Consider the following 288,358-nt stretch of genomic DNA (forward strand, 5'->3'; position numbering starts at 1 on the left):
CGCGCACACACACACACACACACACACCTCCCCTGAGCCCTCGGTCAACATCCAATCACCGTCGATATGCAAATGAGTCAAGACGTAGCCTAACGTGGTGTCGTGTCGGATTTCAGCGGTCACGGAGTGGAAAGACTTTGAAGCAGTTGCAGCGTTTTTTCAGTTACAACAAGCACAGCGATGAGTCCACGTTGTTTCACTGTTTATGACATAGTGACACTAAACAGCTGAACAACTTCACTTTTCTGTTTACCTCTGAGAAAAAAAGCTGTATTTTGTTTGTTTATATTCAGAGTAACACCTTCCAACCACCTCTCATAGTCTATTGTTAGTTTTAATGATTTGGCAGAAACTAATTATCACTACATAAGTACCCCAACACCATTGATCATGAGTTTCAGCTGAAACTAATTTTATACATGCAACAGAAAATGTAGATGCAGATTCCAAATGTATAAAGTTGCATGCTATATATATATATATATATATATATATGTGTGTGTGTGTGTAATCGAGAATGGCTCGATTCCTAAAATTAATATATTACAAGTTGATAAACTGATCGGTAGCAGAAAAATCAGCTGAAAAAGGGACACTACACAATACGGTATTAGATGTCCCTCATGTCTCTGTTCTCGGCTGTGCGTATTCATTCACAGGCTGCAGCACACGCGCGCGCACACACACACACACCTCCCTTGAAGCAGTTGCAGCGTTTTTTTCAGTTACAACAAGCACAGCGATAAGTATAAGAATATAATAAGGTAAGAGTTTGGTCTGTGTATTTAGTGCCCTTGTATAGAATAAATAAATGAATAACACATTCCAATCACCTCTCAAGAGACTGCCATAGTTTTGCAAAAATACTTGCAAAACATCAGCATACATTGGAGGGAACTTCTGAGGTGGTCAGTGACTGATGGCACGGTCGTTCGTAGGGGGTTGTGATTACACCTACAGTTCATTTGTTCTAAGCTGTCAAATATCTCTCCACTTGAAATGGAAGCACAAAATTGAGGGGCAACATGCAAGGGATTTCAGCATCTCGACGCACAGTAGAAGCTGTTTATAAAGAAGACACTGTTGTTTTTTTTTTCATTTTGTAATCTTTCTCGTGTTTTTTTTTCATTTTGTAATCTTTCTCGTGTTTACCTTGTACTGTACAATATATATTCATTTTTAATGAATTGCTGTAAATAAAGTACATATGCAGTTGATTTACCAGTGATTCACCAATGGTGTTGGGGTACTTATGTAGTGATAATTAGTTTCTGCCAAATCATTAAAACTATATTTATAAACATTCTAAATATTGTAGCGTTTTTATCGCCGGAAAGGAGGGTGGAGAGACGAGTGAGCTTATTTGCTGCCCAATGCAATGGCTGGGAGTACTTTATTTAGCACACACGCACAAACAGCATGAGCAGCACATTCACTCGAGAACCTATCTCCCAATGAACCGGAGCACATTTCACTTGTCACACCCCCACACACACAACCAGGGCTGAAGCCACTAAACCAAACACCCTTCCCCATTATGGTGAACACACCGACATCCCCGCAAAGCATGCTGGTCGTCAGCTGCCGCCCCGCCCACGCCACACTGCCTCCACCCGAGCTGCGGTCGGCGCTGGGAACGCCGGCATCCTTTGGCAGGTGAGGGATGAACGTGAACATAGTCCTGAGGCGGTCCGGCCTCCACAGAGTTCGATGTTTCCTCGGCGTGCGGCTGGTAAGGCGCAAGATGGTCCCGGTGGAGCAAAACTCGTGCCCGCCCTGCCAACCGCACCCGGTAGATGACATCGGAGAGCCGAGCAATTACCGTACAGGTAACCGTGCCGGTTGTGAAGCAAGTGTGTACCAAACACGCAAAATTTTGGCTTATATAACCTCGGTCAGGTGACGTCATCTGATTAGACGCACCTGCAGGTTATAAATAGGAGTGAGCCGGCAACATTCCTCAAATCTTTCTTCACCGCATTGTGCGCGTGTTTATGTCAGCAAAGCATAACTAAAATATAAAACAAGCAGAATTAAAGCTCATAAAACTCATGTCCCCCTCCTTGCGTAAATTTTCTTTCGGAGGGCGATATGCATACGATCTGAATCTCGCCAGGCAAGAGACACAGAAGGAAAGCGTCAGCAGCCGTGCACCCGCCCCCCGTAAGGACTGGGGTACGGCTCGTCGCCCCTCACAGGGCGCCTCCAAAAGATCAGATCGCCGCACTGTCTTCTTTTCAAAGACTAAGTCCTGAAAGCCTACGTGCCCAGGACTGTGGGGGTGATCCCCCCCGGTGAGCGGCACTCAACGCTCTTTCCTATAAGAGGGTGCCTCCCCGGACACCCCCAGGGGGTCGGTGCTAAGTTTCCTGCTGCCTCTGGTGTTAGTGCCTCGGTTATATCCTGCTATATTCCAGGACGCCGAACCACTAACACCCCCTCTGCGTACTAAAACTTGTACCCCTTTCGGGGAAACTGGCAGCATGGAAGCTACTGCCAGGCATATCTCCCTGGGTGCTAAAGACGGTAGAGAAAGGCTACAGGATTTAGTTTGCTCATCGCCCTCTGTGTTTCAACGGCGTGGTCTACACTTCCGTGATAGAAAGAGCGCATCTTCTGAACTCAAAACTCCAGGCGTTGCTGGAGAAGGGAGCCATAGAACAGGTTTCTCCTCCAGACAGGGAGTCAGGCTACTACAGTCGTTATTTTCTGGTCGCCAAGAAAGCGGGGGGCTGCGTCCGATTTTGGCTCTATTTTTGGCCCTACAGCACTTTCTCCAGCAGCTGAGAGACTACCATGTTCTAGTGCGGGTGGACAAACATCGGTAGTCTCCTATATAAATCGCCAGGGTGGACTGCACTCGCGCCGCTTGAACGAGCTAGCGCATCAGTTTCTGCTCTGGGCACAGGACAAGTTCCTGTCCCTAAGGGCGATTTACATTCCAGGGCACATGAATGTGGGAGCAGATTTACTGTCCAGACAAGCTGTGACACACGGGGAATGGAAACTCCACTCCGACGTAGTCAGACAAATCTGGGAAAGATTAATTACAGCAGAGGTGGACCTCTTTGCCTCTCAAGAGACAGCACAATGTCCCCTCTACTACTCTCTGACTCGTCCAGCTCCCATGGGTCTGGACGCGATGGCCCATACGTGGCCCAATTTACTCCTTTATGTGTTTCTTCCAATACCTCTTCTCCTGGGAGTCCTGGCGAGGGTCCATCAACACGGTTTGTGCCTCTTACTGATAGCGCCCTGTTGGACGGCCAGAGTATGGTTCTCGGATCTAATATCTCTCCTCGATGGCTCACCTTGGATGATTCCAGTAAGGAGGGATATTCTGTCTCAGGCGCAGGGGACAATATTTCATCCCCGACCCGAGCTTTGGAACCTTCACATTTGGCCCCTGAACGGGACCAACTAAATCAAGCTGGTCTCCCAGCCAGCGGTATTGACACTATTCTAGCCACTAGAGCTCCCTCCACTAGGAAAGCTTATGCCCTCAAATGGAATGTTTTCGAAAGTTGGTGCATGACAAAGCAGTAGACCCAGTCCACTGACGAATTGTTTCAGTGCTGAAGTTCCTGCAAGATAAGTTGTCCTCGGGCTTGTGCCCTAGTACCCTCAGGACGTACGTGGCCGCTATCTTAGCCTGCCACATTCCAATCGAGGGGGTTACTGTGGGAAAACACCCTTTAGTTGCCCGTTTTATTCGTGGAGCTAAACAGTTAAGGCCACCCACTAGAGCCACGACCCATTCATGGGATTTATCTATCATGTTTGAAGGTCTAATTGACACTCCTTTCGAACTGACAGCGCCTGACAGGCTTCTGACTCTTAAGATGTTTTTTTTTTATGGCCATTACCTCTCTCAAGAGGATTGGGGATCTGCGCGCCTTGTCAGTCTCCCCATCCTGCCTGGACTTTGCCCCTGGGCTAGTCAAGGGCATTCTGCATCCTCACCCGAACTATCTTCTGAAAGTTCTATTTTTAAACATGCACCCTGTTGTTCTTGAAGCCTTCTGTCCTCCGCCTTTTACAGCTTCGGAGCAGGAGAAACTTCACCTATTGTGTCCAGTACGTGCTCTTCGGATTTACGTCCACCACACCAGCCAGTGGCGTAAATCAGAGCAGCTCTTTATATGCTATGGAGGCCGCAACCGGGGGGCGGCCGCCACTACACAGACCTTGTCACACTGGGTGAGAGATGCTATTGCTTTCTCCTATGAGGCATGTAGACTCAATTTGCCTCTAGGAATCAGGGCTCATTCAACCAGGGGGATTGCTTCATCTATTGCACTAGCAAGAGGTATTCCCCTGCAACAAGTGTGTGACGCAGCGAGCTGGTCCTCTCCGCACACATTTGTTAGATTTTATAGTCTGAATGTTCCTGTCACTCCGGGCTTATGAGTCCTCGAGTCAGCGTCCCAGACATAGTTCTGAGACCTCTCGGCCTTGTGCGCACACGCTACACAATGCGGGGTCCAGACACTTGCAGTGCGGCGACATTGGTATTCTCGTTCCCATAGCGTTTTCACGCAGCATCAAGTGTAGCTTTTGAAAGGGAATGTCTCGGGTTACTTTGCTGTAACCCTGTTCCCTGAAAAGCCGGGAACAAGATGCTGCATCCCAATGTCGCACTGCCCACGTGACCGGACGTCCGTTCAGACAATCAATCTGAGGAATGTTGCTGGCTCACTCCTATTTATAACCTGCAGGTGCGTCTAATCAAATGACGTCACCTGACTGAGGTTATATAAGCCAAAATTTGGCAAAATTATGCTTCACAACCAGCAACATGAAAAGATATTCCCATAGCGTTTTTACACAGCATCTCGTTCCCGCCTTTTCAGGGAACAGGGTACCAGCAAAGTAACCCGAGACGTTTTTCTTCTTAGCCAAGGTAAGATGCATCTGATATAATGTCCGGCTTAGGAGTGGCTTTATACTAGAAACGCAACAGTACAGTATATGTACTCCAGTCTCACTCCACTCCATATTATATATTATATATATTCCATTTATGCTGTATAAATACATTAGCATGCATGGTATTTATACTGTATGAATGCACTAGTACGAATGTATTTCCATGTTTTTAAATATTAGCCTTTGAACTCTTATCATTATATACTTATATACTTATGAGTATATGATTTTAAAACCCCATTGACTAATGTTAAGCCCAGCATTACTTTTATCACAAAACATACAAAATTTCAGCATATTATAGACCAAGCTCTGATCTAGTTCATACAATCATAAAATCCCTTTATTATGTCATCACAGAGTCAGTTTCCATGTTTTTCTTAAGCCTACATGCATTAACATGTGTGGCACTGTGTGAAATAATATCCAGCACAAATGGCATTGTGTGAGGATGCAGTGGCCAGTATCTGTTCTAATAACACTTAATTTTCTTTTATTTCTATCTGTTGCCGTGGATATGTGCATCATGTTTGCCATCAACCAGACATAAGTATAGCCTTCAGCTTTTATTTCTAGTGTTCTGTGTGTTGGGGTCATCACCTTGAACGTTGTTTGCTATTTTGTTTATTTTTACTTGCATTTTCTCTTATTTAGAAGAACTTCTCTGCGTAGACGGGACTGACAGACCTGACAATCTCTGAGGAGCTTGTGAATTAAATGTCCTGATGGAAGTAAACATCTGATACTGTAATTCATATATTTCCTTTTCCAGAGGTTTTTATGCAGTTAAAAAAAAAAAAAAGATTGTAAAACATGTGTTTTACAAGATTGTAAGATCAACATTAGACACATCATGTCCCTTACTCTAGGAGCAAAAACAATATGATCCATTCAGAACTGTGCATCCAAATTTGCTAATATATGAGAGGAGATACTCAGACAGCTAGGATTACTTCCTGGCCTAAGACATCATCAGGCTTAATTGCTGTTCCCCAGCCAGAAAGGAGACATCATAAGCGATACGAGGAGGAAGAAAAAAGGCAAACAGAAGCAACCAGACTAGAATAACAGCTAACTCAAATTGGCTCTTTTCAAATTTTCAGCTCTTTCCACCATAATTCTGGTTATCATGCCATCAGCGAGGAACAGATGAATTGTATACAAATGGATTTTTCATCCTTGCTGGTGATTTAAATTATATAAATCTCTAGACTGTCCCTCCAAAACCACACAAATATGATAATTATTTCACCAACATACATATTGGACTGTTCCATATTTTCTTTAACTTCTGGATCAAAGTCGTTTATGAGAACTATGGAGCACTCTCCGTCTCATCTTGTAGTTCTGAGTCCCCTGCATCACTCACTGATTAGAATCAGGGTGAGGTTAATTGACCCACATAGTGACATAAAAATGCAATGTCCAAACAAGTGACAGAAAACTGATTGTACAAATATTATCATTATTGTAACCTTTTTTCATGTGCTCAGTGCCTCTTCTGGAAGACTTCCCATGTAGCTCATATCTAAATCCACCAATAGTAATAGTATCTTGGCTTCATCGCCCTCCTTCATTACTAAATATTTTCCTCTAAATGTATCAGTGTTTTATTCCTTACTTAATGCAGTCACAGTATTTTACCTAACTTTTACTCCCTGGTGGTGCTTTGTAATAATCTGTGTTTCAGTCCCAGTCATTCAGTGATAAGATCTGAGGACACTGTGACCCTGACCAGGACAAAGCAGTTACTATTAAATGAATGACCTATGACATTGGAAAGGTGGGTTCTGTATTAAGTATTTTACATGTGACAGATTAATATCCAGCTCAGATTTCTTAATTTCTTAACATATTTTTTCTTAATATGTTGTTTTTTTTTCTACATAAACCGCTTTGTATGTTTAACTGCATAATAAATAACTAATTCTAGTTTAAACTTTTCTCTGCTTTTCTCAGGCATTTTACATTCTGCTCAGACTCTAAAAGAAAGTAACAGTGAACAGAACATTTGCATGACATTTTACATAGAACAATGACTTTGTTTGAGGAAGTGCAGTACGCAGGAAACCAGTGCAGGATATCAGTTTACTAAAAATATTAAATAAAGATATAAGTGATAATATAAATAGGAATTGGAGCCCATGAGCGGTTTAATGTAGCAAACCATAAAAGGTGTAACAATTTTAATAAAAAGTTAAAGGTTGCACTTGTTATAAAGAATGCATGGCATGAATACACACACACACACACACATAAGACATAGCTTTCAGAGAAAAAAAAAACATGCATATATATCGTGGGAAAGTCTATTGCAGACTGATCCTAAAGAACCCTTGGTTTACAATATGGCAGCTCATCACCTGTGTGATGTGTGTCTATGCATCTCCCAGCATCACCGCATTTTGTGTGTTCGGGTCATGACCTTCAATATTGTTAGCTATCTTTTTCATAACTAATTTGATCTTCTCTTATTAGGAAGAACTTCTCTGTGTGGACGGGACTGACAGACCTGACTGGTGAAGCTGGTGAATTTAATGTCCTGATGGTGTCATGCACACTCGGTCCGCGACTGGCACTAGGACCCAGAAGTTAAGCCGTTGAGAATCAGAAAGTATAAAAGGAGTAAACAAACCATAGCACCTTGCTTAGTCATTGAGTTTTGCCCTTGCCACGTCGGAATCGTTCGTCGAATCGTGAGTACTCACTTTCTTGGCTTTACTTTCTGATTAAGTGTGTATTTATAGGACGCGGGTTAGATTGTGTCTTTCCCTTGCTCCCCATTCGTAAGAGTCCTTAGATTAAATAGCGTGATTATCCTGCCTACCTCTGTTCTTCCGCGTTTGGGTTTACCATTCACGCAACAAAGGGCTAACCGCTAAAGCTATGTCTTCTGGTCACCTAAGGTTAGTTCTTGACAGAATGACTGAGCCTTCCGCGTTGAACCCAGCGGATCATGCGCACCTCTGCAACATGGTAGATCAGCACGCCGAGCTGATCAACAAGCTAACCGGAGAGATTGCTAATCTGCGCCTGGGCCTCCAAGACGTCGCGGTGCTCTGGCGGAAAAACGCGGATCTCCGTGTGGCTGTGGATTGTGCGGCTAGCCGGCCTCTCATCGCGGCAGCTGCGGTGCCGCACCAACACCCCCCCTTCTGATGTATTTCTGACACTTCCGGATAAATGGGATGGCACGGACGGGAGGTGCAGTGTGTTTTCGACAGCGCTTGATCTCGTGTTTGAGTTTATTGCCACCAGGTACTTCACCGATCGGCTACGCATTGCGCTTCTGGTTTCGTTGCTATCCGGGCAGGCAGCTGAGTGGGCCACAGCAGTTCGACGGCAGATAAAGACACCGCCCACTCGTACAACAAGTTCACCCGCCAACTTAAAATCACTTTCAAACACCCAGCGGGCAAGGTGGTGACCGGCTTTCATCACTCCCACCGGACATTATGAGAGCCTGGTCATCCCATTGTAACTCTGTAACTCTCGCACCACTGAAAAACCCATCCAGCACATCCGGGCTGTTCTCAAGAGATTGCTTGCTCACCAACTGTACTGCAAGTTAGAAAAATGTGCTTTTCACAAGTACTCCACCACGTTCCTGGGTTTTGTTATCTCGCCCCAGGGTGTGGCCATGGACCCGCAGAAACTGGAAGCTGTTCGTCATTGGCCCCTACACAAGACTCTCAAACAGCTTTAATGGTTCCTCGGGTTTGCGAACTTCTGCCCTCGCTTTATCCGGGGTTACAGTACAGTTGCAGCACCACTGACCAGTCTGACCAGGCCCTCACCTCATCCCTTTCACCTCACTCCTGCCGCCATTTCTGCATTCAAAGAACTTTGCCATCGTTTCACCAGCGCCCCTATTCTTCTTCCCCCAGATGCCAACCAACTGTTCGTTGTGGAGGTGGACGCGTCGGATGTGGGCGCCGGCACTCTCCCAGTGAGGTCCAGACCAGAAGCTACACCCTTGTGGCTTCTTCTCCAAGAAATTTAACCCCACTCAGGTATAAAGTGGGCCTTGGAGGAATGGCGTTCATTGTCTGGACGGATCACCAGAATCTCATCACCATCAGAAGTCTCAAACAATTCAACCCACGGCAGGCACGGTGGGCACTATTCTTTGAACAGTTCGACTTCCATCTGTCATCCTGCCCGGGGTCCAAAAACACCAAGGCCAACGCCCTATCCCGACAACAAGAGGAAGACCTCCCCCGGGCGGACCCCATGCCTGTCATACCCACTTCACGTGTCATTGCACCTCTCCAATGGGACTTAGAGACAAGGGTATGCCAGGCTCAGGCTGCGGAAACCGAACCAGCAGGTGCGCCGCCTGGACGACTCTACGTGCCCCAAACTTTAAGATCAAAGGTCCTACCATGGGGGCACTCCTCGCCCGTCGCCGGACACCCCGGGAACCGAAGGACCTTTTTATTCGTGAAGCGGGCGTTCTGGTGGCCTTCCATGAAAAAGGACATTTCGAGGAGTTCGTTCAGGTGTGCCTGGTGTTCGCCAGGGCCAAGGAAATAAACCGACCCACCCCTGGAGAGCTTCAACCACTTCCCATTCCTCGAAGGCCCTGGATGCACATCGCCCTGGACTTCATCACGAGCCTGCCGGTTTCAAAAGGGAAAAATACCATCCTCACTATCGTTGACCGGTTCTCCAAAGCAGTACACCTGGTGGCCCTCATCAGACTCCCATCAGCCAAGGACACAGCCGAGCATGTGTTCCCCAAAGACATCGTCTCGGACAGGGGGCCCCTGTTTACCGTCTGGTTCTGGAAGGCCTTCTGCCGTCTGATCGATTCCACCAGTAGTCTGGTTTTTACAACCCAGAAACTGACCAAAAGAGCGCAGATACAATGATGCCCATTCTTGCACTCGATCAGTTGTAGAGCGGGCGATTGGGCAGCTGAAATGCGGGGCGGAGGGGTGCTGCTATACCCCCCCAACAAAGTGTGCAGCATCGTGCTGGCCTGTGGTGTGCTGCACAATGTCGCACACAGACATGGCATACCTCTTGGTGAGGCTCTGGCACCGCCAGTTGACCCAGACACAGGACCAGCGTGTATACAACCCAACAAACAAGCCATTCAAGCCCGCCAACGTGTGGTTGCGGCAATATAAAAGGTAATCAGAGACAAAGTTTATTTTTTGACCAATTCCTTAAATGACTGGCTTATGTATGTGAGCGCATCAGGTATATTTTTTAGGTGACTGTTAATTTCTCCGATGGCTCTAACAATTTGCTGTTGTGACTCCAGAACAGCATGCGTCAAGACGCGGCCTGACGGACGGGCTTCAGCACTGGAGGGAGTGCTGGAAATGCCGGAGACTCTGGGTCCTGGCTGCTCAGGAGGGACGGACTCCGAGTGCGTGCCAGTGGATGTTCCTGCACCATCTAAGTCTAAATAAAAACAAGCACGTTAACTGATATTTGAGTCCATTTCTTATGGGTATACGCATATTTATAAATGCAATGAATACATAAATTAAAGTCTCCTATGTACCACTACATTGCATGTATTAGAAACTTAAATGCAAACTGGTATGTTTACCAAAGTTAAGACATTAAAATGAAAAGTTACCTTCGTCGGTTTCCTCTAATACATCCGTGTTTCCCACAGACACGGATACTACTCCAGACAGTAAAGTGTCGCCCACAATTGAGGCAACTCTCTCCTCAAAGGATGTTAATTCAGCATTCCCTGTTCCCCCGCCTGTTTGGTCCACACTTTGACTGTGCACCGCTGTTCTCCTTTTAGCCTGCACCTTTATATCGGCCCATTTCTTTTTTAAGAAATGGTGCGATGTTCAGACCCCACTGCGTTAACCGCATCAGCTAAACTCTCCCACTCTATTTTTTTCTTTTGTTATTAATTCCGGAGGACAAACTTGCAAATAAGACAGTTTTTCTCCGGTCTACCTCCGATAGGAACACCTCCAATTCACATTCTGTGAAGTTTCTCTTCCTGCATGCTTTTGCCATTTTTTTTTTCATTTGGTTTTGAAAAGTGGAGTTATTACCATATTTATACGGGGGACAAGGCAGGAAGGGGTTTTGCGCTCTTGCATGTGCGCTTAATTTCATGGTAATTCGGATGTACAAAGAGAATATGCGTGGGATTCCGCGTACGCAGTGTTTCATACGTTAGATTTTTTTACTGCGTACGCACATTTACAGCTTTGTCTGTACGCAATGTTTTAGTATAAATTCAACGCAAGTCTTTGTACATGAGGCCCCTGATCTATGAAACACTGTGTAATCATTTTGTTGATGGTATGTCATGTAACATGTCAGACAGATGAAGACTTTATTAAACAAATAAAAAAAACAGAATAATAGAACAGAACAAGATAACTGTGAGCACCTGGGAGATTAGATAAGGAAATTAATCAAACATTATGGAGCGATATCCCAGACATTTTTCCAAAGGAATTGGAAATTACATTTGCAATTGCGTTTCCCATATGTGGATGCATAAAGTGTGACATAATTCAAATGCAATTGCAAACTTTGCATTACCGTTTGCTTTTTCACCTTCGCGAACGCACACCGACTGCCAAATTTCATATGGAAAAAGAAAAGTGCATTTGCATTTCCCATGTCTTACAAGTCTTAAGCCTTTCATATTTAAATAGCATAATCAATTACCACGTTGCTTTTTCACTTTCTCTGCGTAGCACGTGAGGCCGGGCAAAACTCAAACGCAATCGCTAATCCATTTGCAATTGCATTTCCAACGCCTTTACACGGAAACCTGTCAATCAGCGTCAGGGGTTGGTCTATACTGTGTGATTGTATGGGGAGTGACGTCCCTCGCAGTCGCCGACCAAGAGGGGGATATTTGAGCGGTAAAGTTGTGTTATGCGCTAAAATGCCCCCCCCCTGCCACGGATTGCACCCCCGACAAAATGTCTATCAAATATATTAGGACATCACAATCAAAAAATCATAATATTATTATCAAATATATTATATTATCAAATATATTATTACTATTATAATTAATCCTAGGCACGTAACAAATCAATACATAAAAACCTAAGACACGTAATACAAATTACTCATATACTCATATTATGTTTATTTTGTGGCACATTCATTTTGCAGATGTTTGTCATGTAATACAAAAATGTTTCCACTAAATAAATATTGTTTATAATAAAAAATTACAAACTATTTTTATTATGAATAAGCAATATAAAAATATACATGTTGTATATGAAAAAATATATAATTTATATATTTTTTCATATACATGTTTTATTTAAATTGATTATTTTATAATCAAATTCGTTTGGTGCAATTTGTAAATCATAAACCTATGCAATTATGTTATAATATAATATTTGATAGAGAGTATTGGGGGGGGGGGGGGGGGGGGCAATCCGTGGCAGAGGGCATTTTAGCACATAACACCAGCGCTTTATAGCGATGGAGTCACTAAGGGACTGTCTAAGTGCATGACCAAGACCCACCCGTTTGTTGGGTGAAAATATGTTAAATGAGAGTCGGGTTGTTTTTTATTATAAAAATAATAATAATAATAATAATTGTACTGCACTATAATCCACTCTATCCTTGCTAATAACTACAATCATTCTCTTTGTGATATTAAGTTTAATAATGTTTTTTTAAATACATTTTTTACAAAAAAAATTTAATAGCTTTTTTGTTGTGTGGATTACACATGTAAAACCAGTTGTACTATAATCCACTCCATCACCGCTAATAACAACGTTTTTCTCATTCACTTTGATTTCATTTATCTTTTCTTTGCAATTATTTTTTTTTAATTAACAACTGAATTAATATCAAACTGAATATTGCAAAGGGAAGGGTTGTAGTTATTAGCAATGATAGAGTGAAACACTGCTAGTGGGATAAACTGGAGCAGAGAAAAGAAAAAATGTGTCTCGTAAGTACAATATCAAAGATCTCCTCAAAGACTTTCCCCAGCCTTGAGAAACACCTTTTCACACACCGCTGAAGATGCAGGTGTACCTTCATTTGCGACAGAACACAAGGCCAATTACTTAAGGATGCAGTAGACAACTATGTTTGGGACATCGCCTTTCCTTTAATGAAGCTTGTTATAGTTACAGCTGAACCAAGTGTCTAAAATCGGGTGGAGTTTTACTCTGCTGGGTTTTTGCTACAGGTTTTGCAGGTTTAAGTTTATGGTCACAGCTTTTGATCTCACAGCCGAATTCCAGTCTCGAAGCAACACTCTCTGATGAAAGCCCAAAAGCTAAGAGCTCCAGGAGATGGCTGTCAGCACAGCTTAACTTTAAGCTCAGCGCACAGTGGAGTAGTGATGGATCGTTTATGAATAATTCATTCTTTTTTAACGAATCTTTAACGTGACTCAGATGAACGAGTATTCTTGGAGAGAATATATTGATTAGTTCATTTTCTACTGGGTGCGCATGTGCAAAGCATAAAAAACCTCCTTAGGGTATGTACAGGAAACAGAAATGAGTAGTTATCTTTGGGTCTTTTTGGATTTTTTTGTCATGTGACTACCAAAGATGCTATGCAGTGCAATAGAATTAAAAGAACGAATGACTCAAAATAGAAGATATGAGAGGTGAGCTGCTCATTCTGTTTATAATATGTCCTTAGCTGCATTTTCATATTTTCATTAATGGAACTATAGCCAAAATTCCAAAGATTATTATGGCACTGTGCAGAAGACTCTTTTTACAAGGTTTTAGACCTTAATCAGCTTGTTAGATATGATTCATGGCAACAGCTGTCATTAGTAAATGCCAATTTCAAAGCTTTACAAATAGTTTAACTCTTCAAACCTTGTGCACACACTTGCAGACACTCAACAACCATGGGTTCCTCTAAGCAGCTGTGTAAGATTGAAATTTAAAGTTTAAGTTATCGATGCCCACAATGCAGGAGAAGGCTACAAGAAGATCGCAAATCATTGTCAGCTTGCAGTTTCCACAGTGAGAAATGTAATTAAGAAATGGCAGTTCAGGGAAACTGTGGAGGTCAAGATGAGACCTGGAAGACCAAGAAAACTCTCAGAGAGAACTGTTTGTATACTGGTCGAATTAGAGACGAATTAAAACCTCCATTTGACTGCAAAAAACCTGCAGGAAGATTAAGCAGACTCATGAGTGGTGGTGCACCGTTCCACAAGACCTTCATGGAAAAGTCAGCAGAAGAAAACCTCACCTGCGCCCCCATCATAAAATCCAACATCAGAAGTATGAAATAGAACATCTACAGAAGCCTGATGCATTTTGGAAACAAGTGCTGTGGACTGATGAAGTTTAAATAAAACTCGTTGGCAACAATCAGCAAAGACATGTTCGGAGAAAAAATAGAGCAGCATTTCATGAAAAGATCACCTTGCCTATTAAGCATGGGGGTGGATCAATCATTCTTTGGGATTGTATTGCAGTCAGTGGGACAGGAAACATTGCACAGGTCAGAGGAAGAATGGTTTCCTCTAAATACCAGTGTATCTGTAAAAGATTAAGCTTTTTGATGGATTCTACAACAGGACAATGATCCTAACCATATCTTGAATTCCATTATGGAATACCTCAAAAGGTGCAAGCTGAAGGTTTTGGAATGGCTATCACAGTCCCCTGATTTAAAAATGATTGAAAATTTGTGGGTAGATCTTAAAAGAGCTGTGGATGCAATACGACCAAAGAATATTACAGAACTAGAAGCCTTTTGCAATGAAGAATTGAAAGATTTTTAGCTGGCTATAAAAAGCATTCGCAAGCTGTGATATCTGCTAGAGGAGGTGTTACTAAGTACTGATTATGTAGGTGCCAACACCCTCTTGCACAATGCCACAATAATGTTTTTATTTTTTATCTTTGTTTAATTTATGACTTAAAAAGTAACTATGCATCAATGTTTGTTAATGTAACTATGCTGAAAATATTGTCCTTTTTTCCATTTTTAAGAGAGACTGTGTTAACATCTTTTTAATTAAAATTGATCAAGGGGTGCCTAAACTTTTGCACAAGTGTATATTTCATTTTTTTAAAGTTAATTTAAGTTAGTAGATCAGTATATAGTACAGTATACACGAATTTAAGTGTTTTTACCTGAACTCTCATGTTGCATAAAGTTTCTTGGACTCTGGGTCTTCAAATTGTCTTGATTTGTATAAATATCTTCATATGAGTGCTCGCTGTCTCTGGAATCAGTTCTGTTGACTTTTGTCACTTTTTCATTTTCATAAATCTCCTCACTCATCTCCATTCTTATCTTAGCAGGAACCATGATCTTTCAGTGGACTAGTTATCAGTCTGTATATAGACCTGTACCAGTAACTACTTCTCTAAAACTACACTGTGGCTGTCAGAAGTCACACTGCACAAGTGACTGGTTGTGCTGCTGCTATATTAAAAGGCTATGTCCTGTTTCGGTAATTTTAAATACGCAACAAGATAAGTGAGAGACTGACACACTGTAAAGATGCTTACGAAGGAAGGCCTTAATGTGGTCACTGGTAGTCACTATACCCTGCTGAAAAATCCGGCATGGACTACAGGAAGATACAGTAGCAGTTCGGTCTCTTCTTTTACTGGTAGCGAACAACTAATGGCCTTTTTTGTGTATATAAATCTAACTATTACTAGCAAAACACGAAGCTGCATCCTTCTTGCATGACCTGAAGTTTTAATCTCTTGGCTCACACTGTATGTTCAAGCAACCAGAGATGAACTGACGGCTTACACTGTATGTTAGAACAGCATCACAGAATGCAATTGAAAGTTTCTTCAGCTATTTAGTGGTGTGTGCTTATTTTTATGCTTAATGTGTGCATTAAGGTAACTGGGTGCTGGGACACACTTCATGTTAAATGACAAATGATCACACCTGAAGTTCCACTCATACTCACTCATTCTCTGTACCACTTGTCCTCTACTGGCTCACAAAAACCCTGGAGTCTGGGTCAGATCTTTGGGCCCATGTGCAGCATGTCACATTTTACCCCCACTTCATCTCTCTCTCTCTCTATCTGTTAGTGTCATGCCTTCATCAAATGTTTTTCACAGCTATGTCTTTCTCATCTGCCTACGCCTGTGGGTTTTGAGGGTCTGGACTTGCAGCTCTTTTTGGAGTGTGGGAAAAAACTGAGTAATGTTTAAGTAAAGAAAAAACACACAGTGGCATGTTATTACAGTTGTGTGCAAAATAAAATTTTGCATGATTACTTTATTGGTAATACATTTATTGATTAGGAGCTACTGTGCTGTATATATACAGTATATAGTATAAACATATATATTTGGGGGCTCATGAATAATTAAACAAACTATCATAATTGCAAAAATAAGGATTGAATTAATTACTTGGATGAACATCCTTTGCAGTCACTGACTGCCCGAAGTCTGGAGCCCATTGAGCCACATGATCAAATGCTGAGTTTCATCCCTCCTGATGCTTCAATTCTTTACTGCAGCTTCATTAAATTGCTGGACCTGATGAATGTCAAAGCACAAACTTCTGATGAGCCCCTAATTCAAAACCACAGAGTTATCGTAAAGAATCTCCATGAAGCAAATTTGACTGTTACAAAGTTTGCATTAAATAAAAGTCCTGCCTCTTTTGCATGCCAGTGTGCAAGAGTGTGTGCACTATGTGTGTTTGTTTTTTTTTCACATGCTGACATGTGAAAGAGAGTGGTGGTTAATGTTGATCAGTAGAACTTGTGTCTATTTTTAAAGAAGCAGGAGAAAAGGGTACCAGCTTTGCAGAATGACATCATATGGAACACTGGTGCAATGTACTTTAATAAGCACATCTGAGGTATGTGTGAATACTGTAGCTCAAATGTCTCACCCATTGAACACAAGAATCCACTGATACTCTCCTTTTTTTCATCCTTCTACTTTCTCTGACTTCATTTACTGGCAGCGAATGTTACATTTAAATTAACATTTAATTCCCTCTATTGATTACAGAGGCCCAGGCTGTCAGTCATGTCCACACAGATTCAGGAGTTTCATGTTATAATAAGTCTTTCATACATTAAAGATGTTGTGGTGATCCTCTGAGCAGTATCAAATTTCAGACAATGCCCCCTAGTGGCAAGTGGCTGCGGCTGCTTTGTTTGTATCTTTATAGTCATAGGACTTATGCTGACATCACTTTTTAGTTTTCTGTTTCAAATAAGAGTTTCTGTTCTCAGCTGTGTTTAGTTATGTCTGCTTATACTTATTTAAGCTCCAATCTTTTTATGGTTAGCTGATGTTTTAAGTGATTTTCAGCCTTGTTATATCTTTTTTGTCTAATAATTCTCTGTCTGCATTGTATGGCATACCATGGACAAATAATATGAAATCTATTTTATATTATTGGCATTAGTTAACAAATCTAAAAATGATTAATTAGGTGACTCCTTTTTAAACTCCTTTTTAAACAAGTCTGTCATATTACCATGACCCCTTTACAGACCTATTATCAGGATTCCACCTTCAATCCAATGGTCAAACAGAGGGGATGAATCAAACCTTTGAAACAATTTTAAAATGCACAACATCCCTGGACACCACTTCCTGGAGTAGATACCTCCCATGGGTTGAGTACACACATAACTCACAAACCTTACCCAGTAATTTATCTGATGCTGTAAAAAGACATGGGCAATAGCTAGGAGAACACTTCTTTGTTCTGGCAAGGCTTACAAGAAGGAAGACAATTGCATTTGCTTTGTTGCTACTAAGTAACAGACAGGCAAAAGAGCCATGCTCATCACCAGAGACATCCCACTAAAAACCCTTCCCCATAAACTCTTACCCCGATACATTGGGTCATTTACTATCACCCAAATCATCAACCCATGTTCTGTCAGACTCTTGCTTCCCTCCACCATGTGGTGGATCAACCTCACCTTTTTTCTCTTGCAGTTACATTTTCTTGTTTGGATGCTCAACCACTGCTGATTACTACCAGTATTTAAAAGAGCTCTGCATGTCCTTTGGTTATTTTAGGCTTTCATGGTGTTAATTCTTTGCTTCTTCTTCGCATTTTACTGTTAATGTGATGCATGGTGGTGTATTATGATTTTGCTCATCAAGTTGCATATTAATATATTTTATTTAATAGAAATTGATGCTTTTATTTCGATAACTTCCAGGTCATGTAACCCCACAATCTATCCTAAAATGTGTGGCCATCTGTCCTGCAGAGGACAACCTTTCATATGAAGTGTCATGACTTTATGTATATTTATGCATATTTTTAAACATTTATTGATGTTTGTTACAGTAACTTAAAAAAAACTCACGTGATGTGACTTTTTGTCCTCAACCTGAAGTTTGGTGACAAGTTGCACAGCTTTTTTTTTTAAGTTTACTCAATTTTTTTAGAGAAATTTTCTGGCCAAACTAAATATTTCACGTTGCTGTTTAGTTGACAGGACATTCAGTTGACTTAATTCAAATATTTAAGTCAGCTCAAGCAGTATTGGTTGGGGATTTTGCTTAAAGATCACCTGGATAAACACAGGCTTGTTAATCAGTCTCTTACTGATTCACTTATATTACAATATCATAACAATGTATAAACAAACATAGATATGTATGGAAGTATAATAGTGCCAAAATTTTTTAAAGCAAAATAGCAGGTTCAATTACATAAACTGAAAAAAAAAAAACGTGTTGCAATAAATATGTTTGAATTTTTCTGCATTGCAATTTGATCTGAATTGAAAAAAATCCTCAGAGCATTTACAATGTTTGAAATTTTTGCCACTGCAATTTATTGTGGTTTTATATTTTAAGTGAAAATGTAATTCAAGCATTTAAAATACAAAGTTACTAAATCGCAGTTCAAAAATATTTTGAAGTGTTAGAAATACAATCTTCATTAATTTTCAATCGTACAAATTCAGGTCAACAAAATTCAGGTAGACAAAATTCAGGTTGTAAAAATTCAGGTCACTAAAATTCAAGTCGCTAAAATTCAGGTCTTCACATCCGGAATATCACAGGAAGAGCAGTGGAAAGCCGATTGCTGCTGTTCGTGCCGCAATGTACTTTAAAGTGTGCTTCCTGCTCCCTGTGCAGTCTACTTCTCAAAAGCTACTTACCGATCGGAACGCAGCCCCCTAACTAATGATAAATCTTCCATCACCCAACACACTGCCTGGGCTATGACTCTAAGAACAATCTAAACAATCCTTTCACTACATATTCCACATGTTTACATTTCTGTTTGATTTGATAGCTAATAGTGCAGTTTAAAAGCAGAGTGTCACTTTACCTTATTAAGTTCAACTGTGCTCTTACATTTCAGTGGTTTGTGGATCAGTAGATCTTTCACCCAGACACTGCAGAATTGTCCATGAACTTCCACTGACTTGTAGTTTTAAACACTTGTTAGTTTTTCTTGTAAAGTATAAGCACTTATTTTAAAAGAATTTAGGAGTCTTTCAAGGAAGACGTGTCACCTGCCCACTAAACTGTCAGGGTGGGTGAGAAACGGTTGTGTGTCTGGGTCTTTTATCAACTCTTCAGCTACCAGGTCATACGGATCGAAGTTTTTGATCTCTACAAGTTCCTTAACCCTTAGGAGTCGGCGGACCCGCCGGTGGGCACACGCGCATTTTGTTTTGTTTAGCTTGTATTTACAAATATCTGCATAGGTGTAAATGTTTAGAATGTGTTAAATATGTATGTAAAGCATGTCCAGTGATGGTGTTTGCTTATGTCTCAGGTGTAAATGTTTGAAATGCACTACATGGTTTATGGCCCATCAACAAATATTTGTCCAGCCTATTGCCCATCAACAGACACAGAGGGGCACAAAAATGTATACACACTTCCACAATTGTTATCTATGGCCTTTTTTAAAACTCAAATTGATTTATGGCAGCAGTGCGTAGTATTATCTTTCCTCTAAAAATGTCAGTTGTATACACCATCATTGATGATGTCATGTGACCTACAGAAGAGAGGTACCTTATTAATTCATGTTGAGGTGTGGATAAATTTTTTTGGGCCACTCTGTATATATTGTGCGTCCATTTACTCTGAACAGTATAGGCTAACATTTATTTTATTTATTTGTTTTTAGGAATGTGTCTGCATCACCCTTGCCTTCACCAGGACCTCACATTAGGACACGCAACATTTTACCCCAAATGTTGTTTGGACTTTTTTATTTTTATTTTTGCATTTATTTTAAACTGTTCCTGGAATTTTTGCAAGTGAATCTTGAGGTATTCTAAATAAACCACAAGCAAAGAAATATGTTTCTGTCCTCAAATTATTTTCTTGTAACACTTTCCTCTGTCCCATGCCTGACTAAAAGGAGTAATTATACAGCTCATTATGCAGGTCCTTGTCTTCTCTGGTGTGAATTACAGCATTATTTATGATCATTCACGCCTACTCGCATGAGGCTTTTCTAAACAAAAAGTGGCTTGGAAAGTTTAAATGAATGTATTGTTTTCTGTAAATGAGTAAGTGAGGTGATTGTCACATCATTTTGAAGTAAAACCTCGACACTACAAGATCCAGGTCACAAAAGTCTTGTACACAAATGGTATGAATGTGTTTTGTGGTTTTATTTCAGTGACTTATTTTTTGTTGTTTTCAAAAATTAGTTTTTTTCTCCAATATACTAACGTGTCCATACATGCTGCTCATATATTATTGTTGCCCAGTTTCTGCTGAATAAAATGTTATCAGACTTTAGACATTTGTATGTTTATAAGTAACTGAAAAATACACAAATGTCAGGACACGTCAGAATCTCTTCAGGGCTCCAAAACACCCTCAGACTCCTAAGGGTTAATTAAATTTTTAAATCATCGTGTTTACCCATGGGTTTACTGCATAAACACCAGAACAAAAGGTCTAGGGGGGAAATGGAGAAGTTTCTTTTTTCCGTTTTTTGCATTGAGTTAAATTATGCAACACATTTAGTATTCATAGAAAAAGCAACCAAACAGTGTGATTAAAGTACCTGAAATAACACAGAATTTTGACCCAGCATAAACAACCCAATTATGTGTTTACAGAAAACCAGCATTTTTTTTGTGTGTTATTACAGTACTAACGAATGAAGTGCAGTCAAAGCCCGGGGATTTTGCATGCTGTCGCGTTGTATTCAGAGAGTGGTACATATTTTTGTGTTTGTTTTATTTCATGTCTGTTGTTTTATCGATAAATCTGCTAATATCTGCGCACACAGTAACAGCCTTTTGATCAAAAGCCGCACGTGCAACTTACTTTCACTTTGCAGAAGACAGTGTTTATTGTTTAGTGTATTTTTAAAACCCATAAACACAGTAAAACAGTATTGTTTTAAGCTAACATATCATACATCATTGTAGTCTTTTGCACACAGGCACAGGTGTGTTACAACAATAAGAATAATAACAATAATAAATTCGGAGGACTACTGCTACCAATAATTATAATACTGAATAAACAAAGCGCAGTCAAAGAAGTATCATCATCGTAGGAGAGAAAAAATGAAGAATAAATACATATCAATATTTACAGTTTGAGCTTGACACGTTTATGAGCTCCGTCGCTTACTGTCAATGAGCACCTAAGAGAGAGCTTCGGCTTCAGTAGACATACAATACTTCAGACTGAGAAACGACAGCCCCCTACAGGTAATGAAGGGCATTTTCACAGCTTGCCCTGCACAGCTGCGTAAAGCCACGGCAAGTCACGGGATTCCTTTTCTCGAAACGTGCATTTTTAATGGCGACATCTGTACATCTTAAATACGTAGGCTAAGTGTCGTTCTAACACCTGGCACGGACGTCTTGGCGACGGCTGCCAAATGAGCAAACGCCCTCTGCCAGACATCTGCCAGATAAAAAAGATGACGTAGCATAGACGTCTCCGCTACGTGTGTGTGCTATCTGGGCCGAGACGTTCTGACAGATAAGATAAACAGGTGACACCATGATGGTTACAGAGTTATTAACAGTAATGAGGATTTTTCAGACACAACGCACTGACACACAGATACACATGTACATTCAATTTACTGCTTTTTATTCACATACAGCAATTCAGTTAAAGATTGTTTTCTCACAGATTAACACAAACTTACTGTTACAGATATAATCAGCCCAGTTGAAGGAAGGAAAAGTTAAAACACAATCCTCATCTCCTCCTTTACTGTTTGGTTCTCCACCTGCCCAAAACCTGAAGGAGAGAATCAAAGAATCTGTTTTGTTTCTCAGACTAATGAAGAGTCAGTAACTGTATCATAAGCAAATTATTAGTTCAGTGATTTCTTACCCAGTTCTCAGTGGTGTATCGTCCACCCACTTCCACTCGTCTTCTGTGTCTCCGTCACTGAGACCAATCCAAGCTTGGTTACCGCCCAGCAGTTTAGTGATAAACTCCTGTCATGGTTTTAGTAAAATATAAGTATAAATAAGAATCACACTCTCTCTGTCTCTCATGCACACGCGCGCACACACACACACACACACACACCTGTTCCTCTCTGCTGTTTATGATCACCAGGTCTGCTCCTCTCCCTCTGCAGTACTGTCTGCTCTCAGTCCAGGTCTTCTGCTCAGTAGAGATGTAGTAACAACTGGAGCTGAAGAAACTCCATCCTATAATCAGAAGATTAAAAAAAAAGACATTACTTATTATTTATTAAAAAAACATTACTTAGGCCTCAACATTATTATTTTTACAGTTTATTTGTAAGTCAGTATTTTAATTTTTTCGCCACAGATAAATTTGCACTTTCTGATTTCCTAGCATCATGATAACAAAACAACAACAACAGAAGCACAGATTACTACAGACTAGCTGCTACAATATGGAGAAGTGATAACAGGAACAGACTTGTTTTAACACTAGAAGCGCCGCGCCAGTGTCACCTACTAAAAGCGCGGTTCAGCGGTCATTTGACCGCCTATTGTTTTGAATGGGAAGCTGCTGCTGACACACAATGATCGCTAGATGGCGCTTTCACCCAAAGCAAATAGTTTAGCTCCAAGATCAACTTGCACTTGGACAATGCGCCAGTCATTCCCGCGTTGATAATAAGCGGTATCTTTTTTTCATATTTAACTGAGAAAACCTCCTACAGAGTCTCTAAGGGGACAAACGAAGAGGGGAAAAACAAGTCATGTTTGGAATTATAACCCAAAGTTTTTGACTTTTTTCTGCCGTTTTTTCTCCTCCTTTGTCCATCTAGGGGCTTCGTACTATAACAAAAAGGAAAGCTCTACTTAATTTTATATCGTATGGAGAAAATGTTATTAGTTTGTTCATTCTATTTGAAGCTTCTGAACGTCTCGGAGCAGCGATTTAGTTCTGAACTCGCTTCCGTGAAATTATCGCTAAAACAATATTAAATTTGTATAAATCAGATCTACCACAGCAGATAATAAACTATACTATGTCATAACCGAAGCAAACACAACGGATATGCCTCCTTTTGTTCAGTGTTGCTAGGCAACGGACCACGCGCCTAATCGGTTCACTTGGCCGCGGTGTATTATAAACCTGCGGGATGTTTCACTGCTTATGTTCATGTAATAAAAGCGAGGGAAATGTGGAAGTGATGTGTGGCCACTGAATGAGAACTAAATCAAAGATTTCGGTAACTACACTGAGTGTAACATCTGCATAGTGACACTAAACAGCTGAACACCTTCACTTTCCCGTTTACCTCTGAGAAAAAAAGCTGTATGTTGTTTGTTTATATGTAGAATGTTTATAAAAGTACACGAAGTAGGCGCGCGCGCGCACAGACACACACACCCACCTCCCCTGAGCCCTCGGTCAACATCTAATGACCGTCGATATGCAAATGAGTCAAGACGTAGCCTAACGTGGTGTCGTGTCGGATTTCAGCGGTCAAAGAAAGTGGAAAGACTTTGAAGAAGTGGCAGCGTTTTTTTCAGTTTGCACAGCGATGAGTCCACGTTGTTTCACTGGTTATGACATAGTCACACTAAACAGCTGAACAACTTCACTTTTCTGTTTACCTCTGAGAAAAAAAAGCTGTATTTAGTTTGTTTATATTCAGAGTAACACCTTCCAACCACCTCTCATAGTCTATTGTTAGTTTTAATGATTTGGCTGAAACTAATTATCACTACATAAGTACCCCAACACCACTGATCATGAGATTCAGCTGAAACTAATTCTATACATGCAACAGAAAATGTAGATGCAGATTCCAAATGTATAAAGATACATGCTATATATATATATATATATATATATATATATATATATGTGTGTGTATTCGATGCATGCTAGCTATATATATATGTGTGTGTATGTGTGTGTAATCGAGGCTGGCTCTATTCAGGGGCAAGAGGGGCAGCGCTCAACTAAATGTCTGCACATGTTAATATATTCCTAAAATTAATATATTACAAGTTGATAAACTGATCTGCGGTAGCAGAGAAATCCGCTGAAAAAGGGACACTACACAATAAGGTATTAGATGTCCCGTCTCTGTCCCTCTGCTGTGCGTATTCATTCACAGGCTGCAGCGCGCGCGCTCACACACACACACCTCCCCTGAAGCAGTTGCGGCGTTTTTCAGTTACAACAAGCACAGCGATGAGTATAAGAATAAAATAAGGTATCAGTTTGGTCTGTGTAGTTAGTGCCCTACAGAATAGAATAAATGAATGAATAACACATTCCAACCACCTCTCAAAAGAGTGCCATAGTTTTGCAAAAATACTTGCAAAACATCAGCATACATTGGAGGGAACTTCTGAGGTGGTCAGTGATTGATGGCACGGTCGTTCGGAGGGGGTTGTGATCACACCTACAGTTCTTTTGTTCTAAGCTGTTGGTCAAATATCTCTCCACTTGAAATGGAAGCACAAAATTGAGGGGCAACATGCAAGGGATTTCAGCATCTCGACGCACAGTAGAAGCTGTTTGTAAAGAAGACACTCTTTGTTTTTTTATTTTGTAATCTTTCTCGTGTTTACCTTGTACTGTACAATGTATATTCATTTTATGAATGAATTGCTGTGAATAAACTACATATGCAGTTGATTTACCAGAAAGGACTTTTCAGTTTTTGTGTGCTAAACTAAACTTCAGGGTCAAGTAATAGCGATTTTATTTGAAAAGTATATATATATATATATATAAATATATATATATATATAAATATATAAATATATAAATATATATATATATATATATATATATATATATATATAGGGAAAGATTAAGAAACACGCTGAAGCGGAATATATATATATAGCATGTATCTTTATACATTTGGAATCTCCATCTACATTTTCTGTTGCATGTATAGAATTAGTTTCAGCTGAATCTCATGATCAGGGGTGTTGGGGTACTTATGTAGTGATAATTAGTTTCAGCCAAATCATTAAAACTAACAATAGACTATGAGAGGTGGTTGGAAGGTGTTACTCTGAATATAAACAAACTAAATACAGCTTTTTTTTCTTAGAGGTAAACAGAAAAGTGAAGTTGTTCAGCTGTTTAGTGTCACTATGTCATAACCAGTGAAACAACGTGGACTCATCGCTGTGCTTGTTGTAACTGAAAAAAACGCTGCAACTGTTTCAAAGTCTTTCCACTTTCTTTGACCGCTGAAATCCGACACGACATCACGTTAGGCTACGTCTTGACTCATTTGCATATCGACGGTCATTAGATGTTGACCGAGGGCTCAGGGGAGGTGTGTGTGTGTGTGTCTGTGCGCGCGCGCGCGCGCCTACTTCTTGTACTTTTATAAACATTCTACATATAAACAAACAACATACAGCTTTTTTTTCTCAGAGGTAAACGGGAAAGTGAAGTTGTTCAGCTGTTTAGTGTCACTATGCAGATGTTACACTCAGTGTAGTTACCGAAATCTTTTATTTAGTTCTCATTCAGTGGCCACACATCACTTTCACATTTCCCTCGCTTTTATGCATAAGCAGTGGAACAATTCGCAGGTTTATAATACACTGCGGCCAAGTGAACCACGTTCCCGCCGATTAGGCGCGTGGTCCGTTGCCTAGCAACATTGAACGAAACGAGGCATAATCGTGGTGTTTGCTTCGGTTATGACATAGCATAGTTTATTATCTGCTGTGGTAGATCTGATTTATTTACATTCAATAATGAGGCTTTATATCCTCAGGAGGGGTCATTACATATGTAATATGTAAAACAATATTGTTTTAGAGATAATTTCACGGAAGCTTCTAACAGAACGAACAAACTAATTAATTTTCTCAAAACCTTATAAAATTAAGTAAAGCGAAATTCCCTAAATGTCCTTATAAAATATCGCTGATTATCAACGCCAGAACGAATGGCGAATTGTCGATATTTTACGGAAGCATATATATATATATATATATATATATATATATATATATATGGAATGAAACCTGAGATAGTTACACATACGCACTGAATGACGCATAAATAGTTGGCGCGATTCCTTGCGCCATCTGCTGAGAGAAATGAGAATCGCGGGTTGGAAAAGACAGGAAACGTCATGCCGGCGCGCAGCTGTCAGTGATTTCACGTAAATAAGAGCAAAATAGCTTCATACTGGCTTTTACTGGTGCGATTTTAAAAATTTAAGCATACAGGGTGATTAAGCTCACAGAACTAGGAAAAGTCATGAAAGGAGGGTCCTGGAAATTGATCGAGTGTGAAGTATTTTTTTTTTTTTACCCCCTTGCGGTCAAATGACCGCTGCTCGGCGCTTCTAGTGTTAATGATGTTAAACATTAATTATAAATATAAATGGTAACAATTATGATTTGATTACAAATCATGTGGTAATTTTGTAGTAAAGTATTACCCAGTTTTGAAAACCTTTGGAGTTCAGCTTTTTCCCTCTGTAACTGGTCTCTCTCTATAATCAGGTTGTTGTTACTGGTTTGTAACTGGTCTCTCTCTATAATCAGGTTGTTGTTACTGGTTTGTAACTGGTCTCTCTCTATAATCAGGTTGTTGTTACTGGTCTGTAACTGGTCTCTCTCTATAATCAGGTTGTTGTTACTGGTCTGTAACTGGTCTCTCTCTATAATCTGGTTGTTGTTACAGGTCTGAAACTGCTCTCTCTCTACAGTCAGGTTGTTGTTGCTGGTCTTTAGTTGGATGTTTTCTGTCTTCAGGATGTGGTAATTGATCCACAGCACTGTAATGGCAGTCAGCAGGAGAACACACAGCAGCATCTCACACACTGCAGTCACTCTGTAACACCTGCTCCATGCAGTGTCTCCTCCTAATGGTAAGTGGACACAGAGACGTGTTTATATAAATTTTTTGAATGTGTTTAACCATAGTAAACTCACTGACAGACCGCGGCCCTGAACACATTTACATGGTCATATTTGCAGTTATTCACATGTTATTGGAATATTAGAATATATATTAATATTCCACTAATAATCAACTCACCGCTGTAATCATACGCTAGATTTAATTATATCCCATGGTATAGATGTCTCTAATATAGAGATTTTACCTCAAAGTGATGATATCACAGATCATCACCTACTGATATATACTCCACCCGTAGAACAGATTAGCTGTGTCTCCCCACATTATCGATTTGTTAGAAATATGAATCCAACTACTAAAGACAGATTCACAAGTAATATGCCGGATCTGTCCCAATTTCTTATTAGACCCTTAAATGCAGACGATCTAGATGAAGTGACTAGCAGCATGGCGACTATATTTTCCCAGTACATTAGACACTGTTGCTCCCATCAGATAAAAAAAAGTTAGAGATAAAACACTTGCACCATGGTACAACAGTTATACTCGCGCCATAAAGAGAGCAACCCATAACCTCGAGTGAAAATAGAGAAAAACTAAATTAGAAGTTTTTCGAATTGCGTTCAAAGACAGTATGTGCAGCTATAGACAGGCTCCAAAAACTGCTAGGACCGAGCATCTTAGCCAACTGATAGCAAGAAAACTTAAGTTCTTATTTAGTACAGTGGCTCGCCTAACAAAACCTAAGATGCCTGCAGAGAGTACTCCACAACATTTTAGTAGTAAAGACTTTATGGACATCTTTAATGAAAAAATCGATAGCATCAGGAAGAAAATAACGGAGGTTCAACCTCTAATAGCATCTCATGATCTAGTTCAGCCTAAAGCTTCACATTTAGTTTTTCAGTGCTTTACAGGTATAGGACAGGAAGAGCTTTATAAACTTATCACCTCAGCTAAATCAACAACGTGCCTGTTAGACCCAATCCCAACCAGATTTTTAAAAGAAGTGATGCATACGGTTGGAGAGCCACTTTTTATATCTAGGTCACGTCCCTAAACATTTCAAGTTGGCAGTTATTAAGCTGCTTCTTAAAAAAATCTAATTAGGACGCGAATTAAATAACAAATTATAGACCGATTTCAAATCTTCCCTTTATATCAAAAATATTAGAAAAAGTAGTATCAGCTCAAATATGCACATTCTTGCAGGAAAACAACATCCTTGAAGAATTTCAGTCAGGTCTCAGGCCCCATCGTAGTACAGAAACTGCACTAGTTAAGATTGCAATCTACTTGTTTTTAGCTTCGGACCAAGGCTGCATCTCAATACTAGTCTTGCTTGATCTTAGTGCTGCTTTCGACACTATAGATCATAATATTCTCATAGATCGCTTACAAAATCACATAGGTATTCAGGGACAGGCATTAAAATGGTTTAGATCATACCTGTCTGATCGATACCATTTTGTAGATCTAAAAGGAGAACCGTCTGGTGTAATGCCAGTAAAATATGGGGTCCCACAAGGGTCAGTTTTAGGACCTCTGCTGTTCTCAATATACTTGCTTTCCTTGGGTAACATCATTAGTAGACATGGGATTAGTTTTCATTGTTATGCTGATGATACCCAATTATACAGTATATCTCAACTAAACCAGACGAAATACCCAAGTTGTCAAGATTAACCGAGTGTGTCCAGGACATAAAAGATTAGATGACCAATAACTTTCTTTTACTAAACTCAGACAAGACAGAGATATTACTCATCGGCCCAAAAGCCAGCACACAACAGCTTTCACAATTCAGCCTGCGTTTAGAAGGATGCACTGTTACTACTAGCTCAACAGTAAAAGACCAGGCCATAGTATTAGACAGTAACTTGTCCTTTGAAAATCATATTTCCAATATCACAAAAACAGCCTTTTTCACAAAACTCTGGACTTCTTGTAATTCCTAGAATTTCAAAATCTACAAAAGGGGTAGGGCTTTTTCATATTTACAGATCTGGCCTTTAAAAATGCACGTTTTCGGAAAAGGGATCCCACGACTTGCCGCGAGTGCACGCGGCAAGCTGTGAAAATGCCCTTCAATACATGTAGGGGGCAGTCGTGTTTCAGTCTAAAGTATTGTGTGTCTACTGAAGCCGAAAAATGTTATGTCCCATTGACGGCAAGCGACAGAGCTCATAAACGTGTCAAGCTCAAACTGATATGTATTTATTCTTCATTTTCATTTAGAATTATTATTATTAGTAGTAGTAGTTCTCCAAATTTATTATTATTATTCGACGATATGGACGATTTTATAGGATATACGGATATTATACGGATATTATTTATGCAACGCCACACCACGTGGAAAGCAGCAAAAATGCTTTCATTGGCTGTCACTGAGTGTCAGCTATTCACGACTGGCCCCCGCGGAACACAGAATCCCCGGGCTTCGACTGCGCTTTCTCCATTCGTTATTACAGGGGCAGACTGGGACCAAAAAGTGGCCCTGGACTTCCTGGCCCACAGCAGCCCACACCATAATACATTGGCTCATTAATGTAGAGATACATTTTTAACACCAGTTACTAGTATAAAAATATAACACAATACAGAAATCAATGCTATTTAAACATGTTATTTGAAGTATCACTGAACATATATTGGGTCAAAGAAACGAAAAAAAAGAACATCAAGACAAACAACATATAAATCTATAAAGACAATATTTTAAAAGGAATGGCAATAAAACTGAACAGGTAAGCTGAAATAAAATCAGTAGCAGCAGTAGCTCACGCTAGTAAACTAGTTACTTATTTTAATTATTAGGGTAGTCAATATTAACACGAAATAATGCTGAGAAACATTATTTCAATTAATATTGACCACCATCATAATAACTAGCACAAGTTAGTGCTGCTACTAATTTTATTCTGTTTGATTGCCATTCTTTTTACTTGGCTCTGGTAGATGAGGGGAGACGTGTTGGTCATCATCAGCATGTATTATGATGTGGGATGTGGTGCGCTGCTGGATCCAGCCTCACTGTCCCTGACCTGTTATAGGCAGAATCTGTTCATTTGAAGCATTTCACAGCATTTACCTCTAAAGCTTTTTCTTATTTTCGCGTAACCTTTTCTTCTTCCTGCTTTTCATTCATGGAAATTATTATTAATTTGCCTAGAAAATTAGCTGCATCGAGAAAGGATCAATATCTAAAAATTTAAAGATGCCCACGTGTGTGGACAAAGAATACAAAAGTGTATAATCTTTAATAAAGTTAGCCTAATACAATATTGTTTCCAATGCTGAAGCAAACATGACTTTGTTTTAGTCTATTCTTTGAATACAACGCGACAGCGCGCTCCGAGGTGAAGCGCACCCACAGTTACTGTAATCCCCCATCTCACCTTTACAACAGGTGTGAAGTCATCAAACCGGTTTCGCTGCTGGGGGAATTCACAGAATTGGGGGTTTTAAAACAAATTAACAAGACCGAGCAGACTTCAGACAGGGGGTTTGGTTGGTTAGAAGTGGCGCTGACGGGGGTGGGGCGGGAGGGAGTCTCGCCCGCGGAGCAATTCAGTGTAGAACCGCCACTGCCTATTTTCCACCACATCACGTACTTCCCTGATCTCCATCTCCGCGCTTTGCTTTTATAATGTGGAGCAAGCCCAAGATCATATTAACGTAGCATTCATCATTCAAAGTTATTCATATCAGTGTATAGTAAGTGTGATTTGAAAAGTGCTATAACTCCACCTGCCACAGTTTCAGCCCAGTGGAACAATCTGACTACACGTGAAGTGCCATGAAAAAGTATTTGCCCTTCCTATTTTTTCTTTGCATATTTGTCACACTTGTATAGGTGGAATTTTACCTAAACACTTTAGGTGAGAACGTATAGGTTAATATGTATAGGTGAGAACAGCTGATTCACACTTGGGGAGAGTGAATAATTTGCATTTGAATGTTGTCTGGCATTGTAAGCACACGCAGTGACACTAAAAGAACAATAGGATTAATAGGAATAGGAGGCACTAAAGAGGTGGATTTTAATTTAGACTATAAAAAAATTAACCTGCGTCTATTTTTAGGCGTGCCAGCTGCCACTTTTTAGTCTTATAATGCCCACATGACATGCTGGTCCATGCCTGGACATAGCTCATCCATGCCAATAATCTCGGGCTTGCACCCTGCGCTATAAAATACGAATACGACGGCCATCCGCGGACAGCGGCTCCTGCCTCCGTCCGCTCGCGCTTGCTCTTCTTTGAAGTCTCTGGGGCGCGTTCCAATTGCCCCGTTTGCATGCCGCACTTCCGCGTTGTGTGTCTCATTCACACCGCGTAGTAAAATCCACTGTAAACCAACAAACCCCGAGTATTTTATAGCGCGGATTGGAAGCCCATGATCTTTAGCAAGGAGAGCTCTTCTTCGCATATCTGAAGGAGAGGCCGCCTAACTAGTGAGCGAGGAGTGATATTGATTTGGGCGCACGCCATGACAGGCTGAAAAAAAAACTATTGTCCTCAAAAATGTAACAGATGAGGACTCTGATTAATGTGCAAAAACTATATAATAAAACTATATAAGACTACATGCCTTTATAAGACTCAACTTTTATTTAAGCGCACTCAAAATAACGAAAAAACGTTTGAAAGCAAATAAGCTGCGATGTTCTGTATTGTTTTTGGTGAACTTGAGCGCGTCAGAAAATGAACGCAAACGTTTTTTTAAATGGCCAGAGTCGGTCTGCTTGCTGTTTTCCCGACGCGTTCATAATCATTAGTCTACTTCTGCCGGTGCGCTTTGGAAAACTTCATGCATGCGGCTGAGCGCTGATTAAAACTATGGAGTAAATTAAAGAGGAGAATCACGATGCCGAATCAATATCCTGAGCCCAAATCTCATTTAAATTAAATTAACAAATACTATAAGTAAAAAAAAACAATAGCCCACGTTTAGAAACCGTTTATAAATTCTTTTCGACATGAGTTGGCCCGGTGTTATGTGTAGAGCGCCGGGAGATTTCCTGAAGCTCCGAAATTACTGGGGCATTTTTTCTAAATAGATGCTATTGTTAATAACTGATGGAGGTTTGGGGCTGTATACACACACATTTTTGAGGGGTTTAAAACGAATTAGTCCGAGCAGACCTGCATGAAAGGTGAGAAGTGAGTAACTGCGAGCGCTGTCGCGGTGTATATACTGTACAACACACGTTTATCAACCTACATAAAAACGCTGCCTTTAAAAAACGCTTTATAAAAACGCTGCCTTTTGTAAAGTGAAAGTACTTTACAAAAGACGAACAGCTTTATTTTAGTCATGAATTCACAATCACATCACATTCCAGCTATTATTTCCAGCCATGGTTAAATAATGTATGAAATAATTATTAAATGCTGGACACAAACAGCAAATATGATGATTATTATAAAATGCCAGAAGAAGCTCGTGGTCATAAAATAATATTTACTTAATAATATAATATATATATAGTTCATTCATGTCTTCTGATGATGTCGACACATTTTTTACGTTTTAAATAAGATATGTTGGCATATTCACGAATCAGGACATTCGCATAGTTAAGACTATCAGATAGCCTACTATCAGGAAATTAAATTAATTTTAACACCATGTAAACCGAGACATGTCTTTCACTGTTTTGTCCCTGTTAAAACATTACAAAAAATATATAAGAAACTTATTAAGAATTTTAAAGCACGAATTTGGGCATCTCATTTCATCATTATGAAAAAAATATGAAGCACATATACACACATTTATCATGACAGATCTGTTGTAAAGCAAAATAAAATTCATGTTTGCTTCAGCATTGGGAACAATATTGTTTAAGACTAAGTAATTATACACAATTCTTCGTTGTACAGTACTTGAGCCGGCGTTTAAATAAAGTCCTTCCATGCGCCATCTGGCGGATATTCAGTGAAGCACAACACATTTATTTAAATTCCCGAATGTTGCTTACGGCAAGTCGCGGCGCGCCGCGCGCTAAATGGAGGCATCCCGCGGGAAAACACGCGCAGTCTTAATGGCCACATCTGTAGCTCCGAAACTTTGGAATAGCCTTCCAGACAGTGTTAGAAGTTAAAAGTAGACTCAAGACGTATCTCTTTAATCTGGCATACGCGTAACTCATCCCATAACTTCATACTTCAGTACATCTATTCTGAATGGCAACTACGCTAATTCTCTCCATCTGTTCTGTACTTTTCTACCCATCCCGAGGCATCTGGAGATTGTACCAGCTTCAGTAGACAAAAGGCCAACCCTGCGAGGATCCTGAGGCATCCAGAGAAGGACCAGCTCCAGCTGGATTCTGCTTCATGATGTTTGGAGCTACACATGCTGCTCCTGTGCTCCCAGTGATCCAGACTCCATCTGCCCTCTGCACCTATCTAGACACATTTTTCTCACACATACACAATTTTTTTTTCTTTCCTTCTTTTAATGAATTTCTTCTATTTTTGTGAAGCTGCTTTGAGACAATGACCATTGTTAAAAGCGCTATATAAATAAAATTGAATTGAATTGAATTGAATCATAATCATAATAATGTACTGATCTAAATAAAACTACATCATGTAAACCACTTCAGTCAGAACAGCCTGACCCGATCCAGCCAATCAGAATGAGTTTGTTAACTAATGAGTGTGTGTGTGTTTTGGGTGTAAACCCTGATAATCCATTCAATAAGTAAATATTATCTGTGTAAACACTTAATCTGATTTTTCTCACTTGATGGAACGATATGAACAGTTTGACAGCAGAACACGCTAAATATTCCTAGACTTATTATTAAGTCTTATTATGTCATATTATTATTCTCTGACACACAACGCTGTCTATGACAAAATATTTAATTTATAAACTGCCAGTATGAGCCTATTGTAAAAGAATTAAACTTTTACATTTTGAGCAAAGCTATTGTGTGTCCGCTGATGATCCAATTGCATCACTTCTTTCTCTGTGACAGAAGTGAAAATTTTTCTTGTGCAACACAGTAGCTCAGAGTGATTTAAATGTGTTTTTGGAAAACATTAAAGGAAAAAAAAATACATTTACACTTGTATACTGTCACTTTAACAGTAATAAAAAGCATGTATGCTTCACTTAACATCCTGTGAAATAGACATTAATTGATTTAGATGTTGTGTGTGCACTGTGTTATATACTTAACAAATCCATATGGGATTCTGTAGTGTAAGCACTGTGCTGAAGACGAGAAATAATGATACAAAACGTAAAATATACATGAGCAATTTGTGTACAAGAGACATGAGATTTGCAAGTGCTGCACAGTCAAAACAATATAAACAGCTCCAGACACTATAATCAGGCGATAAAAAAGACAATAAAAAAAAAATTTCCCTCACTGCATTAAAATAATTTAGCTATAAAACAATAAACACTCTCACTAACTCATTATCTATAGTGCTTATCCCAGACAGGGTCACAGGAGGCCTGGAGCCGATATCAGGAGACCGGAAGCACAAGGCCGACTACACAATAGACGGGGTGCCAATCAATCGCAGGTCACATATGCACGCACACACACACACACACAATTAGTCTACTCTGTATGTCTTTGGACTGTGGTAGGAAACCAGACTACCTGGAGGAAACCCACCAAACACAGGAAGAACATGTAAACTCCACACATACAGACCCGAAGCATGTAAGCATGCTTTTAGACAAAACATATTTAATGACGTATATATAACAATATTTAGTCATGTTAATCAATCACTTATATAACAAATATGTTCACTACTTAAATACTAAAAATAACAATATAACTAACCTTAAAAACTCAAAGTTTGCTGCTAAAATTAAAAACTAAAAACTCATATGAACTGTAAGACACAAGGGCCCAAGCGAGGTTCTTATACTGCATGAAAAAAAGATTAGCCTTGGCAAACACAGATAAGAAAAAAAAAAAAAAAAAAACAGACTTTTGAGCTGGCACTCACTTGGGCTTTGTTGCTGCAATAAAATCCAGCTTACTTCATCCAGATCAACCGACTGCTGAGTCTTGTTTTTTGATACTACTATAATTGGAATTACAGCTTATGTTTAAGCACTAAAGTATAAGTGGCATAATCAGTGGGATATAAAATCTTCCACAAGCGGGACAAACAATAGACAATAGACAAATAAATAAAAATATAGTTGCAAGCAACGATGACGGGCCAAAGCTCGTGCGCCATCGCCACCCAGGTGCACCAGTTAGAGGGTGGGCAAAGAGTGCACATGCACTTAAAAGAGAATGCCTAAAAGACAAAAGTGACAGTTCGGGTCTAATGAAACTGATTAAACATAGTTTAGTACTGCAGGAGTCAGGCCAAAATCATGTCTAAGCAATATGCTCATAAATGTAAAATATATCATGAAACTAAACAAATTGACTCACAACCAGTTGTTCTTTCTATGTAAAATGTTTTGAAACATTAGGACTTTCCACTTGTAAAAACTGAGAACATTAGTTTTCCTTACAGTAAATTACACAATGCAACACATCAAAAAGTCCTTTACAGTTTTACATCAGCCATGTCTTCAAATTGTTGTGCCTGATTCTGAATCAAATTAGCTGAAAATTAGTCACAAAATCTTGTAGATTTCTAAAAGTAAGCACTTTCTGCTCACGGTCCCCATGTCATTGTAAGCAGGGTTCTTCTCTTAACATAAAACTGAGGTTTGATGTACATGCCTCAATTCACACAGAAGTTATTAGCCACTTCCTTTTTCCGATTATTCGCTATAGGTTTAAGGGCTCACCAAGGATAACTCGTTTAAGATATCAAACAGCCTTCTTCACAATATCCTCACAATGTTAGGAGTATTTCAAATTCTATTGGGTGCATTTGCAAACAATTTAAGATAACTGACTTCCTGTTCTGACTTCCTAGATCTAATGCAATGCCATGCTAAACTTGTACAGCTTAAGGAGATCTAGAAGTCTGCTGGGTTTTATAAGTAAACGTGAAAGTGTGTAGGAGCTATGCAGCAAAATCTACTAGGGGTGCTGTGGCGGGCGTGTTCGACTGCCAGGGCCCTCTTGTTCTTCTAAGGATTATTATTACTATTATTTTTTTTTATTAATAAAATACATGTAAATTGGACAGGGCTTTCAAGCTTAAAGTGGATGTCAGGTGGAAACAAGTGCTGTGCTGCTTCTGGTGATGATCAGGGGGAAGTGATGCCAGTTTGCTACTTTTCAAAAAAAATATATTGTCATGAAAATGGTTATTTGTCTGTTGAGAAAGAAACCTCGGTGTTAGTTTTGTCCTTGCAACCCTGTGAAGTATATGTCAGAGCCAGAATATTGCCTCTAGTGGTTTATACAGAACTAATTCCTCTGACATTTTGTATTCTATCAGATGCCCAAGTCAGAGGCTGTTGTGACATTGAGTCATTGATTCTGGAGACTCATTATTTAGAGATTCAGCAGATTAAAGGAACTGATACTGTATAATATCAGACCCTTTAGTGTCTCTCTCTCTACTCTCCTTTTTTATAGTTTTAGTTAGTGTGTGTTTTCTATTTGCATCTAATATCTTACACTTATATTTTAAGTTGTTGTCATGCAAAGAATCATACTTACTGGCACCGCACCAAACCGCGTAGGTAAGGTGTGTGAGATTTTTTTCGGTTGTTGCATTTATCATGGCATAAGTTGATTATCCATCTGTACTATTTTTATCAGCATATGGTGAATGTTTCTGTCATACACATTACATTTTGTAACAGTTTTGCCCAAGAAAATGTAATCATTCTGTACCTGTGTGTTGTGCTTCTTTCCGTGTCTTAGCATCAGCACAATTACCTTCACCATTGTCTGCAGCATTGTAGAAAATCTCTGGCATCTTATCCTGCACAGGAGAACAACAAAACATCTTTAATCAACAGTGCCGGGAGAAAGTATTTTTTTAAATAGACTTTCTATTTTTTATTGTATATTTCTCACTCTCAAATGATTGAGATCATAATTTTTTTTTGTGTCACACAATTAAGTACAAAATGCAATTTTTAAATAATGATTCAATTTCTTAATGGAAAAAAAAACCTACCTGGCCCTGTGTGAAAAAGTAAATGCCCTGTGTGACTAATATGCAGTAAAATAAAAAATCTGGGGCAAATACTTTTTCACAGCTGAGTACAGAATAAAAGTCCCACTAAACATGAAATGTCAGACAGTCTGAGTCTCTATACTCTGTATAGGGAACTAAATATGCTGCTGTAAGTAAATGTAATTAGAGGAACTTACACATCAGAGCAGAATCAGTTACTTCTTGTGGTCAAAGTGTGAAAATCATTTGAGCTGCAAAACTCACGCATACCCCAGCTGTGCATGTTAAAGTGCAGCAGCTAAATAAATACCAAAAATAATGTTATAACTTTTATAATAATGTATAAATTGCACTAAATGTCATATTTTGTTTGATATTATGTAATTTCACAAAGATCTAAGGTCAGTGTCAACCACCTATCAGTGTGTGAAAAAACAGCTCACAGAAACAACTACATAAACATATGCCTCACACACATTTACACACATAGGCATGTAAAAGGAGCGTGACTTATTTAATATGAACTTTATCAATTTATGGGAGAATCTTCAGGACAGATCTCTATTGTACGTTTGAAGTTTGTGTTTTGTAGTTTCTCAGGAGCAAGCTGTGTTTTTTTTCCACTTTTTCTTTTTATAATTAGCTTTAAGAAAGTAAGATAAGTGAAGTTGCAGACGAAATTACTGTTTAAAATGACTATGGCCCAAAGTATGTGGACACCAGACTATCATTCCCAAACGTGATTCTTCCACAAGTACTAAGAGACCAGAACCTAATCAAGCATGATAATGGCCCTGTGCACAAACTGAGGTCCTGGTTTGCCATGTTTGTGTGAAAGAAGGAGTTTCCTGCACAGATACTTTAAACCCCACTGAACACAGCTGAGATCAACATGTTTGCTATTCAAAAAATTAAAAGAGCAACAACACCGCTACTAATCAATACATTTATTACCGAATAAACCTATCACTAAAATATCTTTTTGCACACAACTGTAAACACATGGAGTGTTTTATTCCTCATTTAAATATTGTTCTGTTTTTTCAACACCCCATAAAAAGCTGCAAGTGAGACACTCACAAACCACGTGATGACATGGGTGATGGCATGCTGCTCAAGGGTGTAAATATCTAAGCTAGGCTCAATGTTTCCCCGACCTTGTACAGGATAAGTGATATAGAGAATGAAAGAGTGAGAGTGAGAAGTTCAGGTGTGACACCACAGATATTACTGTGGATCAGACCTGTGTCTCACTGTGGTAGATGCAGCTTTATTTGTTGCTGATAATACTTAGCTTTTATGCAGCTTAGTTTTTGGTTGCCAGTAAAGGAAGAGACCGAAGTGCAGTAGCTTCCTGTGAATCAGATGCCTCGAGATGCAGATACAAATGCCTTCAGCTTGAACTCCTGTCAGATCTGCTGTTATAAAAATGACTAAGTATCCTGGATGTGTTGCACTGGATGCTCAGTGAACATTTAGTATAATAAAAAATGTTAAATAATTCAACAGTACTGAAATATTCTTGATAAAATGTAACCACAAATGTTTATTACTTCTGTGAAAAAAATAATATTAACTAACCTCTGTCTGCTTTTTCCTTCTCTATAATGAACAGATGTAACATCTGATGATTAGCAGACAGCTGTGTGAGGAAGCTGCTTCACTTTAGAACTTATGCATTTAGTAATTCAGTAATTAGTAATTCATGCATTTTAAAATCATCATCCATATACTAATAAAATGTATTTTATACTATTATAAGGCTTTCATGCTTAAGTGTTGCCACAGTGTGTCAGTTTCACACTTGTGGTTTGTTGCATGTATAGATTTATCAAAAGAGGAAACAAGCTTTCAGTACAGCAGCAAAACATACAGTCACTTATACACTGAGACTTCAGACAGACACCCTGTAATGTTCTCTCCTGGGAGTCAACAAAGCTAGACTGCCCCTTTTTTTAATTTGGAAAATATATTTTTTTAATTAATTGGACAACCACCTTTAACAGTTTTGTTTTGGTAATAAACTCCTGTTGCTGACTCCTGTTGCCAGTTCTGCTTATATTACATGACTTTGTTTTTTTCTAAGTTGCTTAAAATTATTATGGGTTGCGGGTTGTAGGTTCACAGAAAAGACCAACAAGCAACTTTGTTTTTACATTTATGGTTCCTTTTCCCCAAATTCACTGCTTGACACTGTCTACACAACATCCCACTATTCAGCACTGTAGTTTGTGGATCCAAAAGTCTCAGGTTTGTTTCCCAGGGGAAGTGAACCTTCAGAGACATGACACCAACTCCTCGTCTCCCACAGCCCTGTGCTTTTTCTGTTTGAAGGCAATCTTTCATCAATCTTCAGTGAATCAAAGGTCACCTTCAGAAGTGGTTGCAATTTATGTACGGATACATTAGACAAGTAATAATAATAGAAAGATAAATATGAATGTCATAAATTCAATTTGTTGTTCTCTTTGTCATGTAAATTAAATGTGTAATGATTAAAATATTGCATACAGAGTCATAAACATTACATTTTCTGTTTGTCTTAGGATGGATGACAGCATTGCAGGCAGTTCAGCAACTCTTAATAAAATGGCAAAAAGAATAAGTAAAAACTGTGTCACTGTTGACAGCATGAAAAGGTGTACAGGCCAGCAAATTGGTGAAAGACGGGAGGTTGTTGTGATTGTTGGCATAAGAAATTTATTGTCACTAAACGATGCAGAAAAACTAGTTCATGCTTTTATCACCTCTAGGTTGGACTATTGTAATGCCTTACTGTCTGGTTGTTCAGCTAGGTGCATAAATAAGCTTCAGCTAGTCCAGAATGCAGCAGCGAGAGTCCTTACAAGAACCAGAAGATATGAGCACATCACCTCTATCTTATCGTCACTGCATTGTCTCCCTGTGAGGATGGGTTCCCTGTTGAGTCTGGTTCCTCTCAAGGTTTCTTACTATTACCATCTCAGGGAGTTTTTCCTTGCCACTGTCGCCCTCGGCTTGCTCACCAGGGACAAACCGACCATTTTGATTCATACAAATTCACATTTCATACAAACTTAAATAATTCTTTTAATTGTGTAAAGGTGCTTTGCGGCAATGAAAATTGCTAAAAGCACTATACAAATAAAATTGAATTGAATTGAATTAATGAAAGCCTTTTTTAGCACAAAAGAATGGTATGTTATATTGATATCATTTTCAACTAAATGCCAAATATAATTACTAAAGTTACTGTAATGATGTATCTGTTTATGTCTGTGCTTGCTGAGTTTCTTTTCCATTAGTAAGGTAGAGGAAGAATAGCTGGTGCATGGAAAAGAATGATATGGTTTTATGGGGTGTTAGGTGTGAGGATAAACCAGTAGAGAAGATCTGGAAAACCTGTTCTACATCTTATGGAAAGAAAATCTAGAAGACAACTTGTCCTCTTGACTAGCCATCCTGTGAGTCCTGGGTCATCAATTATCAGTGACAAGTGGCGTGCCTATTGCATACTCCCTGCACCAGAGTACAACCATCAAACTGTCAACCACTGCAGGTGGTGTGTAAATCCACACACTGGTGCCCATACCCAGCATCTTGAGAGATCCTACAGTATAAGGAGCTGATTTGGAGGCCTAGGGGAAATCAAACTGAGATTGTGCTTTCTGACCACCTTGCCATGATTAAGGTAGTTGATTTTTTTATTTATTATCTTATTACTGTTTTATAAAGAATGTATTTATTGTGTTTTGCCTCTTCTGTGATCCAGTGTTGGAATGAATGGCCAGCAAAGAAACACCAGGATATTACCATGTGATTCAATTTCAAGTACAAGTAGTCATATTCAGTCACTATACCCACTGAAAGAAAAATAAGATCAAACCAAATAGAAAAAAAAAAAAAAACACTTAGAAATTAAAAACCTTAACAACCAAGAAGATAGAAGATACAATTAAAGCATTTAAAGCTTCTGGAAAGTTCACACTAAAGCTTTACAATGAGCTGAAACACATCCGCGATATTCACTGCTGTTTGCTAATATTTAAAAGTTAATATTGAGGTAGCTGAATTTTATTATTTTTAATATTTATTTTATTATATTATTGTTGCTAATGATTGTCTTCATAAAGAATGTATTTGTTGCATTTTGCCACATGTGTAATCTAATGTAGAAACTGGTATATTTTATTTAGAAATGTTTACATTTTACAGAATTATAAATGTTGTTATATCAGATTTATGAGGTTTATTTTCATTTTACTTTAGAGTTATGTTTTCTTAAGGTTTACAGGTTTACAGTTTTGCACTTTTAATGACTCAAAGTATGCACTGAATTCTCACTCAGACATGTTAACCGTTACAAGAAACCTTTTTCGATATTAAATGTTATATCTTTTTAATAATCTGTTGTTTATTTTTTTTCTCTGCTTTGTGCTGTTTAAATATTTTGTTAATTTTCTTATATTTGTGGCTTATTTTGTTAATATTTTTTTGTTACTGAGTTTTTTTTTTTTTGTATTTTCTATCAAGAAGAAAGTTGTACAGGTCCATTCTTTGTAATAAATGTTCATATTAAACATTCATAAACATTCTGTATTAATCTGTGCTGTTTCCTTTTTCTTTTGAAACCATAATTGAGCTTTTGAATGCTTTAAAATAAATAAATAGTCCTCACTTTAGATGAGCTCACAGAAATAGTTAACTAGCAAAGTACTAAATGATTTTAACTGAATGAATTCAATTCAATTCAATTCAATTTTATTTGTATAGCGCTTTTAGCAATTGTCATTGCCGCAAAGCAGCTTTACACAGTCAAAAGAATTATTTAAGTTTGTATGAAATGTGAATTTGTATGAATCAAAATGGTCGGTTTGTCCCTGGTGAGCAAGCCGAGGGCGACAGATGCAAGGAAAAACTCCCTGAGATGGTAATAGGAAGAAACCTTGAGAGGAACCAGACTCAACAGGGAACCCATCCTCATTTGGGTGAAACAGAAAGCAGTAAATGATCTGCATTTATACAGTGTGTAGGGTGGGAGGCAGTTCAGCTATAATAGCTGATGTTAATTGATGTTAATATGGAGTCCAGGTAGTTATTGAAGACCCAGGTAGACTTGTAGGAAGTTTCAGTCCTGAACTATCGAACTGTCAAGTCCCCAGAGAAACAGTTGCCAACACCAGTTAAGGCCAGAACCATACGCATCCCAGAGAGACACACGGGGCATCCATGTGACGAGATCTTCAGCCAGAAGCGGGGCACCAGGATGGGTCAGACAGGTCCGGAGGGCAGAGGGAGTCTGGATCACTGGCAGCTCAGGAACAACATGTGTAGCTCGACCGAGAGAGAGAAAGAGTAAAAGGGGGAGACAGGAGGAGAGAGGAAAGAAGAAGAAGAGAGATGGCAGTTAGGTATGGTCCCAGTCACACCATGTATAATGTAAATGTATATTAATTGTAGAGTGCAAGCAGAGACTCCGGCAGGACTAACTATGACAGCATAACTAAAAGGAAATATATGAATCATGATTTATAGCAAAAATATATGTTTATGAAGCATTTATTAATAGTATGTTTAAATTATTAGTATTAGGGTGTCTAAACAATTAATGTATGCATGTACATTTAAATAGTTTAAGAATCATTTACTTACACTTACACAGATGAACTAAGAGTTTACTCATGATCAACTAATTCAGTACCACTTTATAATGGTATCATGGGGGTGGGGTAAATAAAACAGGGTCACTACCTACATAACTTATTTGTTTCCTATAACAACAAATTTTAACAAAAGTTTAACAATGCACAACATTACAATAATAAAATAATTTGGTAAAGGATTTCTTGCCAGTAACGAATAAGTAAAATACTAAACATGACAATAAAAAAGCAAACAAAAAAAATTCATATTTTGAGCGAATAAGTAGTTTATTTAATGACAAAATTTGAGCATGACAACTTAGATGGTCACATGACCATAACTTATCTTAGATGGCAAATGGTGGTGAACACTTTAAATAAATAGCCTTGCTATGATCATGTGACTTTATATTACAGTGAGTTTACTAAGAGTCTCTTATAATCTGTTCCACTGAATGGAGAACTCCTCCAATTTCATGAAGTACTCGACACTAAGCCTGATGAGAGAGAGGGTGACGTTTATATTATCACAACTTACTAGTTATTTAAGCAGTACACATAAATGTTTTTGTGCTCAGCAGTTATAATAATAAACAATAATAATTCCTTGAAGACACAGTTAGACCTCGGCCCACTGAGTTGATTAATTTGGGAGCATTTAGTCATGTTCTTCTTTCACAGATCCAGACTAGTTTATGAGAGCACGGTCTGTCATTCCAGTGCAATTTATCAGGAAACCCACTTTCATCACAGTCTTCATTACCTTTGTAATTATCTGGGGTGCGTTCTCGTACAACGATGTAGCTCTTTGCTTAACCACCGTTGTACGATGCAACGTTGAAGAAAATAACTAACTAGTCACGAGTGTTTCCCAAAACCATAGTACCTGTGTCGCACTTGCATCGTTAAAACCATGTTGGTTTTATCTGTCGTTCTTTTTCTTCTTCGATACAATGGCGGAGTAGTGCCATAGGCACATATCGCCCCCTACTGGAAAGTGTTTTTTTTTATCTCTCTTCGGCTCGCATTCAATGCGCTTTCGCAGTGATGTTACGTAGAAGTGGTTTAATAATGTCACGAACGCAACATTCATTATTTGTACAATAAAACATATATAGGCATACACAGTTTAAATGTGCTCTTTTCGAATAACAAAGTCTATAACTTTTAGTTATATTTCATTTGAACTCATTTTTATTTGGTATTGATACATAAGTACAATTAAAATAAAAAGAAATTATGGGTTTTGAAAATGCTGGGATTGTGTTGTGAACACCTGTTACCTATTTTGCTCAAGATCATTTCCTATATAAGTCCTTTTACATACAGCCATGTTTTAATGAGAGTTGATGTAAAAAAAAAATAAATGACACAGAAACCAAAATTTACTAAAAAAAGAGCTTGCAGTTCTTTTGGAGGAGGTGAGAAACAATCAAATCTTGCTTTTCTCCAAATCAAAAAACACAGTTACAAATTCTGAAAAAAAAAAAAAAAAACATGGAATGAAATCGCACAAAAAAATTAGAGAAGCCCAGAAGAAATTAGAAACAAGTGGAGGGACTTTGCAAGTGTGAACAAACAAGCAAGTCCAGTGGTGGCCTGAAACTGAACCCCTCCAAAAGTTGCTATGTAATTGTAGTTACTGCAATTCTCCACAACATTGCAGTCAAGGAAAATGTCCCGCTTTTTAATGAGGAAGAGGGGGTCTTACTGGTTCTGCTGTGAATGAGGAAGATGACACTTCTGATGAGGATATATAATTTTTATTTTTTTTAACCTATGAATAGTCCATATTCTACTTCTACTTCTGAGAGCACAACAAAAAAACTTACTTAAAAACTCACCTTTTCTCTCAACGAAACAAAGGCTGTGTTTCAACCGGAACATAAATAATGCTTTCATAGGGCACTTCGAAGGGAGAATCATTGCGATGGTATCGCTGTTATATCGTTTCAAAGTGAATTTGTAATTAAAATAACCGAAAAATTAATAGCCTAATATCTGAGCACCAAAACATTAAGTTTTCCAAATCGCTCAAAGTGGTTGGGAAAATATTTAGAAACTTATAGTGCGTAGGGTCATGAACTGTGAATAGAACACACCCAGCCACGGCAGGGAACTATGCTTCTAACCACAGGTCGAAGGCTGTAGTTCCAACCACGTAAGTTTGCGACGCTGTTTGCGAATGTTCGTTTGAACTATGGTTTCGAGAAACACCGAATTGTTGAACTATGTTGGTAACGACGGAACTTGCGACCATAGTTGGCTAACGATGCTTTTGGGAAACGCACCCCTGGTTGATCTGTATCCCATTAACTGAAACTAAGACAATCTGATTTAGGCTTCAGTACTAAGATTCCAAACAAATCATGACAATATGATCCCTGATCAATAAAAATATAAAAGAAAAAAAGATGAATCTAGATTTATTTACAGTATTAACTCTGCAGTCTCAAATGCACAAGAAAAAAAAAAGTTGACACACACATGCAGTGCCTTACCCAGAGGTCAGTAGTGTACCGTCCACCGATTTCCACTCTCCCTCTGTGTCTCTGTCACTCAGACCAATCCAAGTTCGACTTCCTTGCAGCTGTGCAGTGATAAAGTTCTGTGTATTTTATAGCAAGACCACCTTGAGAACTTTTATCATTATGCTGCAATGGACACATAACACATACTGACTCGACCAAAGCGACAACACACCCTTTCTGTAGAGAGAGGAAACACTAGACCACCTCATTTTAAGATGTGATAGATTAGGGCAATTATTAGCACACTAAGAGGATGGAGAGTGACATTTGGACGATCCTGATAGAGAACTTGTACACCCTGAGCCCAAGATACTCACCTGCACAAAAGTAAAACATTTGTATACTTATTTTTTTCCAGGCCAAACTAGCTTCTCGTTTCAAATGTACAAAATGAAAGGCAGTGGCACACTGAACCCAGAACTGATGATTAAAAAACACTCTTAAAGGCCAGACTTTGGGGTGAATTTGTTTATGCTAAAATTACACACAGACACAAAGAATTGTGTAAGGTTTGGGAACAGGGTGAAATTTTATGTTGTGTCTAAAAGGTTTTCAACAATCCAATCATGTGACAGCGGTGCATTGTGGTAAATGAAGTCCTAGCCAACATCCCAACACAAAACTGGAAACAAAGTCCTATGGGTGAAAGGCTCCCTCCAGGTGTTATCCTTGATAGGTGCTATTTTACGACTTTTTTACTGTAAAACCACATTGTTAAAGATTTTCAATCATTAAACAATCTTACATGTCTTCCTTCTTTCTAACATGTTTAGCTTTTTTATTTTTTATTAGCGAATGCTATTAGTAAAATAAAAAGTCATTAGTTTAGAGTGCGAGAGAGTGGGCGGAGCACCATGGCCTTTGAGGCCGGTGTGGAGACGCTGTCTCCCAGGCATGGCGTTAGATGTGTGCCAGAGGATGGTGTACAGGTGGAGGAGGTGGTGTTAGCGGTGGGGGAGCGGGTCGGGTGTGAGAACATCTATGCATTTACATTTACATTTAGTCATTTGGCAGACGCTCTTATTCAGAGCGACTTACATTTTTTTTATCTCATTACACATCTGAGCAGTTGAGGGTTAAGGGCCTTGCTCAAGGGCCCAACAGGGGCAACTTGGTGGTTGTGGGGTTTGAACCTGGGATCTTCTGAACCGTAGTCCAATGCCTTAACCACTAAGCTAACCCCGGCCCCATCTATAACCCCATCTATGCCGCCTCCAGGATGAACAAAGCAGTGGTGGTGTTCCTGACCAAGGTAAACATGACCAAAATAAAACACTAAAGACTGAACAAAAGAAACTGCAAAGTATATATTTATGTGTGTGTTTCATATATGTGTATGTAAGTGTTTCATCTCACTGTGTGTTCATGAGTGAAGTTTGATTTAAGCCCTGTATGGTGCCTTATAAGCTAAGAATTTACTCATGATCAACTAATACACAGTGGGCAGTTATTATGAAGTGTTACCATCTAATCTAACTGTAGCAGACTTTACTGAATCACTTTTTGCTGAGTGGGAAAAATAAATAAAGCAGGGTCACTACCTACTAGGGGTGTGCCAAAAAATCGATTCACAGAAAAATCTAGATTCTCATTTGCAACGATTCAGAATCGATCTAAAATGTCCAAGAATCGATTTAATAAATAAATAAAATCAGCTGGCTGTTTTTAAATTAGCCTCCATTTTTGTAACTAGCCTACTGGTCTGTACTGATGTCACCACGCAGCCGGTTTTTGAACGTAAGCGTGCGCGGCAAATCACTAAAACAAAGAGGAAGCAAATATGGATGAGAGGGAGATCCAATCAGCCCCGTCTTCACTTAAAGCTGAAGTTTGGCGTCATTTCGGTTTTTACCGAATGCCTGGAAGCACTGTGCTGGACATGACACACACGTGTGCAAGCTTTGCAAAACGAAAACCAAGTACTTCGGCAGCACAACAAATGCGCGTGCTCATATTACTAGGCATCACCCGGAGCTCAGCGACACGGAGCAGAGTCAGCCGCTAGCTGCAGACCAACGCACACTGCAGTGCTTCACGAAACTCCCTGATGTTTTTTTTGTCTTCTCCGGTTGTGTTCTACATGGTATTTGTGGTAAACTTTCCAAAAATGCATCTATTTTCAACCATTTTGTATTATAAAGAAACACTTTATTTTTGTTCCAACTTATTTTATAGCTAGCTACCAATGAGTAGCAATTGAGAACCAGACAATGTTTTTGATAAAAGGCACTTTCCTAAGAATTTAACTTAATAAATGTGAAAAAGACACTTTAATGTCTTCGTTTGTCATTCTGTATAGCAAAGCAGATGAGAGTAGATCATGATCAGAAACCCGATTAGAAATCATTATGAATAAAATCGAATGATTTTTAATCGAAAATCTTTTTGAATCGAAAATCGATTTTGAATCGAATCGTGGCCTCAAGAATCGGAATCGAATTGAATCGTGAGATGGTAAAAGATTCCCACCCCTACTACCTACATAACTAATTTGTTTCCTATAACAACAAATTAGTTTAACAATTAACAACATTACAATATGGAATAAAAAAAAAAACATAAACCAACAAACTGAGAATCAATAATCTTTTTTATTCATAAAATATTCTGGTAAAGGATTTCTTGCGAGTAACATTTTAAAGGGTATTCAAATAAAAATTAGTAAAATACTAAACATGACAATAAAAAAGCAAACAAAACAAAAATGTCACACTTCGAGCAAATAAGTAGAGAAAGTTCATTTAATGACAAAATGTGAGCAAGACAACTTAGAGGGTCACATGATCATAACTTATCTTAGATGGTGAATGGTGGTGACCCCTTAAATAAACAACCTTGCTATGTCATCTGACATTATATTACATTGTTAGCAAATTGACAAAGAGTGGAACATGTGTAAGAGGAGCCACAGTACAAGTGGAGTCCCTGCTACACGTGGGTGATCCTAAATGTGCCTCCATTCATAAAAGACAAAGCAATAATTAAGGAGGTGGCCCACGTAGAGGGGGTTTGTTGTCCCTATAAGGCAAACCTGCTCAGGTGCAAGAGCTCCAATGTAAGACAAGTCCTGTCTTTCCAGAGACACATTTTAATGTTTTTAAACGACAGAGAAGGAACACTTAATATACATTTTTAGTGTAAAGAGGGGGACAGTAGCTACACTGTTTTTGCCACCATGGAGTGGCTGATGTGTTTTAAGTGTGGGGATGTAGGTCATAAAAGGCTGAGATGTCCACACAGAGTGGCAGCCTGGGAGCCCAGGGAGGCAACTCGGACAGGGAAACAGGAGCTAAAAAATACTGGGGAGTCCGAATCAGAGCAGCAACACACCCGAGTCACAGCTCATAAACTTTAGTTCAGAACACACCGACACCACAGGGACACACACCACACCTGGCGCTGATATGAAACAGCGCAAGTGTAAAACCTGATGCCCTTACAGTAGTCAGCACTGACAGTGTCCCATCCCCTAATTCTGACCCCGCCCCCTAACATATCCATACAGCAACCACAGATTTGCACACCACCACCAACAGACAACACTGCAGTTAAACCAAAAAGTAAAAAAGAGAGGAGACGTGAACCACAGAACCAACCACAAAACAAAAAACACGCTGTCAGACCCTGAGCACCGCAGCACAGTTGACTGAATGAGCAGCACACACAGATGTACTCGAAGACATTGAGGAACAAATTAACCGTTTTTTTATAACTGTCAAAAATAGAAAAAAAGACGCTTGGTAAAAACACTGAACAAAAGAAACTGCAAAAAAAAAATGCATTAAATAACAAAACACAAACAAACACTGCCACACAGAAGGAAGCAAAAATCGACAGCAGGTAAACAAAACTTTAAACTTTGTACACGACTGTAAATCAATTGACAAAAAACTGAACTAATCCTGTAAAATACAGGCGTTACTGGGATCGGGGGGGGGCCTTCGTGGGAATTCTGTTTACTTGAGAAAAAAACACTGCAAATATGTAAGTAACACCAGACACATGAAAATATGTAAATAAGTCTCTTTTTGTTTCTTTAAAAAAGCTTCTTAATCTCTCTCTCTCTCTCTCTCTCTCTCTGCGCTGGGTGTGAGCGAGCGTGCGGAAGGCTGCTTGGCGACCTGCCAAATTTTTCCAGAGACTGTTTATTTATTTATTTTCCTTTAATTAGTAAATGTTTTTGGTTTAAATAAAAGTTTTAAGGTGAGAGAGAGAGCAAGCAGGCACCATGGCCTCTGAGGCCGGTGTGGAGACTCTGTCCCTCCGGCACGGTGTCAGGTGTGTGCCGGAGGATGGCATGCCGCTTGAGGACGTGTTGTTAGCGGTGGGGGAGCAGGTCGGGTGTGAGAACATCTACTCTGCCTCCCGGATGAATAAAGCGGTGGTGATGTTTGTGAACAGGGTTGACCTTGCGAGCGCACTGACGCGGAGCGGAATATATGTGAGGGGAGCCGCTGTTAAAGTTACCCCTCTGTCTGCCCCCGTGGTGCGGTGGTTATATTTAACGTGGCTCCGTTAATAAAGGACGAGGCTATAATGAAGGAGCTGGCTTGTTTCGGGAAGTTCGTCGGCCCCATGAGAGCTATTCCGTTTGGATGTAAGAGCTCCAACATGCGCCACATCCTGTCCTTCCACAGGCAGGTGCTAATGATTTTAAACAACAAAGATCAGACCCTGGATGTGAACTTTAAATGTAAAGAGGGGCACAGCGGTCGCAGTGCGAGGACAGTCAGCCGGAGAACACCGGGGAGGCGGAGCCCACCACCGAGACACACACCGCGCCAGGAGCAGACAACAACATCGACATCACTGTAAACTGTGTGAATACAGTATCCACCGCAGACAGTGACCCCGCCCCTAACGCAGACTCCCGCCTAAAATCATAGAAGAGATACAGCAGTCCCAAACCAGCACACCACCACCGACACCTAAAAAGAGCACTGCAATAAAAACCAGGAGGAAAAGAGAGGAGCTGTTCACTACAAAACACACCAGTAAACATAGAACCCGCAGTCAGACCCTGAGTGAAGCATAGCAGATTCAAACCCAGGCATAGCCATAGACATCCAGGAGCAAACAGACCGATACCTAGAGGAACTAGAACAGCTACAGATACCGGACTAAACTGGACTAAAATACTAAAAAAGAATGTCACTAATAAAGGAAAAAACAGCAGAAAAAGAATCTCAAAAACCCACCGACACTCAACAAGAAGAAAAAATGGACGGAAGCGAAACAAACCAAAACCAGTAAATAAGACTGTATGACTGAACCTAAAATGAAAGTAAAAATGAAGACAAAAAAAAAGTGGAGGGTTTGGTGGGGTGGAGGGTCACGGTTTTCTTTTCCTTTAAAAAAACAAACAAACAAAAAAAAACATATGTTTAAATATTATGTATGGTTGCACGTATGAGTGTGTGCATGTTTATATTTAAATTGTAATTAATATTCTATAAAATATTGAAATTTGACTTTTTGTACCATGTGTCTTACATTTTCTCCTTTTGTTTCTCAGTAAAGATATGAAAGGCACATGGCATTTCTGCAGCACTACAGCTTGTACTTCTGTATAATTAGATAATAGATTATTGTTGTATTTCTCTTTTTAGACTCTGACTGGATAAATAAAAACAGCACACACACTCTAATACACTAATAAGAAATAACATTTCCCTCAGTGCATTAAAATAATTTATCTATAAAACAATAAACACTCAGTCCATCATTATCTCTAGTGCTTATCCAGGGTCACAGGAGGCCTGGAGCCCATACCAGGGGACTCGGGGCACGAGGCCGGGTACACCATGGACGCGGTGCCAATCAATCGCAGGGCACATATGCACACACACACACAAGATTAATATCTTCATTTACACTCTTAGGACCCCTTTAGCACAAATTCCTACATCAATGTGTCATGGCACAGCGGTGGTCAGTCTGTGGCACTGCTGAAGCGTTACTGAAGAACAAGGTGCTTTAACAGCTGTCTTCAACATGTCTGTATTGTTGGGTCGGGTTGGAAGCTTAACATACATCACATATTACTTCAATATTTCCATTTTATGCTTATTTTGTAGTAAAGTTTTCTCCAGACTATAATTGTCATATGCGCAGTCGCTATAGATGCTTTGCAGTCTGACCTCGGGTTTCAGTAGCCCTGATTTTGCTATAGATGATGATGATGCTCATCTACTGATACAGTCGGTGTGGAACGCCTGTGACACCATGACAGTATGACATAAAAGTTAATGATGCTGCCTTTCTGTGCAAATTCCAGCTTGTTTCATTAGACATTTATTAGATTTTTCCCCATATTGTTCACCTTTGATAAAGTAACATTGACTGGCACATTGATGTCATCAACAGCAAATTCAATAATGTTTAAGTACACTGTTTTCATCTTGAATTACTTGTAGTACTTTTGTAGTTTAAGTAAATTTTAGAGCATCATGGTCCTAGGACTTTAACTTACGTAAAAAATTTTAAGCGGTATCAGGATAGTCCTATTTTTTTATTTTTTAACAAAGCAATGCAACATTATTCTGCTAATTAAACTCTTACTATCTTCCTGCTGCCTTCTGCAACCCTTTAGAGGATTTTTGTCCTCTAAAACAAAATCAAATTCTAATTTTATTAGTTACATACAGTCATACACAGTATGATATGCAGTGAAAAGCTTAAAGACGACTGGAGCTGTACTGCTCAGAGCTGTGGCCCTGAATCCTCTCTGTTCTCTGCAGTGTTACTGTTACTGGATACACAGCTTTACGTTTTTTACACAAGTAACTACTACTGCGTCCTCAGTGTTTAAAATACAGACATAAATGTTAAGCAGGAGTGCGGAGCCTCTGGACTGTGCGTACTGAGCGTAGAGAGCCATGTGGGAGAACCACAGCGGGGCTAATTACATCCATTTAATGGATCTTGTTAAACGTTGTACCTCACTTTCAGCTAGTCAAAACCTGGCTTGTTCTGCATTTCCTCCTTAAAGTTTCCAAGTGAAACAAACTCGCTATTCAATGTTAAGAGGCCGGACATTACAAATACTTATTATTTGAATACGGTATTTTTATATACCCTATATACCCTATTGGATACTATAACGGGAAAGTTATGTGACTAACTCGTTCAGCACTTCACTAGTTGTAACAAAATGCTCTTTATATTGGAGATGTTTTTTTTCTTCATTCATAAATCAAGATTCGAGAAAACTAATAATTTTTTTCATTTCACCATAACCTTTACATTTGCTTCTTATCTACTATATAAATAAATATATCTAATAAATTAATATTATCTAATAAATTATTTTTATTATAATAATAATAATTTATGAAGGAAAATACACACAAACTTTTGGTTTAAATAAAGGAGCTTAATCTCTCCCATAAACTCTATTGATTTTGTATCTAGGTTTTTTTAATCTCCCTTTTCTTTCCCTTCTCAGCTAATTTCTTTATTGTGTTTAATCATTAATTTACATATTCAATCTGTAACACTGACTGGAAAAGTCATCTATTCTGTTCAAAGATTTTACACAGTGGCTTGTAGTTGAATAGAAAAAAGAGAAAGAAAAACATTAGGACTTGTCTGTGTTCTTTACTTCTTCTTTCTGTTCAAGATCTTCACTTGCAGCTGCATTTCATATTATTTGTGCTGCTTGTGATGTTACATATTTGCTACCACTAGAAGGCAGTACAATCAACCCTTAAATTAAACTTTATCAAATGAACCTTTTAGTGAAACTATTGGCTGGGAAGCCTTTACACCTAAATGAGGCTTTATCTGGCCATCATTACAGTACGCAGGAGGAACCCAGTCACAGAACAGACCAGAAGGCAGCAATGTTTTATTAATAAATTTAAAAAAAATTTATAGTGAAAAAAATTAATAATTCAATTCAATTTTATTTGTATAGCGCTTTTATGTCGCAATGCAGCTTTACACAATCAAAAGAATTATTTAAATTTGTATGGAATGTGAGTGTGCATGAATTCAAATGGTCAGATAGTCTCTGGTGAGCAAGTGGAGGGCAAAAATGGCAAGGAAAAACTCCCTAAGAGGAACCAGACTTAAACAGGGAACCCATCCTCATTTGGGTGAAACAAAAAGCAGGAATTGATCTGCATTCATACTGTGTGTTAGGTGGCTGCCAGTTCAGCCTTAACAGGAGATGTTAATTGATGTTAATATGGAGTCCAGGTAGTTATTAACGACTCAGGTAGAAAGGTAGGAAATTCCAGTCCTGAACTATCGAGCAACTGCAGCCAAGTCAAGTCTTCAGAGAAACAGCTGTCAACACCAGTCGAGGCCAGAACCGTCTTTATGGTAGAGTGAAACCGTCCCCAGACTTTAGACACATCCCAAAGACACACACAGGGCATCAGATCAAAAACAGATCACAAGATATACAGTGACTTGTAGTTGAACGGTATAAGTTCATAAAACTGGAAAGATGGTCAGACTTATAAACCCAGACAATAAGGCAGATGATGAGAACCAGGTGTACCCTTAATTGGATGAGCTGCATAAGCTTTCAGTGGCTGCATCTAGAGGGTTAAATGGAAACAATCTGAAACCTAAATGGCCTCATAGAAAACAGATAGCAAGTCTACTTCTATTTTCCTGCCTGAAGCTTAGAATGGACTCACACACTCCTGCACAGCTGTACCTCTCTACTAATCCTCTCTGTACTCACACAGTTTTGTGACTTTTGTTGCCCTTTTCATTTCCTGTTACATTCTCTAAAAATAAACACTTTTATAAAATAATTTTATAAAAATTGTTTATAAAAACAAATAAATTTTAGGCCAGTCTGAGAGATTTCCACATCTGAACTTAAAAACTTTCATCAAAACATTTCTGTCTTGATTTGATCCTGATTTGGCTGCCCTTGTTTTTCAGACTTCTGATTTGCTTGCTTTAAGAAAGGCTACAGCTCTTAAAGGTCTACCTTTGTTTATGAGGAAAACTTTGGAAACCTGAAGAATTGCCTGGTAATTGTGTGTTACAGTCATCAGTATATACACTCATACTGTACCTGATGTACTAACCAGATCACCCAACCCCAACAACCTCATCTTCACAGTGGAGGACCACGAAGTGAGTGGTCCCAATGGCATCTCAGGGCGCTTGCTGAAGGGCTGTGCAGACCAACTGGCTGGAGTCTTCACCAGGATATTTAACCAGTCTCTGTCCCAATCCACTGTGCCACTCTGCCTGAAATGTTTTATCATAGTGCCTTTGACCAAGAAACAGACCATCACCAGTCTTGATGACTACAGGCCAGTTGCACTGACTCCCGTGGTTATGAAGTGCTTTGAGAAGCTAGTCCGGAACCACATCATGTAATTCATTCTTTCTATGTTTGACTCGCATTACAGAGCAAACAGGTCTAAGGAAGACGCTGTGACCACTATTCTCCATACTGTTTTGTTCCACCTGGAGCAGCAGGGAAGCTATGCATGACTGCTCTTCATAACTTCATGACTTCAGCCCTGCATTTAATACTATTCTCCCCCACACACTGGTGACCAAACTGTCAGACATAGGACTTCCACACTCCACCTGCCTTTGGATCAAGGACTTCCTGAGTGACCGCAGAGGGTTAGAGTGGGCTCCTACTTCTCCACACCCATCAGTCTGTGGAGAAGTAGGCTCCACTGGCTCTTCACAGGGTTGTGTGCTGAGCCCCCTGCTCTATACTCTCTACACCAACAATTGCATTCCTGCTCACCACAGTAACAACATTGTCAAGTTCCCTGACGTTATCACTGTCGTAGGGCTTATCTCGGGGGGGAGATGAGTCTCCTCACAGGGATGAGGTGGAAAAACTGACAGCATGGTGTAGGAATAACAACTTGCTCCTCAACACAGCAAAGACTAAGGAGCTCATTGTGGACTTTAGGAAAAAGGCAGACAACATCCAGCCACTTATCGTCAATGGGAACTGTGTGGAGAGGGTCTCAGAATTCTGTTTTCTGGGAGTCACCATCAGCGAGAACCTGACCTGGGGACACATACAGTACTGCAGAGGTAGTTAAGAAGGCCCAAAAGAGACTCTACTTCCTGAGGGTTCTCAGGAAGAACTACATACCAGAGAAACTGCTGGTGTCCTTTTACTCCTGCACAGTAGAGAGTGTCATGGTATACTGTCTCTGTGCATGGTTCTCCAGCTGCACAGTGGCACAAAGAAAAGAGCTCCACAGGGTTATTAAGGTTGCTCATAGCATAGTTGGCTGTCCTCTCCCCTCACTTGAAGAACTTCACAGTTCCACGAGGCCGTCACTCTGCGGATGAAAGGGCCTGGTGCGGGTCTTTTTCACCCCGAGGCACTCGCACACCGCCGCAAACACCTCCGCCTCAAAGTTACGCCCCTGATCGCTGTGCAACTGCTCCGGGGCGCCGAATCGGCAGAACACCTCATCCACCAGCACTCGAGCCGTCGTGGAAGCGCTCTGGTCAGGGACAGCAAACGCCTCCGGCCACTTGGTGAAATAATCCATGGCCACCAGCACATACCGGTTCCCACGATTAGAGATCGGAAACGGCCAAGGAATGTCCACGCCCATACGCTCCATAGGTGCCCCCACCCGAAAGTCTTGCAGGGGTGCCCGCGAGCGCTGGGTAGGTCCCTTCTTTGCCGTGCAGACGTCGCATCTGTGCACAAAGAGTTCACTATCCGTGTGGCAGCCCGGCCAGTAGAAGCGAGCGCGCAACCGCCGCAGCGTTTTAGTGACTCCGAAGTGTCCCGCACCCGCATGCCCGTGTACCATTTCCAACACTCGTGACCGCAGATTCCGCGGCACCAGCAGCTGAAAAGATTCGCCAGCGCCGCACGGTCGTTCCCAGTGACGGTAGAGTAAACCTCCCCGCAACACTAGTCAGGTGAACTGCGAGTGGAGAGCTTTTTCCTCGGGCCCCAGGTGAGCAACCGCGGCATAATCCGGTCTCTGGCCTGCGTTAACCCACCCCAGTACCCGCTGCAGCGCCGGATCCTTCTCCTGCTCGGCAATTAGCTGATCACAGTCCATCTGTGGCACAGGCGGAACGGCTACAGGCGACGGTTTACGCGAGGCGATAACTCGGCTGCACACCGGAACAGACGGCTGACTACCGACGGGGGCTCCGGAGGACTGCGCAGGGAGAATGTTCTGATTCACGGGGGTCAGAGAATGTTTGATGTCGCAACCACCCACGTGCTCCTCCACCCGCTCACAGTGCCGACAAGGCTCTTTGCTGCACGGCCGGCAGGATAAAGCATCGGCGTTGGCATGCAGTTTTCCTGCTCGGTGCTGAACGGTAAAATGGTAGTCCTGCAACCGCTCGAGCCATCGCGCTAACTGCCCCTCGGGCTCTTTAAAACTAAGCAGCCACATCAGCGAAGCGTGATCGGTCCGCAGCAGGAAGGATTGCCCGTATAAATACGGCCTAAAATGTTTAAGGGCCGCGACGACCGCTAGCAGCTCGCGCCGGGTGACGCAGTAGTTCCTCTCCGGTCCTGACAACGCGCGGCTGAAGTAAGCTATAGCATGCTCTTTACCCTCGGAAACCTGAGACAGGACGGCCCCCAGCCCTACATCGCTTGCGTCCGTGTCGAGGATAAACATACGAGATGTATCAGGATATCCGAGAACGGGCGACGTGACCAAAGCTTCTCGTAACCGAGTAAAAGCACGCGCGTGCACCCTGTCCCAGCGAAACGGCTGATTCTTTCTTGTGAGCCCGTGCAGCGGACTGGCGATCGTGGCAAAATCCTTCACAAACCGGCGATAGTAAGAGGCTAACCCGAGGAAGGTGCGCAGTTGTGACACATTTAGCGGTTCAGGCCAATTCTGCACGGCCGCAATTTTTGCTGGATCAGTGGCAATACCTCTAGCACTAATTACGTGTCCTAGAAAACCCGTCTCCCGCCGCAACAGCTGGCACTTTTTGGGGTTGAGCCGCAAATTCGCCCGCCGGATAGCCAAAAATACTTCACGTAAGTTAGCTAGCGGGACCTCAAACTTCTTGCCGTGCACCAATAAATCGTCCAGGTAAACGACACAACGGTTGCGAGGAATATCCGTCAACACTTTCTCCATCAACCGTTCGAACGTCGCTGGTGCGTTACAGAGGCCGAACGGCATGCGCCGAAATTGCCATAGCCCTTGGCCGATCGAGAACGCGGTTTTTGGTCGTGCTTCCGGGGCGAGCTCTACTTGCCAATACCCGCTACGCAAATCCAACGAGCTAAACCACGCCGAGCCCGCGACGTGCTCCAGCGCGTCATCTATCCGCGGTAACGGATAAGAATCTTTACGCGTCACCTCGTTTAACCGCCGGTAGTCCACACTAAACCGCCACGATTCGTCCTTTTTACGCACGAGCACAACGTGAAGACCACGGTCCGGACGCTGGCTCTATGACGCCCGAGTCGGCCATCTCGCGCAGCTTCTGCTCGGCGATAGCTCGTTTAGCTAATGGGAGGCGTCTCGGATGTAGCCGAACAGGCGCTGCGTTACCCGTATCGATCGTGTGCTGCACCAGATTGGTATGTGTGCACTCGCGCTCATCTACCGCGAAAATATCCGCGAACTCGTGCAAAAGGGACTTCACGGTGTCGGTCTGTGACTGGCTAAGCCCTACACTGCTACGCTGCATTAGCTCGGCCATTATCCTAGCTCGGTCGGCTACCGGATGTTTACATGGCGCGTCCACCGGAAGTTCCGCCCCCCTGGTGCGTGCTTCTAACCCGTCCGGCTGCGCTTTGGGCACTAGCAACCTGGCTAACCCGAAGTTACCGCGCAGAGTTCCGTCCACGAGATTCAGTACCGCACCCCACCTTTCCAAAATGTCTAAACCCAAGATACAATCATCCTCGATGTCTGCCACAAAGAACGGATGGGAAAGAATGATTGCACCTACTTGTATTAGCACCGTGCGACAGTCAAATAACTTCCCGATACGGTGCAAATGCTCAAAGCCGGGTCCGGCAGCATACAACCGCGCTCGCCTTGATCTAATACTCCCCAGCGCAGCAGCGAAACCGTAGAGCCAGTGTCCACGAGCGCCCGTAGCGAAACGTTGTCCAGGCCACAGTTCACGTAGACCCCAGCATGATTTCCTACGCGTCCTGACCGAAAGTTGAACCCGGCCGTTGGGGAAGCAAAGACGGCTGTAGGAGGCGGCTTCTCCTCGGCTAGTTTTAACGGCTGCTGGAGTACGTTGTCCTCAGGCCTGAGAACGTCGCAGCGGTAATCCGTCAGTCCCTGGCCTCGGCGTGGTCGCGGAATCTCGGAGGCTGGTCTGCCATGATGGGCTCTGCGCGCTCGGCTTCGCGCAGCGCCTCATACAGGGAAGCCGGTGCTGCCAACCGGATGTGCTCGCGAAGCCGCGACGGCCGAATTCCCCGCAGGAACGCACGCCGTGCTAGCTCTTCCTGCTGGACAGGCCCGAAATCTGACACCAAATGTAGCGTTTTTACCGCTAAGCAGAACTTGGAGAGACAAATGAGCTTCCTGGCTGCCCAATGCAAATGGCTGGGAGTACTTTATTGAGCAACAGCACATTCCACAGTCACTAAACCGACATCTACCCACACACACACACACAACCTGGCCGAAGCCACTACCCCAAACACCTTTCCCCAACACGGTGAACACATCATAACCCCTCCCGCAAAGCATTATGGTCGTCTGTCAAACCCCACCCACGCCACAATATGTTGCTCTTCTATTTGGCATGATTTATGCCCTCAACATGAACTATTCTAAAGAACTGAAATACACTTTTGAAATAATTCAGAAAGTGTTTATTGGCTTTAATCCCTAGTGTTCATCAAGAGTTCAGTCCCTCAAAAACAAATTGTTAGTTTAAGTATCGGCAGTCTATACTGTATGGATAATTAAGTGCAAGCACTGATTTTTTTCTTCTTTGCTCAGTGGAAGTACCTGTACAACATCTGCCAAAAAGCTGTTTTGAGTTTTATTGTAAGGTTCTCAAGTACTCTTCGCAACTGTTATCAAATACTTGATTGAAAATTCTGAAGTATTTTTTATTGCTGCAGCATTTTAAGTTTTCACTTTAAGAACAAATTTGTTACTTTAACAACTTGAAAGAATTTGCTTTTTTTAATACTCTAGTACTAATTATTATAGAGGCCATTTAATTTTTTTTTTTAGGTCTATATTATATTATTATTATTATTATTATTAGTTTATCTTCTTTTTGGATGACAGGAGGAAAACTTTTAAATTTTTGCATTTCATTCTGCCAAATGTCACTTGGCAGAATTGTCAAATAATTTTCTTTAATGATGACAGTTGTTTGTATACAGTATGGTTTGCAGTCCCTGCGTTTGATTTTCTAAAGTGAGGGCCTTGTGAATCTTTGTATTGTATAAATGACAATTAAGTTGAACCAACTTAAAATTTTTATGCAACCTGCAAAGCTTTTTGAGTTTATTGAACTTTATAATAGTGTAGTACTTGTTTCTTAAAATTTGCTCAACCCCTTTTTTGGCTTTAAACATGACAGTTAGATATACTTACTTAGAAAGGTATAACTAACTGAAACCAGCAGTTTTAAACAACTTCATGAAATGATTTGGCACAACTTCAGCCGCTGAAGTTGAGTGAACTCAAAATTGTTTTGCAGCTGGATGCCTCAACTTTTTTAGTTAAATCAACTTTTTTATTTTTTACAGATAAAAATTAAGTTGAACCAGTTAAAAAAATTAAGGCCACCAGCTGCAAAAAAGTTTGAGTTTACTGAACATCAGATCTGTGTAGCTGTGACTACTCATTTCTTAATATTCACTCAAGCCCTTTTTCAGCTTTAAACAAACTCAATGATTAATTAGATGTACTTTTTTTTAGGAAGGTATAACTAATTTAAAACAGCAGTTTTAAATCAACTTTTTAAAATGATTTGGCACAACTTCAACCACTGAAGTTGAGTGAACTCAAAACTGCTTTGCAGCCAGTTGCATTAAAAAGTTTACTTAACTTAAAAAGTTATCTGTGCATGGACAGATACAAGACACCCTGTGCCAGATGCAGCAAAGCAGTCCCAGAAAACAACAGAGCCTCCTCCATTCTTTATTTATTTGATTTAACCTTTATTTAACCAGGAAGGTCCCATTGAGTAACAGTAACTCTTCTTCCAAGGAGTCCTGGCCAAAAGTGGCGGCTAGTTACAAGTACCCTAAATACAATAGACATACAACCAAATACAAGGGTTGATTTTAAAATATTTGAGTTCATTCCAGACATATGGTGCATATCTGTTCTTAATGAAGGGGTGACTAATAATATCTCATTTGATGACCTTGTACTATAAACACTCAAATGATATGTAAGCAGATTTGAAATATATTGTGGTAATTTACCTATTAGTCCTGTTGCAATAAAGATCAATAAATGATCTTAATATGGATATCCACACAATTATGGATTATTATATTTATGATATAAAAAAAACACTGTTTTTAAAGAAAATATAATAAGTAACAGATGATATAATGTTATATTTTATATTAGATAAAAGGCTGATTTTACAGCAGTAAAATTATTGTATCTTTACAGTTTAATAAGCATTTAATAAGCACTGCATTTGCTTTGCATTGTCCCCACCTGATGACAGTCATACAGTATGATGCAATTCCATATTAGATTCGTCATAAATGTCAGTTGTTGTTATTCAGCCTGTTCTATCTTTTTTAACTTTGAGCACCCGTCCCTTTAAACGTCTCTGCACGACCCTGCATTGATTACCTGGAGCCCTATGTATAAGCCCACTGACTAATTACAATATTGTAGACACCTGTGATGCTAATTAGTGGACACACCTTGAATTAACATTTCCCTTTGCTCACATTATTTTTAGTCTTTTCTAGAGGTACCATCATTTTTGACTAGGCCTGTTTCATGAAAAACAAACTCATGACTAGTTAGATATACTTACTTAGAAAGGTATAACTAACTGAAACCAGCAGTTTCAGTTAATTATTTTTGAATATTCAGTTGAAGCTTGGTTGAAAAGCAATGTCTGACCTTCATTGGTTAACATCCATAGAATTTGTATTTATTATTACTTTTGTCAGATTAAAGGTATTTTTGTAGCCATTGTGAGTTTTTCTTTCATTGACCGAAGGGTAACAATTTTGTCCACGTGTGTAGTTATGTATAGTAGACCACTTTTGTGCTGCAGGTAATGCGGCCCGCTTCACTGACTACCACCGCTGGTATATTACACCCCTGTGGGACACACTGCAATGTGCAAATTATTTGAACTTTCTGCTTTAAAATAGCAAGAATAAAGTACCCAAGAAAGTTTCTCTTTTAATCAACCATGTGTTCAATTAAAATATGTAGATATGTAGGTTGGTAACGGTTAAAATTATTTACAAATACATAAATGTTTTATTTTAAAATCAAGCTTTATTTAAAAAAAATCAACCACCTGTTATATTATCATACAGTACACAAAGGTGTCCCTAGTTGATTAACATGGCTAACCTTTTACAAATGTGTACAAACTGGCAAATGGCAAAGTTACTTTACATTCTGTATAAATGTCATTACAATATGCAGAATATTCTTTTATCAAGAAGTGAAGCAAGGAGATAATGTTTGTGTTGTGATTTTTATACACTTAATTTAAGGCCAAACCTACAGTATGTTTGATTACACATTGTTGTGTTGTGCCCTTTGGCACAATATGTGTGCTTATAATAAACACAGGATGCCGGCGTAAGATTGGTCACAGTTTACTCTGACATCTTGGATCACGTACAAAGTCTCGTACACCCTTAGTCTCGCGATACTAATGACTTCACCGTACACTGTACTGAGTGTGGCTAGAACACTGCTAACATCAGGATGTTACATCTCCCTCCTAAAACAAATGGCTTAGGGTCTAGGTATATTAATTCACTGTAACATTCTACTTTATATAACCTGAGTATAAAACAAATGTAAATGAATTTTTTTAGGCTTAACTGTATGGCCAGATCTTGTTGTGTATGTAAAGTGTTAATTGGGTGGCAGTTCAATCGGCTTTTGGGCAGGCTCAGTTTGCCTACCACTTGTCAGTTCCTACCACTTGCCAAGGCCTTTCCGGAATATCGTCTGGTAGGTTCTTTGGTGTTGGTGCTTCGTTGTTCCTGGCAAATGTTACATTGTCCAACCAGTGTTTTAATCTGTTGTCCCATGCGTGGCCAAAACAGGAGATTGCATGCTCTGTGTTTCCACTATTCTACTCCCATGTGACCCATGTGGATGTCATCTAACTTTCCTTTTTGTTAGCACTTGGGTACTATTATTCTCACCTTTAAACATTATACAATCAATTTCAGAGATGTCACAACGGTGGTTTCAATATTCACGGAGGAGCGGTGGACACTGTTTGCATCTATCGAGCCAGACAGTTTTTTGGCTTTGGCAGGCAGACTGGCTTTGGCAGTCTATCTTCTCAATTGAGGTACTCAATTGCTTTGTGTGAAAGAGTGTCGGCCACTGGTATCTTTTTCCCAGGTTTGTGGAGGATGTGGATATCGTATTTTTTAATTTGGAATATCATCCTCTGGAGGCAAGGGGGGCCTGAAGAGAGCGGCTTTCTGAGTATCGCCTCTAAAGGTTTTGTGGTCTGATTCTACAGTTACTCTTCTGCCGTACATGTATTTGTGGAAATGTTTGCACCCGAACAATAGGGCATACAGCTCCTTTTTATTTGGGCGTAATTTTGTTCTGTGCTGTTGAGAGCCTCTCGAGGCATAGGTGATGGGTCTGTTGTTTTGAAGTACGACTGCCCCTAAGCCGTTTTTGAAAGCCTCTACCGGTAAGATGGGGTCCTTTTGTGGGTCAAAGTATGACAGTACCGGGTGGTTTGTAATTATCTCTTTAATTTGCTTAAACGCTCTGTCATGAATTGCGTCCAATACAAACTCACTGTCTTGTTTTAATAACTGTCTGAGTGGTGCATTCACCTTTGAGAGATGCGGTTTGACTCTGGCACCCTGGCAAGTAATTAACCATGCCAAGTATGGTTTCCAACTCGGGCTTGGACTTAAGTGGCTGCATCTCTTGCACGGCTTTTACCTTTTGGGGGTCTGGGCTTATACCTTTGCATAAGAGCCTGTGACTGAAATAGCTGACCTCTTGAACACCAATACGGCATTTGTCCGGGTTCAGTTTTAGTCCTCTCTCTTGTGCGTTGTAACATAAGCCTCAGGTTTGTGTCATGTTCCTCTTTGTCTTTGCCGAATACAAGAATGTCATCGACTATGGCAGCAACAACCTTGAGGCCTTCGTATGTCTCATTTACATGCCTCTGGAACCTGTCCTGTGCCAAATTAATGCCAAAAGGCAGGCGGAGGAACCTGTATTTGCCAAATGGCGTATAAATATGGTTAGCATTGATGAGTTTGTGTTTAGCTTGATAGCCCAGTAACCAGACCTTGCATCTAGGACACTGAAGTATAGAGCTCCAGCAAGTTTGGTGGTGACCTCTTCTAGTGTGGAAAGCGAATAGTGGGGCCACTGGATGGCCTTGTTAAGGTCTTTTGGGTCCAAACATACTCTTAGTTTTTGGCTGTTGGGCTTTTCGACTACCCCTAGTGTGTTTACCCATTCAGTGGGTTCGGTTACTTTGACGGGTTCATAGTGCGATGGGGTGCGATGTTGCCTCCCTAGGCTGTTATAGACCTTGTGGGTGGTGCTATTTGCACTATTTGGAATAAGGCATTAAAGGTGTGATATGGTATGGCATTAAAATCTGCACCTGAGTCTATTTTGAACTTGACTGTTTTCTGTCTAGGCCCAATTTTGATGTCTGCGTAGGCCTGAACATTATTTTTGGCTGTATTCACGGTTGTGATCCTGTTGATGTATAATTCACACTGATCCTCGTCATAATTTTTCTCTAAGGCGTGTATAGGTCTTCTCTGAGTTTTTAAAGAAGCAGTGTTTTTTGTTTTGCAGGCTAATGCAAAGTGGTTGTATTTTTTACATTTGATGCATTGTTTACCTCTGGCTGGGCAGGTCTCTCTCGGGTTGGGTAAGCTTGCGCAACCTGTCACATTCTCTGTGTGCTGGTTTGTGATCTTTAGTTTTCGTGTATCTATGAGTATTTTGTCGTTGTCTTGTTCCATTTATGGCATCAATCTTGGGAGCATCTTTTGTGACAGTCATTTCCTTTAGCTGTATCTGTGCCAGGTTATAGGAGCGGGCGATGTTTATGGCCTTCTCTAGTGTTAGTTCAGCATCCTGGCTTAGCAGCTTCTTGCGGACGCGCGGTGAGTTTGTGGCAGTCTTTTACGAGTAACTTCAGTTCAGTTATAAAGTGTTGAAATGTTTCGCCGTCAGCCTGTATTTTCTCTTGAAAGCGATATCTAGCATAAATCGGGTTGGACTTGATATATGCCGCATACATACGCATGTTTGTAGCTTCTTAGCTTCGTCTTCGTTAAGCGTCCAGGTATTGTATACATCCTGTCCCTTCTCTCCGATCCATAACAGTAGGTAACTGCACATATTTAATTTGCGTTTTGGGTAGATTCGGGGAATCCCAATCCATACGCGGGGCCGAAATTCCATACACATCCATTGTTTGTGTTGTCGGTGGGTCTTCAGATCCCACTTCTGACACTGTAGGGATTACATAATAAAGACAACGAATAATAATCGCATTGTTCACCAATAAATGTAGACATTTTAATGTGGACACAATGCCAACGCATTCTTCACCATTAATATGTAATGTTTAGCTCTGGGTCAGAGTTGTATCGAATCTTTAACGATTCGGGTTAATCTGATTAACTGAATCAAAATTTATAATGTACACTTTATCGACTACCCGTCCAGCGTTTAGTACAATTCAGTGTATCTAACCGGTTCTTCTTAACACGTGGCCAACGATGATAACACAAAATCTAGTATTTAGCAATTTTGAGCAAGGTAACAGGATCTAGGCATGTATGATTTTAAAATACATGACCAAGACAACAGTTCTTTATAAAGAAACAAAAATTTATTTGACTAATCTACGATACATGACAATGCTACTTAAACGCACCCACACACACACACACAGACACACATACAGTTTGAAAAGTGAAAATGAATGAAGTTATTCTAGTACTGTTTACTAGATCAACAAAAGTCATAGAAGCAGAGTCTTGGGTTTAATCTTGCGGTTTAGTTATGAAACGAGCACCAACTTCAGCAAGAACTGAGTTCGGCGAAGCGCCGCCAATACAAAGCGCGGCTAAATGACTTTACTGAAAGCAATGTAAAAGTGTGATCGTGCGTAAAGGACGAAGAGCGTGAAACCGATCAGCACCACTGGTTTCACCCTAGATTAACGCCCTGCTCAGAATTCATGGTAAGAGTGAAGTCGTGGATTGCGGACACTAGTAATCGTTTAAGTTGCCCCAAACAGGTGACGATGGAGTTTCGCCAAACGACAGTGTGTCAATGCTGGAGCACAAGACGCCCGCCCCCCAAAGGCACGGAAGCGTAACGTCAGCGGCATCCAAGAGGTCCTTAACGTCAGCAGCATCCAAAGCTAGACTAAAAAGGGGAGAACCCAACAGAGCAGCTTTGCTGGCTAAAGCAGCAACCTTGAAAGATCGGCAGGCGCTGGAGCTGGAGGAAGCACGTTTAAAGGCTGAGGAATAGCAATTGAAAGCACGATTAAAGGTTGAGGAAGAGTAATTGAAACCACATCTAAAGGCTAAACAAGCACAATTAAAGGCACAAAAGGAAAGACTGGAAATGGAAACGGTGCTTGCAATGGCCGATGCTGAACTAAATTCTTACCAGAACCATAAAAAACAACATCCTGCCAGACGGAGCGTGGTCGTCGAAACGAGTGGTGCATGCCCCCCGGAACCGGAGCACAACGACCACTGCGACCACAGTTTGGCAACAAAATACCTCGAGCTGCCATCACGCCTCCGAGCAACCCACTTAAGCATGCCAGTGAGTGGCAAATCCATAATGTCAAGCACCCTAATGGCACGGCTCACCCAAGGTAACGAACACTCACTTTACAACACTGAAATAGTGGAGCCTCAGGGTAGGATGCCAATTCAGGCATATCTTACAGAAATGTTTGCAAAGAGTCAGAGGCAACTTTCCTTACTTCCGCGCGACGTTCCTTTATTCTATGGTGACCCTCTTAAGTTCACGTCCTTTGTAAGAGCCTTTAAAAATGCCATCCAAACCAAAACTGATAGCAATCTGGAAAGGCTGTTCTTTCTTGAGCAGTATACTAAAGGACAGCCTAGGGACCTAGTGACAAGCTGCCAGCTCATGCCAGAACATCGTGGTTACGCAGAGGCTATGAGACTGTTACATGACAATTTCGGAAATAGACAAATAATCGCTACAACGCTGATGCAAAAGGCACTCAACTGGCCAGAAATAAAGTCAGAGGACGAAAAGTCGCTGACAACTTTCTCCCGGTTCCTAGTAAAATGTTACAATACCATGTCAAGCATCGATTACATGGATGAGCTAGACAATGCTACCAACTTGAGGAGTGTTGCCTCAAAACTGCCCTACAAATTGCGTGAAAAATGGAGAAGCCACATATACGAGTACGAGGAGCGCAATCAGAAAAGAGCCAAGTTTGTGCAGCTGATGAAATTCGTAGAACGAGAAGCAAAGGTAATGTCCAACCCACTTTTTGGAGACCTGAACGTTTCGACTAGTGGTAAAAAACACAGCAACAAATCCCCTCCAGGATTCAAGCAAAAAAATGGAAGAAAAGAGAGGTAGCAGCTTTGCGACCGGCGTAAAACAGGTTGGTAAAAATCATAAAGACTCAATTACAGTAAAGAGTAGTGGTGCATTAGTTATTAGTGCCTTCACTAAACCTTGTGCATCCTGTGAGAAAGATCCTAGATGAATGCCACCAGTTAAACAATGAGACATATAAAGACAAACTGGACTTTTTGAGAAAGAATGGATTTTCCTTTGGATGTTTAGTAAAAGGACACTTAAGCAAAGACTGCACGAAGAAAATTACATGACAGTCATGCTTAAAGAAACATCCTCGCATGCTGCACATTGCAGCACAAGACACAGCTCAAGCGATCGTAAAGGCTGACGAAACCGAACCAGTTCAAACACTGCCTGCTACAGTCAGTCACGAAACGAGCGCGTGTACCGGGGCTGGAGATGACTGTATTCTCTCCATAGTACTTGTTAAAATAAAGTCCAAAAAAGGTAACAAGACAGTAGAAGTATACGCCTTTATGGACCCAGGCAGCTCTGCTACCTTTTGCACAGAGTCATTAGCAAGGCGTCTAAATGTACAAGTTAAAAAAAATCGATAGGCTTGATTTACAAATTGGTTGTAATAGTAAACTGTAATATTTTTAATGTTGTTAACCTGCTGGTTTTAATGTTGTGGTGGACAGAGGTCAGTAGGGACAATGACTGGTCTCAGGTGATGTTTGTTGTGGCACATCACTTTATGCTGATTTGATGAAGATTTTTGATATGTCCAGTAAAACTATAATATTTTTCATTTGTGTTTTATGGATCTTATTTATATCTGGCTTTAAATTTAAATCTGTGTTTTTGTACGATAGCCAGATTATCATTGTAAATAACTGCGACGCCTCCTCCTCTACCAGTTAGACGAGGCTAGTGTAATGTCGCTGTATCCAGGAGGACTAACTTCATTTAGAGCTACATACTTGTTCTCTTTAATCCAGGTTTCTGTTAAACATAATATATCAAACTCCTGGTCTAGCTCAGGGAACAGACACAGTCTCAATTAATCATTAATATGATCTTAGGCTTGCTCCGCAAGGCACGGACTTTAGTCCGAGGTCCGGGAAGTACGTGGTGTGGTGGAGAATAGGAGAATGGCATGTGAGTGGGGCAATGTGACTAGCCCCAGGGACTTTAAACAAGGACACTGGAATTCCGCCCTTTGATCCCCACACTGAGGACAGCGCGAGAAAGAGCTATGCGAGCTCCCATGGCATTTTTACCCCCGCACCGAGCCCGCATTCGCAGCCCTGCCGCCGAAGAGGAAAACGTAGCTTCCTGTTTTCGTATCGTTGCCGCGAAAGTTTGCGTTTGTGTTAGCGTTTAAATTACATACTTTTTTTTCATTTATACAATAATAATATTAATAGCAACTAGTTTTTACATCTCACACTATTTGGCTTCGCCTTTTTCTGCGCTTTTTGGAGAACGCGCGAGTTTCTTTTTCTAAAAACAACAAACGGAATTCAGCTCCAAACAACTACAACTCCGACTCAGGTACGTTATCATGTCCAATATTCAGCTTGTTCAGTGTGTGGAGTGCAGGATGTTTAGACATTTTTCCTCCGTGGTTAGTAATAATTTTATTTGTGATAGGTGTGTGTTAGTGAGCACTCTGACGGAGAAGATATCAGCGTTAGAGGAGCGCATCCAGACTTTAGAGAGGGTTAGAGAGTGTAAGAGCAGTGTTATTCCTGTAGCGGACAGTCTGGGTGCCGCAGGCGGAGATAACCAGCCCCCGACTCCGGCATTAGAGCCCTCACAGCGGGGCGAGTGGGTGACGACTCGGCGGCATACTCGTTCAGCCAAAGCTAACGCTAAGGCTAGCCCACCGGAGCACACCTCTTCTGCGCTTCACGTGTCCAACAGGTTTGCTCTCCTCAGTGATGCACCCACTGAGAAACCTGAAAGAGCTCTGGTTATAGGAGACTCTATACTGAGATATGTGACATTAGCTAGACCTTTAGGCCTAGCACCGGACATAGCAGGTAATCTTAGGGCTCTAGGACAGCACAGGTTCTCCAAGATAGTGGTACATGCTGGAGCTAACGATATACGCCTTCGTCAGTCAGAGGTTAGTAAGAATAACTTTATAGAGGTGTTTTAATTAGCGAAGGCGATGTCCGATGGAGTAGTATGCTCTGGTCCCATCCCAATGAGACGTGGTGACATAACTTACAGCAGGTTATGGTCGCTGAACCGCTGGATGTCCAGGTGGTGCTCCGAAAACAACGTGGGCTTCATAGATAATTGGAAGACCTTTGAGGGCAAAGCTGGCCTGTTAGGGCGGGACGGTGTCCATCCCACTCGGGAAGGTGCTGCTCTCATTTCTTGTAGTATAGCTCATAGTCTTAGAAAAGGCCTAGTTAATCGGTGACAATCCAGAGCCCAGGCCAGGGAGCAGACAGACAGGCTAACCCAACCGTCTGCTAGCTGCATAGAGTCGTCACTCAGGGTTCACTCTATTGAGACTGTGTCTGTTCCCCGAGCTAAAATCAAATTTAGAAAGACTCAGAAAGTCTGTTTTAGTAATTTAATTAGCATAAAGACCACAAACTTGGATCAGACTGAATGCGCAGCCGGCACCTCTGATCTGAAGCTAGGACTGTTAAATATTAGATCTCTCGCATCTAAAGCAGTTATAGTTAATGAAATTATCACAGATCAGGAGTTTGATATACTCTGTTTAACAGAAACCTGGATTAAACAGGACGAGTATGTAGCTCTAAATGAAGCTAGTCCTCCTGGATACAGCTACATACACCAGCCTCGGTTAACTGGTAGAGGAGGAGGCGTCGCAGTTATTCACAATGATAATTTGACTATTGTACAAAAACACAGACACAAATTTAATTCATTTAAAATTCTTTATAGTAACATAAGTGTATTTAACTATATTAAGTCAGCTCAGTCGATCCCGCTAATTGTCATTTACAGACCTCCAGGGCCGTACTCGGAATTTCTTAGTGAATTTGCAGATTTCCTCTCAAACCTAGTCGTTTCTGTAGACAAAATGTTAATTGCTGGAGATTTTAATATTCATTTTGAAAACCCAGAAGACCCTCTGAGAACTGCATTTATGTCTATACTGGACTCGGTAGGAGTAAATCAGTGTGTAGTAGGACCCACTCATAAAGCAGGTCACACTTTAGATTTAATAATATTATTTGGATTAAGTATAAAAAATTTATTCACAATACCACTATCTGAAGTTATCTCAGATCACTATCTTGTCTCAATTCAAGTGTGTCACAATAATAATGTACACACAGCGCCGCGCTACCGTATAAAACGTACATTCACATCAACTACCAAACAGAGTTTTATCAGTAATCTCCCAGAGTTCCCAACTACGATTAGATCACCGTCTGACCCCACAGAACTCGATCAGGCGACTGAATATTTAGAGTCGACATTTCGCTATACCCTAGATAATGTAGCTCCAGTCAAGAGAAAAATTATTAGAGATAAAAAACTTGCTCCCTGGTATAACGATCACACGCGCACTCTAAAACAGACCGCTCGGAAATTAGAACGTAAATGGCGTCAAACTAAATTACTAGTATTTCAAATAGCATGGAAGGAGAGCGTCCTGAACTATAGAAAAGCTCTTAGTGTAGCTAGATCAACATATCTCTCCACTCTTATAGAAAATAACAAAAATAATCCTAGATTCTTATTTAATGCTGTAGCCAAATTAACCAGAAATAAGACCACTGCAGAAATCTCCACAACAACATCATGCAATAGTGAGGACTTCATGAACTTTTTTAATAATAAAATTGTAAATATTAGGCATAAAATTGAGGTTTTGAAACCGAACAATGTAATTGATGCAGATGTTAATCTAGCCATGTCAGACCAGAACCTAGAATACTTTACTCCCCTTGAAGAGAATGAACTAATTTCACTCATCTCTTCTTCAAATTCATCAACCTGTATATTAGATCCTGTACCGACACATTTTCTTAAACAGATAGTACCAGCAATAATAGAACCCCTGTTGAGAATAATTAATTCTTCACTCAGCATTGGATATGTTCCAAAATCTTTTAAATTAGCAGTTATCAAACCAATAATTAAGAAACCTGACCTCGACCCCTGTCAGCTGTCCAGTTACAGACCAATATCAAACCTCCCCTTTATCTCTAAGATCCTGGAAAAGATAGTAGCGGAGCAGCTATGCTCATATATACATAGAAATGGCATACATGAACTGTATCAGTCAGGATTTAGGCCTAATCACAGTACAGAGACAGCGCTCTTTAAAGTAGTAAATGACATTCTATTGGCCTCTGATCAGGGTTGTGTAACTATGCTTGTATTACTTGACCTCAGTGCAGCTTTTGACACTGTTGATCACGCTATTCTTCTTCACAGATTAGAAAATGTAGTGGGAATTAAGGGTACAGCCCTCTCCTGGCTCAGATCCTATCTGACCCATCGTTATCAGTATGTAGACTTAAATGGTGATTATTCTGCATGTTCTCTAGTGGAGTTTGGCGTTCCGCAGGGTTCAGTTTTAGGTCCACTGCTTTTTTCCCTTTACATGCTTCCTCTGGGCAACATAATCCGTAAGCATGGTATTAGTTTTCATTGTTATGCTGACGATACACAGTTATATGTCTCAGCAAAACCTGATGAGAAAAAACAGCTTACTAAAATTGAGCAATGTGTGCAGGACATAAGAAATTGGATGCTAATTAACTTCCTTCTGCTAAATCCGGATAAGACAGAAGTTCTAGTCATAGGACCGCATACAGCTAGGAGTAAAATTTTAGATCACACCGTAACTTTAGATGGCCTTTCTGTTCCATCAAATGCAACAGTGAAAGACCTTGGTGTGATTATTGATTCCAGCCTTTCATTTGAAGCACATGTAGATAATATTACCAGGATAGCATTCTTTCACCTCAGAAATATTGCCAGAATAAGAAATTTATTGTCGCCAAACGACGCAGAAAAACTAGTTCATGCTTTTATCACCTCTAGGTTGGACTATTGTAATGCCTTACTGTCTGGTTGTTCAGCTAGATGCATAAATAAGCTTCAGCTAGTCCAGAATGCAGCAGCGAGAGTCCTCACCAGAACCAGAAGATATGAGCACATCACCCCTATCTTATCTTCACTCCATTGGCTCCCTGTGAAATTTCGCATCGATTTTAAAATACTACTCTTGACATATAAAGCATTAAATGGTCTCGCGCCGCAGTACCTGAGCGAAATGCTAGTGTCTTACGATCCGCCACGCCTACTTCGATCAAAGGATGCAGGCTGCTTGTCAGTACCGCGTATTATGAAAAATACAGCTGGGGGCAGAGCTTTTTCTTATAAAGCCCCAAAGTTATGGAATAGTCTTCCAAATAGTGTTCGGGACTCAGACACAGTCTCAGTGTTTAAGTCCAGGCTAAAAACCTATTTATTTAGCCAAGCATTTTTATAAATAGATTTGCCATAGGTAAAGGAGCAGATCTGGGGGACTCATGGACGTAGAGTATTATGGTGAACTGGTATGTTTGGATGCTGTTTCCCTCACTCTCATTGATCACTCAGGTTTGCTGATGGTGAGGTGATTGTTTGCTTTACATGTCAGGAAGCCCTCATGTTTGTGTTTCCTTCTGGCTCTCCCTTTTAGTTATGCTGTCATAGTTAGTCCTGCCGGAGTCTCTGCTTGCACTCTACAGTTAATATACATTCACATTATACATTGTGTGACTGTGACCATACCTAACTGCCATCTCTCCTCTTCTTCTCTTTCCCCCCCTCTTTCTTTTTCCTCTCTCCTCCTGTCCCCCCCTTTCACTCTTTCTCTCTCTCTCTGTCGAGCTACACATGTCGTTCCTGAGCTGCCAGTGATCCAGACTCCCTCTGCCCTCCGGACCTGTCTGACCCATCCTGGTGCCCCGCTTCTGGCTGAAGATCTCGTCACATGGATGCCCCGTGTGTCTCTCTGGGATGCGTCTGGTGTCTGGGAATGATTCTCTCCACCTAGAAAATGGTTCTGGCCTTGACTGGTGTTGGCAACTGTTTCTCTGGGGACTTGACAGTTCGATAGTTCATGACTGGAACTTCTTACAAGTCTACCTGGGTCTTCAATAACTACCTGGACTCCATATTAACATCAATTAACATCAGCTATTATAGCTGAACTGCCTCCCACCCTACACACTGTATAAATGCAGATCATTTACTGCTTTCTGTTTCACCCAAATGAGGATGGGTTCCCTGTTGAGTCTGGTTCCTCTCAAGGTTTCTTCCTATTACCATCTCAGGGAGTTTTTCCTTGCCACTGTCGCCCTCGGCTTGCTCACCAGGGACAAACTGACCATTTTGATTCATACAAATTCACATTTCATACAAACTTAAATAATTCTTTTGACTATGTAAAGCTGCTTTGCGGCAATGAAAATTGCTAAAAGCGCTATACAAATAAAATTGAATTGAATTGAATTGAATTGAAAAGGCTGCGAGGACATTTGCGTTAAGTTTTTGCATTTTGCATGAACTCGCCTCTTGTCCGTGCTTTATGGTGCTGCCCATGCAACATGGGTCGAACCCGTTACAGATCATAACAGCCTAATGCATTTCAGTCTTATAATAACGCAAAAACACAAGCAGGGCTAATTGACTGACATCTGCTGATGCAGTAGAATGTCCTGACAATGTTATAATTTTATGGTCATTTATTTCAGTTGATAAATCTACTACAAATTTAAAGAACACAAGATATATGATGACACAAAACCCTACACGCGTCTTTTTTAATTACACGTGATAAAATCTAAAGGCTCACTGTGTTAACATTTATTTTGTTTAAATTAAAAAAATAAAATTTAAAAATCTTATTATCCTAATAAGAATTAATTTAATTTGAATTCTACATTTGTACTGTAATTTTAGTACTGTAATTATGATTATGTTTAACTACAGTGTTTCACTTGATTTTATCCGCTACTACGTACAGCTCATTAACCCTGCAGAGAATGAACTAAGGCATGAGGCGTCAGTCTGTAGTTATATAGCGCCACTTAGCAGTAAATGTCAGCAAACGCACAAAGCCAAATGCCGGTGCAGAGCGCCGCGATAGTAGAACCAACATTCCGATTAGGTAACCACTGTATATAAACGACATCCTTATTTACTCCGGGACAGTCAATGAACATGTTCAACATGTCAGGATGGTCTTAAAGAGATTGCTCGTCCATCATCTGTACTGTAAGTTGGAGAAGTGCACTTTTCACGAGCGCTCCCATGGACCCTCAGAAGCTGAAAGTTGCGCGTCATTGGCCCCCACCCAAGACCCTTAAGCAACTTGCAAATTTCTATCGTCGCTTTATCCGGGACTACAGTACGGTTGCGCGTCATTGGCCCCCACCCAAGACCCTTAAGCAACTTGCAAATTTTTATCGTCGCTTTATCCGGGACTACAGTACGGTTGCAGCACCCTTAACGGCCCTAACACATCCATCATCTCCTCACTTCACCCTCAACTCTGCTGCCATCTCCGTCTTTAATAAACTCTTTCGCTGCTTCACCACCATTCCAATTCTTCTCCATCCGTTCTGTCCCAGCGAGGTCCAGATCAGAAACTACACCCCTGTGTTTTTTCTTCAAAAACTTTTATCCCACTCAGCAGCAATACGGCGTAGGGGACCGCAAGCTGCTAGCCATAAAGTTGGCTTTGGAAGAGTGGCGTCACTGGCTCCAGGGCATCAGCGAGCCATTCATCATCTGGACCCAATGGGTTAAACGGAAACCCCAACTATTTAAAGACATGTAGCCTTATGAATAATAGCAACTTACACGTATGTACTGTGAATGGAACGTTAGATAATAAGAATAAGAGTATTATAAATTGCCAAATAATTAATTAAAAAACCTTTAAATAAAATAACTTGAACCAACTAATTTTAAAATTTAAACACTCAAAGAAAAAATCATGCACTTACAAGGAAAAAATAATATACTTACAAGGAAAAAATTATACACGCACAAGAGAACAATAATATACTCACAAGGGAACAATAATATACTCGCAGGGGGAAAATAATATACTCACAGGGAAAAAATACTACATTCACAAGGGAAAAACAATAGACCACAAGAAAGAAAAACATGCTTCAGAAAGGCAAAGTTTAAGTTGCAAGCTGAACGCTACAGCTAATGCGCAAGGCACGATGGGATTTTGAGGCCAACAAGGACAAAGTGAAAACTCCAAATCATGCCAGGGTTATGCGCTAAAATGCCCCCAACCCTCTGCCATGGATTTTTATATTGCTTATTTTATAATTGAATTAGTTAGGTGTAATTTGTGATTTGTAAATTATAAACCTATAAATTTATGTTTTAATATAATATTTGATAGAGATTATGTAGGGGGACAATTTTCCAGTTCCTCAAAACAAAAGGGAGCGTCGGTTTCTTGGAATGATCGGGTATTATCGCTGTTTCTGTAGGAATTTCTCTGTAGTTGCAGGTCCGCTAACAGGACTGCTCCGAAAAGAAATTTTATTTAAATGGTCTGCTGAATGTAAAGCCGCATTTAATGCTCTAAAATTATTTTTTCAAAAAAGTTCCTGAAACATCAGTTAAGCTATAGTACCATCGAAAAGGAAACCCTTGCATTAATTTTTGCTTTGCAACACTTTGAAGTGTACGTTGGTTCCGTTGTACAACCTGTCAATGTTTACACTGACCATAACCCATTGATATTTCTCCAACGCATGTCCAATGCCAACCATCGTCTCATGCACTGGTCGTTAATTTGTCAAGGTTACAATTTGTCATAAAAAGGGTACCGACGATGTGATCGCTGATTCTCTATCCCGTGTTAATTAGTATTTAAAACATACTATGTTTTATTTTATGGATGGGGGTGTTATGAGTTTGCGTTATCCTGGGTACTTGTTTGTTTTTCAAATAGGTGTTCCTCCAGATAATTCACTGGACGTGGCGATTGGTTCATCTCATCAACCAACCAGGATAAAAGGACCGCCCCAAACTCCTTTCAGATGCCTTTTGTGCCACCGCGTGAGTCTTTGTATTGTGTTTCTGTTTTTCAATTTGACCTTTGTATATTTGAGTAGATTACCAGAGAGAACTGTCTAGTCCTGCAGTTAATATGACCTAAGCCTGTTTTGACTACGAGTGTGGATTTTGTTTTGGATTTGTTAGCCACTGATTGGTATTACCCTTTGTAAATATTATTGTAAATAGCACGTTTCATCATATTAAGGGTTGTAGGAGGTTTGATGCCATTTCTTTTGTTGTATATATTTTGCACACTGTTTTTTTGGTTAGGGAGTTAGGGAAGGATTATGTATTTTATTTTTTTTGTATTATATATTTTTGTAAAGATCATTTTGTTTATAATTTTGGCCTTGTTAACCTCTGAAGTCGGAACCCTTACCTTTTTGCCCTGAAATAAAAAGAAATACGCTTTCCAAATCCCTCTGATAGTGAGACTCCTTTACTCACCTTTTGCTACGACACAGTCCCCTAGACGATCGTAACAGGGCATTTTAATGCATAACACCGGCATGGTTTTGTGTTCAGTTTACGTTTTGACCTCAGTCCCATAGTCCTTTGCGCATTAGCTTTAATCTTGCAAAATACGGCAGACAGAGTTCTCACACGGGAAAAAGTTGTTGTGCACAAACGGGAAAAATTATACACTTACATGGGAAAAAGCACACATTAATAAGGAAAAAAACAGACATTTACAAGGGACAAAACCCAACATTTACAACGAAAAAAAAAAAACACTTACAAGAGAAAAAACATACACATATACGGGAAAGATATTTTGCCCTTCTGGGCCAACATACTCCACGCTAACACCACCATGCTTAATATTTAGGACAGTGTTCTTGAAGTTGAACCACCTCAATATTTCTGATTAAAACATTTAGTCAATTGCAGTTTGATGAGATGCGATTGGCTGTTCTGTCTCTGCTACAGTTCTCAGAGTGACAGTCTGCTGGTGTTAAACATCTGTGTTCTGTTATTATAACAGCAAGTGAAGCTGGAAGCAATCTAGATATTCTCTCTACAACTTCCTGTACTAAAAAACAGAGCCTATATTTAGTCCTTATAACTATAATCTGCACTTACAGTTTTTCTGAATTGCTAAAACACTAACTCCCATTGTAAAAACTAAACTGTCAACTACCAAAACTCTTTTATCAAATCAATCCCACAGTTGTCAAAATCTTAAACACTTTTCTTCTGGTTAGGGCACAATTTGCCAATCTGAATCTCCCATTTACCACACCTCTAAACACATTCTCAAACAAAAAACACATTTATCAGTGTGGTGCACTTGTACCCTGTGTTCATCATTTACACACTACCACTCAAAACTGAAGAGACACATGTCCTATCAGTGAACCCAATTAGTAAACAGTATACAGTATAAGCCTAGTCAAATGCAAAATAGCATGAGTGGATCCAACAATGAAGCAATACAATAAAAGAATAAAAGGAAGAAAAGTCTGTGTCAGAGGTGATGGCCAAGGACTAAGACCAAGATGAAGTTCTGTAATTTCAAATGACATTCGAGCAACTGTCATAGATCATGTTCTAGTGCAAGACATGACTATGAGGGAGGCAGGGCAACGTATGCAACCAAACCTAAGCAGGTTCTCAGTGGCTACTATAATCCGGACCTTTAGAGAAGAAAACAGGTAAAAAGTATACTTGTCTCAGTAAGGGCACAATGAAAAATATTTTTATTCCATTGTACTGTGTTTGAAAACATTTACTGAATAAAATATATATATAGAAAAACACGCATGTTCTTACAACATCAGAAGACACTTATTGTGGATATGGTCCATCAAAATAAAGTAATTCAACTGCGTAAAATACAGCAGCGGATGATAAAAGACAACATACATTAAGAGGGATTAAATAGTGTGCGTCTGTCAACAATTGACCATGTCCTGCAATGCAACAAGATAAGGATGAAACAAGGTTATAGGGTACTATTAAGCGAAACTGTGAGAGTGAAAGCAACAATGTTAATATGTGCAGGTACAGTAAGTCAACTCTTATAGTAAACTCAGTACTAGAATTTATACTGTGTTGTCTGAAAAGCAGCACATGTATGCATCATACTGTGTCATTTACAGAACTAAATGTAGTTTCTTTTCACTGTGTACAGAGAATTTTTGAGCTTAACTCAATGGTTAGGCCTCATGAATACATCTTCATGGATGAAGCTGGATTCAATCTAGCAAAAAGGAGAAGAAGAGGTCGCAACATCATAGGTCAACATGCCATTATTACATTTTTTTCCAACTGCTAACACACTAAAATGACATGCACAGCACAATTATTTAAACTGACACACAGAGAGCAAAACTTCTTCTCAAGTCTCCAAAAGTCTAAACACATTTTCTGCTTTACACACATTTTGCATTTTAAAATGACACTTTTTTTAAATGCACTGAAAACAGTTCTCTGCATAAGACACAAATATCTGACATAAAGTCACATGCTGGGCATTACAAAACACTGCACCTTATAAAGTTGTTTCATTCTGATTTGGTTTCGCTTGAGAATGCGAGCCCATGTGGACAGACTGACTCATTGAATGTTGTCGAATAAGGTGTTGTCTTGGATGATGTGTCTGTCAGCGAACTAACCTGACCAGAAGACTTAGCTTTAGCGGTTAGCCCTTTGTTGCGTGATTGGTAAACCCAAACGCGGAAGCAAGCGAGTAGGCAGGATAACCACGCGATTTGGTCTAAGGACTCTCACAAAAGGGGAGCAAGGGAAAAACACAAATTTAACCCGCGTCCTATAACACACACTCAAATCAGAAAGCAAAACCCAAAGAGGTGAGTACTCACGAATTGGTAGACGAACAGCCTGAACCGACATGGGCCAAACTCAAAGACTGAGCACTAAGCCGTGGTTTAGTTACTCCTTTTATACTTCCTGGTTTGCGACCGCCTTACTTCCGGGTCCTAGTGCCGGTCGTGTATTGAGTGTGCATGACAGTACCCCGCCGTCCAGGACCGGCTCCTGGCGGTCCTGGGGTGGAGGATACCCTGCGATGGTAGTCTTGGGGCCGTAGCCCTCCCAATCGACCAGGTACTGGGTGCCTCTGCCCCGAGGTCGGGAGTCAAGGATCTGGTGCACAGTGTAGGCGGGACCACTGTCGATGATCCGGGGAGGAGGAGCGGGGGGGGGGGGGGGGGGCAACCATGGGAGAGGTAGTGAAGGGTTTTAGTTGCGAGATGTGAAATACAGGGTGGATCCGGAGGGCCCCAGGCAGCTGGAGCCGGTAGATGACTGGATTTATCCGGAGAGTGATGCGGTATGGTCCGATGAATCAGGGTGATAGTTTCTTCGACTCAGTGTGAAGATGGAGATGTTTCGTGGAAAGCCATACCTTGTCACCTATGTGGTACAATCGTCCTTGAGGGTGTCGACGGCGATGTTGGATGGTATAACGGCTGTTGGCCTGGTGGATGAATCGATTTGCCTGGTTCCATAGCCGTCGTCACCGGCGGACCAACTGTTGGGCTGACGGCACATTAACCTCCGGTTCTTGATGGTTGAACATCGAAGGTTGGTAGCCGTAGCACACCTCAAATGGGCTTAGCTTTGTGGCTGAAGATACGTGGAGATTGTGTGAAAGTTCGGCCCAAATGAGGTAACGAGCCCAGGAGCGCTGACGGTCGGCAATAAAACATCTCAGATAGCGCTCCAGTTGTTGGTTGGTCTGCTCCGTCTGACCGTTAGTCTGTGGATGGTATCCCAACGATAGACTGCAGGTGGAGTCGATCAGACGGCAGAAGGCCTTCCAGAATTTGGCAGTAAACTCTGTCCGAGACGATGTCCTTAGGGAACCCATGCAGATGGACTACATGCTCTAATATCAGCTCGGCTGTATGTTTGGCTGACAGGAGTCCGGCGAGGGCCACCAGATGCACGACCTTAGAGAACTGATCAACAATGGTCATGATGGTGTCTTTTTCCTTCGGATACCGGCAGGCAATGTGCGTCCAGGGTCGACGGGGAACCGGAAGGGGTTGAAGGTCTCCCAGCATAGGTTGGTTAGTGTTCTTGGCCCTGGCGCACACTGGACACGCCTGAATGAACTCTTTGACGTCCCGAGCCATAGATGGCCACCAGTAGTCTCGCTGGAGAAACTGAAGGGAGTGTCTTGTGCCTGGGTGTCCTGAGAGGGGGAAGGAGTGGCCCCATTGGAGAACCTCGGAACTAACGGTGGAAAGGGAGAGATGAGGGACGGGTTAGGGCAGTTAGGGTCGCGGCAACTGTACTGTAGTCCCGGATAAAGCAACGATAAAAGTTCGCAAACCCGAGAAACCGTTGAAGTTTAAGAATCTTGGGTAGGGGCCAATGACGCACAACCTCTAGCTTCTGCGGGTCCATGGCCACACCATGGGGCGAGATGACAAAACCCAGGAACGTGGTGGAGCGCTCGTGAAAAGCGCACTTTTCCAACTTACAGTACAGCTGATGGGCGAGTAGTCTCTTTAGGACCGCCCTGACGTGCTGGGTGTGTTCATTTCCATTTTTTTTTTTCATTTAATTTTATTTGTATAGCGCTTTTAACAATTGTCATTGTCGCAAAGCAGCTTTACACAATCAGAATTATTTAAGTCTGTATGGAATGTAAGTGTGCATGGATCAAGATAAGCAAGCCACAAGCGACAGGTAAATGAAGCCATAAAACCATTTGACATTTACAGAAGACTTTGATTACAGTACAGTGTTAAGACTCTTAGCTAAAATTAAATATTTGAATGAATGGCGATCCTGACCGATGTAGCTCGGAGCCCACTGCAGTCCCTTCCGTCAACAAGTGGAACGCCTGATCCTTAAAAATCAACAGTTAACTTGTTGACAACATGCTGAAGAGACGCATCTGTCTATGGGAACTGTACACACAATCAGTCACCAACACCACATTACAGGAACTGGGCTGGGAGTCATTGAACCATTCTTTGAACAGTCCTGAGTGGGCTCCGGACTGTTCCTCAGCGGTACGGGAGTAGATGAGGATATCATCTAGATATGCAAATGCCCACCGTCCTAGTATGTCCCGGAGAACATCATTGATGAGGTGTTGAAAAGCGGCGGGGGTATTGCATAGCCCAAATGAGATTACAAGGCTTTCATAATGTCCTGTCAGGTTGATGAAGGCCGTCTTCCACTCATCGCCCTCTCTGATGCGCACCAAGTTGTAGGCGCTCCGAAGGTCCAACTTTGTAAAGATGGTGGCACCAGAGAGGGCGTCCAGGGCTGAGTTGGTAAGAGGCAACGGGTGTTGGTTTTTGATGGTGATGTTATTTAGCCGATAGTCGACACATGGGCGAAGTTCGCCGCCCCTCTTCTTTACGAAGAAGAACCCCACGGCGGCAGGTCAGAAGGAGGGCCTGATGGTACCTGGCGGAGGGCGTTGGTTACGTACTCCTCCATCGCCTGCGTCTCCGTAGATGTCAATAAGTAGAGGTGGCCCCGGGGTGGTACCGTGCCGGGCTGGAGATCTATGGCGAAGTCATATGGGCGATGTGGAGGAAGGTGGTTTGCAGAACACTTCTGCTAGGTCTCGATATGTCTCTGGGATGGCGTTGGTGTCGACGTCGGGGGCCTCGGACTCCCTAGAGCACGTCCCAGCCGACGCCCTTAGGCATAGTTCGGTGCAGGTCGTGCCCCACTGTAAAATCCGGTTTTGTGTCCGGGAGATGAGGGGGTCATGTTGAAGGAGCCACGGATGTCCAAGGATGATGGGAGGAGAGAAGATGGTGGTGACATGAAAACTGATCTGTTCGCGATGTTGGTCGATGATAAGACTGATGGGTTGAGTTTGGGTGGTGATGGGACTGGTAGGTAGGGGCCGACCGTCGACAGATGTAATGCAAACGGGCTGGGATAACGCCTCAAATTTTACCCCCAATCTTTTGGCATAAGAAGAGTCAATGAAGTTACCTGCTGCCCCGGAGTCGATGAACACAGTATTTCTGACCCATTTGTGGCCAAATTGGAGGTGCACTTGGACCGTGAGACGGAAGGAATTGGTCATGATGGAGGAGAGGATGAGGTGACTCCCATCTCTCACCGGGCCTGCGCGTTTCCCGGCCGGAGAGTACAAATCGCTCGATGGTGTGTAGCTGCCCCGCAGTAGGCGCAGAGTCCCTCTTTAAATCGCCACTCCCGTTCTGCAGCGGTCAAGGAGGCGCGTCCTAATTGCATGAATTCCCCGGCTCCGGTGTCAAACATGGCAGGAGGTGGAGATCCGACAAAACCAGTGTTAGCAGTGGTAAACGTGGTCGGTGGTTGAGGTGCTGTGTAGTAGTGGATGGGAGCAGGCGGCATGGTCCTGGGGGCTGGCTTCGGACAAGAGAGAAGGCGCTGATCAATGCGGAGGGCTAGCTGAATCAGACACTCCAGGGTGGCAGGAAGCTCTCGTCTGGCAAGTTCGTCTTTAATACGAGATGCCAGCCCTTCGAAATAGGATGTCCGGAGTGCGGCATCTCCCCAGGATGTCTGCACCGCGAGGGTTCGAAATTCCGCTGTGTAACGGCTTACAGACGATCCTTCCTGCCGCAGGTGATAGAGCTGGGTGTCGGTCTCCACCTCGCCCGCTGGGTGTTCAAAAGTGAGCTTGAGTTGACGGGTAAACTCATTATATGAATGGGCGATGTCTGTATCTGCCCGGAAAACTGCCATGGCCCACTCAGCTGCCTGCCCTGATAGCAACGAGACAAGAAGAGCAATGCGTAGCGATCGGTGGAGTACTTGGTGGAATTCTCACACACCAGATCGAGCGCTGTTAGAAACACACTACACTTCCCGTCCGTGCCATTCCACTTCTCTGGTAAGGAGAGAAAAACATCCGAAGGGGGGGAGGGGGGTTGGTGCGGCGCCGTTCTCCCGTTCTGCGTTCTCCCGCCTGAGCTCCGCAACCTCCCGGCGCAAGGCCGCGACGTCTTGGACGCTCTGGCGCAGAGTAGCGATCTCTCCGCTTAGCTTATTGATAAGCTCGGCATGCTGATCCACCACCTCGCAGAGACGCGCATAGTCCGCTGGGTTTACCGCGGTAGGCTCAGTCATTCTGTCAGCGAACTAACCTGAGGTGACCAGAAGACTTAGCTGTAGCGGTCTTCTTTGGCCATGAAGTCCTTTACCTGCTCTACCCCTACCTCTTACTCTTCCTCCTCCTATAATTTTCAACCTTTCTCCTCCTCTCTCTGCAATGTCTTCCATTGTTGTTGTAAAAAAAAAAAGGTTCTCACCTGTGGTCTTTTTATAGTGCTTACATCCTCATTGAAGTGTTAACAATTAACCATTGAGGTTTTTGGCCAATTAGCTCATGTAGTGTCATTTTGAATGGCAGTGTTTTGTAATGGCAAGCATGTGTTTTCAGTGCATTTAAAAAAGTGTCATTTTGAAATGCAAAATGTGTGTAAAGCAGAAAATGTGTTTAGACTTTTGGAGACTTAAGAAGAAGTTTTGGTCTCTGTGTGTCAGTTTAAATAATTGTGCAGTGCATGTCATTTTAGTGTGTTAGCAATTGGAAAAAAACTGTATGCCCAACAGTGTGTAGTTGGTTAGGCAAAAATCTGGTAATATGAATGAAGTGTGTGCCACTTCATGCAAAAGTTTAATTTTGATAATGCTATGTGTAGTTTTGGTTGCAGTGATTCATTTTGCAGGATATATGAGGTATTTTGCAGTTTGCGTGTGTGGTTTTGTGAATTGTGTTAAGTATTTTGATGAAACCAGACTAGTTTGAAAAATTGTGTTAGCAGTTGGAAAAACTGTAAACTGCCTGGCCAGCGTGGTGGAAATGTAACTATCTGTGCTGCCATCAGCAGCTATGGGCTTCTCCACAGTCATGTTACTGTTGGGCCATACAACATCGAAATTCTTCTAACATTCCTGGATGGTCTTCGGGATGCTTTGCTTGAGCAGAGAGATTGCGAGCAGGCAGAGCATCCCATGTATGTTATCATTTGGGACAATGTGAGCTTTCACCGTGGTCCAAGAATACGCCATTGGTTTCACAATTTTTATGAATGTGTTTCTTCCACCATACTCTCCTTTTTTAAACCCTATTGGGGAGTTTTTCTCGGCATGGAGATGGAAAGTATATGACCAAAACCCTTACACACAGGAAAATCTACTTCAAGCAATGAATAGCGCATGTGGTGAGATAGGAGTGGAATCTTGCCAGGGCTGGATTCAGCATGCTAAAGGATTCTTTCCTCGTTGCCCTGTGGTCTCACCCAGCATAGAGGCATGGAGCTGAGGCAGAATAATTTATCTGAAAATGCTGTAAATAAATAAATAAATAAATAAAATATTATATATATATATATATATATATATATATATATATATATATATATATATAAAACTTTCTTTGCTGCAGTTCTTTTTTTGTTTAAATGTGAGTACAAGAAAAAACAAATAAATAAATATTTTCTCACTATCCCACAGTGTTTTGTATTTATGTAGTGTGTAATCGTTGCTTAGTTGTGTTTGCACATTGGCTTTTTTTTGTGTGGTTTTTGACAGTAGTGCTTGATTTTGAATAAAGTTAAAATGATTTTGGGTCAAATGTTTGGTTGAAGGTTTTGTGACTGTAGCTTGAATTTTAAAGTTTGTGTTTAGTGTTTTAAGACAAAGACATGAGATTTTAGAAAATGCGTTCAGCAATTCAGAAAAACTGTAAAACAGAGTGTTTAGTGTTGCAGTATTTGATAATAAAATAAAATAATATAATTATTAAAATAATTAAAAAAACAATAATTAAACTGAATTAATAATAATAATAATAATAATAATAATAATAATAAAACCTCCAGAAAAATCTCCTGTGTTGATTAAACACTTTCAGAGATCAATTGGGCCTCTATAAACATGTCAGGTATTAATCTTGGAGTTTATTTGGTGAAATTTAAAGATGAGCAGGGATGATTATATTAAACAGACTAACTGCAGCGTGTGCGCGTTTGTGTGCATGCGTGTTTGTCCGTGTGTGTGTTTGTGTGTGTGTATGTGTGTGCATGTAAGTGCATGTGTGTGTTGGTGAGCAAAAGTGTGATTGGTATCAGACTGCATTAGACCGTGATTGTGCTAGATATACAGTGCTTATTTAACAAACAGGAAACTGAGCAGTGACAAAAAGCAGTAAAATCTGGAATAAACCTTTTTATTAACCTTTATATATAACCTTTTTTTTTTTTGTATAATGAGGCCCAGAAATAACCAATAAACTAACATTAGTATTTAGATATACAGACACACTGAGGATTCTGATTTTATTTATGTTTATTTATGTTAAATTTATATAACATTAAATTTCTGTTTTGATGCAGTGCTTAGTCTCAATTAAGTTGCTATTTTGTCCCGAGTAGATGTTTGAATCATCTATGGTGATTCATCTTATGGTTTCATATGTTGAAACCATATTAATGCAGTGGACACCAACATAAGATTCACCAGTGAAGAGACAATGATATTATATGATTTCTGTATTTACTGAATCTGTTCCTGAATCTATGTGACATAGACTTGCATTAAAAGGCCATAGCCTTAAGAAAAAAAAATATATATATATATATATATATATATATATATATATATATATATATATATATATATATAATATATATATAAATGTGAAAATATTTAAATGAGTGTGTGAGTGTGTGCATGTGTGTTCCTTTGATGGATTGGTCCCCTGTCCAGGTGTACCCCGCCTCGTGCCCCAAGTCTCCTGGGATAGGCTTCAGGCCCCCCACAACCCTGTATACAGGATAAAGTGGTATAGATGAGTGAGTGAATGATTAGGATTTCAGGATTTCTAAAGCATGATGCATAGTACAATCATACATTAATATTGTGATGTAAAGTGGTTATTACAGTTTTTTTGATTGCTTAAGCATGATTTTTAAAACAGGGTCCGTGTACTGTAAGGTTACTGTTACAAAAAAAACAAAAAAAAAAACAAAACACTAGTCATTGTCTCTTCGCCTAGCTGGATCTGGCCAGAGAATTTCATCAACATCGCAGGCAATGTTGTCATTAGCAAGACACCTTGGAAAAAAACGTCTTGAATGATGAATCCATCCTTATATTGCTGCTACCTCCATCTGGTCACATTCCATGGCTTGGAAGGCCACCGCCATGCCGAGGAAAACTCTTCTATAGGGTTAAGGAATGAAGAGTATGGTGGAAGATATAGGACGGTGAAATGTGGCTGTTGCTGAAACAAGTTGAGTTGTGGAAAGACAACAATGTATTGCATATGATCGATTTGATTTGCTGCTGTTATGTTGTGCAGTTGGTCCAAAAATGTAAGTATGAGTTCTGTGTTGTAAGGGCCCATATGGGCATGGCAGTGGAGGATCCCATTCTCTGTAATGGGTGCACAGAGTGTTATATTTCCCCCACGTTGCCCTGGGCCATTGACTATAGGCCTGTGGCCAATGATGTTTTTTCCCCTCCTTCATGTTCTCGTCAGGTTGAACCCAGCCTCATGTACGTAAATAAACTCATGCTGGATCTCCTCTCCATCCATTCGTAAAACTACCTAAAGAACAATGTGAATACATACCTCTGCATAATCATGCCGCAGTTGTTTCACCCTTTCGGAATTGCGCTCGAAAGGCACTCGATAAATTTGCCTCATTTGAATATGTTTTTTTTAAGGATGCGTGCCAGTGTTGATATTGAGACCTTATGGATATCGTTGAAACTGACATGGTTATTGACAATGTTAGCTTGGAGCTGTTTGAGTGTTATAGCATTGTTGGCCAAAACCATGGTTACTATCTCCCTCTCTTCCTGTCCTGTGAACATAGGAGGCCTTCTACCTTGTCGTTCCTGACCCTCAATCCTATGTAGAAAAAACAGTAAACAATAGTACAGTAATTTAGATAGATAAAATTTAAAAAGATAATAAAATTAGTACAAACTTGCCTTTAACCACAAAACCTGCCATACTACAGAATTGATTAACTTCACCCTATTTACATTGCAGTTCCCCTTTTCAGGCCGTCATGTGGTTATAAACGTAGAATTACAGATTCTGCCAGTCCCGGTTCTTAAGAGCTTCTGGTTCGACCCTTAAGGATTTCTCACAATCATTCTTTGCTGGTACAATACCAGATATGCTGAATCGATTCATGTGCCTTTCCACCGCCTGTACCTCTGTCTGCTGCCAGGGTTTTTTATTCCTCTGGAACACTTTACCTTAAAGTAGTCAGAAAACAAAAAACAAAATTAGTAATTGAAAGGATCAGGAAGTGTGTATACTGTAATTCTGATCCAATGTTCTGAATCCTATATTAGTACAAATGCCAGCAAACTAAGTAAATGTAAAGTAACATTATTTGCATTTACTCATAAATCCCGATGCATTGTCAGTCAAAACCTGATTTGTCTATTCTCCCACTTAGACTGAAATGATCAATGGGGAAAAGAAAAAGATAATTAGAATCAACTTTTACTTTAAGCTATGCATATTGTGCTGATATCCAGAAACATTTATGTACATTTGATCACTGTCCTCAGCTCAAAGTTTATACATTCATGAAAAGAACATTCATAAACAGGTCAATAGCTAATTAGAAAGTTGTTCACAAGCAAGGGGTGGGGTTCACCACTTTGTGAAAAACTGTATTACGACAATTTAAGATCAATGCTTCTCAAAAAAAAAAGTACAATTGCAAGGAATTTGGGGATTTCACCATCTACAATCCATAATATCAAAAGATTCGGAGAGAGCTGACGAAATCTCTATATGTAAGGGAAAGGCTGAAAGCTATTACAATGCTGGTGACCTTCAACCTCTAAGGTGGCACTACAAGAAAAACTTTAAAAAACCATTGTCGGTAAACACAGTTCATCATTGCATCTACCTTGCAAAGCAAAAGCCATACATCCAGCAACACCTGGAAATGCTACCAAGGCCCAAGGTCATCAGAGAAGGAGTGACATAAAAGAGGGAAAGTGTGCTGTGGTCGAATGAGTTCACATTTTAAATTGAATTTGGAAATCAAGGACACTGTGGGGAACTTCCGTCCCCCACAAGGATCATCCAGATATTAGCACAAATCCAAACGCCAGTATCTTTAATGGTATGAAGTGTGTTCATTCTAATATTATGTGAAGGCACCATTAATGCTGAAAGATATGTACAGGTTTTGGAGCAACAAACTGTATGTGCTAGCAAGAATATTTTTCAGGGATGCCTCTGTTTATTCCAACAAGACAATGCCAAGCCACATTCTGCATATGTTACAACATCAAGGATTCATAGTATAAGAGTGCTGGAACTAAACTGTCCTTCTTGCAGTCCAGACACGTCTCCCATTAAAAATGTGTGGTGAATTATGAAGCACAAAACACAACAACGGAGACCACAGTTTGTTGATCAACTGAAGTCATCAGCAACATCAAGCAAAAATGGAAAAGAATTACACATTCAAAACAGAATGTGTAAAGAGTTTACCTTTGGAGAAGGGCCTCACAGCACTGACCCCTGAAGGTGTCACATGATCTAATGGTGATGATTTGTATCTCTTGGATAGTGGTGGAAGCATTTCATTCCTTTCAGTAGGAGGAAATGTATCAACTATTGATGGTTCTATGGAAAATAATCAAAATTCAGCATTTTCACAACAATATACAGTATATACTTCACTATCAGAGCAACACACAGTAACACACAATCAACAAGCATCAAGAAATCCGAAGCCAAACAAGGCAATATATAAAATATGTTACTATGGTTGTAAAAGCCAACACAAGTACAAAAGCTTAATATGAATTTGGGGGAAGACTCTAAGGGTTGTATAGTTTTTTTTCTCATTTGATTTATGTTTTTCATATGAGTTCATAGGCACCACCATAATTAGTGCATAAAATTTTTAACTTTTAAAAAAAATGTTTATATGCTTCATGGTGCCGCCCGTGCACTTAGGGTCGAACCCGTTACATGGCCCAAATGTAGACAACAATATATATATAAAAAAACCTTTTTATTCTTGTTTTAATGGCACGGTCCTGGGGGTCTGTAAATAATGATTAGCAAAATCGTCTGAGCTGACTTTATGTTACTATAGAAAATTTCAAATGCATAACATTTAAATCTGTGTTTCTGTACGATAGTCAGATTATCGTTGTAAATAACTGCGACGCCTCCTCCTCTACCAGTTAGACGAGGCTGGTGTATGTCGCTGTATCCAGAAGGACTAGCTTTGTTTAGAGCTACATACTTGTTCTCTTTAATCCAGGTTTCTGTTAAACATAATATGTCAAACTCCTGGTTTGTGATAGTTTACAATAACTGCTTTAGATGCGAGAGATCTAATATTTAACAGTCCTAGCTTCAGATCAGGGGTGCCGGCTGCGCATTCAGTATGATCCGAGTTTGTGGTATCTATGTTAATTAAATTATTAAAACAGACTTTCTGAGTCTTTCTATATTTTTGTTTAGCTCGGGAAACAGACACAGTCTCAACTAATCGTTAATATGATCTCTGGCTTGCTCCACATTATACAAGCAAGGGGCGGAGTTTATTCCGAGGTCCGGGAAGTACAGTGGGAGCCACGTCAAACAGCCGCTTGGAGCATGATAGGTCCATGACAGGACCGTGACAGGACCATGATCAATCTGTGCACGGAATGTGATCCCCCGCGATAACGTAGTTAATGAAGCCTCGCCCCATAAACGCCCCCATGCGCTTTCTAAAAAGATGGTTGCAATGCTGTATAATTCCGCCAGATGGAGCATTGACTGCTTCAGTTAACCGCAGTGTCCAAGCAGCCGGTTACTTTATTTGATATATATAACATAACTTACGTCAACATAGTTTCATAAATAGATGATGTGGTAAAAAATAGGGATAAACGATTCATAAAACAGATTTAAATCACTCAATACACAACCCATGATGCTTATCTATTTTTAATTAATTAATTAATTAATTAATTAATTAAACTACTTATTGCAATATTTTTCACGACATCCTTAATAATCCTTAAAGACACGGTAACATTTGTAATTTATCTATACCGGTCGTTGTAGGTACGGAATACAAATGCGTGCTATGTACAGTATTTTACACTACGGTGTATTTTATCTATTTCCGTTTAATACACAGGTAGATAATATTTTGCTGCAAAGTAAAGCTTAAAATTTAACTCCTGCTTGAGTTTGTTTTCGTTATATTTTTGATGCTTTCGCTAATGTTTTTTTCCACTGATAGTCAAAAATTGGCATAACAAATCGATTAATAATGCATAATATCTGGAACAAATATCTGTTCATACGGATCAGTATGTCTTTAGTCATTTAACCAGTATAACGTTCCCCCCTCAAAGATCTGATGGGACATTAATCACTTATCACTACGGTGAATAGATGCGGCGGCAGAGACAGATTAAATCCCCATAAACATTCACACTTAAAAACAATACTAACAGAACTAAACAGTTCCAGAGGGTCAGCGCCTGTTATCAGGACAGGAATCACCTACAGGATACTACTGTAATTTTTATCTTTATATTTTATCTTTATATTTTATCTTGCCATAGTTTCATTTGGTTTTACGCGATTTCATGTTTTATTTGTTTGTGTGTGTACGTGTGTGTGTGTGTGTGTGTGTGTGTGTGTGTGTGTGTGTGTGAGAGAGAGAGAGAGAGAGAGAGAGAGAGAGACAGAGAGCGAGCGTGAGAGAGGGCTTATATTGTGATTTATCCAAGGTTACTAAAGCCTGGCTTACTACTACTAATAAAAATATTTCAATGTAACCCATGGGTCTCAATCACAAAATCAGCCAACGCTGTAAACAGATAGAAGACAAATTATATAGGCTACTCTGAAACGTTAATTTGAACATTAAAAAAAAAAAAAAAATATATATATATATATATATATATATATATATATATATATATATATATATATATAAATATAAAAACAATCGACTATTATTGTCAGGGTCAAGTTTACGGGGCTTCTTAGTCTTTCGTTAATTTTACTACGAAACAAATGTGGCTTATTAAAGATGCACTGTTTTATTGGACATGGCTGTTTTGTAATGTTCTGCAAAATAAACACTGTCTACGGTTTGAATATACTGTGAACGTCTCAAAGTCACGTCTCTAGATCCTTCTGCAGTAATGTTATCGTGGTGTAAATTATTAACGTATCAATTTCACTTGCAGACAAAATAGTTAAGTAACGAAAGTAATAAATTTGTCACTACTCTTCTCTTACACAGCACGGCTAAAAGATAATAAAAATTACACCAATCCTGCCATGATGCTATCCTGCCCATACAGAACACTGGCTAGGAAGATGAACTCAGACTTTCCAAAACTTACTATTATTCCATGAGATGATATTAAGCTAGGATGAAGAGAACAGAAGTAAACTCCCCTCTGTGTAATATCTAAGTAGAGTGTAACTGGAGCAGCCACAAAATGCCCCCCGTCTAACTCTGATTAGGAAAAGCACACAGACACCAAACCTGCAGCACTTTGGTGTATTTTTTATTATCTTTTTAGCCGTGCTTCATAAGAGAAGAGTAGTGACAAATCCGTTACTTTTAATAAGGTGATGTTTGATTGGATATTATATCATTTCCAAGTTTGATAGTGTCGATTTTAGAGTGCATTATACGTGCGATACGAAAAGAAAGTAAATAAACACGTAGCAATGCAAAGAGGACAGAGCTGCGAAATATTTAAGCAATATAAATTCAACAGTGTGATCATAATGGTTGTTGTTGCTGCTGTTTAGGTAATTGGTTCCACCGTGTTACTGAACGCAACTGTGTTCACAAAACCGAGCGTAGGGGAAGAAAAACACTCGCTAACGCGTTTGAATGAAAAGGGGTGGCGGCTTTTCTTTGAAGATAGCAATTGCGTAATGGGGGGCAATCCGTGGCAGGGGGGGCGGGGGGCGTTTTTTGGGCATAACACACCTCTGAACGTCTTTTGTCTTGTAAATGATTATCTTCGTTCACCTTCCAATCCCCCACAGCGCACACACTCTGTATACTGTTGCTATGTCTGTTGGGGCACTTGGTTATACAATGCACTTTAATGTATGAAACACTTACTTCCTGGTTTGTTTTATTTTAAATATTGCTTATTACCTTATTCCGCAAAATAAACAATGTTATCATTGTGTAAATTATTAACGTCTTTGATGTCTTTTAATAAAGGACAAAAACAGACCCTGCGCTTGTGTTTAGGACTGATGCTGAACAGCTGTGTTCATTGGTTTAATCAACGACTTACAATACAACAGTTAAAGCATTTGTGGATGAGAGGTGTGTGTGTGTGCGCTCCTGCATTTAACACAAACATTTGGGCACAGACAAGTAAGTCTGAAGTACCCCTCCCCCCGCCAAAAACACACACACACACAGAGCAATTAGCACCATGTCATAGTCAGTATTCTCCACTAAGGTTTCTTACCTTCCACTCCTTCTAAGTTTGTCTTTGCTCTTTTGATGGAGTTCTTAAAACCCCCCAAAAATTTTATACTGAGAAAAAAATGATTATGGGTCACATAATCACAAACACAAACTAGCACAGATACATATGATCAAGTGTTTAACTGTTTTCATTTGTTTCTATAACCAGTAATAATAATAATAATAATAATAATTATTATTATTATTAGCCCAACTCTTTGACTATTTAAAACAACGTCAGGTCCCATTTTTTTGCACATTTAAGTTGTTGGTTTAAGTAAATGTATTTTTAAATACACAAACAATCCCCCAACAATTAAAACACGCACACATGACCTTAAAAATAAAATTTATTCTTCCAAAACTAGTCAAAGGTAAAACAATAATTTGTATAAAACAGGTGAAAACATGTTTAATTTTTGCTTAAAGGTCATTAAAATACCCGGATAACACCAGCTGCTTATCAGTCTCTATCTGGTTCTTTTATATCAAAATATCAATTTTAAAAATATTAAAGATGGAACAGTTTAATTCTTTGTTTCCCCCCTAAAGTATTAGACGTTTTGCAATTCTATATTCAGAATATACAGTGGACCTGACCAAACATCATTCTAAAGCTGTTGCACTGTGAAGTCATCCCTCCTACAGCTCCCTCAACAGCTTGTTTAGGCTCCTCCAGTAGCTCCAAAAGGCCAACCGTCATCCGTCTGACCCCCCAATCCTCCAGGTAGGAGCTCTGATTAAAGAAAACAGGAGAATTTAGTGAAGACAAAGATAAATAAACTTTACAGAATATCTAGTTGTAATAAATATAAAAGATATTAGTAAACCTACACCACAGAGTGTGTAAAATACTGTTTTGGGGAATTGTAAATAAACTGGGCTAACTTTAACCATTGAATTTTGTTAATGTTAACCACTGTCTGTCTGTATTATCGTCTGCATTAAATTAACCGAGAATTTACTTAATGCGCTTTTCATACAAATAATTTAGGCGATATAATACTGTATACATTAGTTCATCTCTGAAGCCAAACTATACCTTCCCGAGCCCCCCACACCTCCCCACACACACACACACCTCCCCACACACACGCACATACCTCCCCTTTCCCCACTTCTTAACTGATAAACACTTCAGAGTTTTTATCCATCTCGGTAACTAAGCGCTCGCGGCAAAGTCTCGGCCAGATTGAGAAAAATATAAACCGGGTTATGAGCGTTTAGCTCGCGAGCTCCTGTACATCTATTCTCAGCTTGTGTCCTTCATGAACTGCATCACATTATATTCACAGATATAACCTGCAGATTAACTCTTACCCAAAGAATAAATAAATGCTGAATTTATCCAGACAACACGCGGTCAGATTCTAAAGGCATTTTTATAGAGCACAAACACTCTTCATCCGGTAGTGCAGCTTTTGTAATAGGGACATTAATAGTATTTTCGAAGCTTTAGTGTCTTTTTTAGTTAAAGAGGAGTGACATTGTGAGTTTGTGACACTGACAGTAAGCTGTAATGTTAACTCCAGACTTGGTAAACAGATCATTAACTTATCTAAAGTTACATCTGACCGCTGCTGGTGCTGCCAGTGATTTTCAAAACGGCCGATAAAAAACTAAACTGGGAAATAAACTGTAAACTAATTCCAAACAAATTTTTTAATTAAAACACCACTTACCGCGAATAGTCCATTAAGCCGCCATCTTCATCTCTAGTGCAGTTTGGCAGCGTCAGTTCGGCGGGGGTGGGTTGTTAAAATCACGTGATTGCAACTCAGCCCAGCAAAATTGCTGGCTTGTGTTAACGTGTCCCTGAGAACGAAGCGCCATCTAGTGATGGAACCAGGTAAATGCATAAATAGGGCTTGAATAGGCGTGTTTACTGTGAAATCTTGACCCGCCTTTCTCGAAGGAAAAGGAGGGGGGATTACGCGTGCATAGGGCAGCCGTACGCCATTCGTACGCCATTCACACGGCCGCGGCTATTTGGCGTGGCTCCATCTGTACATGATGTGGTGGAGAATAGGAGAGTGGCATGTGAGTGGCGCGATGTGACGCGCCCCATAGACTTTAAACAATGACACTGGAATTCCGCCATTTGATCCCCACACTGAGGACAGCGCGAGAAAGAGCTGTGCGAGCTTCCACAGCATTTTTACCCCCGCACCGAGCCCGCCTTCACAGCCCTGTCGCCAAAGATGAAAAGGCTGCGAGGACGTTTGCGTTACGTTTTTGCGTTTGCATCAGTGAGGACTCCCCACAGCCATCGACAGCGGGAGAAGCACTGTCATGAGGGAGTGTGCCTGTGCGTGCTCCGTTCTGCCACTTCGCCCAACGCCACTTATCGTCAGCTGTGTGCCCGCATGCCAGTGTAGCACAGCCCCCAAAACTGCACATGCACAATCTTTATCCCCTTCCCTTTCTTTCCATTCTCCTGCCTTCAACCCTTTCCTTCCCCATTTTACCTAAAAAAATTACCCGTCTTCCCGTAAGACCTCGCCCCGCATCCATGATTTATGGTGCTGTCCGTGCAACATGGGTCGAACCCGTTATAGATCATAACAGCCTACTGCATTTCATTTTTATAATAACGCAAAAACACAAGCGGGGCTAAATGACCGACATCTGCTGACGCAGTAGAATGTCCTCACAATGTTATAATTTTATGGTCAGTTATTTCAGTTAATAAATCTACTACAAATTTTAAAAACACAGGATATAAGATGACACAAAACCCTACCTGCGTCAGTTCTAATTACATGTGATAAAATCTAAAGGCTCACTGTGTTAACATTTTTGTTTAAATAAAAAAAAATATATAAAAATCTTATTATCCTAATAAGAATTAATTTAATTTGAATTCTACATTTGCACTTTAATTTTAGTACTGTAATTATGAATTTGTTTAACTACAATGTTTTACTTGATTTTATCCACTACTACTGTACGTGCCGCTGCAGCTCATTAATCCTGCAGAGAATGAACTAAGGCATGAGGCGTCAGTCTATAGATATATAGCGCCACTCAGCGGTAAAAGGCAGCAAACGCACAAAGCCAAATGCCAGTGCTGAGCACCGCTATGGTAAAACCAACATTCCACTGTATATAAATGACATCCTCATTTACTCCGGCACAGTCAATGAACATGTTCAACACGTCAGGATGGTTTTAAAGAGATTGCTCGCCCATCAGCTGTACTGTAAGTTGGAGAAGTGCACTTTTCACGAGCACTCCACCACATTCCTGGGCTTTGTCATTACCCGGGCGTGGCCATGGACGCTCAGAAGCTGGAGGTTGCAACTTCAAGGAACTTGGAGGTTCCTTAAGCAACTTCAATGGTTTTTTGGGTTTGCGAATTTCTATTGTTGCTTTATCCGGGACTACAGTACGGTTGCAGCACCCTTAACGGCCCTAACACATCCATCATCTCGTCACTTCACCCTCAACTCTGCTGCCATCTCTGTCTTCCATGAACTCTTTCACCGCTTCACCACCACTCCAATTCTTCTCCATCCATTCTCTCCCAGCGAGGTCCAGATCAGAAACTACATCCCTGTGGTTTCTTCTCCAAAAACTTTAGGGGGCCGCAAGCTGCTAGCCATAAAGTGGGCTTTGGAGGAATCGCGTCACTGGCTCCAGAGCATCAGCGAGCCATTCATCATCTGGACCGATCACCAAAACCTGATCACCATCTAAAATTTTAAACAGCTCAACCCGAGGCAGACGCAGTGGGCTTTATTCTTTGAACATTATAATTTCCATCTTTTATACCATCCAGGGTTCAAGAACACCAAGGCAGACACTCTCTCCTGACAGCATGAAAGAGACGTCCCCTGGGCAGACCAACCGCCTGACCTTCCATCATCCAAAATCATCGCACCACTCCGTTGGGAATTGGAAACAAGAGTTCACCAGGCACAAGCTATGGAGACCAAGCCAGCAGGTGTACCGCCCGGACGGCTCTACGTACCCAACGCCATGAGAGCTCAGATCCTTTAATGGGGCCACTCCACTCTCTAGACACCCCGGAGTTTGGCGCACTCTTATATTCATTCAGCGCACCTTCTGGTGGCCATCTATGCTGAAAGATGTGGAGGAGTTCGTCCCGGCGTGCCCAGTGTGCTCCAGGACCAAGGATACCAACCAGCCAACGCCAGGGGAACTTCAACCACTTCCTGTTCCCCGCCGGGCCTGGACATACATTGCCGTCCATTTCATCACGGGCATGCCGGTCGCTGAGGGGAAAAACACCATCTTGACCATTGTGGATTGGTTTTCCAGGGCTGTGCATCTGGTGGCTCTCGCCGGACTCCCGTCAGCTAAAGAGACAGTCGAGCTGATATTAGAACACGTAGTCCACGTGCATGGGTTTTCAAAAGACATCGTCTTGGACAGTTCACCGCCCGGTTCTGCAAGACCTTCTGCCGTCTGATCAATTCCACCTGTAATCTTGTTATCCGGATATCACCCCCAGACTAATGGATCAGACGGAACTGACCAAGCAACAACTGGAGCGCTACCTGAGGTGTTTCATCGATGATTGTCAGCACTCCTGGGCCCGCTACTTCATCTGGGCTGAACTTTTTGATTGTGTAAAGCAAACCCAGAAACAGGAAGTATAGCTGAAAATGAATGTTGTGGCCATGAATAACATTATAATTATAACTTCCACTTTGTGTGGCCATCACACACACACACACACACACAGAGCCACTTTAAGCTTGAGTACAAGAACTAAGACAGCAGTGAGAACTTATCTGTCTGATTTGCAAAAGCTGTTCAGTGTGAGATCAGTATTAGTAACTAGTGCAGACTGAAGATGAGTCGGGAAGTTTACACAAACACGGGAGTAACTGCACACAGCACATCTCATTCAGATGAAGGCATTTATGACAATGAGCTGAACTTGGTGACTTGCTGGAACAGAAACAAACAGCATTCTACAAACTCAGGTGAACATTCCACAACATTCATATTCCACAATATCTATTAACACATATGCATTAATTTTCTTAACTTAAATTTTGTTGAATTTTAACTGTAAAACCTCAAGGCAAGAGAATTCACCTTGGATGTAATAACAGGCCATTAAATGCTGTTGTAACTCCAGATTGTAAGAACAAAGAAAATTGTTATTTAACTCAATTCTTTGTTTTAATAAAAAAGGGAAAAAAAGTTACATAGAAAAAAAAGGAAGTTCCATGTAACTATATTGATTAAATTGCTATTACAAAAGAGGAAGAAGCAGGGGATGAGGAAGAAAAAAAGACAATAAGCAAGGCAAGTAGCGACAATAAACAAGGGAAGTAGGCCTTTATTGGCATTTCAACCATATACAGTTTAGTACACGATTGTCACGGAACACCAGCAAAGGGCGCCATGCGCAGAGACGCCATTTTGTGTTTTCTTTGTTTCCTGTTTTTGAACTCTGCTTCCCAGAATGCACCCTGGTCAGGTGATTGGAGCGCTCACTTGATCCGAGGTAGCTAATTAGTTTCCTTACAAATAGTCTTGTCTTTAGTTTCTTCTTGTCGTGCATTCCTTTTGCGAATTCTGTGTCTAGTTAACTTTTGTGAATACTCTAGCTCTGCATCATGCTAACTTCTGTGACTTCTTTTTGTTGTGTTCTTGTTTTGTGTGAGTGTTGTTTAGTTTAAATGCTGTTTTCCTAATCTGTGTAGCTCCTAGTCTTCTTTAGCTCCTAGCCTGTTTTGCTCCTAGCCTGTGTTCTTTGCTTAGTTTAACTCCTGTTATGTTTAGTTTTTGGGTTCTTGATGGTTTAAGTTAACTCCCGTAAGATCTTTTGGTATCTCCTGGTTTCATTTTGATTATGTCTGTTTATGTTCTGTTTTTGTCATTAAAAGACCTCTCTCAGCATTTACCTCTGCCACTATGCCTCTTGCCAAGTCCACACCCCGAACCCGTAACAACGAAGAAACGAAACAATGTTCCTCCAGGATCAAGGTGCTACATACTACATAAATTTACAACATAAATTAACAAACAACTGACTAGCTAACTAAGTAAGAAATCTAATTAGCTGGCTAGCTGGGACAAACCAGATTAACATTATAAATTAACTCCTAAGTTGAAGTCATATACAGAAAAAAAAAACATACACAGCATAATACGTTTCAACACTTTGTGTTAATAATTTGAGGTTGTAACGCTCAGCTAAAATACCTTTAACTCATGTTACAAAAAAAGTGCTCTTTATCTTGGTGTCTGAGTGCTTCAAAAACCAGTGCGCGAGAAGGACACAAACCAGACCAATTTAAATCAACCAAAAGTGTATTATACAAAAAATGAAACAAAAAAGGTGCACCAATCAAGACAAATGAAAAAAATAATATTTACAAAATATATACAATGAAATACGAATAGTAAGTGAATGTATAAACTGTCCAATGTCCAGGTTATTGTATGTATGTATGAAGGAGATGGATTGGTCTCACCAGAAAGGATGGTAAACAACCGGGAGGCCGATGATGGAGGGTGAGGACCGTAAAGAAGCAGTGTAGACGGCGATAATCCAAATCGAGCGGAAATCCCGCAAGGCACAGTGTCCTTCGGTCTCCTTAAAACCTCCGATGCAACAAACATGAACCAGCGCGCTGAAAACTTCTAACTCCCTCCTCAAATGCTTTGCTGGGCCGGCTTCCATTTCCGGGTCATGTGACCATGTGCGTCACCATCTTCCCATGCCGGCCGGCTACGCAGTCTCGCGAGAGCGGGAGCGGAAACCAATACACATTAATGCATACATGGGCACAATAAAACTATTCGGGCATAATTAATAAAGTGCTGCAGCTTTCTTTACTTTTTAGCCGACTTAATCACACCCTTATGAAGTTGCCCCTTATGTGGCTGCGCTACAAGGTAGTGGAACAGATAGAAAATAGTTTTTTATGCAATTAACAAATATTATGCAAAAGAGCAATTTCAGGTTGGTATGTACAATTGTTAGATAGTTGTTGTGCATGTTTGCTTATCAGTTCAGTCCCAATGTTATTAAGATGAGTGATTGTGTGTATGTGGGTGTGTGTGCATATTATAGGTTTTATCTGGGAGACATGGAATTGAGGGTTGATGCGTTGCATAGTGGACGGAATGAGCAGCCTGACTGTGCAGCGGTTGATGATCTTGACTATGGTGAATGGCCTAATGAACCTGGGAGAGATCTTGCGGTAGAGTGTCTTAATGGGGATGGTGCGAGTGGCGAGCATGACCCTCTGTCCACACGGTAGGTGGGGGCTGTGGAACGGTGGCGATCAGCCTGATGCTTGAACTGAGATATTGAATTTCGAAGCTTAGCTCTCGCTCGCAGCCAGGTCCTTTTGCAACGACACATGAAAGTCTGGGCAAAGGGAACTGTCACCTCCTCCTCTTAAGATGGAAATAAGTGAGGCTGGACAACACTGGAATGGGGAGAGGCCTGTAGCTACTGGGTAGAGAATTGTGTGCGCACTCGACACATGGTAACATTCGGCTCCAGAAGCGTTGGTCCTTAGACATCATGCATCGAAATGGTGTCTCAAGATCCTGATTGGTTTTTTTGGTCTGGCCATTAGTCTCAGGATGGTAACCAGACAGTCTGGTAGTGGCTCCGAGTAATTTACAGAATGCTGTCCAGAACTGGGCACAGAACTGGGGTCCGTGATCTGAGACGATATCTACAGTGATGCCATGACGCGAAATATGTGTTGGATAAGCAACTCAGCTGTTTTCTTGGCGGAGGGAAGTTGACCCAGGTAAACAAAGTGGACAGCCTTGGAGAGGCGGTCGACGATGGTCCAAATACAATTACAGCCATCAGAATATAGGAGTCCTGTGACAAAATCTAAGGCAATGTGGGACCAGGGTCTATGGGGCACTGGAAGTGGACAGAGGGCCACCAGAAGCGTTGTTGGATCAGGGAGAGGGTGCGAGCTCCGCCAGGATGGCAGGCTAATTGTGAGCTATGCCCCCATTCCAGGACTTGGGGGCGGGCTACTGGTGGTACAAAGAGTTTACCCAGGGGTGCCTTTGGGAAACCGAGTTCCTGTTCCAATGCCTGCTTAACTTGGGCCTCGATGTCAAGGGAGGTAGCTCCAATAAGACATTGTGATGGCAGGATGGTGGATATTGGGGCGTCTCCTGTGATAGAGACTGATGGGAGAGCACATCGGGCTTGGTATTCTCCTTATCCTTCCAGCCTGGAAGCAAGACGTTGAAGTGGGAGAAGAATTAGGACCATCTGGCTTGACAATCATTAAGGTGCTTGGCTGATCTGAGATATTCAAGATTAATATGTTCCATCCAGATGAGAAACGGAATCTCTGTACCCTTGGGCCAGTGTCTCCATACCTCTAGCACCAGCTTTAGTGCTAGTAACTCCCGATCACCAATCCCATAGTTCTTTTCTGTGACTGAGAGATGGCGAGAAAAAAAACAGCAGGGATGCAATTTGCCATCCGATTGAGCTCTCTGAGATAGGACAGCTCCCACCTCGGAATCTAAGGCATCTACTTCCACTACAAACTGGAGAGCAGGGTCTGGCAGTGTAAATGACTCCTCCGTCTGCTCAGACCACTGAAAAGGAGTCTTAGTGGAGGTGCGAGCGATGAGTGGACCTGCTATAGTGCTATAGTTTCTGATGAATTGACAGTAGAAGATGGCGAAGCCCTGCAGCCAGAGACTCGGTGATATACCTGTCCATGGGCTCCCTCTCATGTAATGAAAGTGTATACAATCTTCCCCTTTGAGGCGTAGAGCCCGGGAGGAGGCCAAACCGCAGTCCTCTATTTGCGAGCTCGGTCAGTGAGAAGCATGATCACATTAGCCACTCTAGAGCGCTCAGTAGGGAAGAGAGACGTCTGGAGCTCCAACAATAAAGAGCATTGGGAAAGGAAGGAACGACAAGTTCTGGGCTCACCGTTATATGGTTGTGGGTTTGGAAGTCGGGGTTCATGACGTGGGGTTCGCATCGGGGCTGGAGGAGGGTCGGCGCGCAAGCGGGAGCACACTCCTGAGGTCCGCGGACACGGAAGTGCTCGTGACGTCGGATGAAAGCTGACTTGCGGAGAAAGAGAAGCGAAGGACGAGAAGAGTCGTTTTTACCAGGCGGGGTTCGGTATTCAGAGTTCCAGCATCGAGGCCAAAATAATCCAAATTGTAAGTACTTTATCTGAAGTCCAGAAAGCTTGCGTTGTCACACACGTAGGCACAAACACTGAAGGATATTCCAAAAGGCTAGGCACAAGAAAGAATCCAGAAAACGGGAGAGGTTGAACACAGAATTAGAGCACTAAGAGAGATAGCTAAGGAAACGGGACCAAAGGCACGCAAGTAAGATACATCCATGAGTGGAGCTCTCTGCGTCCTTTTAAAGCCGAGAGTATAATACTGGATTAGTAGCAGGTGCGCTCAGGTAATCAACTCAGGGAGTGTGGAAAACCTTGGGTGAAGTTATGACCTGATTGTGCTGGGTTTGTTGTGCAGGTTTGTGACATTTTATGGAAAAAAATTTGGAATGTAAAATGTTCAACACTAAAAACACTGTAACTACCTACTGTTAAGCATGCTGGTGTTAGTGGGAGCAACCATATATGGGGATGTTTCGGGCCGTGGCCAAAAGTTTTGAGAATTACATAAAGATTGGAAAAGTCGCCGCTTAAGTTTTTATAATAGCAATTTGCATATACTCCAGAATGTTATGAAGAGTGTTCAAATGAATTGCATAGTCCTTCTTTGCCATAAAAATTAACTTAATCCCCAAAAAACCTTTCCACTGCATTTAATTGCTGTCATTAACACTAGAAGTGCCAAGCAGCGGTCATTACTTTACACTCGATCAAATTCCAGGACCCTCCTTTTATGACTTTTCCTAGATTTGTGAGCTTAATAACCCAGGATGCTTATATTTTCAAAATCGCACCAGTAAAAGCCAGTGTAAAGCTATTTTGCTCTTATTTACGTAAAATTGCTGACAGCTGCGCGCCGGTCATGCCGTTTCCTGCCTTTTCCAACCTGCGATTCTCATTTCTCTCAGCAGATGGCGCAAGGGATTGCGCATACTATCTATGCGTATATGTAACTATCTCAGGTTTCATTCCATATACTGTATGCAGTTTATTATATATATATATATATATATATATATATATATATATATATATATATATATATATATATATATGCTTCTGTGAAATATCAACAATTCGCCATTCATTCTGGCGTTGATAATCAGCGATATTTTATAAAGACGATTTAATTTTTTTATTTGAAAAGTATTATATATATATATATATATATATATATATATATATATATATATATATATATATATATATATAATAGTTTCAGCTGAAACTCATTATCAATGGTGTTGGGGTACTTATGTAGGGATAATTAGTTTCTGCCAAATCACTTCAACTAACAACAGACTACGAGAGGTGGTTGGAAGGTGTTACTCTGAATATAAACAAACAAAATACAGCTTTTTTTTTTCAGAGGTAAACGGAAAAGTGAAGTTGATCAGCTGTTTAGTGTCACTATGTCATAAACAGTGAAACAAGGTGGACTCATCGCTGTGCTTGTTGTAACTGAAAAAACGCTGCAACTGCTTCAAAATCTTTCCACTCCGTGACAGCTGAAATCCGACATGACACCACGTTAGGCTACGTCTTGACTCATTTGCATACGGACGGTGATTAGATGTTGACCGATGACTTCTTTGATTTAGTTTTCATTCAGTGGCCACACATCACTTCTACATTTCCCTCGCCTTTGTTACATGAGCATAAGCAGTGAAACAATTTGCAGTTCGTGGTCCGTTGCCTAGAGTTCAGAACTAAATCACTGCTACTGCTCCATCTGATATGTTCAGAAGCTTCAAATAGAATTAACAAACTAATAATTTTTTTCCATACGATATAAAATTAAATAAAGCTTTCCTTTTTGTTTTAGTACGAAGCCCCTAGATGGACAAAGGAGGAAAGAAAACGGCAGAAAAAAGTAATGCCAAAAACTTTTGGTTATAATGCAAAACATGACTTTGTTTTTTTTTTTTCTTGTGCCGTTTTTTACCCTCTTCCTTTGTCCCCATAGAGACTCTGTAGTAGGTTTTCTCAGTTGAATATTAAAAAAAAAAGTACCGCTGATTATCAACGCGGGAATGAATGGCCCATTGCCCAAGTGCAAGTTGATCTTGGAGCTAAACTATGTGCTTTGGGTGAAAGCGCCATCTAGCGATCATTGTGTGTCAGCAGCAGCTTTCCATTCAAAACAATAGGCGGTCAAATGACCGCTGAACCACGTTATAGGTAGGTGACACTGACGCGGTGCTTCTATTGTTAACAACAAAACAAGATGAGCGAAACCAATCTCATCAAAGCGCTGGTGGACCAGTTATGCCGGGTGTTGACAATGCCACCATTACCAGGAATATCCACCGGCTCCTCTAACCCTGCTTCAGCGCCACCGGCACCCAGCCCCTTCTCTGGCATTGAGGGGAATTGCAAGGGATTTTTACTCTAATGTTCACTCACGTTCACTATGCAACCCTTCAATTATCCAACTGATCAGGCGAAAATCGCCTATATCATTTCCCTGTTGTCCGGACCCACGCTGCAGTGGGCTAAGTCCTTTTGGTCACAGGTGGGACCACTAAGCACCTCTTATCACCTCTTTGTCTCCTATTTTGAGGAGGTATTTAAACGAACTGACAGTAAAGGGTCGGCAGGAGAACAGCTTTATCATCTCAGACAAGGTGACCAATCTGTGCAAGAATATGCTTTCCATTTTCGCACATTGGTGGCCAGCTGTGGTTGAAATGTGCAAGCCCTAATCATCACATATCGTCAAGGGCTCGATCCCAATCTGCGAATGATGCTTACCACCCATGACAACTCTCTGGAACTGGAACATTCCATCCAACTGTCTATCCGCTGATCAGCACATCTCGCTTCCTGCCACCCCAGAGCTCCTCCAAACTCCTCCGGCGATGTCTGGGAACCCCGAATCTACACTGGAACCCATGCAACTGGACAGGAGCCGAATTTCACTGACGGAACGACAGAGGAGGCTGACCCAAAATCTCTGCCTGTACTGCAGCACCGCAGGGCACCTCAGGCGGGAGTGCCCCTCTTGACCTTTTTGTCCCGTGGTAAGTGTTTGTTTGGAGTGTTCGAGTGTAAGGTTAATGAAGCATGGCCCCATCCTTTCTTGGGCCACCGGGGAGGTACTCAGATGGGGAACGGCATGTTCACCAACCTGTCTCCCCACACTGCCATTGCAAGCCCACGTCCTTAGACTACAAGCTACCACCATTAAAAGCCCAGTAGAAAAACAGTCCGTTGAAGTGCCTCCGCAATTCTCTGCGTCTAAAGACGTGTTTTGCTCCAAGAGAGCAATTCACCTACCTCCACATCCTCAATAAAACTGCACAATAGACCTGGTGAGCCACTACCACAAGGGCGAATCTATCCACTCTCCAATCCAGAAAGAAAAGCCATGGAGGAACACATAAAGGAGGCCTTCCAACAAGGTTTCATCCGCCTGTCAACTTCCCCTGCAGCATCAAGTTTCTTTTTTGTGGTAAAAAAAGAGGACGGACTTAGATCATGCATAAATTTTTCTACCCTCAACAAAGCCCCAGTCAAATTTTGTTATCCGTTACCCCTAGTCCCCGCAGCCTTAGAGTGTCTCAGGAAAGCAACAATATTCACGAAATTAGATTTTTGTAATGCATACAACTTGATCCGTATTCGTAAAGGGGATAAATGAAAGACGGCCTTCATAACGAGTACCTGGTGAAGCCCTATGGCCTTGTCAACGCTCCAGCCGTCTTTCAAAACTTTATGCACGAGATACTCCGAGACTTCCTCCATCAGTTCGTGATCGTCTACATTGACGACATAGTCATATTTTCCAAGTCCGAGGCTGAACATCGTCTTTATGTCACAAGGGTACTCCAACGACTCCAAAATCGACTTCAATTATTTCTCAAAGCCGAAAAATGCACATTCCAAGAGTCATCGACCCGATTCCTAGGCTATGTCATTGACCAGAACGGGGTGAAAATGGATGAAGTATAGGTGTTCGCCATTACCACCTGGCCACAACCCACGAGTATTAAGGAACTCCAACGTATCCTTGGTTTCATCAATTTTTACCGACGATTCATCGCAAATTACAGTATTACAGCCAGTCCGTTAACCTTCGTGATCCGAGGAAAACCCAGATGTCTTCAATATACTGTAGACTGCATGATGTTTGTTAGTGGATTAAATTGGGAAAAGTTTTACTATGGTCTTGACTCCATCTCTTATCGCCATCTCTTCCCCCAATAAGGTGCGAAATGTAATTTACATGTACAAATTTCGACGATAATCTGTGATAACTCTCCACCATTTTCACAATCTTGTAATTAATTAGTTTAATCAGTTTAATATGCTATTTTCCCACTAAAAGAGCAAGCTGAAGATGCTTTTTTACTTATACTTCTATTTAATACAATCAGACCACATTTCATTATTGTAAGGTTTTTATTGAGTGGTTACATAGGCAGAAATACAGATTAAGATGGTGCCCCTAGCGATTTATATGGCAAGCTGAGCGTCACGTGATCACAACTGTGTGCACATAAAACATATTTTATTTTATGTCTGTATACGTGTGTGTACAGCGCACGTGTGAAGCAAAAGCAAGTATCATTAGAGAGGTTAAACATCCATTTTCTCTCTCTGTTCAAGGCTCAGCCTGCTCTCTGTGTCTGTGGGTCTTGTTTGTTTTTTCAATAAAACAGTGTTTCCGCTGTTATTGCTACATAAGGCAGCATGTTAACATACTGTAGTTTACCTAAACTATGTAGGAGGCATTTAATGACAATGTTTCACCTAAGCTGGCAAAAGCTAGCCAAAGTGAGGAAAATATTTACAAATATTAGTTTAATATTACCAGTTATATTTAATAACTTATCCATTGTCATAACAACTTGCTTGAATGTCCTCTGCTGGATCTATTCTTTCTTTAAAATGCTCCCGTTTCTTGTCGGAGTCACAATCTTTTTCTGTGGAAAAGGAAAACTCTTCTTCACTCTCCAAAACATTATGAAGAGCTTCCTCGGCTAAGAGTAAAGGGTAAGATATGTAACGTTTGATTTCAATCTAAAGCTGGCTTTTTTCAAAGAATGTTGGTGAAAAAGGGAAATTGGGAGCATGAACAGAGCTCATGCAAAATTATTTCATAAAAGGTATTAAAACTCCAACTGGATGAGCTCCATGTAACAGCCGACTTCTTCCGACAACATCTTCCAAGCAGCTCAGGCTTCCGCCCTTGCGGGCACTATGACGTCACCGCTGCTGGCATCATCTGCTCTTCAAGAACTCTCAACAAGACTTCGTGCTAGAACTCCAAAGTCTTGCAATAAAGAAACCCTCAGGATAAGTTCCAGAGCACAGCCATCGGTAACCAGGCAACCAACGCCTCACCGAAGGGCTTTCCTTGATTTAGTAAACAGTACTAGAATAACTTCATTAATTTTTACCTTACAAACTGCAAACTGTTTGTGTGTGTGTGTGTGTGTGTGTGTGCGTGTGCGCGTAGCGTAGTTTCATGTATCGTAGATTAGTCAAATAAATTCTTGTTTTTTTCTAAAGAACTGTTGTCTTGGTCATGTATTTTAAAGTCTAAACATTTGCCCAGATCTTGTTACCTTGCTTATAATTGCTAAATGCTAGATTTTGTGTTATTATCGTTGGCCGCGTGATAAGCAGAACTTAAAAGATACACTAATTTGTGCTAAACGCTGGTCGGGTAGTCGATACAGTGTACATTGTAAATTTTGATAATCAAATTAACCCGAATCATTAAATATTCGATACACCTCAGACCCAGAGCTAAACATTACATACAGTGGTGTGAAAAACTATTTGCCCCCTTCCTGATTTCTTATTCTTTTGCATGTTTGTCACACTTAAATGTTTCTGATCATCAAACACATTTAACTATTAGTCAAAGATAACACAAGTAAACACAAAATGCAGTTTTTAAATGATGGTTTTTATTATTTAGGGAGAAAAAAAATCCAAACTTACATGGCCCTGTGTGAAAAAGTAATTGCCCCCTGAACCTAATAACTGATTGGGCCACCCTTAGCAGCAATAACTGCAATCAAGTGTTTGCGATAACTTGCAACGAGTCTTTTACAGAGCTCTGGAGGAATTTTGGCCCAGTCATCTTTGCAGAATTGTTGTAATTCAGCTTTATTTGAGGGTTTTCTAGCATGAACCGCCTTTTTAAGGTCATGCCACAACATCTCAATAGGATTCAGGTCAGGACTTTGACTGGGCCACTCCAAAGTCTTCATTTTGTTTTTCTTCAGCCATTCAGAGGTGGATTTGCTGGTGTGTTTTGGGTCATTGTCCTGCTGCAGCACCCAAGATCGCTTCAGCTTGAGTTGACGAACAGATGGCCGGACATTCTCCTTCAGGATTTTTTGGTAGACAGTAGAATTCATGGTTCCATCTATCACAGCAAGCCATCCAGGTCCTGAAGCAGCAAAACAACCCCAGACCATCACACTACCACCCCCATATTTTACTGTTGGTATGGTGTTCTTTTTCTGAAATGCTGTGTTACTTTTACGCCAGATGTAACGGGACACGCACCTTCCAAAAAGTTAAACTTTTGTCTCGTCGGTCCACAAGGTATTTTCCCAAAAGTCTTGGCAATCATTGAGATGTTTTTTAGCAAAATTGAGACGAGCCTTGATGTTCTTTTTGCTTAAGTGGTTTGCGCCTTGGAAATCTGCCATGCAGGCCGTTTTTGCCCAGTCTCTTTTTTTTGGTGGAGTCGTGAACACTGACCTTAATTGAGGCAAGTGAGGCCTGCAGTTCTTTAGTTGTTGTCCTGGGGTCTTTTGTGGCCTCTCGGATGAGTTGTCTCTGCGCTCTTGGGGTAATTTTGGTCGGCTGGCCACTCCTGGGAAGGTTCACCACTGTTCCATGTTTTTGCCATTTGTGGATGATGGCTCTCACTGTGGTTCGCTGGAGTCCCAAGGCTTTGGAAATGGCTTTATAACCTTTACCAGCCTGATAGATCTCAATTACTTTTGTTCTCATTTTTTTCTGAATTTCTTTGGATCTTGGCATAATGTCTAGCTTTTGAGGTGCTTTTGGTCTACTTCTCTGTGTCAGGTAGCTCCTATTTAAGTGATTTTTTGATTGAAACAGGTGTGGCAGTAATCAGGCCTGGGGGTGACTACAGAAATTGAACTTTTAACTGTGATAAACCACAGTTAAGTTATTATTTAACAAGGGGGGGCAATTACTTTTTCACACAGGGCCATGTAGATTTGGAGTTTTTTTTCTCCCTTAATAACATAATCTTCATTTAAAAACTGCATTTTGTGTTCAATTATGTTATCTTTGACTAATAGTTAACGGTTTTTGATGAGCACAAACATTTAAGTGTGACAAACATGCAAAAGAATAAGAAATCAGGAAGGGGGCAAATAGTTTTTCACACCACTGTACAGTATTAATGGTGAAATGTCAACAAATGACTGTTGCTTTTTTCTCCAATAAATGTAGTCATTATTATGTAAACCCTGCAACACCCTCCTGCCCTAACAGGCCAGCTTTGCCTTCTAAAGTACTCTAATTATCTGTAAAGCCCAAGTTGGTTTTGGAGCACCACGTGGACATCCAGCGGTTCAGCAACCATAACCTGCTGTAAACTATGTTGCCATGTTGCATTGGGATGGACCTAGAGCGTATATTATTGCATTTAACATTGCCTTTGCTCTTTTAATCGTTGGATTTCAGAGCATTTTTGTTTTTTTCTTCTTTTTGCATTACCATAGTTTAAAGATTTTATCAAGGCTTAGTGCAGTGAATGTGCTATAATACTTTTTCAGTACAACCTAGGCAATACAATGGAAAATGTTTTATTTCATTTTAACCTACTATATAAACATGACTGAGCAAAAAACATTAAAAACAAATTAAACCGATACACTTTTTTTGTCTTTAGACCGATAACTTCCCAGGACCACACAGCACTACATGAATTCTCTGTGTTAAAGTAGATACACACGTTTCTGTTTCTGTTCATTCATTAGGATTCAACACCACAGGAGGCAAGTGTTACAGAGTGACTACGGTGTGTCTGCTGCTGCTGCTGTTGTGTGCTCTCCTGCTGTGTGCGGTCACTGTACTGTGGATCAAATTTACCAACCTAAATATAGAAAAAGACCAGTTACAGACCAGTAACAACAACGTGACTAAAGAGAGAGACCAGTGTCAGTCTATTGAATGTAAGCAAATACTTATTAATGATTTTTGTTTCAAGGAAATTAAGACCAAAAAATATTCATTTTAAATGTGTATTAACAAACCTCCCTGGGCATGTTAATGATCTGTTATGTGATCAGATCTTGTTAAACTAGGATGGATTTACTTCAGCTCCAGTCTTTACTACATCTCTACTGGGAAGAAGAACTGGACTGAGAGCAGACAGGACTGCAGAGAGAGGGGAGCAGACCTGGTGATCATAAACAGCAGAGACGAACAGGTGTGTGTGTGTGCGCGAATTTAACTGTGCAGTCAACATAAAGTGATGCTAGGTATGAAAACTAATAAAGAAGAAAAATTAAAAAGAAATTAATAATAATAATAATAATAATAATAATAAATGAAGAAAGCACAGCCATTATTAATATAAAAGAAAATGAGAAGAAAAGAAAACAAAAAATAAATATCCCGAATATAAAATGAGATTGTGCTTTGTATGATTGTATAATCTATTATTGTAAATCTCTCTCTCTCTCTCTCTCTCTCTCTCACACATCTCTCAGGCCAACTTTGCCTATTCCATTTTTTCTCTTTGCATGTGTTTTTTTAAATTAAATGATATTGTAGCAACAAAATATGTACTGTTACGTCCTCCAGGTTTTTTTTATTTATGTTTATTTTATGTTGTGTCAACATGAACTGTCATGCTACAGTATTTTGGTTTCTTTTTCTCCTTTTTCTCTCGTCTACCACACAGCCAGCTTGATGTAGCTCAGCTGTGCCTAATTGCACCAATCACCGCTGGATCCACATTGGCTAACGAGGAGAGCTCTGTGGAGTTAAAGGCTGCAGACACCTGAAGGACGGAGTAGGGCAGTACTGTGGACAGGCAGTGTAAAGCGAGTAGCTTAAGAACTGTTATGTTTGTTATTTTGGCCTTGTTCCCTCCTGAAGTTTGTTTTGCTTCCTGGTTTGGATATTTGAGTTTGTAAATAAAATCTTTTGTTTGGCATTTGAGATTAGTGTGATCCCTTTTGGAGTGCTGGGACAGGAAAAAAGCAAAATTTTATGTTGTATCCTTAGTTTTGGATCAAAATCTGCTATCTCAATTAATTTTGTTACTTCCCTTCCACCCCTAGACTAGAGGGGAACGTAACAATTGGGGGCTCGTTCGTCCATTACAATTAACAATTGGGTGCTCGTTCGTCCGTTACAATTATTAACAATTGGGGGCTCGTTCGTCCGTTACAATTATTAACAATTGGGGGCTCGTTCGTCCGTTACAATTATTAACAATTGGGGGCTCGTTCGTCCGTTACAATTATTAACAATTGGGGGCTCGTTTGTCCGTTACAATTATTAACAATTGGGGGCTCGTTCGTCCGTTACAATTATTAACAATTGGGGGCTCGTTCGTCTGTTACAATTATTACCAATTGGGGGGCTCGTTCTTCCGTTACAATTATTAATAATTTTACAATATCACAATTGTTGTTCCCATATTGCTAAAGTATAAAGTTTGTGTGGCTGCTTTAAACTTTGGTAGGGGAGAAGTCATAGTCATATTAGTGGAAATATGGACTTTGATTTATTGAAGTTTACCTTATCTCCTTCTTTGGAAGAATTTAATAACTGTAGAAAGGTAGATCTTTTGATAGCAGATTTTTATAATATCGCTGTTTCTAGAGTTGCTAGGAAACAGGTAATTAAGGAAAAAGTTATATGTTAAATTGGTGGAAGCTGGCATCTTTCCTGGTAAAGCTTTAGAGCAGAGAGATAGGGAAGATGTTGGTGCAGACATTGACTCTAACTCTGTTACTAGTAGTAAGAGTGTAGCGTTAGTAGATCCGCACGTAACTGTGAGATTAAAGGAGCTTGATCTTGCATTAAAAAAGCAAGAGTACGAGACGCAAATGCTACGGTTAAAAGCTCTTGAAGTTCAGGCTGATCGTGATGTGAAATTACCTAAGCTGAGGTAGAAGTAGAAACTTTGCGTAGTCGTCCAATTCCTATTCCTCGTGCTAGAGCGCCTTCTACTGGTGATAGTGGAATAACAGGTCCTGAATTTGACATTAGTAGGTATGTTAAATTTGTTCTGCCTTTCCGTGTGTCAGAGGTAGATGCCTACTTTGTAGAATTTGAACGTGTGGCTGCAATGTTAAACTGGCCAAAAGATATGTGGGCTTTACTACTGCAGTGCACCCTAGTAGGCAAAACGCAGGAGGTGTGTGCTGCCTTGGCGATTGAAGAGTCATTAGAGTATGACGTAGTGAAAGCAGTAGTATCAACCCTTAGGAGTCTGAGGGTGTTTTGGAGCTCTGAAGAGATTCTGACATGTCCTGACATTTGTGTATTTTTCAGTTACTTATCTACATAGTGTTATCTACATGCTACACTAAACTATATAAATGGCATTGAAAGCCAATGTGTCACATAAGCTGACAAGAGCTAGCTGAAGTGAGGAAAATATTTACTAATATTAGTTCCATATAATCAGAATAAGAGTTATATAAGACTTAATAACTTACCCACTGACATAGCAGCCTGCTTAAATGTCCTCTGCTGGATCTGTTCTCTCTTTAAAATGCTCCCGTTCACCATCACACAGTCTTCTCCTGAGGTAAATGTAAACTCCTTCTCACTGCCCAAAATCATCTGAAGAGCTTCCTCGGCTGTACAGCGCGTGCCATCTTCCAAACGTGCAGAAAACTCACTGAATCCGAGTGTTTTCAAGTGCCGTTGTCCGGGGGGCGTGGCCTTGTATGTAGATTACCCCGGGACTGTTTTCCGTGTGAATGACGTGTGGGCGTGTCCTGCCGCGGGTCATTAGCAGATAATGAAGTGCGACAGAAATTCAGTGCCTCTCCTTGGTTTCATACGGATTACATAAACTGAGAATATTTGTTTTCAATGTGAATTGCATCATTTAAAAGTAGACCCTTTAAGCTTTCTATAGATATATTTCTCATGTCTGTGTGTGCAGTATTCGCGGAGTTTCAGTTCATTTTAGTGACGTGTTTCAAAAAGATTTTCGCGGAGACAGAGACGGCTGAAAGCGCACCCTGTTTATTATCTTTATTTTACAAAAGCACAGTGTTTTGTGGTTATTGTAAGTATACATGAAAAAAGTAGACCCTTTACAGATTCAAATGATGTACTACACTAATGTGTATGATTAATCATGACGGAGCATTTTAAACTCTTTTCACGGTTACCAGAAAAAAAATGCATTTTTTCCGCCGGCGGCAAGTCAAACTCCTAAGGGTTAAGAGCATATGATTTAGTTCCAGAAGCCTATAGACAGAAGTTTAGGGCATGTTTAAAGCAGCCCAAACAGACTTATGTGGAGTTTGCAAGGGAAAAGAAGTTTCTGTTTGAGAAATGGTGTCATGCTTGTAAGATTACCACTTACGCGGAATTGCAAGAATTAATCTTACATGAAAATTTTAAAACTTGCTTACTGGAGAATGTTGTTGTTCATTTAAATGAGCAAAAAGTATTAAAAATCACTGATGCTGCTGTGCTCGCTGACGAATTCGCACTTACTCACCGAACCATCTTTTTTTTGGTACATCAGTTTAAAGCGCCTTTTACCACGGAATCTGTCATTCGTACTGCGCCTAACGGTAAAGTCAAAATGTCTGGTGGTGGAAAAGCAGTTTTGAAGGGCACAATCATTGTCTTGATCACATGATTGCTGAGTGTAGCGCTTGGAAACAAAAGGCTAGACCTAAAAGTGCGGCGTCTGTACAGGCAGTTCATAATTCAGTTATGCCTGATGCTTCCTCGTTTAGTCCTTTTATGCTGACAGGTTATGTGTCACTTGTAGGAGACTCTACAGTTAGGTGTGTTCAGATTTTAAGGGACACTGGATCGGCACAATCTTTCGTATTAGAGGATGTGTTACCGTTTTGTAATGCATCGTATACAGGTGCCAACGCGCTAGTGCGTGGTATCGAAATGAAATGTATTAGTATTCCTTTGCACACTTTTAACTTGAAGTCAGACCTTGTTTTAGGCCAAGTGCAGATGGGTGTTTGTAAGAAGTTGCCCGTTGAGAATGTCAGTATCAAATTGGGAAATGGTCTTGCTGGTGGTGCAGTTTTTTCCTGTCCAATTGTCGTAAGCAAGCCGGTAATTTCTGAGATACCAGATCTCTCTGTAACGTTTCCACTAGCTTTTCCAGTTTGTCGTTACAAGATCTCAATCGAAAAGTTTTCAGGATTAGGTTATTGACTTGTCTGATTCTTTTCTGAGTGTACCCTTTAAGCAGGTGGAGTGTAGGTTATCTGTTAAGGAGGATATGATTGCTGAGCAGAAGCCCAAGTTTCCATTTTAGAAAGACTCTGTTGTGGGTAGGGAAAATTTGAGCGCTGCCCAGAAGTTAGACCCCACTCTAACAAATTGTATTAGCACTGCAGTGGCAAGTGCTGACCTTGTGGTGGCAAGGGTGGGATATTTTTGGGATAATAAAGCTTTAACGCGTAAATGGCAGCCAAAAGAAAGTGATGATTGGCAGATAGCGTATCAAATAGTTTTACCTTCCACTTACCTATCTCATGTGTTGAGGTTCGCGCACGAAAATGTTCTCGCTGGTCATCTAGGTATCACGAAGACATTTCAGCAAATTGGATTTTATAGGTCATGTGACGTTTGTCAACGTGCAGGAAAGCCTAATTAAACTGTTCCTAAAGCCCCCCCTCACCCGATTCCTGTCATTGGGGAACCGTTTGAGAGGTTGATAATTGACTGTGTAGGACCTTTGCCTAAATCGAAACATGGGCACCAGTATATTTTAACAATTATGTGTGCTGCTACTCGCTACCCTGAAGCCGTACCATTGCGTACACTGAAAGCACAGATAGTTTTGAAAGAGATTGTGAAGTTTTGCACTACGTTTGGTCAGCCTAGAGTAATTCAGACAGACCAAAGCAGGAATTTCACTTCTAAAGTGTTTGAGCAGCTGTTAAAAGAGCTGGGAGTTTCACACAAATTGTCTAGTGCTTATCATCCAGAATCACAGGGTGTATTGGAACACTTTCATCAGACGTTGAAGACTTTGTTGCGTAGCTTTTGTACTGAGACTGGTAAAGATTAGGTAGATGAACTGCCTCTACTCATGTTTGCTGTGAGAGGGTCCTTTCAAGAATCTCTAGGGTTCAGTCCTGCGGAACTTCTGTTCATACAGTTGAGCAGAAACTTAGTGGGACAGACTATGTCATAGCTTTCCCTGAGCGCAGACGTAAGACAAGAGTGTGCCACATTAATATGTTGAAACCTTATTTGATAAGGGATGTGACTACCTCTATGAAGTCTGTTGACAAGTGTAAACCGTGTGTTAGAGTATTCAAATCAAATTTAAATTTTATTTGTCACGTACACAGTCATACACAGTACGATATGCAGTGAAATGCTTTTTCGACTACCAGTGACCTTAAAATAAAAACTTAAACATAAGAATAAATATAAATAAAAGGTAATACGATAGAAAATAAAGTTAACTGGTAAAATATACTGTACAAGTATATATTGCAGTAAAAGTAATATTGCAGAAAAAAAAATTAACTAGTAAAAGTAAAAATATACTGTACAAATAAGAACAAAATATATATAATATAGAAATATGAAAGAAGAAAATAGAAATTTGTCCATAAGTAATGTAAAAAATGGCTGAGGTGTGCAAATATGCATAAAGTGACTGTCTTCTTAAAGTGTCTTATTGTTAAAGTGATTTGTGCATAATGAAAGTATAAGTATATAGTGCAAAAATTGTGCATGAATGTGTCCATAGTGTCCATGAATGCATAAATGCAAAAATTGTGCATAAATGTGTCCATAGTGTCCATGAATGCCCACTGTTGGATGTAAAAGAGATGATATTAGTGCTGTATTGTGTTGTGGTTGAGAGACCTTATGGCCTGCGGGAAGAAGCTCCTCCTTAATCTCTCTGTATTGGTCTTCAGGGAGCGGAATCGCTTCCCAGACCGCAACAGAAAAAAACAGTCCATTGTTGGGATGGCTGAGGTCCTTCACCATCTTCCTGGCCTTAGTCCAGCACCGTTTGCTGTAGATCGAGTGCAGGTCAGGGAGCTCGGTGCGGATGATTCGTTCAGCTGAACGCACCACCCTCTGTAGAGCTCGTCTGTCCTGCATGGTGCTGTTCCCGAACCAGGTTGTGATGTTTCCCGTCAGGACGCTCTCTATGGTGCAGGAGTAGAAATTCCTTAGCACCTTGGAGGGCAGTCTAAAGTCTCTCAAGCGTCTGAGGTAGTAGAGACGCTGCCGGGCCTTTTTCACCACGGTGTTGATGTGACAGGACCATGACAGGTCCTGCGTGATGTGAACACCGAGGTATCGAAAGCTGTCCACTCTCTCCACTGGGCTGCTGTTGATGACTGGGGTCTGGTAGTTCCTCTCCTGCTTTGTACAAAAGTCCACAATCAGCTCCTTTGTCTTGCTGACGTTCAGGAGGAGATTGTTCCTCTGGCACCATTTCTCCAGATTTCCTATCTCCTCTAGGTAGGCCGACTCATCGTTGTTGGCGATCAGGCCCACCACGACAGTGTCGTCAGCAAACTTGATGACGGCGGTGGAGTTGGTAGTCGCCACGCAGTCGTGGGTGTACAAAGAGTACAGCAGGGGGCTCATTTTTACATAATTCCCTTTCCTAGCGTCCAGGTGAGTGAGTGATGTGTGGAGGAGGTGAGAAAAGGCATCATCAGTAGAACGGTTGGGGCGGTATGCAAACTGTAGTGGGTCGAGTGTGTCTGGTAGTGAAGAAATGATGAAGTCTCTGACCAGGCGTTCAAAGCACTTCATCACTACTGAGGTGAGAGCTACAGGGCGATAGTCATTAAGAGAAGCAGGTTGAGGTTTCTTTGGGACATGAACAATAATGGACTCTTTGAAGCATGTGGGGATCACCGACTGAGATAAAAAGATGTTGAATATCTCAGTGAACACAGGTGCTAGCTGGTCTGCGCAGGCCCTGAGGATACGGCCTGAGATGCCGTCTGGTCCTGCTGCTTTCCTGGTGTTCACTCTCTTGAAGGCTCTTCTCACGTCATGCTCGGTGATGATGAACGCGCTTCCGGCGCTGTCAGTGACTTCCTGTCTGCAGCTGTTAGCGCTGCTAGCATTAGCATCGCTAGCGTCTTTAGCTGCAGCCTCGAAGCGAGCATAGAAAGTGTTCAGCTCGTCTGCCAGAGTCACGTCCGCGTTCGTCATACCGGTTGTTGGTGCTTTATAGTCCGTAATTGTCCTTAATCCCTGCCACAGGCTCCTAGAGTCACTCTGTTGGAGTTGTGACTCTAGTTTTCTCCCGTAGCGCTGCTTCGCCTCTTTCACTGCCTTCCAGACGTTGTATGACGCAGCCTTATATGGTTCCATGTCCCCCGACACGAGTCCCGTGTTGTAGGCAGCGGTGCGAGATTTCAGAGCGTTGTGGATGGTTTTATCCACCCACGGCTTCTTGTGGTGGAATATAAACGGCACTGATTATGACCGATGTGAACTCCCGAGGTAGATAAAAAGGACGACACATGATGGACAGTAGTTCCAGGTTTGGTGTGCAGGAGCGTGTGAGAGGAACAACGCTCGCGCTGTTGCACCAGCTGCTGTTCACCAGCTGCTGTTCACCATTAAACACACGCCGCCTCCCCTTGACTTCCCCGAGTCCCGCGTCCTGTCCATACGCTGGATGGCGTGGTCCGGCACCGCTGGGTTCAGCCATGTCTCGGTGAAGCAGAGGAGATTGCAGTCCCGAATGTCTCTCTGGAACTTTATCCTGGCCCTGAGGTCATCGAGCTTGTTTTCCAGTGACTGGACATTGGCGAGCAGAATGCTAGGCAGAGGTGTGCGGTGTGCACGGGCTCTCAGCCTGTTCCTGATGCCGGCTCGTTTCCCTTGGGGCCGCCACTTCGCGTCACGTCCTTTGTTTTCCCTCAGGATCTCACTCGGCCAGCTCGGATCCGGAGTTAAAAACTTTGAATTGTGAGTACATTGTATACCAATAGAAACAAGAGTGTCTCTATTATAACTAATGTACTTTATGGTGATGATTTAGCCGGTTTAAAGTTACTGGAAGATATCTTAAAAAACGAAAACAAAGTAAAATAGGTCAGAGCAGTCGTGACGGCAGCCGACCTCACCGGCGCCATCTTGGATCATACCAGGTGCGCATCACCACGCTCTCAACGGACAGGTGCAACTGGGTCTTCCAGGGGACATCTACGGCCAACCAGAACACTTCGGCCACAGGCCCGAGCACTATAGACCTTCTCTACATGGCTACAATTCCATGAACTTAAATGTGAACCTCGCTTCAGCTCCTCATGGAGCCACGGGGGCATTTTTGAGGTACATGAGGCAGCCCATCAAACAAGAGCTGATCTGCAAATGGATTGAACAATGTTCCTGTTGTTGCTGAAGAAATGTTGTTGGAAGAACCTCAATCGCCTGGTGTACGTCTTAATAATTCTAGTATCTTGGGTAATATAGAGTTGCAGCTATCATATTTACCTAAACATCAGTTGAATGAAGTTGTTGTGAAAATACCTGTCATTGTTCTCTGATCTGCCTGGGAGAACAACGGTGTTGTCCCATGATATTGACGTGGGTAATTCTACTCCTATTAAACAACATCCTTATCGAGTGAATCCTGTAAAGCGGGATATCCTGAGAAGTGGGATAGATTACTTTCTGTAAAACAATCTTGCTGTTCAGTCAAAGTCAGTGGAGTTCACCATGTTTACTTGTTCCCAAACCCGATTCCACGTTTCGTTTTTGTACGGACTATAGGAAGGTAAACGGTATGACCAAACCTGATTCCTTTCCGTTACCCAGAATAGAAGACTATGTAGATAATGTTGGTGCTTCAAAGTATGTGACAAAGACAGACCTGTTAAAGGGTTACTGGCAGGTTCCTTTGACTACACGAGCGTGTGAAATCTCTGCGTTTGTCACCCCTGACAATTTCCTACAGTACAACTGTATGGCGTTTGGCATGTGAAATGCCCCAGCGACATTCCAGGGGCTCATGCAGAAAGTTTTGTCCGGACTGTGTAATTGTGAAGCATACTTGTATGACATTATGGTTTACTCATGTAATTGGGAAGACCATCACACTTATTTGGAGAGAGTGTTTAAGTCTGTGTAGTGCTAACTTAACACTCAACTTAGCAAAGTGTAAGTTTGCTAAAGCTGTGGTAACATACCTTGGAAAGAAAGTAGCCCAAGGCTGTGTAAGGCCTGTGACAGCTAAAGTGATTGCTGTTACTGAGTTTCCTAGTTCCCTTACTAAACGTCAGTTACGCAGGTTCCTAGGGATAGCTGGATACTATCGAGGTTTTTGCAGGAACCGTGGTATCTCCCTTAACTGACTTGCTTAGTACAGAGAGAAAGTTTGTCTGGAATTCTCAGTGTGAGAAGGCTTTTATTGCTGTGAAAGATCTTTTATGCAATGCTCCAATTCTCTCTGCCCCTAACTTTTCTCTTCCATTTAAGTAACAAATCGAAAGAAAGAGTGGAAAATGTGGTTGCAGATGCACTTTCCAGGGCTTGTGAGTCTGATGTTGGTGACTGAGAGTAATACTGTCTAATGTTATAATAATTTACAATCCACTGGATGTAAATTTGGTGATGGGGGTGTTACGTCCTCTGACGTATTTATTTTATGTTTATATTATATTGTGTAAACATGAACTGTCATGCTACAGTATTTTGGTTTCTTTCTCTCCTTTTTCTCTCGTCTACCACAGCCAGCTTAATGTAGCTCAGCTGTGCCTAATTGCACCAATCACCGCTGGATCCACATTGGCTAACGAGGAGAGTTCTGTGGAGTTAAAGGCTGCAGACACCTGAAGGACAGGGGAAGAGCAGTACTGTGGACAGGCAGTGCAGAGCAGAGTAGCTTAGGAGAGGGTGCCCTCCTGTTTACTGACCACCTCACCAGAGACTATTGTGTTTTCTCCTGTCTTAGACATTAGCTTGTGTGCTATTGCTAGTGCTATTTGTTAGCTTGTGCTAAGTGTAACTTCACCAGTTGTCATCTTTTCGTAGTCATTGCTACAACTGTTACTACTCTTTTCTTGAACTTAAGTGCTTAATTGTCTTTACTTACTTTATTTGGAGCAGTAGGGAGGAGGACACCATTTACTTTTGTACCATCTTTTCTCATGTGTTAAGTTAGTAAGGGAGCAAGGTAAGACTTCTGTTGTTTATTTGGTATTTTCTTTTGTGAGGTTAACCAGCTTTCTTTAAAACTAAGGTAGAACTGTTATGTTATTTTGACCTAGTTCCCTCCTGAAGTTTGTTTTGCTCCATCGTTTGGATATTTGAGTTTGTAAATAAAATCTTTTGTTTGGCATTTGAGATTAGTGTGTTCTCTTTTGGAGTGCTGGGACAGGGGGAAAAGCAAAATTTAATGTTGTATTCTTCAGTTTAGATCAAAATCTGCTATTTCAATTCATTTTGTTACTTCCCTTCCACCCCTAGACTAGGGGAACGTAACAGTACATAAACAGTTTTTGTCTTCACATCCGTTGGAGCCCCATCAACACCCTGGTAGTTAGTTTGGCTCAGTGGAAGAGAAGCCTAAAACAATGTCTTTTTATGTAATTTCTTCATTTACAGAATTTTCTCAATAAACAGCTGGATGATGATAAAGATAATTGGATTGGTCTGAGTGACAGTGACACAGAGGGAATGTGGAAATGGACGGATGGTACAGAACTGACCAACAGCACTGGGTAAGAGATTTTACCCAGATGTTAAAAGATACAGATTTAATTATGTGTCTTTGTTTATCACAGTCTTAGTAAGTGTGAATTTTGTAACATCCCTGCACACTGAGGCAGATGCATGAAGCTTTATTTTCATTATTGGTCAGGCATATGGATTTGTTATTATTGTCATAAATCTCAGTGAACACAGGGCAAGATGGTTGACCTAAAGATGTGAAATTGAAGATAAGTACACTGATTCTGATTCTCTGGATTTCAGGTACTGGTATAGCGGGGAACCAAATAATGATGGTGGTAATGAAGACTGTGGTGAGATCAGGACACTTGCAGATTATAAAGCCTGGAATGACATACCATGTTTTTTTAAAATACAATGGGTCTGTGAGAAAAATATTTTTTAGTGGTTTTATATATATAAATTTAGAATCAACAGCAAAATTATAAACTATTAGCATATTAATAGCAAAATGCATTTTAATTGTATGTAATCAGCATTTAGGAAGAGCTATTCATCATGTGATCCTCTCAGTTAATCTTGTACCACATGTTAACATATTTTATGTGTTTTTCATGTATTTGATCTATCATGGTAAACCACATGAACAGATATCCAAGGCCAATTGTTTTGCCTGCTTTTAATACTTGTAAAGTCCAAAGACATGAAACGTAGGCTAAGTTAAGGAAGTTTGATCATGGAAAAAAGTAGGAAACTAACACTAAGAAGCTAATGTATGGTGGGAATATAATTAATTAAGTTATAATGGAGTGAATTTTTTTTTTATTTAACTGTCAGAAATTGTACAATCTAAAAAGCAACTGAGGCCGAAGTCTATAAGACTAGAGAGGAAAAAAATACTTTAAAACCTAGACTGTTTTACCTTGATGGTGATGCTTTCATATAATAACAGTTTCTAGGTGTGTTTCAGCGTCAGTGTCTTTCTCCTCTGTGTTGAGGTAGTGACTTCCAACATTGTCTGCAATCTTATATATAACCTTCACCATCTCATTCTGCTCAAAAGAACAGCAAAACATCTTTAATCTATAAAAGTCATACTAACACATGAAATGACTAAGGCTCTGTGTGAACATGACTGACAGGCTCAGCCTCTGTACTCTGTATAGGGAATTAAATGTGGCGCTGTCAGGAAAATAAGTTAGAGGAAGTTACATGTCAGAGGAGGGGCATGACAGGTAATGAATTAGTAATAGGTAATGAAAAGATAATGAAGTCTCTGACCAGCCTTTCTTGGCACTTGATCATGACTGAAGTCAGGGCAACAAGTTGATAGTCATTGAGGCAGGCAGGATGGGATTTCTTTAGGACAGGAACAATGATGGACTCTTTGACGGCCCTGCATTGAATGCTCGAAGATTGCATTCTTTGCGCGAGCTCACCTGATCTCCACTTCACTACCCTCGTCACCATAGAACCCTATTGCTTTCTCACGCTTTTGCTTTAATAAAGGACACATTACTCCTCATCCTGCTGTCCCCATGTCTGTGTTCTGGCCTATTCACACTGCAAACGCATTACAGTTGTAATATTGTCATTTCTTGAGTAAATGACCCATAGCCACGCTTCAGCTCTACAATGAATTGGGGCACATCACACCACGCCATCACTGATTTTTCTATAAAAGATGCTCTTGACCGTGCGTACGCACTCTTTTAGAAGAGTATGTGTTTTGGCGACACCAACTGGCCCAAATAGCAATAACTATTTAAAATGAAAAAATTCTAAATTATCCTATTACATCACCCAATAAATCAAATTGCATCAACCTGAATTATCATTATCAGCATTCTTAACTAGGTGCAAATACTTTGAATTTACAATTTTTTTTAATGAATGGGCTATAAAAAGGTATGTGCGTATATAACATACCATCTTAATGGATGCTCTAGCGCTGTTAGAAGACCTTGCTAATGACACTCTACGGAGGAAGCATGTTTTCAGAGACCATGAAGATTTCTTTGCTCATGATAATAATTGGCTCATGAGCCGATTTTGATTCCCAAGAGCCATCCTCTTGGAATTGTGTTCTGAATTATGGGCAGTATTGGAAAGACCCTCGCACAAAAACCATGCGCTGTGTGTTCCTGTACAAGTATTAACCACATTAGGCCACTTGGCCACTGGTACTTTCCAGCAAGAGTTGGCAGACCGATCGGGTATGTTGCAGTCATCCCTGAGCCGTGTCATGCCATATGTATAGGATGGGCCATAGTGGGGATGGCACCCCGATACATCAGTTTTCCTTACACGCAAGCTGAACAGGCCAACATCAAAATGTAATTTGCAGCAATCGCCGGTTCTCCCAATGTAATCGGTGCTATTGCCTGCACTCATGTTGCAATAAAGGCACCATCTTTGTTTGTTGTGCTTTTGTTATGTGATGTGCATATGTCTCTGACAAATGTAGTTGCGAGATGGCCTGGGTCAACTCATGATTCCTACATTGTGTCCAACAGCAGTGTAGGAAACAGACTGCAAACAGGAGCTGTGCGTGATGGATGGCTTCTAGGTAAGTCGGCAGGAATGCGCATGTAATTGTAATTGAGTAATGATGCAATATTGTTTATAATTGTTACCTGTGCCTAGCACTTGAAATGTTATATTAATTGTCCCATTGTATTTACATTCATTGTTTTATTATAATTTCTTGAAAAAAAAAGTAAATGTTTTACCTCTCAGGAGACAGTGGTTATCCCCTTAGAACGTGGCTGCTAACTCCACTAACTAGACCCCAAACCGAACAAGAATGGCGTTATAACAAAAAGCATTGGTAGAACGTCTGTGGTAGAACGCACTATTGGTCTGCTAAAAAGACGCTGGAGGTGCTTGGATACAGTAGTTGATCAATTGGAATGGTTATTATCGTCGCGCTCACCGCCGTGTAAAAACGTCAGCGGCCAAAATAAATCAGTTGCATTTTAAAGTAATTCGTAAAATGGCCGCCAGGTGGCGCAAAGTGACATTTTCGCTTGTTGCATTAAATACAAAAGTGACTGTTATATAGCGTATCTCTGTATATGTTTATTGTTATTTAAGTTCTGGATTATTTCAGGTACTTTAAACACATTGTTGGTTTGCTCATGTTGGCTCATATGAGATGTAGTTTACAAATGAACACCTGGTTGGGTTATTTTGACCCAACAACTGGTTTATTCATTATTCTTTCGTTTCTCCAAATATCAGCCTGCAGAATTTTCGAAATATTAGTTATTGTGTCACAAGTGTAGTTTTAAGAGTTGTTTAGGCAGGAATGCGTGTGTATACAGCTCAAAACCTACATCAGTTATTAAAGATAGCGTCTATTTAGAAAAAATGCCCAGCGATTTCGGAGCTTCAGTAAATCTCCCGGCGCTCTGCGCATAACACCGGGCCAACTCATGTCGGAAAGAATTTATAAACGGTTTCTAAACGTGGGCTATTGTTTTTTTACTTATAATATTTGTTAATTTAATTTAATTTAAATGAGGTTTGGGCTCAGGACTTCGATTCGGCATCGTGATTCTCCTCTTTAATTTACTCCATAGTCTAAATCAGCACTCATGAAGTTTTCCATGAAGTTTGATTATGGATGCGTCGGGAAAACAGCAAGCAGACTGACTCTGACCATTTAAAAAAACGTTTGCGTTTATTTTCTGACGCGCTTAAGTTCACCAAAAACAATACAGAACAGCGCACCTTATTTGCTTTCAAACATTTACAAAATCATTAAGTTTTTTCGTTATTGTGAGTGCGCTTAAATAAAAGTTGAGTCTTATAAAGGCCATGTAGTCTTATATAGTTTTATTATATAGTTTTTGCACATTAATCTGACAACAGTTTTTTCAGCCTGTCACGGCGTGCGCCCAAATCAATATCGTTACTTGCTCAATAGTTAGGCGGCCTTCTCTTTAGACATGCGAAGCAGCGGGACCGCAGAATTACACATGACTGGTGAGCTATCGTTGCCCGGGCTTCCACCCCGCGCTATAAAATACTCTGGGTTTGTTGGGTTAAAGTGGATTTTACTATTGCAAGTGGGGCAAATGGAACGCGCCCCAGGGACTTCAAAGGAGCGAGAGGTGGGAGGGGCCGGTCCGGCCATCCGCGGAGAGCAGAGTCAGCGCGAGCGGACGAATGGCCATTGCACTTACACCGCGTAGTAAAATCCACTGTAACCCAACAAACCCCAATCATCACCAGTCGTGCCTTATTCCGTCATGTCATGTGGGCATTATAAAATTTGTATTGAAAACTTCTAACTAAAAAGTAGCAGCTGGCACGCCTAAAAATAGACGCAGGTTATTTTTTTATAGTCTAAATAAAAACCCTCCGCTTTAATTTCCTAAAGTCTAATAAGCACTCAACCGCACGCATAGTTTTCCCGAGCGTGAGGAATTTTTTGTGCTAAATAATAATTATGCAGTTTAATAATTCCTATTAATCCTGGGTTGTTCTTTTCACTATAGTGCTTTACAATGCCAGACAACATTCAAATACAAATTATCCACCCTCCCCAGGTGTGAATCGGCTGTTCTCACCTATACATTCAGAGGAACTGAAATGCACTTCTCCCCACTTTAAAAACCTCTTGAATCTGAGGCTGACTTTCAGTAATTTCAATTTGTGTCATTTTAATCTTCTAGATTCTAAAGTTAACATTGTTGCCTTTTTAATCCTTGGAATGGAAGAACTTGAGATTTTCCTTATAATAGCGTAAATTGCATTGTTTTTAATCAGTCTATACACAATAATCTTCTTTGGTATTTTTATTTTAAAAAAAACGGGTATGGGGGCTATCTTGTTTTATTAATCCTTGTGCCTGGTTTAGGTTTGGTATTTAGTGCGCATCTGTTATATTACAACTAAATACCTTTTATTGGGGGTTAAGTGACTGATGTGCCTAACATTTTTCAGCTGAGCCTTTGTTTCACTGAATAATCAACCACCGCGACACCTCTCTCTCTCTCTCTCTCTCTCACACACACACACAGCCAACCAAATCATTAGCACCTCCCTCCCCCAGCACAGCCATTTACTTTCTATCCATTTACTTACATCTGAACTGAGTCGTTTGGGTAACATGGGTCGAACCCCTTACAAATCATAACAGTCTACTGCATTTCATTCTTATAATAACGCAAAAACACAAGCGGGGCTGAAAGACCGACATCTGCTGACGCAGTAGAACGTCCTAACACTGTTTTAATTTTATGGTCATTTATTTCAGTTAATAAATCTACTACAAATTTAAAGAACACAAGATATAAGACGACACAAAACCCTACACACGTCTTTTCTAATTACACGTGATAAAATCCAAAGGCTCACTGTATTAACATTTATTTTGTTAAAATTTATTTTATTCATTTATTTTGAATTCTACATTTGTACTGTAATTTTAGTTCTGTGATTATAAATTTGTTTAACTACAGTGTTTTACTTGATTTTATCCGCTACTACGTGCAGTTCTAAAACTCCGTGTCTCATTAATCCAGCAGAGAATAAACTAAGGCATGAGGTGTCAGTCTATAGTTATATAGCGCCACTCAGCAGTAAAAGCCAGCAAACGCACAAAGCCAAACGGTACCGCCGAGCGTTGCGATGGTAGAACCTACATTCCGAATTAGGTAACCACTGTATGTCTGGTGGTACAGTATTGTACAGCCGTACAAACGTTTGCTGCATTGTGGTGGCTTGCGCAGTGTTGCACAACATTGCTCAAAAGAATGGTATACCTGTTTCATCGAACGCCCAATCGCCGAATCGCAATACTGCGGCGTATAAATGTAATAAATGGAATGTAAAAAGGCAAGTGAATTCAAACACAAAAGTTCTTTAAGTGAACCACTTATTTCTGACAAAATAGTTTTTATTTCTTTCAGTTCAGAACACACCGCATTGAACCATGTAACGTTGGGTCTGCATGACTTCTTCCGTCAGTACACACCTTGAGTTACCAGCGCTCGGTGGTGGCTCAAAGGATGATAATGATGATGCACTGGATTGCGCACAGGATGGGGTTGCTTGGGCATTTGATGATGGCGGCACACTGGACATTGGTGGAGGCACACAAGATGCCGGTGGTGGCACACAGGATGGTGGTGGAGGCACACAGGATGGCGGCAGTGGTAGCACGTAAGATCTAAGCCTACATCCCTTGTCTACCCCACTTGGACCACTCACCGGGCTTGAAGGCATTCCAGGATTAACTTTTCCTTTAATCATTAAAAAACGTTTAATTAAATAAAGGTTGTATTGCATATCTGTAAATGTGTGAAATAAAATGTGCACTTGAGGACTTGCTTTTTTCTTTTTAAGTTAAATTTTTTGCATATAAATTAACAGGAAAATCGACTATTTTAATAAACGTATATCTTAAGGACAGCTGCATCTTTGCTAGATTTGTCACTTGGATATTTTAGGACTTTCTACTTCCACGGAATATGAATTGGTTGATTTAAATTATCCACAATAAAAAAGCAGACTTTTAAACAGACAAAAACTTATATCATGTGTAAATAAATCAATTACTTACCATCATCACCGCAAATCACATCCGTATCCACGTAATCCTGTTTCCCCTATAATCGCACCCACTCTTGCATCAAAGGCTGAGAGGTCAGTGATTCCTTGACCACCACCAGTTGTTACGACACTGTGCCTGTGTGCACATATTCTTTTTTTTACGACTTCTTTTTTTAAGTCAGAATATTTTTTCTGATATTCAGTCTCTTGGACTGTGCGAGGCACCGAGGTAACAGCATTTACTGCTTCTGTTACTTGTTCCCATTCTAATATCTTTCTTTTATTTAAAATGCCCGCAGAGAGCCCACCAAATAAAACTTTTTTTCGGCCCTCCACCTCAGACAGCAGTACCTCCATCTCGCAGTCGGTGAATTTTCTTTTTTTTGCTTTTCGTTTCGTTTCTTCTTCTGTTCTTCCATTTTTAGCCAAACAGATTAATGACAATTATCGGTCGTATTAATATGCAGGGAGATCATACATATTCAAAATAGGTGGTCTTAACCTCCAAATATGGTTATTTCGGGAGGAGATTGGGCTAAGCTATAAGCATGTGCACCTAAGCACAATATTCACATAATTGTAATTTATAAAGTAAACCTTGCGCAGGTTCTGGCGTACGCAAATTCTGCCTTATGTGCGTACGCACACTTAAAGGATGAAATCTACGCAAGGTTTTATACATGAGGCCCCAGGTCTGTGCCAGGAAACCAAAAAAATTTAATAGAATGCTACAGAATCTGACAATAAGATTGGTCAATCCAACCAAAATTCTGCCAGAAGCTTGTTGTGGGATATCAAATATTAGGTGTGCTGAATGTAGATTTTTGATACAGTGTTGTTTTTACGAAAACCTTAAATAAATTGTGCTCCAGGTTTATGGTTTACAATACTTCTACCTTTAGAAAAATAGTTAGAAAAAATATAGTTTAGGTCCAATATTGCCAAGACATTTATGTTCATGATAAGTGTAGGTCAACTTAAACACAACTTTATCCCAAAATCTAAGTAGCCTTTTCTTCAAAGCTCAGCCTAACAGTGCATGCATTTAGTGAAACTAGCTCCTAGTTACCACACACAACACAAACAGTACTTTCACTCAGTGTTAAATATTAACAACACAATGTCTGCATTAACTACCTGTTACAGGATAAGCCATATGGCTGTTACCATGGTTACTGAGTGCCACTAATATGTACTACCATGCGGTTAGCATAACAAACCTAATGTAATTAACATAATTAAATTCACTTCAAACTTAAAATTAAGAAGGCAGAATGTAATACAAATATTTTCCTGAGTGTTCTCATAGAGTTAGTTAAGACACATGTAATTATAAAGTCATTTTGAAGGTCTCATACCTGAAAAGGGAGGTATTTGTGTAAGAGATACATGGACACAGCTTTCTTCAGTTCACATGTGTAATGACTAGGAGGAAGTAGGCCACGTGCCCCTCTACATACCTCAACAACAAAGTTGCACAACCCCCTGCTGGAATCACTTGGCAACTGCACCCCACTCTTACTACACAAAGTGTTAAAGTTGTACTAACAAAACATACCACACAAATTACTATGCCTCAGCTGCTATGACTAACAGTAATAACATAAGATAAGAACTAGAACATGTTTCATAAACATAACTATCAGATCATTAGGGTTTTCTCTTCTACTAGATCTGTATTCAGGTTTGTACTGAACATTGTCACATTTGTCACACTTAAAATCAAAATGGTCGCTTAAATATGGTGAGACGCTTTTGTGGCCCTGGTTAGCTGAAGGAAAAAAAAACTTAAAAAAAATAACGTTCTGCACACAACCTTTATTGGCCTCTTTCAGCGTCACAAAATCATAATACAAAACCTAAAGAAAAAGTAAAGAAAAGGGTCAAAGAATAGAGCATTTCAGGGGTGAGCAGCACACCTGATCTCCTACTCTGTTCTCTTCTTCTCACGCACACACCACCGCAGCGCACACACTGGGGGAGGGGCAGCAATTCTTAAAAGCGCAAGTTACATACATCATGTGGTATACAACATAGTTGTGGCCGTCACAATGGCCATGGGTTTGCTTGTGAGAATTTTTTTTGTCCGTCTCCATCATTCTTGTGAATTTAGCATGTTTGTTCTCCACGCCTATTTCCGGGGTGCATTTTTTTCTCTTTATTTTTATTATGTTTCATTTTCATTCATTTATTTTTTACCCAGTAGCGAATATGATTATAAATGTTACTAAGTACAATACTTCAAACAAAACATACTTAAGTAAAAATAAAATTACAGATTTTAAAAACTACTTTAAAAAGTAGAAGTACACCAAAAAACTACTCAATTACAAGTAACACGAGTACTATAAATGCAATTCGTTACTTTCCACATCTGCAAATTACTTTATTTCACATATTTTCTTGAACTTTACATCGTGTTCCTTTTATAGATCTTTTAGCATAATTCACTTCATGCTCCACTTCACCTTGTCAGTCAGACAAGTTATATTAAAGTAATTTCTCGATTCAACAGGTCTGGCAGTAATGAAGCCTACAGATGGAGCCATGTCAAATAGCTGCGACCGTGTGAATGGCGTGCAAATGGCGTACGGATGCCCTATGGATGCCGTAGTCCCCCCTCCTTTTCCTTCGAGAAAGGCGTGTCAACCCACATGGAAAGAACCTATATGAGGATATATGCGCATATATGAAACCTATATGCAGTATATATGCACATATATCCTCACCTATATGAGGATATATGCACATATATGAAACCTATATGGAGTATATATGCATATATATGATAATATATCTGCTGCATATATGCGTTTATATGCCACATATAGGCAAAATTGAGGTGCATATATGTGCATATACAGGACATATAGGTCTCCTTTATTGCTACTTTATATCCACATATAAGCCCTATATGTACATAGATATGTCTCCTATATAGCTCATGGCAGGATCTGGTCATTTTAACTCATATCTCACTTTTCTATCCAGCTCATATTTTCTATTATAAGGACAATAACTAAGAACTAACAAAAAACGTATCTGCGAACATGTGAAATTGGTATCACATGTAATTGGCATGTTATGGAATTTAACTATGGCAAATAAGTAAGAGGAGATGGAAAGCTATGATGTCTACACGTTTTCCTGACACATTTAAAAGGTCAAATCTTTCTTGTATGAAAATACTGGAAAAGAAGGAAACATATAACAAAATTGTTTGTCTTTTTTTTTGTCAAGTTTTTTTTCCAATTTTAAGTCACCTCCAGATTCACATTAGAGCTCATACACATCCACTGTTACATCCACCAAATGTAATGCAAAATGCAATGTTTTCTGTATTGTCTTAAAGCAGTTTCTAGATGAATATGGCTGAAAGGTCATTACAGTCTAAACGTAGCAAGAAAAAAAAATCCACAGAACATACATTCAAGTAATCATCATTATCATCCCACATTTATCTGAGCATTTCACTGTGGTTAATAAATTTGAAGACAATGTCAACATTTCTGTTCACAGCGTTAATGAACAGACACTTTTCTTTTATCTGAGATGCTTGTATAGCAACTAAAGGCCCCAGACTTTTCCCTACAGGGATGAAATAACAAGGATTCTTGAATTGACCGCAGATGTCCTGTTTCACTTTTTGGTAGTACTTCTCCACTGCATAACATGTCTCCCCCTGCCCCAGATCACAGACAATGAATGTCTTCACAGAGAAAATACTTTCCTCTCGATCAGAAAGAATGACAGTGTACGAGTTTCTCCGAAAAGTACGCGAGTAGTTTTGTGAATGAACTATATAATTAACTACTACTCTGCAAAAACACTTCACAGTGACTCTGTTTCCTAGGTTGCTGATGCTGTTCAAGGCCAGAAAATCATTATTTCTGATCATACAAATTTTAGGCCTACCGAGAGATGTAACACCATGAGATCGGCTTACTTCCTGCACCATTTTTTTCTTAACTGAAAAAGACTCTAAGAGAGCCAAGTAATCATCAGAAGCTGCCATCATGGTTTTTGGGGAAAATTTTGGAAATGCAACCTGTAGCCAAACTGTTTTTATTATCTGCAGAGAAACTCCCTGGCTGCTCTTTATCATATTTAAAATGATCCCATTATATGACTCAAACACAAATGCAGACTGTTCCCAGAGGGGACCTCAGTTCCTCACAGTATTGGGCAGATGAAGGCACAAATGTACATTGAAAGTGACATTATTGATCCCATAAAGGGTCTCCATTTCTTGAACAAACTCTGTTAGCAACCCCTCAGATTCTGATATGTGCAGTGGTGATATATTCTCACCATTTAGAAGAGAAACCCCCTTTTCCAACTTAAACCAGTGCTTCAGATATTTTTCAGGTAAGACCCCTTTCAATGTTGATATGCTGTAATAAAACAACCACATGTTCCACTAGTGTGCCTTCCAGAACTTTTTCTCTTTCACTGAGCGGGGGACACGGGAAACATTACGAGGGGGTTTAATAGAAGTTAAAATGTCATCAATTTGAGCGTCCGATATACCATGCCGATTGGTTGTTTTCAGAATGAAACCACAGCGTGGTGATGCTTCTTGCTACACCTAGCAGTACACTGTGCATATAATCTGGAACACAGCCATCAATAATATTAATATTAGGTAGACAAGACAAAATACTAGGCCCTTTCACTCCCTTAGTGGGGTTTCCAGCAACAGCCTCTTCTACCAGATCATCAGTCTGGGAGGGATTCCTCAACTCTGCTTTTTCATAGGGATAAGCCCTTACACGCCCTTACACGCGTTTTAACACACTTGTTCCTTTCTGCATACAAAAAGAACACCCAAACTCTCCATTAAACTGTTTAAAGTTCTGAATCATTGGCCGAGCAACTGAATCTGCCACCATAGTAGTAAGCAGTACTTTACTTGTGACAACTTCCCCACTTTCACTTTGCCATATAATTCAATTCAATTCAATTCAATTTTATTTATATAGCGCTTTTAACAATGGTCATTGTCTCAAAGCAGCTTCACAAAGATGAAAGAAATTCACAAAAAAAATAAATAAATAAATAAATAAAAAAAAATAATAATAAATTGTGTATGTGTGAGAAAAGTGTCTCTAGATAATAACGAGATGAATGAATGAAATTTCTCTGATGAGCAAGCCAAGGGTGACGGCGACAGTGGCAAGGAAAAACTCCCTGAGATGGCAATAGGAAGAAACCTTGAGAGGAACCAGACTCAACAGGACTCAACCCATCCTCATTTGGGTGATAACAGATAGAGATAATATAACACCATGTGTGTTATGCAGCTGAGAGTACAATATAAACAGAAATTATTTAAATTAACATAAAGTCCAGTTCAGCATAGGGATGAGTCAGTAGGTGCAGAGGGCAGATGGGGTCTGGATCACTGGGAGCACAGGAGCAGGATGTGTAGCTCCAATCATAATAAGGCAGAATTCAGCTGGAGCTGGTCCTTCTCTGGATGCCTCAGGATCCTCACAGGGTTGGCCTTTGTCTACTGAAGCTGGTACAATCTCCAGATGCCTCGGGATGGGTAGAAAAGTACAGAACAGATGGAGAGAATTAGCGTAGTTGCCATTCAGAATAGATGTACTGAAGTATGAAGTTATGGGATGAGTTACGCGTATGCCAGATTAAAGAGATGCGTCTTGAGTCTACTTTTAAACTGGGAAATTGTGTCTGAGCCCCGAACACTGTCTGGAAGGCTATTCCAAAGTTTTGGAGCTAAATATGAAAAAGCCCTACCCCCTTTTGTAGATTTTGAAATTCTGGGAACTACCAGAAGTCCAGAGTTTTGTGATCTTAAGGAGCGTGGCGGATTATAGCGTTTCATAAGACCATTAGAGTACAACTCTATGCATTCATCGACAAATGGTTTCATGTAAGTGTTCATATTTGGTTTGTTTTGACCGAACCACAGGCCACAAAGAATAACATGTTTTGAACGTAGTTTTATTGGCAGTTCATTAACAGTACACAAAATAGGCCACAAACTTTTTGTGTTTGATTTGTGCACTGGCACTCCATCACAGTTGAAAGTCAGTGATATGTTTTCTGGTGATGCAAGGGGTGATAGTTTTTTGTATAAATATCCATCGTATATATCTTTGATGGAGGCATCCTTGTTCTCAAAACGGTGTTTCAGGTGTTTCCCTAATTGGTGGTCCTCAAGCAGTGTTTTAATTTGGTATTTTACATGTGCTTTTGATGTGTCCTGGTCACAGACTGGGCACTTGACGTTAAAGGGACCTTCCTGCATGCTTACGTTGCAACTCTTACACACATAATGTACTTCTAATATGTCTTTCACTGAATCAAATGCTTTGTAGAAAAGGTACTTTGAGCCACTAACCAATTCCCCACCAGGACCAGCACTAAAGTTGATAAGATGCATGATGTCCTCCAAGGCACTATTTGTTAATCCGTGTTTGAGTTTTAATGCAAGCAGCAGGAGTTCCACCTGTTCTTTTGTTGGTTTTTGGTCTAAAGTTGGACTTGTGGGGTCTTCTAGATGTTATGGTAGTAATTTCTATGTGATTTCACTTACTTTTAGGTACCCATTGAAACATAATAGTCATTTTCTGTAGTCAGTTTGAGTGCCTAGGAATCCAAGCTATAGGATGGGGAATCGTACGTGCAAAAGCTAACCATATAAGGCCTTCTCGAATGTGCTTGCCCAGGAAGGTGAGGTATACATAGAACAGGGGAATTTAAAGAAACCCAGCTGTTGTGGAACATCACTGTATACTGAATACTCCATTGTATCAGAGGGTATTTAAACGAAAAGCGTTCAGAGTTCAGTGTGACACTGCAGTCTCCCCCGGCCGTTATTGCATGATAAATAAAGGTTGTTATCTTCTGAAAACCAAAGCCTGAGTCTTCAATTAATTTCCACGACAATGTTCCTCTACTGGCTCCCCAGGTGAAGAGCTAGGGCCAGGTATTGGTTGGTTCATCTGTGAATTTAAAACATTGGATAAGCAATCCCAGATTTTCACAGACTAATACAAATGTACCATTTTATGTGGTTTTAAAGTCAGGCTCAAATGTATTTGTTTATTTTTTTAACAGTCCTTTTCATTGATTTTTTTTGTCATTATATCATAAATTAATTTTTAAAAATAATAACTGTGCACTCTTTTCTCCACATGTATATTTTTCTGAGTGACATCAGGCCCTGACCACTATTTTCATCTGGCCAAACACAGTAAGAGACAGGTTCTGTCATTTGTATGTGGCCAGCTAAGAGAGATGCTGCATTTGCACCTGAATCAAAACTTAAAATGTTTTGTGTTTTTTTTATTTTTTTTTTAAACAAGATAAAAACATGGTTATCGCTGCAATATGGACAGGACAAAGTAATATGTTTTTTCCAATTTGTGCTCCAATTTAAGCAGCATCAGGTGGAAGTTTGGGTTGTGGAATTATCTTATGATGATATACAGTAACTAGTGTGCATGCACATGCACAAACAAAAAACACCTAACTTGAATATTTTAGCCATTTTTAACAACTTACTGTGTCATCAGAAGCAGTAGACACCGGGTCATCTTGATTATCCTCTTGGGTGAGATACCTAAAATAAAAATAAAAATCCTTGATCAAGAAGTATGTAGGCCTAATGCGTGTGCTATAAATGTGCGTGTTGTCTACTTACTGAGTTGTAGAAAAGATGGCCACAGCTTCTTCATTATCACCCATATCTTCAGAAATGTCCCTAACAAAAATGTTGTGGTAATGTTAAAACACTTATGCATCACTTAATATAATAGGATTAATATGACTAATTGATTAAGTCCAAGTAGGTAAATTCTATTCATGAGGTAAAACCTTTAAGACTGTAGATTCAAAACACAAAGTGAAATATTTTCCAGTTCCAACTTTAACAGTTCTCTCTAGTTTTGAATAAATACAGTAACATAAAACGTTTCTTTTTCTGGGGTATACAGTGGACATGGAAAGATCAATTTTACCTTTATATAAACATACTTAACATACATTTAGGGAAATTATGCCACATACGTTTACATGGTATAGCTTTTTAGCTGGCTAACAAAGCAAGCTAGCTTCGAGCACGTTTTGTTACAATACTTACTTTCGTTTACGTCTTCTCTTTGTTCTTTCTGGAACGGCTACTTCGTCGTCAACGAGGTACCTTTTGTAACGTACTGGATCCATATCTATTGCTTTTCTTTAATTGTGTCTTATTTCTTTAACGTTCTTTATACTGGCAAGCATTTCTCCACTCGGCCGCTACACCGTCGCGTAGTTGATGACGTCATCTGCATGCGGCATTCACGCCGAAAGATCAGCGTCGCGTAGTTGATTACGTCATCCGCGTGCAGCATTCGCGCCGAAAGATAGCGGCTGGGAGTTGTCCACGTGCGCTCTGGTTAGCTCGTGTGTCTATAGCGGCTGGGAGTAAAAAAATGGCGAAGTTAGCATCGGAGATATGCTATGTCCTACTTGAATGGACTGAGGGTGAGGATAGAGGGGCCCATAGTATTTTGGCACTCGACTGTGTCCGAAACTTTTCAGTTCAAGATTTTCTTAAAAGCACTGAACAAACCGAGAAGCTGGTGGAATGCCGAAAAGGCCGCAAACCCTGGCCGGTGCACCAAGCCAGAATTATTGACGTGGCAAGTAAGTTACACGCTGACTTGACGTTATGTAGTTACATACCAAATTAAATGGTTTTGCTCGCCCTTAAAGAAATGTAAATGGATTTTGCTAGGTACCTGGCTAGCAATAGCGTAGCTTTCTGGCTCATGTTAGCTACCTAATTTGCTAATGTTAGTGAATTTTAATTGGGACTAATGTTAGATTTCGTGTGTTAAACATGATTAGACAGACGTTTGCAGTTCATGATAACATTTCAATTTTATTGCACCAGAATTTGAAAAAACTCTCCAAATTAAACTGCATGCGATGGAGAGAAAGGACACACAAGGGCAAACAAAACGTCCTCACATCTCTAACTCAAAGTACAGTGAGCAGCGGGGGCAGACTGGGAAGGCTTCAAAGAAAAAGGTAACTGACTGCACCAAATTGTGCTTTACTTGAAGTTATCTCCCCCTCTCTCTTTAGTTTTTTTTTATGTGTAGGCATGTGTGTAGGTTTGTAATTGTCATCTATGATGAGTTCATGTGCTTTGTTGACAAGATGTATGTGCAAGGTGGTGTAACTTAAGTTAATAAGAGTTGGGCTAAAAGTCAGTCTGTCTCTCTCTGTCTCTCAAGGTTGACAATAAAAAGGTAGGGACTTCCAAATATAAGCACCAGGAGGGTAAGAAGCAGGAGGAGGGTCATGACAGACTTTCAAAGATCAAGGTACACTACCAGTCTGCATCCTGTGTGTGTTGTTACATTACAATACATTCATGATGAGTACAATTTTTATGGGGGATAAGAGAATCTTATTTGTATAGCGCTTTTCATAAAACACACAAGTCACACCCAAAGCACTGATGATGCTGATGGTGGTAAGCTACATTTGTAGCCACAGTTTTCCATGGGTTAGATTGACAGAAGCAAGGCTGCTTACATCTGCACCAACCGTCCCTCTGACCACCACCAACCATTCACACATATGGATTGTTTGTAGTGTCTTGTCTAAGTGTCTTGTCACACAACGACAGTCTGCACCTGCAGGAGCCGGGATTTAAATCCCCGACCTTCCGATCATGGGACGACCCGCACTCCCATCTGTGCCACTGTGCAGAAAAAATGCACTTTTTGCCGCCGGCGGCAAGTCAGACTCCTAAGGGTTCTTACTTTACCCTTAGGAGTCTGACTTGCCGCCGGCGGCAAAAAGTGCATTTTTTTCTGGTAACTGTGAAAATAGTTTTAAATGCTCCATCATGTTTAATCATACACATTAGTGTAGTACATCATTTACCCCTGTAAAGGGTCTACTTTTATTCATGTATACTCACAATATCCACAAAAAATTGTGCTTTTGTAAAATAAAGAAAATAAACAGGGTGTACTGCTGGATAGATTCCTAAACTGTAAGGAAAAACTGTGAGAAACATGTAATGAAGGTGAAGTGTGTTATTACTGTGTTATTTTTGGTAAGGTTGGTTACAGTCATTAAGGTCGCATCTGATTGGCTAAAGAGTACGAGTGATTATTATTATTTTTTTTTTTTTTTTCTTTATTTCTTATTTCTTTTCTGGTATGCTGGGGCCGGGAAAGTCTCAAAAATACACACACACACAAATCCAGCAATATTCACACACGTAAATCGATTTTCATATAAACAGCCCATGATGCACTCATAAATTTTAAACATTCAAAGATTTTTTTACACAGGTGTACATATGTGAATTGTATATTATTAATATGTATATATTTTTTAATGCACATGAATGTGTTTTTTTGTGAATATATTGTTTTTCCGTGCACGTGAATTGGGTTTTACGCACGTGAATTTTGTGTGAATTATTTATGAGACCGATCTGCCTCCATACTACTCATCCGAGGAAATGCTTCAGAATGTTCTGGAAAGGGGGAGGAGTTTACATTTACCTCAGAAGTAGACTGTGTGGCTCTGACGACGAACGGGAGCATTTTGAAGAGAGAATAGATCCAACAGAGAACACACTGGGTAAGTTATTAAGTAAGTTATATTATTCTAATAATATTAAACTAATATTAGTAAATATTTTCCTTACTTCAGCTAGCTCTTGTCAGCTTGTGTGACACATTGGCTTTCAATGCCATTTACATAGTTTAGGTAAATCATGCTAACATGCTGTCTTATGTAGCACAAACAAGTTATTTTCTGGTGGCTAAGCTAATGCCTTATGAAGTTTACAGATGTTTATAAATGTTCTAATGTATTTCACCTCGTTTTCGATAGCTTTAGATTATGGTTGCTAATATATATTTGGCTCTGTTTTGGTTAGCTTATAACACTGCTATTGGTAATGTTATTTAGCACAAACAGGCTAGTTCCAGTTGGCTAAAATACTGCCTTATGTAGCTAAGAGATGTTTATGAATATTTCTGTGGTGTAAATGTATATAATCCCTTTTGTTGAGCGAGTATTTACAAATGCCTGATAAGGTGTAATTGTTTAGAACGTGTTAAATATATGTGTAAAGCATGTCCAGTGATGGTGTTTCCTAATGTCTCAGGTGTAAATGTTTGAGATGCACTACATGATCTGTGGTCCATTAACAGATATTTGTCCTTCCTATTGTCCATCAACAAATATAGAGGGGCACAAAATGTATACACACTTTCACAATTGTTATCTATGGCCTTTTTTAAAACTTAAATTTAATTATGGCAGCAGTGTGTAGTATTATCTAATGTCAGTTGTATGACCATCATTGATGCTGTCACGTGACCTACAGAAGACAGGTGTATATTTTCCATGTTGAAGTGTGGTTACATTTTTTGGGCCTTTCTGTATATATATATTGTGCATCCGTACCTATTAATTGCACATCCATTTACTCTGAACAGTATAGGCTAATATTTTTTTATTTATTTGTTTTTAGGAATGTGTCTGCATCACCCTTGCCTTCACCAGCACCTCACATCAGGACACGCAAGCTCCGTTCAGATGGACCTGTATTTGTGAAGTGGATGGACACACGAGAAGTACTGTATCTTTCTGTTCTATCATCCATTTTGCTTATACAGTAGACATGGTGAAGATGAGGGTAAAATTACAAGGTACATGGACTAAAAAGACATTTCCATGTCCTGTGACTGCGTAGCACATGGGGCTTGATCTCTCTGATCAGCTATTACATACTACACTGCACAGCACAAAACAATGAAGTGGTACAGAAATATTTCTTTACACTACTTGGACATTGCTGCCACCAATGCTTACTCTGCATGTATGTTTTTTTTTTTTTTTTTTAATCTTGCACTGTTTTACTCTGAATGTCCGTCTTTTTTTTCAGTTTTTATTTTGTATTGTTCCTGTTGCAGTTTTACCCTGCATGTATGTTTTTGCACATTTTATATTTTACATTGTTTTTGGTTAGCACCATTTTACCCTGAATGTTGTTTGCACTTTTTTATTTTTGCATTTATTTTGAACTGTTCCTGAAATTGTTGCAAGTGAAACTTAAGTTATTCTAAGTAAACCACATACAAAATATGTTTCTGTCCTCAAATTATTTTCTTGTAACACTTTCCTCTTTCCCATACCTGACTGAAAGGGGTAATTATACAGCATTATTCATGATCATTTACATATTCTCACATACTGCCTTTCTAAACAATATACAAACATGTACATACATGCTGCTCATATATTATCAGTTTGTGCTGAATAAAATGTTATCAGACTTTAAACATTTATATGTTTATAAGTAACTGAAAAATACACAAATGTCAATCTCTTCAGGGCTCCAAAACACCCTCAGACTCCTAAGGGTTAAATTTCTTTTTCTTTTTCCTCTTTCTTCCTCTACCTGGCGTGAAAAAGAAATGTCCCTCTAAATACAACCACGAGGAGGAGGAGAAGGCGACGGAGGAGGAGGTGGCAGAGGAGGAGGATGAGGCAACGAACAAGGTACACTATCAGTCTGCACCCAGTATGTTATTACATTGCAATACAGTAAACATAAGTAAGACTTTTATAATAAAGTGCATTATCAGTAGCTGTTACAAGGTACAACACCAGCACAGTAGGCTAATTTTTCCTCTCACTCTTTCTCTCTCCTTCCCAGCGGGCCAGAGAAGAGGAGAAGCGTATTGGGGATGAAGAGAACATAGTACCAGCCTCTAAGAAAAAGGTAGCCTAAATTATGACATCCAGTGTGTGGTGTATTACAAACATACATTACATGAAATACAAGATGTGGAAGTTTCATGTTTTAAGTAAGGAATAACCACCAGGAGGCCGGACAACCAGTTACATATAGCCAAGTGGAAGGATTTCTGCCCTAGACTTCTTGCCACCTTCCTCTTACACCTCTCGTGAAATCCTCCTAAATATCAGAATCAACTATTTACAAAAGTTATATAACAATTAGCTGCTGTTCTTCTCTCTGTCTTTCTCTGTCTCTTTCTCATAGACAGCTGCTGAATTTAGAAAACACCTGGACAAACAGATGTGGGAGAGAAGGAAACTCGACAAAATGCAAAGAAATTTGCAGGAGTTAAGAAATGAAGTCCTTTCTCTTAAAAATGAAAATACACGTCTGAAAGACATTATCATCAATCGTAAGTATTTCTAACTTTAATATTTACTAGCAGGGTTTTTTTCTGGAGATGGATATTGCAGTGGCAGAGAAGTATAAACTTAGAAATTTTATGGGCTGAAATACGTGTTTGGCAAAATAAATGCTATGCTGTTAGCTGGTGAGGTAGTGTGGGTGCTCATATATCCGTTGATAAGATTCAAATTAGAATTATATTTATTTGTCTCTTTCTGGAGGAATTCATAGAGGGTTAGCAAAAGTCATGGCCTAGAGAATACAGTTCATGAGATTAAATTATGCTTCTCTGCCTTCAACGGCTCAAGAAGGCAATCGGCTCCAGAAAAAAACCCTGGGGAATTTGAAATTGCGTTCACAACCAGGTTTCCTCTGCACCTTATCAATGGGCTTTTAAGAGGGGGTTGTAGCTTGCATTCACAGCTGCAGGAAATGTTTTTTGAAGAGTAAGGGCACTGAGTTGCTGGGTGCTATTTTGATCTAGTGATCGTACAGTAATTATTGTTTTCTTTATATAACCACTTTCTAGAAATCCCTCAAATGAAAAGTGACCTTGCCATTATTGCTCAAAAGGTAACTTCCTCTGATTTTCATTACTTTTTAAATTGTTTCTCAAGCAGAGCTGTAGAGGACTTGTGATGTTGGGCTAATTGATAGTGTTAATTATTTGATGTACAGTAGTTGATCAATTGGAATGGTTATTACCGACGCGCTCACCGCTGTGTAAAAACGTCAGCGGCCAAAATAAATTCAATTCAATTTTCAATTCAATTTTATTTATATAGCGCTTTTAACAATGGTCATTGTCTCAAAGCAGCTTCACAAAGATGCAAGAAATTCATTTAAAAAAAAAAAAAAAAATAATAATAATAATAATAAAAATAATAATAATAATAATAATTTGTGTATGTGTGAGAAAAATGTGTCTAGATAATAACGAGATGAATGAATGAAATTTCTCTGATGAGCAAGCCAAGGGTGATGGCGACAGTGGCAAGGAAAAACTCCCTGAGATGGTAATAGGAAGAAACCTTGAGAGGAACCAGACTCAACAGGGAACCCATCCTCATTTGGGTGATAACAGATAGAGATGATATAACACCATGTGTGTTATGCAGCTGAAAGTACAGTACAATATAACAGAAATTCTTTAAATTAACATGAAGTCCAGTTCAACATAGGGATGAGTCAGTAGATGCAGAGGGCAGATGGGATCTGGATCACTGGGAGCACAGGAGCAGGATGTGTAGCTCCAACCATAATAAGGCAGAATTCAGCTGGAGCTGGTCCTTCTCTGGATGCCTCAGGATCCTCGCAGGGTTGGCCTTTGTCTACTGAAGCTGGTACAATCTCCAGATGCCTCGGGATGGGTAGAAAAGTACAGAACAGATGGAGAGAATTAGCGTAGTTGCCATTCAGGATAGATGTACTGGAGTATGAGGTTATGGGATGAGTCACGCGTATGCCAGATTAAAGAGATGCGTCTTGAGTCTACTTTTAAACTGGGAAACTGTGTCTGAGCCCCGAACACTGTCTGGAAGGCTATTCCAAAGTTTTGGAGCTAAATATGAAAAGGCCCTACCCCCTTTTGTAGATTTTAAAATTCTGGGAATTACAAGAAGTCCGGAGTTTTGTGATCTTAAGGAGCATGGTGGATTATAGCGTTTCAGAAGACTGGTTAGGTATGTGGGAGCTAAACCATTTAAAGCCTTGTATGTAAGTAATACTATTTTGTAATTAATTCTAAACTGAACAGGTAGCCAGTGCAGGGATGATAATATTGGGGTTATATGATCATATTTTCTGGATCTGGTGAGAACCCTGGCGGCTGCATTTTGGACTAACTGAAGCTTGTTTATTAAGGATGCAGGACAACCATCTAGTAATGCATTACAATAGTCCAGTCTGGAGGTCATGAATGCATGAACTAGCTTTTCTGCATCAGATACGGATAAGATGCTCCTAAATTTGGCGATATTTCTAAGATGGAAAAAGGCTGTTTTTGTGATATTGGAAATATGATTTTCAAAGGACAAGTTACTGTCTAATATTACGCCCAGGTCTTTTACTGTTGAGCTAGTAGTAACAGTACATCCTTCTAAACGCAGGCTGAATTGTGAAAGCTGTTGTGTGCTGGTTTTTGGGCCGATGAGTAATATCTCTGTCTTGTCTGAGTTTAGTAAGAGAAAGTTATTGGTCATCCAATCTTTTATGTCCTGGACACACTCGGTTAATCTAGACAATTTAGGTATTTCGTCTGGTTTTGTTGAGATATATAATTGGGTATCATCAGCATAACAATGGAAACTAATCCCATGTCTTCTAATGATGTTACCCAAGGGAAGCATGTATATTGAGAACAGCAGAGGTCCTAAAACTGACCCTTGTGGGACACCATATTTCACTGGCAATACACCAGACAGTTCTCCATTTAGATCTACAAAATGGTATCGATCAGACAGGTATGATCTAAACCATTTTAATGCCTGTCCCTGAATACCTATGTGATTTTGTAAGCGATCTATGAGAATATTATGATCTATAGTGTCGAATGCAGCACTAAGATCAAGCAAGACTAGAATTGAGGTGCAGCCTTGGTCCGAAGCTAAAAACAAGTCGTTTGCAATCTTAACTAGTGTAGTTTCTGTACTATGATGGGGCCTGAAACCTGATTGAAATTCTTCAAGGATATTGTTTTCCTGCAAAAATGTGCATATTTGAGCTGATACTACTTTTTCTAATATTTTTGATATAAAGGGGAGGTTTGAAATCGGTCTATAATTTGTTATTTCATTTGCGTCCAAATTAGATTTTTTAAGAAGCGGCTTAATAACTGCCAACTTGAAAGGTTTAGGGACGTGACCTAGATATAATGAAGAATTAATAATGTTTAAAAGTGGCTCTCCAACCGTATGCATCACTTCTTTCAAAAATCTGGTTGGGATTGAATCTAACAGGCACGTTGCTGAATTAGCTGAGGTGATAAGTTTATAAGCTCTTCCTGTCCTACACATGTAAAGCACTGAAAAACTAAATGTGAAACTTTAGGCTGAACTAGATCATGAGATGCTATTAGAGGTTGAACTTCCATTATTTTCTTCCTTATGCTATCGATTTTTTCATTAAAGAAGTCCATAAAATCTTCACTACTAAAATGTTGTGGAGTACTCTCTGCAGGCATCTTAGGTTTTGTTAGGCGGGCTACTGTACTAAATAAGAACTTGGGATTGTTTTGGTTTCTTGCTATCAGTTGGCTAAGATGCTCGGTCCTAGCAGTTTTTAGAGCCTGTCTATAGCTGCACATACTGTCTTTAAACGCAATTCGAAAAACTTCTAATTTAGTTTTTCTCCATTTTCGCTCAAGGTTACGGGTTGCTCTCTTTAGGGCGCGAGTATGATTATTGTACCAAGGAGCAAGGGTTTTATCTCTGACTTTTTTTAATCTGATGGGAGCAACAGTGTCTAATGTACTGGTAAAAATAGTACCCATGCTCCTAGTAATTTCATCCAGATCGTCTGCATTTTGGGGTCTAATAAGAATTTGAGACAGATCCGGCAGATTACTTGTGAATCTGTCTTTAGTAGTCGGATTCATATTTCTAACAAATCGATAACGTGGGGAGACACAGCTAATCTGTTCTACGGGTAGAGTATATATCAGGAGGTGATGATCTGTTATATCATTACTTTGAGGTAAAATCTCTATATTAGAGACATCTATACCATGAGATATAATTAAATCTAGCGTATGATTACAGCGGTGAGTTGATTCATTTATATTTTGTTTAACCCCAAAGGAATTTAGTAAGTCCATAAATGCGAGGGCTAAAGCGTCGTTAGCATCATCTACATGAATGTTAAAGTCTCCTACTATCAACACTTTGTCAGAGTTAACAATTAGGTCTGATAGCAGATGTCCAAATTCTTTAAGAAAATCGGCATATGGCCCTGGGGGTCTGTACACGGTGGCCATTGTAAAATATAGCGCGGGTTTATTATGCATTTCATTAAGTGCAACATTAATGACAAGCACTTCAAATGAGTTAAACCTGGGCCTCATTTTCTGAGTAACAGTGAGTACATCATTGTAGATAGTGGCGACACCACCACCACGACCAGTTAGACGGGGCTCGTGCTTATAAAAATATCCTGACGGAGTAGACTCTTTCAGACCAATATATTCATTGGTTTAAGCCAAGTTTCGGTGAGGCAGAGTGCATCAAGGCAATAATCCGAGATTATTTCATTACCAATAAGTGCTTTAGGCGCAAGGGATCTAATGTTGAGAAGTCCAAACTTTAGAGGTAGATTTCGATTGCTTATTTGGCCTTTTTCTGGTTTAATGGTTACCAGATTGTTTCGGCTGGATTTAACGAATTTATTCTTTTTTCTCACTATTCGGGGAACAGACACAGTTTCTATAGTACAAGCTATGTGTGTGCGTCTATTATTATGGTGGATTGTATTGTGGCTGATATCTAAAGAATCTGAGGTATGACTTACCGCCAGTCAGATGGTTCGTAATGTCCTGGAGATGTTGTCTGAAAGGACCGCTGCTCCAGCTCTGCTAGGGTGCAGGCCATCTGTGTGGTAGAGCCTAGGACGCTCCCAGAAAACATTCCAGTTATCAACAAAGGGTAATCTCTGTTGTTGACACCAAGATTGTAACCATTCATTAAAGGCAAATAATCTACTGAACCTCTCGATTCCTCTCTGAAATGTCGGAAGTGGTCCAGATACGACGATCTTTGTCGTGGGTGATGTGCTGCGGACCTTCTCAACCAGGCTTCTGAAGTCTTTTTTTAGGATCTCCGTCTGCCTCAGCCTGATGTCGTTCGTGCCAGCATGAAGAACCACAGCTCGAATGTTCTTCCTCAGGGCTGCAGGCACCTGTGCAGCAACATCAAGAACACGTGCACCAGGTAAACAGCGAGTGTACGCCTTACCTTTAGCCGTGGTAGCACGCACGTGCCGGACGATGGAGTCTCCGATGACCAGTGCGTCGTGTGCTGTCTCGCGGAAAGGAGCGAGGCGGTTTTGCGTCGAGATTTCGAAGACTGGTGGTGGCGGAGGAGGAGAGGTCCTCGCCCGGGGCTTGGCGCGCGTAAATACTTATCTGTTATATGTTCACTCTTCGTAAGCGGAAGAGTGCAGTAAGCACTCGCTCGTTGCAGTAAATACAATAGTGACTGTTATACAGCGTATCTCTGTATCTGTTTATTGTTATTTAAGTTCTGGATTATTTTAGGTACTTTAAACACATTGTTGGGTTGCTCATGTTGGCTCATATGAGATGTAGTTTACAAATGAACACCTGGTTGTTTTTTTTTTGACCCAACCACTGGTTTATTCATTTCGTTTCTCCAAATATCAGCCTGCAGAATGTTCGAAATATTACTGTTATTGTGTCACAGGTGTAGTTTTAAGAGTTGTTTAGGCAGGAATGCGTGTGTATACAGCTCAAAACCTCCATCAGTTATGAAAGATAGCGTCTATTTAGAAAAAATGCCCCGCAATTTCGAAACTTCAGGAAATCTCCCGGCGCTCTGCGCATAACACCGGGCCAAATCATGTCGGAAAGAATTTATAAACGGTTTCTAAACATGGGCTATTGTTTTTTACTTATAATATTTGTTAATTTGATTTAATTTAAATGAGGTTTGGGCTCTGGACTTCGATTCGGCATCGTGATTCTCCTCTTTAATTTACTCCATAGTCTAAATCAGCACTGATGAAGTTTTCCATGAAGTTTGATTATGGATGCGTCGGGAAAACAGCAAGCAGACTGACTCTGACCATTTAAAAAAACGTTTGCGTTTATTTTCTGACGCGCTTAAGTTCACCAAAAACAATACAGAACAGCGCACCTTATTTGCTTTCAAACATTTACAAAATCATTAAGTTTTTTCGTTATTGTGAGTGCGCTTAAATAAAAGTTGAGTCTTATAAAGGCCATGTAGTCTTATATAGTTTTATTATATAGTTTTTGCACATTAATCTGACAACAGTTTTTTCAGCCTGTCACGGCGTGCGCCCAAATCAATATCGCTCCTCGCTCACTAGTTAGGCGTCCTTCCCTTCAGACATGCGAAGCAGCGGGACCGCAGAATTACACACGAGCTATCGTTGCTATCGTTGCCCGGGCTTGCACCCCGCGCTATAAAATACTCGGGGTTTGTTGATAAATTATAAACACTATAAAACATTTATTCCACTAACAGAAATTACAAACTATCACAAGCTCGTTATTTTCTTTTTCCTGGAAGAAGCGATGAGGTCCTTTAAAGGGGTCATCTCGGGGTTAAAGTGGATTTTACTACGCTCTGTGTATGCAACACGCGTGCAACAACGCGGAAGTGCGGCATGCAAGTGGGGTAAATGGAACGTGCCCCGGGGACTTTAAAGGAGCGAGAGGTGGGAGGTGAGCAGAGTCAGCGCGATCGGACGAATGGCCATTGCACTCACACTGCGTAGTAAAATCCACTGTAACCCAACAAACCCCAAGTATTTTATAGCGTGGGGTGCAAGCCCGGGATCATAATAAGCCGTGCCTTTATTCTGTCATGTCATGTGGGCATTATAAGATTTGTATTGAAAACTTCTAACTAAAAAGTGGCAGCTGGCACGCCTAAAAATAGATGCAGGTTATTTTTTTTATAGTCTAAATAAAAACCCTCCGCTTTAATTTCCTAAAGTCTAATCGGCACTCAACCGTATGCATAGTTTTCCCGAGCGCGAGGAATTATTTTGTGCTAAATAATAATTATGCAGTATAATAATTCCTATTAATCCTGGGTTGTTCTTTTAGTGTCACTATAGTGCTTTACAATGCCAGACAACATTCAAATACAAATTATTCACCCTCTCCAGGTGTGAATCGGCTGTTCTCACCTATACATTTAGAGAAACTGAAATGCACTTCTCCCCACTTTAAAAACCTCTTGAATCTGAGGCTGACTTTCAGTGATTTAAATTTGTGTAATTTTAATCTCCTGGATTCTAGATTCTAAAGTTAACATTGTTGCCTTTTTAATCCTTGGAATGGAAGAACTTGAGATTTTCCTTATAATAGCGTAAATTGCATTGTTTTTAATCAGTCTATACACAATCATCTTCTTTGGTATTTTTATAAAAAAAACGGGTATGGGGGCTATCTTGTTTTAGTAATCCTTGTGCCTGGTTTAGGTTTGGTATTTAGTGCGCATCTGTTATATTACAACTAAATACCTTTTATTGGGGGTTAAGTGACTGATGTGCCTAACATTTTTGAGCTGAGCCTTTGTTTCACTGAATAATCAACCACCGCGACACCCCCCCCCCCCTCTCTCTCACACACACACACACACACACACACACAGCCGACCAAATCATTAGCACGTCCCTCCCCCAAACAGCACAGCCATTTACTTTCTATCCATTTACTTACATCTGAACTGAGTCGTTTGGGTGACATGGGTCGAACCCCTTACAAATCATAACAGTCTACTGCATTTCATTCTTATAATAACGCAAAAACACAAGCGGGGCTGAAAGACCGACATCTGCTGACGCAGTAGAACGTCCTAACACTGTTTTAATTTTATGGTCATTTATTTCAGTTAATAAATCTACTATAAATTTAAAGAACACAAAAAATAAGATGACAAAACCCTACACGCTTCTTTTCTAATTACAAGTGATAAAATCTAAAGGCTCACTGTGTTAACATTTATTGTGCTAAAATTTGATCCTAATAAGATTTAATTTAATTTGAATTCTAGAACAGTGGCAGCTGGAACACCTAAAATAGATGCAGGACTATTTTTTATAATCTAAATAAAAATACTTTCCTACATAGAATTCGTGCTTAATTGCACGCATAAAGTTTTGTAAATTCGTTTAATGTTTAATAGTAAATAATGACCCCCGTTGCGCTGTACCTCCGCTGGGAAAACCTTATGAAATACAAGTTAAAGACAATTATGATGATCTGCCACGGCTTGCGTCTGTGATAGGCGTGCGCCCAAATCTACTATCACTACTCGCTCACTCCGTAGGCTCCCTGAATAGGCAGCAAAGGGACGGAGCCGCCTATTCGTGCCGGCTGGCGATAATTAACATTAATATGATCTCGGGCTTGCTCCGCATTATAAAAGCAAGGCGCGAAGTTTTGTCCGAGGTCTGGGAAGTACGTGATGTGATGGAGAATATGAAAGAAGCATGTCAGTGGGGCGATGTGACGCGCCCCAGGGACTTTAAACAAGGACACTAGAATTCCGCCCTTTGATCTCCGCGCTGAGGACAGCGCGAGAAAGAGCTGCGCGAGCTCCCGCGGCATCTTCACTCCCGCACCGTGCACGCCCTCGCAGCCCCGCTGCCGAAGAGGAAAAGGCTGCGAGGACGTTTGTGTTAAGTTTTTACGTCAGCGAGGACTCACGCCGCCCATCGACAGCGGGAGAAGCGCTGCCTCCGCGTGCTCAGTTCTGCCACTCCGCGCACCAAACACTTATCGTCAGCTGTGTGCCCGCATGCCAGTGTGGCACAGCCCCCGGAACTGCACATGCACAACCTTTATCCCTTTCTTTCCATTCTTCCTCCTTCAACACTTTCCTTCCCCATTTTACCTAAATAAATTACCCTTTTCCTGTAAGACCTCGCCTCTTGTCCGTGCTTTATAGTGCCGCCCGTGCAACATGGGTCGAATCCGTTACAGATCATAACAGCCTAATGCATTTCATTCTTATAATAACGCAAAAACACAAGCAGAGCTGAATGACCGACATCAGCTGACGCAGTAGAACGTCCTGACAATGTTATAATTTTATGGTCATTTATTTCAGTTAATAAATCTACTACAAATTTAAAGAACACAAGATATAAGACGACACAAAACCCTACACGCGTCTTTTCTAATTACACGTGATAAAATCCAAAGGCTCACTGTATTACCATTTATTTTGTTTAAATTTGATCCTAATAAGATTTAATTTAATTTGAATTCTACATTTGTACTGTAATTTTAGTTCTGTAATTATAAATTTGTTTAACTACAATGTTTTACTTTATTTTATCCGCTACTACGTGCAGTTCTAAAACTTAGTGTCTCATTAATCCAGCAGAGAATGAACTAAGGCATGAGGCGTCAGTCTGTAGTTATATAGCGCCACTTAACGGTAAAAGCCAGCAAACGCACAAAGCCAAACGGTACCGCCGAGCGCCGCGACGGTAGAACCTACATTCCGATTGAGTAACCACTGTATTTGCACTTTAATTTATTGAAGAGAATAACTATATTTTGCTTCTATGAACAAGACTGGAAGGACTCCTTCTCGACTTTTGGAGAAATGCATCTGGTGAGTATTTTTCTCCCTTGCATTTTTATTTATTTATTTAGTTTACTTGTTACACAGACAGAGCTATATGGATTTGTATGATGTTTGGCTGATTACTTTTGCATGTAACTTTAATTTATTGACATGTTTAATGTTTTCCAAGCCCCCCTGTAAATAAGAATCTATAGTGGCTTGCTTGGATGAATTATACAGCTCATTATGCGAGTCTTTGTCTTCTCTGGTGTGAATATCAGCATTATTCATGATCATTTACATCTCCTCACATACAGCCTTTCTAAACAAAAAGTGTCTTAGAACATTTAAATAAATGTATTGTTTTCTGTAAATGAGTGAGCAAGGTGATTGTCACATCATTTTGAAGTAAAACTTCTACACTACAAGATCCAGGTCACAAAAGTCTTGTACACAAATGTCATGAATGTGTTTTGTGGTCTTAATTCAGTGACTTATTTTTTTGTTATTTTAAAAAATCCATTTTCCAATATACAAACTTGCACATACATGCTTCTCATATATTATCAGTTTGTGCTGAATAAAATGTTATCAGACTTTAGACATTATTATATACATAATAATAATATATATATTATTATACATAGTTATAAGTAACTGAACAATTCACAAATGTCAGTCTCTTCATGGAATAAAAATTGATGAAGAGTTGTACTATGTTTCTTTCTTCTCTAAGACTCCAGAGAGGAGACCGAGCCTCGAGGAGACCGAGCCCTTTAAAGAGAGTCCCATGGTGACTGAGCGCTTTCGACACCACAGGTGTGTGTAACCCTTTTATACCTCAGATTTTTTTGTACTTATTTTACTTAAGGCTCCAACTGAGCTATAGGGATTTATATGTTGGGATAGTTAGTGGTAATATGTAATTTACTTGCCCCATATGCATAAAATTGTTGAAGAGTTTAACAATTTTTTTTTTCTCTAACAAGACTGCAGCAACAGCTGAGACCTCAGCGAAAACACAGGTGTGCTTAAACTGTGTGCTTTGTAGGAGCCAATTAGTGTTATAAATGACAATCATCCTTTCCTCCTGCCCTCCTTCTCTCCTCTCCACCCACTGTCTTTTCTCCTTCCCTACTTTCCCCCTACCCTGTCCTCCTCCTTCTCTCCTTTAATAACGTTTAAGGCAATGATTAATTTGTTTCATATCTTTATCGTTAATCTGCATTTATACATAAAATCCTATTAACTATTGGGAAGCTAAGCAAGAATCAGTATGAAACATGAAAAAGTTTATAAAAGTTGCCACTAAATTAATTTTGTGATGTGAAATTTTTTTCAGATTGAAGTTATAAAGGGCTCTGGGGTGTTTTGCCAGGCAGAAGCATGGAGATCAGCCCGCCTTGCCACCTCTGCTACTGCCATGGTGCGGAATCTGCTGCTGGGCACCTTTGACTTAAAGACTTTGCTGAAAAGCAACCTAAATGGTACAAAACAACATGTTCCTAATTTCTTCTGTCCTTGAAAATAAAAAACAAGTCAGTCATGTTCTGTGGAATAAATTATGTTTGTGTGCGGGCATACCATCGCTTTTTTACTTGACATTTTTGCATTCCTTGCACCTCAAGAAAATATGATGTGTATATAAAAAAATATGTAAATATATACAAAATATGTCTCCAATCGCAGCTGTACTGTAAGCACTTTGGGTTCCTGTTAAAGCACTATAATATTATTATTATTATTATTATTATTATACTCTTATTATTTTTGTCTTCTCTAGATGCTACTTTGAAGAAGTGGCCGGCAGCCACCCGAGGGCAGATAGGCACATCGATCAATTCAAAGCTCACGGAGCTGAGAAGATCGTCAAAATATTTTTTTTTTCTTCCTGTTCAGTTTTTTTGTCTTATTTTTGTTCTTGTGCTATATTTTTGTTCTCTTACTGTTTGATTGTTCTTAAGAAAATTAAACATTTTTATTTCTATATTTTTGGGCTTTTATTTATGTTGTCTAGCAGCTATGGATTTTAATAATTTTACTAATATCTAGGTAAACATATAGGTGCATATATGCACACATATATACATGCATACATGTACCTATATAGTTACATATTTGCATGTATATATGTACCTGTATAGGTACAAATATACATGTATATATGTGTGCATATATGCACCTATATGTTAACCTAGATATTAGTAATGCGTACATATATGTGTACATAATATACGTGCATACATGTACCTATATAGGTACATGTATGCACGTGTATATGTACACATATATGTACGCATATATGTACATATAATATAGGAAAGCGGGCAATTTTATATATGTCACATATTAAAAACCTATATCAAAACCTATATTAAAACATATATGTTTATATAGGTTTTTTCCGTGTGGGATATAAAACTTAATAACTTACCCATTGTCATAGCAGCTTGCTTCAATGTCCTCTGCTGGATCTATTCTCTCCTCAAAATGCTCCCGTTCATCGTCGGAGTCACACAGTTACAGAGGTAAAGGTAAACTCCTCCTTACTGTCCAAAATCATCTGAAGAGCTTTCTCAGCTGTGTAGCGTGCCATCTTCCAAACGTGCAGAAAACTCACTGAATCTGAATGTTTTCAAGCCTGTCTGTGTGGTTCTTTAAAGCCGGTGTCTGGGGTGCGTGGCCTCGTATGTAGAGTACCCTGTGACTGAGACGGCTGAAAGCGCACCCTGTTTATTTTCTTTATTTTACAAAAGCACATTGTTTTGTGGATATTGTGAGTATACATGAATAAAAGTAGACCCTTTACAGATTCAAACTGTGTACCACACAAATGTGTATGATTAAACATGACCGAGCATTTTAAACTCTTTTCACGGTTACCAGAAAAAAATGCCGCCGGCAGCAAGTCAGACTCCTAAGGGTTAAAGTCTTGGCACTGTTACATCGCGGACGGATTCCACGGCTCTGATCAAACACTTCTGCCTTCACGACTGCGGCTCACTCTCACTACTGCAGCACCACAGGAGATCTGAAGGGCTTGCGGCCTGCACCTACACCTGGATCCATCTCCAGAGCCCACGAACCTGACCCTTCTGACATGAACTTCTGTTTATTGTATTTTGCATCATACTTGTACTATACTGTATCACAGTTCTTTAGGCTATTTTACAAATATTGCTTTATTTGAAGGTGTTTAATCTTAAATTTAAAAAAAAAGTGTCTAATGCTGTTGCTTTATTGAAGGTGTTTGATTGCAATAATTTTGGGGAAAAAAACAAAAACATTTGCTTTTACACATCTAGTGTTGTTTTAATGAAGGTGTTTAAACTTATAAAATCAGGAAAAATCTGCAAAATAATTTTTTTATCTGCTAAACTTCTAGTGTTGTTTGTTTAATAAAGGTGTTTAATCGTATAAATTTAGGAAAAATCTGTAAAATAAAGGTGTTTCATGAAGCAGACTCTGAGAACACAGGTGCAGTTAAGATATTTATTGATAAAGGGTGTCTAAGAGCAAGTCAAACAAACCAGTAAGGATAATCCAAAATCGAAAGTTAAGAAAAAAAGCAAGGGTCAGGCGATGTCCGTAGGGCATAAAAGGGATTAGGCTAAACTCGGAAACAGAAACACAAGCAGGGTCAATATCAGAAACGGATTCAAGAACGGCTTAGTAAAGGTACTGGAGCAAATCACAGGGAGTGTATACTGCCGGCAAAGGCCGGAAGTGTGTGAGTCTCTTTTATTGGTCAGGTAATTAGTTTCAGGTGTTAGTAATCAGGTGAAACACAGCATTGTTGTTGGGAGTTGTGGTTCTTAGTAGTTCTGACAAATGCTTTTGCACATAATATGAACTGGAGTTTTTTTACTTAAATTTTACAGTTTTTGTTTGGCAGCCGTTGCTAAATATAAAGATATATATTTATACTCAAAATTTACTGAAGCAGAAAGAGAAAAACAGATGGTTACAGAGTTATTAACAGTAATGTTTTTTCAGACACAATACACTGACCTAGACACATACACATGTATGTACATTCAACTTTTAAACAGTTTTTCCTTTACATACAGCAATTCAGTTAAACATTGTCTTCTTACAGATCCACAGTAACTCATAATTACAGGAATAATCAGCCCAGTTCCTGCCAGGATAATATCCATTAGTTACAGCACAATTCTTATCTCCTTTTAGACTGTTGGGTTCTCCACCGTACCAAAACCTGAAATAGAGAATCAGAGGATCTTCTGTGTTTCTCAAACTAACAAAGAGTCAGTAACTGAATAATAAGCAAAATATTAGTTCAGTGATTTCTTACTCAGTGCTCAGTGGTGTATTGTCCACCCACATCCAGTCGCCTTCTTTGTCTCTGTCATTCAGACCAATCCAAGCTAGCTTTTTCAAGTTACAGATGAACTCCTGTTATGGTCATAAAAGAATAAATATGTCTGTCTTTCTCTTTCTTTTTTTCACACACACACACACTCCACACACACACACACACACTATATAGACTTATTAGTGGACCCAGGACCCAGGGAGAGGGCATTGGATTATCCCCTAGTGCCCTTTAAGACTCCTACAAAGTAAAGGAAATGTGATACAATGCCCCTTACATTACTGTCACCTTACTGTACTAGCTACAAGAAGAAATCATTTAAATACCTTTTTTTTTTTTTTTTTTTAAGTCTGAGTCACTTTGGGAAAGGTAATCAAATTTTAGCCAAAAAATAGCAACTCAGGCTTTTTTTTAATACCGTTTTCAAAATGGGTCACACATGGAATGTTATTTGAATACTATGTTTTCTACCAAGAAGAGTCAAATATCTAGGATTCTGCAAGAAGTTGTTGATGTTTAACAATAGCATCTGTAAAACTTGAACATTTAATTAAATATGAGGTGTGTTGTGTGTATAATTTTGACATGATGTTAATAACAGAAAACTCCAGATAAATAAAATATTGTTAATTGAAAGATTTAATGCAGTGTCATGTTTATTGTAAGCGTAAGATGCTGAGCTGCAGGTGCTATATGGATTATAATAAAAAACAAACAGAACAAAGTGCAATGAAAGGTGTCCTTAAGCTCAACATACTGAAGTACACATTATATTATTGTCTTCAAGTCAGTGCAGTTTAAGCTGCAACATTGATCCTAATATAGTTTCTGAGGAAGGTCACATAAAAAAGTGTATGGATGGAATATTATTAGGAAAGCAGTACAAATGTACACAGACTCTGTGAATGAGACACATTGATTGTGAATGCACCCTTATTTGTTTACCCAAACCCTTCCTACAGACTGAGTCCAACACCGTATTCATACACTGAATACAAACACACACATGCACACATGCACACACACACACACACACACCTGAAGCTAAAATACTTCCATCTGTCTGTGGAGATAAATAGAAAGAATTTACAGAGGTCAATCATACAGGTTCTGGACTATTGTTTGTGTATCGCCATGATATCTATTTCACCATATAGGCTAAAATCTATAAAATATGTAAAAATAAATGAATTAATTAATATTTACTAATCAAGGGCTCAGTTATATTACTGTACCAATAACAGATTGCTTTTAGCCCAGGTGCTCTGTTTAATGGTTTAAAAAGGGAGATGATTTAGTTAGTTGATTTGTTTGGATTTTTGGTAATGAGTTTGTTTAATTTGTTTGAGTCTTGTGTGTGTTTTCACACTGCACAGTTTTAAGATGGTTCACCTGATTTCAACTGAGGACATTTAACTGTTGGGAAGGAAACGTATTAATAAATATGTATCTTCTTACACAAATTATAAAGTGTCATCAGGTATCCATTTTTCTCCCTTTCTAACTGGTCTCTCTCTATAGACAGGTTGTTGTTACTGGTCTGTAACTGGTCTCTCTCTATAGTCAGGTTGTTGTTACTGGTCTGTAACTGGTCTCTCTCTATAGTCAGGTTGTTGTTACTGGTCTGTAACTGGTCTCTCTCTTTAATCAGGTGGTTGTTACTGGTCTGTAACTGGTCTCTCTCTTTAATCAGGTTGTTGTTACTGGTCTGTAACTGGTCTCTCTCTATAGTCAGGTTGTTGTTACTGGTCTGTAACTGGTCTCTCTCTTTAATCAGGTTGTTGTAACTGGTCTGTAATGGGTTGTTTTCTGTGTTTATGATGTATTTGCTCAACAGCACTGTGATGGCAGTCAGCAGTAGAACACACAGAAGCACCACACACAATGCAGTCACTCTGTAACACTTGCTCCATGCAGTGTCTCCTTCTAGATGTACATTTGGACACTAAAGGTAAATTTTTGTTTATATATATATACTGTAGCATTTGCAGTTTAGTCTTAATGGCCTAATTAATATAAAAGCTCTTCAGCAGTAAGCTGCATTAAATGCATGCAGTGATGGGCGGGGCTTTGTCCTGTTTTTAAATCAACTGACTTGCAGATCTAAATCATTTTACCAGTTCTCCCTCTGCACCATGATGACTGTATAAAGCAGACATAGTAAAGTTTTTTATATGAAAACACTTTCATCCTAATCATCTGTGTATGTCAATCACCAATAACTAGCTCATTTCTAACTTTGAATATCCTAAAGATAAATTAATTGCCCAAAAGACTCCATAAGTCTAAGTGCACAAACAGCTAGGAGTATAAAAAAATAATTAGAAATGGAAACGATTTTGACTCAATAACATGGGAATTTAAATATACTGTCACAAACTCACGCATATACCACGATCAAAGTCTGCTTTCAGTTCTTGACAGTTCCTTCCCCACTCTGTCTCTCATCACGCGGTCATGTTTTCTCACACTATCATGGTTTTACCCTTTTCCCGTAAGACTTCACCTTGTGTCTGTGTGTGCACCCCAAGTCAAAGATCTAATAAGTGATATATTACTTTGAGTATTATTAAACTCAAATCAAATATTGTAATTTTCTCTGCTGGGGTGGGGTATATGGGACTGACCACCCAGGGCCACAGTGAGGAGAGGGCTTGTTTAAGTCAGAAAAGAAAAGTGAGAGATATGGATAAAAAAAAGGGAGGCACCCTAATGAGCCCGCTTATACTCAAAGTGTATCGTTAGCAGCGTTGGGTGTAACATGTTACAAAGTAACGCGTTAGAGTACTTAGATTACATGTCGCATCAAAACTTAATCTAACGCCTTAGGTCCGCCATTTAAGTACTAGTTATTTAGTTATATTTTCAAATATGTAATCCGTGAGCCAGACAACAGTGATTCTGTTAGTGTGTGTGTGTGTGTGTGTGTGTGTGTGTGTGTGTGAAAGCCATCCTACAGGTCCTGCCCCAACCGTCTATGTAGGCTATTTTGTTTGTTGTTGGACTTTTGGCTGCTCCTGGCAGTAGGCTACTTGGTTTCTAAGTTCTAAAGGTATGTATTTTAAATGCATATGCATTTTAAAAGCATAAATTCTTTTCAAAACATAATAGCATAATAGTTCAGGTCTGTGTTTTAAAGACATGTGCACTTTAATTTAAATCATTCATATGTGTGTTTAAAAAGCCTATTGCTTAAATTTGAAAATGATGTATGTTTTTGTATGTATTTTAGGCCTTTATACCTGTAATGCCATAACTTGAAGAATATGTACTACGATATCCACTTTTACATTTTCCTTTACGTAAGGCTGTACAATAAAGGACCGTAGATGGGGCATTGTGTCTGTTATTCCTGCTGTTAGTGGTTTACAGATTATGGGCCAAACTTCGCTGAGTGATGATGGTAGAGTGATTATAAAGGTCTTGACTAAAACAACATGCATGAGGAATCACAAAGAGGTTTTCATTTTCTGCAATGGCAAAGTACTCTAACTAGTTACTTTTATCAGAAAGTAACGCTGTAATGTAAATGATTACTTTTTAATCACATTAATTTTGTAATGTAATTAGTTACTTGCATTTTACATTTTACCATCACTGAAATCAGCTCTATTGTCTTCTGTAACTTCCATGTTTGCGTAAATTTCCTTACTTATCTTCATTCTTCTCTGTGCAGTTATTCTGATCCTGAAGTAGCTGTGAGTCCTTACAAAAGCATTTGTACCAATGCTAATTTTAAACTACACTCAGAGTGGCTTCTGATAGAACAATTCATAAAAGCCTGTGTGTTTCTGTTTTACTCATTTTAAACAAGCAACACATTTTAAACAAATGTGCTCAATGTATTAATTACAAGTGTGACTCATACTATGTGAAGATACTTTACAATACAAAATCATGTGACCTATCAGATTTCCCCCAGAAGTTTACTAATAACAATTTTAATTGAAGTTAATCATGCATTATGATGAGAAGTTACACTTTAGAGTCCTGCAAAATGGCTTCTGTGTCTATGCAGTTAAAATGAACAATGACAATGAAGTAAGGAATAAAACATTTGTTGCCATGCTATATTTTGGTTGAGTACCAAATGGCTTTCTTCTTTTTTTTTTCTTAGGGCATCATCTTTGAGAGTAGCCTCATGTGATTGCTTTCTATCTGAGAGGTACCATAAAACAACTTTTATTAGTGTCACTAACAACTGGTGTTTTTAAGGCCACACAGCTGCACAATTCTTTAAGCATTGCCTATGGAAATGCTTTGAAAGTACTTGCACTATTATCTACTGTATAGCTGCAATTTTTACTATCTATTTTATTTTACATATAATAACATATCACTATATCACAATTGCAAGGAGTCAAAAGTAGTCACATTTTAAAGGCACAATCACGTCTATAAAATTATAGAAAATATCATTGTTTAGACAATGTATTTAGTATTTATATTTATTTATATGTATTTAGTAAAACTTGCCTTCAAAAATAATACCTCTTTGTTTGACCCAAGACCTCAGACAAAAAATATATATACAGGTCCTTCTCAAAAAATTAGCATATTGTGATAAAGTTTATTATTTTCTGTAATGTAGTGATAAACATTAGACTTTCATATATTTTAGATTTATTACACACAACTGAAGTAGTTCAAGCCTTTTAATTGTTTTAATATTGATGATTTTGGCATACAGCTCATGAAAACCCAAAATTCCTATCTCAAAAAATTAGCATATTTCATCCGACCAATAAAAGAAAAGTGTTTTTAATACAAAAAAAGTCAACCTTCAAATAATTATGTTTAGTTATGCACTCAATACTTGGTCGGGAATCCTTTTGCAGAAATGACTGCTTCAATGCGGCGTGGCATGGAGGCAATCAGCCTGTGGCACTGCTGAGGTGTTATGGAGGCCCAGGATGCTTCGGTAGCGGCCTTAAGCTTATCCAGAGTGTTGGGTCTTGCGTCTCTCAACTTTCTCTTTACAATATCCCACAGATTCTCTATGGGGTTCAGGTCAGGAGAGTTGGCAGGCCAATTGAGCACAGTAATACCATGGTCAGTAAACCATTTTCCAGTGGTTTTGGCACTGTGAGCAGGTGCCAGGCCGTGCTGAAAAATGAAATCTTCATCTCCATAAAGCTTTTCAGCAGATGGAAGCATGAAGTGCTCCAAAATCTCCTGATAGCTAGCTGCATCGACCCTGCCCTTGATAAAAGTGGACAGTGGACCAACACCAGCAGCTGACATGGCACCCCAGACCATCACTGACTGTGGGTACTTGACACTGGACTTCAGGCATTTTGGCATTTCTTCCTCCAGACTCTGGCACCTTGATTTCCGAATGACATGCAAAATTTGCTTTCATCCGAAAAAAGTACTTTGGACCACTGAGCAACAGTCCAGTGCTGCTTTTGGCTTGACCTGGGGAATGCGGCACCTGTAGCCCATTTCCTGCACACGCCTGTACACGGTGACTCTGGATGTTTCTACTCCAGACTCAGTCCACTGCTTCTACAGGTCCCCCAAGGTCTGAAACCGGTCCTTCTCCACAATCTTCCTCAGGGTCCGGTCACCTCTTCTCGTTGTGCAGCGTTTTCTGCCACACTTTTTTCCTTCCCACAGACTTCCCACTGAGGTGCCTTGATACAGCACTCTGGGAACAGCCTATTCGTTCAGAAATTTCTTTCTGTGTCTTACCCTCTTGCTTGAGGGTGTCAATGATGGCCTTCTAGACAGCAGTCAGGTCGGCAGTCTTACCCATGATTGCGGTTTTGAGTAATGAACCAGGCTGGGAGTTTTTAAAAGCCTTAGGAATCGGTAGGATTAGGTTAATAGTTGGTTTAGAGAACCTTTTCATGATATGCTAATTTTTTGAGATAGGAATTTTGGGTTTTTTATGAGCTGTATGCCAAAATCATCAATATTAAAACAATTAAAAGGCTTGAACTACTTCAGTTGTGTGTAATGAATCTAAAATATATGAAAGTCTAATGTTTATCAGTACATTACAGAAAATAATGAACTTTATCACAATATGCTAATTTTTTGAGAAGGACCTGTATATATTATTTTATTTTTAATTCTAAGAAGAATAACGAGTACATTCTCTTTAATGTAGGTGCATGTTATTCACAAGTTCTGACGCGTGTCTTTTGTTACACAGTGTCACTGACGACATCAGATGTTTCGTTGATTTCTTTGTCTCTTGTTTATTTTCAACATCAAAAACAACGGTTGTTACAGTTTCTTGCATAAATCCACTGTAGTCACGACAAGTCGCTTGCTGCGTTCTGTAGCTTCGATAGATTACAGTTACAACAAATTATTTTACTGTATTCCTTTTAGCTTACTGTCTCACGGTCAAAAGCTTGTGTGCTCCACACCTTTCTGTATCCTTCCGTGTCTTAACAACAACTAACAACTAACGTGCGTGATAGACATGAAACTGCATAACTGTGGGATGATGTCACAGAACAACTTATGAAATGATGTCACATACAAATTATAAGTATGATACTTAATGCTTAATGCTTAACTAATAAACTGAAATAAGGTAAACATAACAACAAATCACAAGAATGAAATATGGCCCTTACATTTCCAGCCCCTAATTGACAGGCAGGAAGACTGACAATTACACACATTTTTTTGTTTTGTTGTTTTTTCTTTTTTTTTACAATTGGGCCACAACATTTACTATTGGGTTAAAATTTGAATCAGCTTTCTTAACACTTTAAACATTTGTTAACGGTTTAACTTAAGGTATTCATATCGCTGCGTACCAAATGAAAAAAACATGACTACTTTATAAGGTAATTAACAGTTCATTTCACATATGAGGCACAGCTTATCGATGGGTCTTTCCAGGGTACTGGTTTTAGTTTTGACCAGTACACGTCTCACAAGTCCTTTTTTTATCAGGGAACACTTTCGTGATCCGTCCGACGACCCATGAATTTCTTGGAGAAGACTCATCAATTATTAGAACTACGTCTCCAATCGAAAGTTTTTTTCTCACCTGAGACCATTTTTGGCGCTACTGAAGCAAGGGCAAGTATTCACGCACCCATCGCTTCCAGAATAGGTCGGCAAGGTACTGAATTTGCTTCCACTTGCGACGTGCGTAAATGTCCTCTTTTTTGAAAAGTCCAGGAGGCAAGTTTGGCTGTTTTTTCATCAGCAGCAGGTGGTTAGGTGTCAGGGGCTCCAGGTCTGTGGGATCGTCTGTAGCGGTGGTAAGGGGACGGTCATTCATTATAGCTTCCACCTCACACAGGAATGTGTGCAAGCTCTCATCGTTTAATGTTTGTTCTTTTAGTACAGACCTCAAGATTTTTTTAACTGACCTTATCTGCCTTTCCCATATTCCACCGAAGTGAGACCCAGCAGGAGGATTAAATATCCATTGTATCCCGTTTTGCATGAGGACGCCTTCAATTTTTGACTGATTCCACTGTTGGATAGCTTTACGCAATTCAGTCTCAGCGCCTATGAAGTTTGTTCCATTATCACTTCTCATAACTGACACCTGGCCTCTTCTGCACATGAAGCGTCGAATAGCATTTAAGCAGGAGTCTGTATCTAATGACTGCGCGACTTCAATGTGCACGGCTCTTGTTGTCAGACAAGTAAACAATACGCCATATCTTTTAACATTACTTCTACCTCGTTTGACCTCGAAGGGTCCAAAATAGTCTATCCTTACGTTAGTGAATGGTGGGTGATCTGGTGTTATTCTATCGCGTGGCAGTTCTGACATTTTTTGTTCACTATTCTTCGCTCTGATCTTTCTGCATGTCACACAACTGGACAGAAACTTTCTCACAAGGGAATTTGCTGTCGGAATCCAGTATTTCTGCAGCAATTTTGAAAGCATATAATTCCTTCCACAATGTCCGACCTGTTCGTGGGTGTTTCTTAAGATTAAAGTTGTAATGTGTGAGTCTTTGGGTATAATAACAGGGTGTTTTGCATGCTCAGGCATTGCAGACCTACCAAGACGTCCTCCAACTCTTAGCACTCCATCCTGCTGTACTGGATCTAGTTTGGAGAGACAACTGTTTCTTTTTACGGATGCATTACCCTTTTGTAACATGGAAATTTCGTCTTTGAATTTTTGGTTTTGAACGAACTTAATGACTTCGTTTTCTGCCATTGTTAAGTCCTTAATTGTTAGAGACTTATGGTTTTCTGTTAATGAGTTGTTTGCCTGTCCCATAATCCTTTTTGTTCTCTGTTTAAGCATGTCTTTAACGCAAAGAATCCAGGCAACGGATCTTTTTAGCTTATACCAGTCAGAGTGATAGTTAATCAGTTTACTCACGGCATCTGTGCTCTCTGTAGTCTTTTCGAGGTTCGCTGAGGCTGAGTGTTTAATCTCAATGTCATCCTCCTTCGTCGACAGATCGTGAATGTTTTCAGGCCATTTACTCTGTTTTTTTAAGAAAGGGGGGACCATGGATCCAATTGTTGTTTTTCATGAATTTTTCACAGGAGACTCCTCTGGAGGCAGCGTCAGCTGGGTTTTTTGAAGTGTTGACATACTTCCACTGCTGTGGCTTGGTTGACTCTCGTATGATGGAGATTCTGTTAGCGACAAAGGTTTTAAAGCGAAGTTTTTCATTAACAATGTATCTCAAGACAGTTGTGCTGTCGGTCCAAAACACAGAGTCCAGCAGTTTTATTTCCAGTTGACCTTTCAACATTTTGTTGTTGTTTACAGCAACCACTGCCGCTGTCAATTCCATTCGGGGGATAGTAGTTTGTTTCAAGGGCGCTACGTGAGAATTCGCCATCATGAATGCACAGTGTGTGAGTCCATCAGCATTTACTAACCTAATATACGAGACAACTCCATATCCCATTTCACTTGCATCTGAGAAGTGGTGAAGTTGTGCTGTAGTTGTAACTCCAAAGTCAACTGGTTTTACGCATCTTGCTACACTAAACTCAGACAATTGATGCAACTCGTGTAGCCAGGCCCTCCATCTTTTTATAAATTGTTCGGGAATGTCATTGTCCCAATCGAGTCTCTCTTTACATAACTGCTGCATTAAGATCTTAGCTGGCAGTATGACTGGTGCAAGGAAGCCTAAGGGGTCATAAATTGAACTAGTGACTGACAAGATTCCTCTTCTAGTCACGGGCCGCTCTTTTAAACTAATCTTAAACTTGAGCGTGTCTGAATTAATACACCACAGCACCCCTAGAGCTCTTTCAACAGGGAGTGCGTCTTTACTCAAATCTAAGTCCCTCACGTCTTTAATTCTCTCACTCTCAGGGATGAAAGCTAGCAATGTACGACTATTACTTGCCCACTTGGTGAGGTGAAACCCTCCACTTGCGCACAGTTTGGTGAGATTACTATATAGCGCAACTGCTTGACTATGACTAGAGACAGACTTCAAGCAGTCGTCTACATAAAAGTTTTTAAGTACTGTGTTGACTGCCTCGGCAGATGCATTGCTGCGGTTTTCTTCTGCTGTTTTCCTAAGGGCGAAGTTAGCTACGCTTGGAGATGATTTTGCACCAAACAAATGAACAACCATTTTATACTCAACCAAGTCCTGACTCACGTCTCCATTCGGCCACCACAGGAAACGCAACAAGTCTGTGTCCTTTTCCGGAACTCTAACCTGATAGTACATGGCTTCCACGTCTGCCATCATGGCAACTTCCTCTTGTCTAAAGCGTGTGAGCACCCCCATGAGTGAGTTTGTCAGATCGGGTCCCTGCAGAAGCTCGCTATTTAATGATATTCCCTGATAGCTGGCAGCACAGTCAAAGACTACCCTTAGCTTTTTCTTTTGAGGATGGTACACACCATGGTGAGGTATGTACCACACTTGCCCGTCTTGTCGACTTAGGTGGGGTGTGGGGACCTTGACTGCATGACCCTTCTCAAACATGTCGTTCATGAAGTTTAAATACTCTTTGTGAAAGGAGCGGTTGTGCTTAAACTTCCGTTTGAGGTTCAGTGCGCGCTGCATGGCTGCGCTTCGGTTATTGGGCATTTGAATAGCTGCTTTCTTAAATGGGAGACCGATGTAGAAGTGATTATCGGTAAACTGCAGAGAGTTAGTTACAGAGTCTAAAAACTGATAGTCCTCCTGTGACAACTCAGCTTTGTCATCACAATTCCGTTCAGGAAAATCATGGTTGTACTGTTGTATCAGCATTTGTTCTACACTTTCGATGGAAACTCTGTTGACTGCAATGCTCACTTGCTCATTGTCACATGTGCCTTCCTCGACCGACTCTCGAAGAGGTCCATTTATGGTCCATCCAAGAGCGGTCTTTACTGCGTATGGCCCATTGTGCCTGCTGTTAATTACTCGCCATGGTTCTAGGAGCCTGTGCTCTTTGTTACCTATGAGAATTTCAACTCCAGCATTAATGTGAGGCAGTTTTACTTCGCTGCGGTATGGCCACTTATCGATGTCGTGCTGTTGTGGAATATTTTCCACTGAGACTGGGATACTCTTTTGTGTGAACACTTTGGGGAGTTCAACAAAGGTGTTTTCTTCCAGACTGCTAACCTCTAGGTCAGTAAGCACGTAACTTTCTATTTGTTTCCTCGCGTTCATGGTGCTTAACATGATGTCAATTTTTTTACCTTGTACATTTAATCGCCTTGCTAATGACTCTGTACAAAAGGTAGCAGAGCTACCTGGGTCCATAAAGGCGTATACTTCTACTGTCTTGTTGCCTTTCTTGGACTTTATTTTAACAGGTACTATGGAGAGAATACAGTCATCTCCAGCCCCGATACACGCACTCGTTTCGTGACTCGCTGTAACAGGCAATGTTTGAACTGGTACTGTAATTGAGTCTTTATGATTTTTACCAACCTGTTTTACGCCGGTCGCAAAGCTGCTACCTCTCTTTTCTTCCATTTTTTGCTTGAATCCTGAAGGGGATTTGTTGCTGTGTTTTTTACCACTAGTCGAAACGTTCAGGTCTCCAAAAAGTGGGTTGGACATTACTTTTGCTTCTCGTTCTACGAATTTCATCAGCTGCACGAACTTAGCTCTTTCTTGATTGCGCTCCTCGTACTTGTATACATGGCTTCTCCATTTTTCATGCAATTTGTAGGGCAGTTTTGAAGCAACACTCCTCAAGTTGGTAGCATTGTCTAGCTCATCCATGTAATCGATGCTTGACATGGTATTGTAACATTTTACTAAGAACATGGAGAAAGTTTTTAGCGACTTTCCGTTCTCTGACTTTATTTCCGGCCAGTTGAGTGCCTTTTGCATCAGCGTTGTAGCGATTATTTGTCTATTTCCGAAATTGTCATGTAACAGTTTCATAGCCTCTGCGTAACCACAATGTTCTGGCATGAGCTGGCAGCTTGTCACTAGGTCCCTCGGCTGTCCTTTAGTATACTGCTCAAGAAAGAACAGCCTTTCCAGATTGCTATCAGTTTTGGTTTCGATGGCATGTTTAAAAGCTCTTACAAAGGACGTGAACTCAAGAGGGTCACCATAGAATGGAGGAACATCGCGCGGAGGTAAGGAAAGTTGCCTCTGACTCTTTGCAAACATTTCTGTAAGATCTGCCTAAATTGGCATCCTACCCTGAGGCTCCACTATGTCAGTGTTGTAAAGTGAGTGTTCGTTACCTTGGGTGGGCCGTTCCGTTAGGGTGCTTGACATTATGGGTTTGGCACTCACTGGCATGCTTAAGTGGGTTGCTCGGAGGCGTGATGGGAGCTCGAGGTATTCCATTGCCGAACTGTGGTTGCAGTGGTCGTTTTGCTCTGGTTCCGGGGGGCATGCACCACTCGTTTCGACGACCACGCTCCGTCTGGCAGGATGTTGTTTTTTACGGTTCTGGTAAGAATTTAGTTCAGCATCGGCCATTGCAAGCGCCGTTTCCATTTCCAGCCTTTCCTTTTGTGCCTTTAATTGTGCTTGTTTAGCCTTTAGTTGTGCTTTCAATTGCTCTTCCTCAACCTTTAATCGTGCTTTCAATTGCTCTTCCTCAACCTTTAATCGTGCTTTCAATTGCTCTTCCTCAACCTTTAATCGTGCTTTCAATTGCTCTTCCTCAGCCTTTAATCGTGCTTTCAATTGCTCTTCCTCAGCCTTTAATCGTGCTTTCAATTGCTCTTCCTCAGCCTTTAATCGTGCTTCCTCCAGCTCCAGCGCCTGCCGATCTCTCAAAGTTGCTGCTTTAGCCAGCAAAGCTGCTCTGTTGGCTTCTGCCTTTTTTAGTCGAGCTTCGGATGCTGCTGACGTTAAGGACCTCTTGGATGTCGCTGACGTTACGCTTCCGTGCCTTTGGGGGGCGGGCGTCTTGCGCTCCAGCATTGACACACTGTCGTTTGGCGAAACTCCATCGTCACCTGTTTGGGGCAACTTAAAGCGATTACTAGTGTCCGCGATCCACGACTTCACTCTTACCATGAATTCTGAGCAGCGCGTTAATCTAGGGTGAAACCAGTGGTGCTGATCGGTTTCACGCTCTTCATCCTTTGCGCACGATCGCACTGTTACATTGCTTTCAATGAAGTCATTTAGCAGCGCTTTGTATTGGCGGCGCTTGGCTTTAACGTCATGCAAATTACAAGCATTGTCCATAAGCGCCTCTAGTTCATTGTATAATACAGTCAACTGACTCCACTTGCCTTCTCTGGCGCTCTTCAGTTCGTCGAGCACCATCACCTGCTCAGATTCGGCGATAGCGGCGTTGTCCTCGCCGTAAGACATGGTGAAGTTTGAGGCAGGCAAGTCCTCTTCTCGCTTTCGGTTGCTTGTTGGCAGTCGATGCGCGTTTTTGAATCGCACGCGCGCTCTTCACTCCGCGTTCACACTCTTAAATCACTTATCTTCATTTTTGCAGCGGAGCAAGCTTTTGACTTTAATGTAGGTGCATGTTATTCACAAGTTCTGACGCATGTCTTTTGTTACACAGTGTCACTGACGACATCAGACATTTCGTAGATTTCTTTGTCTATTGTTTATTTTTAACATCAAAAACAACGGTTGTTACAGTTTCTTGCATAAATCCAGTGTAGTCACGACAAGTCGCTTGCTGTGTTCTGTAGCGTCGATAGATTACAGTTACAACAACTTATTTTACTGTATTCCTTTTAGCTTACTGTCTCACGGTCAAAAGCTTGTGTGCTCCACACCTTTCTGTATTCTTCCGTGTCTTAACAACAACTAACAACTAACGTGCGTAATAGACATGAAACTGCATAACTGTGGGATGATGTCACAGAACAACTCATGAAATGATGTCACATACAAATTATAAGTATGATACTTAATGCTTAATGCTTAACTAATAAACTGAAATAAGGTAAACATAACAACAAATCACAAGAATGAAATATGGCCTTTACAATAACGACAGAATTATTTTTGCCTCAACATTATTATATTTACAGTATATTTGTAAGTCAGTATTTTTTTACTCCATAGATAAATTGTGATTTTTTATTTCCTAGTGTCCTGAGAAAAACAACAACAACAACAACAACAACAACAGAAGCACAGACTACTACAGACTAGCTGTTACAGTATGGAGAAGTGATAACAGAAACAGACTTGTTTTAATGATGTTTAATTAATAAATTAATAAATGTTAATTAAATGTAATTATGAATGTTCTTTAATAATCATGTGACAGTTCTGCAGTAAAGTGTTACTCACCCTGTTCTAAAAACCTCTGGAGTTCATCTCTCTCCCTCTGTAACTGGGTTCTCTCCCTCTGAAACTGCTCTCTCTCTGTAATCACGTTGTTGTTACAGGTCTGTAACTGGTCTCTCGCTATAGTCAGGTTGTTGTTGCTGGTCTGTGACTCGTATTTTGTCTTCAGGATGTAGTAATTAATCCACAGCACTGTGATGGCAGTCAGCAGGAGAACACACAGCAGCATCTCACACACTGCAATCAGTCTGGACCACCTGCTCCATGCAGTGTCTCCTCCTAATGATCAGTGATCACAGAGATCTATTATATAGAGATCTATATAGAGTTTTATTTTCTTTTTTCATGTGTTCTGTATGTTTAATCATAGTTAACTCACTCACTGGGGCGGGGGGGGGGGGGGGGGGGTGTAAAGACTTAATCTGATTTTTCTCATTTGATAGAACGACATGAACAGTTTGACAGCAGAACATGCAGAGACTTTTTGCCGAATTATTACAATTTGATGATTTAATTGCATCACTTCTTTCTTTCATGTGATCAGTAAAGATGTTTCCTGTGTAACACAGCGGCTCTGATTGGTTTAAATGTGTTCAAAGGGTTTTCTGAGACCACTGAAGACAAAAAAGGACATTTACACTCTTATAGCCGTGTGATGAAGAAAAGAAATTATAACACAAAACTTAAAATATACATGAGCAATTTGTGTACAAGAGACATGAGATTTGTACTGTAGTGCTGTACAGTCAAAACAATATAAACAGCTCCAGACACTATACACAGGCTATAAAAAAGACAATAAGAAGAAACAACATTTCCCTCAGTGCAATAAAATAATTTATTTATAAAACAATAAACACTCACTCCATCCAACAGCAAATTAAAAAATGATTAAGTACACTGTTTTCTTTGTGGAGTACTTGTAGTACTTTTGTAGTTTAAGTAAATTTTAGGACATCATGGTCTTAGGACTTTAACTTAAGTAAAATGTTTGAAGCAGTATCAGGATAGTCTGATTTTTTATTTTTTAACAAAGCTATGCAACATTATTCTGCTAATTAACCTCTTACTAGCTTCCTGCTGTCTTCTGCAAGCCTTTAAGGCTCTAAAACAAATTAAATTCCAATTTTATTAGTCACATACACAGTCATACACAGTATGATATGCAGTGAAAAGCTTAAAGACGACTGGAGCTGTACTGCTCAGAGCTGCGGCCCTGAATCCTCTCTGTTCTCTGCAGTGTTACTGTTACTGGATACACAGCTGATGCATTTACATTTTTCACACAAGTAACTACTGCTGCGTCAGTAAAATTTAAAATACAGAACAGACCAGAAGGCAGCAATGTTTTATTTATTTAAAAAAAATAGTTCCTAAAACTGGAGAGACGGTTGGATTGATAAACCCAGACAATAAGGCAGGTGATGAGAACCAGGGGCCTCAAGTATCAACGCTGCGTACGCACAAAAACTTTGCTTACACCAGTTTTCACGCTCACGGTCGGATTTACTAACAGTTCAAGTTCAAGTTCAAGTAGGCTTTATTGTCATTACAACCATATACAGTTAGTACACAGTGAAACGAAACAACGTTCCTCCAGGACCAAGGTGCTACATGCAACATAAACTTACAACGTAAATTAACAGAGACACTAAACTAGCTAACCAAGAGGCCTAGTTAACTGGCTAGCAGAGACAGGACAGAGAGACCTAACATAAATTACAACATAAATTAACAAAAACTAACTAGCTAAGTATAACATTTTTACAGACAACATAAAGTGCACGTGCAAATGTGCAAACAAGAGCAACAACAAAGTGACAGTGCGCAAGCACGACATAACAGAACATAAAATATGGTGTTGAGGTAGTGGGTAAACAAACATTCTTTAAAAGCAGCAGCAAGAATTGAGGAATTAGTGCAAAAATTTGTCCAGTAATGATCATTGTGCAAAAGATAAACAGTGAAGCATTTACAGGTTGGTGTGTACGATAATTTGGTGGTGTAGGTCAGTGTGTCTGCACTTGTGTTGATTAGTCAGTCCAGTCTCAATATTTTGAGGTAGTTGAGTTAAGCTGTGTGATAATGTTTGTGTGTGTGTGTGTGTGTGTGTGTGTGTGTGTGTGTGTGTGTGTGTTTGTGTTTATCAGTCCAGTCCCTTTTTGTTGAGGAGACGGATGGCTTGTGGAAAAAAGCCGAATGCTTTGGTACCTTTTTCCAGATGGCAGGAGTGTGAAGTGTGTGTGAGAGGGGTGTGTCCGATCAGCCACAATGCTGGTGGCTTTGCGGATGCAGCGTGTGGTGTAGATGTCTTCAATAGAGGGGAAAGAGACCCCGATGATCTTCTCCGCTGTCCTCACTACCCTTTGTAGGGTTTTGCGGTCCGATATGGCACAATTCCCAAACCAGACAGTGATGCAGCCACTCAGGATGCTCTCGATAGTTCCTCTATAGAAGGTGATCAGGATCGGTGGTGGAAGCTGGGCCTTCCTCAGTCTTCTAAAAAAGAAGAGACGCTGTTGGGCTTTCTTGTGTAGGGAGCTGGTGTTGAGGGACCAGCTGAGGTCCTTGTCTAGGTGGACACCCAGGAATTTGGTGCTTTCGACGATTCCCACAGAGGAGCCGTTGATGCTCAGCGGAGAATGGTCGCCTCGTGTCCTCCTAAAGTCAACAACCATCTCCTTTGTCTTGTCAACATTTAGAGACAGGTTGTTGTCTTTACACCCGTCTGTTAGCCTCTGCACTTCCTCTCTGTACGCTGACTCGTCGTTCTTGCTAATGAGACCCACCACGGTCGTGTCATCAGCGACCTTAATGATGTGGTTCGAACTGTGTGTTGCTACACAGTCGTGAGTCAGCAGTGCGAACAGCAGGGGACTGAGCACACAGCCTTGTGGGGCCCCAGTGCTCAGTGTGGTGGCGCTGGAGGTGCAGTTCGCGATCCGTACGGACTGAGGCCTACCGGTCAGAAAGTCCAGGATCCAGTTGCAGAGGGAGGTGTTCAGGCCCAACAGGTTCAGCTTCCCAATCAGTTGTTGGGGGATGATAGTGTTGAATGCTGAGCTGAAATCTATGTACAGCATTCGAACATATGTGTCCTTCTTGTCCAAGTGTGTGAGGGCAAGATGTAGTGTAGTGGAGATGGCGTCGTCCGTTGAGCGGTTAGGGCGGTACGCAAATTGCAGTGGGTCCAGTGAGAAGGGCAGCAGGGTCTTAATGTGTCTCATGACGAGCCGCTCAAAGCACTTCATGATGGTGGGTGTGAGTGCAACGGGACGGTAGTCATTGAGACAGGACACAGTAGACTTCTTGGGCACGGGGACGATGGTGGTGGCCTTGAAGCACGTGGGAACGATGGCACTGCTCAGAGAGATGTTGAAGATGTCGGTGAGAACATCTGCCAGCTGTTCAGCACATTCTCTGAGCACTCTGCCTGGGATGTTGTCTGGTCCAGCAGCTTTACGTGGGTTGACTCTGCGAAGAGTTTTCCTTACCTCAGCTGTAGTGAGACACAGCACCTGGTCGTTCGGAGGAGGGGTGGTCTTTCTCGCCGCCACGTCGTTCTGCCTGTCAAACCGAGCATAGAAGTTGTTCAGCGCATCTGGGAGGGAGCCGTCACTGTCACAGGCAGGTGATGTTGTCCAAGCCCTGCAACATGCGCCGTGTGTCGCCGCTGTCCCTGAAGTAATTGTGGATTCTCTGGGCGTGTGCGCACTTAGCCTCTCTGATGGCCCGAGAAAGTTTGGCCCTTGCTGTTCTGAGGGCCACCTCGTCTCCCGCTTTGAAGGCAGAGTCTCTGGTCCTCAGAAGTGCACGCACTTCTGCAGTAATCCACGGTTTCTGGTTGGGTCGTGAGATGATGTTCTTGGAGACAGTGACGTCATCGGTGCACTTGTTGATGTAGCTGGTCACTGATGACATGTACTCCTCCAAGTCAGTGAAGTCGCTGTAAGTTGCAGCCTCCCTAAACATGTTCCAGTCAGTGCTCTCGAAACAGTCCTGAAGAGCAGAGATGGCTCCTGCTGGCCAGGTTTTCACCTGCTTCAGAACCGGTTTTGAGCGCCTGACGAGTGGTCTGTATGCTGGAATTAGCATAACAGAGATGTGGTCTGAGTAGCCGAGGTGGGGGCGGGGCTCTGCCCGATATGCGCCGGGGATGTTTGTGTAAACAAGATCCAGCGTGTTTTTCCCTCTCGATGCAAAGTCCACATACTGATGGAATCTAGGAAGCACCGACTTGAGATTTGCATGGTTGAAATCTCCAGCAACAATAAACAGTCCATCCGGGTGTGTATTTTGCAGTTCACTGATCTTTGTATACAGTTCCCATAGCGCTTCCTTAGCATTAGCGCTAGGTGGAATGTACACTCCGATAATGAAAACAGTGGTGAATTCCCGTGGTAAATAAAAAGGTCTGCATCTAACAATCACAAACTCCACTAGCAATGAGCAATAACTAGAAACTAGCACAGAGTTCTTGCACCATTTTGTGTTGATGTAAACACATTAGCCGCCACTGCGAGTCTTACCGCACAGAGCTGCATTTCTGTCGACGCGAAACAAGGCTAGCCCGTCTAGTTGAATAGCGGCGTCCGGTACTCTGTCGCTGAGCCATGTCTCCGTGAAAACAAAGACACAGCAGTCTCTAACCTCACGCTGTGTAGCCTGCTGGAGTCGGATGTAGTCCAGTTTATTGTCCAGGGAGCAGACATTAGATAAGATGATGGACGGGAGAGCCGGCCAGCTAGGGTTTGTTTTTAGCCTAGCACAGACTCCCACCTGCTTGCCGCGCTTCCTTGCGCACCGCTTCCGATGACCCTTCCTCCGGCTTCGAGGCCTGGTTCACGCAGCAAGCCGAGGACGCGTAGCTTTTCCCGCAGCACATCGTGGATATCATTAACCGGGTTATTTAGGTTGAAAAGTGTCTGGCTGTTGTATGTACGGACACCAGTTGCGAAGATATCCATACACATAGAAAAATAAAAGCGCTACACACAAAACGTAAACAACGTAGCACCATTTTGGCTCCGGAGCTCCGTGCTACTGCCGCGCCGCCATCTTGGATTCATGCAGTTATAACAGTGAAATTGACGTAAGAATGTGCGTTCTTCCACGCCAACTTCATGTCTGGCATACGTGTATTTCTTGAGTGTGTTTGTTTTATTTCCGTTGGCGACTTAATTAGTAAAAACATTAATTCTACCAATTATGTGATTTAGAACATATAAAAGCATTTGCAAATGTATACAACCTTTAGTTTATGGCAATGGCAGTGTTGGCCTTATTAGAGGACATTGTCAATGGCCGAATCCGAAGGGACACGTTTTTAGGGATTACAGTGATTTTCTGGCCCACGATGATGATTAGATTATTAGCCGTTTCAGATTTCCAAGAGCTATCCTCTTGGAGCTCTGTGCTGAGTTGGGTCCAAATTTGGAAAGAGAGACAGCGAGGAGCCACGCATTACCTGTTCCCTTACAGGTGCTGACAACGCTTGGTTTCCTGGCAACTGGTTCTTTCCAAAGGGAACTGGCAGACCGCTTGGGGTTAAGCCAGTCATCTTTGAGCCGTGCAATGCCAGCTGTATGGGACGGGATCATCCGCATGTCTAGCAGGTATATAAGGTTTCCATACCATGCAGTTGACCAGCCAAACATTAAGCGCAATTTGCAGCGATCGCCGGTTTTCCTAATGTAATCGGAGCGATCGACTGCACACACATTACTATAAAGGCGCCATCTGAAGACGAATTTGCATACGTAAATCGGAAACATTTCCATTCAATAAATGTGCAAATAATATGTGATGCTTAAATGCGCCTAACAAATATTGTGGCAAGGTGGCCTGGGACAACCCATGATTCATTCATCCTCACAAACAGCATGGTTGGGATGAGGCTCCAAGGTGGCAGGGTGCGCGATAGGTGAATTCTTGGTGAGTGATGTATTTAAAGATATTATTTCAGCTAATTTTTTTTAAATTTTATTATTAATTCCGGAGGACAAACCTGCAAATAACACAGTTTTTCTCCGGTCTACCTCCGATAGGAGCACCTCCAATTCACATTCTGTGAAGTTTCTCTTCTTGCTTGCTTTTGCCATTTCTTTTTTGTTTGGTTTTGCCAAAGTGGAGTCATGACCATATTTACACGGGGGAGGAGGCAGGGAGGGTTTTTGCGCTCGTGCACGTTTGCTCAAATTCACGTTAATTCGGATGTACAAAGAGAATATGTGTGGGATTCCGTGTATGCAGTGTTTCATACATTAGATTTTTTTTTACTGCGTACGCACATTTACAGCTTTGTCCGTACGCAATGTTTTAGTATGAATTCAACGCAAGTCTTTGAACATGAGGCCCCAGGTGTGTCATTAATTGGATGAGCTGCATAAGCCCTCAGTGGCTCCATCTAGTGGAGGAAATGGAAACAATCTGAAACCTGAAAGCCTCATAGAAAACGTCTCGGGTTACTTTGTTGTAACCCTGTTCCCTGAAAAGGCGGGAACGAGATGCTGCGTGAAAACGCTATGGGAATATCTTTTCGTGTTGCCGGTTGTGAAGCATGTGTGTACCAAACACGCCAAATTTTGGCTTATATAACCTCGGTCAGGTGACGTCATCTGATTAGATGCACCTGCAGGTTATAAATAGGAGTGAGCCGGCAACATTCCTCAGATTGATTGTCTGAACGGACGTCCGGTCACGTGGGCAGTGCGGCATTGGGACGCAGCATCTCGTTCCCGCCTTTTCAGGGAACAGGGTTACAACAAAGTAACCCGAGACGTTCCCTTTCACACTCGATGCTGCGTGAAAACACTATGGGAACGAGAGTACCAACGTTGCCGCACTGCGAGTGTCTGGACCCCGCATTGTGTAGCGTGTGCGCACAAGGCTGAGAGGTCTCAGAACTATGTCTGGGAAGCTGACTCGAGGACTCGTGAGCCCGGAGTGACAGGAACATCCAGACTATAAAATCTAATAAATGTGTGCAGAGAGGACCAGCCCGCCGCGTCTCACACTTGTTGCAGGGGAATACCTCTTGCTAATGCAATAGATGAAGCAATCCCCCTGGTTGAATGAGCCCTGATTCCTAGAGGCGAAGTGAGCCCACGCGCCTCATAGGAGAGAGCAATAGCATCTCTCACCCAATGTGACATGGTCTGCGTAGTAGCGGCCGCCCCCCGGTTGCAGCCTTCATAGCAAATAAAGAGCTGCTCTGATCTACGCCACTGGCAGGTGCGGTGGACGTAAATCCGAAGAGCACGTACTGGACATAATAGGTAAAGTTTCTCCTGCTCCGAAGCTGACAGAAGGCTTCAAGAACAACAGGGTGCATGTTTGAAAATGGAACTTTCGGAAGATAGTTCGGGTGAGGATGCAGAATGGCCTTGACTAGCCCATGGGCAAAGTCCAGGCAGGATGGGGAGACTGACAAGGCGCGCAGATCCCCAATCCTCTTGAGAGAGGTAATGGCCATAAGAAAAAACATCTTAAGAGTCAGAAGCCTGTCAGGCGCTGACTCTAGCGGTTCGAAAGGAGTGTCAATTAGACCTTCGAGCACGATAGATAAATCCCATGAAGGGGTCGTGGCTCTAGTGGGTGGCCTAAACCATTTAGCTCCACGAATAAAACGGGCAACTAAAGGGTGTTTTCCCACAGTAATCCCCTCGATTGGAACGTGGCAGGCTGAGATAGCGGCCACGTACGTCCTAAGGGTACTAGGGCACAAGCCCGAGGACAACTTATCTTGCAGGAACTTCAGCACTGAAACAATTTGGCAGTGGACTGGGTCTACCTGCTTCGTCATGCATCAACTTTCAAAAACATTCCATTTAAGGGCATAAGCTTTCCTAGTGGAGGGAGCTCTAGCGGCTAGAATAGTGTCAATAACGCTGGCTGGGAGACCAGCTTGACTTAGTTGGTCCCGTTCAGGGGCCAAACATGAAGGTTCCAAAGCTCCGGTCGGGGATGAAATATTGTCCCCTGCGCCTGAGACAGAAGATCCCTCCTCACTGGAATCATCCAAGGTGAGCCATCGAGGAGAGATATTAGATCCGAGAACCATACTCTGGCCGGCCAATGGGGCGCTATCAGTAAGAGGTGCGAACCGTGTTGACGGACCCTCGCCAGGACTCCCGGGAGCAGAGATATTGGCGGAAACGCATAAAGGCGTAAATTGGGCCACGTATGGGCCATCGCGTCCAGACCCAGGGGAGTTGGATGAGTCAGAGAGTAGTAGAGAGGACATTGTGCTGTCTCTTGGGAGGCAAAGAGGTCCACCTCTGCTGTAAAGAATCTTTCCCAGATTTGGCTGACTATGTCGGGGTGGAGTTTCCATTTCCCGTTTGTCACAGCTTGTCTGGACAGTAAATCTGCTCCCACATTCATGTGCCCTGGAATGTAAATCGCCCTGAGGGACAGGAACTTGTCCTGTGCCCAGAGCAGAACCTGATGCGCTAGCTCGTTCAAGCGGCGCGAGTGCAATCCGCCCTGACAATTTATGTAGGAGACTACTGATGTATTGTCCACCCGCACTAGAACATGGTAGCCTCTCAGCTGCTGGAGGAAGTGCTGTAGGGACAAAAATAGAGCCATCATTTCGAGGCAATTGATGTGCCATGCGAGAAGATGACCTCTCCAGCGCCCTTGAGCTGGACGGCCATCCAAGACCGCACTCCAGCCGGTAAGGGAAGCGTCTGTCGTTAGCATTTTGCGACGACAAGACGGACCTAGAGTGGGACCCAAGGTGAGAAACTGGGGTCTAAACCACATAGAAAGGGTACGACGTCCTTCGGGCGTAACCCTTATTCGCCTTCGGGGATTGGCCCTTGTATGAAATCCCCTGGCTCTTAGCCACAACTGAAAAGCTCTCATGTGCAGAAGGCCCAAAGGTATCACCGTGGATGCAGCTGCCATGAGGCCTAAACATTTTTGAAAGTGATAAATAGTCACTTCCTGGTCTAGTCCGATTTCCTTGAGGGCGCTGAGGATGGATTCGACACGAGCGGGAGACAATTGTGCCCGCATAGTGATCGAATCCCATCTGACACCCAAGTATGTTGTCCTCTGAGCCGGAACGAGAACGCTTTTGGTAGCGTTGAGTCTCAATCCCAGCGAATGGAGATGAGCTAGGACGACATCGCGATGTCGGAGCGCTAGCTGCTGAGACTGGGCCAGGATTAGCCAGTCGTCTATGTAATTGAGAATACGGATGCCCTGGAGTCGCAAGGGAGCCAGGACAGCATCCATACATTTTGTATATGTGCGGGGTGACAGAGCTAGACCGAATGGAAGGACCTGATACTGGTAAGCTTCTCCCCCGAAAGCGAACCTCAGGAACTTCCTGTGTTGTGGCAAAACTTTTATGTGGAAATATGCGTCCTTTAAATCTATCGTCACGAACCAATCTTCTGGTTGGATTTGCGAGACATCATCATACAATCATATTGATGGTTAACATCTTGAATCTGTACTTTTTGAGATAGCGGTTCAACCCGCGAAGATCCAAAATCGGACGCAGCCCCCCGCCTTTCTTGGGAACCAGAAAGTAGCGACTGTAGTAGCCTGACTCCCTGTCTGGAGGAGGAACCTGTTTTATGGCTCCCTTCTCCAGCAATGCCTTTGTTTAGCAGATGCGCTCTCTCCGGTAACACGGAAGTGTAGACTACGCCATTGAAACGCGGAGGGCGATGAGCAAACTGAATCCCGTAGCCTTTCTCTACAGTCTTTAGCACCCAGGGAGATATGCCTGAAGCTCCTGTGACGTAGCTTCCTGTTTTTTGTTTTGTTCCCGCGAAAGTTCCTCGTTTGTTTGTATCAGGGTTTAGATTACATTACCTTTTCTTGTTTATTCTAAATAACAACATTAACTAATTTTCAGGCTTTAATACTACTGGATTTTTGCCTTTTTCTGTTTGTTTGCTTTTTTTGCGCTTTTTCGGAGAACGCGCGTTTCATCTGAGAACAACAAGCGGAATCCATCACCAAATAACTACTCAGGTACGATATCATGTCTAATATTCAGCGTGTTCAGCGTGTAGAGTGCAGGATGTTTAGACATTCTTCCTCCGTCATTAGTGGTAATTTTATTTGTGATAGGTGTGTGTTAGTGAGCACTCTGACGGAGAAGATATCAGCGTTAGAGGAGCGCATCCAGACTTTAGAGAGGGTTAGAGAGTGTGAGAGCAGTGTTATTCCTGCAGCGGCCAGTCAGCGGCAGTGGTTAGGTGTATCCCGGGAGCCAGAGCACCGGACATAGCAGGTAATCTTAGGGCTCTAGGACAGCACAGGTTCTCAAAGATAGTAGTACATGCTGGAGCTAATGATATACGCCTTCTTCAGTCAGAGGTTAGTAAGAATAACTTTACAGAGGTGTTTAAATTAGCGAAGGCGATGTCCGATGGAGTAATATGCTCTGGTCCCATCCCAATGAGACGTGGTGACATAACTTACAGAAGGTTATGGTCGCTGAACCGCTGGATGTCCAGGTGGTGCTCTGAAAACAACGTGGGCTTCATTGATAATTGGAAGACCTTTGAGGGAAAAGCTGGCCTGTTAGGGCGGGACGGTGTCCATCCCACTCAGGAAGGTGCTGCTCTCATTTCCTGTAGTATAGCTCATAGTCTCAGAAGAGGCCTAGTTAATCGGTGACAATCCAGAGCCCAGGCCAGGGAGCAGACAGACAGGCTAAACCAACCGTCTGCTAGCTGCATAGAGTCGTCACCCAGGGTTCACTGTATTGAGACTGTGTCTGTTCCCCGAGCTAAGCAAAAATGTAGAAAGATTCAGAATGTCTGTTTTAATAATTTAATTAACATAAAGACCACAAACTCGGATCATACTGAATGCGCAGCCGGCACCTCTGATCTGAAGCTAGGACTGTTAAATATTAGATCTCTCGCATCTAAAGCAGTTATTATTAACGAAACTATCACAGACCAGGAGTTTGATATATTATGTTTAACTGAAACCTGAGTTAAACAGGACGAGTATGTAGCTCTAAATAAAGCTAGTCCTCCTGGATACAGCTACATACACCAGCCTCGGTTAACTGGTAGAGGAGGAGGCGTCGCAGTTATTTACAACGATAATCTGGCTATCGTACAAAAACACAGATTTAAATTTAATGCATTTGAAATTCTCTATAGTAACATAAAGTCAGCTCAGACGACTCCGCTAATCATCATTTACAGACCTCCAGGGCCGTACTCTGAATTTCTCTGTGAATTTGCAGATTTCCTTTCAAACCTTGTCGTTTCCGTAGACAAAGCGTTAATTGCTGGAGATTTTAATATTCATTTTGAGAATCCAGAAGACCCTCTGAGAACAGCATTTATGTCCATACTGGACTCAGTAGGAGTAAATCAGTGTGTAGTAGGACCCACTCATAAAGCAGGTCACACTTTGGACTTAATATTATCCTTCGGATTAAGTATAAGAAACATAATTACAATTCCACAGTCTGAAGTTATATCAGATCACTGTCTTGTCTCGATTAAAGTGTCTCATAGTAATAATGTACGCACAGCACCGCGCTACCGCCTTAAACGTACATTCACATTAAATACCACACAGAGCTTTATCGATAATCTTCCAGAGTTATCAACTTTGATTGGATCGCCATTTGATTCCACAGAACTCGATCAAGCGACTGAATATCTAGAGTCAACACTTCGTCATAGCTTAGATAATGTAGCTCCAGTTAAAAGAAAAATGATTAGAGATAAGAAACTCGCTCCTTGGTAAAACGAACACACACGCACTCTAAAACAAACCGCTCGTAAATTAGAACGCAAATGGCGTCAAACTAAATTGTTAGTTTTCCAAATAGCATGGAAGGAGAGCATCCTGAACTATAGAAGAGCTCTCAGTGCTGCTAGGTCAATGTATCTCTCCACTCTTATAGAAAATAACAAAAATAATCCTAGATTTTTATTTAATACCATAGCTAAATTAACTAAAAACAAGACCACTGCAGAAATCTCCACAACAACAACAACATACAGTAGTGAGGATTTCATGAACGTTTTCAATAACAAAATCATAAATATTAGGCAAAAAATTAAGGCTTTAAAACCAGACAATTTAAGTGATACAGATGATAAATGAATCACATCACATCAGAACCTAGAATACTTTACTCCCCTTGAAGCGAGTGAACTAATTTCACTCATCTCCTCTTCAAAATCGTCAACCTGTGAATTAGATCCTATACCGACACATTTTCTCAAGCAGATAGTTCCAGCAATAACAGAACCCCTGTTAAAAGTAATTAACTGTTCACTCAGCAGTGGGTATGTTCCTAAATCCCTTAAATTAGCAATTATTAAACCACTAATCAAAAAACCTGACCTTGACCCCTGTCAGCTTTCCAATTACAGGCCGATATCAAACCTCCCGTTTATCTCAAAAATTCTGGAAAAGGTAGTATCACAACAGCTATGTTCATATCTACATAGGAATAGCATACATGAACTGTATCAGTCAGGATTTAGGCCTCATCACAGCACAGAGACAGCACTCGTTAAAGTAGTAAATGACCTCCTAGTGGCCTCTGATCAGGGTTGTGTCACTATACTTGTGTTACTCGACCTCAGTGCAGCTTTTGACACTATTGATCATGGTATTCTCCTTCACAGATTAGAAAATGTAGTAGGAATTAAGAGAACGGCCCTCTTATGGCTCAGATCCTATTTGACTGATCGTTATCAGTTTGTAGATTTAGATGGTGACCATTCCTCATGTTCTCAAGTTGAGTTTGGTGTTCCACAGGGTTCTGTTTTAGGCCCACTGCTTTTTTCCCTTTACATGCTTCCTCTAGGCAACATAATTCGTAAACATGGTATTAGTTTTCATTGTTATGCTGATGACACACAAGTATACGTTTCAGCAAAACCAGATGAGAAAAACCAGCTTACTAAAGTTGAGCAATGTGTGCGGGACATAAGAAATTGGATGTTAATTAATTTCCTTCTGCTTAATCCTGATAAGACAGAAGTTCTAGTTATAGGACCACAAGCAGCTAGAAGTAAGCTTATTGATCACACTGTGATTTTAAATGGCCTTTCTGTTCCAGTAAGTGCAACAGTAAAAGACCTCGGTGTGATTATAGATTCAAGCCTTTCATTTGAAGCACATGTAGATAATATTACCAGGATAGCATTCTTTCACCTCAGACATATTGCCAAGATAAGAAATATATTGTCACTAAACGATGCAGAAAACCTAGTTCATGCTTTTATCACGTCTAGGTTGGATTATTTAACGCCTTACTGTCTGGTTGTTCAAATAGGTGCTTAAACAAGCTTCAATTAGTCCAGAATGCAGCGGCGAGAGTCCTCACTCGAACCAGAAGATATGAGCACATCACCCCTATCTTATCCACATTGCATTGGCTTCCTATGAAATTTCGCATCGATTTTAAAATACTACTCTTGACGTATAAAGCATTAAATGGTCTCGCGCCGCAGTACCTGAGCGAACTGCTAGTGTCTTACGATCCGCCACGCCTACTTCGATCAAAGGATGCAGGCTGCTTGTCAGTACCGCGTATTATTAAAACTACAGCAGGGGGCAGAGCTTTTTCTTACAAAGCCCCAAAGTTATGGAATAGTCTTCCAAATAGTGTTCGGGACTCAGACACAGTCTCAGTGTTTAAGTCCAGGCTAAAAACCTATTTATTTAGCCAAGCATTTTTATAAATAGATTAGCCTTGGGTAAAGGAGCAGATCTGGGGGACTCATGGACGTAGAGTATTAGGTGAACTGGTATGTTTGGATGCTGTCTTCCCCACTCTCATTGATCACTTAGGTTTGTTGACGGTGAGGTGATTGGTTGCCTTACATCTCTGGAAGCCCTCATGTTTGTGTTTCCTTCTGGCTCTCCCTTTTTAGTTATGCTGTCATAGTTAGTTTTGCCGGAGTCTCTGCTTGCACTCTGCACTAAATATACATTCACTTTTTACATTGTTCGACTGTGACCATACCTAACTGTTATTTCTCCATCTCTTTGCTCTCTCCTTTTCTGCTCTCTCCTCTCTCTCTCTCTCTCTCCCTCTCTCCTTTTTCCTCTACCTATCTCTCTGTCGAGCTATACATGTCGCTCCTGAGCTGCCAGTGATCCAGACCCCCTCTGCCCGCTGGACCTCTCTAACTCATCCTGGAGTCCTGCTTCTGGTTGGAGATCTCATCACATGGATGCCCCCGTGTGGTCTGCCTGGAATGCGTGTGGTGACTGGGGTTGGTTCCACTTTTCCATGAAGGTGGTCCTGTCCTCGACTGATGCAGACAGCTGTTCTCTGAGGACCTGTGACTTCAGTCGCTCAATAGTTCAGGACTGGAATTTTTCACAGTCTACCTGAGCCTCCAGGAACAAACTGGACTTTAATCTTACACATCTCCTCTTATACTGAACTTCCAGTCTCGCATATTATTATGCACATCAATCCCTGCTATCTGTTTTCACCCAGATGAGGATGGGTTTCCTGTTGAGTCTGGTTCCTCTCAAGGTTTCTTCCTATTACCATCTCAGGGAGTTTTTCCTTGCCACTGTCGCCGTCGTCCTAGGCTTGCTCATCAGGGACAATCATATAATTTTGATTCATACACATTCACATTTCATACAAACTTAATTCTTTTGATTGTGTAAAGCTGCTTTGTAATGATGTAAATCGTTAAAAGCGCTATACAAATAAAATTGAATTGAATTGAATTGAATTGAATGCCTGGCAGTAGCTTTCACGCTGCCAGTTTCTCCGAAAGGGGTACAAGTTTTAGTGCGCGGGGGGGTGTTAGTGGTTCGCATCCTGGAATATAGCAGGATAAAACCGAGGCACTAACATATCTCTGGAGGTCGGTGAGGTCCGAAACACCAGAGGCGGCGGAAACTGAACACCGACCCCCTGGGGGTGTCCGGGGGGGCATGCTCTTATAGGAAAGAGCGTTGAGTGCCGTTCCCCGGGGGGGATCACCCCCACAGTCCTGGGCACGTAGGCTTCAGGACTTAGTCTTTGAAAAGAAGACAGTGCGGCGATCTGATCTTTTGGAGGCAGCCTGTTGGGGGCGACGAGCCGTACCCCAGTCCTTACAGGGGGGAGCCCGGCTGCTGACGCTCTCTTTCTGTGCCTCTCGCCTGGTGAGATTCAGATTTGGCCGAGGCTGGGTGGCCGAGGGCCTCGACTCTTGAGCACGGCGTGGGAGAAATTTCCCAAAAGCCTGTTCATACAATTTAGCTTCTCGGAACCTAGTGCCGACGGAATTCACAGCGTCGCCAAATAGGCCGGAAGGTGAGACAGGGGCATCAAGGAGGAATCTTCTATCCTTGTCCTTGATGCCTGTCAGGTTTAACCACAGGTGCCTTTCAGCGGTCACCAAGGAGGCCATGGAACGTCCGATTGCACGGGCTGTCTGTTTAGTCGCACGCAGGGATAAATCAGTAGCCCGGCGTAATTCATTGAATGCGTCATGATTCAGTGTGCCGCTCGTGCTCAAATCTTACAGCAGATCAGCCTGATACGCCTGCAAAACCACCATGGTGTGCAAGGAAGCGCCGGCCTGACCTGCTGCTTGGAACGCTTTCCCTACCAGGGTAGAAGAAGTTCTACACGGCTTGGAGGGAAGTGTGGGTTTCTTTAATGAGGATGATGTTCCAGGAGAAAGATAGCCCGCAAGCGTCTCTTCTATCTGGGGCATCACCACATAACCTCGTGCTTTTGCATCAACGATGTTCGAATAAAACGAAGTCGATGGTACAAAAATACGGGAAGAAAAAGGATTTCTCCAAGAACGAGATAACTCGTTGTGGAGGTCATCAAAAAATGGGAGAGAGCAGTGTTTTGGCTCCATCTCCTGGCCACCCGACAGAAATCTGTCATCTAATTTTGATTGTTTTGGGTGAGCCTGCTCCTGTGGCCAGTCAATATGCAGTCGTTCGACTGCACGCGTTATAACTTCGAGCAATTCCTCATATTCTCTCTCATCTTTTGAGGAGCGTTCTGAGGAAGCAACTTCCATTTCCACAGAAGCAGGAGAACGAGTCTCTTCAACACACCCGCGAGAAGCACCGGAGTGCGCTCGTGAAGTGGAAGGAGAGACAGCGGGATCGGGGGAGAGGGCGAGAGAAAGGAGGGACTCTGTCTCTCGCTCCTCGGCCAGATCTGCTTGTGATCCCCATGAGTGCAGCGCGGCTCGTGGTTCCCTAAAGAACGCGAGACGCGCGCGAAGCAGCTTCATGGGGAGAAGATCACAGTGCTCACACTCTCCATTAAGCCCTTTGAGAGCGTGCTTCTCACCCAAACATTCGAAGCAGAATGTGTGCATATCGCCCTTCGAAAGGAAATTTTCACAAGGAGGGGGACATCTAGTTCTAAACTCCGCCATACTAACTGGTGAGTTTTATGAGATTTAATTCTGCTTATTTTGTATTTTTGTTATGCTTGCTGACACACGCGCACAATGCGGTGAAGAAAAAGATCTGAGGAATGTTGCCGGCTCACTCCTATTTATAACCTGCAGGTGCATCTAATCAGATGACGTCACCTGACCGAGGTTATATAAGCCAAAATTTGGCGTGTTTGGTACACACATGCTTCACAACCGGCAACGCAAAAAGATATTCCCATAGCGTTTTCACCCAGCATCGAGTGTAGCCTTTGAAAGGGAACAAACAGCAATTTCAATATTTTCCTGCCTGAAGCCTAGAATGGACTCACACACTCCTGCACAGCTGTACCTCTGTACTCATCCTCTTTGTATTTACACAGTTTAGTGACTTTTGTTACGCGTTTAATTTCCTGTTACATTCTCTAAGAATAAACACTTTTAAACACTTTTTGAACTTTAGAGATTTCCACATCTGAACTTTAAAACTCTTATCAAAACATTTCTGTCTTGATGTGTGACAGCCAAATCAGGATATAAACAAACAATAGGAAAAATTTAAATGTGTTTAACACACATTATCACACCAGTCTGGCTCTATAATATTCATACTCAATTTTATATTGGTTGTGAATAACAATTAGAGAAAAGAAGAAAGATATTTTAAAGCTCTACATCAGTTACTTGTGTGTGACCTTGATATGTTACCTTTGCATAGTACTGGAGATCCCTTCAAGGTACATTTAAAACATACGATTAAAAATGAGTAATTGATTTGCAGTTACAGGTTAACCGTAGACATCATGCAGGTAATCACAAATAAATATTAAAAAAGCTTTTGACAGCTACAATATTTAACGTTTTAATAAGTGTCTTTGCAGGCATCTTGATAGACCCTCAGGTTTGTGAAGCAGAGCTGCAGTTACTCTAATGTTTATTCTCTAAGTATTTATTTTAATACTGTATATTTAAACTGTTCTAATACTTCTGCTCACCTAAAATTAGGTTGTGTGTAGACTCATAGAATCCTTTTAAGATTATTGAACTGGTGTGCTAATGTCTGTTATATGCTTTTACAGTTTCCCCTTGTTTATTTATATTCTGTTTATATATTTTTTTCATGTTTATAATATTCTTATCAACATGGGACTGACAAATGAGCTTGCTTTAACCCTGTAGGTGAAAAGATGGTCAGAAAGTAACGCTGTAATGTAACTGATTACTTTTTAATGACGATAATTTTGTAATGTAATTAGTTACTTTAATAAGTAACGTCCCCCAACACTGACAATGACTAATACTGTCTGAGGCATTTCTGTCTCTATTATACCAATATATGTTTTAAACCTATTAACAGTGTAAACGTTTTTAGTAACTAGTAACACAGTTGTGCATTACTTTTGCTTAAATAGTGTTTCGGCTATCTGTGTATTTTATGTGAATTTTCTGTCCATCACTTGATATACATGTCTGTAGCTGCTGATTGATCCAACTACAAGTGACTCACGTGTGCACCGTGACACAGCAGCCATCAGAATGTAGAGCCGTAGTGTTGGCGTGGAACACATTCAAATACAAGTTTCAGAGTGGTGCTCATAAAACAAGTAAGTACTTGGAACATACACGCACACACATGCACAGAGGCACACTGCATGCACACACACACACACACACACACACACACACACACACACACACACACACACACACACACACACACTCTTACCACTTCTGTCACAGACCCAGTTTTATTGAGAAACAAATGTACTATAAATGTTATGTAAATGTTAAAGTAATACTGTAAACTAGTATCAATAAATGACCTGCAGTGCACCAGCATCTGTTAAAAAAATGTGTTTTTTAGAGTTTTTGCCTATTAAAAAAATCATTACACTCACAACTACGTCTCTAACAATTTAATAATGTACCGCAGCATCACCAAATGTGCTAAACAATATTTTCCTCTTTGAAAATTAAAACTTGGGGGGATATTTTTAAAAATAAAAAGCTCCAACCATCGCTTTCTTTCCATTCTAAGTGGGCTCGTATTTCAAAAGACTCGTAAATCAAAGCAAAATTTCCCATAAGAAATAATGGAAATTCAAATTATTTGGTCCACAGCACAAAAAAAATTATTAATACATAAAAATAATTAATACAAAATATAAAGTGAAAATAAAACAAATGAAACTGCACTTTACCTTTAAAAAAAGTAAAAATAAATCCTGACAGAAAGTGTTTCCATTTATCAGTGCAGGCGCTGTGTGTGTGTGTGTGTGTGTGTTGTGTGTGTGTGTGAACACACACATAACTACAAGCAAATTTGGTCGTACTCTGGAGCATTTGTAAACCAAGGCTCCACTTTACTTCATAGCCAAATTGGGGGGCACTAGGGTGGTTAAAACACCAGTCTTATAGTAAATTTTAATTTATGAAAACCTGTCACAATTGCCAACTGGGAAATCCTTCAACAAGCCCTAAAGCACCATTGTGTCCTTTTCTGCTTAGTGAGGTTCCATTTAAAAGAACTGGGATGGAAATCAAATGTTCATTAGAATGAACTGCACATGGGCAGAGCTTTGTGAGAGTCTTAGTGAGTTACACAATGATATACCCAGAAGCCTCTTCACAAAATCTCAGCATGTAATAATGTGGTTCACTCCTCCGAGGCATCTCCCATGTCCGAGCCCAAAAGAGATTCTGTCTGCCACACGACATAGCTTTTACATCACACAAACTCTACGAATTAACTCCATTCATATTAGCGTGTACTCAGAGCTGGACCCCCCTATACATGCACTACACAGGCCGTGTAAGGGTCTTGTGTAACACCTAAGAGCTCAGAATAAATGAGTAAAAATTATGCTTACTCAGTAATGTGTGAATTTATATTATTACATATTTTGAGAGTTATGATAATAATAATAATAATCCTTCCCTCCTCTTAGACATTTGTAGCTTGTATTGCATCCTGAAGCTGGATAAATTTAGTAAAAATAGATTAACTGTATGTGGATAAAAGTGTATTCACAGATTTATTATTTTTTTATATCTTAGTAACATCATCCTCAGTTACACCTGTTTATTGATATATAATTTAATAAAACGCTCTCTGGTCCATCTGTTTCTTACAAGCTAAAGATGGGCAGGTTAGCAGCTAGCGACTAATGGCTAACCCAACCTTCTACAGCTCTTAGTTGTGTTTTAACTCTTTATAACTGAACACTGAGGCTGTTAACATGAGTTAGCAACTGATAAACATGAACAAAATAAACAGTTTTTACTAAAAAAAACCTTTTCTCCACTTGTTTTGTTTGTCAGTAACACAAATTGGAAGACCTGCAGTAGAAGAGCTCCACCAGAGTGTTATTTATAAAGTAATATTTGTACATGCTTTAGTGTTTTTGGAGCATTTTCACATGTCATACATCACCTTCATCTTCAAAAATAAAAATGTAATAAATGCCAAGTAACCTGATAAGCCAGGGGTAGCTCAGTGGTTAAGGCATTGGACTACGGTTCAGAAGATCGCAGGTTCAAACCCCACAACCACTAGGTTGTCACTGTTGGGCTCTTGAGCAATGCCCTTAACCCTCAACTGCTTAGATGTGTAATGACATAAAAATGTAAGTCGCTCTGGATAAGAGCGTCTGCCAAATGCCTAAATGTAAGCTGATTAAAAGTACAATAAAAAAAAGGGGAAAAGTTTTTATTTTCCCTAAACAGAGAAGTGTGATTATAAGGACTAAACTAAGAGGAAGGCTCAGACGCAGGAGCAGATTATAACCGACCGGCATCTCAGGCTGTCTACTTTCTTTTGTAAGTGTCCTTGGATCTATACTACACTGTGAGGACAGTTTAATTTGATTTACACATGCAAGTGTGTGTGAATGTGAGTGAGAGAGAAAGAGAGAGAGAGGGCGAGACTGTAGTCATAAAGAGAGCTAAGAATAAAACGCTATAGATTAGAAGGTGCCAGAGGAAGCATGAAGAGACCAATCTCACATGAACATGACATCACTGAATCAGAAAAGCAAAGCAAGGTGAAAAAGGTACTGTTTTCTGTTCCCTCTCTGTGTTCCCCCTAACAGTGTGTAAATTGTGTAAAACACTGAATTACTGAATCTCTGCACTTTCTAACACTTTTGCCCAAACAAACTTAATCATTCTGTACCTGAGTGTTGAGCTTCTCGTCGTGTCTTAGAGTCAGTGCCATGACCTTCACCACTGTCTGCCGCACCGTAGGAACCTCTCGGCATCTTATCCTGCACAGATCAACACCAAAACATCTTTAATCTACAATGCTGTGAGAAAGTATTTACCCCCTCCGACTTTCTTCCCTTTTTTTTTTTTTTTTTTTTGCACACTTAAATGATTGAGATCATTAACCCAAATAAATACAACAAACCTACCTGGCCTTATGTGAAAAGGTAATTGCCCTATGTGACTAATATGCAGTAAAATAAACAACTAATCAGGGATAAATATTTTTTCACAGCTGAGTACAATATAAAAGTCCCATTAAACATGAAATGACTGACAGGCTGAGCCTCTGTACACTGAACTAAATGTGCTGCTGCCAGTAAATAAAGTTAGAGGAAGTTACACATCAGAGCCACAACATCATCAGTCACTTCTTGTGTTCAAAGTGTAACACAATTGAGCTGCAAAACTCATGCATACCCCAACTGTACATGTTAAAGTGCAGCAGTTATATAAATACAAAATAATGTTAGAATTGTTTTATAATGTACACATTGAACTAAGACATTAATCAAATAATTTAATTAAGAGTTATACACATTTTGGTAGTACATGTTTTATGTTATTATTATTATTGTTGTTGTTGTTGTTGTTGTTGTTGTTGTTGTTGTTTCATATAATATCATTCCACAAAGCTTTTAGACTGTTTGCCTGATGCTGATTTACTGATCTAAGGTCAGCATCATCCACTGCCCTCTTACACACATCAGTGTGAGAAAAAAACAGCTCACAGAAACACCCACATAAACACACACACACTATTATAAAGGGAACATGACTTTTATTTAATATAAACTTTATTAATTTTGTCTTTATGGGAGAATCATAATCAGCTTCAAGAGAGATAAGTGAAGCTGCAGAGGAAATTACTGTGTAAAATGTCTACGGCCCAAAGTATGTGGACATCTGACTATTATTCCCAAATGTACTACAGAACCTCCTCAAGCTGTTGCCACAACGCTGGAAGCTCTACTGTATGCAGTAAAAACTGTGTATGTTGTAACATTACAATTTTTCTTTACTTGAACTAAGAAACTCAAACCTGTTCCAGCACGACTGTACACAATCTGAGGTCATGATTTAACAGTGTTTGTGTAGAAGAACGAGTGTCTGCACAGATACCTTAAACATGACTGCTGGAATCAACATAGTTGTTATTTAAAAATAAATACATTATTATTATTATTATTATTATTATTATTATTATTATTATTAATAATAATAATAACAGTTAAATAAAAAGAGCAACAACACAGCTACCAATTATTACATTTATTAACCAACAAACCAATCACTTTAATGGCATTTTGCACACAACTGTAATAACATGTCATTGGTTCTTTTATTCCTTACTTTAACATTATTCTGTTCAGACATTCACAAACCACGAGACAGCGCAGGCAGAGGAGAATGACAAAGCTGTGAAAAACAGAGTGGGGGGAGGGGGGTTGGCAGAGTACAAGAGAGTGAAAGTGGGAATCTACAGACATGCAGTGTGAGCAGGTCCATGTGCTGATATTCCACAGCAGTGTTTCACATACACATTTGGCCCCAAGTATACTGGATGGCTGCCCAAGTATATTTGCGCATCCTTTAACACATTACACACCATCATTAAAACTCACACACTGTCTCCCAGCTTTGAGGAACCAGGAGGTCATGTGTAGCTCGTTGCTCCTGATTACTGTGAATCAGACTTTAGTGTACGCAGCTTTATTTGTTGCTTCTACGCACAAGAAGGCTATTAGTTTCTGTCTGCCAGTGAAGGAAGAGACCGAACTGCAGTAGCTTCCTCTGAATAAGATGCCTCGAGATGCAGATACAAATGCCTTCAGCCTGAACTAGTGTCAGATCTGCCGTTATAGAAATGATTAAGCATCCTGGATGTGTTGCGCTGGATGTTCAGTGAACATTTAGTATAATAAAAAATGTTCAGTAATAAAACAGAGCTGAAATAAACTGCAATTCTTCATTGTCTTGTTGAACAGAGACTGTAGTGTTTATACACCGTAGCTGTAGCAGAATTTGTTTTAAATATTCCTGACAAAATGTAACTACAAATGTTTATTACTGTACTTCTGTGAACACAATAATATTAACTAACCTCTGTCTGCTTTTTCTTCTCTATAATGAACAGATGTAACATCTGATGATCAGCAGGCAGGTGTGTGATGAAGCTGCTTCACTCAGGATTCAGTAATTCATGCCTTTTAAAACCATCATCCACATACTAATAACATGTTCAGTAAACTTCTCAGTGTGAGTCTGGTAGTCACATGACTATGTAAGGACTGTATAGGGGCCCCTTTAAGGCCTTCCTGTTTAAGTTTTGCCACATTGTGTCAGTTTTTCACTTGTAGTATGTTGCATGTGAGACTTTAGACAGCCAGTCAGAGTGTAGTCTTATCAATGATGTTCTCTCCTGGGGGTCAAGGGAGCTAGACTTCCGTATTTTTTTTCCAGACTATGTGTGTCATTTTAATTTGAACAGTTCTGTTTCAGTAATAAACTCTGACATGCTGTAGTTGTCAGTTCCGCAAATATGGTCTCTTAGAAGTTCCGTAAAATTATTATTACAAGTTGCGGGTATATCAGTCTGTGTGTAATAAATCTATATATGAGTTTCAGAAAATGAAAAATTAAATTCTAATCTATTGAGGTGCATCTGTGTATATACACTCACCTAAAGGATTATTAGGAACACCTGTTCAATTTCTCATTAATGCAATTATCTAATCAACTAATCGCATGGCAGTTGCTTCAATGCATTTAGCGGGTGGTCCTGGTCAAGACAATCTCCTGAACCCCAAATTGAATGTCAGAATGGGAAAGAAAGGTGATTTAAGCAATTTTGAGTGTGGCATGGTTGTTGGTGCCAGACGGGCCGGTCTGAGTATTTCACAGTCTGCTCACTTACTGGGATTTTTACGCACAACTATTTCTAGGGTTTACAAAGAATGGTGTGAAAAGGGAAAAACATCCAGTATGCAGCAGTCCTGTGGGCAAAAATGCCTTCTTGATGCTAGAGGTCAGAGGAGAATAGGCCGACTGTTTCAAGCTGAAAGAAGAGCAACTTTGACTGAAACAACCACTCGTTACAACCGAGGAATGCAGCAAAGCATTTGTGAAGCCACCACACGCACAACCTTGAGGCGAATGGGCTACAACAGCAGAAGACTCCACCGGGTACCACTCATCTCCACTATAAATAGGAAAGAGAGGCTACAATTTGCACAAGCTCACCAAAATTGGACTGTTGAAGACTGGAAAAATGTTGCCTGGTCTGGAATGGAGACATTCAAATGGTAGAGTCAGAAGTTGGCGTGAACAGAATGAGAACATGGATCCATCATGCCTTGTTACCACTGTGCAGGCTGCTGGTGTGGTGTAATGGTGTGGGGGATGTTTTCTTGGCACACTTCAGGCCCCTTAGTGCCAATTGGGCATCGTTTAAATGCCACAAGCTACCTGAGCATTTTTTCTGACCATTCAATTCAATTCAGCTTTATTTGTATAGCGCTTTTAACAATTGGCATTGTCCCAAAGCAGCTTTACACAATCAAAAAAATTATTTAAGTTTGTATGGAATTTAAATGTGTATGAATCAAAATGGTCAGATAGTGTCATCAAGGACTATCAGCTCAATCAGATACTGCGGCGCGAGACCATTTAATCCTTTATATATCAAAAGTAGTATTTTAAAATCAATGCGAAATTTCACAGGGAGCCAATGAAGTGAAGATAAGATAGGCATGATGTGCATGATGTATTCTAGTGAGGACTCTCACTGCTGCATTCTGGACTAGCTGAAGCTTGTTTATGCACCTAGTTGAACAACCAGACAGTAGGGCATTACAATAGTCCAACCTAGAGGTGATAAAAGCATGAACTAGTTTTTCTGCATCGTTTAGCGACAATATATTTCTTATCTTGGCAATATTTCTTAGGTGAAAGAATGCTATCCTGGTAATATTATCTACATAAGCTCCAAATGAAAGACTGAAATCTATAATCACACCGAGGTTTACTGTTGCACTTGATGGAACAGAAAGGCCATCTAAAGTTACAGAATGATCTAGAATCTTACTTCTAGCTGTATGGGGTCCTAAGACTAGAACTTCTGTCTTATCTGGGTTAAGCAGAACGAAGTTAATTAGCATTCAATGCACACATTGCTCAACTTTATTAATCTGGTTTATCTCATCAGGTTTTGCTGAGATTTATAACTGTGTGTCGTCAGCATAACAGTGAAAACTAATACCATGCTTACGGATTATGTTGCCCAGAGAAAGCATGTAAAGGAAAAAAAGCAGTGGGCCTAAAACTGAACCCTGGGGAACACCAAACTCCACTAGAGAACATGCATAATAATTACCATTTAAGTCTACATACTAATACCGATCGGTCAAATAGGATCTGAGCCAGGAGAGGGCTGTACCCTTAATTCCTACTACATTTTCTAATCTGTGGAGAAGAATACTATGGTCAATGGTGTTAAAAGCTGCACTGAGGTCGAGTAATACAAGCATGGTTACACAACCTTGATCTGAGGCCAATAGGAGGTCATTCACTACTTTAACGAGTGCTGTCTCTGTGCTATGATGAGGCCTAAATCCTGACTGATACAGTTCATGTATATTATTAGATATGAACATAGTTGCTGTGCTACTTTCTTTTCCAGAATCTTAGAGATAAAGGGGAGATTTGATATTTGCCTGTAATTGGACAGCTGACAGGGGTCAAGGTCAGGTTTCTTAATAATCAGTTTAATAACTGCTAATTTAAAAGATTTTGGAACATACCCAATGCTGAGTGAAGAATTAATTATTCTCAACAGGGGTTCTGTTATTGCTGGTACTATCTGTTAAGGAAAATGTGTCGGTATAGGATCTAATATTGAGGTTGATGAGTTTGCAGAAGAGATGAGTGAAATTAGTTCATTTTCTTTAGAGGGAGTAAAGTATTCTAGGTTGCGATCTGACATGGCTAGTTTAACATCAGCATAAATTACCATGTCCATTCCTTTATGACCACCATGTACCCATCCTCTGATGGCTACTTCCAGCAGGATAATGCACCATGTCACAAAGCTCAAATAATTTCAAATTGCTTTCTTAAACATGACAGTGAGTTTACTGTACTTAAATAGCCCCCACAGTCCAAATCTTAACCCAATAGAGCATCTTTGGAATGTGGTGAAATGGAAGCTTTGTGCCCTGGATGTGCATTCCACAAATCTCCATCAACTGCAAGATGCTATCTTATCAATATGGGCCAACATTTCTAAAGAATGCTTTCAGCATCTTGTTGAATCAATGCCATGTAGAATTAAGGCAGTTCTGAAGGCGAAAGGGGGTCAAACACCGTATTAGTATGGTGTTCTAAATAATCCTTTAAGTAAGTGTATGTATTAATATGTTAATATTAACTTTGTGATTGTAATAAAATACTACAATAATATGCAACTTGTTTTTGGGTTTGTTTATGAAGCTGTGGTTGTCCATTTCTCTCGTGAGAGTTGCCAACCATCACACTCTACTTTACATTATTGTCCATTTTTTCAGCTGCTCCTGACAAAAATGCCCTTCCTGAAATGACCCAACCCTCCCATTGTATCCGGGCTTGGGACCGGCACTGCTCCAGTGGCTGGGGATCGAACTAAGGAGTTCCACGTGGCAGGTGAGAAACCTACCACGGAGCCACCAATGCCAAAGGTGTTGGCATATAGTTGTCTGTGCATGCATGAAAATAAATCACTCTTCACAATTTAAAAACTGAATGTTAGTGAATTTATAGGCAAGATAGGCAACTCCACAATTGAGTACAACAAGATGTGTGACTTTAGCGAGCATGCATAGCGTTGGGGATCTATACGTTAGTGCACTTAAAATGATAAGAAATTCTCTCTCAGAGAGATTCCAGACACAGTGGGCATGTCCAAATGATGCCACGCTTAGAGGAAAGCGTTCTCTGAGGATCATGTGAGCAATGACAAACGAGTTTGTGCAACGTCTGAAGTTTGTGGATCCAAAGGTCTCAGGTTCGATGCCCGAGCATGACTATTTTTTTTTTTTTTATATGAAAATCTTACAATGATGACATTTGCAGCAGCTGCCCTGCCATGTACTGTAAGTCAGGAGGTACTGAGCTCTAACAGATGTTACCACTCTTGGATTTGAACGTTTCAGCAGGAGTGAGTATGGAGCGATATCCCAGACAATATTCAAAAGGAATTACAATTTGCATTTGCTATGTGGACGCACAAAGTGCGCCATAATTCAAATGCAATTGCAAACTTTGCATTACCGTTTGCTTTTTTGCCTTCGCGAACGCACACAAAGGTCCATTTGCATTTTGCATTTCCCATGTCTTACAAGTCATGAACCTGTCATATTTAAATAGCAAAATCAATTACCACGTTTGCTTTTTCACTTTCTCTGCATCGCGCATCAAGCCGGCCAAAATTTAAACGCAATCTCTAATCCATTTGCAATTGTATTTCCAACGCGTTACACAGAAACCTGTCAATCAGTGTCAGGGGAAACTACCCAGGGAGCACACACACGTCGCAAAGACTATGCGACGTCAACTCTTTTATCTGGCAGATGTCTGGCAGAGGGCGTTTGCTCATCTGGCAGACATCGCCGAGACGTCCATGCCAGATGTTAGAACGATGCTTAGCCTACTTATTTAAGACGTAAATGAATTAGAACATCCCTGATACGCTCTTTAGACAATGTTAATCAGATGTTTATACATCTCCCAAATGTCTGATTTATGTCGGATAGACGTTGTTTTTTTTTAAAACACCCCCTATCAAATTATTTTAATTAAATTTTCTCGGTTAATTATAATTGTACGTGCATGTTATTCACAAGTATTGACGCGTATCTTTCTTGTTACACATGGTTACTCACGACTCCAGACGTCCGTTGATTTCTTTGTCTCTTGTTTTATTTTCAACATCAAAGTACAACGGTTGTTACAGTTTCTTGCATAAATCCACTGTAGTCAAGTCATTTGCTGTGTTCTGTTGCTTACGGTAGATTACTGTCAAAAACTTGTGTTCTCCACACTTCCTTATCTTGGACAACAATTAAAGGGGTCATCCAGAAACATTTTGCATTAAATGTTAATATGATCTTTAGGGTCCTAATGAAAATTTTGTAATATATTTAATTAAAAATTCTCAATGGTTGTGTAAAAAAAAAACACTACTTTTAACTGGTAAAAACTAGCAACCTGTTTCAGTACATGTTCCCTTAAATGCTTATGATCTCTGCTGCACCCACAGTTGGGTGACACCTGTTTACTTAGTGCATGACATCAGCCATTCATGAACTGTACAACTTTCCTGTACAATGTTCTCTACTGTGGGGGAAAATATTTAGCCTGCATTGTCAAATCCCTATATATATATATATATATATATATATATATATATATATATATATATATACAGTATATATATACAGTATATATATATATATATACAGTATATGTATATATACAGTATATATATATATATACAGTATATGTATATATACAGTATATGTATATATACAGTATATGTATATATACAGTATATGTATATATACTGTATATATATATATATATTTAAATTTTATTTTTTCTAAAGGACTGAGAGACAACAACATGGTGGAGGAAGGGGCCAAATGTTCACCGGGGTACAGGAAGCTGCCATTATAAACTTGGTTTTGGAAAATAATGAAATCAGATTACGAGAAATTCAAAGCCACATCATCCAAGACAACACCTTATTCTACAAAATTTAACGAGTCAGTCTGTCCACATTAGCTCGCATTCTCAAGCGAAACCAAATCAGAATGAAACAACTTTATAAGGTGCCGTTTAAAAGAAACTCAAGGAAACAAAGAGCTCAGATGAGCATATGTGGATGTAAGTACTATATTGACTGCAGTACACTACACGCAACATTCTTTTCCAGTGTACTGGATAACACCATATTGACTGATTTTTGTTCTTTGTTTTCAGGGAGTACTGGAAATGGATGCTCATGCAATCCCACATGAGTTCATCTTTATAGGTGAGGCTGAGTTCAACCTAGCAAAGAAGGGGGAGAAACGTTATTGGCCACAGAGCCATTATAGATGTTCCTGGCCAACGTGGTGGAAACATCACAATGTGCGCTGCCATCTATATATATAGCGCTATACAGTATATATAAATAAATCTCCAGTATGCATGGTGTCCCCCACTGTCATGCCAACCTTGGACCATACAACACAGCCCATATTCTCACATTTCTGGACAGACTTCACAACATTCTTATACCACCAGAGCGTATGAATGATGCAGACCATCAAAGATACCGGTACGTTGTAGTATCGGACGTCAGCTTTCATCGTGCAGACCCAGTCCAAAACTGGTTTGCTGACCACCCAACATTTCTCGTGCAATACCTCCCACCATACTCACCATTTCTAAACCCCATAGAAGAGTTCTTTTCGGCATGGCGGTGGAAGGTATACAACCAGCAGTCCTTTGTGCGCATGCCTCTTGTGCAGGCCATGGAAGAGGCCTGTGATGAGATTGATGTGGGTGCAATTCAGGGATGGATAAGGCACTGAAGGCGCTTCTTCCCTCAATGTCTGGCAAGGGAAGATATTGTCTGTAATGTTGATGAGACGTTGTGGCCAGACACGGCTGTGCGGCAAGATGCTGCCTAAATATTTTTCTTCCCTCTTTTTTTCTTTTTTTTTTTTACTAATATATATTTTTTTCTGAAATTTTCTTTTTCAGTTTACTGTTTTTTGTAAGAATATTTTTGTAAAAGTCCCATGTAAATATATCTGGTGTGCATATGTTGCACTTACTTGTAAATAAAAATAAAAAAAGTTTTGCAACAGCATGTGTGTGTATCTGCAAATATTTCTGTGCATGTGAACAATCTGATACATATTTTAGTATTATGGCAAAGCATACTGAAGATGGGCAAAAGCATGATTGGTATCAGACTGCATTAGACCGTGATTTTGCTAGATAGACAGTGCTTATTTAACAAACAGGAAACTGAGAAGTGACAGAAAGCAGTAAAAACTGGAATAAACCCTGTAGAATGAGGCCCAGAAATAACCAATAAACTAACATTAGTATTTAGATATACAGACACACTGAGGATTCTGATTTTATTTATGTTTATTTATGTTATATTTATATAATATTAAATTTCTGTTTTGATGCAGTGCTTAGTCTCAATTAAGTTGCTATTTTGTCCTAACTAGATGTTTTCAGAAACCATATTAATGCAGTGAACACCAACATAAGATTCACCAGTGAAGAGACAATGATTTTATATGATTTCTGTATTTACTGAATCTGTATCTGAATCTATGTGACATAGACTTGCAATAGAAGGCCAGAGTCTTTAAAAAAAAAAAAAATTATATATATATATATATATTAAATTATATATATATATATATATATATATATATATATATATATATATATATATATATATATATACACATATCACACACACATACATACAGTGGTGTGAAAAACTATTTGCCCCCTTCCTGATTTCTTATTCTTTTGCATGTTTGTCACACAAAATGTTTCTGATCATCAAACACATTTAACTATTAGTCAAAGATAACATAATTGAACACAAACTGCAGTTTTTAAATAATGTTTTTTTATTATTTAGGGAGAAAAAAAATCCAAACCTACATGGCCCTGTGTGAAAAAGTGATTGCCCCCCTTGTTAAAAAATAACGTAACTGTGGTTCATCACACCTGAGTTCAATTTCTGTAGTCACCCCCAGGCCTGATTACTGCCACACCTGTTTCAATCAAGAAATCACTTAAATAGGAGCTACCTGACACAGAGGAGAAGACCAAAAGCACCTCAAAAGCTAGACATCATGCCAAGATTCAAAGAAATTCAGGAACAAATGAGAACAAAAGTAATTGAGATCTATCAGTCTGGTAAAGGTTATAAAGCCATGTCTAAAGCTTTGGGACTCCAGCGAATCACAGTGAGAGCCATTATCCACAAATGGCAAAAACATGGAACAGTGGTGAACCTTCCCAGGAGTGGCCGGCCGACCAAAATTACCCCAAGAGCGCAGAGACAACTCATCCGAGAGGCCACAAAAGCCCCCAGGACAACATCTAAAGAACTGCAGGCCTCACTTGCCTCAATTAAGGTCAGTGTTCACGACTCCACCATAAGAAAGAGACTGGGAAAAAACGGCCTGCATGGCAGATTTCCAAGGCGCAAACCACTTTTAAGCAAAAAGAACATTAAGGCTCGTCTCAATTTTGCTAAAAAACATTTCAATGATTGCCAAGACTTTTGGGAAAATACCTTGTGGACCGACCAGACAAAAGTTGAACTTTTCGGAAGGTGCGTGTCCCGTTACATCTGGCGTAAAAGTAACAGCATTTCAGAAAAAGAACATCATACTAACAGTAAAATATGGTGGTGGTAGTGTGATGGTCTGGGGTTGTTTTGCTGCAGAAACAGTTTAACAGATTAATGTAAAATTATTTAAATGAGTGTGTGAGTGTGTGCATGTGTGTGCCCTTCGATGGATTGGTTCGCTGTCCAGGTGTACCCCGCCCCATGCCCCAAGTCTCCTGGGATAGGCTCCAGGCCCCCCACAACCCTGTATACAGGATAAAGTGGTATAGATGAGTGAGAAAATGATTAGGATTTCAGGATTGCTAAAGCATGATACGTAGTACAATCATACATTAATATTGTAATGTACTTGTAATTTTTCTTTAAGTGGTTATTACTTTTTTTTTTTTTTTTTTGGATTGCTTAAGCATGATCTTTAAAACAGGGTCTGTGTTTTTAAAACAGTGCACACAATTAGCACAACCACACACCCAATTTGCAAAACACTACAGATCCTTTGCATAATTAAACACTCTTGTAAAAACTATACACTTATGTTTAAAAACCACACTTTTTAACCATAAGAAACACACACACACTTTTGGCACTTCTACTTCCCTATGATTAGAGTAGGCTACCATCAACAAAGTACAAATATAAAGTAAATCCACCCAACACTACACAAGACCAATGTTGCACACTGAAGAAACTCATTTATTTCTCAACATGCCCAAAATGTTGACATGGAGATTCATAGTACTGTAACAACATGTCACTTTATGTATTGTACTGTAAGTTTACTGATACAAAAAAAAAAAAAAAAACACTAGACATTGTCTCTTCGCCTAGCTGGATCTGGCCAGATAATTTCATCAACATCGCAGGCAATGTTGTCATTAGCAAGACACCTTGGAAAGAATGACAAATCCATCCTTGTATTGCTGCTACCTCCATTTGGTCACAGGCCTCCTCCATGGCTTGGATGAGGGGTACCTCAGCCTGGAGATGGAGATCATATACCTTCCACTGCCATGCCGAGGAAAACTCTTTTATAGGGTTGAGGAATGAAGAGTATGGTGGAAGATATAGGACGGTGAAATGTGACTGTTGCTGAAACCAGTTCTGAACCAGAGCAGAGCGGAGCGGTGGAAAGACACATTGTCCCAGACAACAATGTATTGCATATGATCGATTTGATTTGCTGCTGTTATGTTGTGCAGTTGGTCCAGAAATGTAAGTATGAGTGCTGTGTTGTAAGGGCCCATATGGGCATGGCGGTGGAGGACCCCATTCTGTGTAATGGCTGCACAGAGTGTTATATTTTCCCCACGTTGCCCTGGGACATTGACTATAGCCCTGTGGCCAATGATGTTTCTTCCCCTCCTTTGTGTTCTCGTCAGCCTCATCTACGTAAATGAACTCATGCTGGATCTCCTCTCTATCCATTCGTAAAACTACCTGAAGAACAGTGTGAATATTTACCTCTGCATAATCATGCCGCAGTCGTTTCACCCTTTCGGAATTGCGCTCGAAAGGCACTCGATAAATTTGCCTCATTTGAATATGTTTTTTTTGTAGGATGCGTGCCAGTGTTGATATTGAGACCTTATGGATATCGTTGAAACTGACATGGTTATTGACAATGTTAGCTTGGAGCTGTTTGAGTGTTATAGCATTGTTGGCCAAAACCATGGTTACTATCTCCCTCTCTTCCTGTTCTGTGAACATAGGAAGCCTTCCCCCGTGTCCTTCCTGACCCTCAATCCTATGTAGAAAAAACAGTAAACAATAGTACAGTAATTTCACAGGACAAGGTAACAGATTTGCTGATACAGCATATGATGCAGTAATTAGCAAACCCAGGTGATTGGAACAAAATACTGGGGAGGACTTTTACTCATGGCAGCTGGATTTGACACCTCTGCTCTTTCCATTGTGCTTGAAGACCGATGAACTCACCTGCTGCTTTTTATAGTGCCTAAACACCTGATTGGTGTGTCTACAATTAAGCAAACAAGTGTTTGCACACCTGATGACTGTGTTGAACCAATTGGTTCGACGGTGCAGTAATTTGACAGTCAGTGCTTTGGTATTGCAAGGAAGTGACTTCATGATAGATTTTTGTGTGTAATGTATGTTAAGTGTGTTTAGTGTTTTGCAAATCACTGTGTGTAGAGTTTTGCAACAAGTGTGAGGTTGACAATGTGCTTATAGTTGTGCAAATATGGGCTGATGTTTTGCTTCTTGAGTGTTAGGTTTTGCTAATAGTGTACTTCTTTTAATTTTAGTGTGTAAGCAATCCAAAAAAACTGTAAGACCGTGTCATGAGATCAATATCGGCCAGATCACGGCAGCTCTGTTATCTTCACCTCTCATCACATGAAACCACAGCTGCTCATTTCCTTTACTGTCAGCAAAACACACTTTTAAATGCATGACACACAGCATACAACACACATGGGTAAAGAGGTGCAGCTCTACAGTTGTGTTCTCTGAGGTTTTATAATAAAAAAAAATCTAATTTATATATGAAGATGAAGCAGCCAAACAAAATCAACGACGAGGACATGACGGTGGTCACCTACACACTTACAGATGATCTTGAAGTCTACGAAACTGAGAAAGATTATGTCAACACAAAGGCGTTAATTGTATTAATCCATACTGATGTGCTAATGACTAAAGCAGATATATATATGATATTTCTAAAGCACCTCAGTTGCTTACATCATAGCTCACTATATACGCAATATATTTGCTCTTATAATCACCCAGATTGATCAGGAGGGTCAATGTGTGCACAAATCAAGTTCTAAATTTGTATTCTATCCCTGCTACAAGTAGGTTGCACCTTGACAAATAGCAAAACAGGATGAAAGCCAAAGAAAAAGTCGAAACTGAAGTTCTTTTTTCCAGTGTTTTACTTGAAATCTTCAGCTGTGCAGAATCGTAATTTATTTTCTTGTGCAATATGACCTACTGTCTGACCTAAATCACATGCTATGCTTTAATCAATAGAATAAATCCAAACTTAAATTATTATCTAAAAAGTCAGAACAATTTGTGTGTAAGATTCACCAGGACACACACATGTAAGCTGTTATTTGCTTGTATGTACACACAGCTGTAAGCAATTGATGTTTACAATTTCCAGCTTCTGTAATCTACATAGATCAGCTTGTGCATGGCTACACTAATCTTGGAAATTGTGATTTAATTCCCATAATGTTCACATGAGAGGACTATGGCATGCAGCTTTTCTTCTTACATGTGGATATTAAATGCCAGACCTGTCTATAATTTCTGTTAGAACTGTTCAAAAAGCTACAATCATGTGCTTTCATTTGCTTTCTGTTACCTTGTCCTGTGAAATTTAGAGCTATTTTTTGTTAGAAAGTAGGTATTATAAAAAAGTTAAAGAAAAAAATGAAAATAATAGGATTATTACTAGGAACTGACAACTTTTACTGGAATGACTGTAAACACAAAAATGTGCTGGAAAATGTTGCTGAAGAGGGTCTTAAATGATTATTTAGAATTGATGGCCTTAGGGCTTGTTTGGCACATTGCATTGCAAATGCATGCGCGCGCACACACAAAGAAAAAACTGCATACTGGTACATACTGTATCCATCTAAAGCACAGAATGGTGTAGTACCCAGTTATACAGCCAGATAGTGCTTACACACCAACTTAAAGGTACGCAATCGGTTTTTAATTATAATTTCTTATATTTGTTTATTTAATTTAAATGTGGTTTGGGCTCTGGAATGTTGAGCCATTAAAAACAACAAGGAGACTGACTCTGACCATTTTTATAAGTCATTGATAAATAACTTTGGTTTCCGCTGTAGTAATGAAGGTGATCATGTCATCTCGTCTCTGCACCAGGAGACGCGCCTATAGTCCACTTTTCACATTACGGATTACATCGTCTAAAATTAGATGTCTAAAATGTTTTTTCATTAGTTTATATAACAGCAGACATTTCACTTTCTATTAGAATATATTTTTCATATCTGCGAGGCGAGTATACAGTACATGGAGTTTCCGTTCATTTTCTGACGCGCTCAAGTTTACCAAAAACAATACAGAATTGCACACCCGGTTTTGCCTTCATTATTTTACAAAATCATAAAGTTTTTGCATCATTGTAAGTGCGCTTAAATAAAAGTAGAGTCTTATAAAGGCTATGTAGCTTGTATAGTTTTATTATATCATTTTTGAACATTAATCTGGCAAACTTTATGTAAGGGCCATATTTTATTCTTGTGATTTGTTGTCATGTTTATCTTATTTCAGTTTATTAGTTAAGCATTAAGCATTAAGTATCATACTCATAATTTGTTTTGTGACATCATTTCATGAGTTGTTCTGTTACATCATCCCACAGTTATGCAGTTTCATGTCTATCACGCACGTTAGTTGTTAGTTGTTGTTAAGACACGGAAGGATACAGAAAGGTGTGGAGCACACAAGCTTCTGACTGTGAGACAGTAAGCTAAAAGGAATACAGTAAAATAAGTTGTTGTAACTGTAATCTATCGAAGCTACAGAACGCAGCAAGCGACTTGTCGTGACTACAGTGGATTTATGCAAGAAACTGTAACAACCGTTGTTTTTGATGTTGAAAATAAACAAGAGACAAAGAAATCAACGAAAGTCTGAAGTCGTCAGTGAAACTGTGTAACAAAAGACACGCGTCAGAACTTGTGAATAACATGCATGTACATGTAAAGTCAAAAGCTTTCTCCGCTGCGAAGATTGAAGTAATTGAAGTAATTTAAGAGTGTGAAGAGCGCGCGTGCGACTTCAAAAACGCGCATCGACTGCCAACGAGCAACCGAAAGCGATAAACGGACTTGCCTGCTTTAAATTTCACTATGTCAGACGGCGAGGACAACGCTGCTATCGCCGAACCTGAGCATGTGATGGCGCCCGACGACAAGGAAGCCGCAGACAAGCTTCACGAACTGAAGAACGCCAGAAAAGGCAAGTGGAGTCAATTGACTGCATTAACTGGTGAATTAGAGTTGCTTATGTACGATGCCTGCAATCTGTATGACGTTGAAACCAAATACCATACGAAATACAAGGCGCTACTAGAGAACTTTGTTGAAAGCAATAGGGATGTGCGATTGCACCTAAACAAAAACAAACGCGAACATGATCGGCAAAACTGGTATATGTCTAAATTGCTGTGCGCCACGGAATTCAGGAAAAGGGTAGAGATGTGGATTACAGAAACTCAGAACCGCTCTAAGCCACCTCAAACATTCGACGACGGAGTTTTACCAGAAGACAGTGTGTCAATGGTGGAACTAAGGACGCTAGCGCCTAACAAGCACGGAAGCGTAGTGACGGCAGCATCCAAAAGGTCCTCAACATCTACAGCATCCTTAGCTCGGCTAAAACAGGCAGAAGCTGACAGAGCATCCTTGCTGGCTGAAGCAGCAATCTTAGAGCAACGGCAGGCGTTAGAAATAGAGGAAGCACAATTCCAAGCACGATTAAAGGTTAAAAAGGAAAAGCTGGAACTCGAAGCAAAGCTTGCAAAGGTTAATGCAAAAATAAAAGTGTATCAGGGTTGTGAAGAACGACAAGGTCCTGCAAGACAGGACGTGACCATCGAAACGCGTGGTGCATGCGCTTCCGAACCGGAGCACAACGACCACTGCGACCACAGTTCGGCAACGGAATACCTTGAGCTGCCATCATGCCTCCGAGCAACCCACTTAAGCATTCCAGTGAGTGCCAAACCCATAATGTCAAGCACCCTAGTGGAACGGCCCACCCAAGGTAACGAACACTCACTTTACAACACTGACATAGTGGAGCCTCAGGGTAGGATGCCACTTCAGGCAGATCTTACAGAAATGTTTGCGAAGAGTCAGAGGCAACTTTCCTTACCTCCGTGCAACGTTCCTCCATTCTATGGTGACCCTCTTGAGTTCACGTCCTTTGTAAGAGCTTTTAAACATGCCATCGAAACCAAAACTGATAGCAATCTGGAAAGGCTGTTCTTTCTTGAGCAGTATACTAAAGGACAGGACAGCCTAGGGACCTAGTGACAAGCTGCCAGCTCATGCCAGAACATTGTGGTTACGCAGAGGCTATGAGACTGTTACATGACAATTTCAGAAATAGACAAATAATCGCTACAACGCTGATGCAAAAGGCACTCAACTGGCCGGAAATAAAGTCAGAGGACGGAAAGTCGCTGACAACTTTCTCCCGGTCCCTAGTAAAATGTTACAATACCATGTCAAGCATCGATTACATTGATGAGCTAGACAATGCTACCAACTTGAGGAGTGTTGCCTTAAAACTGCCCTACAAATTGCGTGAAAAATGGAGAAGCCACGTATACAAGTACGAGGAGTGCAATCAGAAAAGAGCTAAGTTCGTGCAGCTGATGAAATTCGTAGAACGAGAAGCAAAGGTAATGTCCAACCCACTTTTTAGAGACCTGAACGTTTCGACTAGTGGTAAAAAACACAGCAACAAATCCCCTCCAGGATTCAAGCAAAAAATGGAAGAAAAGAGAGGTAGCAGCTTTGCGACCGGCGTGAAACAGGTTGGTAAAAATCATAAAGACTCAATTATAGTAAAGAGTAGTGGTGCATTAGTTATTAGTGCCTTCACTAAACCTTGTGCATCCTGTGAGCAAGATCATACCCTAGATGAATGCCACCAGTTTAACAATGAGACATATAAGGTCGAATTGGACTTTCTAAAAAAGAATGGATTCTGCTTTGGCTGTTTAGTAAAAGGACACTTAAGCAAAGACTGCACGAAGAAAATTACATGTCAGTTGTGCTCAAAGAAACATCCTCGCATGCTACACATTGCAGCACAAGACACAGCTCAAGCGATCGTAAAGGCTGACGAAACCGAACCAGTTCAAACATTGCCTGTTACAGCGAGTCACGAAACGAGTGTGTGTATCGGGGCTGGAGATGACTGTATACTCTCCATAGTACCTGTTAAAATAAAGTCCAAGAAAGGTAACAAGACAGTAGAAGTATACGCCTTTATGGACCCAGGTAGCTCTGCTACCTTTTGTACAGAGTCATTAGTAAGGCGATTAAACGTACAAGGTAAAAAAATTGACATCATGTTAAGCACCATGAACGCGAGAAAACAAGTAGAAAGTTACGTGCTTACCGACCTAGAGGTTAGTAGTCTGGAAGAAAACACCTTTGTTGAACTCCCCAAAGTGTTCACACAAAAGAGTATCCCAGTCTCAGTGGAAAACATTCCACAACAGCACGACATCGATAAGTGGCCATACCTCAGCGAAGTAAAACTGCCTCACATTAATGCTGGAGTTGAAATTCTCATAGGCAACAAAGAGCACAGGCTCCTAGAACCATGGCGAGTAATTAACAGCAGGCACAATGGGCCATACGCAGTAAAGACCGCTCTTGGATGGACCATAAATGGACCTCTTCAAGAGTCGGTCGAGGAAGGCACATGTGACAATGAGCAAGTGAGCGTTGCAGTCAACAGAGTTTCCATCGAAAGTGTAGAACAAATGCTGATACAACAGTACAACCATGATTTTCCTGAACAGAATTGTGATGCCAAAGCTGAGTTGTCACAGAAGGACTATCAGTTTTTAGACTCTGTAACTAACTCTCTGCAGTTTACCGATAGTCACTTCTACATCGGTCTCCCATTTAAGAAAGCAGCTATTCAAATGCCCAATAACCGAAGCGCAGCCATGCAGCGCGCACTGAACCTCAAACGGAAGTTTAAGTATAACCGCTCCTTTCACAAAGAGTATTTAAACTTCATGAACGACATGTTTGAGAAGGGTCATGCAGTCAAGGTCCCCACACCCCACCTAAGTCGACAAGACGGGCAAGTGTGGTACATACCTCACCATGGTGTGTACCATCCTCAAAAGAAAAAGCTAAGGGTAGTCTTTGACTGTGCTGCCAGCTATCAGGGAATATCATTAAATAGCGAGCTTCTGCAAGGACCCGATCTGACAAACTCACTCATTGGGGTGCTCACACACTTTAGACAAGAGGAAGTTGCCATGATGGCAGACGTGGAAGAGTTCCAGAAAAGGACACAGACTTGTTGCGTTTCCTGTGGTGGCCGAACGGAGACGTGAGTCAGGACTTGGTTGAGTATAAAATGGTTGTTCATTTGTTTGGTGCAAAATCATCTCCAAGCGTAGCTAACTTCGCCCTTAGGAAAACAGCAGAAGAAAACCGCAGCAATGCATCTGCCGAGGCAGTCAACACAGTACTTTTATGTAGACGACTGCTTGAAGTCTGTCTCTAGTCATAGTCAAGCAGTTGCGCTATATAGTAATCTCACCAAACTGTGCGCAAGTGGAGGGTTTCACCTCACCAAGTGGGCAAGTAATAGTCGTACATTGCTAGCTTACATCCCTGAGAGTGAGAGAATTAAAGATGTGAGGGACTTAGATTTGAGTAAAGACGCACTCCCTGTTGAGAGAGCTCTAGGGGTGTTGTGGTGTATTAACTCAGACACGCTCAAGTTCAAGATTAGTTTAAAAGAGCGGCCTGTGACTAGAAGAGGAATCTTGTCAGTCACTAGTTCAATTTATGACCCCTTAGGCTTCCTTGCACCAGTCATACTGCCAGCTAAGATCTTAATGCAGCAGTTATGTAAAGAGAGACTCGCTTGGGACGATGACATTCCCGAACAATTTATAAAAAGATGGAGGGCCTGGCTACACGAGTTGCATCAATTGTTGAGTTTAGTGTAGCAAGATGCGTAAAACCAGTTGACTTTGGAGTCACAAATACAGCACAACTTCACCACTTCTCAGATGCAAGTGAAATGGGATATGGAGTTGTCTCGTATATTAGGTTAGTAAATGCTGATGGACTCACACACTGTGCATTCATGATGGGGAATTCTTGCGTAGCGCCCTTGAAACAAACTACTATCCCCCGAATGGAATTGACAGCGGCAGTGGTTGCTGTAAACAACGATAAAATGTTGAAAGGTCAACTGGAAATAGAACTGCTGGACTCTGTGTTTTGGACCGACAGCACAACTGTCTTGAGATACATTGTTAATGAAAAACTTCGCTTTAAAACCTTTGTCGCTAACAGAATCTCCATCATACGAGAGTCAACCAAGCCACAGCAGTGGAGGTATGTCAACACTTCAAAAAACCCAGCTGACGCTGCTTCCAGAGGAGTTTCCTGTGAAAAATTCATGAAAAACAACAATTGGATCCATGGTCCCCCCTTTCTTAAAACACCAGAGAATAAATGGCCTGAGAACATTCACGATCTGTCGACGAAAGAGGATGACATTGAGATTAAACACTCAGCCTCAGTGAATCTCGTAAAGACTACAGAGAGCACAGATGCCGTGATTAAACTGATTAACTATCACTCTGACTGGTATAAGCTAAAAAGATCCGTTGCCTGGATTCTTTGCGTTAAAGACATGCTTAAACAGAGAACAAAAAGAATTAAGGGACAGGCAAACAACTCAATAATAGAAAACCATAAGTCTCTAACAATTAAGGACTTAACAATGGCAGAAAACGAAGTCATTAAGTTCGTTCAAAACCAAAAAAAGAAACAGTTGTCTTTTCAAACTAGATCCAGTACTGCAGGACGGAGTGCTAAGAGTTGGAGGACGTCTTGGTAGGTCTGCAATGCCTGAGCATGCAAAACACCCTGTCATTATACCCAAAGACTCACATTACAACCCTAATCTTAAGAAACACTCACGAACAGGTCGGACATTGTGGAAGGAATTATATGCTTTCAAAATTGCGGCAGAAATACTGGATTCCGACAGCAAATTCCCTTGTGAGAAAGTTTCTGTCCAGTTGTGTGACATGCAGAAAGATCAGAGCGAAGAATAGTGAACAAAAAATGTCAGAACTGCCACGCGATAGAATAACACCAGATCACCCACCGTTCACTAACGTAGGGGTAGACTATTTTGGACCCTTCGAGGTCAAACGGGGTAGAAGTAATGTTAAAAGATATGGCGTATTGTTTACTTGTCTGACAACAAGAGCCGTGCACATTGAAGTCGCGCAGTCATTAGATACAGACTCCTGCTTAAATGCTATTCGACGCTTTATGTGCAGAAAAGGCCAGGTGTCAGTTATGAGAAGTGATAATGGAACAAACTTCATAGGCGCTGAGACTAAATTGCGTAAAGCTATCCAACAGTGGAATCAGTCAAAAATTGAAGGCGTCCTCATGCAAAAGGGGACACAATGGATATTTAATCCTCCTGCTGGGTCTCACTTCGGTGGAATATGGGAAAGGCAGATAAGGTCAGTTAAAAAAATCTTGAGGTCTGTTCTAAAAGAACAAACACTAAACGATGAGAGCTTGCATACATTCCTGTGTGAGGTGGAAGCTATAATGAATGACCGTCCCCTTACCACCGCTACAGACGATCCCACAGACCTGGAACCTCTGACACCTAACCACCTGCTGCTGATGAAAAAACAGCCAAACTTGCCTCCTGGACTTTTCAAAAAAGAGGACATTTACGCACGTCGCAAGTGGAAGCAAATTCAGTACCTTGCCGACCTATTCTGGAAGCGATGGGTGCGTGAATACTTGCCCTTGCTTCAGGAGCGCCAAAAATGGTCTCAGGTGAGAAAAAACCTCTTGATTGGAGACGTAGTTCTAATAATTGATGAGTCTTCTCCAAGAAATTCATGGGTCGTCGGACGGATCATGAAAGTGTTCCCTGATAAAAAAAGGACTTGTGAGACGTGCACTGGTCAAAACTAAAACCAGTACCCTGGAAAGACCCATCGATAAGCTGTGCCTCATATGGGAAATGGACTGTTAATTACCTTATAAAGTAGTCATGTTCCTTTCATTTGGTACGCAGCGATATGAATACCTTAAGTTAAACCGTTAACAAATGTTTAAAGTGTTAAGAAAGCTGATTCAAATTTTAATCCAATAGTAAATGTTGTGGCCCAATTGTAAAAAAAAAGAAAAAACAACAAAACAAAAATGTGTGTAATTTTCAGTCTTCCTGCCTGTCAATTAGGGGCTGGAAATGTAAGGGCCATATTTCATTCTTGTGATTTGTTGTTATGTTAATCTTATTTCAGTTTATTAGTTAAGCATTAAGCATTAAGTATCATACTCATAATTTGTATTGTGACATCATTTCATGAGTTGTTCTGTTACATCATCCCACAGTTATGCAGTTTCATGTCTATCACGCACATTAGTTGTTAGTTGTTGTTAAGACACGGAAGGATACAGAAAGGTGTGGAGCACACAAGCTTTTGACCGTGAGACAGTAAGCTAAAAGGAATACAGTAAAATAAGTTGTTGTAACTGTAATCTATCGAAGCTACAGAACGCAGCAAGCGACTTGTCGTGACTACAGTGGAATTATGCAAGAAACTGTAACAACCGTTGTTTTTGATGTTGAAAATAAACAAGAGACAAAGAAATCAACGAAAGTCTGAAGTCGTCAGTGAAACTGTGTAACAAAAGACGCGCGTCAGAACTTGTGAATAACATGCATGTATACTTTCTGTTATGGTGTGGCGGGATAGCGCGTTGCGCTAGCGCGCCCGGCTTTCCTCTTTATAGAGCCCTGATGCAGGGCTTCGGAGGGAAAGTTGTGTATGTGAGCGGTGGGAGTGATTGTGCACACTGACAGGAGGCTTCTCCCGTTCTGAGATAACGTGGGATTATTAATTCAACAGAACAAAGAGCAAACCTAAAGTATATAACTGAATCCCCTGTCCCCTCCAGACAGGGTTACTTCTTCTTATTGACCTTTAGTTCTTTCTTTTCTCTTTTCAGTTTTCTTTTCCCTTTTTCTTTTCTTTTCAGTTTTTTCTTTTCTCTTTTTCTTTTCAGTTTTCTTTTCTCTTTTTCTTTTCAGTTTTTTTCTTTTCTCTTTTTCTTTTCAGTTTTTTTCTTTTCTCTTTTTCTTTTCAGTTTTTTTCTTTTCTCTTTTTCTTTTCTTTTCAGTTTTTTTCTTTTCTCTTTTTCTTTTCTTTTCAGTTTTTTTCTTTTCTCTTTTTCTTTTCAGTTTTTTTCTTTTCTCTTTTTCTTTTCTTTTCAGTTTTTTCTTTTCTCTTTTTCTTTTCTTTTCAGTTTTTTTCTTTTCTCTCTTTCTTTTCTCTCTTTCTTTTCTTTTCAGTTTTTTTCTTTTCAGTTTTTTTCTTTTCTCTCTTTCTTTTCTTTTCAGTTTTTTTCTTTTCTCTTTCTTTTCTTTTCAGTTTTTTTCTTTTCTCTTTCTTTTCATTTCAGTTTTTTCTTTTCTCTTTCTTTTCAGTTTTCTTTTCTCTTTCCTTTCTTTCCTTTTTTTCTTTTCTTTTCAGTTTTCTTTTTTCTTTTTTTTTTTCTTTTCTCTTTTTCTTTTCTTTTCCTATACCGGAGAAACGCTCCACGCCCTGGTGCTTCCTTAATGTCCGCACGCCTAATGCTTTGTGTTGGGGGTCTTTATAGGCATGGATCCAGGTGTCATGCATTCCCCTAATTGCCATCATGGCGGCGTTGCCTAGCAACTGCACCTGAGGGTGGCCGCGGGCCTGCCTGACTGGAAACCTGTGGAGTAGTTGTCTGTGGGTTTGCCTGTCGCAATACCCGCGACGTTACACTTTCAGTCAGTTTTCTGCCTATATGCTAGTGTTACACATGATATAATCTAAAGGCTAGATGTAAAGGTATGCATTTACTTTGCTTAAATTTGATGCAAATGAGAAACGCCTATATTTAATTAAAATTCTAAATCTGTACTGTAATTTTAGTACTTTGATTGTAAATTCGTTTAATGTTTTACTTGTATTTCATAAGGTTTTGCCAGCGGTGGTACAGCACAACAGGATCATTATATATTATTAAAGAAAATTATGATGATCATAACAGCCTACTGCATTTCATTCTTATAATAATGCAAAAACACAAGCGGGGCTGAATGACATTGACATCTGCTGAGACAATGTTTATTTTCACCCTAATTCGATCATAATAAGATTAAATTTGGTTTGAATTCTACATTTGTAATGTAATTTTAGTTCTGTGATTATGAATTCTTTTACTGTAACTACAATGTTTCACTTGATTTTATCCATGCAGCTCTAAAGGAGCTGCGGCTCATTAATCCTTGAGAGAATAAAATAAGACCTGAGGCGTCAGCACCACTCAGGGGTAAAAGCCAGCAAACGTACAAACCCAAATGCTGCCGCCCTTGCGCCACTGTGGTAAAACCAACATTCCGATTGAACAACTGTACATTGTTGCAAAGTCTGATATATTGTAACTTGTTGAAATGATTGAGGCATGTGTGATACCATACAACATGCAGCCACTACATCCCAGTTCATAGCCTAATTTTCCATGGTGCTGCTCAGCAGTAAGGGCATCCATCTGGGTAAGTATTTGGATGACTGTCCTTAAATGAGTCAGTTGTAATAGGAGACCTTATAGCATACTGTCATGCTCGCAGTGCATTTAAGCATTCTAGGATTTTTGTCATGCCCAACAGTGTCATAATATGTGGATGATTAATTTAGACAAGTTTATGTGAAATACGTAAAAATCATGTGATCACCACCTTTAAACTGCTGCTCTGTTTGAACCTTGGTTAAAAAGCACTAGGTGATACTTTAACATTCATCCTTTAAACTGTACTGATTCCTTGCTTCTCTTTCTAAGTCATGTCTCTCTCACTCTCTCTCTCTCTTTCTCTCTCTCTTTCTCTCTCTCTCTCAATCCATTTAATCTAGTACAAACTTGTGGAAAGCTTACAGAATTGTTTGACCCAAGTAAAACAACTTAAAGGCAACATTACCCAATACTAGTGTATGTAAACATCTGACCCACTAAGACTGTGATAAAAGAAATGAAAGCTGAAATAAATCTTTGTGTCACCTATTATTATGACATTTAACACTCTTTAAACTGTGTGCTGTGAACTGGTGATCGTAACGGACAGAAAATGCTTACCAGCACCATGGTCTGTAGGTGAGATTATTATGGTTTAACATTCACAGATTTAAAATCATGAACATAAACACGTCTCTGTGGTCACTTATCGTTAGGAGGAGAATCTGCATGGAGCAGGTGTTACAGAGTGACCACAGTGTGTGTGGTGCTGCTGTGTGTTCTCCTGCTGACTGCTGTCACAGTGCTGTGGATTAAATACAACATCCTGAACACAGAAAACAACCAGTTACAGACCAGTAACAACAAACTGACTACAGAGAGAGATGCATACCTGAGGACTCTTTGTTATTTGTGTAAGTAAATAAATTTAGCTTTACATTGTATATTTAACAGTTAAATGTCCCAAGTGGCATTTAAAAACATGGGCATCAAGATTTAACTTAAATCCTCCAACATGTTTCTCCATATAATTTCACCAAGCTCTTAAAATAAAAGCATCTCATTACCATAACTTAATAACTTAATTGTTTGCATACTTGAGTCTTACGTTTCTCCTGAAGAACTAATATTTAACTTTGTCTGTATTGTAATAACACCTGATTAATTAAAAATAATTCCCAATCACTAAACTTATACAAGTTATACAAAAGTACAAGCTGCAGTGTTTTACTTAGTGTCCTTGAATCATCTTTACTTTTATCAGTAAATTATCTTTACAAGTATTTTGTTTGTTTGTTTGTTTGTTTTTGTTTCTTTGATAATGTGCAGTGTAAAAACACCTCAAATACAAAAAATGAATGATCAAACCAAATGATCAACTGACCAAATTATCTCTTTTCTTTAAACCCTGAAACAGAACATTTAGGGTAAACACACAATTTTATGGTGCAATATTAAAAAAAATGATTCAAAGAGAATTAAATAAATGTATTGTATTGTTTTGTTTGTTTGTTTGTTTGTTTGTTTGTTTTTACCTACTTATCTGCTACCCCATAGTCCTTGTCTACACTCAAGCTGTTTATTGATCTCTGTAAATTCTCTCCGTATCTCCACAGATAAAGTGACTGCGTTCATCATATTGAGACTGTGTCTGTTCCCCGAGCTAAAAACAAATTTAGAAAGACTCAGAAAGTCTGTTTTAGTAATTTAATTAACATAAAGACCACAAACTTGGATCAGACTGAATGCGCAGCCGGCACCTCTGATCTGAAGCTAGGATTGTTAAATATTAGATCTCTTGCATGTAAAGCAGTTATAGTTAATGAAACTATCACAGATCAGGAGTTTGATATACTCTGTTTAACAGAAACCTGGATTAAACAGGACGAGTATCTAGCTCTAAATGACACACCATACATACACCAGCCTTGGCTAACTGGTAGAGGAGGAGGCGTCGCAGTTATTCACAATGATAATCTGACTATTGTACAAAAACACAGACACAAATTTAATTCATTTGAAATTTTTTATAGTAACATAAGTGTATTTAACTATATTAAGTCAGCTCAGTCGATCCCGCTAATTGTCATTTACAGACCTCCAGGGCCGTACTCTGAATTTCCTAGTCATTTCTGTAGACAAAGTGTTAATTGCTGGAGATTTTAAAATTCATTTTAAAAACCCAGAAGACCCTCTGAGAACAGCATTTATGTCCATACTGGACTCGGTAGGAGTAAATCAGTGTGTAGTAGGACCCACTCATAAAGCAGGTCACACTTTAGATTTAATAATATTATTCGGATCAAGTATAAGAAATTTATTCACAATTCCACTATCTGAAGTTATCTCAGATCACTATCTTGTCTCAATTCAAGTGTGCCACAGTAATAATGTACGCACAGCGCCGCGCTACCGTATGAAACGTACATTCACATCAACTACCAAACAGAGTTTTATCAGTAATCTCCCAGAGTTCCCAACTTCGATTAGATCACCGTCTGACCCCACAGAACTCGATCAGGCGACTGAATATTTAGAGTCGACATTTCGCTATACCTTAGATAATGTAGCTCCAGTCAAAAGAAAAATTATTAGAGATAAGAAACTTGCTCCCTGGTATAACGATCACACGCGCACTTTGAAACAGACCGCTCGAAAATTAGAACGTATAATTGTGCTAGTATTTCAAATAGCATGAAAGGAGAGCATCTTGAATTATAGAAAAGCTCTTAGTGTAGCTAGATCAACGTATCTCTCCACTCTTATAGAAAATAACAAAAATAATCCTAGATTCTTATTTAATGCTGTAGCCAAATTAACCAGAAATAAGACCACTGCAGAAATCTCCACAACAACATCATGCAATAGTGAGGACTTCATGAACTTTTTTAATAATAAAATTGTAAATATTAGGCATAAAATTGAGGTTTTGAAACCGAACAATGTAATTGATGCAGATGTTAATCTAGCCATGTCAGATCAGAACCTAGAATACTTTACTCCCCTTGAAGAGAATGAACTAATTTCACTCATCTCTTCTGCAAATTCATCAACCTGTATATTAGATCCTGTACCGACACATTTTCTTAAACAGATAGTACCAGCAATAACAGAACCCCTGTTGAGAATAATTAATTCTTCACTCAGCATTGGTTATGTTCCAAAATCTTTTAAATTAGCAGTTATCAAACCAATAATTAAGAAACCTGACCTCGACCCCTGTCAGCTGTCCAGTTACAGGCAAATATCAAACCTCCCCTTTATCTCTAAGATTCTGGAAAAGATAGTAGCGGAGCAGCTACTGTATGCTCATATCTACATAGAAATGGCATACATGAACTGTATCAGTCAGGATTTAGGCCTCATCACAGTACAGAGACAGCACTCGTTAAAGTAGTAAATGACATCCTATTGGCCTCTGATCAGGGTTGTGTAACTATGCTTGTATTACTCGACCTCAGTGCAGCTTTTGACACCGTTGATCACGCTATTCTTCTTTACAGATTAGAAAATGTAGTAGGAATTAAGGGTACAGCCCTCTCCTGGCTCAGATCCTATCTGACCCATCATTATCAGTATGTAGACTTAAATGGTGATTATTCTGCATGTTCTCTAGTGGAGTTTGGCGTTCCGCAGGGTTCAGTTTTAGGTCCACTGCTTTTTTCCCTTTACATGCTTCCTCTGGGCAACATAATCCGTAAGCATGGTATTAGTTTTCATTGTTATGCTGACGATACACAGTTATATGTCTCAGCAAAACCTGATGAGAAAAAACAGCTTACTAAAATTGAGCAATGTGTGCAGGACATAAGAAATTGGATGCTAATTAACTTCCTTCTGCTAAATCCAGATAAGACAGAAGTTCTAGTCATAGGACCGCATACAGCTAGAAGTAAAATTTTAGATCACACTGTAACTTTAGATGGCCTTTCTGTTCCATCAAATGCAACAGTGAAAGACCTTGGTGTGATTATTGATTCCAGCCTTTCATTTGAAGCTCATGTTGATAATATTACCAGGATAGCATTCTTTCACCTCAGAAATATTGCCAGGATAAGAAATTTATTGTCGCTAAACGATGCAGAAAAACTAGTTCATGCTTTTATCATCTCTAGGTTGGACTATTGTAATGCCTTACTGTCTGGTTGTTCAGCTAGATGCATAAATAAGCTTCAGCTAGTCCAGAATGCAGCAGCGAGAGTCCTCACTAGAACCAGAAGATATGAGCACATCACCCCTATCTTATCTTCACTGCATTGGCTCCCTGTGAAATTTCGCATTGATTTTAAAATACTACTCTTGACATATAAAGCATTAAATGGTCTCGCGCCGCAGTACCTGAGCAAACTGCTAGTGTCTTACGAACCGCCACGCCTACTTCGATCAAAGGATGCAGGCTGCTTGTCAGTACCGCGTATTATGAAAAATACCGCTGGGGGCAGAGCTTTTTCTTACAAAGCCCCAAAATTATGGAATAGTCTTCCAAATAGTATTCGGGACTCAGACACAGTCTCAGTGTTTAAGTCCAGGCTAAAAACCTATTTATTTAGCCAAGCATTTTTATAAATAGATTAGCCTTAGGTAAAGGAGCAGATCTGGGGGACTCATGGACATAGAGTATTATGGTGAACTGGTATGTTTGGATGCTGTCTTCCTCACTCTCATTGATCACTCAGGTTTGCTGACGGTGAGGTGATTGTTTGCTTTACATCTCAGGAAGCCCTCATGTTTGTGTTTCCTTCTGGCTCTCCCTTTTAGTTATGCTGTCATAGTTAGTCCTGCCGGAGTCTCTGCTTGCACTCTACAGTTAATATACATTCACATTATACATTGTGTGACCATACCTAACTGCCATCTCTCCTCTTCTTCTCTCCCCCCCTCTTTCTCTTTCCTCTCTCCTCCTGTCTCCCCCTTTCACTCTTTCTCTCTCTCTGTCGAGCTACACATGTCGTTCCTGAGCTGCCAGTGATCCAGACTCCCTCTGTCCTCTGGACCTGTCTGACCCATCCTGGTGCCCCGCTTCTGGCTGAAGATCTCGTCACATGGATGCCCCGTGTGTCTCTCTGGGATGCGTCTGGTGTCTGGGGATGGTTCTCTCTACCTAGAAAATGGTTCTGGCCTTGACTGGTGTTGGCAACTGTTTCTCTGGGGACTTGACAGTTCGATAGTTCAGGACTGGAACTTCCTACAAGTCTACCTGGGTCTTCAATAACTACCTGGACTCCATATTAACATCAATTAACATCAGCTATTATAGCTAAACTGCCTCCCACCCTACACACTGTATAAATGCAGATCATTTACTGCTTTCCGTTTCACCCAAATGAGGATGGGTTCCCTGTTGAGTCTGGTTCCTCTCAAGGTTTCTTCCTATTACCATCTCAGGGAGTTTTTCCTTGCCACTGTTGCCCTCGGCTTGCTCATCAGGGACAAACTGACCATTTTGATTCATACAAATTCACATTTCATACTAAATTAAATAATTCTTTTGACTGTGTAAAGCTGCTTTGCGGCAATGAAAATTGCTAAAAGCGCTATAGAAATAAAATTTAATTTAATTGAATTGTGTTCTACGTAATAAATAATAAAAAACAGATTACTGTATTTAGTATATAACCTATGAATTTATGTTCTAATATATTATTTGATAGCGATATATATGCAAGATAATTTTTTTCCCATGTGAGTGAGTCCGTGTCAGTCAGCACTTTAACCAATCAGGTGTGACCTCGCCATTTCAACCAATCATAACCCGGCAGGAGCGCAGGCATAATCCTGTTTAGATTAAATAAACCAGCTCCTGAGCAGGTCCGAGCTTACGGACATATTGCTATGACAGCAAATGCGAGAAGCGCATCGAGGAACGAAACAATCCAAGATCAGGACAAATCCACAACAATCAAATCCAGCTAACTGAGTTAGCGACGTACGAAAAACCGACCCCAGGTTTATTTCATGTAAACAGGATTTAGCCTGCGCTCCTGGTGGGTTATGAGTGGTTGAAATGGCGTGGTCACATTTGATTGGTTAAAGAGCACGACTGACATGGACTGACTCACATGCCATGGACTCCCCCCCACATAATCGCTATCAAATATTATATATGAGCATAAATTCATAGGTTTATTATTATCAGATATGATATTACTATTATAATAAACCCTAGGCACGAGACAGTATAATGTTTATTTTGCAACACATTTATTTTTTCAGCTGTTTGTCATAAAAATATGCAAATAAATGTTTATATATATTAAAAATAAATATTTTATATTGATAAATCGGTCGAAAGTATACATGTTGTATTTAAAAAAAATATTAATTTTAAAATTTTTTCATATACAACATTTATTTTCATATTGCTTATTTTATTTTATTGTCTCATGTAATTTGTAAACCATTAACCTATGAATTTATGTTCTAATATAATATTTGATAGCGATTATGTAGGGGGTCAATCCATGGCAGGGGGACATTTCAGCGCATAACACGTGTTACAAAAAAAGTTGAGCCGCTCTTTTTCCATTTCGTCAACCAATCAAAGGGGTTGTGATCAGTGTTTCTACTGTCGATGCATATCGCCTTTTAAACCAACGCACGAACACGCATACAATCCCAGACAACTTAATCCAGCTATACTAATCATCAACAACAGGTGTGCTTGAAGAACCAACCAGATCGGAATTAGCACGATGATCTAATCTTAGATGTGTCCGTTTATCTCGGATGTGTCAAGCAACATACGAAGAACGAACCCCTGGATAAATTCAGCATTTATTTATTCTTTGGGTAAGAGTTAATCTGCAGGGTATTTCTCTGGCTGGAATATAATTTGATGCAGTTCATGAAGGACACAAGCTGAGGATAGATGTACAGGAGCTAGCGAGCTAAACACTCATAACCAGGTTTATATTTTTCTCAATTTTACCGTGAGTTTGCGCGGTAGCACGAGCGCTTGGTAAACTAGCTGAATAAAAATCTGAAGTGTTTATCAGTTAAGGAGTGAGGGGGAGGAGGGAGGTTTGTGTATGTGTGGGAGGGGAGGTGTGTGTGTGTTTGGGGGCTTCAATACCCGGTAAGTTATAGTTTGGCTTCAGAGATGAACTAATGCTCATATATGAGTGTTATATCGCTTAACTTATTGGTATGAAAAGCGCATTAAGTAAATTCTCGGTTAATTTAATGCAAACAATAGTACAGACAGTCAGTGGCTAACGCTAACAAAGTTCACTGGTTAACATTAGCACAGGCAGTTTATTTACATTCCAGAATTCCTAAAACAGTATTTTACACACTCTGTGGTGTAGGTTTACTAATATCTTTTATATTTATTACAACTAGATATTCTGTGAAGTTTATTTATCTTTGTCTTCACTAAATTCTCCTGTTGTCTTTAAGCAGAGCTCCGCTGTGGAGGATTGGGGGGGTCAGACGGATGATGGTTGGCGTTTTGGAGCTACTGGAGGAGCCTGAACAAGCTGTTGAGGGAGCTGTAGGAGGGATGACGTCACAGTGCAACAGCTTTAGAAGGATGTTTGGTCAGGTCTACTGTATATTCTGAACATAGAATTGCAAAACGTCTGATATTTTAAGGGGGGAACAAAGAAGTAAACTGTTCCATCTTTATGGGGGGGGGCAATAACTTTTTCACATAGGGCCAAGTGGGTTTCGACAGCTGTTTTTTCCATAGTAAATGAAATCATCATTTAAAAACTGATTTTGTATTTACACTGGATTATCTTTGTGTAATATTAAAATAGGTTTGATGATCTTAAAAATATCTAATATTTTTTATATTTTTTAAATTGATATTTTAATATAAAAGGACCAGATGGAGACTGATAAGCAGCTGGTGTTATCCGGGTATTTTAATGACTTTTAAGCAACAAATACAACATGTATTCACCTGCTTTATACAAATTACTGTTTTAACTTTGACTAGTTTTGGAAGAATACATATTATTTTTAAAGTCATGTGTGCATGTTTTAATTGTTGGGGAATTGTTTGGGTATTTAAGAAATACATTTACTTGAACCAACAACTTCAATGAGCAAAAAATGGGAGACGACTTTGTTTTAAATAATCAAAAAGTTGGGCTAATAATAATAATAATAATAATAATAACTTTCTGTACCATTTCATTGTTTTGTGCTGTGCAGTGTAGTACTGTAATAGCTGATCAGAGAGATCAATGACCCCATGTGCTGGTTGTCACAGGTGTAGTCACAGGTGTAGTCCATGTACCTTGTAATTTCACTCTCCTCTTCACTGTGTAAGCAGAATGAATGGTAGAACAGACAGATGCTTCTTGTGTGTCCATCCACTTTACAAATACAATAGGGCCATCCTGAATCCACCTAATGGATCCCCTGGCAGGCTTTTTAGAGAGTCAATTATCTGCATTCTGTGGGCAGTTATTCCTGTTGTCTCTGCAAGTCCCACATGCACCAAACTTCATGGAAAGCAAGTCTTTTAGGAGCTTTGGATCATTTTTACTATTTAAAAAAAAAAAAAAACATGAGCATGCTGATAACACAATAAAATATATATGTATATACTGTATACAGTTCTTTATGCAGAATGAAAGCATTGGTTGCAGCAATATCCAAAAAGTGTAGAAATAGTGGTGTAGAATCTTTCTGTACCACTTTACTGTTTTGTGCAGTGTAGTACTGTAATAGCTGTCAGGGAGAACAACACCCCCCATGTGCTGGTTGCAGGTGCAGGACATGGAAATGTCTTTGTAGTCCATGTACCTTGTAATTTCACCCTCCTCTTCACCATGTCTCCTGTATAAGCAGAATAGATGGTAAGACAGACGGAGACTTCTCGTGTGTTCATCCACTTCACAAATACAAGAGGTCCATCCGAATCCACCTGACTTATCCCTGACCCATGGGAAAATGTGAGTCAGGAGACGGCAGTTGTGGTCCAGGTTCCCGTGCGGGGAGGAATCGCAAAGTCTGTGGACCTGTGTCATTATCAGTCTGAGTTTTCCATGACATTGCCTGCATCTTGTTTACTTTTGCTTTTTTTGGGGACAGGTGGCTGAATGTACATTATCATCATAGAGATATATACACATATATGTACACTTACTAATATGATTCTCAATTGCGCTCAAAACTAAACAATGTTTGCGTGTCCCGATGTGACCCAGATAGCACACACACGTCGCGGAGACGTCTATGCGACGTCATCTTTTTCATCTGGCAGACGTCTGGCAGACATTTAAGATGTACATGAATTAAAACGTCCCTGATCCGCTCTTTAGATGATGTTAAGTAGATGTTCATACCTGCCAAATGTCTGATTCATGTCGGATTTTATTAAAACACCCCCCCTCCCATTATTTTAATTAAATACCCTCGGTTAAATATAATTAACCATGGTCAACAGAATTCTGTGAAGGAAGGAAGCATAAAACAAACAGGATAAAATAGAGATTTTTATTTTATATTTAATAAAAACCCTGTTTTACACCAGCAGCAACTTACAAATGAGGTCTCAATTTGAAAAGATGTACAAAACATAAAACACCACAAATAAGTATTAATCATAAAAAGAAAAATTATACACCAACAGAAACGTTTTGTACTTTATAACTGTACGTTATGACTTTTAAATATGACCGTTAGATACGGTTGGTCAGGAAATCATGAAGTCAGATGCAGACAGGACACTTTTCAGTCACAAACTGCTGTGAAAAAATATAGAGATAGATTCAATTAAAATTCATGATACTTAAATTATCAAATGAACAATATTTATACTTTGTTCCTATCGCTTCACAACTCATGAGAACAGACCGAAACCAGAACCAAACCGCAGATTAAGCACGCGCATATAACCGTCGGTATTTTAAGTGTGATTAAAAATACAAGAAATAGCTTAAACCAAAATAACGTAACTAAACATCGCTAAACAGCATGGACATTTATGTTCAGTATTTCGTTTCTATTTAGAAAGATGGGAATTAATTCCTGCTTACCTTTTCCACACGCCTGCCAAACATTTGTCTTCTCAATAAACTGTTCTCTTCTCGCGATATCTTCTCGCGATGTTTGCAAAGTCATAGCTGATGCTGCAGCTTCCCGTCCACATACCAGCAAATTTCGGATGATAAAGATACGTCGTATAGATGTAAAGATGATGCATCATTTAACAGCTCAAACAGGTGATCTACAGACGATGAAAAATACCACTATAAAAAAACGAACGCGATGTTTACCAGATGATACACTCTTTAGCAGACGTCTCCGTGACGTACCTGTGCTATCTGGGGAGGTGCTCGTGAAGGCAACAGTGATGCAGACACATTCCTGAAAACAAATACATTAAAAAAAATGTAAGCCTATACTGTTCAGAGTAAATGGATGTGCAATTAATAGGTATGGACCCACAATATATACAGGGAAACCCAAAAAAATGTATCCACACTTCAACATTAAAAATATACACCTCTCTTCTGTAGGTCACACGACATCATCAATGATGGTGATACAACTAACATTTTTAGAGGAAAGATAATACTACACACTGCTGCCATAATTCAATTTGAGTTTTAAAAAAGGCCATAAATGATTGTGAATGTGTGTATACATTTTTGTGCCCCTCTGTGTCTGTTGATGGACAATAGACTAGACAAATATCTGTTGATGGGTCATAAACCATGTAGTGCATTTAACACATTTATACCCGAGACATTAGCAAACACCATCCACTGGACATGCTTTACACAAATATTTAACACATTCTAAACATTTACATCTAAGCAGGTATTTGTAAATACAAGCTAAACAAAAGGCATTATGAACATTTACACCACATAAGTCCATAAACATCTCTTAGCAACATAAGGCAGTATTTTAGCCAGCTGGAGCTTGTTTGTGCTAAATAACATTACCGATAGCAGTGTTATAAGCTAACCAAAATGGAGCTTATAACATTTGGATATTCAAACATTAGAACAATTACAAACATATGTAAACTCCATAAGTCATTAGCTTAGCCACCAGGAAATAACATGTCTGCTACATAAGGCAGCATGTTAGCAGTGTTATCTACATGCTACACTATGTGAATGGTATTAAAAGCCAATGGGTCACATAAGCTGATAAAAGCTAGCTGAAGTGAGGAAAATATTAACTAATATTATTTTAATATTATCAGAATAAGAGTTAAATAAGACATTATAACTTGCCCACTGTCATAGCAGCTTGTCCTCTGCTGCACTGTAAAAAAAAAAAAAAAAAAAAAGTCCTAATTTTATGGAAAAATAACTTAAAAATTTTATAGTAGTTTTCCTTTTTTTAAAGACTAAATACGAACCTCTGTAAAATTACAGACATTATCATTAAATTACATTTACATTACATTTAGGCATTTGGCAGACGCTCTTATCCAGGGCGACTTACATTTTTATTACATCTCATTACACATTTGAGCAGTTGAGGGTTAAGGGCCTTGCTCAAGGGCCCAACAGTGGCAACTTGGTGGTTGTGGGGTTTGAGCCGTAGTCCAATGCCTTAACCACTGAGCTACCCCTGGCCCTATTTATAAATTACTAAGGTGGCTGTATTTTCTAAGTATTATTTTTAGTTTTATAATGCTTTGACATTTAAGTTCTAGATTTAAGTTTAGCATATTTACATGACTTGTAGATTATACTTACATTATCACTTACATGTAGGCTATGGTATCTGCTTCATGCCATGTGAAGAGAATTTAGGAAACTGATACTTATCAAAAAATATATTTTTTGTTTTGATGACATTTGTTCTGAAATATCACCATGGCAATCTAGCCTTCAGCTTTCTTAATGCATGCCTGTGTATTCTGACACAAGGATAATGTATTTGCTGTGTAGCTTTTTTAAAGCAGCGCTTTAAGTAACATTTTGATACAGTATTTAGTTTGTGTGAGGGGAACTATGGTGTTATTTTTGTACCAAAAACGTTAGCGAAAACTCCAAGAACTCTCCGCGTTAACTGTCACAGCCAATCAGAAGTTGAAGACGGGAATATTCTAAGTTTGTTTCTGATTGGCTGATCAGCAGCCGGAGGCGGAGATATTCTAATTACCGCATTATTATTAGCGCTTTTAAATGAGCACGCGAGTGAAGGCTGGACCAGATGCATAATACGCCTACGTTTATTGCTCAGGTATCAGGCACAGACGTAACGTGATATAAACCAGCCAATGGGAAACAGGCGTCTTACACCTACAAGTGAGGAGGAAAGCAGTCTCTGAGGGACAGAGGAGAAGACTCTGAAATGTCACATCGTGTTTCAGTGAGAGAAAAAAATACCTGCAAGCTCAGGAGACGGTGACGGTAAGAGATTTTTTATTTTTATTTAAATTCTCATTGTTGTTGTTTTTCTGTTGAATCTAAGACCTTAATGTGTTCTTTTCTTCTTTCTTCCAACCCACCTTAATGCACCAAGGATCCAGTTGTTTACTACTTGTTTGGAAGAGCATCTTTCTTGGATACACTGGACTGTCCATTTTGCCATTTTGGTATGATTTAGATTTGACTTACTTGCACTAAGGCATTAGAATTCTGAACTAAGAGTTAAAGTTATTTGTAAACATACATTATATAAGAACTATAGAGTAAAAAAAGGGACCACGTTGTACTTCACAGCAATGTTTAAGTTTGTGAGAGAGAATGTTCCACTGTTATAACACAATAGTCTAAATATTTCATTTTGTTTTTCATTTTACTGTAATGCTATAAAACTGAACTTCCTTTTATTGTATTTTGCATCATACAGTACCTGTAGAATACTGTTGCAATTTCTGTATTGAAACATGTGTGTCCTTAGGAATTTATGAAAAAAATTGTTAAATATCAGGGTTTTTGTGTTATTGCTTTATTTAAAGGTGTTTGATCTTCAATTTAGGAAAAATCTGCAAATAACAGTGATCCTTGCTAAATGTCTAATGCTTTTGCTTTATTTAAGGTGTTTGATTGTAATAATTTTGGAAAAAAATGTTAAATAAAAACATTTTGCCGCTACATGTCTAGTGCTGTTATAATGAATGTGGTAAATAATTTAAATTTTGGGGAAAGTCTGTAAAATAATGGTGTTTTCACTGCTAAACATATAGTGCTGTTGCTTTATTGAAGGTCTTCAATCGTAAAAATTTAGGAAAAATCTGTAAAATAACATTTTATCCGCTAAACTTATAGTGCTGTTACTTTATTCAAAGTCTTTAATTGTATAAATGTAGCAAAAATCTGTAAAATAATGTTGTTTCACTGCTAAACTTCTAGTGCTGTTCATTTAATGAAGATGTTTAATCGTATAAATTTAGGAAAAATCTGTAAAATAACAGAAAATAATTTCTGTAAATTTAATGTTTTTAAGCATAATATGAACTAGAGTATTTTACCTTAATTTTACGGTTTTTGTTTGGCAGCCGTTACTGCCAGTCATTTGACCGTTTTTTTACAGTTTTTTTTTTTTAAGTGTACAGACACAGACACACACACACACACAGAGGCACACACACACACACACACACACACACACACAAAGGCTTTCAAAGGAGGCAAGAATTTTTATTTAAGCTGTTAACACTATTACAAAGTCCTTGTATATCAGAGCTGCCAAAGAAAATGCATTCTGTTTTAGTCTCATCCACACGGAGACAATTTTGTGACAGACAAACTTTGATGTTATGCACACAACTATGGATCGATTTAAGTGCATCAGAAGAATTTCGCAGAACTGGCAAATAGATTTGTAAATCATTTGCATAGAGATAAAATGAAACATTGTGCTTAAGCATTGTGAAATAATCGACCCTAATGGCAGCATTTACAAGGAAAATAAAACGTGGCCCAAAATGAAACCCTTCGGAACGACAGAGAGAAAAAGTGGCTGTGGAGGAAGAGAGATCATCAATCATGACAGAGAAAGTCCTATTTGTTAAATATGACCTAAACCATTGCAGTATGGGACCTTGAAGGCCAACTTCTTGTGCCAGACATGTTAGGAGAATTGAGCAGAACCAGTTTTTTTGGAATCAAGGGACAGGAGGATATCATTCTGTTCCTTCAGGGGAGCGGATTAAGTGCTGTGAAGTGTTCTAAAGCCGGATTAAAATTTCTCTAGAACATGATTTTTTTTTTCTTAAAAACTGCAGGATCAAGATTTGATTTCTTGAGAAGAGGCCTGAACACAGCATGTTTGAAGGTGGAAAAAAAACTGAACTGAGACAACTGTTAATAAACGAGAGAAGACATGGGCCCCACTGTGTTAAAATCTTGTTTCATCACCCTAGATGGAATGATGTCAAGAGGACAATTAGATGGGAATAACTGCTGGACCACTTCAGAGTTCAAGTTGTTCACACATTAGATGAGCTACTAAAAAACTAACAAGTACTAAATGATTTCTAACTACCTATAAATTATGATTCATATACAGTAACAGGAATGCATGTTTATAACACAGTATCAGTATGCCTAAACAATTAGGTGTATAAATGTGCATTTACATACTTGATTAATTATTTACTTACACTTTCTAAATGATCTCATGAACAACTGACAGCCTAAGTACAGTAATTGGTTTATGTGTTACCTAATACTTAATTCAAAGTAAAATGAAAGTTAATTTAAATAAAAATATTTATCATTAATAAAGCATCTAAATGCAATTATCAAGGCCATTGCTTTGTGATCAGTCATAAAAAATTAATAATAGCACTTATTAAGTGGTTGCTAATCATAGCACACAAGATTGAACCACTATTTGGGAGAAAAACACACAGGATGAAGTTTATATTATCACAACTTACCATAGTTAGTCAAGCAGTACAGATAAACATTTAGGTGCCAAATAATGTTGTTGTGCACAGCAGTTAAATAATAAACAATCATAATTTTATGAAGACACAGTCAGAACTCGTCCAACTGATTAATATAGTCAGCTTGAATTACTTGGGAAGATTATGTTATTCTCTCCTCTCACAGATCCAGCCTTGTGTATAAGAGCACGGTCTGTCATTCCAGTGGTGTCTATCAAGATATCCAGTCTCACCACAGTCCTCATCATTATTGAAATTATCTGGTTGATCTTTTCCCCATTTACTGAAACCAAGACAATCTGATTTAGTCTTCAGTACTGAGTTTACAAACAAATCACAGCAGAATGATCTCTGATCAATAAAAATATCTAAGGAAAATGTACATTTAGGTTTATTTATTTACTCTGCAGGCTTAAATGCACAACTTTAACAAATTGTTAACACACAAATGTGGTCTCTTACGCAGAGGTCACTGGTGTACCGTCCACCCATTTCCACTTTCCCTCTGTGTCTCTGTCACTCAGACCAATCCAAGCTGTACTCCTTGCAGCTGGTCAGCAATGAAGTCCTGTGTATTTGATAACAGAACAACTTAACAATGTTTAATCATTCTCCTGCAGTGGACACATAGCGCTTATTGACTTGACCAAAGCTAAACATGCTCTTTCTGTGGGAGGGAGGAAACATTAGACCACCTTTTTCTAAGATGTGATGTTAGCATGCTGTGAGAGATGGATAGTGTTATGTTCCATGTGTGTTTGTGTGTATTCTGTGTGCGCCTTGCCAGCGTACTCTTTGCTTTAATGGGTTTAACCTAACGTGTTTAAATTTAGTAGCTTCCGGTTGTTTATTGTATTTTATTATATTGTCTATTGCTTGGTTGTGTGATTCAAATTTCTCAATAGACTTCTATCAAATTGTGTGTGTTTACACTGAATGAGTTGGAGTTTGGTGTAGCCTAATACATGACAAGTTCAACCCCATCGTTAGGAAGCATGTTGGTGCTTTGCTTTAGTTTTTACCACTAAATTAGTCAATTGTTAGTTTAGGTTAAGTGTTACGCCACCCTTGTACTTTTATTTCCTTATTGTATGTTTTGTTTATTTCTTTGTTTTGGGTGACACTCTTATCTTTTTCTTCTAAATTCCATACATTTTACAACGTGAGTAAACGACTTTTGAAATGCACTCCTGTTTCACTGGTCTTTCTTGGTCTGTTTCAGACCCTGCTGCAACTGTCTCTCCTGAATGTTGTGGTTCTCATCCTATTTAAATCAAGCATGTAACAGAGCATGTAGTGTCGTTTAGACAAATCGTGCCAGAGAACTTTTACTGTACATCCTTGGCCCAAGATACTCACTTACACAAAAAGAGAAGATTTCCATACAAAGATTTTTTTTTTAATCCAGGCCATGGACAAGCGAATGAAAGGTAGTGGCACCATAAACCCAGAACAAATGATAAAAAACCCTTTTAAAGGCCAGACTCTGGACTGAATTTGTTTATGGTAAAATGACACACAGACTGCAGGAATTCTGTAAGGCATTTCAATGTCTCTCTCTCTCTCTCTCTCTCTCTCTCACCTGTTCATCTTGGCTGTTTATAATCACCAGGTCTGCTCCTCTCTTTATACAGTCCTCTCTGCTCTCAGTCCAGCTCTTCTCCTCATTAGACATGAAATAAAGACTGGATCTGAAACACCTCACTTTGTGAAGATAAATTGACAGAATTTAAAGAGATCACATTTTCTAATCTATTGCTTGTGTAAACATGGTTTAGTTCTTACTGCACTCTAAAAAACGCTGGGTTGTTTTTTCTACCCAAGCGCTGAGTTGCCTCTGTTGGGTAATTTTTCTGGGTTATTTACAGAGAGTTGGGTAGTTTTTGTGTAACCCAGCTGCTGGGTTGAAGTTTGGTGGCCCCTCCCCCAAAGTGGATTCAGCGGCTGTCAGTCAGAGCTTCGTGTCTCTCTTGAGCTCCCACACCGCTGATGACGGTTCATTTAAGGGAAAATTACATTAAATACAAGGTCTGTATACACATGTTCACTCACCTAAGTCATATATGACTGAAAAATTATTACTATATGTGAGATTTATTACTGTTACTGTGTTAAGGTTACAATTAAACTTTCAGGCTGGTCTGAGGTAAGATAATTTAGCTGACAATAGCTGCTATAGTTAGCCAAAGAACCCCACCTGTGTGTGAAAGAAACGGATAAGATGTCTGAGCTTTTTATTTTTCTCTGTAGAATGTTTGCAGGGTGACGAAACTGTAACTGTAGTATTAGCATGACGCTAGCATTTAGTTAACATTAGAACTTTATTAATCTCATTGTTTGAGACAATAAAATGCTGGGGTGTTACAAAACACTGACCCTCTCACAAATATACACACCTGCTAACCTCCCGTTTTTCACTAGCTAGTAATTTACTCCGCGGTCAAAAGTCGCTGCGTTTCTCCTGAGTTATAACAATATTTTACACCTTTCCCCCTTTGGCAAGTAGTATGCAAATATGACTGCTGCATGTAAGCTAACCAGGTTAAAATTAAAATAGGCTAAATTATCAGTCAGCTGTACAGATAACTACTAGATGGAAGTATTAATATTTGGGTGATTATAATGTGCCAGTATGACCCCAGCTATGACAATGCATCTCCTCGGTAATTGGATTAAAAACAACGCAGACCACAAGACCAACTAGTCTGATAAAGATCTCATATATATATGAGCTTTATCCCAAAAGCCATGCTTATTTTGCTCATTTTATTTTTGGTAGTAGCTGTCTCCATGTTTTTGTTTCAGGTTACCTATACCCTAGCTTTGTCATTTTTTTTATTTAGTATAAATCCTATTACACATTAAATTGATAGTCTTATTCAGTTTAATCTTTGTTATTCAACAAATTTTTAACTTTCTTTCATTTCTTTCTAAGGTTGGCACCAACATGGTGGAATACCTCCAGCAGGCTGAAGGGTCAAGGCCGTACCCCTACTGTATATCCTGACGTTGGGAGATGATGACCAGCGCTGCTCTCAGGCATTCCTCATTCTGGTGGGACAGGCTCTGGAGCAATGCACACTACTTGGGGCGGTTGATGTGTGCTTCAAGGCATTTTATATTTTTGACATTTAGAATTTAAAGTAGTGTGCTCCTGTATAGGACTTTTTGTAATGTTGCTATGAAATAGCAGGGCCTACTTAAAAAGTCATAGACGGTGTTTGTATGTTAAAACGGGACCAGGGCTGGATAGTTTTGTTCTGCAGAAAAGATATCTAATGTCACAAAGAGATCCTGCTCTGTAGAAGCTGCCTCAGCCTATTTGTGTTATTACTCCATTCTGCCCTTATGAGTAATAGTATAGCAATGATGTCGCTGTTGATTATCTGCTATTGTGCTTTTGAAAAATAAACGTTTTTTTCTATGAACATTTAATAGGATGTTGTTTATTGCATATATGTATGGTTTGCAAAACTTTTAAGTTTTTTTTTTGTAATAAACCAGTATATCAAAGTAATTTAACTGTTTAATAGACGTGGATAGTTTTTTTTTTTTTTTTTTTTTACAGATTCACTGTAAAACATAAAAATAAGAATAACCTATTTGTGAGGTAGAATTAACTCAACATTCCAGTTAAAATGAACCAACATCTGGGTAGAACATTTAACCAATTTATGTGGTAGAATTAACCCAGCATTATAGTTAAATATAACCCAGCATTTGGGTTGAATATTTAACCCATTTTGCTGGGTTAAAAAAATAACCCATTTTGCTGGGTTAAATTAACCCAGCATTTAGTTAGTCCAATAGTTACCCAGCATTTTTTAGGGTGTGCATACGCTATATATTATGAAAATGTATATGCGTGTATACGCATGTATTCACCTTTCATGAGCTTACTTTATTATTCTTTAACATAAGGTTGCTAACATAAGAGATATAACCTGATTATTTGAATTATAATTAAGCTGATATAAAATATTGGGGTTTCACTATTTGTACCGTGTTTTTACTCAGTACATACATAATTAAACAAATAGTTACAATTGTTAAAAAAAATAACAATTAAAAAAATTTCCCAGTTTGTACTTTTGTATAACTTGATAATTATAGTTGTATTTCACCTTTTAGACCCAGTTTGGATAAATAAAAACAGCACACACACTTTAAAGAGAACTCTATGTGTTTACAATAAGCACATATATAGACATTTATATTTTAGACACTGGGTGTGGAAACGGCCGCGGTACATATATTATCTCCAGGAGAAAGGTACGGTTTAGTGATTGGGAATTAATGTTGAGGTGATCAGTAATTAATCAGGTGTTATTACAATACAGACAAAATTAGTTATTTGTTCTAGTAATTATCTGGTAGTTAATATTAGTAATATATGCGTTAATGAAGAACTATTCATTTATTCTTTCTTACACTTTACACAGCTGAATTATAGATAAGGATTGTAAAGTGCTACTGATATTGATGGGGTACTTTCATTCTAAGAGTTTTGTGGAATTATATGGACGAACATGTGAGAGGATGTGAGTAAAATCTTGATGCTCTGGTTTTACGTCAGCTCATTGATTTCACATGAGTGCATTTAACTGTGGGCAGAAAATGTAATGCTAAATATATCTACTTACCTGAATAACAAAGTGCCATGAAGTGTCCATCTCTCTCCTTCTTCAACTGATCTCTCTCCATAGTCAGTTTGTTCTTACTGGTCTGTAACTGGTCTCTCTCTATAGTCAGGTTTTTGTAACTGGTCTGTAACTGGTCTCTCTCTATAGTCAGGTTATTGTTACTGATCTGTAACTGATTGTTTTCTGTAATCAGCATACTGAATTTGATCCCCAGCAGTGTGATGACAGTGATCAGGAGAACAAAAAGCAGCACAACAAACACTGCAGTCAGTCTGTAACACCTGCCCCATGCAGTGTCTCCACCTTAAGGTACATGAACACAAAGACAAATATTTTAGTCTCTTCAAATTTGGACCTAGCAATTACAGTTTAGTCTTAACAGCCTCATTGTTAGCAATGCCAATCAGCATTGAGCTGAAGAACATTAACCAATCATTTAAACATGATCCATCTGTGACTTTATCCAGCCATCATCTAAATAAATAAATTAATTAATAAATTAATACAGCTGGCGGGGGCTTCGGACTTGTTTTAAATAAAATCATTTGCAAATCTCAACCACGTCACCTGTTCTGTCTCTGTAGCATGATGACTACATGACAGAGTAAAGTTTTCACCCAGATTTTATATAAAAACATTTATTTCTTAATTGTCTGTGGATATAGATTACCTGCGACATGCAAAGCGAATTCCTAACAGAGCTCATTAGCGTCAACTGATGGCCATACTGTAAGACTCCAGTCAGGTGCACTAACAGCTAGGAGCTCGGAAATTATTTTAACTTAATAATATAAGAAACTAAAACATTTGCTAAATCAAAAGTGTAATGTTAATAATGTGTATTATTAATAAATGAAATAATAAGAAGAAGAAAAAAAAGAAGAAGAAGAAAACATTAAAACTAATTTCTTAGATTAAATTCCATTTTTTTTAAATAAAAGAATCTTATTTTGCAATGATATACCTAATTACACCTGTTTAGGAATATAAAAGAAGCCTTGAGAGGAACCAGAACAACAGAGAGCCCATCATCATTTGGGTGATAACAGGTAGCAGAAAATAGTTTCACAGCCACAGGATCTTGTCATAAATTAACAACTATTAAATAAAAGCAAAATAAATTGTTGCTACTAAAAAAATATAATTCCAATTGTTTTGTTAATCACAAAATCTACAAAAGACCGACTTAAAAAGTTTTAAATTATGGGTTCATGTTGAGTCAGCTTTATTATTTTTTTTATATTCATTAATAAGTGTGAATAATATAAATTTGTTTCCACATTTTAGTTGATGGTATGTCATGCATGTCAGCCAGACAAAGACTTTATTAAAGAACTAAATGAAAAAAAAAACAGAATAATAGAACAGAACAGGACAGATGTGTGTAAGACAACTGTGAACACCTGGGAGATTAAATAAGGAAATTAATTAAACATAACTAGACATGCTGTAAACAGAAATCATTAACATAAAGACACAAAGTCCAAAGCAGCTCTGCCTTTTGCCACAAGAGGGCAACACCAACATGGTATTCATCGTCGCTGACGGTGGGTGATGTAAGAAAAATATATTTATATAGGGTGGCAAAAGATTTTGAAAGGGTGGCATTAAAGGGTTGTATGTGCTTTAACACATCTACAAAGTGTCTAAAAACAGTCCTCATAATGTCAGGGACATTTTACATTGCATTATTAAAAAAAGGATCACATGAGAAGAGTAAATTATCACTTACTCATCTTCTATACTGCTTTATCCTGTATTCAGGGTCACGGGGGGTGCTGGAGCCTATCCCAGGAGGCTTAGGGCATGAGGCGGGGTATACCCTGGACAGGGTGCCAATCCATCACAGGGCACACACACACACACAGATACACACTTATTCACACACTAGGGGCAATTTTCGGAACGCCAATCAACCTAACCTACAAGTCTTTGGACTAATTATATATTTATATTATTTTCATATTGGGGCACCACAGTGACATAGTGATTAGCACTGTGGCCTTGCACCTCCAGGATTGAGGGTTCGATTCCTACCTCAGGGTCTCTGGGTGTGGAATATGCATGCTCTCCTCATGATTTGGATGCAGGTGTACCTTCTTTGCAACAGAACACAACTTAAGGATGCAGTAGACAACTATAAAGGGGCCACAACCCCTGGCTGGCCATACCAATGTTTGGGACTTCGCCTTTCGGACATTCGCCTTTCGAAGCTTGTGATAGTTGATGGCTGAGCCAAGTGTCTAAAACCGGGTGGAGTTTTACTCTGCTGGGTTTTTGCTACAGGTTTTGCAGGTTTAAGTATATGGTCAAAGCTTTTCATCTCACAGCGGAATTCCAATCTGAAGAATACAGTGGAATTTACACAGCTGGTATCAATATTTTCCCCCCAAAAATTGTGAGAAGGATCTACCTGATGCCACAGTTGGGGAGTCATCAGGAGTGAGAGAGTGGCAGGATGCTCAGAGTGGGGCTGACAAGACCCCTCGAAGCAACACACTTCAATGAGAGGCCATAGACAAAGAGCTCCAGGAGATGGCTGTCAGCACAGTTAGACTTTAAGCTCAGCCCACAGTGGAGTAGTGAGGGGTCGTTCATGAATGATTCGTTCTTTTTGAACCTGGTGATCCCCACAGCCTTTATCAAGACTGTATTTCCTGCTTAGTGCCATGTAGAGATTACTGTAAGGTACAAATTTTGCCCTGACCCATGATATGCTTATGATATTCCATACAGTGCATACAGTAGGTACAGGTAGGTAGAGGCATGCAGCATGCAAGAGCAATCAAGCGAGTGAAAGAGAAAGATAGATAGAGAGAGTGAGAGAGTTAGCTGAGAACACATAATAATCGCTTTAGCATTCTTTTTTCCAGGGCATGCTACTGTACATACTAGTCAGACAAATAGTTTTAACTGGACTCACACTGAAAGTTGTAAAAATTATATATACAGTTTTATGCAAATGTTTAGGCACTACTTGATAAATAAGTTTAGCTCGTTAGATCTGATACATGGCAACAGCTGTCATTAGTAAATGCCAATTTCAAAGCTTTACAAATACTTTGCCTCTTCAAACCTTGTGCACACACTTGCGGACACTCAACAACCATGGGTTCCTCTAAGCAGCTGTTTAAGACTTGAAATTTAAAGTTAAAGTTATTGATGCCCACAATGCAAGAGAAGGCTACAAGAAAATAGCAAATCATTGTTAGCTTGCAGTTTCCACAGTGAGAAATTGTAGGGAATATTTGATTTTTAGTGTGTTTCATGATATTCTGTGTGCGTGAGAACAGAATGTTTTTCTTTCTTTTACCTCGACACAAGCTGCACTTTCAATAAACACATTCTACAGTAGTTTATGTTAAGGGTCGTAAAACTGTTAAACGCTCGTAAATGCAGAGCTACTCCTAAATTTATTTTCTTCTTCACCTTATCTTTTATAAACATTCCAGACCAGATGTAAACGCTCATGCATCCACTTTTTTTGGGTTCTTTGTGTGTGTGCATATACAGTATATACTCCTGTCTCATACAATAAACTTTGAACGTCTCACTGAGCACTGACTTGTGTATATCATTGAGCGGTTCCCTGGTACCAGGCGGGACAAGCAGAATACTGGCTGAGCACTGAGTAGACAAAAGGAAGTCTACCAAAATTTAAGAAATCCTTACAGAAATGTAATTAAGAGATGGCAGTTTAGGGAAACTGTGGAGGTCAAGATGAGATCTGGAAGACCAAGAAAACTCATATGAGAGAACTGCTCATATACTGGTCAAAAAGACAAATCAACACTCCCATTTGACTGCAAATAACCTGCAGGAAGATTAAGCAGAAGGAAACCTTACCTGCATCCCCATCATAAAATCTAACATCAGAAGTATGCAACAGAATACTGTAGCTACAAAAACCTGGTGCATTTTGGAAACAAGTGCTGTGGACTGATGAAGTTTAAATATAACTCTTTGGCCACAATCAGCAAAGGCACGTTTGGAGGAAAAAAGGAGCAGCATTTTATGAAAAGACTACCTTGCCAACTATTAAGCATAGGGGTGGATCTATCATCCTTTGGGATTGTATTGCAGTCAGTGGAAACATTGCACGGGTGGAAGGAAAAATGGATTCCTCTAAATACCAGCAAATTCTGGAAACAAACATCACAAGCTTTTTGATTAATTCTACAACAGGACAATGATCCTTAACATACCTCGAACTCCACTATGGAATACCTCAAGAGACGCAAGCTGAAGGTTTTGGAATGGCCATCACAGTCCCATCATTTAAACATGATTGAAAATTTATGGGTAGATCTTAAAAAAGCTGTGGATGCAATACGACCAAAGAATATTATAGAACTAGAAGCCTTTTGCAATGATGAATTGGAGAAAAACCAAAGTACAAGAACTTCAAGACTTTTAGCTGGCTATAAAAAGCATTCGCAAGCTGTGATATCTGCCAGAGGAGGTGTTACTAAGTACCGATTATGAAGGGTGCCCAACACCCTTTTGCACAGTGCCACAATAATTGTAAAATTAAATTAATGACTTAAAAAATAATTATGTGTTAATGTTTGTCAATGTAACTATGCTGAAAACATTGTCCTTTTTTTCCATTTTCAAGAGAGACTGTGTTAACATCTTTTTAATTAAAATTTATCAAGGGGTGCCCAAACTTTTGCATAAGACTGTGTGTGTGTGTGTGTGTGTGTGTGTGTGTGTATATAACTTAAAGTTAATTTAAGTTAGTAGATCAGTATATAGTACCGTATACACATATTTAAGTGTTTTTACCTGAACTCTCAGCTTGCATAAAGCTTCTGGGCCTCTGGGTCTTCAAATTGCCTGTATTTGCATAAATATCTTCATATGAGTGCTCGCTGTCTCTGGAATCAGTTCTGTTGACTTTTGTCACTTTTGCATTTTCATAAATCTCCTCACTTATCTCCATTCTTCTCTTAGCAGGAACCATGATCTTTCAGTGGACTAGTTATCAGTCTGTATAAAGACCTGTACCAGTAACTACTTGTCTAAAACTACACTGTGGCTGTCAGAAGTCACACTGCACAAGTGACTGGTTGTGCTGCTGCTATATCGAAAAGCTATTTCCTGTTTCAGTAATTTTAAATACGCAACAAGACAAGTGAGAGACTGACACACTATGAAGACGCTTACGAAGGAGGGCCTTAATGTGGTCACTGGTAGTCATTACCCTGCTGAAAAATCCAGCATAGACCGCATATAAATCATGCTGGTCTATGCTGGCTAATTCTGGTTAGTGCTGGTCTGATGCTGGTTTAGCTGGTTTGTTGTAAATAAATGGACCGTGTAGTGTTATATTTAAAAGCATTTACATACAAGAGACAAAAATAATCCATTTACCAAAAACATGTAAATACATTATTTTAAATTTATTAAATATCTGCTGGGTTGTCTAAAAACACAACACAAACCGTTTATATAAATGCACTGGCAATAAATGCATATTTAAAAAGTAATTAATGGAAATCACTTAAAACTGAAAAAGAAAAAAAAAAAAAACTGCATAAACCATCATAGCTGGTCACCAGCTTGACCAGCAATTATACCAGCATATGTTGTGTTTTGGTGCTGGTATGCTGCTGACCAGCATCAGTAAGGCATAACAGCACAAGCATCATGGTCGCTATAATGCTGGTCACCAGCACCTGCATCAGCAGGGTTACCAACATACTGGAACCAACATCATGGGGTCAGCTGTTCTGGTGGTGGAACCACTTATAACCGTGAAAATAACTTAAAATGCTTCATCATTTTTTAGTCATACACATAAGTGTAATACATCATTTTAATCTGTAACAGGACTTTAATTGTTAATGTACACTCACATATCAATAAAACATTGTGCTTTTGTAAAATAAAGAAAATAAACAGGGTGTGCTTTCAGCCCTCTCAGTCTCCTGAAAATCTTTTTGAAACGCATTACTAAAATGAACTGAAACTCAGTGAATACTGCACACACACATATTCATATATCTATACATATATATCTATAGAAAGCTTAAAGTGTCTACTTTTAATTGAAACAAGCTTATTCAAAAATAAACATTCTCAGTTTATGTAATCCATATGAATCTAAGGAGAGATACAGTCGTTCTGCAACACTTCATTATCTGATAATGACCTGAGAAAGGACAAACCCACCCGCTATTCACAGGGAAACAGTCAGGCTAATCTACATACAAGGGCACGCCCCCAAACACACACACACACAGTAGATGCGATAAGGTTCCTGCGCGTGTGGAAGATGTCACGTGCTGTACAGGTTTCTGAAGCTCTATGGAATGTTCTGGAATGTGGGAGGAGTTTAGATTTACCTCAGAACAACACTGAGACTCCAACAGAGAACAGAAGCTGTTGCCATGGGTAAGGTATTAAATCTCATATAATCCTTATTCTGATAATATAAAACTAATTTATTTTTTTCCTTATTTTTTCACAAGCTTTTGCCAGTTTATGTGAAACATTGTCATTTAATGTCACTTACATGGTTAGGTTAACAGGTAGATCTTCTTCTTTGTCTTTTGGCTGTTCCCTTTCAGGGGTCGCCACAGCGAATCATCTGCCTCCATCTAACCCTATCCTCTGCATCTTCTTCTCTCACACCAACTAACTTCATGTCCTCTCTCACTGCATCCATAAATCTTCACTGCATCCTCTTTGGTCTTCCTCCTGTTTAACATGTAGATAACACTGCTAAATCATGCTAACATACTGCCTAATGTAGCTTAGCACAAACAGGTTAGCTCACGGTGGCTAAGCTAATGCCTTACAATATGTAGATTACAGATGGTTGTCAGTATCAGCTGTGGTGTAAATATTTATAATAAATTTTACCCTGTTTTGGATAGCTTTAAGTTATGGTAGCTATTTGGTTCAGTTTTTGGTTAGCTTATGACACTGCTATCTATATGTTATTTAGCACAAACACTTCAGCACTTTAGCTATGTAGTTTAAAGATGTTTGTGATATTAAGGTATAAATGTAAATCGTAATGCAAAAAGTATAAATTGTTGTATAACATTTACAAAAGCTTGTGTTGTCTTTATCCATGATCAATAGTTATTGATAATAATATATAGTAATTTTATTGTTATCATGCTTATGTTTCTTTTTTCTTTTTTATAAACAGTTGTGACCGTGAAAATGATCAGCCACCTGTTTTGTAGAGACCAAATGCAAACAAGCAGGCAAGATACAGACGGACCATCACTATGTCATGGAAAACACAAACCCTGCGATTCCTGCCCACATGGGAACCTTGTATTTTTTTTTAAGCGGTTGGCCACATGATAAGGCTTAACCTGTGACTGTGCACAACCAGCACATGGACTGACCTCAGATACCAGGAATGTTACCACTGCTGGTCACAGGGTCTGTGTGCACTGCAAATCAGTTTATGGTAAGCAGCAAAAAACACCATGGAAATGCCAGGTATGCGATGTTCACTTGTGTCTTGAGTTAAACAAGAACTGCTTTTCGAGAGAGGCCCAAAGGTGTAACACCCTTTCTTCCTGAGTTTTACCCTGAATGTCTGATTGCACAGACATATTTACAGGATGCCGTAAATGTATAAGATCATCTGTGTCCCTCTTCCCTCAATCCTGGACATTTACTTTGCACTAGGTAAAAGAGGTGACATTTATATGTTTATAAGTAAGATTACATTTATATGTTTATAAGTAAGAAAAATACACACGTCAGGACATGTCAGAACTACTTCAGGGCTCATAAACCTGCAGACCTCTAAATAATGAGTTAGGGCCAAGCTCACTCATTTATACTACTGTGGTATGAAAGTAGCTGTGTGAATGTGTCCCTGAAAGGTTGCTCTCATGTTTTGTTTTTGTTATTATTTATTTTTTTTATCAAAACTTGTTTGCTGTTCATTGTTACAAATGTACATATTGTATATATTGTTACATATTACACATTGTTAATATTGTTTATGTTGGCCAATAAAGCTGATTTTATACTGATTCTGTTCTGTATTTTAGTTATTTTCGAGTTATTGGATGACCATGTGGCATGTATTCCGGCTTTTATATCATACCAAAATTTGATGGGGTGATGAACAGCATACTGCACCATCAAACGTTGGTATGCTGGGATGCATGGGCTGCATATGTTGTGTTTTGATGCTGGTATGCTGGTCACCAGTATACCAGCACCAAAACACAACATATGCTAGTATAATTGCTGGTCAAGCTGGTCACCAGGACCTATGGACCTATGCTGGTCTATGCTGTTTTTTTTCAGCAGGGTACACAGTCATGTAACCACCAGACTCACCCTCAGAGGGTTACTGAAAATTTTATTAGTACATGGATGATGATTTTAAAAAGATTTCACTGATCTGCAGGAAAGTTCACAGAAGCAATAAACAGTTGTGGTTACAATTTGTCAGGAACATAAAAAAAAAAAATCATGCTGCCACAACCATGGTGCAAAAAAAGTATAATCTCTGTTAAACAAGATAATGATTAATTAATTAAGTTTTTTCACACTTTTGAATTATTGAATTTTTTTATACTGAATAGATTTGCTATATGTTTGGATATTTAATTTGCTATAACAGTAGTTCAAGCTTCAAGGCATTTGTATAATAATGCATGGCTTGTAGTACAGTATGGTGTTCTGTTTTCACACCTCAACTAGGGAAAGTTACTGCAGTTTGGTCTCTTTTTTTTACTCGCAGCGAGCAACTAATGGCCTTTTCTGTATATAAATCTAACCATTACTAGCAAAACACAAAGCTGCATTCTTCTTGTATGACCTAAAGTTTTGACCTCTTTGCTCACACTGTATGTTCAAGCAACCAGAGATGATCTGACTGCTTAGTGTATGTTAGAAGAGCATCCCAAATGCAATTGAAAGTTTTTTTTAGCTATTTAGTGGTGTGTGCTTATTTATATGCTTAATGTGTGCATTAAGGTAACTGGGTGCTGGGACACACTTCATGACAAATGACTAATGATCACACCTGACATTCCACTCACTCATTCTCTGTACCGCTTGTCCAGGACCGGCTTACAAAAAGCCTGGAGCCTGGGTCAGATCTTTGGGTCCATGTGCAGCATGTCACATTTTACCCCCACTTCATCTCTCTCTCTCTCTCTCTCTCTCTCTCTATGTTAGTGTGACGCCTCTCTCAAATGTTTTTCACAGCTATGTCATTCTTGTCTGCCTGCGCTCGTGGGTTTTGAGTGTCTGGACTTGCAGCTCTTTTTGGAGTGTGGAAAAAACTGAGTAATGTTTAAGTAAAGAAAAAAAAAACGCAGTGGCATGTTATTACAGTTGCATGCAAAATAACATTTTTAGTGATTACTTTATTGGTAATACATTTATTGATTAGGAGCTACTGTGCTGTATATATACAGTATATAGTATAAACATATATATTTGGGGGCTCATAAATAATTGAACAAACTATCATAATTACAAAAATAAGGATTGAATTAATTACTTGGATGAACATCCTTTGCAGTCACTGACTGCCTGAAGTCTGGAGCCCATTGTTGACCAAATGCTGAGTTTCATCCCTCCTGATGCTTTGTTAATTCTTTACTGCAGCTTCATTAAATTGCTGGACCTGATTAATGTCAAAGCACAAACTGCTGAGGAGCCCCTAATTCCAAACCCACAATACAGATTTATCCTAAGGACTCTACATAAAACAAATTTGACTGTTACAAAGTTTGTATAAAATAAAAGTCCCGCCTCCTTTGCATGCATTATTTGTGTTTGTGGAGCTTTTTTATTTTTTTTACATGCTGACAGTGTAAAAGAGAGTGGTGGTTAATGGTTAATCAGTAGAACTTGTGTCTATTTTAAAGGCAGCCGGAGAAAAGGGTAGCAGCTTTGCAGAATGACATCATATGAAACACTGGTGCAATGTACTTTAATAAGCACATCTGAGGTATGTGTGAATACTGTAGCTCAAATGTCTCACCTATTGAACACAAGCAGCCAGTGTTCACTCTTCTTTTTTTTTTCCTTTTTACTTTCTCTGACTTCATTTACTGGCAGCGAATGTTACATTTAAATTAACATTTAATTCCCTACATTGATTATTGAGGCCCAGCCTGTCAGTCATGTCCACACAGATGCAGGAGTTTTTTTAATAAGTCTTTCATTCATTAAAGATGTTGTGTTGATCCTCTGAGCAGATGTATGAAATTTCAGTCAATGCCCCCTAGTGGCAAGTGGCTGCTTTGTTTGTGTCTTTATGGTCATAGGACTTGCATGCTGACTTCACTTCTAACTGTTTTCTGTTTCAAGTAAGAATTTTTGTTCTCAACTGTGTTTAGTTATGTCTGATTATATTAATTTAAGCTTCAATCCTTTTATGGTTAGCTGCTGTTTTAAATGATTTTCAGCTTTGTTATATTCAGTCTTTTTTTGTCTAATAAAGTCTCCGTCTGCATTGTTACATGACATACCATGGACAAAAAAATATGAAATCTATTTTATATTATTGACATAAATTAACAAATCTAAAAATGGTTACTTAGGTAACTCCTTTTTAAACAAGTCTGTCATATTTCTACGACCCCTTCACAGGCCTATTATCAGGATTCCATTTGTTTACCATCACCCAAATCATCATCCCATGTTGTGTCAGACTCTTCCTTCTCTCCACCATGTGGTGGATCACCTCGCCTTTTATTTCTTGCAGTTACATTGTCTTGTTTCATGCTCATTAAGCCCTCAGGACCACCTGTCTGCACATAGGATGCTTATTAACTGCTAATTACTACTGGTATTTAAAACAGCACAGCTACGGACTTTGGTTATTTCAGGCTTTCATGGTGTTGATTTTTTGCTTCTCTTTTACATTTTTTGTTTCACAGATGGGACTGAACTACCGGCTTTGATCTCTCACTTCCACATTTGAATACAATTCTACCAACTGATGAGGATAATATGCCATGCGGTTTTGTCCACCTGAATTTAATGCAATGTGGCTGCATGCATGGCTTAGAACTACCACTTTTGAATACAATTCTGCCTAAACACTGATTGTTAGTGAATTGACACAAAATAATCAAGTCCACAATTCAGTTCAGAAAGATGTATGACTTTAGTGAGCATGAATATCACTGGGATCCTATACGTTAGTGCAGATAATAATATATAATAAATTCTCTCTCACCGTGTCGGTCACTTTTGATGTAGTTAAGCAGAAAGAAGGGCGGAGCTTCAAACTCACAGAGATTCCAGACTGACGTGCAGAGCTGTGAGTGATGGAGACGTACAGATCCAGACTCTGACTCTCTCTACACTCGACTAGCGGGAAACAAACACAACATGGGGCTTAACCGAGCTTTAGACTGTTAACTTTATTTTTTAACCGAGTTTTAGAATTTTAACTTTATTTTAAACCGAGCTTTAGACTTTTAACTTTATTTTAAACCGAGCTTTAGACTTCCGACAGACAAAACGACTCTCTGACATGTTTCCTGCTAAACTACACTGAACAACTTGAACCTGTAACTTCTTTTAGCCTCTGAGTCACTTTACACATTATTTAATCCGGGAAAAGCAGAAGCTGCTCAGTCCTAAAGTATCTTTTATTCTCCGTGTCTGACCCTCGCCATCTCTGTTCGCTTTTCGCGCGCACAGGGGGCGTGTCCACATGATGCCTGGCTTAGAGGAACGTGTTCTCTAAGGGTCGTGTGACCAATGTCAAACGGAGTCTGCTTTTGGGAGATCCCTTCTCGCACTCTACTTCCGGGGTTGTGGTGATTCCCTCACGTCATCGACACGCCTCCTCTCTCGTCACAGGGGATCCGCCCTCCCTCCATTCATCTTGGTAACTCACCGACTCACACACAGTTTCTACTGCAAGTTAGGGACCGTCTGTAAATTAACTGTCCGACTGAAAAACGGATATTTAAAGAAATAAATGTTACTGTTAATGTGATGCATAGTGGTGTATCATAATTTAGCATATCACGTTGAAAATTTATGTATATTATTTAATAGAAATTGATGCTTTGGTTTCAATAACTTCCAGGTCATTTAACCCCACAATCTGTCCTAAAATGTGTGGCCATCTGTCCTGCAGAGGACAACCTTTCATATGAAGTGTCATGACTTTATGTATATTTATGCATATATTTTAAACATTTATTGATTTTTGTTACAGTAACTTTTTTGTTCTCAACCTAAAGTTTGGTGACAAGTTGCTCAGCTTTTTTTATTTTTATTTTTTAAATTTACTCAACTTTTAAAGGAATTTCCTTGGCAAACAAAATGGTTTACATTGCTGTTTAGTTGAAAGAACATTCAGTTGACTCAATTCAAATATTTAAGTCAGCTCAAGCAGTATTGGTTGTTGGCTCAGTTAATTATATTCATCTACGGTTAACTTAAACTTTTCATCTACTCAAACAGGTCAGTTGTCTACGATTTTTTGTCCACTGATGTAGTTGGTTCAAGTGCCTTTTTTTTTATAAAAACAAATTGCCCAAACAATACCCCAAAATTTAAAACACAAATATTACATTTATCCACCTTTTATTCTTCCAAAACTAGTCAAAGTTAAAACAGTGATCTGCATGAAACAGAAGAATACAGGTTCTATTTTGCTTAAAGATCACCTGGATAAACACAGGCTTGTTAATCAATCTCTTACTGATTTATTTTTATTACAATATCATAACAATATATATATATATATATATATATATATATATATATATATATATATGTGTGTGTGTGTGTGTGTGTGTGTGTGTGTGTGTGTGTGTACTATATTTTTGCTGTATAACCTTTCTGGGAGATTGAACTGGACGGGTTGAACTTTTCCAGCAGGCAAGTTTTCCAGCATGGTTGTAGTAAGTAGCTTGACCAACTGTTCTTTAACAGTTATTTTGTAAATAATAATTAAGAATTAATCGTTTGTTAATGGTTGTCTCCCCATAATGGACATCTTGATAATTACATACTGTAGCTGTTACCATGTGATTAATTAGGAAGTTAGTGTTTCCATGATGGGCAGTTTTGAACATGTGCTGCAGTAAATCAGCAACCATCTGTTCATCCTTGGCCTTTGGTAGCTTCTTTGGTATGTTTATTGTTCTTATTCATTTATATTTTATGGCTTTGATTATTTGTTGGATTTATAGTTTCTACATATATTTGTTTATATTAGCTGCATTTTCACAGAGAATTGTGATGTCCTTTGATTATTATTACATAAAATTATGTATTATTATTAACATACCTGTTAAATTGATATTGGGGAATATGGCATTTGTAAAAAAAAAAAAGTGTTTGTGTGTAAATATTGATTATTGTTTCCTTTCCTTATTTCATAGTTTTACCCTATCCTTATAAAAAATTTAAAAGAGACATACCGTGTCTTTCATTTTAATGAGGGTGGAGTTTAGCTCGCTGTCAAAATATACAGGGGACATATATAGAGGACAGTATACCAACTGTGTAAAATAAACCCAAAAGATTTTATTTCATTCTTGTAAATAAATAAATAAAATTATTTATTGCATTATGTCTCAAGACATCATTAAATTACATTTAGTACCTAATGTATTGTCCCAATTATACGGCACTGGTTGCTCAGTGGAAGGTGTTTCGCCTGCCCTGCAGAAGGCCCGGGTTCAATTCACAGCCATAGCCCAAACCCCAGCCACTGGAAGCAGTGCCAGTCCCAAGCGCAGATAAAATGGAAGGAAAACGTAAAATGGAAACGTAAAACCTGTGCTAAGTTGTAGTGTGGACTGGGTATTCCGCTGTGGCGACCCCTTGCCAGGAGCAGCCGAAAGAGTAACAACAACAACAACGTATTGTCCCAATTATATGTCCACAAATACTTTACAATCTTACACTTTAATTAGTCACAACATTAACACTAGAAGCGCCGAGCAACGGTCATTTGACCGCAAGGGGGTAAAAAAAAAAATACTTCACACTCAATCAATTTCCAGGACCCTCCTTTCATGACTTTTCCTAGTTCTGTGAGCTTAATCACCCTGTATGCTTAAATCTTTTAAATGGCACCTGTAAAAGCCAGTATAAAGCTATTTTGCTCTTATTTACGTGAAATCGCTGACAGCTGCGCGGCGACATGACGTTTCCTGTCTTTTCCAACCTGCGATTCTCATTTCTCTTAGCAGATGGCGCAAGGAATCACGCATACTATTTATGCGTCATTCAGTGCGTATATGTAACTATCTCAGGTTTCATTCCATATATGCAGTTTATATATAAACTGCATATATGGAATGAAACCTGAGATAGTTACGAATGGTGAATTGTCGATATTTTACGGAAGCATATATATATATATATATATATATATATATATATATATATGCTTCAGTGGCGGCCGGCCCATAGGGGGCGCTGGGGCACCGCCCTCCCTGATAAGAGGGGCTAAAAATGTAAAATATATTTTTTACAAATTAAGTTTTTAAATTCGGTTTACCCACCAGTATGTGCCTACATGCGATATGAATAACATATACAACATTTCCCACCTAGTGACATTCATTCACCAGTGAATTTCCACAGACAGACTTGTATCATTTCTGTCATGGGCGCTGAGAAAAAGCGCCCCTGAGTGCAGCCAAATAGCCTGTCATGTAGCTGTTGCTAGGGTAAATTAATAAATATGCGGCCAATCGGGTTCTCAGAATTTTATGGTCTTGGGGCGCTGGAAATTCTGCCCCAAGCCGCAGAAAATACCGCGAGATTTAAGTTTTTTTTTTCTTTTGAGGCGCGGCCAATCAGAGTAATGATGGCGAACTTAACGAGCGAAGAGCAGTTTCCACCAAATTCGGTGAGATCCTTATTAATATACCCGTTTTAGACTGTTGTGTTAAATTGCATTTTTAAAACTGTTTTTCTTTGTGTGAACCACTTTGAGATGCAACTTTGCTTAAAGGTGATCCAGCTGATCATACCCTTTGATGTTGATTATTGTATTTGATACTCTCTTAAGAATACATGGCGTATTATACAATAGAAAATTTGTTCATTTACTTTATCTGTGAAACTGGTGATTTTGAGGGGGAGATTAAATCATTACTGTTAATTGTAATCATCGTCTGACTGATTTTAATTCTTATATTGGACTAAGCAAAGAAATATTTTGTCACGTCAGCCCCACCAGGAAAAATTTTCACCAGCCGCCACTGATATGCTTCCGTAAAATATCGACAATTCACCATTCGTTCTGGCGTTGATAATCAGCGATATTTTATAAGGACATTTAGGGAATTTCGCTTTACTTAATTTTATAAGGTTTTGAGAAAATTAATTAGTTTGTTCGTTCTGTTAGAAGCTTCCGTGAAATTATCTCTAAAACAATATTGTTTTACATATTACATATGTAATGACCCCTCCTGAGGATATAAAGCCTCATTATTAAATGTAAATAAATCAGATCTACCACAGCAGATAATAAACTATGCTATGTCATAACCGAAGCAAACACCACGATTATGCCTCGTTTCGTTCAGTGTTGCTAGGCAACGGACCACGCGCCTAATCGGCGGAACGTGGTTCACTTGGCCGCGGTGTATTATAAACCTGCGGAATGTTTCATTGCTTATGCATAAAAGCGAGGGAAATGTGGAAGTGATGTGTGGCCACTGAATGAGAACTAAATCGAAGATTTCGGTAACTACACTGAGTGTAACATCTGCATAGTGACACTAAACAGCTGAACAACTTCACTTTCCCGTTTACCTCTGAGAAAAAAAGCTGTATGTTGTTTGTTTATATGTTTATAAAAGTACACGAAGTAGGCGCGCGCGCACACACACACACACACACACACACCTCCCCTGAGCCCTCGGTCAACATCTAATGACCGTCGATATGCAAATGAGTCAAGACGTAGCCTAACGTGGTGTCGTGTCGGATTTCAGCGAGCACGGAGAGGAAAGACTTTGAAGAAGTTGCAGCGTTTTTTTCAGTTACAACAAGCACAGCGATGAGTCCACGTTGTTTCACTGGTTATGACAGGTTTATAATACACCGCGGCCAAACTGGTGACAGGATCATTGGCACCCAAGAATTATGCATGCCCCATGAATGAGAGAGACAGAATTAACACAATTACACAGAGACAACAGTAAGTGGGAAAGATAATTCTTCCATCATGATGTGTTTCTGCTGCTATAACGAACATGCCTTGCGTGACAATAATGAAAATAAGGAGATTCAGGTGGGCTGTAAACCAGTCAGTAATATAATTTTTAACAGCTGTGGGCACAACTGTACCTGAAAAGCAGAGGGGAAACATGATCTGATACCATGAATTCTAGCCATCAGGATGTGTTTCTGCTGCTATAATCAACATATTTAAAATGATGAAAGTGATTCACTTTTGTTCTCTAAACAAGTGAGCAGAATATATTTTTTTAAATATTGTTTCTGTCATTATTTGAGCTATGGTTTCCACTGTAACTAAGGAGTTATTGGGTGTCTTCTTGTAACTTCTATACTAAAGTTTACATTTATTGGAAGTCTTAGGTTTGTTTCTTAATTTTACACAGTCCATTCCTTTGTTAGTAATCAGTGACAGCCTTTATTAAACCAGTAGCATTTTTTTTTATTATTTCTTATGTCGGATACATATTTCCCCTAGACATCAATAGTGAGAATAACAATTGAATAGAAAAATTTAATAGGAGATCATTAAACAAATTTTGATATCACACACAGATAACCCAAAGTTTACTTAGAACATGAACATTTGGACGTACTTAGAGTTAGAATGATGAAACTCAGGGAGCAGCAGTAACAGTCTCAAACATTTGATACATGACACCTGTGGGAACTTATTTACATAATAACAGACAGCAGAGTGGAAACAGTATCTGACAGCGGACATTCTATCCATCGGGAAACACCTTTTGCTATAATGCACATACTTAGAAGGATAAAACTCAGCTAATTCACTTGTGGTGTGGAAACAAGTCAGTAGTAATACCATATTACTATCAATATCATTATATGTGACATGCTTCATATAGGCTTTAAATATGAAGGAATTTATATATCATCAGTAACCATTAAATTTGTGATCATTCACCTAAAAAAAAAAAAAAAAAAGTGTGATAGTGAGCACTTCTGCTTTGCTGAGATAATCCATCCCACCTCACAGGTGTGCCACATCAAGATGCTGATCTGACATCATGAGTAGTGCACAGGTGTACCTTATACTGCCCACAATAAAAGGCCACCCTGGAATGTGCAGTTTTGTCTCACAGCAAAATGCCACAGATGCCCCAAGCATTGAGGGAGCGTGCAATTGGCATGCTGACAGCAGGAATGTCAACCAGATCTGTTGCTCGTGCATTGAGCCTCTGTGAAGTTCAGAATGGTACGCAGCCAGAATTTCACGCACCTTAAAAAACAATACTCATCATAACATGCGCTGTATTGTTGTTGTTATTGTTGTTGTTTTTTTTATCACTCTACACACAGCCCATGATTTATTTATGCTATTTTTACAAATGTAATCACTTTCTTTGGTACTTTTTCATGTGATAAATTTTATATTGATTTATTTTATGCTCAGTTTGGGTTTATTCAGATAGATGTGATTTTGTAACCTAGTGAGTTGATATTATGGCATTAAAGGCAAACTACCTCGCATTATTATTATTATTATTGTTATTATTGTTATTAAATTAAGACATTAAAATGTCTACATGTCTGTGTCCATGTCCATGTCTTCATGTAATCCAGTGCTTTAAGGTCTTGACCTTCCATATGTTGGATGACATAAACGACTCTGAAACCTGGAGAAATAAAATGAACAACAAAGTAAAATGTCTGCTTTTATACTGCTAAAATGACAACATTTTATTTGATGATGCCCTTTTATATTAATCATGTCTTTTTACATGAAACAGACTGAGGCTTTGTCATGACTAGAGCATACTTTTACAAGTCCTGATTAAACTGAGTAGGATCAGTTGCCTTATTAAAATAATTAGCTGCTTGATGTTTTACACAATCTTACACAAGATTTAAAAGCACTCACTTTATATAAATAAAATGCAGTTTTTAAATAATGGTTTTTATTATTTAGGGAAAAAAAATCCAAACCTACATGGCCCTGTGTGAAAAAGTAATTGCCCCCTGAACCTAATAACTGGTTGGGCCACCCTTAGCAGCAATGCAATCAAGCGTTTGCGATAACTTGCAACGAGTCTTTTACAGCGCTCTGGAGGAATTTTGGCCCACTCATCTTTGCAGAATTGTTGTTTTTCACACCACTGTATGTGTCAGATGCTGATCTTTTTTATTTTCAACCTTTTAAATATTTCTACAAACTCTTTACCCCGCAATGAAGGGTAATTACTCTAGTAATTACTAAATGAAGGTGCAACATTGTGCCACTAAAGGGCAGTGTTGTGCGATTCAATATGGTTTAATATGAAGCCTCTTTACTGTTACACACAGCAACTTTTAACCATTCAAACTTATTTTTATTTAATTTTTTGTTTTTTATTTTTAGTAATTGTGTGATGCGACTTGCTAATGCAACTGCAGTGCACATGGTACAAGGGGGAGAGAAGATAAAAAGTAATGTATTTTTATTCATTATAAAAGTGGTTAGGGTGAAGCAGTTCACAGGGAAGTCAGGCTTCAAGTGTCTCAGTGCAAACTGATATCAGCGAGGATTCAGGTGTCCACTCCAGTAGACATGTACATGGCCATTCTTGGAATGTTTACCTCAGCCAAATAACAGTCCATTTAATGCATATCCTATAATTATGTTTGCATACAAAAAGACAACCATAAAATAACTATTAAGACATACAAAGCAAATATTTCAAAAGATACAAATGATAATATTTGCTATTTCTTACAGACTCTATCTGAAAAAGAAAACTAGGAGACAAAAAGAAAAGTGAGTGACACTTGGAGTGACACCGCCTCTTTTTGTTCAAACACAAGATCTTTTTTAAAAAAAAAAAAAAAAAAAACAATACAAACCTCAAAGCGAGGCTTCATCTCATCTTTAAGAGACTGCTGAAGTGTGACTATCACCTACCGCCAATGGTTTGTCTCAGCTTCCTCACCTTTAGCTTCGACCTGTCAACAGCCACCACTACAAACTCATATCCACATGCTGTAAAGTCTCCTGCACCCTCTCTCGCCCCACACCAATGTTTTCCTGTTTTCGAAACTGAAAGTTTCTTTCAAAATTTCTTTCGTTTCTCCTGTCAGCTGTGTTCTAGTCTACTTTTACAGGCACATCAGTAGATGAGTACATTTTTCAAGCGTTTCATTTTACTCATACTGCAGCAATTTTTCATTTACATCTTTTAAATTGTGAGTGAACATTAATAAAAACCCATCAGCACCGGCACATAAGCATCAGAAGACATTTCATTATCAGAAATTAACACAACTGCTGAATAACTTCACCTAAACCATGGAAGGGAAAACCTTTGAGTTGTTTACTTATCATGTGTGTGTGTGTGTGTGTGTGTGTGTGTGTGTGTGCATGCGCGCATGTGTCATCTGAACCAAATCAACTCTCAGTTGTGCTGTTGTATTGAGTACAGAAGATGTCACAGCCGTAGTGATTCAGTAAAACAGCATGACCTCAAGTGTTATTTCATTACTTTTATACAACAGTTTCAGAAGAAAAAACATTTATTAATAAACAGATTGTGAGTTGTTTATTTAACCATTTATTTTGCTCTGCCAAACTGATTAAGATTAAGATTAGGATTAGCAACTTATTCTTTATTAGGGGTTAAACAAAGTGCAGTGATCTCCAGAGAGCTCCAGAAAAGTGCTTTACAGAATCCGACTTTCTGTAAGATTCTAGTGTTTGTTATGAGAAACAGATCGCGTCGGTTACCTTTAGCAATTTTTTTTTAAATACGCCCTTGTGGTGGTAGTTAGATTTACAGGATTGTTTGTGAAGATCTAGAGAAATATTTTTATCAGGTGCTATCATGTTCTACACTGTGTTAAACTACAGTTTGTTAAAACATTATTTTATACTCAATATACTTTTATAATAGCCTTCTGTATAGCAATTAACATACAGCTCTATTCAGTCTAATTCACTAATACTCCACTCCTACTATTACTTATTCTGTTGTTTCTTATTTAAGACGATCTAAGGGATTATTATTTTTTAGTTATTTCAGACATGAAAGACAAGCTTGTGACATTTGTATCTGTATTCCACTGTACTATACAGCTTTGTAAATTCACTTTTACCATCCCCCCCCCCCCCCCACACACAACCATGTGACATGCAGTGAAATGTTTAGTATGACTGTCGTTGAGGAAAAAATAAACATAACATTTACATTAAAAGTAAAAAGTAGACAAGTATACAAAAGTTAAAATTCAAAATGTAAACAAAGTATACAACAATTTAAGAGAATAAAATAATGAAGAGGTGTTCATGTTTGGTTTCATTGCAAATATATACAGTAAGATCTGTGCAGCATCAGGCTGAGGTCAGTGTGCTCAAAAGGTTACTGTAAGTAATAAATACATATTTATAAACATGGGATACTACTTTTGTATTTGTAAGGACATAGTGTGTGTGTGTGTGTGTGTGTGTGTGTGTGTGTGTGTGTGTGTGTGTGTGTGTGTGTGTGCGCCCCGAATGGTCTGCGAGAAGAAGCTCCTCCTCATTGTGTTAGTGTGATTCTTCAGAGAGCAGAAACACTTCCTGACTGTAACACATGGTTCAGATGTCTGAGGTCCCTCACTATCTTCCTGGCCTTGGTCCATCAGCACTGGCTGTAGACAGACTGCAGGACAGGGAGCTCAGTGGATCATGTATTCAGCTGATTGGTGCTGATCCAGACGAGGCTGTGATGCTTCCTGACAGGATGCTCTCGATGAGGCCGATATCTCACTCTACACCTGGGCTTTCTGTGAAGCTGCTTGTCTGGTTTTCACTGTTTACATCTTTAAGTCTGGCTCAGTATGACAGATTACACTGAAATGCTTCTTTAACTAATTTCCCAAGTAATGTAAGATCTGTTAAAACATATTCACAGTCTATAATAAAAGTGTAACATGTTCATTCAGAAAATAGACACTTGAGACATGAATTATGAACAAAAATATCTAATTTACTTATTTTTAAATTCATTTAAAAAACAGAAATATTATTGTTGCTAAATCTTAGGGGAGAGTGATGCTGTCTCTGTGGTCTGATTTTTAGTTATAAATAACTTTAGTTATTTTTGGGTAATTGTTAAGGCTGTAACACATGAATCAGATTTAACACAAGTTAATCTGGCAGCCATGTTGGCACACACACACACAACTGTAAAGTCACTCACATACCCACTCATCGTCTATACCGCTTTATCCTGTATTTATGGTCAGAACCTGGAGTCTATCCCAGGAGGCTTAGGGCACAAGAGACCCTGTACAGGGTGCAAACACACATACATACACACTATGGGCAATTTGGGAACACAAATTAGCCTAACATGCATGTCTTTGGACTGTGGGAGGAAACCCACCAGACATGAGGAGAACCTGCAAACTCCATGCACACCGAGACGGGAATCGAACCCGGACGCTGTAACTGCAAGGCAACAGTGGTAATCACTACACCACCGTGCCGCCAACTGCAAAGTTAGCCAAATGTAATTCAATCCCAAATCAGACACCACAGAGTTGGTGTTCATGCACATCACTGCTGTAGAATCTATTATTTTGTAAAAAAATCCTAAATGAAAAATATTCTCTGAAAGTAAAACAGGTGACATGTAAATGGTTACACAGTTATTAACAGTAATGAGGATTTTTCCAGACACAACACACTGACTTTTACAGATACACATGTACATTAAATTTACTGCTTTTTATTCACATTCAGTGCATCTGGAAAGTATTCACAGCGCATCACCTTTTTCACATTTTTTTTTTCAACCATCTCTGCAGAAATCCAGCAATCAGGCCTATATGGTAGAGTGGCCAGACGGAAGCCACTCCTTAGTAAAAGGCACATGGCAGCCCGTCTGGAGTTTGCCAAAAGGCACCTGAAGGACTCTCAGACCATGAGAAACTAAATTCTTAGGTCTGATGAGACTCTCTGGCCACTCTACCATATAGGCCTGATTGCTGGATTGCTGCAAAGATGGTTGTCCTTCTGAAAGGTTCTCCTCTTTCCACAGAGGATCTCTGGAGCTCTGACAGAGTGACCATCGGGTTGTTGGTCACCTCCCTGACTGAGGTTCTTGTATAGACAGGTGTGTGCCTTTCCAAATCATGTCCAAACAACTGAATTTACCACAAGTGGACTCCAGTTATGCTGCAGAAACCTCTCAAGGTGACCGGGGGAAACGGGATGATCAGGGGAAACAGGATGCGCCTGAGCTGAATTTTGCAAAATGAGTGAATATTTATGTACATGTGCTTTCTCAATTTATTTTTATTTTTAATAAATTTGCAAAAATCTCTTTCAACATCTTTTTCATGTTGTCATTATGGGGTGTTGTGTGTAGAATTCTGAGGAAAAAATGAATTTAATCCATTTTAGAATAAGGCTGTGACATAACAAAATGTGGAAAAAGTGATGCACTGTGAATACGTTCCGAATGCAGCATACAACAATTTAGTTACAGATTGTCTTCTCACAGATCCAAACAAACTTATCATTACAGGGATAATCAGCCCAGTCCAACACAGGATCAGTCTTATGACCAGTTACAACACAGTTCTCATTTTTAGCTCCGTTGGGTTCTCCACTTGCCCAAAACCTGAAGGAGAGAATCAGAGGATCTGCTGTGTTTTTCAGACTAATAAAGAGTCAGTAACTGTATCAGAAGTAAATTATTAGTTCAGTGATTTCTTACTTAGTGCTCAGTCGTGTATTGTCCACCCACTTCCACTCGCCCTCTGTGTCTCCGTCACTCAGACCAATCCAAGATTTTCTGCTGCTCAGCTGCTTTTTGATAAACTCCTGTCATGATAATAATAATAATAATAATAATAATAATAAATATATCAGGTGTGGGCATGGTGATGTAGTGATTAGCACTGTCGCCTTGCACCTCCAGGGTCCGGGTTCGATTTGTAGTAAAATATACAAATAAACAAAAAACTTTCTCTCTCACACACACACATGGCGCACACACACACACACACACACATGTGCACACACACACACACACACACACACCTGTTCCTCTCTGCTGTTTATGATCACCAGGTCTGCTCCTCTGTCTCTGCAGTTCTGTCTGCTCGTATCCCAGTTCGTCTGCTCAGTAAAGATGTAGTAAATACTGGAGCTGAAATAAATCCATCCTGGAGGATTTTAAAGAAAATGTTTTAGGCCTTACAATTATTATTTTTACCGTATTATTTGTAAGTCAGTTAGTTTTTTTTTAATTTCTTTCCCACCACTGACAACTTAGTGCTTCTGGTTTTCTAGTGTTATCATGACAACGACAACAAAAAAAACAACAAATACTGACTACTACAGACTATCCGCTACAATATGATGCAGTGATAACAGATTTTTTTTATGTTGAATGTAACTATGAATAATTAAAACTAAGACGATGTTCATTAACAATCATGTGGCAGTTTTACAGTATTACTCACCTGCTTTAAAAAGCTTCTGGACTTCCTTTTTTTCCTTCTGTAACTGGTCTCTTTCTGTGGTTAAGTTTTTGTTACTGGTCTGTAACTGGTCTCTCTCTATAGTCAGGTTGTTGTAACTGGTCTGTAACTGGTCTCTTTCTATAGTCAGGTTGTTGTAACTGGTCTGTAACTGGTCTCTCTCTATAGTCAGGTTGTTGTAACTGGTCTGTAACTGGTCTCTCTCTATAGTCAGGTTGTTGTAACTGGTCTGTAACTGGTCTCCCTCTATCCTCAGGTTATTGTAACTGGTCTGTAACTGGTCTCTCTCTATCATCAGGTTGTTGTAACTGGTCTGTAACCGGTCTCTCTCTATAGTCGGTTTGTTGTAACTGGTCTGTAACTGGTCTCTCTCTATCATCAGGTTGTTGTTACTGGTCTGTAGATGGCTGTATTCTGTATTCAGGTTGTTGTATTTAATCCACACCACTGTGATGGCCGTCAGGAGGAGAACACACACCAGTGCCAGACACACTGTAGTCACTCTGTAACATATTCTCCATGTAGTTTCTCCACCTAATGATAAGTGAAAAGTGACAGAAAAGTGTTTTGCAAGTTTAACAATAGTAAATTTATTTACAGTCCAATTACAGTGTGTATATAATGTTCAATCTGTCATGCATTTATATAAATCTTAATATTCCACTAATAATCATAATAATGGCCTAATTAAAATAAAACTGGTTTAGTCTGGCCCATTTAGAATCAAATTTTTTATCACACTGAGAGGGTCGGTGTAAACTTTTAATAATTCATTAATATGTAAATATTATTCATATAAACAATTAAACTGATCTTTTCTCGTGAGTAGAATTATTATTTTCTGAAACACAACATTGTATAAAACAAAAGTTTCAATTTTAAAACTGTTCTTAATACCTTATTTTAGAATCAGTAAAGTTTTAATAATTTGATTAAAGCTAATTTTTGAGCAAAACTCGTGTACCGTACTTGTAATGACTTCTTTCTGTCATGTGATATGTAAAGTAAAAATACTTCCTGTTTGACACAGTGGGTGTTCTGTGTGGTTTTAATGTGTTCAAACAGTTTTGGTGAACGTTCAAGCCAAAAAAAATAATGTTTACACTCTTTTACTGACGTTAAAGTCATTACAGCGGGATAAATGAAAGGTATTCAACGCGTATGTCCACAGTGTGTTCTATGAAATGTATGTAACTTTACAGAACATGTAAATGTAAAATGTAATTTAGATGTTGTGTGTACATCAAATTATATACAGTAACAAAGCCATGTGGAAAACTGTAGTGTAACTATTGTGCTGAAGACAAGAAATAGCATTACAAAAATGAAAATACGCATGCTAAGTGAAGCTGATGCATGCACAATGTGTGTGCAGTTTATACAACATCTTTGCACACACAGCACATGCATTTCTAACCTTAATTAGAATGTTAGAAACCTTAGAGGATGACTGCTGGACACACAGTTGGTTGATGGATGAATGTTTTATGGTGCATTATCTGTACTCTCTAACAAGGGAACAGGCACGGGTTTGTTATGACATCAGATTGAGATTAGCGTTGCTGATTTACATTTTAAAAAAAATTTCTGCGTAAATTTTTTCTTCAGGTCTGTTTTACAATTCAGTGTTTGCATTCACTGAGCTGAGTGTTTTTTATATTAGGGCAAGCCGCAGTGCTCATTTGCGATTAAGTAAAAAATTGTGATCTGACTGGACCAGTGTCAAATATGATGTCACTACAGATCAGTGTTACTGAGAATCCACTCACTCATCTTCTATACCGCTTTATCCTGTACTCAGGGTCATCTATCCCAGGAGGCTTAGGGCAGGAAGCGGGATATACAGGGTATATATGGTGCCAATCCACTGCAGGGCACACACACACATAACGGACAATTTGGGAACGCCAATTAGCTTAATCTGCATCCCTTTGGACTGTAGGAGGGAACCGGAGAACCCGGAGGTATCCCACCAAGCACGGAGAGAACACGCAAACTCCATGCACACAAAGATGGAAATTGAACCCGGACCCTGGAGATGCAAGGTGACAGTGCTAATCACTACACCACCATGCCGCCATATACCAGATATAATTCAAGCCAAAAGTCATTCATAAAGTCATTAATAAAGTCCTGATTAAATAAGTTGCTTTGCACATCATTGTGTATAATACAGCATAAGAATGATATAACTCATATTTAGTTAAATACGGAAATAGTCATCTAATGCTAGCTGCTTACAGTTAAAATGTGTCTTAAAAATAATCACTACTTCTCCTCACTGTCTCGAAATTCTTGTAGTATTAAAATAAGTAAACCTTAGATAAAGAACTATACTCATTGATGCTCACGTTTCTTTTACTTATAAAAAGTCCAATGCACAAGAAGTGAAGTACAACACCTGTGTGTACAATAATCATCATCATCATCATAATAATAATAATAATAATAATAATAATAAATACAGTGGTGTGAAAAACTATTTGCCCCCTTTCTGATTTCTTATTCTTTTGCATGTTTGTCACACTTAAATGTTTCTGCTCATTAAAAACCGTTAACTATTAGTCAAAGATAACATAATTGAACACAAAATGCAGTTTTTAAATGATGGTTTTTATTATTTAGGGAGAAAAAAAATCCAAACCTACATGGCCCTGTGTGAAAAAGTGATTGCCCCCCTTGGTAAAAAAAATAACTTAACTGTGGTTTATCACACCTGAGTTCAATTTTTGTAGTCACCCCCAGGCCTGATTACTGCCACACCTGTTTCAATCAAGAAATCACTTAAATAGGAGCTACCTGACACAGAGAAGTAGACCAAAAGCACCTCAAAAGCTAGACATCATGCCAAGATCTAAAGAAATTCAGGAACAAATAAGAACAAAAGTAATTGAGATCTATCAGTCTGGTAAAGGTTATAAAGCCATTTCTAAAGCTTTGGGACTCTAGCAAACCACAGTGAGAGCCATTATCCACAAATGGCAAAAACATGGAACAGTGGTGAACATTCCCAGGAGTTGCCGGCCGACCAAAATTACCCTAAAAGCGCAGAGACAACTCATCCAAGAGGCCACAAAAGACCCCAGGACAACATCTAAAGAACTGCAGGCCTCACTTGCCTCAGTTAAGGTCAGTGTTCACGACTCTACCATAAGATAGAGACTGGGCAAAAACGGCCTGCATGGCAGATTTCCAAGGCGCAAACCACTTTTAAGAAAAAAGAACATTAAGGCTCGTCTCAAATTTCCTAAAAAATATCTCAATGATTGCCAAGACTTTTGGGAAAATACCTTGTGGACCGATGAGACAAAAGTTTAACTTTTTGGAAGGTGCGTGTCCCGTTACATCTGGCGTAAAAGAAACAGAAAAAGAACATCATACCAACAGTAAAATATGGTGGTGGTAGTGTGATGGTCTGGGGTTGTTTTGCTGCTTCAGGACCTGGAAGGCTTGCTGTGATAGATGGAACCATGAATTCTACTGTCTACCAAAAAATCCTGAAGGAGAATGTCCGGCCATCTGTTCGTCAACTCAAGCTGAAGCAATCTCGGGTGCTGCAGCAGGACAATGACCCAAAACACACCAGCAAATCCACCTCTGAATGGCTGAAGAAAAACAAAATGAAGACTTTGGAGTGTCCTAGTCAAAGTCCTGACCTGAATCCTACTGAGATGTTGTGGCATGACCTTAAAAAGGCGGTTCATGCTAGAAAACCCTCAAATAAAGCTGAATTACAACAATTCTGCAAAGATGAGTGGGCCAAAATTCCTCCAGAGCGCTGTAAAAGACTCGTTGCAAGTTATCGCAAACGCTTGATTGCAGTTATTGCTGCTAAGGGTGGCCCAACCAGTTATTAGGTTCAGGGGGCAATTACTCCCTAAATAATAAAAACCATCATTTAAAAACTGCATTTTGTGTTTACTTGTGTTATCTTTGACTAATAGTTAAATGTGTTTGATGATCAGAAACATTTTGTGTGACAAACATGCAAAAGAATAAGAAATCAGGAAATTTAGTCAGGCAAATAGTTTTTCACACCACTGTATATAAGGTGTGGGTGGCATGGTGATGTAATAGTTAGCACTGTTGCCTTGCACCCCTGGGTTCGATTCCTGGCCAAACTCGATTCCCGTCTCTGTGTGCATGGAGTTTGCATGTTCTCCTCATGCTTGGTGGGTTTCCTCCGGGTACTCCGGTTTACAGAAAGTTGTTGGTGCTTACCAAATAATTGTTATTTTTTTACACACATATCTCTTTAAGAGTTTTGTAGTGAAGAAATAGTTCAGGATAAAAGTCTCATTTGCTATTGACCTAGCCTACTATGACATCATTTACTATGACAAATCTAGTCAGGTCATGACGTCCCGGGTGCTTGACCCAGAGTGCTGAAAAAAAGATTCCAGTGATTCACCACACCTGGCCTGAGACAAGGTGTGCAGGGATGTGAGATCAACACTGCGTACCAACCAGTAAGTAAACGGTCATAGAATAGCAACAAAATAATTATCATGTCCATGTTCAACAAAATTCCTGTGACGATTCTTCCCAGGCCACAATGCCAGATAGAATTTTACACCTGCATACCTCCATGTTAACCCCAGGGTCTACAACAGCTCCACCAAAGCAGAGGAACCAGAGTATGTTCCCAAGAGAAATAAAAAAAAAAACTAAAAGGTTTATCTTAATTCAGGTCATGATTTACCAAATTCTCAGTAGCAAGATGAATATTGGGAAACATTTAGAGGATAAGCCAACAGAGAAGTGGACTCCTTACTAATACTATACTGTATGACACAGACAACACAAACCCAAATAGAGGTAATAGCAACAGACAGCTTTGTCCTTCTCACAATGTCTGCACTCTATAGACATCCAACATCTCCTCCACTCACTCAGAAACACATTAAAACATCTATAATTTATATAAGCCTGAGTTACTGCATCTCTACATGTGGAAACACTTTTAGCATTGCAAACCCAAACCTTACCAGTATGTGGTTCTGAGTCTGGGTCTCTATTTGTGTCAGTGCCTTCAGAGTCGGGGTCATGACCTCTAACAACATCTACACTCTCATAAATATCCACAACCATTTCTATTTGCTCAAAAGAATGCTGAAACATCTCTAATCTATAGAAGACTCACTAAGACACTAAATTGCTGTGTCTCAGTGTTAGCAGAAGTGAACTGCTGTACTTACTTCCTAGTGTACACTAAATTAAATGTGCTGCTGCTATTAAAGGAAGTCACACATTAGAGTCGGAACATCAGAGACGTCCAGTGGTCAAAATGTGAAGGCTGATCTAAGATCAGTGTTAACCCCTGCCCTCTTTCACACATTGCTATGTCAAAAATACTTCATTGCAGCAAATACATAGAACAAAGTCAGGATTTATATCACACATGGGCATTTTTTTCCTGTGATACAGCAAAGCTGTGATATAGGAACAAACTTGTGATATGTCTGCAAAACAACATTAAGTCTAAAGAAATGGGCTTACAAAATAAAAAAAAATATTGTATTTTTTAACACTGACAAATGTATCTACAGTAGTAGAAGAGGAGTAATGAATGTGTGTCTATAGTAAACTAAAGGTTTCTGTTAGTGACAGTAGCTCTGCTTAGCATCAGACCATACACGTATGGACACATGACCATCACACTCATATGTGCTTGTTGAACATCTCATTTTAGATACAGTCCCATCTTTTGTTATAACAAAATTCAAAACTTTTTGGAGTGTTTGGGAAATTAGTGTTCATTCAGCCACAAGAGCATTCAACCCAGTCGTCATTATAGATTGTAAATAATAATGAGCTGTGGGTCATACAGTAAGATCATGGTTTACTGGGGTGTGTCGGGGTGCAATGAAGTGATTCACAGCTTGCTAGCATTAGATGCTCACAAAATGTTGTGGAGGAGCTGCTACTTTTATCAGCTGCAGGCCTACCACAGGGTCACTTCCAAAACTAAACCAAACAAGAATAAATCAAACTATGATGAAAAACCAGATTAGCTATGAAGCAAAACAGAACTATATTGTGACAAAACAGAACTATATTGTGACAACAACATACCAAATGTAAGACAAAGACATTATAACAAACAAAGGCATAAATAAAGTAATTAATAAAGAGTATTTTGAACACCTGTGAACAACTCTGAAATCGGAAGCAATGAATGAATGATGTCAACATAAAAGTCCCAAGCACCAAACATAAAGTCCAAGAAAAACAAAACACACTATGGGTGCAGAGCATCCTCCAGGGGTTATCCCTGACAGGAATTATCTCTGTAGGTCTTGGTCAACCCTGAAAGAACATTGTAAACTATTTTTATTAGCTTAGCAATAGTCATTTTTTTTGTGGCCTCACCATATTAAATAATGAGCAATTCTGTGTCTTTAAATAGCGCCACCATATTTTAGACTTTGCTCTTTGTTTCTACACCATAACTAAAGACATCAGAGAATTAACTCAATGATTTTACAATAGTATTCCAAGTAGGCTTGAGATGATTTTAATGCAGTGGTCCAGTTTATCTCAAAGGTAAGTTGACTGTGGTTGAGGTCATGGCTACTGTATGTGCATGACACTCAAGTTCTTCCACTTCAACCACATCATCTTTTTATGAAGAATGCATTGATGCACAGAGCAACCGTCATATTCAAACAAGGTTGGATTTCTTAGTTCCGGTGAATCAAAATTTTAATGCTAAAGCATACAAAGACATTCTATACAGTTGTTTGCTTGCAAACTTTTGTGCCAACATAATGGAAAAGTACCAACTATGCACACACATAGTCCACATGGTTTTGGACCACATAATTTCTTCATTGAGCATGCATTTATGCACAGGGCAACTGTCGTATTCAAACAGGGTTGGACTTCTGGTGAATTAAAATTTCAATGCTAAAGCATACAAAGACATTGTATACAGTTGTTTGCTTGCAAACTTTTGAGCCAAGATAATGGAAAAGTACCAACTATGCACACACATAGTCCATATAGTTTTGTCCATGCAGTGTATTTGTAATATCAGTTTGGGGACATAGAAATTGTATTATATTTGATTATAAAGCTTATATAGGCTGTCTTCTATTTATGTTCTGTTCTATAAGTACTTTCATAAGTCAGATTTGTTTTTAAGTCTGACAAAGTGAGTCTTATATGCCTTTCCCATAAATATAGAATATAAAGCATAGCAATTCACTTGACTAAATATATGTCCACTTTAGTCACAAAAACCATAACCGCACCTACCAACCAATCAGCTTTACTGTGCTTCCCTTCGCTGGAGGCGAACCACCGGATGAGAACAAAACTTAGCGAAAGTAAACAAACAAAGCTGCATACCTTGCTGAAATTGGTGCTCGTTTTATAACTAAAGCGGAAGATTAAACCCAAGACTCTGCTCTTGTGATTTTCTTTGATCTAGTAAACAGTACCAGAATAACTTCATTAACTTTTAACCTTCAAACTGTTTGTATGTTTATGTGTTCAAGTAGTGTCCATAATTTGCTCATAATTGCTAAATACTAGATTTTGTGTTATCATCGTTGGTAGGATACACTAAAATTGTGCAAAACGCTGGATGGGTAGTCGATAAAGTGTACATTATAAATTTTAATTCAGTTAATCAAATTTACCTGATTCGTTAAAGATTCAATACACCTCTGACCCAGAGCTAAAACACTACATATGAATGGTCAAGAATGCGACAGGCATTCATTGTCATTATTATGTAAACCCTACACAGTGTTGTCTCTGCACCTTTAAATTGCGAGTGAAATCCCAGATGCCGTCTTGTGTCAGAGCAAATTTTCCCATAAGAAATAATGCAAACTTGATATAAACTGATTAATAGGGGGGGAAAAAAGCGTATACAAACTGCTTAAAGTGCAAAAACTTCGCTCGTTCATCAAGTAAATATTTATTACTGTTATATAGAATGTAACAGTGTTGTCTCGGCACGTTTAAATCGTGAGGGGAATCTCGTCAGAGCTGTTTTTTACTTTCGTGTTGGGGACAAATCTTGTTGTTAATTTGATTTGTTGAGAATTTTCTGAAGTTGGGACAATTCACTGCAAGCATATTGTGGTGTGGGCGGGGTTTCGGTTGGGAACCATCATGCTTTGCGGGAGGGGTTGTTATGTTGTCACCCTGTTGGGGAAAGGTGTTTGGGTTGGTGGTTTCGGACAGGTTGTGTGTGTGTGGGTTAGAAGTGTGTCTTGTAGTTTGTGACTTGTTTATTGTGAATGTGCCGTTGTGTCTCAAACTGAGTAAAATACTCCCAGCCATTGCATTGGGCAGCCAGGAAGCTCACTTGTCTCTCCAAGTTCCTGCGTAGCGGTGAAAAACGCTACAATTGGTGTCAGAAGTGGGATGGAGAGTCGCGGGTTAGAGCGCACCCCGGAGGAAACCTGGAGGATTCAAATAGGCCGCCGAGTAGCAGAGCAGCTAAGGAGGAAGAAGACCCTCCCTGATGGGGCCAGCGCGGGCAAAGAGCGGCGACCAGAGCGGCGCGTTCCAGGTTCCCGGCATTGGACCTCGGAGGGGATTCCTCCAGTGACGCAGCGCCGGCACCGGAGCAAGCTACAGCTCCGTGCCCCGTCCACCAGCGAAGCGACCTGCAGCTGCGCCTGCCGGCCTACAACGGCACAGTCGATTGCCACACGTTCCTCGCCCAAGTAGAGCTAGCCGCCAAATTCGCGGGCTGGTCCCCGGCAGAAACAGCCGTCCGGGTGGCCCTCTCGTTGGAGGGTGACGCGCTACGGGCGTTGGAAGACCTCCGGGCTGATGAGCGGGAGGATTGGGTGAAGCTGCGGGAGCTGCTCCACTTCCGGTTCGGCGCAGGTGACCGTAAGGAGGCCGCGTGCGAGGAGCTGGCAACCCGCGTGCGGAGCGCCTCCGAGCCACTGGGGGCGTTCGCCATGGACCTGAGGTCTCTCGCGCGCAGAGGCTACCCGGAGTTCGGGCCCGCCCAACAGGAGGAGCTAGCGCGCCGTGCGCTCCTGCAGGGAATCCGGCCGTGGCGGCTTCGCGAGCACATCCGGTTAGCGGCACCGGCTTCCCTGGCTGAGGCGCTGCGCGAGGCTAAGCGCGCCGAACCCATCATGGCAGATCACCACGGCGAAAAAGCCGAGCGACCTCCCGTGGCTCAGGGCCGCTCGGTAGGTGAACCTAGCCGGGGACAGGGCTACCCGTCGCGGCTAGGCCTCGACACCGCTTCCGAGATTCCGCGACGACGCCGAGGCCAGGGACCGCCGGATTACCGCTGCAATGTTCTCAGGCCTGAGGACAACGTACCCCAGCAGCCGTTAAACTAGCTTCGGGGGGCGCCGAGGGGAAGCCGCCTCCCACAGCTTTCAGCTATCCACAGAGATACGGGCCTGTCGCACAGTGCGAATACAAGTAGGTGCAATCATTCTTTTTCATCCATTCTTTGTGGCCGACATTGAGGATGATTGTATCTTGGGGTTGGATATTTTGGAAAGGTGGGGTGCCGTACTGAATCTCGATGACGGAATGTTGCGTGGTAGCTTCGGGTTAGCCAGGTTACTATTGCCCAAAGCGCAGCCGGACATGTTAGTGGAGCGCACCATGGGGGCGGAACTTCTGGTGGGCGCACCATGTAAACATCCGGTAGCAGACCGAACGAGAATAATGGCCGAGCTTATGCAGCGTAGCAGCGTAGGGCTAAGTCAGACACGAGTTCGCGGACATTTTCGCGGTTGATGAGCGCGAGTGCACACATACCAATTTGGTGCAGCACACGATTAATACGGGTAACGCAGCTTCTGTCCGGTTACATCCGAGACGTCTTCCCTTAGCTAAACGAGCTATCGCTGAACAAAAGCTACGTTAGATGGCCGACTCAGGCGTCATAGAGCCAGCGTCCGGACCGTGGTCTTCACCGGTTGTGTTGGTGCGCAAAAAGGACGAATCGTGGCGGTTTTGTGTGGATTACCGGCGGCTAAACGAGGTGACACGCAAAGATTCCTATCCGTTGCCGCGAATAGATGATGCGCTGGAACACGTTGCGGGCTCGGCGTGGTTTAGCTCGCTAGATCTGCGAAGCGGGTACTGGCAAGTAGAGCTCGCCCCGGAAGCGCAACCTAAAACCGCGTTCTCGATCGGGCAAGGGCTATGACAATTCCGGCACATGCCGTTCGGCCTATGTAACACTCCAGCTACGTTCGAACGGCTGATGGAGAAGGTGTTAGCCGATATTCCTCGCAACCGTTGTGTCGTCTACCTGGATGATTTACTGGTGCACGGCAGGGAGTTTGAGGTCGCTCTAGCTAACCTACGGGAAGTATTTTTGGCTATCCGGCGGGCGAATTTGCGACTCAACCCCAAAAAGTGTCAGCTGTTGCGGCGAGAGACCGGTTTCCTAGTCCTAGTTCCTAGGCGAGAGACCGGTCTCGTATGTTTATCCTCGACACGGACGCAAGCGATGTAGGGCTGGGGGCTGTCCTGTCTCAGGTTTCCGAGGGTAAAGAGCGTGCTATCGCCTACTTCAGCCGCGCGTTGTCTGGACCGGAGAAAAATTACTGCGTCACGCGGCGCGAGCTGTTAGCGGTCGTCGCGGCCCTTAAGCATTTTAGGCCGTACGGCAAAAAAGGGCCCTACCCAGCGCTCGCAAGCGCCCTTGCAGGACTTCCGGGTGGGGGCACCCATGGAGCGTATGGGCGTAGACATTCTTGGGCCTTTTCCCATCTCCGATCGCGGGAACCGGTATGTGCTGGTAGCCATGGATTATTTCACGGCCGGAGGCGTTTGTTGTTCCTGACCAGAGCGCTTCCACCACGGCTCGAGTGTTGGTGGATTAGGTGTTCAGCCGATACAGCGCCCTGGAGCAGTTGCACAGCGATCAGGGGCGTAACTTCGAGGCGGAGGTATTCGCGGCGGTGTGCGAGCGCCTCGGGGTGAAAAAGCCCCTTCATCCGCAAAGTGACGGCCTCGTGGAATGCTTTAATCGAACGCTCACCACCCAACTCGCCGTGCTTACCAGCGACCGGCAAAGGGATTGGGACGAACATTTGCCTCTAGTGCTTTGGGCTTATCGCACAGCGGTGCAGAAGTCCTCACAGCTGACGCCAGCTGCATTGATGTTCGGTCGCGAGTTGCACACACCCATGGACCTTGTGTTCGGGCCTCCTCCACAAGTGGATTACTGTGGGATGGATTACTTTTGTTCTTTAAAAGACAAACTGTTCCGTGTCCACGAGCTGGCACGTAGGCACTTGGCGAACGCCAGGGTGAAGCAGCGCCGCTGGTATGATACTCACAGCCGGGGGCGAGACTTTGCTGCTGGGGAGCAGGTTTGGGTGTATTTCCCCGGAAGAAAAAGGGGCCTCTCGCCTAAGCTTATGTCGCACTGGGTGAGCCCCTGCACGGTCATTGCTCAGCTCTCTGACGTAGTTTACCGGGTGCGGTTGACGGGGCGGTCGCGATTGGTCGTGCTCCACCGGGACCGGCTGGCTCCCTACCAGCCCCACGCCAGCGAAACATCGAACTCTGTGAAGGCCGGTCCGCCTTAGGAAGAGGGCTGCGCCCCTCCTTCCCCCGCAAAAAGACTCCGGCGTTCACAACGCCAGCGCCGACCACCGTCACGCCTGCTAGACTGAGTTCGCCATGGTGACCGGGGACGGTCACAGCTCGGGTGGGGGCAATGTGGCGTGGGCGGGGTTTCGGTTGGGAACCATCATGCTTTGCGGGAGGGGTTGTTATGTTGTCACTCTGTTGGGGAAAGGTGTTTGGGTTGGTGGTTTCTGCCAGGTTGTGTGTGTGGGTGGGTTAGAAGTGTGTCTTATAGTTTGTGACTTGTTTATTGTGAATGTGCCGTTGTGTCTCAAACTGATTAAAATACTCCCAGCCATTGCATTGGGCAGCCAATAATGCCTAAATGTAGTTTGTATTTTGATTTTAGTTGTGTTGACTTGGGCTCTCTTATTGGCAATGTTTCTGTCTATGTTCTGTGAGTCTGTGTTAGTGGAGCTGATTCAGTCCTGTCCTAAATGTATGTAAAGTACTGTGGTTGTTGTCCTCCTGTGTTCTTGTGTGCTTAGCTAGAGTCAGGTAAGTAGTTAGGTGTGTGTTTGGCTAGGAGCCTGTTTAGCTAAAATCTATGTTGAGTTACAGTAACTAGCGTGCTTCTAGCCATAGCCCCTTTGTGTCTCTAGCTGTTCTGTGTTTCCTATCCCCCTAGTGCCCCAGTGCAATTAGCCTTAGAGTGCCGCCTCGCCTAGCCTTAGAGTGCCGCCTCGCCTAGCTTTGGAGTGCCGCCGAGCTTGTTAGTGCCGCCTCGCTTAGCCTTGGAGTGCCGCCTCGCCTAGCCTGGGAGGGCCGCCTCGCTTAGCCACTAGGTATCCTCCGTCTGTGTTTCTGTGCCCCCATTCCCTAGTGTGTGCATGTTGGGGCTGAAGACATGTTTAGCTAGGTGTATGTGTAGCTGACTGCCATGGTTAAGAGCAATCTTAACCATGTTTAGCTAAAAGCCATGCCTAGCCGACTGCCATGTTTTTAGCCCTAGTCCCGTCTCCCTCTAGTGTCTCCCCTCTCTCTAGTGTCTCTCTCTAGTGTCTCCCTCTAGTGTCCAGTTTCAGCTCCATGCATAGTTTGTGTGTCCTGTTATGTGTTTGTCCTCCTCCTGCCTGTGTCTCACCACAGGACGTGTCATTTGTCCCCCTGCCTGTGTCTCGCCACAGGCCGTGTCATTTGTCCCCTTGCCTGTGTCTCGCCACAGGCCGTGTTATGTGTCCCTCTGCCTGTGTCTCGCCACAGGCCGTGTTATGTGTCCCTCTGCCTGTGTCTTGCCACAGGACGTGTTATGTGTCCCTCTGCCTGTGTCTCGCCACAGGATGTGTGTTTGTCCTCCAGTCTGTGTCTTGCCAGAGAGCCCCTGTTAGCACAGAGTTAAGTATTGTTTGAGTTTGGTTGTTCCTTTGTTTGTGTCTTTATTTATATTTTGTGTTTAATGTTCATTAAAGACTCTTTTTTGATTACACACTCATCTGCCTCTGTGCCTGCTCTCACTGCCCATGGCGATCAATACCTGCCACTACACCCCGTTCGTAACAGAATGCTCGACCACTCAAGGCATAGCAGAGGGGGCTGGGACTTCAAAGCAGCGTCTTCGAGCCTCACGTGGAGGCCGCAGCGGCAGCGTCTTCGAGCCTCACGTGGGGGCCACAGCGTCTTCGAGCCTCACGTAGAGGCCGCAGCGTCTCCGAGCCTCACGTGGAGGCCGCAGCGTCTTCGAGCCTCACGTGGAGGCCGCAGCGGCAGCGTCTTCGAGCCTCACGTGGGGGCCGCAGCGTCTTCGAGCCTCACGTGGGGGCCCCAGCTGCAGCAGCGTCTTCGAGCCTCACGTGGAGGCCCCAGCTGCAGCAGCGTCTTCGAGCCTCACGTGGAGGCCCCAGCTGCAGCAGCGTCTTCGAGCCTCACGTGGAGGCCCCAGCTGCAGCAGCGTCTTCGAGCGCCTCACAGGGAGGTCCCAGCTGCAGCAGCCGCCGAGCGGCTCACAGGGAGGTCCCAGCAGCACCAGCGAGCCTCATGTGGGGGTCCCCACCTTTTACTCCCACCTTCGTCCAGTAGCCCCTATTCTAGGCTGGGCTTCGGAGCAACATCCCAGCACTGCGTCCACCACCCGGCTTCGATGTCGGGCACCCACCGCTGCACGGCGGAGGTAAAGCCAGTACTGCATCGGCCGCCCGGATTGGGGGACAAATCGGCACTGTCTTCAGGGGCTCTACTTCTCAGAGCAAAACAGTGCTGCCCCCTCCGCCCGGCCTACACCAGCGATCCGGTGCTGCCTCCGCCACACAGTCGACTACGGGAGCTAGCCCGTCGGGGTCGGGTGAAAGGACACGGGACACCAGGGAAGTGCCCCAGGACCACCAATAGCGCTCCGGAGGAGCGGTTTAAGGGGGGGGGGGTACTGAAAGGGTCCACCACTAGAGGTCACTGTTTTTCCTTTTGTAGTTTTTGTTGGCTGACTCAGTTTCCCAGCAGGCACCTCGGTCAGGTGATGCGAGTGCACACCTGAACCGAGGTAGCCATCAATCCATCTATAAATAGCTGTTTAGACTGGAAAACTGGGTCAAGCATTTTTGGTTTTTACCACTGTCAAGTGTGTGGGCATTTTGTTCTGTTCTGTTTTTGTTTTGTTCTTTGTTTAGTTTGTATTTTGATTTTAGTTGTGTTGACTTGGGCTCTCTCATTGGCAATGTTTCTGTTTATGTTCTGTGAGTCTGTGTTAGTGGAGCTGATTCAGTCCTGTCCTAAATGTATGTAAAGTACTGTGGTTGTTGTCCTCCTGTGTTCTTGTGTGTTTAGCTAGAGTCTCGTAAGTAGTTAGGTGTGTGTTTGGCTAGGAGCCTGTTTAGCTAAAATCTATGTTAAGTTACAGTAACTAGCATGCTTCTAGCCATAGCCCCTTTGTGTCTCTAGCTGTTCTGTGTTTCCTATCCCCCCAGTGCGATTAGCCTTAGAGTGCCGCCTCGCCTAGCTTTGGAGTGCCGCCGAGCTTGTTAGTGCCGCCTCGCTTAGCCTTGGAGTGCCGCCTCGCCTAGCCTGGGAGGGCCGCCTCGCCTAGCCACTGGGTATCCTCCGTCTGTGTTTCTGTGCCCCCATTCCCTAGTGTGTGTTAAGCTATTAGGTAAGTGTAGCTTAGTGCATGTTGGGGCTGAAGACATGTTTAGCTAGGTGTATGTGTAGCTGACTGCTATGGTTAAGAGCAATCTTAACCATGTTTAGCTAAAAGCCATGCCTAGCTTACTGCCATGTCTTTAGCCCTAGTCCCGTCTCCCTCTAGTGTCTACGTGTCTCCCTCTAGTGTCTCTACGTGCCTGTCTCTACGTGTCTCTCTCTAGTGTCTCTACGTGTCTCTCTCTAGTGTCTCCCTCTAGTGTCCAGTTTCAGCTCCACGCATAGTTTGTGTGTCCTGTTATGTGTTTGTCCTCCTCCTGCCTGTGTCTCGCCACAGGACGTGTCATTTGTCCTCCTGCCTGTGTCTCGCCACAGGACGTGTCATTTGTCCCCCTGCCTGTGTCTCGCCACAGGACGTGTTATGTGTCCCTTTGCCTGTGTCTCGCCACAGGACGTGTTATGTGTCCCTCTGCCTGTGTCTCGCCACAGGATGTGTGTTTGTCCTCCAGTCTGTGTCTTGCCAGAGAGCCCCTGTTAGCACAGAGTTAAGTATTGTTTGAGTTTGGTTGTTCCTTTGTTTGTGTCTTTATTGATATTTTGTGTTTAATGTTCATTAAAGACTCTTTTTTTGATTACACACCCATCTGCCTCTGTGCCTGCTCTCACTGCCCACGGCGATCAACACCTGGCACTACACCCCGTTCGTGACAGTTGGTAGAAAGTATGACAAGTTAAAACATAATGGGTTCACTTTAGAGATGAGAAAAGCAGACATAGTATGACAAGTAATAAAACATAAACAGTAAGGTGATGGGTAGTGATACTCAGTGAACAATGTATACCCAAAGTACATGGGAAAAACCCTTGAGTGACCCAGACATGAACTGTACTTATTTTATAATTAGCTGTCATGAGTATGATAAATAGACAAGATAAGGCACCAGGTCCAGGACTTGGCAGAGCCATGAGCACACTTAATGAAGGATTGAAACATGTGTTGGATATGTGATGTCTAAATAAGAATATAAAAAGACACAATTAACCAAAGGACAAACGATTAGTTTTACAAATACTGAGTTTATCCATCTGTCATGGTCCTGTCACATCAACACCGTGGTAAAAAAGGCCCGGCAGTGTCTGTACCACCTCAGATGCTTGAGAGACTTTAGACTGCCCTCCAAGGTGCTCAGGAATTTCTACTCCTGCACCATAGAGAGCATCCTGAAGGCAAACATCACGACCTGGTTCGGAAACAGCACCATGCAGGACAGACGAGCTCTACAGAGGGTGGTGCGATCAGCTGAGCGCATCATCCGCACCGAGCTCCCTGACCTGCACTCAATCTACACCAAGCGGTGCTGGACCAAGGCCAGGAAGGTCTGTATACACACACATACAAACACGTGGTCACAGTGTTGTAGTAAACAGTACATATGTGCACGGATGTTGATTATACTTGTAAGAGATGAGCTCTAAGACCCAGCAGGGGAGACGATTACCTACAATTCCGCAGTGCAAGAGAGAGAAAAAACATTGGCTCAGTTGTGATCACGTGACGCTCTGCGTCAAAACAAGAAGCGCATGTGTGATACATGATACTCGGTACTCGTAAACCAAGACAAGACAAATTCGTTTTTCAAGTCAAAATTTATTAAAAATCTTTGCATGTCTTGTGGAACACTCGCAAACTGCGTTATTTGCAATCCAAGGTTTCACTGTAGTTGTTGCTGTGAATTTTGTTCACATATACAAAAGAAAGTGGGCGATAACGCTGACCACAGATCAGTGGAACTTTACTGATACAAAGCTGCATACCAGCTTCTTAAAGAGTAAATCTAAAAATAATTTCATATTTACTGCCAGAACATTTTGACTAATTTACATGGCAGAAATTAACCTTCTATAAATACATAAATGAATCTTAAAATAAGCAGGTAAGAAGTATAATAGCTATGTAGAGTGACATTATAAAGAACAAAGAGATGATGAATTGGTGCAATGTATACATTATAACACAACAATGATGTATCGGTATGTATATAACTGCTGGACTCGAACAAGAACATGTGGGATATCTGGATATTTCAGTTCAAATGTCTTTACACTTTGACCACAAGAAGCCATAGATGCCCCTCCTCTGATTTTTACTTCCTCTAACTTCATTTACTGACAGCAGCACATTTAATTCTGTACACAGAGTCAGAAGCTCACTCAGAGCCTGCAGGTCACACCCACACAGAGGTGCAGTCAATTCATATTTTAATGATGTCATGTTTCTTTTATACATTAAATATGGTTCAGTGTACTGAGCAGGATGAGATGGTAGTGGTTATTTTTGGGATTGCCGACAATGTTGAAGGCTGACCCTGACACAGACACAGAGGTTTGCAGCCTTTTTTCACATTTTTTTAACAGTTAAAATACAAGTAATCTGGTCATTTCTGACCTGGTCAGGGGTTCACGCAAGCTGATGAGCAGCTTTATTTCAGTCATAAATTCACAACCACATTCCAGCCATTATTTTAGGCTGTGGTCAAATAATGGTAAATATTTATTAAATGCTGTGAACAAACAGCAAAAAGCATGATGATTACTAATATAAAACGGCCAAAGTGCTTCGTGTGGAATCATTGATTCATCAGGTCATTTTCTCGGGGAAAGATTTTTGTGTGCATATACGAATATTTATGTGAAAATGTTTTTTTTTCTTTCAGATATGGTGTTTTTGATATATTCACGAATCACGGCATTGAAAATGAAATTAATTTTAGGACAATTTAAACAGACGCATTGCCATAACTCTATAACAAACTTTTTGTTATGAATTTTTAAATCTCAATTCATTATTATAAACATAATTTAAAGCTCATATACACACATTCACCATGAAAGATCTATTGTAAAACAAAATAAAATTCATGTTTGCTTCAGCATTGGAAACAATTTTGTTTTAGGGTGACATATTATACACAATTCTTTTTTTAACTTGGTGTGGCTTTTAGATAAGGTTTTACCATGCGCCATCTATCAGATTTTAAATTATTAAATGGTTCTTGCGGGATCTGGTGGCACTACGCGAGACAAATTGCGGGAATTTTTTTTTGCATATTTGTTTCAAACCTGAAGCATAATAGAATTAAAACTGTTTTGCTGTGATGGGTTATAACTGCACATGCTCTGATAATTTTAGAACTGAAATTGCCATACAGTAAACATTTTTTTTTTCTCGACTCTCCATCAGTGTATTTGTGTGTATTCTCCATCAGTGTATTTGTGTGTGTGTGTGTGTGTGTGTGTGTGTGTGTTTTATTCAGTATAAGTAATATTTATTAAATAAATAAATCCATTTAGTTCAATAGTTAAATGTTACAGATGTATTTTTGTAAGGGATAGTAGCATTTTACAAAGTTTATTAAGTTAAGTAGATCAGTACATATACAGTACACACGTTCCTGGTTGTGAGTGTATTTTACCTGAACTCTCAGCTTGCTTAAATCTTCCGGGCATCTGGTTCTCCAAATTATCTTGATTTGCATAAACACCTTCATATAAGTTCTCACTGTCTCTGGAATCTTCTTTAACTTCTTCATTTTCATAAATCGCTGCACTCATCTCTATTCTTCCCTTCGCAGTAATCCTGATCTTTCAGTAAATTAGTTTTTAGTATGTATACACACCCTTGTACCAGTGTTTAACCGTCTTAAACTAAACTATACTCTGTCTGTCGCTACACTCTGACTATCTGAAGGAGCACTGCATATGTGACCCGATGTGTTACTGCTATATTAAAGGCCAGTTTCCTCTTTTATTAATTTAAATATGCAGCAGTGAGAAACTGACATACTGTGACCACACTTAAGCAGGATGGTGCAGGTCTTAATTCAGTCACTGCACAGTCACTACACAGTCATGTGACTACCAGACTCACCCTAAGTCATGTGACTACCAGACTCACCCTAAGACGTTTACTGAACATTTCACATGTCCATATTTAGTATATGGATGTTGATTTAAAATGATTACACTGATCTGCAGGAATTTCTTAAGTAAAACAGCTCCATCACACACCTGCCTGCTGCATCATCAGATGTTAGATCTGTTCATTATAGAGAGGAAAAAGTTATGAGTTAACATATTTTTTTCACAGAACTAATAAACATTTATGGTTACATTTTGTCATTACCATTTAAAAATAAAATATTGCTGCTAAAACCACAACACAGCCTCTGTTCAACAAAATGATAAATTAATACAATTTATTTCAAGATAGTTAAAAAAAATATATATAAATAAAAAATATATATATATATATATATATATATATATATATATATATATATATATATATATATATATATATATATATATATATATATATATATATATATATATAATTATACTGAACTGATTTGCTTGTTTGGATACCTATTCAGTTTCTATAATAACAGATCTGACCGTAAGTTACAAGCTATTTTTATAATAATGCTTTTCTCATCATACAGAATGGTGTTCTGCTGTTTTCACACCTCGAACACAGGAAGCTACTACAGTTTGGTCTCTTCCTTTACTGGCAGCTAAGCAATTACTACTATTACTACTATTACTATAACTTTTTTTTCTGCATACAAGCTAACCATTATTAACAAAAAAAAAAAAAAAAGCAACATTGACCAAATGGAGGCACAAGGCTGCTCCAATATATTCAGGAGCAATGAACTACACCTGGCCCTCTGTCTACTTAAAGCTGTGAGTTTTAACGATTGTGTGTAATGTGTTGACTCACACTACACATTTTTATTTGCCTTCCTGTATTGTCTGCTCACTTTATGTTCAAACAAATAAGGATGATCTGAGTGCTTACAATGTAAATTAAAACGGTACCTTTAAATGCATTTAAAAAGTTTGTTCTGCTGTTGTAAGGTTGAAATTGTAGGTATGTGTGCATGATGGTGACTTTATGAATGTCAGAGCATGGACCCACTTACATTGCAAGGCAACGACCAAAAACTCTGAGGAGCCAGAAATTTATCCAATCATTCAGGTGATTAACCAGGTGCTAATACGCTGCTCACACTGCATGTTAAATAACAACTAATCATGCCAGAAATCCCACTCTCATTCTCTGTACATGTAATGTACACTTGTTATCCTGTACATGTAATGATGCGGTTCTTGCAAAGGGCAGAGTAAACATCCTCCACTTTTCAGAATGGGCAGATTTACAGGCGGTTATGCTGTGGAGTTCTGGACACGCAGAGCCGCGGTTATCTAGATGCGTGGTTGCGATGTGACACCGCCGTAATAGCAATCAATGCAGACACGCTGCACCTGGTGGCATGTCTATTTTAGCATCCTGATATCTGTGCACTTTGTGCGTTTAATTAGATAGCACCCATAAAGGCGTCAGAGTAAAGACCCTGTCTCAGTCTTCCTAAGATCCTGCAGGAGAGAAAGCGGCAGGCCACCCCTAAAGCATGTTCTCTCAGTTTGTGTAAATAGGCCCATTTAAACCTAAATAAATAAATCATCTGTAAAGATGAATGCCCCGAGAAGATCAGCCTTATTTATGACGATAAAAAAAAAAAAGTATATAGAATACCTTGCTGGTTTAACAACTTCAGACTAGTGTATTTGGGTTTTTGGATATGTCAGGTAAAACAAAAGTTATCATTACTTTTATAAAAGGGTATATTTTACCACTACCAGAATATGGAAATTAATTATTTTTGTTTTCAGAGCCCCACTATCTCTAGGAGACAGTGGACCTCTGTTTATTTTATGTTTTTAGTTTTCTTTTGTTTCCTTATCAGTTTACTAATTAATAATCCCACACTATCTCACAATGGGAAGGTCTTCCCCTGTGTGTCATAGGCACTCTCCCAAACTTAGCCAAACCCTATTTCCTTGACCCCTCAGAAACCAGGCATAAGGGCTCTTATAAATATTATTACATTTTATGGTAAGGCTCTCTAATCCACACCAAGCCTGGAGCCATGGTTTGATCTTTGACACATGAGAAGCACACTTCCCCTCTTTCTCTCTCTCTCTCTCTCTGTCATTGAGACAAAATAGATTTTCACAGCTGCGTCATTACCATCTGCCTGCACTCTCTCACGGTTTGTGAGTGTCTGTGTTGCAGCTTTTTGGAGTGTTGAAACAGAATAATAAGTGAAAAATTAAAAACTCAGTGATTTTGATATTGGTTAACAAATGTATTGATTAGTAGCTGTGTTGCCTATTTTTTTATGTGTAAGGTGTGTAGAGGACACTCATTCTTCTACACAAACAGCTACAAACCATGACCTCAGTTTGGGTAAAGGCACATTGACATGCTGGAACAGCTTCTGGCCTCTTAGTTCTAGTAAAGAACCAAATAAACGTTACATAGTGTTTCCTTTAAAAACAAAAACAAAACTGCTTGTTCCTGAGAAATCCAAACTCATAACACAGATCTGTCCTGAAGACTCTCCCATAAGGCAAAATTTATTCTTACAAAGTTTATATTAAAGTAAATCTCTGCCCTTTTTACATACTTATGTGGGTGAGTAGTGTACAAGAGAGTGTCTGTGTGTGCATCATACAAATCCAGATCCAACACATTTATTTAAATACCCGAATGTTGGTTGCGCCGCGTGCCGAATTGCGGCATCTCGTGGAAAAAAAACTTGCATTCTTAATGGCCACATCTGTATACTAGTCTCCCTCTGCTCTCTGGACCTGTCTGACTTATGCCTGTGCCAAACTTGTGGTTAGAGATCTTGTCACATGGATGCCCCGTGTGTCTCTTTGATATGCGTCCGGTGTCCCTGGTAGTACCAAAGCGACAGTGGCAGGGTCACTTAGGTAGGCTTGCATGAAGTTCCAGCCCTGAACTATCGAACTGTCAAGTCCTCCAACACCAGTCAAGGCCATAACCGTCTTTTAGGTAGAGAGAACCATCCCCAGACACCTGACGCATCCCAAAGAGACACACTATTTGACGAGATCTGCAACCAGAAGCGGGGCACCAGGATGGGTCAGACAGGTCCGGAGGGCAGAGGGAGTTTGGATCACTGGCAGCTCAGCTTAAATGATTAAGATCATTACCCCAAATATTTATTATTATTATTATTATTATTATTAATAATAATATTTATTAAATAATATATTTATTTTTTATTATTATAACAAAATTTATTAAGTCGTTTATTTTTTCCTATGTAAAAAAGCAATTGCCCTATGTGACTAATATGCAGTAAAATAATAAAAAAAAAAAAAATATATATATATATATACTTTTTTTTACAGCTAAGTACAGTATAAAAGTCCCACTAAAACATAAGATGACTGACAGGCTGAGTCTCTGTACTCTCTATAGGGAACTAAATGTGCTGCTGCCAGAAAATGAAGGTTGAGGAAGTTACACATCAGAGCCACAACATCATCAGTCACTTCTTGTGTTCAAAGTGTAGGAACATTTAAACTGCAAAACTCACACACACCCCAACTGTACAAGTTAAAGTGCAGCAGTTATATTAATACAAAATAATGTTAGAATTGTTTTGTAGAAATGTACACGTTGAACTTACATTGAAGACATTAATCAAATAAATTTTTTACAAGTTATACACATTTCAGTAGTATACAGTATGTTTTATATTATTATTATTATTATTATTATTATTATAATTGTTGTTGTTGTTGTTGTTTTATATAATATCATTCCACAAAGCTGTTAGACTGTTTACCTGATGCTGATTTACTGATCTAAGGTTAGTGTCAACCACTGTCCTCTTTCACACATCAGTGTGAGAAAAAAACAGCTCACAGAAACAACTACATAAACACACCCACTATTGTATAGGAAGCCTGACTTTAATTTAATACAAACTTTATGAATTTTATCTTTATGGGAGAATAATAATAGCGAGGGGGAGGGGGGGTGGTCGGGGGTGATAAGCATTTCACTGCAAATCGTACTGTGTATGACTGTGTTCGTGACAAATAAAATTTGAATTTGAGCGAGAGTGGGAAGTCCAGGTCTGATCTACAGACATGCAGTGTGAGCAGGTCCATTTGCTAATATTCCACAGCAGTGTTTCACACACACAGAGTACACTTGGCCCCAAGTAAACTGACGGCTGCCCAAGTATATTTGCGCATCCTTTAAAAAATCTGTCCAGGAGAAGAATGGCATCATCAATCGATTAACTAATAACGGACAGTTTTCTCTCACAATACCGCTCCTGTACCTGTTTATATCTCATTTTAGTGGACGCAGGTCAATTTGTTGCTAATAATACTTAGCTTCTATGGACAAGAAGGCTATTAGTTTCTGTCTCTCAGTAAAGGAAGAGACCGAACTGCAGTAGCTTCCTGTGGTCAAGAGGGTAAAGCAACACAAGACCATAGTGGAATATGTGGCGTGTGTTATTATACAAATGCCTTCAGCTTGAACTACAGTCAAAGTATCCTGGATGTGTCGCGCTGGATGTTCAGTGAACATTCAGTATGATAAATATTCAGTAATAAAACAGTGCTAAAATAAACTGCAGTAATTCATCATCGTCTTGTTGAACAGAGACTGTAGTGCTTATACACCGTAGCTGTAGCAGCATTTGTTTTAAATATTCCTGACAAAATGTAACTATAAATGTTTATTACTTCTGTGAACGTCTCTGGTTACTTTGCTGTAACCCTGTTTTCTGAAAAGGTGGGAACGAGATGCTGCGTAAATAACACTATGGGAATATCTTTTCTTGTTGCCGGTTGTGACGCAAGTGTGTACCAAACACGCCAAATTAGACGCACCTGCAGGTTATAAATATGAGTCCGGCAACATTCCTCAGATTGATTTGTCTGAATAGACGTCCGGTCACGTGGGCAGTGCGGCATTGGGACGCAGCGTCTCGTTCCCGCCTTTTCAGGGAACAGAGTTACAGCAAAGTAACCTGAGACGTTACCTTTTAAAGGCTACACTCAATGCTGCGTGAAAACGCTATGGGAACGAGAGTACCAACATCGCCGCACTGCAAATGTCTGGACCCCTGAATTGTGTAGCATGTGCGCACAAGGCTGAGAGGTCTCAGAACTACATCTGGGAAGCTGACTCGAGGACTCTTTTTCAGATTCAAAATTTTCCTCAGTATGAACACAAAATAATTCATGTTTTTTTTTCTGTCAACATCATTTGATTTGCAAATAAATATCCATTCTTGCCATTCAGGCTTGCAACACATTTCAAAAAAAGTTGGGACAGTACAGCATTTACCACTTTGTACAGTTCCCCTGTCTTTTAACAACACTTAAAAGATGTGTAGGCATTGAAGAAATCAAGTGACTAAGTGTTGCAGGTGTTAGTTTGTCCCATTCTTCCTGCAAACAATGTTTTAGGTGCGCAACAGTATGGAGTCGTCGTTGACGCACTTTTCGTTTCAAAATGCGCCAAACATTCTCTATAGAAGACAAATCAGGGCTGCGGACAGGCCAGTCAAGCATCTGCACCCTCTTCAAAGCCATGCCTTTGTTATGGGCACAGTATGTGGTTTGGCATTGTCTTGCTAAAATAAACATGGGCGTCCCTGGAAAAGACGTTGTCTTGAAGGCATTTGTTCCTCCAAAACTGAAATATACTTATCAGCATTGATGGTGCCATCGCAGAAGTGCAAGTTACCTTTGCTGAAGGCACTGACACAACCCCATACCATGACAGACCCTGGCTTTTGGACTTGTACCTGAAAACAGTCTGGATGGTTCTTTTCCTCTTTGGTCCGCAGCACACGGCATTCAATTCTTCCAAAAAAGATGTGAAAAACCGATTCGTCTGACCACAATACACGTTTCCACTGCACAATGGACCATCCCAGATGCCTCCGAGCCCAGAAAAGTCGACGGCGCTTCTGGACACTATTTATGTAGGGCTTCCTTTTGGCACAGTACAGTTTTAGCTGGCATTTCCTAATGTAACTACGTACTGTAGTGCTTGAGAGTGACCTTCTGAAGTAGTTTTGAGCCTATGCAGTTATATCATTTATTGATGAATGACAGTTTTTAATGCAGTGCCGCCTGAGGGCTCGGAGATCACGGCCATTCAGTTTAGGCTTGCTCCCTTGGCCTTTGCGCACGGTAATTTCTCCAGATTCCCTAATTCTTTTCACTACTGTATGTTATGCACTGTAGAGGGAGAATTGCTCAAATCTCTTCCTACTCTATCTTTCTTTGAGAAACGTTTTTCTTCTTCATTTCAAAGATTTTTGCCCACACTAGGTGACAAACTGGCGATCCTCTGCCCATTTTTGCTCCTAAAGGAGTAGGCCTTTCCTCGATGCTGCTTTTGTACCAAATCATTACCTGTTAGCATCACCAGTTACAAATCACATCATTATTTAGTTATTATACCTCATTACTCCCTCTGAATTGCCCCTGTCCCAACCTTTTTTAAAATGTGTTAGAAGCCTGAATGGCAAAAATGGATATTTATTTACAAATCAAATGATGTTGACGGAAAAAAAACAGGAATTATTTTGTGTTCATACTGTCTGCAATGAAATACAATTTAAGGAAAATTTATAACTTGCTTTTTTTCTTATTTTATTTACATTTTCCTAACATTTCGCTGGAGAACACTGCTCCCCGAAACACCATAGGTGGCAGGATTGAACCAAGGCCTCCTGAGGGTACCAGGAAGGAGTATGTATTCCTTATTGGAATTTTTACGCACCCCTCCCTGTGAGAGACACCCCCATGGTCCTGGGCACGTAAGCCTCAGGACTCCTTTTTAGAGGAGATGATGGATGGTCCTCAGGTCTGGCCTCCTTGAGTGCTCGCCACACTCTCCTTTTGCGCTTCACGCCTGGCGAGAACCGGACCTGGTCGAACTGGGTGGCCGACAGTCCCAACCCCTGAACACAGCGGGGAAAAACCTCACAAAGGCCTGCTCGTAGAGCTTTGCCTCCCGAAACCTAGTGGCGGCAGTGTTTACGGCATCGTCAAAAAGGCTGGAAGGCGAGATAGGAGCGTCAAGGAGGAAAGCCCGATCCCTGTCCTTGATGCCCATAAGGTTAAGCCACAGCTGTCTCTCTGTGGCGACCATGACAGTCATAAAACGGTCGATAGCACGGGCCGTCTGCTTGGTGGCATGGAGAAATAAATCTGTGGCTCGGCGTAGCTCCGCAAACGCTGTGTCGGCGATAGACCCACCAGTGGTCAGATCTCTCAGTAGGTCAGCCTGGTATGCCTGCAAAGCCATGGTGTGCAGGGCAGCACCAGCCTGACCCCCTGCCTGAAAAAGCTTTTCCCACCAACGATGTTAGTCTACACGGCTTGGTGGGGAGTGTGGATTTTTTCAGGGAGGATGAGCTCCCAGGAGAGAGATAGCCCACAAGTGTTTCTTCAATCTGGGGCATCATCATAAAAAATTTAGCTTTTGCATCAACAACATTGGAACAAATCAATGTCAATAGCACAAAAACACGGGATGAATACGGCTTATTCCATGAATGAGTTAACTCTTCATGGAGGTCACCAAAGAAGGGGAGGGGCCATCATTGAGGACCCTCCTCCGGCCACCTGACAGAAACCTGTTTTATCCAGAGGCATCTCCTGTATAACTCTGCCATCTTTCTGGTGAGTAATAAGACACTTTCTATTTTTGCTTTCTTTTTGCTTTGAAAAAGTGCTTGCACACACGCACACACAATGCAGTTCTTGAAGACAAAAAGGATGTTTCCGGTTCAGTCCTATTTATAGCCAACATTCCAACACAAAACCTGAAACAAAGTCCCATGGGTGAAAGATACGACTTCTTATTTTAAAACCACATCGCTAGAGGTTTTTAATCTTTAAACGGTCGTTTATGTAACTTCCATCTCTATAACATATTAAGCTTTTTATTAGTTTTAACGTTCTATTTATTTAAAATTTCCTCATGTATAAGGTTAACAATTTATTAATTAAATGTAAGTAGTGTAGGGATAAACAGGGCTTCCCAAAGAGAGCAATATCGACCACATTCCAGAGCCCCCTCTCTGCATGTCGCTATCCCGATAATTTTATCTGATCTGCGAACATAAAGGAGCATCTGTAAAACGATGTTGCAGGAAACTTCACAAGGCATGGGACAGGAAGTTTGCTGTGCATGGAGCCACGCTAAGACTAGATGCCTTAAAGTAAACCCCAAAAACAAAGGAGTGAATCTGCGATTATCAGTCATTTTTTGACTGGGAACAACAAGTGTGCAAAAGTTGAATTAAACACAAGAAATTGCTTGCAAATTAATATAATTTGTTGATATAATCTTTGTGGACAAAGACATAGAATCTTATGTTAGTTTAATTAAATTAATTCAATTTTTTAGAGATAAAACATTTAAATCAGTCAAATTTGACTGGAACACTACATAAAGGTTAAAAGCATCTACAGTCTCAGATATTCACCATAATCTCCACACACTCAGAAACACACTGAAATGCTGAAACAATAATCTATAACTGCCTGAATTACTGCATTTCTGCATGTGGAAACACTTTGACCATGCAAACTTAAGCACTTACCTGTGTGTGGTGCTGCATCTGGGTCTCTCTTTGTGCCAGTGGTCGTGACCTCTAACAGCATCTCTACTTTCATAGAAATCCACCACTGTTTATCTTTGTTGAAAAGATTGCTGAGGCATTTTTAACCTACTGTATAAAAGACTTACTAACACACAAAACTACTGTCTCTCTGCCAGTGATTTTAAAAAAATAAAAGCTTATACATAAGAAAATAAATATGAATAATATAACAGATATGGAAATATAGAAATAGAAATTTGTCAAAACAGAAATTTAGAAGTATAGAAGTTTGAAATGGCTCTGGTGTGCAAATATGCATAAAAACTGACTTCGTAAGTGTCTTATTTAAATTATCGAGTTATCGAAAGCTGTCCACTCTCTCCACTGGGCTCCTCGTACAGTAGTTCCTCTCCTGGTTTGTACTAAAGTCCACTATCAGCTCCTTTGTCTTGCTGACGTTCAGGAGGAGATTGTTCCTCTGGCACCAGTTCTCCAGATTTTCAATCTCCTCTAGGTAGGCCGACTCATTGTTGTTCGTGATCAGGCCCACCACGACAGTGTCGTCAGCAAACTTGATGACGGTGGTGGAGTTGGTAGTAGCCACGCAGTTGTAGGTGTACAGAGAGTACAGCAGGGGGCTCAGAACACACCCCTGGGGGGCTCCAGTGCTGAGAGTGAGGGAGGCTGAGACATGTCCCAGAGTCCCAGGTGCTCCAGCTTGGTGGTGAGTGTGGAGGGAATTATGGTATTAAATGCAGAACTGTAGTCGATAAAGAGCATTTTTACATAATTCCCCCTCTGAGGGTCCAGGTGAGTGAGCGATGTATAAAGGAGATGAGAGATAGCGTCATCCGTAGAGCGGTTTGGACGGTAAGCGAACTGTAGTGGGTCCAGTGTGTCTGGTAGGGAAGAAATGATGAAGTCTCTGACCAGGCATTCAAAATACTTCATCACTACTGAGGTGAGGGCTACAGGGCGATAATCGTTGAGGGAAGCAGGTTTCTTCGGAACGGGAACAATGATGGACTCTTTGAAGCATGTGGGGATCACCGACTGAGAGGTTGAATATCTCAGTGAACACAGGTGCTAGCTGGTCTGCGCAGGCTCTGAGGATACGGCCTGAGATGCCGTCTGGTCCTGCTGCTTTCCTGGTGTTCACTTTCTGGAAGGTTCTCCTCACGTCATGCCCGGTGATGATGAACGCGCTTCCGGTGCTGGAAGTGTCTTCCTGTCTGCAGCCGTTAGTGCAGCTAGCATTAGCATCACTAGCGTCTTTAGCTGCAGCCTCGAAGCGAGCATAGAAGGTGTTCAGCTCGTCTGCCAGAGTCACGGATGTTGGTGCTTTATAATCCGTTATTGTCCTTAGTCCCTGCCACAGGCTCCTAGAGTAACTCTGTTGGAGTTGTGACTCTAGTTTCCTTCCGTAGTGCTGCTTCGCCTCTTTCACCGCCTTCCGGACGTTGTATGACGCAGCCTTGTACGGTTCCATGTCCCCCGACACAAGTCCCGTGTTGTAGGCAGCGGTGAGAGATCTCAGAGCGTCGCGAATGGTTTTATCCACCCACGACTTCTGGTTGGGAAACATTCTAATATTTTTTTTCTCCACAGTATAATCTGCTAGTTTCCCGATGAATCCCACAACCGCTTTTGTGAACACGCTGACGTCATCATCGGAGCTGTTCCTGAACATGTCCCAGTCTGCGTCAGCGTGCTGACTGTTTCAGCCTTTGTTTGTATTTTGGCATGAGGAAGATGGCGGCGTGGTCAGATTTACCAAACGGAGGGCGAGATTGTGCCTTGTAGCCGTCCTTGACAGTAGTGTAACAGTGCTCCAGTGTCCTTTCACCCCTGGTGGGGCAGGTGATGTGCTGATAAAAGTTTGGTGCTGCGCATTTAAGGTTGGCACTATTAAAGTCCCCCGCCACAATAAGCGTCCCGGTGTTGTGTCTGGTGTTGTGTGAGTGCCTCATGCAGGTCGCATAAGGCAGTGTTCGTGTCCGCTTGTGGTGAAATATAAACGGCGCTAATTATGACCGATGTAAACTCCCGAGGAAAGTAAAAAGGACGACACATGATGGACAGTAGTTCCAGATTTAGTGTCCAGGAGCATGTGAGAGGAACAACGCTCGCGCTGTTGCACCAGCTGCTGTTCACTATTAAGCACACGCCATCTTCCCTTGACTTCCCCAAGTCCCGCATCCTGTCCATGCGGTTCAATTTGGTTTACGAGTGTTTTAAAATATGAGTCTGCTTTTGGGACGAATTATGCTCGTTATACAAGGTTCCCCTGTATTTTTCTCTTACCATTATTCTGGTACAAGTTAATTTTGAGTTCATCAGTCCAAAGAATTTGGCAAAGTTTTCTAGCAAAGTCTGTTCTTGAGCATTACCAGTGGTTTGCACCTTGTATTAAAGCATCTGTATTTATTTCATAAAGTCATCACTTGACTGTTAATTTTGACAAAAACACACATATCTCCTTAAGAATGTTCTTGAATTGACTAGATGTTTTGAATGGGCTCCTTTTCACCATAGAATAAATAGGATAGAATTCAGCAGACAGTAACCATTAGAAACAGTAATCATTATACTAACCACATTCATTACACATTTTCATAAAAATCATTAGCAACTCCAGCTAATTATTACTATAACGTAGCCAATAATAATGCCCACGATAAACTACAATAAAAATAATAATAAACCTTAGTTCTAATCATTTATGTCTATTTCTAATCAAGTCACCTAAAGAATGTTTATCTTCCATAAAGACAATATTTATTTATAAAACAAATATAAACAAATATTTGGGGGCAGAAATTAAATATACAGTGAAGGAGTAAAGTTCAATGCAGGAGATTTTTTTTCTTTACTTTTTTGCTAGCCAATAGAAAGATCCATAGAGCAGAGGGGAAGATCCAGGGTGCTTAAAATCCAGGGTGCCATGAAGCAGTACAGACTCTAGTGAATTACCGTGTGTTACGGCAGACAACAATCTGGCCTTTCCTATTGTTTTAGGCTTGGATTTTATTAATTAAAACACAGATCAAACTTATTTTAGGAGTGGGTGTGTTGCCTGGTGAACATTATCTTTTCTTTATCCTGCCAATGACCTGACATGGGCCCCATTAAAAAAAAAAAAAAATCTTCTGAATTTCAACAGATTTAATTGTCATCATAGGAGTTGTTCAGGTGCTTTAAACTCAAAAAGACCTAATAAGAAGTCATGATCCAGAAGTACAAAGATTACTTTAAGTAGGAATCTGTATGATCCTCTAAGCCTGGAAGAACATCAGCCAAAACCATATAAATAACAAGATTAAAACATAAGATCATAAATGTTGGTTTCCTAGTTCTACAGTCAAAATACTGGCAAGTGGCAGTGAGTCCAGAGAGCATTGTAGTGGTGTATGCTGCTCATATTCTTTGGGGGCCAGAGCTCTGCTACAGTACTCCACATTGAAGAAAGAATGTCTGGAGGTGTGGGCCGTAGAGAAATGGTAGAGAAACATTTCCCGAAGTGGACATTGAAGCTACAACAATTCAGTTTTAATGTGTGCTACTAAAAGGTATGTATGATGTTGTCCCAGATCCTTATGTAGGTCACTAATGCCTAAACATCCCTCAGTAATAGGATTCAACATGTCTACTTTCTCAACCAAGAGGCTGGCTTTAAGTATCTCTAAAATACACACTTGTATTTTACACTTGTCAGGCTGAGATAGTCGAGTTTTTTTCCCCCCTAACTATATTAATGTAACTAACACTTTGGTTAAGGTGTTTCCGGTGATTGTCACAAAATCACACAAAGAAACAGTTTTTTTTTTAGTTTAAAATTTGCAATCTGAATTAACTTTAACAATGCGGTGTCTATACAATATCTAATGCTACAAAGACTCTAAACAGAGATTGTTAGGGTTCATCGCTAGAGGGCAATATTTTGTGTTGTAGTTTTTGTTGGTAGACTCAGTTTCCCAGAAGGCACCTCGGTCAGGTGATGCAGGTGCTTACCTGAACGAGGTAGCTCATTAGGCACGTTATAAATAGCTGGTTGTTCTGGGAAACTGGGTCAAGCGGCAGCCGAGAGAGAAAGAGGGAGGAAGAATGGCGGCCGGCAGCAGGATGGGCGGAAATAGAATAGAGTCCGGAAGCGAGTTGGATATGGAGGATGAAACAAATGGCAGGGAATATGAAAGAAGTAAAAGTAGCAAATGGACTTTAGTAGAAAAGCGGAAAAGAAGGAAAGATTGGAGCCAAACACCAGGAACAGAAAGTGAGAGAGAGAGTGTCTCCAGGTGAGGAAAATAAAGGAGGAATGTAAAGTAATGGTGAAATTTACGTCAGGGGAAGCAAGTAATCTGAACCCTTTGAAACTGACAAAATCATTAAGGGAATTGATTGGAAATATTGAAAGTGCTAAAATGTTAAGAGAGGGGAAAATGATAATTTTCTGTAAAGATGGTAAACAACAAAAGGCTGCTTTAGGGATTAAGGCTATATTAGGGCAAAAATTCACATCTCAACTTATGGGAGAAAAGAAATGGATGAGAGGGGTCATTACCGGAATTCCAACAATGTTGCTATAGGAACGATTAAGGAAACATTACAGGAGCGAAAGTGATAGATGCAAGGAGACTTAAAATCACCCGGAACAAGGAGAGAAGCGATAGTCTTTCGGTAATGATACATTTTGATGAGGAAAAATTGTCGGAAAGAGTGTTTGTAGGATTTTTGAGCTATGTGGTTCGACCGTTCATTCCTCTGCCACTGAGGTGTTTCAAGTGTCAAAAATATGGACATGTGGCAGCAGTATGCAGAAGGAGACAGAGATGTGCCAAATGTGGGGGGGAACATGAATATGGAAAGTGTGAAGAAGGTGTAAAACCGAAATGCTGCAACTGTGGGGGAGAGCATAGTGCAGGGTATGGAGGATGTCAGGTTAGGAGAAATGCTGTTAAAGTTCAAAATGTTAAGATTACAGAAGAATTAACATATGCAAAAGCAATTAAAAAGGTTAAGTTGAATGAAAAGAAGGAAGAAGAAAAGGCTGCAGTCATGAGAATAAGAAATGAGCGTTCAAATCAAAGAAAAGATGATATCAAGATCATTTAGGATAAGATGGCTTTTCTTACCTTTATGGTAGAAGTAGTAAACTGTTCAGCCCAGTCTAAGAGCAGAACTGAAAGAACAAGAATAATCCTAAGGGTAGCAGAAAAGTATTTGAATGTAGAAGGTATTACAGTAGAACAGATAAATGAAAAACTAAAGTTGCATGTAGCAAACTCTCAGACAGTAAGTGGAGGAGTATAATGGTGTTTTTAATCTTGCAGTGGAATGCAAGAAGTTTGATATCAAATGGTTTAGAGTTCAAGAAATGGCTAGATGATTGTAAGGTTAAACCACATATAGTATGTGTGCAAGAATCATGGTTAAAACCTAACTTAAGTTATGTGGTCCAAGGATATGAAGTAGTACGAAAAGATAGAATTAATGGAAATGGAGGAGGAGTGGTCACACTTGTTAAGCTAGGGATAGCATACAGGGAGGTGAAAGTGAATGAGGAGTATGAAACAGTTGTGATTGATGTAAGGGCAGACAATTGTAATATAAGAGTGATACATTTTTATAATCCATGTAAAAGATTAAATACAGATCTAACTAAAAATATTGGAGTAGATGGAAACTCTAACATAGTGTGGTGTGGAGATTTTAATGCACACAGTACCCTGTGGGGATGTGAAAACGATGATCAAAACGGGAATGTAATAGAAGAAATTTTAGATTGTAATGATTTTGTATGTTTAAATGATGGAAATATAACAAGGGTAGATGTAATTAGAGGAAGAAACTCGGTAATAGATCTAACAATTGTATCCAATTACTTAGCTAGGCAATGTGAATGGAAAGTTTTATATCAGAGTACTATAGGAAGTGATCATTATCCAATAAAATGTGCAATAGGGATAGAAGTAGAGGAATGTCATGAGGAAAATAGGGCAAGATGGAAGTTTAAAGATGCAGATTGGGCTAAGTATAAAGA

At 40.2% G+C, this 288,358-nt stretch overlaps 2 protein-coding genes and 1 long non-coding RNA gene across 3 annotated transcripts; all 3 read right to left on the bottom strand.

Moving 5' to 3' along the window:
• Window positions 1–21,967: 21,967 nt before the first annotated feature.
• LOC128508502 (C-type lectin domain family 4 member K-like) lies at window positions 21,968–236,412 on the bottom strand. Its single transcript, XM_053479848.1, has 8 exons — window positions 236,285–236,412; window positions 231,544–231,799; window positions 182,079–182,085; window positions 155,511–155,806; window positions 26,734–27,062; window positions 22,401–22,525; window positions 22,200–22,306; window positions 21,968–22,103 (listed from the first exon to the last, which is right to left on the bottom strand). Exons 1-8 carry the CDS (start codon window positions 236,301–236,303, stop codon window positions 21,968–21,970), a joined length of 1,275 nt encoding a protein of 424 aa, XP_053335823.1. The 5' UTR covers window positions 236,304–236,412.
• Window positions 225,839–228,584, bottom strand: LOC128508514 (uncharacterized). The gene is made up of 3 exons (XR_008355926.1): window positions 228,436–228,584; window positions 227,316–227,421; window positions 225,839–227,136 (listed from the first exon to the last, which is right to left on the bottom strand). It is a non-coding gene; the product is annotated as an uncharacterized LOC128508514 (long non-coding RNA).
• Window positions 236,413–254,126: 17,714 nt separating the features above from the next.
• On the bottom strand, window positions 254,127–273,400 carry LOC128508249 (C-type lectin domain family 4 member K-like). The gene is made up of 5 exons (XM_053479476.1): window positions 273,262–273,400; window positions 255,119–255,670; window positions 254,694–254,818; window positions 254,368–254,474; window positions 254,127–254,271 (listed from the first exon to the last, which is right to left on the bottom strand). The coding sequence occupies exons 1-5, from the start codon at window positions 273,398–273,400 to the stop codon at window positions 254,127–254,129; spliced, it is 1,068 nt and encodes a 355-aa protein (XP_053335451.1).
• Window positions 273,401–288,358: the final 14,958 nt, after the last annotated feature.

This window comes from Clarias gariepinus, chromosome 20 (assembly GCF_024256425.1).
Source record: "Clarias gariepinus isolate MV-2021 ecotype Netherlands chromosome 20, CGAR_prim_01v2, whole genome shotgun sequence".
NCBI classification, from domain to species: domain Eukaryota; kingdom Metazoa; phylum Chordata; class Actinopteri; order Siluriformes; family Clariidae; genus Clarias; species Clarias gariepinus.

Coding starts and splice junctions, on each gene's coding strand:
- LOC128508502 (XM_053479848.1), bottom strand. Junction 22,526..26,733: donor CCAAAGGTTTTCAAAACTGG/GTAATACTTTAC, acceptor TTCTGATTATAG/GATGGAGTTTCTTCAGCTCC. Junction 22,104..22,199: donor GATACACCACTGAGAACTGG/GTAAGAAATCAC, acceptor TCTCTCCTTCAG/GTTTTGGGCAGGTGGAGAAC.
- LOC128508249 (XM_053479476.1), bottom strand. CDS start 273,400: ATGAGTGCAGCGATTTATGAAAATGAAGAAGTTAAAGAAGATTCCAGA. Junction 254,819..255,118: donor CCAGAAGCTTTTTAAAGCAG/GTGAGTAATACT, acceptor AAAATCCTCCAG/GATGGATTTATTTCAGCTCC. Junction 254,272..254,367: donor AATACACGACTGAGCACTAA/GTAAGAAATCAC, acceptor TCTCTCCTTCAG/GTTTTGGGCAAGTGGAGAAC.